The sequence below is a fragment of the Rhinoraja longicauda genome, chromosome 2 (genome assembly GCF_053455715.1).
Source record: "Rhinoraja longicauda isolate Sanriku21f chromosome 2, sRhiLon1.1, whole genome shotgun sequence".
Classification (NCBI taxonomy): domain Eukaryota; kingdom Metazoa; phylum Chordata; class Chondrichthyes; order Rajiformes; family Arhynchobatidae; genus Rhinoraja; species Rhinoraja longicauda.
Window position 1 is genome coordinate 14,083,907 of NC_135954.1, and position 288,358 is coordinate 14,372,264.

Consider the following 288,358-nt stretch of genomic DNA (forward strand, 5'->3'; position numbering starts at 1 on the left):
TGGGTGTCCTAGTGCATCAATCACTGAAAGGAAGCATGCAGGTACAGCAGGCAGTGAAGAAAGCCAATGGAATGTTGGCCTTCATAACAAGAGGAGTTGAGTATAGGAGCAAAGAGGTCCTTCTGCAGTTGTACAGGGCCCTAGTGAGACCGCACCTGGAGTACTGTGTGCAGTTTTGGTCTCCAAATTTGAGGAAGGATATTCTTGCTATTGAGGGCGTGCAGCGTAGGTTTACTAGGTTAATTCCTGGAATGGCGGGACTATCATATATTGAAAGACTGGAGCGACTAGGCTTGTATACACTGGAATTTAGAAGGATGAGAGGAGATCTTATCGAGACGTATAAGATTATTAGGGGGTTGGACACATTAGAGGCAGGAAACATGTTCCCAATGTTGGGGGAGTCCAGAACAAGGGGCCACAGTTTAAGAATAAGGGGTAGGCCATTTAGAACTGAGATGAGGAAAAACTTTTTCTGTCAGAGAGTTGTGAATCTGTGGAATTCTCTGCCTCAGAAGGCAGTGGAGGCCAATTCTCTGAATGCATTCAAGAGAGAGCTGGATAGAGCTCTTAAGGATAGCGGAGTCAGGGGGTATGGGGAGAAGGCAGGAACGGGGTACTGATTGAGAATGATCAGCCATGATCACATTGAATGGCGGTGCTGGCTCGAAGGGCCGAATGGCCCTCATTCAATGAGCCATCCGAATTGCCTTCTTCACTTTAAATGATTCCACATACATAATGTATTGCTTTGGCAAGTACGTTGCTAATTCTGGTAAATCAAACAACAGCTGAGGATTTGAGGAAATTCCTTGCTGATCTGGAGAAATCTGCCCGGATGCACATAGGCCATAAAGTTGTAAATTTGGTCTGGAGTGGCTACAACTTCACAAAGCCAGATGTATCAAGTAGTAAGGAAATAGTTTACGCTCTATCCCAGAATGGTAGATTTCCCATCAAACATCTTTCCAGTCAGCACAAAACATTATTTGCTCACATCTACAGTAAGTCTTATTGTCATATCACAGATAGAGAGATTGTTTATTTTCCTTTATTTTACATAATGTGAATGTTGTTAATTATATTTAGTCTTTAAAGGAGAACTTAAGTAAGTTTAATTTCTTCTAAAGTTATTTCAATTCTTTGAACTGTTTTTAAATACCTCGAAGGATATTTTGCTTAGTTTTAGTTTACATTAGAGGTGCAGTGCGGAAACAAGCCCTTTGACCCATTGAGTCCGCACCGACCAGCGATCCTGGCACACTAACACTATCTAACACACACTAGGTGCAATTTTACCAAGCCAATTAACCTGCCAACCTGTACGGCTTTGGAGTGTGGGAGGAAATTGGAGCACTCGGAGAAACCCACGCAGGTCACGGGGAGAACGTACAAACTCCGTACAGACAGCACCCTTAGTCAGGATCGAACCCGGGTCTCTGGCGCTGTAAGGCAGCAACTCTACTGCTGCACCACTGCGACACCCTAATCTACTTTTGAGTAGATTGAGTAGAGAGCTGAATCTACTTTTGGTGGAGCAGAGATCATTCTTTATAGAAGTTAGTGACAGGATGGAATTCATTGTCACAGTGACCTCAGACTAACAGAGTTTGCAAAGGGAAGTTAAAGAAAAACGCTGAAGAGTTTGTTTTCCATTACTGGGACGAGACTTATTGGACTTGGACTTATTTAGCCTCTGGCAGGAGATCATTAGTTTGTCAGAAAGGCACTATCCTACACACTCGGGACAATTTGCAATCATTACCAAAGCTAATTAACCTACAAACTTGTACGTCTTTGGAGTGTGGGAGGAAACCGGAGCACCCGGGGAAAACCCACGCAGTCACAGGGAGAACATAGAAACTCTGTACAGGCAGCACCCCTAGTCAGGATCGAACCCTGTGAGGCAGCAACTCTACCGTTGCAGCACCGTGCACCCTCACCGTGCCACCGGCTTTGATACCAGGAAGCTGTCAGAGATGGTGTTGTTGAGCCTGCCGCTAAGCCACTGCCATTGGACTGCTCCACCTCACAGTAGTATAAGAGCAGGAGTAGGCACTTGGCCTCTCAAGCCTGCCTTGCCGTTCAGTGTGATCACGTTGGTTCTACCCAAGCCTCAGCTCTTCCTCTATGCCAGATCCCCATAGCCCTCAATTCTCCCAATCTTTTCAAAAATGTAGCCACCATTATATAAAATCCTGCCAATGATCTGGACTCCAAAACTCTTTCGTGCAGGGACAGTCAGACATTCATGGTGTCTGTCACGGTGGCGCAGCGGTAGAGTTGCTGCCTTACAGCGAATGCAGCGCAGGAGACCCGGGGTCGATCCCGACTACGGGTGCTGTCCGGACGGAGTTTGTACATTCTCCCCGTGACCTGCGTGGGTTTTCTCCGAGATCCTCGGTTTCCCCCCACACTCCAAATACGTACAGGTATGTAGGTTAATTGGCTTGGTGTAAATGTAAAAATTGTCCTTTGTGGGTGTAGGATAGTGTTAATGTGCTGGAATCGCTGGTCGTTGCGGACTCGGTGGGCCGAATGGCCTGTTTCCGCCCTGTATCTCTACACTAAACTAAACTCAACACTACCATCTGAAAGAAGAAATTTCCATGTGCTCGGTTTTTAAATGTCCAACCTCTTATTTTAAAATTATGACCTTTGAATTAAGGTCTTCCCTTTAGTGAAAGCATCTCACCATCTACCATGTCACACATCCTTACCGTCTTACATGATTCAATACGATCATCCCTTCTAAGCTCCAATGGATACAGATTGAACCTTAGTTAGTTTAGTTAGTTAGCTTAGTTTATTTGTCATTCCACTCCTTACAGATTATGCAACGAATGGGACGAAACAGAGTGCCTCCGGGGGCCATAGTGCCATACAAATGCAAAACATATAGACAGGGGATGACAGTGCAGTACAATACGATACAGTACAATACAATTAGACAGTGCAATACAATACAATACATGTAGACAGGGGATTAAAGCATGTAAACGGTAAAAGTTAAAGGATTTAACCTGTTCCAGCATCTACTGTTCCTTGAGTCTCCATTCAACAGCTTCTTCCGATACGATAGAATTTTATTTATCCCAGGAGGGAAATTGATCTGCCAAGTCTTAAAAACATAAAATACATGAAACATGAAATATGAAATTAAAGTGACCAGTGGAAAGGATTGGGGATGTGCAAAGATTGGGGAGGGGAGTCCGTCTCAGTCTACCCCACTGTTTTGAGACTATTGAATGGCCCTTCCATAAGCTATGGTTTAGTCCCGAACTCTCAATTGCTGACTTTGCACTATCTTTGTAACTATAGCATTATATTGCTGTAACATCGCATTCCACGCTCTGGTTATTTTTCTCTTTACATGACCTGTTGCACTTGTATGTGGTTTGATTGTTAATAGACAATAGACAATAGGTGCAGGAGTAGGCCATTCAGCCCTTCGAGCCAGCACCGCCATTCACCGTGATCATGGCTGACCATCCACAAACAGTAACCCGTTCCTGCCTTCTCCCCATATCCCTTGACTCCGCTATCATTAAGAGCTATATCTAATTCTCTCTTGAAAGCATCCAGGGAATTGGCCTCCACTGCCTTCTGAGGCAGAGAGTTTCACAGCTTCACAACTCTCTGAGTGAAAAGGTTTGTCCTCATCTCCGTTCTAAATAGCCTACCCCTTATTCTTAAACTGTGGCCCCTGGTTCGGGACTCCCCCAACATCGGGAACATGTTTCCAGCCTCTAGCGTGTCCAATCCCTTAATAATCTTATATGTTTCAATAAGATCCCCTCTCATCCTTCTAAATTCCAGCGTATACAAGCCCAGTCGCTCCAGTCTTTCGACATACGACAATCCCGCCATTCTGGGAATTAACCTCGTTAATCTACGCTGCGCTCCCTCAATAAATGGAGTCAACTCCCTCATGGATTGTATGATTTGACTGAATAGCATGCAAAGTTTTTCAAAGTATCATGGTACATTTGACCTCAATAAACTAAATACTAAAATTAGTGAGATATAGTTGTGGTTGGAAAGGGAATCAGGTGGTAAATAGAAATAGAAAGGATAGCTTAGGATCAAAATGAAAGAGTGTGTATTAATCATGGAATGCAAAATATAAAAATATTTTGGAACTCCCAAAGGGTTAAATAATTGTACTATGTTAATAGAAGTCAATTTTTAACAATCTTTTGTTTATTATTTATCTTTAACAACATCCCTCACAAAAGAGGAAATCATTAATGTAAAAGCATTCTTATGAAGCAACATTTAAAATCATGTCAGTGTTGTTGATTCAGCTTTCTGTAAGTTATCTCCAGGAAAAGATGACTGAAATTCCAGTTATAACATAACATAACATAACATAACATAACAACACTTTATTGTCACTCGGCACAACACCGAGCGAAATTTCAGCAGTCACACAAAATACAGCAAAAAAGAAAAGAACACAGGACACCCGACCCCAACACAAACATCCATCACAGTGACTCCAAACACCCCCTCACTGTGATGGAGGCAACAAAACTTCCCCTCTCTTCCCCCCGCACCCACGGACAGGCAGCTCGACCCCTACCGAGGCAAACGACACGCACAGCCCCCGCAAGGGGATGGAAGGCCCCCCGGCCGAGCCGCCCCGGGCACCGAAACGTCCCGCGGCCACACCGGGCGATGTTAAGTCCATTATGTAAGAATGACTGCAGAACTCATTGCCACAGAGGGCTGTGGAGGCCAAGTCAGTCGATATTTTTAAGGCATAGACAAATTCTTGATTAGAACAGGTGTCACAGGTTATGGGGAAAGGCAGGAAAATGGGATTAGGAGGCAGAGATCAGCCATGATTGAATGTCGGAGTGGACTCGATGGGCCGAATGGCCTAATTCTACTCCTATAACCTGTGAACTTGTGACTGTTAACACCGAGGTGATGCACGTTTTATTTTTGTCATGTCATTGGAGTAAAAGTTGATAAAAAAGCTAATAAATCAATTTAATGTTGCTTTCTTCAAAAATTCTAGGTGACTGGATTGCAAAAACAATGAACTATTGTAAAGGATATTGGAATTGAAACAGGGCAACAGAATTCAACAGATTTCTCAGACATACGTTTCAATTCAACAGGATCAGAACTATGAAGAAGGGTCTTGAAAGAAAACGTCACCCATTCCTTCTCTCCAGAGTTGCTGCCTATCCCGTTGAGTTATCCCAGCTTTTTGAGTCTATCTTTGGTCAGGTACATGGATAGGATAGGTTTGAAAGGATATAGGCCAAATGCAGACAAATGGGACTAGCTTAGATGGGGCGTTTTGGTTGGCATGGACAAGTTAGACTAAAGGACTGTACGACTCCATGACTCCACTTACAGAGCAGGAAAGTAGCACGGGATAAGGGAGTGTATTATAAACACTACACGGGCTTTCCAAAAGACTCTCCACAAAACTGAGTAAAGATATTTTTTAACCTTTATAAGTATCATGGCATTTGGAGCAGTGAATCTGTCTCCATTTCAAGCTGCCACAAGGATATCAGAAATATGTCAAAGGAAGTAAAACTGCTTCTCTCAGTGCACTCTGGGTAATTTGAAAAGTGCACCAAGTGTTCCTTGATAAGAGGATTGAAGCACTTAAGCAAATGAAAAGCTGGTTATAAAATAACAAATGATATATCCCAGGTAGTCAAATGCACCACCTCTAGGATTGTAGTCTGGACAGACACTTTATTATCAGTGTAATGAAATAGATCCACTTTGGTGATTTCATCCAGACAATATTGCTTATCAGGCAATATACACATCATTAAAAAGATTAATTAAAAATATGTTGTCTGATTTATTTGCCATGTGCTCATAGCAACAGAGAGAATTGTTTTTTATACAATGCCTTTCTTGACCTTCGGACATCCCAAGAGATTTGGTAGCCGAGGAAGCATTTTCCAGTGTATACAAGCCTAGTCGCTCCAGTCTTTCAACATATGACAGTCCCACCATTCTGGGAATTAACCTAGTAAACTTACGCTGCACACCCTCAATAGCAAGAATATCCTTCCTCAAATTTGGAGACCAAAACTGCACACAGTACTCCAGGTGCGGTCTCACCAGGGCCCCGTACAACTGCAGAAGCACCTCTTTGCTCCTATACTCAACTCCTCTTGTTATGAAGGCCAACATTCCATTGGCTTTCTTCACTGCCTGCTGTACCTGCATGCTTCCTTTCAGTGACTGATGCACTAGGACACCCAGATCTCGTTGTACGTCCCCTTTTCCTAACTTGACACCATTCAGATAATAATCTGCTTTCCTATTCTTACCACCAAAGTGGATAACCTCACACTTATCCACATTAAGCTGCATCTACCATGCATCCGCCCATTCACACAACCTGTCCAAGTCACCCTGCAACCTCATAGCATCTTCCTCACAGTTCACACTACCACCCAGCTTTGTATCATCTTCAAATTTGCTAATGGTACTTTTAATCCCTTCATCCAAGTCATTAATGTATATTGTAAATAGTTGCGGTCCCAGCACCGAGCCTTGCGGTACCCCACTAGTCACTGCCTGCCATTCTGATAGGGACCCATTTATCCCCATTCTTTGCTTTCTGTCTGTCAACCAATTTTCTATCCATGTCAGTACCCTACCCCAATACCATGTGCTCTAATTTTGCCCACTAATCTCCTATGTGGGACCTTGTCAAAGGCTTTCTGAAAGTCGAGGTACACCACATCCACCGGCTCTCCCCAGTCAATTTTCCTAGTTACATGCTCAAGAAATTCCAGAAGATTAGTCAAGCATGATTTCCCCTTCGTAAATCCATGCTGACTCGGAACGATCCTGTCACTGCTATCCAAATGCTCCGCAATTTCGTCTTTTATAATTGACTCCAGCATCTTCCCCACCACTGATGTCAGATTAACTGGTCTATAATTTCCCGTTTTCTCTCTCTTAAAAAGTGGGATAACATTAGCTACCCTCCAATCCACAGGAACTGATCCTGAATCTATAGAACATTAGAAAATGATTACCAATGCGTCCACAATTTCTAGAGCCACCTCCTTAAGTACCCTGGGATGCAGACCATCAGGCCCTGCGGATTTATCAGCCTTCAGTCTACCCAACACCATTTCCTGCCTAATGTGGATTTCCTTCAGTTCCTCCGTCACCCTAGGATCTCTGGCCACTAGAACATCTGGGAGATTGTTTGTATCTTCCTTTGTGAAGACAGATCCAAAGTACCGGTTCAACTCGTCTGCCATTTCCTTGTTCCCCATAATAAATTCCCCTGCTTCTGTCTTCAAGGGACCCACGTTTGCCTTGACTATTTTTTTCCTCTTCACATACCTAAAAAAGCTTTTACTATCCTCCTTTATATTATTGGCTAGCTTACCCTCGTACCTCATCTTTTCTCCCCGTATTGCCTTTTTAGTTATATTCTGTTGCTCTTTAAAAGAGTCCCAATCCTCTGGCTTCCCACTCTTCTTTGCTATGTTATACTTCCTCCCTTTTATTTTTATGCTGTCCTTGACTTCCCTTGGCAGCCAGGGGTGCCTCTTACTCCCCTTAGAATCTTTCCTCCTCTTTGGGATAAATTGATCCTGCAACTTCTGCATTATTCCCAGGAATACCTGCCACTGCTGTTCCACTGTTTTCCCTGCTAGGGCCTCCTTCAAGTCAAATCTGGCCAACTCCTGCCTCATGCCTTTGTAATCCTCTTTGCTATACTGTAATACTGACACTTCCGATTTTCCCTTCTTCCTCTCAATTTGTAGAGTAAAACTTATCATATTGTGATCACTGCCTCCTAATGGCTCTTTTACCTCGAGTCCCCTTATCAGATCAGGTTCATTACACAACCCTAAATCCAGAATTGCCTTCTCCCTGGTAGACTCCAATACAAGCTGTTCTAAGAATCCATCTCAGAGGCACTCCACAAACTCTCTTTCCTGGGGTCCATTACCAACCTGATTTTCCCAGTCTACCTGTATGTTGAAATCTCCCATAACCACTGTAGCATTACATTTGCGACATGCCAATTTTAGCTCTTGATTCAACTTACACCCTATTTCGAGGCTACTGTTTGGGGGCCTGTAGATAACTCCCATTAGGGTCTTTTTACCCTTACAATTCCTCATTTCTATCCATACTGATTCAACATCTACTGATTCTATGTCACCCCTTGCAAGGGAGTGAATATCATTCCTTACCAACGGAGCGACCCCACCCCCTCTGCCCACCTATCTGTCTTTTCTATACATTGTGTACCCCTGAATATTCAGTTCCCAGCCCTGGTCCTCTTGTGGGCATGTTTCTGTAATTCCCACAACATCATACTTGCCAATTTCTAACTGAGCCTGAAGCTCATCCACTTTATTTTTTATACTTCACGCATTTAAATACAACACTTTAACTTCGGTATTCACCTCCCATCTCACACCGGTTAACCTGGTTCCTCTCTCCACAGATGCTGCCTGAGATGACGAGCACTCTCAGCATTTTCTGTTTTTAATTCAGATTTCCAGCAGCTGCATTTTTATACATTTAAACCGATTTTACCTGTTGGTTAGCCAGGATTTCAAGAGACTTTCAAAAGTGTGGTGCGATTTCCAACATTCAATAGACAATATGTGCAGGAGTAGGCCATTCGGCCCCTCGAGCCAGCACCGCCATTCAATGTGATCATGGCTGATCAATCAGTACCCCGTTCCTGCTTTCTCCCCATACCCCCTGACTCCACTATCCTTAAGAGCTCTATCTAGCTCTTTAAATCTTAAGCTTTCATTTTAATGTCTGAAATGTAGTACCTTTGACAAAGCTGCACTCCCACCCACTGAGAATGAGCATGGAAACAGAATCATACAGTACGGAAATTGGCCCTTCGGCCCTACTTGCCCTTGCCGACCGAGGATGGCCCATCTACTAGTCCCACCTGCCCGCATTTGGTGCATCTTCTCCTAGATCTTTCCTGTCCAAACATCTTTTAAATATTATGATGAGAGATAATATTTAAGGCTTTGTGTCTCAATGCAAGGAGTATACGTAATAAGGTGGATGAATTAAATGTGGAGATAGTTATTAATGATTATGATATAGTTGGGATTACGGAGTCATGGCTCCAGGGTGACCGAGGCTGGGAGCTCAACATCCAGGGATATTCTATATTCAGGCGGGATAGACAGAAAGGAAAAGGAGGTGGGGTAGCATTACTGGTTAGAGAGGAGATTAAAGCAGTGGAAAGGAAGGACATTAGCTTGGAGGAAGTGCAATCGATATGGGAAGAGCTACGAAACACTAAGGGGCAGAAAACGCTAGTGGGAGTTGTGTACAGGCCACCTAACAGCAGTAGGGAGGTTGGGGATGGCATCAAGCAGGAAATTAGAAATGCATGCGCTAAAGGCGCAGCAGTTATAATGGGTGACTTCAATCTACATATAGATTGGGTGAACCAAACTGGCAGGGGTGCTGAGGAAGAGGATTTCTTGGAATGTTTGAGAGATGGTTTTCTAAACCAACATGTCGAGGAACCAACGAGAGAACAGGCCATTCTAGACTGGGTATTGAGTAATGAGGAAGGGTTAGTTAGCAGTCTTGTTGTGCGAGGCCCCTTGGGCAAGAGTGATCATAATATGGTAGAGTTCTTCATTAGGATGGAGAGTGACAAAGTCGATACAGAAACAAGTGTTCTGAACTTAAAGAAAGGTAACTTTGAGGGTATGAGGCGTGAATTGTCCAAGATAGACTGGCGATTGATGCTGAAAGGGTTGACGGTGGACATGCAATGGAAGGCATTTAAAGGTCGCATAGATGAACTACAACAAGTGTTCATCCCAGTTTGGCAAAAGAACAAACCAGGAAAGATAGTGCATCCGTGGCTAACAAGGGAAATCAAGGATAGTATTAAAACAAAAGATGAAGCATACAGATTAGCCAGAAAAAGTAGCATACCAGAGGACTGGGAGAAATTCAGAGTCCAGCAGAGGAGGACAAAGGGCTTAATTAGGAAAGGGAAAATAGATTATGAGGGAAAACTGGCAAGGAACATAAAAACAGACTGCAAAAGCTTTTATAGATATGTCAAGAGAAAAAGATTAGTTAAGGCAAATGTAGGTCCCTTGCAGTCGGAAACAGGTGAATTGATCATAGGGAACAAGGAGATGGCAGACCAATTGAACAAATACTTTGGTTCTGTCTTCACTAAGGAAGACATAAACCGTCTGCCGGAAATAGCGGGGGACCGGGGGTCTAATGAGATGGAGGAACTGAGGGAAATCCAGGTTAGTCGGGAAGTGGTGTTAGGTAAATTAAATGGATTAAAGGCAGATAAATCCCCAGGGCCAGATAGGCTGCATCCCAGAGTGCTTAAGGAAGTAGCCTCAGAAATAGTGGATGCATTAGTGATAATTTTTCAAAACTCTTTAGATTCTGGAGTAGTTCCTGAGGACTGGAGGGTAGCTAATGTAACCCCACTTTTTAAAAAGGGAGGGAGAGAGAAAACGGGGAATTATAGACCAGTTAGCCTAACATCGGTAGTGGGGAAAATGCTAGAGTCAGTTATTAAAGATGTGATAGCATTACATTTGGAAAGTGGTGAAATCATCGGACAAAGTCAGCATGGATTTACCAAAGGCAAATCATGTCTGACGAATCTTATAGAATTTTTCGAGGATGTAACTAGTAGAGTGGATAAGGGAGAACCAGTCGATGTGTTATATCTGGACTTTCAGAAGGCCTTCGACAAGGTCCCACATAGGAGATTGGTGTACAAGCTTAAAGCACACGGTATTGAGGGTTCAGTGTTGAGGTGGATAGAAAATTGGTTGGCGGACAGGAAGCAAAGAGTAGGAATAAACGGGTCCTTTTCGGAATGGCAGGCAGTGACTAGTGGGGTACCGCAAGGCTCAGTGCTGGGACCCGTTATTTACAGTGTATATTAATGATTTGGACGAGGGAATTGAATGCAACATCTCTAAGTTTGCGGATGACACGAAGCTGGGTGGCAGTGTTAGCTGCGAGGAGGATGCTAGGAGGCTGCAGAGTGACTTGGATAGATTAGGCGAGTGGGCAAATGCATGGCAGATGCAATATAATGTGGATAAATGTGAGGTTATCCACTTTGGCGGCAAGAACAGGAAAGCAGAGTATTACCTGAATGGTGACCGATTGGGAGAAGGGGAGATGCAACGTGACCTGGGTGTCATGGTGCACCAGTCATTGAAAGCAAGCATGCAGGTGCAGCAGGCAGTGAAGAAAGCGAATGGTATGTTGGCATTCATAGCAAGAGGATTTGAGTTTAGGAGCAGGGAGGTTCTGCTGCAGTTGTACAGGGCCTTGGTGAGACCGCACCTGGAGTATTGTGTGCAGTTTTGGTCTCCTAACCTGAGGAAAGACGTTCTTGCCTTAGAGGGAGTACAGAGAAGGTTCACCAGATTGATCCCTGGGATGGCGGGACTTACATATGAGGAAAGACTGGATAAACTGGGCTTGTACTCGCTGGAATTTAGAAGACTGAGGGGGGATCTTATAGAAACATATAAAATTCTTAAGTGGTTGGAGAGGCTAGATGCGGGAACATTGTTCCCGATGTTGGGGGAGTCCAGAACCAGGGGTCACAGCTTAAGGATAAGGGGGGAAGTCTTTTAGGACCGAGATGAGAAAACATTTCTTCACACAGAGAGTGGTGAGTCTGTGGAATCCTCTGCCACAGAAGGTAGTTGAGGCCAGTTCATTGGCTATATTTAAGAGGGAGTTAGATGTGGCCCTTTTTGCTAAAGGGATCAGGGGGTATGGAGAGAAGGCAGGTACAGGCTACTGAGCTGAATGATCAGCCATGATCATATTGAATGGCAGTGCAGGCTCGAAGGGCCGAATGGCCTACTCCTGCACCTATTTTCTATGTTTCTATAATCAAGTTTTAAATTGTTTGACATAGCATATTAAAAAAAACACCATTCATGTTCGATATTTTCCCTTCATGAATGGAACATTGGTTTGATTGGAAACTAATGAAATTTGGAGAAACTGTTCATTACCCGCTCCTTATTTTATAACCTAATGTTACTTTAAAAGCTGTAACATTGTTAATGTAAGATAACAATCCATTGTCGGAGATGTTCTAGTTATGGCAGTATCACAATTATTGTTCCCAATTTCTCATTTCATTGGGAACAATGAGTCACTATGTCCATGGTCCTGGGGAGGACCCAACAGCAAATGTTAGTGTGGCGATATAGCGACGAAACAGGCCCTTCAGCGCACTGACCATTCCAGGTCCTAAACATTAGGGGCAATTTACAAACGCCAATTAACCTACAAACCTGCACGTCTTTGGAATGTGGGAGAAAACAGGAACACCTGGAGAAAAGCCACGCAATCACAAGGAGAACGTGCAAACTCCACATGGACAGCACCTGTAGTAAGGATAGAACCTGGGTCTCTGGAGCTGTAAGGCAGCAGCTCTACCGCTGCACCACTGTGCCGCTCGATAGACTTCTCTGGGCAATGTTATCCATTTCCTGGCTGAGGTATCATTAAATTTCAAGCAGGAGTGCCATTGAACATTTTCATATTTTTGTGACATTCTCTGAAGCAAACCCACAACATTTCTCAATTTTCCTTGTGTTTTTTTCCTCCTTTCTAAACCAATAATCCAAGCCAGGATCTGGGTCCACAGATTCTGGGAAACATTTTTTATCACGTAAGAACGAATGAAGAACTCGAGGCCCGCAGAAATAATGCCATTACTATCATAATAGCCAGATAGAGCTCTTAATGATAGCAGAGTCAGGGGGTATGGGGAGAAGGGAAGGCAGGAACGGGGTACAAATTGTGGATGATCAGCCATGATCACATTGAATGCCGGTGCTGACTCGAAGGGCCGAATGACCTACTGCTGCACCTATTGTCCATTGTCTATTGTTTATAAATCCAAAATACTTTCCTTCAGATTCAACAAATAGTGATACATCCATGTTCCCTCCCTCACCATACCTCAAACTAATTGTAGTAGCTCTGAAGGCACTCTAACACAGATCAATTAACACAGAACAAGTCAGGATTACACCCTATACTTATCTGGATGATTGTTTTAGTTCCACACTTCTAATGTTTCTTAACCCACATGACAGGAATAAACGAAACTAAATCAGGCGTCACATTTTTAACCAGGATAAAAAATAGGTGCAGGAAAATGGCCATTGTTGGAATAAGCAACAGTGCTCCCTGGTAATAATTGTTCTTTTCATCTACCTGCCATTAGCAACTTCCACTTTTACATGAAAGACTACTTCTTCAAAAGCCTCAAAAACATGATGAAGCCATAATATATTGACAATTGCATGCCAATCCAGAAGGCAGTGGAGGCCAGTTCGTTGGATGCTTTCAAGAGAGAGCTGGATAGAGCTCTTAAGGATAGCGGAGTGAGGGGGTATGGGGAGAAGGCAGGAACGGGGTACTGATTGATAGTGATCAGCCATGATCGCATTGAATGGCGGTGCTGGCTCGAAGGGCTGAATGGCCTACTCCTGCACCTATTGTCTATTGTCTATTGTCTATTGTCTAAGTCACCATTTCCTCAGGGCAACGATAGATCCTTCTTACTGTAACAGCCCCTCTGGACAGTGCAGTTAGGCCACAGATAAAGGGCTACTGTAATCTATATACTAAAACTCTCGTTTGTTTGTTTGTTTGTTCCTGAACTACAGCCAAAACGGTACACGATAGCACGATGATTTTAGGCGCACCTTACTCACCGTCTTCCCTTTGGTGCTAATGGAAGAAGTTTCATTGAAATTGGTGTTATATTTTTTAGGTTATTCACATTTTAAAGTTTAAATCTATCTCCTAGGGAGGGAGCGGGAAGGAGGGAGGGAGGGGGTGGAGGGAGGGGGGAGGATAAAGGGGGTTGAGGGTAATGGAGTGGGGGGGAAGGAGGAGGGGAAGGGGGGAGGAGGGGAAGGGGGGAGGAGGGGAAGGGGGAGGCGGGGAGGGGGAGAGAGGGGAGGAGGGCAAGTGGGGGGGGGGGCGGGGAGAGGGGAGAGGGGAGAGGGAAGGAGGGGAGAGGGAGATTGGGGGAGGAGAGGGTGCTGCACCAATGCAGGAGAGGTTTGGCCGCAACGGGTCCACTTGGTCTAGTATGAGTATATTATTCTCTTCTTGGAGCACTGGTCTTCTGCTTCACCCTAAACAAATTGTGATGACTTCAACCATCGTAGACGAGAGCTCAAAATTTACTGTGTCATTTCAGATAAATCCAGAAATGCTGCTTTGTCAGAGGTACATTTTCAGAGGAGGCATCACACCAAATTCCCATCAACTTTCAGATGGAAAATGTCCCACAAATAATACATTGCACAAATAATAAACACTCTGCAACATAGCTGATGTCTTTTTAATTCACTTTAATGTATATCCTTTATAAACAATCATACAGCACTGAAGCAGGCCCTTTGGCCCAACACATCCATGCCGACCAAGGTGCCCCATCTAAGCATTTCCCATGTTTCTATATGGAGGCAGTGTTCTTGATTACACTACCAAAAAAATAGTCTAGTTAATCAAAAACTTGTATTTTACAAATGCTTGCTGGCTATCTCTCACTGCAATGCATATTAATTTTATAACTGCAACGTTCCCACCATTGATATAGTTAGTTATCCTTTCCTCTCGCCAGGACTTCATGCTAGTCCTTATAATTAAGCCAGTCAAGAAAGAACCTTTTACTATTCAATCAATACGCATGATGAATTAACCGACTAAAAATGCATGAGTGGTTTGAGTGGCCTCACACTGCATTTTTCTTCACAATGTTTATAGTTGCTGAACCTAACCTCTCAAAGCTCAATACTGTTGACGCATTGGTACATTTTCTATAGGCTTGTTACTGGCATTTACATGGGAAAATTTATTGAGCCTGTGTATTGATGGAAAAGAGTGCTAAAAAACCTCAGCAAAGGAGATATTGAACAAAATTATCCGTGGCTCGATTCATAATTTAACCAGATATTTTGAAATTTCCTTGCCTACCCATTGATCCTAATGGAGATTTGATGCATTTCATTTCAGCCACTATTTCATAAGCTATTATAATTATTTTATGTTATGACTTTGGCAATAACAAGAGGCATGATGGAGAAAATGCACTTTCCTCTATCCCAGCACTTTCACTTCTCATTGTTTGTTCTTTTCTACTCAGCATTATTCTTGCAAAAAGGCTTGAGTTTGCTATGGAAATACAGCTTATTGATTCTTCACGGGTTGCGTTCCTTCGCGAACAGCTGCTGATGTGGAAAAACACTAAATAGAGACCAGTTCATGTGCAGAATAGAAAAAGGGTCTGATGAAGTCTCAACCCAAAACATCACCTATTCCTTTTCTCCAGAGGTGCTGCCTGACCCGCTGAGTTATTCCAGCATTTTGTGTCTATCTTCGGTGTAAACTAGCATTTGCAGTTTCTTGTTACACAAAGAAAAAAAATTTTGATTTCATGACTGAGCTATCTGAAAGGATTTTATAACGTTTAGTCACCGCTGAAATAAAGAAATTGTAGAAATTTGTGCATGGTAACATTCTATAATTAATAATTGAACAATCAGATAGTGTTTAAGATGTTGGTTGAAGAATAAATATATTGGTCAGTCCACAGGGGAGAGCTTTTGTTTGCCCTGTTTTAGAATTTGTAACATCTATCTGAGAGGAATTATGGTGCCTTGATTTAATTTCCATTCAAGTAATTATACCTCAGTTTGCTTAGAATTCCCCTGCATCTCGGGAAAAGGGCTTGAACTCGCCACCTTCCTCCTTGGAATCAAGGTTGCTGCCAACCTATCATGGCTGTGAAGGGCAGGATAAAACACTTCAGCTCTGAAAATTGGCTTGCACTAAATTCTGGTCATCTGCTCTCTTCAGGCAAAGGGAGGTTCTGAAAAGTATAATAGACATTTTAATTGGCTGGCTCGATTGAACTTTCCCTATAAAAAAAAAATCCCAGGTGAACATCACTACTTTTGCCGTGCAAATCGAAAAATTAGTTTTATTTACAAAAGATTTTATATTTTCCATGAGAGGAATAGATCGGGTAAACGCAGTGTCTTTTGCCCAGAGTAGGGGAATCGAGAACCAGAGGATACAGGTTTAAGGTAAGGGGGGAAAGATTTAATAGGAACTTGAGAGCTGGCTTTGTTTTTATACAAAGGGTGGTGGGTGTATGGAAAGAGCTACAGGAGCAGATAGTTGAGGGAGGTACTGTCACAATGTTTAAGAAGCATTTAGACAGGTTCATGGGTAGGATAGGTTCAGAGGGATATGGGCCAAATACAGGCAGGTGGGGCTAGTGTAGATGGGCCTGGGCAAGTAGGTCAAAGGGCGTGTTTCCATGCTATATGACTCTAACTGTGACTCGATGACACCAGTTACCTTATTTTTATATATTTGATTACAGCAGGCTGAAAACAAGCACACCTTAAATATGTATAATCGGAGGCAACTTAAGCATCTCATCAAAAAAAGGTTGTGGCAACAGGAGATCTTTCAAGGGCAATTTTACGTAAAATTATCTTTCAGACATATGTTGAAATGGTATTGCGTTTGAAGCAGAATAGTTTTGCAAACATAAGGCTTAAAGGCCACGTTTTTCACACATCATCATCCTTGTTTTTTGCCCTGTATTGAAAAATGCATTGACTATCGTGAAAACAATCTTTAAAAGAATGAACACCAAAAATGGAGATTTGACTATATCAGAGGATAGACTAGGAAATCTCCTGATATCAACCATTCCACTGAACTGAAAACAGGAGGCAGAGTGAGAATTGATCAGCGAGTCACCTCCTTCTGGTACTTTGAAGTCAACATTACTGGAAGATGAATCACCCACATCAGCAACGCTCACCAACTGCAGAAATGCACACAAAATAATAATGATCCCTTTTCTCCAAGAGAAAAACTTCACATTCAACCAAGTGCTTCTCAGAGAATAACCATATTTTGAATGGGCCACATTAGCAAGCCTATTCTGTAGTACATCTTCAAAACAAAATGAAGCCTCGTAAGAATTGGGGAAGCATATTCTGATCATTCCATTTTAAGTTTCAAGTCCACTACATGAAGCAGAATCACGGCTAAATGGCAGAGAAAAGCTGTCCGATACAACAGATCAAAAAACTCTTGATCAAGGGGATAAAAGGGCACTTGGCGAGGATGGTAGTGCATGAATAGCATAAGCAATATAGCTTCATTTTGAATCTAGACACAAATTGATGGCGAAACAGCGGGACAGGCAGCATCTCTGGATAGAAGGAATGGGTGACGTATCGGGTCGAGACCCTTCTTCAGACTGAATCTATTAAGTCAATACCTAACCTAAAGTGTGTCAAAAATAAGCACAAATCACAGAGCAAGGAGTGGGGGCTGCCACAAGGTTTTAATTGAAAGATGCTTGTCAAATGTTTGTTTAAATTAAACTAAGGGGACAAGAGAAATTGGAAAGTGACAAAGGGGAGAAATAAAAGTTTCTTCTATTAATTAATGATTATATAAATAGATGATTGGCAGGGGGATACAAGAAAGGCCAGGGTGTCAGATGAGATAAGCAGAGGGGAAGGGGGGAAAAGGAATGGTGATGGACAAACATAGTGTGCAAAAATTATTTTCCTAACTATTTGGAAAAATACTACTGAGAAATATATATATTTTTAAATTAAAAATGTGGCTTTTTTTTGTTTTGTTTTTTTGCTTTCGAAATGCTTTCTGAAATTAATATCTGTGCCCACTTTAGAGATGTCATCTAAAATCAAGAAATGTCAAGAAAGAAGTCACTAAAAGATCCCTCTGTCATCTTTAAAAATGACATCATATTATTTAAAAAAAACCCCAAACAACATTTTGAATAGGAGAATTTATTACAATTATCTTTAGATCAGTAGACAGGAGGGTGCTTCAGATACCGGTTTACACAAAAAGACACAAAGTTCAGGAGTAACTCTGAAGGTCGGACAGCATCTCTGGAGAACATGGATAAGTGACGTTTTTGGTCAGGACCCTTCTTCAGACTCACTGGAAAACATGGAGGATGTTTCAGGTTGGGACCCTTCTTCAGAGTCAGTCTGATGAAGGGTGCTGACCAGAGACATTGCCTTCATGTTCTCCAGAGTTGTTACCCGATCAACTGAGTTACTCAAGCACTTTGTGCTTTTAAAAATCTTCAGATCACTCCAAGTTCTTGAAACAAACCTTGCTGCGTCAACAAGCAATCATTTTGTGTTTCTAGTTTCAGAGGCACATTTTGACTTGGCCTGTATTTCATTTTTAACCGAAATGTCTCAGCACTACTTGTGCGCTGTCCACATCATGAACCTACTGTAAACCACGATGGCCGCTTTCGGTTCCTCTCAATGATCCTCTTCCCTTTGTCGGCCTCCGTTGCTTTCTCCCCCTGATAAAGCAAGACTGTCTCCACTGCAGGGGCATTCAGTGGCCTTCCTTCCTGCTCCTGAATCTGTGCACGTACAACGGCAGTTTCATGTACAACCTTCTGGTAACAGTAGGCACACAGCACGTGCTTCAATTTCAACTGGCCACATACTTGGCAAACTTCTATGTTGTTCTGAAATAAGAAATTCGAAAAACAAAACAAATGAAAACAAAACTGAACAAATTTACTGCATCTGTTAAGCTTAAAGTTAAAAATCTAAATTTACATCGTTGGCTCACATTTTACACGAACTACTGAAATATTATTTAGTTAACTGACACAAATGAGCAACTTCAACAGGATGCTTTTCACTTGCCACCCAGCCCAACCAAAGCTATACTAATAGCAAAACCTGAAGCCTACTTTGAAGAAGTTCTCCCCCTCTCGTTCCCTCTCTCATTTCTCTCCCTCTGTGGTTCCAGCTACTCACAAGAGAGTTGAGAGTTGAGTGTTTTATTATCATATATATGTCCCATTTAGAATAATGAAATTCTTACTTGCGGCAGCACAACACGCACAACAGAATTTGTAAACATAGTACACTGTAAACAATATAATAAATGAGGAAAAGTGTGTGTATATACATGCACATGCACACATAAAAAACAAACAATAATAGTCAATAATGACAATGATAGTCCTTGTAGTTCAAAGCTTATTTGAGTTTGTAGTGTTTAATAGCCTAATGGCTGCAGGGAAGAAGCTGTACCTGAAGCTGGACGTTACAGTTTTCAGGCTCCTGTACCTTCTTCTCGATGGCAGGGGTGAAATGAGTGTGTGGCTAGGGTGGTGTAGATCTTTGATGGTACCGGCTGCCTTTTTGAGGCAGTGACTCCAGTAAATCGCTTTGATGGTGCTCTCCGGCGCTACCACCATGCCTTACCGTTGGCCAACAATTTGCCTATCATTCTCCCGAGATGCTGCCTGACCCGCTGAGTTACTCTAGCATTGTGTCTATCAATACTAAAGGCATAAAGGCATTTTGGGGTTTGCCACAATTAAATTCAGTCCATCACCAGGAAGCTCTGATCACTTTGAGTGATTATTTTGCTGATGATGCTTAGGCAAGGATTGAATTTAGCTTTCATGCCAAATTCAGACAGAAAGTTACTCAAAAGCTACCTTGTTCTGAAAAGCATGTATGATAACATATACAGATTCAATTCATTAGTATGACGCTCCATTAAACACAGCAGTCCTTGCAGAAAGGGAGACTTAATTTTTACACAAGCTACATATTTGTTATGCAGACAAGTAATTGGGAACAGCAGGAGCTAATAAACAACAAGAGTTGGGGACGGTGGAGACAGTGAGCGTTCAAGAATGAAACAGGAAGAGGTGAGCACTGACTTTAAAGTGAAATATTGTATCATCAAACAGAATGACGCAAACATAAGATGCGCCCTCCATTCTCTAAAACTGACCTAACCTCGAAGGTCAGTTCTGGTCTTCATGCATTGATTTCCTGGAATTCATTGCCTAAAAGAACTGTTGAACCCATTTCAAAAGTAACTTTGAGAAAAGGATATTTACTTAAAAAGGAAAAATGTACAAGGCTATGTTTAAAGAGCAGGGCAGTAGGACAGATTGGAAAGCAAAACTTCCTTCCATGCTCTATTGTTCTCCAAGCACAAACACTAAAATAAATCACTCACAACAAATATAATTAGGCACGTTGGAGGGTTTCTGTAGGGGCTTGGGATGGTGGAGGAAGAAAAGGGGATAAAGTTGCCAGATTAATTCTTGCCTGTTGCTGCAAAAATCATACTGTTACCCAATTCTTTATTACAAGTACCTTAACTTTTTCTAGTTTTCTGACATTCCTTCTCCTGCAGCGGTTAACCTCGATGGTGCGGCGTTTCTTGGGTGCTGCCATCAGGAAGATGTTGTCTAAGAAGCTAGGGCTGTCAGACTGGTCATTCTCACAGGACTCAGGGTCACATTGGGGGAAGCATGCTGGAGCTTGTAATGCCAATGCAGGAGCTGAAAGTAGGAAAAGTAAACAAATCAGAGTTCATTGACAGAACAATCAAAGCTATTTGTTCATCACCAGGGACAGATAGTGGGAAGACTTGCATAACAACCAAATAACACTTGTTTGTCATTGCAGGACATCTCAAAATGGTCTGGAGCCATTGAAGTGCATTTGATGCAGGAAAATAAAAGTCACCTTCTGACGAAGAGTTCTGGACTGGAAAAGCTATCCGTTTCTCTTTTCACAAATGCTAACTTTTCAGCCATTTCCAGCTTTTTCTGTTTTTATTTCAGACTACTTTATTGTTTCTTCTCAGGAAACCTGATAACCAGACATTTAAATCCATCCTATAATAAATTTCAGCAATCGGGAAAGGAATGCAAGTTAAGAACAACAGTCACAAAATTCTTAAGTCACACACTCAGTAAAATGCGAGATTTGAGAGCCAAGTCGTCCTCACACTTCATTGCTAAAGTTTCAATATCCACGAGATTAATTCTCTTAAGCAGGTCAGAAATTGGGGAGTGGTAGGAACTGGGTTGGTCCATAATACTAATGAGTGATTAGAGTAGTTGTTCACAAATATAGACTAAAAAATACACATCTAATTATTTTAGCCATTAAGATAAACCTTGCATCCCAGGAATTAGCATAGCGAATCTCTTCCAGATTGCCTGAAATGCTAATATATCCTATCTTATATCTAAGATATGAGGGGGCTTGGTGGTGGGGGGAAGAGAGAGTGGGGGAAAGGGGGTGTGGGGGGAGTAAGTGTGGGGCTGGGGGAGGAGAGAATGGGGGGGTGGGGGAGGAGAGAATGGGGGGGTGGGGGAGGAGAGAATGGGGGGGTGGGGGAGGAGAGACTGGGGTAAAGGGGGGGTCGTGGAGAAAGGGGAGGTGGGGGAGAGTTAGAGTGGGGGTGGGGGAGGAGAGAATGGCCTCCTCAGTCCATTCAGTGGACTGAAGGGCCTGTTTCCGATCAGTATCTCTAAAATCTTTTAAAAAAAACAAATGGTGGTGTTGCAGAAAGAGGAAGATGAAGGTTTCTTAATCGTGAATGGTGTCGATGAAATTAAAATGGAAAGTTTGGGGCGGGGGGGCATACCAGAGCACAAGTGAACATTAGTTTGGTGACCGTTCATCAGTACTGGCTGAAAGGTGCCTTGATCTAATGAATGGCTGTTGAAAGTTACCAGGCCAAAATGGGATGTTGAATTAAAACATTTGGAGTATTGTGTTCAGTTTTGGTCATCCTGGTTGACGATGTCATTAAACTGGAAAGGGTGCAGAGAAAACTTATGAGGATGTTGCCACGATTCAGGACCTGAGCTACAGGGAGAGGTTAGGCATGCTAGGATTTTATTCCTTGGATCGCTGGAGGCTGAGGGGTGATCTTATAGAGCTGTCTAACATCATGAGGGCAATTGATAGCGTGAATGTACAGTCTTTTATCAAGGATGGGGGAATCAAGATCCAGAGGATATAGGTTTCAGGTGAGGTGGGAAAGATTTAATAGATTCCTAACCAGTCTGAAGAAGGGTCTTGACCTGAAACGTCACCCATTCCTTCTCTCCAGAGATGCTGCCTGTCCTGCTGAGTTACTCCAGCTTTTTGTGTCTATCTAAGATTTAATAGGAACCTGAGGGGCAAATTCTTTTAACCAGAGGGTGGTGTGGATGGAATGAGATGCCATAGGAGGTTGCTGAGGCAGGTGCGATAACAACATTTAAAAGACATATGGACATGTACAGTACATGCTGCAGTAGCCCTTTAGCTGTGCCCTGAGGAATGGTGACAGCCAGAGAAACAGAGTTATTGGCATAAGATTGTCGATATGATATTGGCTTTATCATGTTTTTGAGGCCTTCGAAGGAGCAGCCTTTCATGTTAAAGTGGAAGGTAGATGAAAAAGAAAATTAATACCAGGGAGCACTGTTGCTTATTTCAACACTGGCCATTTGCCTGTACCAGTTTTTATCTTGGTTAAAAATGTGATGTCTGATAAGAAACAGTTTGAAGATAGACACAAAATGCTGGAGTAACTCAGCGGGTCAGGCAGCGAGACAACGACTCAAAACATCACCTATTCCTTTTCTTTAGAGATGCTGCCTGACCCGCTGAGTTACTCCAGCATTTTATGTCTATCTTCGATGTAAACCAGCACTTGCAGTTTCTTCCTAAACATATCGTTTAGTTTATTGTCACGTGTACCGAGATACAGTGAAAAGCTTTTGTTGCGTGCTAACCGGTCAGCGGAAAGACCATACACGATATTAGTGAGTACAGGGTGCAATCCGGACGCTCTGTGTTAATTGATCGTGGCTGGAGTGGTTTCAGAGCTACTACAATTAGTCTGATGTACAACGAGGGAGGGAACAGGTGATCACGACTTGTTGAATCTGAAGGAAAGCGTTTTTAGAGTTATGATAGTAATGGCGTTATTTCTGCGGGCCTCGTGTCCTTCAATCGTTCATATGTGATAAATAATGTTTACCAGAATCTGTGGATCCTGATCCTGGCTTGGATTATTAGCTTAAAGGTAAAAAAAAAAGCATGCAAGAAAAATTGAGAAAAGATGTGGGTTGCTTTAAAGAGTGTTAGGGAACTGATGATACCTCAGCACAGAGAAGCTATTGTCGTGTCCTCCCCAGGGCCATGGACTTGTTGACTAATTGTTCCCAGTGTAATGAGAATTTTTGATCATTAATTATGACATCATCATCAGCAGAACGCCTCCAGCAATGGATTTGGTATCCTCCCCTCTTTCAAAATAACATTAGCTCAAAGAATGTGCAGGAAAATAACCGCAGATGCTGGTACAAATCGAAGGTATAAATAAAATGCTGGAGTAACTCAGCGGGTCAGGCAGCATCTGTGGAGAGAAGGAATGGGTGACGTTTCGGGTCGAGACCCTTCGTCAAACTGATGTCATGGGGGGGCGGGACAAAGAAAGGATGTAGGTGGAGACAGGAAGACAGTGGGAGAACTGGGAAGGGGGAGGGGAAGGGATTATCTGTTTTTATTTCCCAGGACCTACCATTTCTGATGTTTGCTTTTTGAATATATTTTTGTTATATTTTAGTTTAGAGATACAGCAAAAAACAGGCCCATCGAGCCCATGCCAACCATCGATCACCTGTTCACACTAGTTCTGTTATCCCACTTTTGTATCCGCTACCTACACACTTGTGACAATTTACAAGATTAACAATCGTATGAAAACTTCATCTGGCTATCCTGTACGTTAAAGAAATGGTGAACCAGAAAGCGTCTTCTTGAAAGCAGAAACAGAGAATAATCACCCTGCATTGTGTTGTTTGATTGTGATTTCATATTGTGTCGCACTGCTAATCAGATAGATTTTCCTTTGCTTTGTGCAAAAGAGGTACCAAACAGTAGAAGCTTGAGAGTTGGTGTCAAGACTGTGTGGTGTGACTGTTCTATGGGTAAATGTGCTGGGGAATAGAGGCTCAGAGTTTACCCGTCACATTTCATGCTGTCTGTATTTCACAATTTGGATTTAATGTGCAGAAAGGCCTCATTCACCCCGGAGGGTGGGAGGAATTAAAATAGACATGACTGTAATTATAAATCCTGCTAGTCTGAAAAAATACCAAGTTTATAGAGGTTTTTGGGTTAAACAACATAATGCAGCAATATGTGAAAGGAGAATCAACTTTTAGCTGCAACGTAACCACGATTGCACAAGAATCAGGCTGCAACAAACATCAGCATTAAAGTCTGCAGGAGAGCTTTGGGAACTCAAATGCTGCAGCACTCATTGCTGCTGCTCGAGACGCTCGTGGCCTTAAAATAGCTCGCTGAGGACCTCTTGTGACAATAATCAGGAAAAACACATCCTCTGCAAATGTCTTAGCAATTCAATGCAAAATACATCACTCCCAATAAACAACCCTTCTAAATGGAACAGTGGGAAAAAAACTTATCTTCCCCAAAATAATTATGTCTTTAAAAAGTGGAACTACAGAAACCACAATGGAAATTTCAGAGAGACAAAGTCAGACAGCATAGAAACAGGTACTTCAGCACAACTTGCCCATGCCAACCAAGATGCCCACATTTGGCCCATATCCCTCTAAACCTTTCCTATCCTGTCTTTGTAAAATTTTGTAACAGTACCTGCCTTAACTACCTTCTCTGGCAGCTCGGTCCAGATACCTACTCCCCTGTGTGTGATAGATTTGTCCCTCAGGTTCCTATTTAAATGTTTCCCTTCTCACTTAAACCTATATCCTCAGATTCTTCATTCCGTACTCTGGGTAAAAGGTACCCCTCAGATTCCTTTTACATCGTTTCCCCTCCACCTTAAACCTATGTCCTCTGGTCTTCGATTCACCTACTCTGGACAAAAGACTGTGCGTCTACCCTATCTCTTCCCCACCTCTGTAAGATCACCCCTCATCCTCCTTATTTTCCTTGGATAACCTGACAATGCAGTAATTGGATGTCACTATGTGGCTTTCAATAGACAATAGGTGCAGGAGTAGGCCATTCAGTCCTTCGAGCCAGCACCGCCATTCAATGCGATCATGGCTGATCACTCTCAATCAGTACCCCGTTCCTGCCTTCTCCCCATACCCCCTCACTCCGCTATCCTTAAGAGCTCTATCCAGCTCTCTCTTGAAAGCATCCAACGAACTGGCCTCCACTGCCTTCTGAGGCAGAGAATTCCACACCTTCACCACTCTCTGACTGAAAAAGTTCTTCCTCATCTCCGTTCTAAATGGCCTACCCCTTATTCTTAAACTGTGGTCCCTTGTTCTGGACTCCCCCAACATTGGGAACATGTTTCCTGCCTCTAATGTGTCCAATCCCCTAATTATCTTATATGTTTCAATAAGATCCCCCCTCATCCTTCTAAATTCCAGTGTATACAAGCCCAATCGCTCCAGCCTTTCAACATACGACAGTCCCGCCATTCCGGGAATTAACCTAGTGAACCTACGCTGCACGCCCTCCATAGCAAGAATATCCTTCCTCAAATTTGGAGACCAAAACTGCACACAGTACTCCAGGTGCGGTCTCACCAGGGCCCGGTACAACTGTAGAAGGACCTCTTTGCTCCTATACTCAACTCCTCTTGTTATGAAGGCCAACATTCCATTGGCTTTCTTCACTGCCTGCTGTACCTGCATGCTTCCTTTCATTGACTGATGCACTAGGACACCCAGATCTCGTTGAACTCCCCCTCCTCCTAACTTGACACCATTCAGATAATAATCTGCCTTTCTATTCTTACTTCCAAAGTGAATAACCTCACACTTATCTACATTAAACTGCATCTGCCATGTATCCGCCCACTCACACAACCTGTCCAAGTCACCCTGCAGCCTTATTGCATCTTCCTCACAATTCACACTACCCCCCAGCTTAGTATCATCTGCAAATTTGCTAATGGTACTTTTAATCCCTTCGTCTAAGTCATTAATGTATATCGTAAATAGCTGGGGTCCCAGCACCGAACCTTGCGGTACCCCACTGGTCACTGCCTCCCATTCCGAAAGGGACCCATTTATCCCCACTCTTTGCTTTCTGTCTGTCAGTCAACCAATTTTCTATCCATGTCAGTACCCTACCCCCAATACCATGTGCTCTAATTTTGCCCACTAATCTCCTATGTGGGACCTTGTCGAAGGCTTTCTGAAAGTCGAGGTACACCACATCCACTGACTCTCCCCTGTCAATTTTCCTAGTTACATCCTCAAAAAATTCCAGTAGATTTGTCAAGCATGATTTCCCCTTCGTAAATCCATGCTGACTCAGAATGATCCTGTTACTGCTATCCAAATGCTCAGCAATTTCGTCTTTTATAATTGACTCCAGCATCTTCCCCACCACTGATGTCAGACTAACTGGTCTATAATTACCCGTTTTCCCTCTCCCTCCTTTCTTAAAAAGTGGGATAACATTTGCTATCCTCCAATCCACAGGAACTGATCCTGAATCTATAGAACATTGAAAAATGATCTCCAATGCTTCCACTATTTCTAGAGCCACCTCCTTAAGTACCCTGGGATGCAGACCATCAGGCCCTGGGGCTTCATCAGCCTTCAGTCCCATCAGTCTACCCAAAACCATTTCCTGCCTAATGTGGATTTCCTTCAGTTCCTCCATCACCCTAGGTTCTCCGGCCCCTAGAACATTTGGGAGATTATGTGTATCTTCCTCAGTGAAGACAGATCCAAAGTAACGGTTTAACTCGTCTGCCATTTCTTTGTTCCCCATAATAAATTCCCCTGCTTCTGTCTTCAAGGGACCCACATTTGCCTTGACTATTTTTTCCCTCTTCACGTACCTAAAAAAACTTTTGCTCTCCTCCTTTATATTATTGGCTAGTTTACCCTCGTACCTCATCTTTTCTCCCCGTATTGCCTTTTTAGTTAACTTTTGTTGCTCTTTAAAAGAGTCCCAATCCTCTGTCTTCCCACTCTTCTTTGCTATGTTATACTTCCTCTCCTTAATTTTTATGCTGTCCCTGACTTCCCTTGTCAGCCACAGGTGTCTCTTACTCCCCTTAGAGTCTTTCCACCTCTTTGGAATACATTGATCCTGCAACCTCTGCATTATTCCCAGGAATACCTGCCATTGCTGTTCTACCGTCTTCCCTGCTAGGGCCTCCTTCCAGTCAATTTTGGCCAGCTCCTGCCTCATGCCTCTGTAATCCCCTTTGCTATACTGTAATACTGACAATTCCGATTTTCCCTTCTGCCTTTCCATTTGCAGAGTAAAACTTATCATGTTGTGATCACTGCCTCCTAATGGCTCTTTTACCTCTAGTCCCCTTATCAGATCAGGATCATTACACAACACTAAATCCAGAATTGCTTTCTCCCTGGTAGGCTCCAGTACAAGCTGTTCTAAGAATCCATCTCGAAGGCACTCTACAAACTCTCTTTCCTGGGGTCCATTTCCAACCTGATTTTCCCAGTCTACCTGCATGTTGAAATCTCCCATAACCACCGTAGCATTACATTTTTGACACGCCAATTTTATCTCCTGTTTCAACTTGCACCCTATGTCGAGGCTACTGTTTGGGGGCCTATAGATAACTCCCATTAGGGTCTTTTTACAATTACAATTTCTCATTTCTATCCATACTGATTCAACATCTCCTGATTCTATGTCACCCCTTGCAAGGGAATGAATATCATTCCTTACCATCAGAGCAACCCCACCCCCTCTGCCCACCTGTCTGTCTTTTCTATACGTTGTGTACCCCTGAATATTCAGTTCCCAGCCCTGGTCCTCTTGTAGCCATGTCTCAGTGATCCCTACAACATCATACTTGCCCATGACTAACTGAGCCTCAAGCTCATCCACTTTATTTTTTATACTACGCGCATTTAAGTACAACACTTTAACTTCTGTATTTACCTCCCCTCTCACATCGGTCACAAATGGCCCTGCCCTTAATTTCTTTTCCCCTCTAGAACTTCTGTTCCCATTCTTCCGAGAGTCTTTTGCAATATCTCCTGTATTCCCTTTTACCTCATCTTCATATTCACAATTTGTTAACCCCTCCCCCCCACTACTTAGTTTAAAGCCACAGGTGTCGCACTAGCAAACCTGCCTGACAGAATGTTTGTCCCCCTGCTGTTAAGATGTAACCCGTCCCTTTTGTACAAGTCACTCATCTCCCAAGTGGTTTTGGCTACAAAGTGCAGCAAATCTCCTTCAGTGTCCTGATCAATATTTTTTCTTCAACCAAAATCACTACATAAATCTGATCATTATCACTTTGCTGATTGCAGGAGCTTACTGTGCAGAAATTTGCAGTTGTCCTATTTCTGTCTGGAAAATAATTAATTGGTTGCAGAGCTTTGGTTCAATGTACCAAAGCTGTGTCGGACACTTTATAATTGCAAACATTTTTCATCCCTTGTAAAATAGCAGCACATTAGTACAGGATTTTTCATTTTTAGTACAGTAAAGCAGCCCTTTATAAATCCCTATGGATTTCGGATGTAGTGGACTACCTATCGGTAGTAAAGAAAGCAAACTCCATGCTAGCATTTATTTCAAGAGGGCTTGTATACAAAAACAGGGATGTAATGTTGAGGCTCTATAAGGCGCTGGTAAGGCTGCATTTGGAATATTGTGAACAATTTTGGGCACCATATCTGAGGAAGGATGTGCTGGTTCTGGAGAGGGTCCAGAGGAGGTTTACAAGAATGATCCCAGGAATGAGTAGGTTAACCCATGTTGAGCGTTTGTCGGTACTGGGCCTGTACTCGCTGGAGTTTACAAGAATGAGGGGGGACCTCATTGAAACATACAGAATAGTGAAAGGCTTGGATAGAGTGGATGTGGAGAAGATGTTTCCACTAGTGGGAGAGTCTAGGACTAGAGGTCATCGCCTCCGAATTAAAGGACGTTCTTTTAGGAAGGAGATGAGGAGAAATTTCTTTAGTGAATCTGTGGAATTCTTTGCCACAGAAGACTGTGGAGGTCAAGTCAGTGGATATTTTTAAGGCTGAGATAGATGAGATTCTTGATTAGTACGGGTGTCAGAGGTTATGGGGAGAAGGCAGGAGAATTGGGTTAGGGGGTGTAAGAAAATAACTGCAGATGCTGGTACAAATCGAAGGTATTTATTCACAAAATGCTGGAGTAACTCAGCAGGTCAGGCAGCATCTCAGGAGAGAAGGAATGGGTGACGTTTCGGGTCGAGACCCTTCTTCAGACTGATGTCAGGGGGGCGGGACAAAGGAAGGATATAGGTGGAGACAGGAAGACAGTGGGAGATCTGGGAAGGGGGAGGGGGAGAGAGGGACAGAGTTGGAGAAGTCAATGTTCATACTGCTCGGCTGCAAGCTGCCCAGGCGAAATATGAGGTGCTGTTCCTCCAATTTCCGGTGGGTAGGGGGGAGACAGATCAGCCATAATTGAATGGAGGAGTAGACGTGATGGGCCAAATGGCCTAATTCTACTCATTCTGACCGTATGACCTGTTGTTGCCACCCCCGGCTCGGGCCGACTCCTCGCCATTTAGATCCCGGTTTCCGACGCCACCACTTGCAAGGTGCACCACCAATCCCTTAGAGTCATAGAGTCATAGAAACACGCCCTTTGGCCCAACTTGCCCACACCAGCCAACATGTCCCAACTATACTAGTCCCACCTGCCTGTGTTTGGCCCATATCCCTCCAAACCTGTCCTGTCCATGTACCTGTCCGACACATTCTTCACCCACCACAGTCCAGTGACATAGCTGTGGTAATGGCTCACGTTGTAGCCCGAGGACAGCGTTTTCTTTGGTCAATCGGTCACTGTGGGCCTCCCTTCCCATCTCATCAACTGTTGCTTCTTGATGACGGCAGTAGTTATGTCTGCTCCCCACTCTACTCCGCCGCTCGCCCTTTCCCGTCGTTCTGTCCACTCGGCTTTTTCCCACTCCCCCACCTGCTTCTCTCCCGAGTCGCCGACATACTCCACCTTGCAAGAGTCTACAGGTGAGAGGGGATGGAGCCCCACGGTGACCAAGCACGTCTTGTCCTTGGCAGTGAACTGAAGAGAGCGCTGTCCCCAGGGACTACAACTTTTTAGTCAGAGAGTTGTGAATCTGTGGAATTCTCTGCCTCAGAGGGCAGTGGAGGCCAATTCTCTGAATACATTCAAGAGAGAGCTAGATAGAGCTCTTAAGGATAGCGGAGTCAGGGGGTATGGGGAGAAAGCAGGAACGGGGTACTGATTGAGAATGATCAGCCATGATCACATTGAATGGCGGTGCTGGCTCGAAGGGCCGAATGGCCTACTCCTGCACCTATTGTCTATTGTCTACAACATGAGTCGCAACATCAGCTGCGTGAAACGGTGAAGGAGGGCTCGCTGGTGAAGACCTCCATCGGCATCCAGTTTTAAGGGGAGACGACACAAAGTGCTGGCGTAACTCAGTAGACTGAATCAGTTTGATGAAGGTCCCGACATCACCTAACCATGTTCTCAAAACATGCTGCCTGACCCGTTGAGTTACTCCAGCACTTTGTGTCTCTTTTGTGTATTAACCTTCATCTACAGTTCTTTGTTTCAACTACATACAATGATAAAACCTTACTCTGTTATAATGGCCAATCACCAATAACAAACACCACTCCTGCCCCCCCCCACCCCCCCCCCCCATGGTTTGTTATAATGAGAGTTTGCTGTATTTGATATGCATTTAATTTCTGGATTGGATAATAATTCCATTACAGCAGTTTAAAAAAATTAGCCAGCCCAATATTTATGATAAGTGGGATTTATTATTATTATTATGGGAGTGGGGGGAGGAGGGGTGGGGGGAAGGGGGCCAGTGGGTGTGGGCGGCAGGGGAGGGTGAGGGGGTTGGGTGTCGGGGTAAGAGAGTGGGCGTGGGGGAGGAAGGGGGACAGTGCGGGGCAGGGGAGAGTGGGGGTGGGGAAGAGGGGAGAATGGGGGAGGGGGTGGGGGGAGGAGAGAGTGGGGGTGGGGGGGGGAGTGGGGGAGGAGAGAGTGGGGGGAGGGGATGGGGACGAGGGGGTGGGGAGGAGGGGGTGGGGAGGAGAGGGTGGGGGAAAAGTGGGGGTGGGGAGGAGGGAGGGTGGGGAGAAGGGAAGAGTGGGGTGGGGGAGAGTGGGGGTGGGGGAGAGTGGGGGTGGGGAGGAGGGAAGATTGGGGGTGGGGGGAGAGTGGGGTGCGGGCAGGGAGAGTGGGGGTGGGGAGGAGGGCAGGGAGGGAAGAAGGGAAGAATGGGAGTGGGGGAGAGTGAGGGTGGGGAGGAGGGAAGATTGGGGTGGGGGAGAGTGGGGTGCGGGCAGGGAGAGTGGGGGTAGTGGAGGGAGGTGGGGGCAAGTGGGGGGGAGGGAAGGGGGAATAGGGGTGGGGAGGGGGAAATGGGGGTGGAGGCAGCACTGGGGGGAGTGGGGGTAGGGGAAGGGCAAGTGGGGGAGGGGCAATTGGGGGTGTGGGCAGGGGAGGGGCAAGTGGGGGTGGGAGGGGGGATGGAGTGGGTCAGTGGAGGGAGGAGGGGGTGATAAGGGGGATTGAGTGGGGGGGTTGAGGGTGCTACAATATGGAGAGGCTTTGGTCCAGTGCTCACTCAATCACACCCTCTCCCCTTCCCTGTCCCCCCTCTGCGAGGAATGGGCCCAACAGGTCCACTTGGTCTAATTACTAATAAATGAGGAAACTGACAGTACAAAGAAGAGGAATGTTTCAGTAGCAAACAAATGAACGAGAAGGTCAGTTCACAAATGGAAATAAAATGGCAATGGCAAACTTAAACACGAGCAGAAAACAAAACGATATTGCCAAAAGAAAAAGCAGTGAAAGCAAATATACTTCACAATTTAAAGAGCTAAAAAAAAACTTTTCTAAAAAGGATTAAGGAAAAATTGTGAACAAGGTATAACACTTGAATGACAAAATAAATACTGGGCACCATAAAACTGTCTGAAGCTGCGAACATAAAACAGTAATGATATGCATGGCATATTTAACAGCAACAGTTTCCTCCATCAAAGTATTTTACATCCCAATCTTAAATCTGTACAAACAAGTCAGTCTGAAGAAGGGTCTCGACCCGAAACGTCACCCATTCCTTCTCTCCAGAGATGCTGCCTTCCCGCTGAGTTACTCCAGCTTTTTGTGTCTATCAGTGGAATCCCATAACTCTTCTGTAATGCTAGTAACCAGTTACTTTTCCTTCCTTCCGTCTCTTACAAAAAAATAATTCTTGTAAAACAGTGACTTCACTTTAAGGAATGCAGAAGTTTTCCTAAAGCTGTTCTAATATTCCCATTTCAACACTACTCAGGTACCAAGCACAAAGAGGACTCTAGAATGCCTACATCCAGTAAACATTAAGAACAATGATACACAAGGCAGTAGTTGAGAGGAAGAATGGATTGTGTTCATGTAGGAGCAAAGAACTGCAGATGCCGGTCTACAAAAAAAAGGACAAAGTGTGTAGGAAAGAACTGCAGATGCTGGTTTAAATTGAAGGTAGACACAAAGTGCTGGAGTAACTCAGCAGGACAGGCAGCATATCCAGCACTGTGTCTTTTTTGGATAGTGTTCATGCCGCTTTGATGTTATTGTACAAAATTAGCGTTCATGGATCTTTCCATAGCTTGATTAATGATTAAGAGAACTAAAAGGACTAGCAAGTGTGTAAGAATGGTCAGGTAGTCCTAAGTCTTGAAGCTATCAACCATGGGGTCTGTACGATTCCAATATCCTACAAATGGATTGTACGAAAACTTAATCAGTTACAGTTTTTTTAAATGTAAAGAACAAGAGAGAGTTAGATAGAGCTTTTAATGATAGCGGAGTCAAGGGATATGGGGAGAAGGTAGGTACGGGGTACTGATTGTGGATGATCAGCCATGATCACGGTGAATGGCGGTGCTGGCTCGAAGGGCCAAATGGCCTACTCCTGCACCTATTGTCTATTGTCTATTGTCATACACTGTATCGAGTAAACCATTTAAGAAATATCCACAGGCAGTTTCATCATCGCCTCTATACCTTCCATTTCTGAATTAAAAATATTTAACATAGATCAGAGAAACTAGCTGAAAGTGGTAATTGAGGTGGTGGAGATTAAGTAGTATTTACATGAAGCTTTTCATGGATTTAATTTGTCCCAAAGCTCTTTATAAATAAGCAAGAGCTTTTGAAGTTTGGCTACTGGCTTAAGACAAGAAATGTGGTGAATTGTTCGCTCCCAAAACATCAATGTGATAAGAATCATAATCTATTTCCGTGATGCTCACTGAGGAAACAAGAGGATTGAGACTGCTCATCTGAAGGAAAGCACCTGACAATGTATTATTTCGTGTCAGAAAGAACTGCAGATATTGATTTAATTTGAAGATAGACACAAAATGCAGGAGTAACTCATTGGGACAGGCAGCATCTCTGAGGAGAAAGAATGGGTGACGTTTCGGGTCGAGACCCTTCCATTAGTTCTACACCATTTTATTTATTAGCTCAAATTTTGAATATAATTTTAAATGCACATGTTATGAATCGATGGGGCAAGTACTGACTTAGCCACAGCCAAAAATGGAAATACAATGGCAACTGAACGTAGGTGTGTTTAAGAGTCTGTACTTGAGAGACTGGTTTCCTCCCACACTCCGAAGGCGTACAGGTTTAAAGGCTGTTGGCTTCGGTAGAAATTGTTAAATTGTCCCTAGTGTGTGTAGGATAGTGTTAGCGTGCAGGAATCACTGGTTGGCGTGAACTCAGTAGACCGCCGGGCCTGTTTCCGTGCTGCATCACTAAACTAAATTATCCACCTCCCTGACTGTAAATTCATGTTCAACTTCACAGACTCAAGTATAAAGTCCAGAACTGCATTAAGAGAGTGCTGCATCAAGAAAGGTTAAATTATTCCGAAGTAACATTAAACCAAAGCAGACTAATCCATCAAATGTACGGTATAGATAAAATTGCACTGTTCAACAAAGAGCAGAAGGTATCCAATGTACATCTCTTAACCTATTTAAAAATAATTGGGTCATTCGTGTATCTCTCTTTAGGGGATTGTACAAATGCAAATTGACTGTTGCTTATCCCATAATTAGTTTTGAAGTGCTTTAGGACATCCTACGGTCAAGAAAGCTGTTAAATATTTGATTTTGCATATCTCTAAAGATCTGTCTTAGGCCCAGAAGCTTGATGCAATCACAAAAAAAGCTCATCAACACCTTGTGGCGTGTCGAAAAAGCCCGAAATAAATGCGAGGAGCCGGGTATTTCGGGAGCGATGTGTTTATTACGGTCTATAGACCAATCGAGTCTGCCAGAGAGCAATCGTGCCTAAAACCCCGCCCTTTATACCCGGGCCCCCCTGGACCGGTCCATTCCCGTGCCGAGCGGTCGGTAGTGGTATGGCCCGACCCTTGGGAGCCGCCACAGGACCCCCCCCCAGAACCGGAGGCACAAAATGCACTGGCGATATTGTCGGGCGGCAGGACCCCAGCGTTGGTGGCAATAGCACCAGTGCCTCCTGCTGGTGCTGGCTGGAGCCTGCTGGTGTGGGACTGCAGGTGCAGAACCCGCAATGGCCACGGGGGGTTCACCATACTTCCTGAAGTCAATAACTAGCTCCTTCGTCTTGCTGACATTGAAGAGGTTATTGTCCTGACACCATGTCCCGACCCGAAAAGTCACCCGTTCCTTCTATCCAGAGATGCTGCCTGTCCCGCTGAGTTTCTCCAGCATTTTGTGTCTATCTTCGGTTTAAACCAGCATCTGCAGTTCCTTCCTGCACAAATGTCACTAAGTTCTTATCTCATTCCTGTATTCTGTCTCGCCATTGCACGTGATTTGAGTCACAACAACGGCGTTGCCTAAATAGTTGTAGATGGAATTAGAGTTGAAGTTGGCTGTGCAGTTGTGACTGTAATAATCATATTTAATCATAATCATATTTTTATTAGCCAAGTATGTTTTGCAACATACGAGGAATTTGATTTGCCATACAGTCATACCAATAAAAAACAACAAAACACACAAAATACATTTTAACATAAACATCCACCACAGTGACTCCTCCACATTCCTCACTGTGATGGAAGGCGAAAAGACAGTTCAATCTCTTCCCTTCCTTGACCTTCCGCGGTCGGGGACATTGAGCCTTCCGTTGTCGGGACGATCTTGGCACCCGCAGCCGGCGGTTGGGCCCTCCGTATTGGGGGGGGTTAAGCTCCCGCATTGGGGAGGATCTTAGCTACCCACGCCGGGCGATCAGACCCCGGGTCGGGGGTAGTCGAACCTCCTTGCGGCTTTGGAGCTTCCCGACATCAGCCTCTACTGCGAGCTCCTCAATGTTGAAATCCGCAGGTCGCGGTTGGAGCGTCAATCTCAGACAAGAGATCGCAGGCTCCGATGGCAAGTCCACGGCCCCGCAGTGGGGCTCAAAGTCAGTCTCGAGCAGGCCGCCAGCTCCATGATATTAGGCCGCAGAGCGACCGGAGATATGATCCGGAAAATATTCGCATCTCCGGCAAGGTAAGAGATTGAAAAAAGGTTTCCCCCACCCCCCCCCCCACATAAAACAAACTAGAGAACATTAACACATTCTTTTTAAAACATACTAAAAATAACGAAGGCAAAATGACAGACCATTGGAGAGGCTGCCATCGCTGACGGCGCCATGTACTGTATAGGTAGTACAGTAGGGGACTGAGAATGTGCCAGGTGTTGTTACCTGTCCTCACTGACTGAGGACTGTAGGTCAGAAAGTCAAGGGTCCAGTGGCAAACAGAAGAGCCGATTCCCACGTCCAAGAATTTTGAGATGAGTTTGGATGGGATTATGGTGTTAAAGGAGAGCTATGGTTGATAAATAAGAGTACAACATAGGAATCCTTGAGTTACTACAGTACTTTTTGTAAACCAGCATCCACAGTTCATTGCATCGGTATGACTCTACATTTGAAATGCAACACTATCAACTATAAGCAGAAAACATCTTCCTCCACAGGTGTGCGACTCACTTAGTTCCTCCAACACCTTGTGTTTTGCTCAGCATTGATCAGTTCAGTTGTCAGGGATCATGGGGAGAAGACAGGAGAATGGGGTTGAGCGGGAAAGATAGATCAGCCATGATTGGACTTGATGGGCCGAATGGCTTAATTCTGCTCCTAGAACTTATGAACTTAGATACCGGCATCAACAGTCTCTTGCATCTCCATGTCAAGGGCAAAGCAGATGGGGTCAGAAGACATAGGATGGTACAGCCAACCGACTTCATGTGATAGGAGCAGAATTCGACCATTCGGCCCATCAAGTCTACATCGCCATTCAATCATGGCTTGAATTTAGAAGGATGAGATGGGATCTTATCGAAACATATAAGATTATTAAGGGGATGGACAGGTTAGAGGCAGGAAACATGTTCCCAATGTTGGGGGAGTCCAGAACCAGGGGGCACAGTTTAAGAATAAGGGGTAGGCCATTTAGAACGGAGACAAGGAAAAACTTTTTCACTCAGAGAGTTGTAAATTTGTGGAATTCACTGCCTCAGAAGGCAGTGGAGGCCAATGCATTCAAGAGAGAGCTAGATAGAACTCATGATAGCGGAGTCAGGGGGTATGGGGAGAAGGCAGGAACGGGGTACTGATTGAGAATGATCAGCCATGATCACATTGAATGGTGGTGCTGGTTCGAAGGGCCGAATGGCCTCCTCCTGCACCTATTGTCTATCCATCTCTCCCTCTCAGCCCTTCTCAATAGACAACAGGTGCAGGAGGATGCCAATCGCCCCTTCGAGCCAGCACCACCATTCAACTTCATCCCTCTACCTGTTCCCCCTTGGTCAATTAATCCGCCGTCATGGTCTCAACTTCCACTGCTTCGCCGATGATATCCAGCTCCTCATCTCCACCAAGTCAATCTCCACCACCACACACTCTACACTGACAAACTGCATCACTGAAATAAAATCTTGGCTTCAATTAAATTTCCTCAAACTCAACTGCAACAAATCTGAAATCATCATCATTGGTCCAAAAACACTCACCAAATCCACCCAAAACTTCATCCTCAATATTGATGGCCTCCCAGTATCCACCTCCCCTCACATCCGGAATCTTGGAATCATCTTTGATCAAACCCTCTCCTTCGACAAACACATCACAAAGACAGCCTTCTTCCACCTCAAAAACATTGCCCGTCTCCGTCCATCCCTCTCCTTCACAGCTGCAGAAACCCTCATCCACGCCTTCATCATCTCCCGTCTGGACTACTGCAACAGCCTCCTCTATGGCTCACCCTCAAAAATCATCAGTAAACTTCAATACATTCAAAACTCCGCTGCCCGTCTACTCACCCACTCCCCGATCCGTGACCATATCACCCCCGTCCTTTACAAACTCCACTGACTCCCCATCCCCCAGAGAATCCAGTACAAAATCCTCCTCATGACCTACAAAGCCCTCCATAACCTGGCCCCATCCTACCTGACTGACCTCCTCCACAGGCACACTCCCACCTGCACCCTCCGCTCTGCTGCTGCCAATCTCCTGTCCCCCCACATCCGGACCAAACTCAGATCCTGGGGAGACAGGGCTTTCTCCATCGCTGCTCCCACCCTATGGAACTCACTACCCCAAACCGTCAGAGACTCCTCCTCACTCACCACATTCAAAACATCACTGAAGTCTCACCTCTTCAGCATTGCCTTCAACCACTGAAGGTCACCTCACCTTCTGTCTCCTTTCTCTGTTCGTTTACTTATTTATCTATTTATTCACTTCTCTATGTTCTAGAAATCCCTGTAAAGCGTCTTTGAGTGTTTGAAAAGCGCTATATAAATGTAATGCATTATTATCTTTAAGAGCTCTATCTAGCTCTCTCTTGAATGCATTCTCCTGCCTTCTCCCCACAACCCGCACTGACCAACCCGTACTTCTCCCCTCTCCTGCTGCACCGCCACCTTTCTCTGCGCCCCCATACCTTACCCCAGCCTGGCTGAGCTCTCTCTCACCTATTGGCGGCTGAAGCCCGAGGGCCTGCAGCACAGCGGTCTCCAAGGCCACCCAGGAACGCGCCAACCGCCGCAGCATCGCCATTGCACGGGGACGGGACACCGCGCATGCGCCACCGCGGAGGAGCGGAGCCAGACGCTGCCCCCATAAAAGGAACTACAAATCCCTGCGTCCCCCGCGCGCGTTTACCGCACGGGACCGCCGCAGTCCCGGCCGGATGTTGTAGTTCCGTCACATCTGGCGTCAGCGCGACCGTGATTGGGCGAGCGAGGGAGGTTGACAGGAAGTGACGCAGGCCGTGAGCTGAGCGACCGTTCCCATCGCTCCAGAAGCGTGAGCGGCGGGAAGATGGCGGACCGCGGGTACAGCTTCTCGCTCACCACCTTCAGGTAAGCGGGGTTTCAGCCCTCGGCCGCACGGAGACCGGGTGAGACCGTGGCGTTTGGGCAGCAGTCGCGGCTGCTGGTCACATCTCTAGTCTGGAAGGACTGCGGCTTCTTCACCTGTTGCAAAGTGCAGCGTCACTGGTGCTCATAGTCTAGCGCCCTGGCCTGGGCCTTACTGGGGGCTGTCGGCTCACTGCAGTCAGCTCCTCTGCAATGGTGTCCAGGCTTAGTTTCGCTTTTGCTATGGATGGAGACGGCACTGCACTGGAAGCGAGCACTGGTGGGGTTCAAACAGTGTTCAAAGAAAAATCAAGTCCCCCAATTGGTGTGTGTTTCATCATACATTTGCGAAACATTTTGAAATTGTCAATTCACTTTCTCTATTCCCGTCTACACAAGGGCCTCACCCCGAAATGTTACCCATTCCTTCTCTCCAGAGATGCTCCAGCATTTTGTATCCACCTTCTCTATTTCCGTGTCTTTTTTTTTTGTATTGTGTGTGTGTGTGACAACTTAATGTATCGTGGACTTTAGCATATGCTGCAAAAGTTCTGGACCATTGATCCGAGGCGTAAGATCGTGTATAATTACGGTCATTACATTCAATTAATGTAACATTCAAAAGTAAAAATGGTAGTGTCAATAACAACAATCTAAAAGTAGTGAGGAAGGAACATTTCTGATTCACTAATGTCATTTACGGAAGGAAAAATTAAATGTCTTGTTTGGAGATTACATGTATTGGTTTATTATTATGTGTATTGACATACAGTGGAAAAACTTTGGTTTGTGTACTACCCAGACAAATATCGCACGAGTAGAATCATACTATACATGAGTGCTAGAGGTGGTGCAAAGGGGAAAAATATGCGGTGTAGAGAGTGCACAATTTAAAAAAAAGTCACAATGAAGTATGTTGGGAATACATACCTTGCATATGAAAGCTTTTTTACCTTCTGCCCAACAGGAAAAGGGAGAAGAATGAATTACTGCAGGCTGAGTGGTCCTTGATTTTTAGTTGTTTTCTTTTGAGGCAGGATGAGGTGTAGATAGAGTTGGGGGGTGGGTGGGAGGCTGGCTTGTATGATGTACTGGGATCAGTCACAATTCTGCAATTTCTTGCGGTCTTGGGCAGAGTAGTTGCATTCTGATAGGATGCTTTCTATGGTAGAAATTGGTAAGAGATATGCTGAGGAATTAGAGGTGTTGATGTGCATTGTTGGCCATACCTCAGAAGTGGTTTGATCAGGTTACATTGGTGATGTTTACATTAAGGAACTTGAGGCTGACCATTTCAGCACCACTGATGTGTACTCAACCTTGTTTCCAAAAGTTGATGACCAGTTCCTTTTTTGCTGACTCTAAGGGAGCAATAACAAAGGAGCTGGTCTTTTTTTTTGCAATTTGTTCCTGGGAAAATCTTGTGCACATTGAAATTCTTTTTGCCTACATTACACATGCAGGTGCTGCCATTTTGGTCTCATTTTTTCAAAGTCCAAAGTCTGGTCTGTCCGTGCTCGATGTACTGGAGCAGTTCCCACGTCCAGCCGGGGGCACCTCTTGCAGCCTACTGTGAAGTTACTGTAGGAGTTACCCCAGTTCACCCTCCTATCTTGTTCCTAGCACCCAACGTCTCCAGCTCCCTCCTGGTTACGCCAACTGATAAGCCTTTAGGCAGGTCCCGCCGTCCAACGACCATTTGGGTGGGTTACCGGTCCCCTGTCCCTCCGACTGACCGAGAATTTCTACGGTTGTTCAAGATATTTCTCCTTTTCCAAAGGGATTCTCCTGGTCAAATGGGAAAGTGCAAGTTTTGATTCCAGATCCGATCTCGGGTTATTTTTTCGTTTGTGCATTAGGGTGGTGTGGATTGGGGACTCTTGATCCTCACCATGTCAGCAAATAATATGACTGTTCTCAGATTTAATTTGTAACTTGGTTTCCTGAGGTGGTTGCTAGCTGTTGCACTGTGATGAATGATGCTTATATTTACTGGTGCTATATTCTCAATGGTTTTGAGTGTGTGCACTGAATAATGCAAAGTGATCACTTGGCATTACTAAGAGAAAGTTTGTGTTTTGGAGTAGTGTAACAATGTTGGAGAGGAACTGATACTAGATTTGAAATCATTTTCTGTGTAACCTTAATTTTCTATATGCAGTAAGTTTTCTATGCAGTTAAACCTTGGCAGTCCACTGTCCAGCTATTCCGAAATCCTGATGGCTCAGCGTCTGATCCACTGGGCAATGTTTCCCATGCTCACTTTGGCAACGGATCCTACATTTGCTTTTCACTCACCAGGTTGTCTGGAATATTTATCATACTGTGTAACACTGAAGAAAAATGAATTTAATTGATGGGGTGTTAATAGAGATAACATCTAAAGGTCCAGAATATTTGCCAGTCTGGCACCACCCAAGTCCCAAATGTGCTGGATTATAATTTTGTGTAGGAAAGAAAACTGCGGATGATGGTTTAAATCGAAGGTAGACACAATATGCTGGAGTAACTCAGCGGGTCAGGCAGCATATCTGGAGAGAAGGAATGGGTGACGTTTTGGGTTGAGACCCTTCTCCAGACTGATGGGAGGGGGTGGGACAAAGATAGGATGTAGTAGGAGACAGGAAAACTAGTGGGAGAAGGGGGAGAGGAAAGAGGGACAGAACTATCTGAAGTTAGAGAAGTCAATGTTCATACCGCTGGGGTGTAAACTGCACAAGCGAAATATGAGGTGCTGTTCCTCCAATTTGCACTGGGCCCCACTATGACAATGGAGGAGGCCCAGGACAGATAGGTCAGATTGGGAATGGGAGGGGGAGTTGAAGTGCTGAGCCACCGGGAGATCAGGTTGGTTAAGGCAGACTGAGCGGAGGTATTGAGCGAAACAATCGCCGAGCCTGCGCTTGGTCTTGCTGATGTAAAGAAGTTGACATCTGGAACAACGGATACAATTAATGATGTTGGAGGGGGTGCAGGTGAACTTCAAAAGGGAAATTTGCACGGAAACTTGGGAAATAAATCAATTTTGGATTCACCTATACTAATTTATACTTTATATCGTAGTCCTTCAGGCAAACTTGTCCAGATTGAGTATGCTTTGGCAGCTGTAGCCGCAGGAGCTCCAGCAGTTGGAATTAAAGGTATGGACAGTAATATTACCTTTGTATTTTTAACAACAACAGGTTGACAGCAACTGTAAATGGATTTTGTTTTCTTATTTTTGATTCTTAACTGGGAAACAGGGCACTAATCTGATAGAACATAGAAATGTACAGCACCGGAACATATTCTTTGGCCCACAGTATTAGTGTTGAATATGATGCCAAGCTTAACTAGCCTCATAAAGCTGCACATAAACTGTTTATTCTCCATTCTCCACATGAATGGCTCCTAATGCTTCTCACTAATATTAGTGAGAAGCATTAGGAGCCATTCCCCCATGGATAGGCACAACCGTGTACCTATCTAAATGACTCTTAAACATCACTATTGTATCTGCCTCCACCACCACTCCTGGCAGCGCGTCCCAGGCACCACTCCTGGCAGCGCGTCCCCACCTGCTGTCTAAGAAGAAATGTGCCCTGCACATCTTTAAACTTTGAAGCGTTTATTTTAAAGCCATGCCCTCTAATCTTTACCATTTCCTCCTTTTGAAAAGGGTTCTGACGTTCTACCCTATCTTTCCTAATTTTATATAGTTTTATCAGGTCTCCCCTCAGTCTCCGACACTCTAGGGAAAACAATCCAAGATTGTCAAACTTCTCCTTTTTGCTCATACCCCCTAATCCAGACATTATATTATCTTTATAGCTCATACCCTCTAATTGAGGCACTCCAATGTTGAAGCATTTCAGATGCTGAGTTTTAAAATGGCTGATTCTCTGGTTGCACTGTCCTGGGTTGCAGTCGTACTTTCAAATCCAATGCCGGGAGAATTTTGCATCAACTGATTTGGGTTGTATAGTGTTGAAAAACATTGGAATAGGTCATCTGACAAAAGAGTTTACATTTCAAAATTGATTAGCCGAGGTGTTCAGAGGGCATGAATAGTGCTAAATGCAAATGGATTTGTTATTTTGAAAAGCAACCATCTACCAACATGCTCACAATATTGGCATATCATGTGTGTATGTATAAAACTTCTTAGCATTTATTTTTACAATTCTCTCCACTATTTTTTTCAAATTCTTAGCATCCAATGGTGTTGTTTTGGCAACGGAGAAGAAACAGAAATCTATTCTTTACGATGAACAGAGTGTGCACAAAGTGGAGCCGATCACGAAGCACATAGGAATGGTGTATAGTGGAATGGGTCCTGACTACAGGTAGGTGACACAAATCAGTAAATAAGAATGTTCGGGTCCTCTTGATGGATTCTAGAACAGGAGTTTTTGGATTCCATGGTTTTCAATATTTCCATTATGTTGACCAAAGAAAAGTGCTGTCACTAAAGCTTTTAGAGCAAAGAACTAATATCTGTCGAATTTACAAGTTCAATCACCAAATTGTTCCTGTTGAATTGTGTTCCTTATTATCCATGTCCTTGTCACAAAAGTGCAGCTGGTAGAACTGCTGCCTCGCAGCGCCAGAGACCCAGATTTGTTCCTGACCTTGGGTGCTGTCTGCATGGAGTTTGCAAGTTCTACCTGTGACCTCGTGGGTTTCCTCTGAATGCTCAAGTTTCCTCCCACATCCCAAAGTGTTTATAGGTTAATTGACCTGTAAAAGTACCCAGAGTGCAGGGTAAGTGGGATAACGGGACCAGTGTGAACAGTTAATTTTTTTTAAAGGTTTCTGTTTCCAACGTCATTCGTGTTATTGTTGTCTGCTTGGTCTCAGTGGTGCTGGTTCGGGAACTGTGGCTTTGTAACATTGCATCCTCAATGGTCATTAAACTAGGTTTGAAGTTTAAAAACTTGTTATTCCTGCAACTTCATACAGAAGGTATATACACAGAAATATCTGGATCAAGGCAAAAACTGGAATTTTTCTCTGAAGCAGTGTTGGCAGAAGTCTAGTGTGTACAGCATCTGTCTGGCTTTCCGCAACCAGTCTTGGTTAAATTCTTCTCTCAGGTCCCAGGTTCTTGGGAATGGTTATTCAGTTGTTGTATCCTTGCAGGAAGAACTCTGATAACATTGAGTTACTTAGGTCGTGTTATGGTAGATGAGTAATAAGGATCACAGTCTGTATTAAATGAAGGGGTAAATACGAAGGGCAGAGCGATTTATTCCTGCTCTTTTTCGTGATTAAGGTCTTGCAACTGTTGCACGCATGTCCTGAAACGGAAGTAAAATCCCTTGGACTGGTTACTCCAGGACTGTGTGAAGGACAGTTGATGCTAGGCTGATGTAGTGCAAATGGAATGAATGAATGAAAAACTGAATTTGACTGGTGTGGATTATACTGAGAATTGTGTAATGTCAATAATTTATATATTTTTTGTATAAATTAATATTTCTATGGAAAATAAGCAATCCATAGCTTTGATGGAAGACCACATAATAATGATATTTACATAGGCTTCCTAGAACAGTAAAATAATTTACTAAGTTATCTGAGGTAAAGATTCAGAGAAGCCTAAGTTGGAATAAGATTGCTTGTACAATGTCCTTACTGGGACTTTCTACTCATTATCTAAGGATGATGGATTATATGAGAGGGACAGCTGTAGATCCATGCAGGCTATTTTAATTTGCTAACTCTGAGTTTACATTCCCTACAGGGTATTGATTCGTCGGGCTCGTAAGTTGGCACAACAGTACTACCTAATATATCAAGAGCCCATCCCCACGGCTCAGTTAGTACAGAGGGTGGCTTCTGTTATGCAGGAATACACACAGTCTGGGTAAGTCAGTGATTATGGCTATCCATATGCTCAAAGCAGATTACAATTACATTGGTCACTAGAAGCATGAATCCACACTGGGTTTACTAACTTCCCTGATGGAATCTGTGCTTGATGCTCAGAGAAATACATTCAAAATCTGCAGCCTTCTAAGGACTCAATATGCCCTGACCATTGCCAATGAGATGAAAGCAGAAGTAGCCCATTTAAGATCTTTCAGCAAAATCGTGGATGGCCTTTTATCTTCGTGCCACTCTCCTGCATAACCCTATATTCCTAACATCTGTTGATGCCTGTCCTGCATAAACCAAGTGAGGCTCAAAGGCTGCTATGGGAGCATAATTTCAATTTGTTTTTCTTCTGGTTGTAAAAAATTATAACTTAATGCTTTTCAGTATCGCTAACCCTTTTTGAGGCTGTGCTCCCTGATTCTAGTAGGACAACATCAATTCTGCATCTACACTGAAGCTATGCAAGAAGTTTTCATGTTTCAATGAGATTGCTTCTCATTCCTTCAAACTAAAGAAAGGAGAGATCAAGGGCTGCACAGCACAAAAATAGGCCATTCGAACCATCTTGTCCATGCAGACCGAGTTGCCATACTGGCAACATTCTGTTTACTTACATTTGGCTCATAGCCTTCTGACCCCTTCATATCCAAATGTCTTTTGAAAGTTGTAATTGTATCTGCCTATCTTGCTTTATCTGGTGGCTCATTCCAGATATGCCTACACTGAGTGAAAATGTTGCCCCAGAGTTATCTTAGATGATCAAAAAAGGAACAGCTGCATTATGATGTCCCAATTTTGTACCAAATAGCCATCACAGTGAAGGCAAGTGTGCCAGATGCTGCCTTCACCACACTGCCCATCTGATTCACCATTTCTATGGAACCATGCACCTGTACTCCCAGATCTCTTTGTTCTCCAACACTCTCCAGGGCTTTTGTAAACCAGCATCTGCAATTCTCTATTTCTAATGTATAACAGTATAACAGTATAACAGAGCTTTATTTGTCGTTCGGTACCGAAGTACCGAACGAAACTACATAGCAGTCATAGAAAAAAAAAAAAAACACAAGACACATAACCCCAACACAAACGTCCATCACAGTGACTCCAAACACCCCCTCACTGTGATGGAGGCAACAAAACTTCCCCTCTCTTCCCCACGCCCACGGACAGACAGCTCGTCCCCGACCGACCCGCACAGTCCCCGCACCGGGCGCTGAAACGTCTCGCGGCCGAACCGGGCGATGAAAGGCCCGCGACCAAGCCTTGCGCAGCTAAGTCCCGCAGCCGAGCCGCACCAGCGGTGAAAAGTCCCGCAGCCGAGCCGCACCGGACGGTGTTAAATCCCGCAGCCGAGCCGCACCGGACGGTGTTAAATCCCGCAGCCGAGTTGCACCGGACGGTGTTAAATCCCGCAGCCGAGTTGCACCGGACGGTGTTAAATCCCGCAGCTGAGTTGCACCGGACGGTGTTAAATCCCGCAGCCGAGTTGCACCGGACGGTGTTAAATCCCGCAGCCGAGTTGCACCGGACGGTGTTAAGCCCCGCAGCCGAGTTGGGACATTGAGAGAATATTGGTGAGATTGACCTGTGAATTGTCACTTTAAGCATTCAAAATGTCCTCCTTTGTTTTGATTGCAAGGCCTGTCTCCTGAACATTAATGTTCATTTGTTTACTTTTAGTGGAGTCCGTCCATTTGGAGTGTCACTATTAATTGCTGGTTGGGATGAGAAAAGGCCATATTTGTTTCAGTCGGATCCATCTGTAAGTACTTTGTTTTCAATCTGTTGCTCTTAATAAAATAAAAGTTCCATTACCACCAGTCTTTATTAAAGCTGCATTATTTGTATAAATAGCTAATGTATGTTACAACAACTTCCCCTAGAAATTATTGTATAATTAGTAAGAAATCAAAATTTACCTTTGAGCATTGGATTTCTGGAATGGTGTAGATTCTGCTGTAGACTTTTGATTTTAGATCTTTCGTGCAGAGTAAACCTTGCACAAACCTTCAACATTCTGCTAGAATTGAGATGATAGAGGATGGGTAAGCCATTAGACTAGAGTCTCTTTCATCTTGCAGTTTCATCCCACACTGATATAATGAAAGCTTGGTATCTATAACTGCAACAACACCATATGAAAACAAGTTCAGTCTGTCTGAACTCATTTACTTTTAAACTTTGGCACCAAACTCCTAATTGGCACATTATCTCGAGGAGACACCAGATTCATCATGCATTGCAAAAGAACTGCAGATGTTGGAAATCTGACATTAAAAAGTGACTCTTAGAAATATTCATCAGGTCAGACAGCATTTGTGCAGAGAGAAACGGTGTTAATATTTCTGCAAATTAAATAATGTCAAAGAAAATCTAAGTGCTTGATTTTTTGCTAAGCTTAAAATAAAATCTCAGCCACAAATATGTAGTCTATATAGTCCATAATAATTCATACCAGCACTATTAAAGTAAATATTTGTTCAAAATTCCAATTAGAGCAAGAACATTTTGGGACATTCTGTGAGAAAGTTAGAAATCAAACATGTTTGAAGCTGTAGAGAAGGGGAGAGTTGGAGAGACTGAAAAGCATGTCTGTAATTGGGTAGAGACCAAGAGAAACCGAAGGACCAAAGTGGTGATCCTGCCAATGAAGAGGGGTGGTGAGGGCAAGTTGATTGTAGCTGATGAGAAAAGGAGAGTGAAAAGGTAAACAATCATGGAACTGAGATGTAGAGCGTTGCAGTTAATGAAAATATAAAGTTCGCCAATGCTGAAAATACCAGTAGGTCAAGCAGCATCTGCGGAGAGGGGAAAAACAGATTGATCGCCTGGCCACTTATGAAAGGCTATCAACGTGTAACTCTTTCTCCCCTCTATCTGATGAACGTCTGTTTTTTAAAGTTTCTGCTTTCTATTTTCTGTTTCCGAAAAGGGTGCTTACTTTGCATGGAAGGCGACAGCCATGGGAAAGAATTACGTCAATGGAAAAACCTTCCTTGAAAAGAGGTAAAATAGCAATTGCATTTCATTTTGAATGTCCATATTGCAAAATGAGAGTGGGTGGGGAGGTGGAGGAATTGGGGCCAGGCAAATTGGAAAAATACCTCAAGATTCAAGTTCAAGTTGACAGTTTTTCTGGAGGCAGATGCTCTATTCTGGGGAAATTACAAACTGTTTGAGTGACAGTGAGTCAGGCAGTATCTATGGAGGCAGCGGGATGGTCAACATTTCGGGTCGGGTATCTGCATCAGCACCGAGTGGAGAGGGAAGATACTCATGAAAAGAGGTGAGACGGAGGGAGAATTAACGCTGGGGCTGGCAGGCGGTGACGAGGATAGATGTTGAGCAGATGGAACCAGATTGGGAGAGGAGAACATGGAGTAGGGAGATGTGGTTAGTGGGTGATATGTAGAAATTCCTAAGGGAAGGAAAAATGGGGGGCCGATGGAGCCAGGTGGTGGGGAGGATGGAGCTAAAGACGGTGGCTGAAATGCAATGTGGAGATACCCAAGGCTGCATTGCAGGAATCTGGATTCTGCAGGTAAGGCAGGTGATAAGTGGAACCAGATAAGAGGGGTGAATAACAAAAAAAAATCGTTCAAGGGCTACGAGGTGATCCAGCATTTAATTGTTGTGGGATGCTGCTTTGAGCCTTTGCAGTCCTTAATGTGTGGCAATAGACAATAGGTGCAGGAGGAGGCCATTCGGCCCTTCGAGCCAGCACCGCCATTCAATGTGATTATGGCTGATCATTCTCAGTCAGTACCCCGTTCCTGCCTTCTCCCTATACCCCCTGACTCCGCTATCCTTAAGAGCCCTATCTAGCTTTCTCTTGAATGCATTCAGAGAATTGGCCTCCACTGCCTTCTGAGGCAGAGAATTCCACAGATTCACAACTCTCTGTTGGCCATACCAACAATGTTATTAGGGAGAAAGTACCAATATTTTGATCCAGCAAGGGTGAAGGAACAGTGGATATATATATATATATATATAGGATAGTATTATGGCTTGGAGGACAACTTCCAGTTGGTGGCTTTTGCAACCCTTGTCCACCCAGCTGGTAGAGATTGTGGGTTTGGAAGGTGCTGTATATGACGTCTTGGTGAGTTAGAAACATAGAAAAATAGGTGCAGGAGAAGGCCATTCGGCCTTATGATCATTCATCTAAAATCAATACCCGTTAAAGTTGTTGCAGTGCATTTTGTAGGTCCATAAACTACTGCTACGGTGCATCAGTGGTGGAGTAAGTACATGGCTGCGGATGGGCTGTGTATCAAGCAGACTACTGAGTCCGGTGTGGTGAGAAGCTTCTTGAGTGTTGAAACTGTACTTATTCAGGCAAGTGGAGAGTATTCCATCACAGTTTACACGAGCTGTTTAGATGACGGACAAGCTTTAGGGAGTTGGGGTAAGAGTTACCAACTGTAGGATTTATCACCTCAGAGGCACATAGTAAACATGGCTACTCCAATTAATGGTCATTGATGACCCATAGGATATTGATAGTGGGGAGTTGAATGATGGTAATGCTGTTGATTGTCAAGGGGTGATGACTGCTGGATATCGCCATTGCTTGGCACTTCTCGGGTTTGAGTTACTTTCCCCACACATCCCAGTCCTGGATACTGTTCCGGTCTTGCAGTATTTAGTTGTGGACTGGTTCATTATCTAAGGAGTTGAAAACGGTGCTGAACATTGTACAATTAGCAAACAGATCCACTTCTGACCTTGCGATTGAAAGGTAATGATGAAGCAGCTGTAGATACACTGATAGAAACATAGAAAATAGGTGCAGGAGGAGGCCATTTGGCCCTTCGAGCCAGCACCGCCATTCATTGTGATCATGGCTGATCGTCCCCTAATCAATAACCCGTGCCTGTCTTCTCCCCATATCACTTGATTCCACTAGCCCCTAGAGCTCTATCTAACTCTCTCTTAAATCCAGCCAGTGATTTGGCTTCCACTCCCTCTGGCAGAGAATTCCACAAATTCACAACTCTCTGGGTGGAAAAAGTTCCTTCTCACCTCAGTTTTAAATGGCCTCCCCTTTTTTCTAAGACTGTGGCCCCTGGTTCTGGACTCGCCCAACATTGGGAACAATTTTCCTGCATCTAGCTTGTCCCGTCCTTTTATAATTTTATATGTTTCTATAGGATCCCCTCTCATCCTTCTAAACTCATGAGCCAAGACATTATGACCACCTGCCTAATATGCTGTTGGTCCTCTATGTGCCGCCAAAACAGTGCCGATCTGCCGAGGCATGGACTCTACAAGACCCCCGAAGGTGTCCTGTGGTATCTGGCACCAAAACATTAGCTGCAGATCCTTCAAGTCCTGTAAGTTGTGAGGTGGAGCTGCCGTGGATCGGACTTGTCGATGCAGCACATCCCACAGATGCTCAATCGGATTGAGATCTGGAGAATTTGGAGGCCAGGGCAACACCGTGAACACTTCATGTTCCTCAAACCATTCCTGAACAATGTGTGCAGTGTGGCAGGGTGCATTATCCTGCTGAAAGAGGTCACTGCCATCAGGGAATACCATTGCCATGAAGGGGTGTACCTGGTCTGCAACGATGTTTAGGTAGGTGACACGTGTCAAATTGACACAAACATGGCCTCCGAGATGTATTCTTAGAGCAGCTTGTACTGGAGTCTACCAGAGAGAAGGCAATTCTGGATTTAGTGTTGTCCAATGAACCAGATTTAATAACGGAAATCAAAGTAAACGAACAGCTCGGAGGTAGTGACCATAATATGATTAGTTTTAATCTGCAATTTGAGAGGGAGAAGGTTGCAGTGTCAGTGTTGCAGTTGAACAAAGGGGACTATGGAGGCATGAGAGGAGCTGGTCAAGGTCGACTGGAAAAGGATCCTAGCAGGAATGATGGTGGAACAGCAATGGCAGGAATTTCTGGGCATAATCCAGAAGGTGCAGGATCATTTAATTCCAAAGTGGAAGAAAGAATCTAAGGGGAGTAGGAGGCAACTGTGGCTGACAAGGGAAGTTAGGGATGGAATAAAACTAATAGAAAAGATGAATAACAGCAAAGAGTAGCAGGAAGCCAGAGGATTGGGAAACTTTCAAAGGACAACAGAAGGTAACAAAAAGGGCAATATGGGGTGTAAAGATGAAGTACGAGGGTAAGCTGGCCAAAAATATAAAGAAGGACAGTAAAAGCTTCTTTAGGTATGTTAAGAGAAAAAGATAAGTAATGACAAATGAAGGCAGAAACAGATGAAATTATGAGGAACAAGGAAATGGCAGAAGAGTTAAACAGGTACTTGGTTCTGTCTTCATTAAGGAAGACGCAATCTCCCAGATGTACTAGAGGACAAGATCTAGGGAGACAGAGGAACTGAAAGAAATCTGCATTAGGTGAGAAATAGTATTGGGTAGACTAATGGGACTGAAGGCTGATAAATCCCCAGGGCCTGATGGTCTGCATCCCAGGGTACTCGAGGAGGTGACTGGAAATTGTGGATGCATTGGTGATCACAACTGAAGCATATTCTGTCTGGCAGGCGGCATAGTTTAATACCAGATACTTTGAAAAAAATGCTAGTAATTATGTGTAACCAGGCAACATTGGTCATTTAATGTAGTATACATTTATATTATAATTTTTAACCATATTTTGCCTTTTTTTGTCAATAAATGCCCTTTTTGTAATTTTATTATGCCTATTTGCCTGCCTATTTCAGTGATTTTTAGCGCCTAAACATCCTGGCTCTAGTGATCATTTTCCAGTGTTCTATAGATTCAGGATCATTTCCTGTGGATTGGAGGATAGGTAATGTTATCCCACTTTTCAAGAAAGGAACGGGAGATAAAACAGGGAATTATAGACCAGTTAGCCTGACATCGGTGATGGGGAAGATGCTGGAGTCAATTATTAAAGAAATAATAACGGCACATTTGCATAGCAGTAAAAGGATTGGTCCAAGTCATCATGGATTTATGAAGGGGAAATCCTGCTTGACTAATCTTCGGGAATCTTTTGAGGATGTGACAAGTAAAATGGATGAAGGAGAGCCAGTGGATGTAGTGTTTCAGAAAGCCTTTGATAAGGTCCCACAGGAGATGAGTGGGCAACATTAGAGCACATGGTATTGGAAGTAGGGTATTGACATGGATAGAGAATTGGTTGGCAGACAGGAAACAAAGAGTAGGAATAAATGGGTCCCTGTCAGAATGGCAGGCAGTGGCGAGTGGAGTGCTGCAAGGTTCGATGCTAGGGCCGCAACTATTCACAATATATATTAATGATTTGGATGATGGAATTAAAAGTAACACTAGCACATTTGCAGATGACACAAAGCTGGGTGGCAGTGTGAACTGCGAAGGTGATGCTAGGAGGTTACGGGGTGACTTGGACAGGTTGAGTGAGTTGGCAGATGCAGTATAATGTAAGGTTATCCACTTTGGCGGCAAAAACAGGGAGGCACATTATTATCTCAATGGTGTCAGATTAGGAAAAAGGGAAATGCCACGAGACCTGGGTGTCCTTGTACACCAGTCACTGAAAGTAAACATGCAGGTACAGCAGGCAGTGAAGAAAGCTAATGGCATGTTGGCCTTCATAACGAGAGGATTTGAGTATAGGAGTAAAGAGGTCCTTCTGCAGTTGTACAGGGCCCTGGTGAGACCACATCTGGAGTATTGTGTGCAGTGTTGGTCTCCTAATTTGAGGAAGGACATCCTTGCTATTGAAGCAGTGCAGCTTAGGTTCATGAGGTTAATCCCCGGTATGGCGGGACTGTCGATTGAGGAAAGATTGGAAACACTGGGCTTGTATTCATTGGAATTTAGAAGGATGAGAGGAGATCTTATAGAGACGTATAAAATTATAAAAGGACTGGACCTGCTAGATGCAGGAAAAAATTTCCCAATGTTGGGGGAAGTCCAGAACCAGGGGCCACAGTCTTAAGAATAAAGGGGAGGCCATTTAAAACTGGGACGAGAAAACCTTTTCACCCAGAGTTGTGAATTTGTGGAATTCTCTGCCACAGAAGGCAGTGGAGGCTAATTCGCTGGATGAATTTAAAAGAGAGTTAGATAGAGTTCTTGGGGAATCATGGGATATGGGGGGGGGAAGGCAGGCACGGGTTACTGATTGTGAATGATCAGCCATGATCACAATGAATGTCGGTCCCGGCTCGAAGGGCCGAATGGTGGCCTCCTGCACCTATTTTCTATGTTTATGTAACCATGCCCATTGCCATATTGCCATGTCAATGCACTTTCACTAGCATGTGTGTTTACAACTGTTTTCAGAAAAGGTAATTATTCATTTTTGGAACTTTATTTTGCTTTGCTAAGTAAAATATAATAACTCGGGTCGTATTTGTTGACACATTTCTGGTCTCCGAGATGTTAATATTGCGTGGAGATTATTTTAGTGTTTTTCTTAAAATGGTCTTCACTACATTGTGGATTCGAGCTTGAACAATTTTTTTAAAGCAATTTAAAATTTTCTCTATGCTTTACAAATTGTTAAATGGATTATATTCTTCCAGGGGAAAAATAATTTAATGGACTTTGTGACTGTAGGTACAATGAAGATCTCGAACTTGAAGATGCCATTCATACAGCAATCTTAACACTTAAGGTCAGATAACTTGACTTTTACTCTCAATGTTAATAAAAAGCTTTAGCTGAAATTATTTTTATGCAGCATGCAGTACAATACACTTACAGCCTGAACTATTTATTTCACGAACAGGAGAGCTTTGAAGGCCAGATGACAGAAGACAATATAGAAGTTGGAATTTGCGATGAGGCAGGATTTCGCAGGCTCGCTCCAGCAGAAGTGAAAGACTATCTAGCCACAATAGTTTAACATACAATAATTTTTTTTAATTTGGAAAAAAATTGGTCAGCTACTAATTACAATTTAACTTTTTATTCAGCTCATCTGACAATGGTCAAACAGTCAGTGCAGTGTAAAACTGTTGCACAGGACTGATAAATCTCATTTAAGAAATGAAAGCAGATTTGCCATGGTCTGTTCATTTTTTTCGTTATGTGTGTAAACAAAGCAATTTATACATTTTATTGTCTATATTTCCACAATTGCAGAATCTTTCTTAGGAAGGCTGTGGCTTTCAATCGGACACGTTCTGGTATTAAATTTATCTTTTGTCGGGGTTTCATTAACACCATTTTTTGTAGCATGTTTTTTTAAAATATGAGAAATTGTTAATGTACCCACATTGTTGTGCAAGATCTAGATTCATCACTTGACTTCATCGTGTATTCTTGCACTGAAATAGCTTTAACTATTTTGATCCAAGGGAGTGTTTGGGAATGGTCAGTAATCACCTATATAATTTTTCATTCATGTTGAACAATGACCATGTAAATTTCCTCTTCATTATATATTGACATCTGAATTATAATCTTTGGTCTAATTTTGTCCTGAATTCTGAATTTTCTGTGCAGTTGTCATTATTGCATACAGTATCCCCTGTTGCTTGCTGGTAGCTTTCTTGCGGCAAATAATTTTTATTTGTTGGTTGCTGCACTATACAACTTAATCCAAGATGGCATTCCAATGTAGTATAAATGATCTACCGTACGATTGAAGATACCATCTTTGAGATGTGTCTTTACATCACATTGACTACTATTTTGACCCTGGATGTCGAGATTTCCTGTACTATAGCTTAATGTAGTTTGCTAATAATTTTCTTCCTCATTTGCCATTCACATTCTCCAAACCATTCTTCAATTCCAGTGGTAAGACCAAGTAATATAGCCGTTGTGTATTTATTTTAAACAAGAAACGTTTAGTTCTTGTTAAAGCCAGACCACAGAGAATTTATTAAATTTACAAAGAGCAAGGCCCACTTCATACGAGTGAAAAAGTGAGGTGAATGGTTTAAGATAAGCATGCTGAAAGCAAAAGGGATAGTTAACAGGAAGATATTTTAAGAAAAAAGGAAATTTTATGCCACCGATATGATGCTAAACTTCATCCATGAATAATATAGATTTCAAAGAACCGTAGTCAAAAGTCAACTCTTCACTCTCCATTCCAGTAGACTAACTATATGTTACATTGAGTTTTTTAGGCCACCATTTAAGGTTTAACTTCTTGGTTCATTTGTATCTAATTTTCACTTCAGTGATGACTGCAGAACTTAACTTTTCAATAAAGAAGAGGGCTTACGTTATTCTGCAATTATTTTTGTACAGCTTGATTTCATAGAATCAAGGCAATTTACAGCTGTTTGGTACATGCAAGCCAAATAAAAATAATTATTAGGTTAATCCATCTTTCCAGTTTGCAATCTGCACCTTGTACATTGGGCACTTCATGTTCAGATCCAGGATTTATTTTTAAATATCATCAGGGTTTCTGCCTCCAAGTGATGGGTGGGCACAAAAACAAATTCTCAACCTAATGTGTGTTCCATGGTTATTGATCCTGCTGCTAAGGGAAATGATTTCTACTGTTCCTTTCCATTTTATATTTTTCCCTGGCTCTGCACCCTATCTCATGCTATCATATCCGATCACGCAGTGGACAAAACTACGCAAAGAGCTTTGGCTACAGCTGATCTTATCTTTTCTAAAGTTCAAGTCTTGCATCTCTGCCCTTGCATTTGATGCTCAATAATGGCACGTCTGTAATCAACTTATTTCTGCAATTTGTGATAGTAATGTATTTAATGTAATTTCTCTAACATTATTTGTGTTTTCCTTGTGAGAAGTCATTTGAAAATTCTGATATACAAACTTTAAATTTTCTACCACTCAACTCTCCATTAAAGGGTTTGAAAATTAAGCAAACTAAATTTAGTTGATGCAAACATTATGGTTTATAAGTGAAACATTCTTGTTCATTTTATTAATGTATTTATATTCTCTTAATCTCCCAAATTTGTTTTGTTAGAAAATGTTGATAGGCCCTCAATATCCATGATTTAGCATTTTCCCAAACTTTTGTTTTGTTTATTGCCCCGATAACCTTTTGTTGCATGCTATCCAATCAAGGAAAAGACTATACATGATTACAATCAAGCAGTCCACAGTGTACAGATAAAGGATAAAGGGCACAACATTAAGTGCAAGATAAAGTCTGATTAAAGATAGTTCAAAGGTCTCCAATGAGGTGGATGGGAGGTCAGGCTAGCTGGTGAGAGGATGGTTCAGTTGCTTGATAATAGCTCGGAATAAATTGTCCCTGAATCTGGAAGATAACATTGTTTGCTTAAACAAAAGGGCAACATTGTCCTGCAGAGTATATTGGCAAGGTTTGCTTGCTACTTCCTCTTTTCCCCTCTCCCATCAGGCAGCCAGTTATACAAAGTTCAGTATATTTCTATAACATGCAAGATTATGTTTTCACTGAAGATTATGGTTCTCTGAAATGTTGAAATGTGGAATTAAGGATGTATTAACAGTCTTTTCATAACTTTCTTGATCTTAGTTTGTGCAATATGCTCCCAACCCATTAGATTAGCTGTAAAGAGTGCATTTCTGAGTGCCCTGTAAGCAGAAAAATTCCACTATTAAACTTCTATCAGCTTTAGCTTAGTGACGAGAAAATATTTCTGTTAGTTTATTAATAATGTAGGTCTGCACAAGAAATGTGATCGTATATCTTCACTGCACTATCTAGTGACAGCAGTTATAGTTGTACAGACTTTGTTACAAAATTATGTAATTGTTGAGCCAAAAACAAATAATCCAAAAATATCTCATGAATTTGTATTTGTAGTATTCTCTTTCCGTCAGCCTTTCAAACATTTCTCTATGGTTGATTCTCAGGGAAAATATTGTTCGAAGTAAGGAATTGCAGATAATTACTTTGTAACATTTCAAGGACGGCACAGTGGTGCAGCTGGTAGAACTCCAGCCGCACTACTCTGAGATTAACAATAAACTTGGGTTGATTGTCACATGTACAGAGATACAGTTTCATTTAGAGATACAGCATGGAAACAAGCCCTTCGGCCCACAGAGTCCGCACCAGCCAGCGATTCCCGCATATTAATGCAATTGTACACGCACTAGGGGCAATTTACATTTGTACCAAGCCAATAAACGATCTACAAAACAACTTGGGTGTCACCAGATCATGTCATAGAAAACCAAATTGACCACATTTGTGTCTAAAAAGTTCAGAAGGTCCGTGGAAGATGTCAGAACAAGAAGAAGAGCAGATGCAGCTTCGGACCAACACCTCCTGGTAGGGAAATTCAAGTTAAGGCCAAAGAGTGAAATACAACACTGAATATCTCAGCAGTGCTCAAGTGGTGAAGAAGTTCAAGAATATCAAGGGGAAATACAGAGCTACAGCTGAGGAGGAAGGAATGATGGACAATAAATGAGGAGTAGGAACGCCTAAAAGCTGCTTGGAGCTCAACCTGTGAGAAGGCCCTAGGGAGAAGGATCCAAAAGCACAAGGGGTGGATAACACCAGAAACACTTAACACAATCCAACAAAGTTCAGAGAGAAAGTGAATAACTCAAGAACAAGAGCTGAAAAGGCTTTGGCCCAAAAGGAGTCACAACAGACGGCACAAAGTGCGAAAGAACATCAGGAGGGACAAGAGAACACAGGTGGAGAGGCTTGCCAAAGAGGCAGAAATTGCAGCGACTCGAAGGAACACGAGGGAGTTATATTATCATCACAAGGAAATCATCTGGGAGATACCTGTACAGTAATGAACCAATAACAGACAAGAACTGAAGTGCTTTCAACCCAGGAGGTGCAGATGGGTAGATCATTTCGAAGAAGTCCTAAACAGGCCACCACCGGCAGTACAGCCGCATATTCCCAAAGCCAGGAAACCACTACAAATTAAGTGTGATAGACCAACAAAATCAGAAATAAAGGCTGCAATCAAGCAACTGAAAACTGGCAAGGCTGCTGACCCTGACAATATTCCACCTGAAGCCCTTAAAGTAGATATAGACTCATCACAGACATGCTCTACGGCTTCTTTGGGAGAATTTGGGAAGAGGAAAAGGCACCCACAGAATAGGCAGGCGGATACATTGTGAAACTGCCAAAAAAAAGGTGACCTGAGAAAATGTAACAACTACCGAGGGATCACCCTGATTTCCTTACCCAGTAAAATTCTCAACCGGGTCATCCTCAACTGTCTTCAGGAAGCTGTAGCCACGAGGCTACGGGACCAGCAAGCAGGTTTCAGGAAGGATCGTTCGTGCAGACCACGCAGCAACACTACGCATCATCATTGAATAATCTATTGAATGTCACGCCCCTGTAAATCAACTTCAACTTTGAGAAGGTGTTTGACAGCTTAGACAGGACAACACTAATGGACCACTATGGAATTCCCACCAAGATCATAAACTTAATCAAGAACTCGTGTGGTGGAACCTCATGCAAAGTCATGCATGCAGGCCAGCTCTCCCAGAGCTTTAGTGTCAACACAAGCGTCAAGCAGGGGTGTCTACTGTTCCTCTTGGCAATTGACTGGATCATGATGGAAACAACTGAAGGGAAAAGAAATGGAATTCAGTGGATAATGTGGGAGGGGCTAGATGACCTTGACTTTACAGATGACATAGCTCTCCTTTCACACACACAGATATAAATGCAGGAGAAGACAGACAGACTCTCACAAGCTGCAACAAAACTTGGTCTTACACCCAATACAGCAAAGACGCAGGTGATGCAGATCGACTCCAAAACCAGCAACCCTATCCTCATGCACAGCACTGCCCTAGAGGAGGTAGAAGCATTCACATACCTGCAGATGCAGACATTAAAAGCAGAACCAATAAGGCTAGGGTGGTGTTTAACATGCTCAGGAAGATCTGGAGCTCAAAACATCTCAATCAACAGCAAAATACGCATCTTTAACTCAAATGTGAAGCAGGTGATGCTGTATGCACCAGAGACATGGAAAACAACAAACAGGCTGCAAATATTCATTAACACCTGCCTCCGGAGAATACTAAACATCTGGTGGAGAGACAAAGTAAATAATGTGGACCTGTGGAAAAGAACAAGCCAGGATCCCATTGACTTACAAATTTGAAGGAGAAAATGTCGTTGGATTGGACACACCCTCAGAAAACCTGCCACAAACATCCACTGGCAAGCCCTGAAATGGACCCCCCAAGGAAAAAGGAGATCTCGAAAGAACCGCCAACAACAGAGTGAGGAAGAAGACATTTGTCAATGGCCTACGCTCCCCAGAGGAGCAAAGGGCTTAAGAAGAAGAATTCACCTACAAACTTGTATGTCTTTAGAGTGTGGGAGAAAATCTAAGGTCTTGTAGAAAACCTGCGCAGTCACGGGGAGAACGTACAAACTTCGTACAGACAGGACCCATAGTCTGGATCGAACCTGGGTTTCTAGCGCTGTAAGGCAGCAATTACTGCTACGCTCAATGAAAAGTTTTTTTTGTTGCATGCTATCCAGTCAGCAGAAAGACTGCATGATTACGATCAATCTGTCCACAATGTATAGATACATGATAAAGGGAATAAGGTTCTGTGGAAAATAAAGTCATGACTTTTGTTCTAAAGTAAGGGGGCCTAAACTGCACAATACATCCGGTGTGGTCTCTGCAAGGCACCAATGTGATTACTACTGTTTAGATTCTGGGCATCACAAAATGCTGGAGTAACTCAGCGGGTCAGGCAGCATCTCTGGACAGAAGGAATGGGTGACGTTTCAGGTCTAGACCCTTCTTCAGACTGATGTCGGGCGGGACAAAGAAAGGATATAGGTGGAATACGCCCGGGATGAGGTGTTTCAGACTAGGGCTTCCGAGATGTCCTCGTTCTTCAGAAAACGGGGCTTCCCCTCCTGCATTATAGATGAGGCTCTCACTAGGGTCTCTTCTACATCCCGCAGCTCCGCTCTTGCTCCCCCTCCCCCCACTCGCAACAAGGATAGGATCCCCCTCGTTCTCACCTTCCACCCCACCAGCCAGCGGATCCAACATATCATCCACCAACATTTCCGTCACCTACAACGGGACCCCACCACTGGCCATATCTTCCCATCCCCTCCCCTCTCTGCGTTCCCTCCGTAACTCCCTGGTCCACTCGTCCCTTCCTACCCAAACCACCTCAACCCCGGGCACTTTCCCTTGCAACCGCACGAGATGCAACACCTGTCCCTTTACCTCCCCCCTCAACTCCATTAAAGGACCCAAACAGTCTTTCCAGGTGAGACAGAGGTTCACCTGCACCTCATCCAACCTTATCTATTGCATCCGCTGCTCTAGATGTCAACTTATTTACATCGATCGCTTCGCTGAACACCTGCGCTCGGTCCGCATTAACAAAACTGATCTCCTGGTGGCCCAGCACTTTAACTCCCCCTCCCATTCCCAGTCTGACCTCTCTGTCATGGGCCTCCTCCAGTGCCATAGTGAGGCCCGCCGGAAATTGGAGGAGCAGCACCTCATATTCTGCCTGGGCAGTTTGCAGCCCGGTGGTATGAACGTCGACTTCTCCAACTTCAGATAGCTCCTCTGTCCCTCCCTTCCCCTCCTCCTTCCCAGATCTCCCTCTATCTTCCTGTCTCCACCTATATCCTTCCTTTGTCCCACCCCCGACATCAGTCTGAAGAAGGGTCTCGACCCGAAACGTCACCCATTCCTTCTCTCCCGAGTTGCTGCTTGACCTGCTGAGTTACTCCAGCATTTTGTGAATAAGGATATAGGTGGAGACAGGAAGACAGTGGGAGAACTGGGAAGGGGGAGGGGAAGAGAGGGACAGAGGAACTATCTAAAGTTAGAGAAGCAAATGTTCATACCGCTGGGCTGTAAGCTGTCCAAGCGAAATATGAGGTGCTGTTCCTCCAGTTTGCGGTGGGCCTCACTATGATTCTAATCTCTTTCAGAGCTCCCTGAGACTTGCTTGGAGGAGAACACCAATTTGTCATCCTATGTTGTTGCTGTTTAACAGCCTTCGTTATCTACCCTCTGGTTTCACAATGAGGTGTAATTATTCAATGACATCCTTGATCCTGGCCCCTTGAACCATTTCTCCCACTTGTCTGGCCCCCGCCCCACTGCAACACTACAATCAGTCTGAAGAAGGGTCCCGATCTGAAATGTCGCCTAAACACGTCCTCCAGAAATGCTGCCTCACCCGCTGAGCTACTCCAACACTTTGTGTCTTTTTACGATAATGTATTGACCCGGAGTCACTTCTGTGTCTGTCTTTCTCCTTGTTGATTGAATTTCCATTAACATTGCAGTATCAGTCGTCCTCCTGTCTTCATGTGAAACTGAGCTACATGTGGTTTCACTCTTCCGCCTGTCTGAAGTCTGGTGAGGAACCATCAGCATTCAGACAAATAAGGAATTTGACACCATGTTTATTAGGAAATAATTTTCAATTCAGGAATCTAAATTATACTGAGTAAAAAAAGGATAAACGCTGACGTTTCACTGGTGAATTGTTCCTTATGTAAAAGGGCTTAGAAACTTCAATGGTGAGATATAGAGCGAGGTGCTGGTATAATGGGTCTTAGCAACTCAGATGCTAATTCTTCCTATTTGCGCATTTCATTACTCCCGGTCCTCTGCAGATGGAAATAGCAATGGATTTTGCTTAAAGGAAATAACAATGGATTTTGCAAACTAAAATCCAGCACGGTATTGTATTAAAAACACAAGTTGCTGGAGTTACTCAGTGGGTCTGGCAACATAGACTCATTGAGGTATACAGAGTAGAAACAGGCCCTTCGCCTCAACTTGCCCAACTGGCCAACATGTCCCAGCTACACTAGTCCCACCTGCCTGCGTTTTGTCCATATCCCTCCAAACCTTCATGATAAAATAGGCCGAAGTCAGCATTTGTTTGTGAAGGGAAGATTTTGCCTGACAAATCTACTGGAGTTCTTTGAGGAAGTTAATAGCAGGACAGATAGAGGGGAGGCTGTAGATGTTGTTTACCTAGGTGCCACACATCAGGCTTCTAGGGAAGATGAGAGCCCATGGTATTAAAGAGAAGATACTAGCAGGATGGCAGAAGGCAAAGAGTTGCAATAAAAGACACTTTTTCAGATTGGCTGCCAGTGACTCGTGGAGTTCTGCAAGGTTCAGTGCTGGGGCAGCTTCACGTATATTAATGATTTGGATAAGGGGATTAATGACTTTGTGGCCAAGTTTGCAGATGATGCTAAGATAGGTGGAGGGGCAGGCAGTGTAGTGGGTCATGCATTTTCATAATAAGAATAAAGGTGTAGATTACTTTCTAAATGGAGAGAGAATCCAGAAATCAAACGTGCAAAGGGACTTGGTGCAGGGCTCCCAAAAAGTTCATTGGCAAGTCAAATCAGTAGTGAGGAAGGCAAATTCAATGCTGGCATTTATATCAAGAGAACTGGTATACATAAACATGTGTAATGCTGAGGCTCTATAAGGCGCTGGTCAGGCTGCATTTGGAGCACTGAGCAAATTTGGGCCGCATGACTGAGGATGGCTGTGCTGGCTCTGGAGAGGGTCTAGAGGAGGGTTTACAAGAATGATTCCAGGAATAAGTGGGTTAGCATATGATGAGCGTTTGACAGCACTGGGCCTCGACTTGCTGGAGTTTGGAAGGTGGAGGGGGGGCCTCATTGAAACTTACAGAATAATGAAAGGCACAGATAGAGTGGATGTGGAAAGGATGGTTCCACTGGTGGGAGAGTATGACCAGAAGTCATAGCCTCAGAATTAAAGGGCCCTTTTTTAAAAAGGAGTTGAGGGACTTTTCATGGACAACCCCACTTGTCCGTCACCTCCCCAGGTGCTGGCTGGCTGCCCGTCCCGCTGAGTTGCTCCAGCGCTTCGTGTTTTTTTCAAGATTCCAGCATCTACAAAAGGATTCAAAGTGCTGGAGTAACTCGGCGGTTCAGGCAGCATCCCTGGAGAACACGGATAGGTGTTCTCCGGGGATGCTGTCTGTTCTCTAGAGATGCTACCCGACCTGCTGAGTTACTCCAGCAAATTGTGCCCTTTTGGAGATGCTGGAATCTTGAACAAAGCACAAAGTGCTGGAGCAACACAGGGGACAGGCAGCCAGCCAGCACTTGTGGAGACAATAGGCAATAGGTGCAGGAGGAGGCCATTCGGTCCTTCGAGCCAGCACCACCATTCAATGTGATCATGGCTGATCATTCTCAATCAGTACCCCGTTCCTGCCTTCTCCCCATACCCCCTGACTCCGCTATCTTTAAGAGCTCTATCTAGTTCTGTCTTGAATGCATTCAGAGACTTGGCCTCCACTGCCTTCTGAGGCAATGGACAACCGAGGGGATGGACAACCGGGGATGCCAATCCCTCCACGGGTGCTGCCTGTTTCGCAGAATTGCTCCAGCACTTTGTGGTTCACTCAGGATTCCAGCATCTACAACAAGACGCAAAGTGCTGGAGTAACATCTGTGGAAAGAACGGCATCCCCGGTTGTCCACGCCCTCCCCAGTTATGCCTGTCCGGTATGGCGAGTCTGGAGGCCAAATTGACACTTGGAGGGTTGGATGATGAGCCCGTGGTCTTGGAGCCGCCGGAACACGGTCCGCAAATGGGCCAGGTGTTCCTGCTCCGAGCGGCTGGCGACCAGGATATCATCTAAATAAATGAAAACAAAAGACAAATCTCGACCAACACGGTCCATGAGTCGCTGAAAAGCCTGTGCTGCGTTCTTTAAACCGAAAGGCATACGCAACCATTCGAACAACCCGAACGGAGTGATCGTGGTAGTCTTTGGTATGTCCTCCGGGCGCACAGGGATCTGGTGGTAGCCCCGCACCAAATCAATTTTGGAGAAAACCACGGCACCTTCCAGCCCAGACGAGAAGTCTTGGAGGTGCAGTATGGGGTAGCGGTCGGCCGTGGTGATGGCATTGAGGCGCCGGTAATCGCCGCATGGTCTCCACCCCCCAGGTGCTTTGGAGACCATATGCAACGGAGAGGCCCACGGGCTGTCGGACTGACGGACAATGCCCATTTCTTCCATCTTCCGGAATTCTGCCCGTGCCACCACCAGTTTGTCGGGCGGCAACCTCCTGGCCCTAGTGAAGACGGGGGTCCCTCGCTGCGGATGTGGTGGACCACGCCGTACCAGGCAGAAGGGGCGTCGAACCGCTGAATGAGCAGCTCCGGAAACTCCGCCAGGACCGCAGCATACGGGTCGGGGGCCGCGACGACGGCCTGGACAGTCGGGCTGGGCGAGGTGGCGGCCGATGGAGCGGCGGGCTCATCGCTGCTGGCGGAGGGTCAAAGGCCGTTACCGTGGACATCGGGGACTAGTGAAAAGGCCCAGAGGAAATCTGCGCCCAGGATCGCCTGACCGATTTCCGCGATGATGAATGGCCATTCATACGTGCGGGTGCCGAAAGCCAGGGACATTGTCCGCGTACCGTATGTGCGGATGGGGCTGCTGCTAACCGCGATGAGGGTAGGCCCTTTCTTACCCGATCGGGTTTCGAGGTCAGTCGGCGGCACGATGCTGACTATGGCTCCCGTGTCAACCAAAAATTCCGTGTCCGTGAATCGATCTCGGACGTAGAGGCGTCGGTTGTGGCCTATCGCGACCGCCTCTATGTACGATCGGCCGAGGCATTTCCCGAGAAGGTGCAAGGTGAGCGGCAGTTGCGGGCTTCTCCACCCCATCGTAGATGGTAATGACACCAGCCGCGCTTGTGCGAATCCGTTTGGCGGGCTTTTGGAGAAATGGCGGGAGACGTGTCGCCATCTTGGTGCCGCTGCGGGCTGCCCGCTGATGCCGAGACCTTGTTGATCGAACTGTTTTTTAAAATTTGGATGCCATGAGCGCATCAGCTTTCTCCGCATATGCCACGGGGTCCTTAAAAGAACAATCCGTGAGCATGAGCTTGACATCTTCGGGAAGCTGCTCTCGGAATGCCTGCACGAACATGAGGCAATCCGTGTGTTCACCTGCTAGCGTCAACATTTTGGCCATGAGGACGGACGGCAACCGATCTCCGAGATCCGGCAGGTGCATAAGCCTCTTAGCTCGGTCATGCCTACTGAATCCGAAGGTTCGTAACAAGAGTACCTTCAGTGCCTCGTACTTGTCGTCTGCAGGAGGGGCGATGATGAACCGCATCACCCGCGCGGACGTCTCCGACGGTAGAGCACTGACGAGGTAATAGTACTTTGTCTCGTCCGTCGAGATGTTTCTTAGGAGAAAATGAGCTGCGGCATGGACAGACCAAGATTGCGGTTGATGTGCCCAAAACGGCGGAAGGTGAACGCTGACCGCGTTTAGCTGCGGTGTGCCGGGCGTAGGAACCGAAGACGAGGCGTCTTGTTCACCCATGGTAGGTGATCGGCTGGATCACGTCGGGGTCACCAATATGGCGAGTCTGGAGGCTCGTCCTTTGTTAAAGAAGTTTATTGCGACAGCAACATTCGATTACAAAGTATAACGAACGAGATTACAGACAACCATTAATTCTAACTATTCACTTCGAAGAACTGACTGGTTTTGGGCGCCAAAACCACACGTGACGTCGCTGTCCAATCAGCGGGCTCAACTCCCTGGACCAATCCCTACGGTCGCACTCACACGTGACCTTGCTGGCCAATCTGAGGGTTCGACTCCTAAGACTAATCAATTTCAATTTCAATTCAATTTCAAGACTTTATTGGCATGATAAGAAACATCATTATATTGCCAAAGTATAGAACATTGCATCATACATATTTAAAATGCATGAATATAAAAAAACAAGTATACAATGCATGGGTCGATATGGCCCTGTACATGTACATATATATATATATATATATATTCATGCAATACATTTATAGCCTTTAATCGATTGCTACTCGTTCTTGCAGTTGTAAACAGTACAGCAAGGTGGCAAGTTTAGTAGCTTGATATTAATTTCCTTAGTGTCAATTTATGTATGAGTGTATGTGTACATGTTGGTCATTCACTATCTCTCAGGGTGTGGCATGCTGTTACGTATTGTGTCTCTGTGTGTGTGTGAGTGTGTGTACATGTTGGTCTCTCAGGGTGTGGCATGCTGTTACGTATTGTGCGCCAAGATGTGCCGTATTTCCTTCGCCAAGGATTATTCTTAGTTTTGATATATCGTCTAGCTCTTTAAAATCTGGGGTCGCCAGACTGAGTTTTTCAAGATATATTTTTCTTATTTTATCGATTTTTTTACATTTTAAGAGGAAGTGCATCTCTGTTTCAACCTCATCTGTCAAGCAGTGACCGTATATTCTATTTTCTCTTGGTTGCCAAGATCTCTTCTGTCTTCCTTTTTCAACTGCCAAATGATGGTCGCTTATCCTGTACTTGGTGAGGGTCTGTCTCTGCTTTATGTCTCTAACAGTTGAGAGATAGTTTGCCAATTTATAATCTCTTTTTAGGGCACGGTAGCACTCTAGTCTGCTTTGGCTTTTAGTTACTTTATCCCAATGTTCCAAATAGATTTCTTTGCATTGTTTAATAATTTGGTTCACTCTAACTGGTGATTGGAAAGCAGTGTTGATCTGAGACTGGTCAAGGTTTAACTGAGTAGGAGTAGTGAGTTTCAATACCAACTGACACAGGGAGCTCTTTTCTGGGTTCCCCTCTTGGGTTTGGAGGGCTTTGAACTGGAGGGTGTCTGGGGGACTAGATTTAAGGTGATTCCAAAAGTTTAGTGCTCGTTTCTGGATATTTATTATCAGTGGGTATCTACCTAATTCCGCCCTACATGCGTTTGTTGGTGTTTTCCTTTGGATGCGGAGGATGTTCCAACAAAACTCCGCATGTAGGGCCTCTGTTGTGTTTTTCCCATTTAGTATAGCTGTGGTGACTGAGTGGACCCCATACTTCACTACCATAAAGCGCAATGGGCTGAATTACACTGTCAAATATTTTAAGCCAGATTTTAATTGGAATTTGGATGTTGTGGAATCTTCTTTTTATTGCATACAGGGCTCTTCGAGCTTTCTCTTTTAGTGCATTCACTGCCATGCTAAAGCTCCCTGATGCTGCAATAGTTAGACCAAGGTAAGTGTAGCTCATAGTGTGTTTGATAATGATACCATTGAGAGTGAATTGGTATTTGTCTACTGACACAGATGCCACGATAATTGTTTGGATCTGATTTGTTTCCACTCTTATAAATGGGCGAAATAAGCCCTTGACACCAAATATTGGGAAAATAACTTGAACGTAATATGATGTTGAACAGCCTAAGCATTATGTTCTGCATCTCCGGAGTGCTATATTTAAGCATTTCATTTTTAATGCTGTCTGGACCACAAGCTTTCTTTGAGTGGAGAGATTTTATTTTTATGGCAAATTCTTCTGGAGTGATTGGGAAGTCGAGAGGGTTTTGATAGTCTTTAATTGTTGTTTCTAATGTTTGGAGTTTTTCTCTGATATAAGAGTAGTTTGAGTTTATTTTATTTCTTGGAATATCTTTATACAGATCTTTGAAATATGCCCTCCAGGTATCACCATCTTGAGTTGGTAATGTTTGTGGTTTTGTTGTGCCCAGGTTATTCCACATTTCCCAGAATTTGTTTTGATTTATGGAGTCTTCAATTTCTTCAAGTCTTTGATGGGTGTAGGTTTTTTTTCTTTTTCTCTATGGTCGCTACACCGGCCACCCCCTTCTCTAGATGCTGTCTGGCTGCCTGTCCCGCTGAGTTACTCCAGAACTTCGTGTTTTGCTCAGGATTCCAGCATTAGCAAATGTTCAGGAGTATCTCAGCGGGTCAGGCAACAGCCAACATCTGGGGTGGGGGGGGGGGGGGGGGGTGGACATCCGGAGATGCCATTCCCTCCACGGGTGCTGCCTGTCCCGCTGAGTTGCTCCAGCACTTCATGTTTTGCTCAGCGTTTACAACAAGACGTATTGTGCTGGAGAAATATCAGCGGGTCAGGCAGCATCTATGGAGGGTACGCCTACCCGGTTGTCCCTGCCCTCCCCAACTGTCTTTGCCCTCCCCAGCTATGCCTGCAGGCTTCCCGTGCCGCTGGTTTACTGCAGCACTGTGCCCATGCCTGGGCCGCTAAGTTGTACCAGCACTGCGCTGTGCACAGCTGCGCGGGACATGTAGCCGCTGAGCACAGGCACAGTGCCTGTGCAACCCGGTGGGACATGCAGCCTGCAGCCGCTGAGCACGCACACACACAGGCTCAGCAGCAACCCGGCGGGACATGCAGCCGCTGAGCACAGGAACACGCAGGCTCAGCAGCAACCCGGTGGGACATGCACCGTGCAGCCGTTAAGCACAGGCACAGTGCCTGTGCAACCCGGCGGGGCCTGCAGCCGCTGAGCACAGGCACAGTGCTGGAGCAACCCAGCGGGACATGCAGACGCTGAGCATAGTGCTGGTAGAACCCGGCAGGACATGCACCCTGCAGCATGTCCCGCTGGGTTCTTGCTGAGCCTGTATGTGCGCGCGCTCAGCGGCCGGGGGGGGGATAAGCAGCTCCCCGGAGCGCGTGCCGCCCGTCGCCATGGAGACGCGCCGCTTGGATTGTGCACGGAGAGCGGCCGCGCCCGCGCCCAACGGTTGGCGCTTCCGCTCCCGGCCCAGGACCAAACTAGCTGGGGACCGTCTCAAAGAAAGTGTCCACAAATAACACAAACCTTGGCCAGCAGCACTGGACCTGCACTGGAGGGGAATAGGCACGGAGAAACTGTAAGCAATTGCCGACACTGGATATGAATTACATAGATATGACGGGTTTGGAGGGATATGGACCACACGCGGGCAGGTGGGACTCGTGTATGTCGATGATGGGACATGTTGGTCAGTGAGCCTGAGAGGAATTTTATCAATAGACAACAGGTGCAGGAGGAGGCCATTCGGCCCTTCGAGCCAGCACCGCCATTCAATGTGATCATGGCTGATCATTCTCAGTTCCCGTTCCTGATCATCCCCGTTCCTGCCTTCTCCCCATACCCCCTGACTCCGCTATCCTTAAGAGCTCTATCTAGCTCTCTCTTGAATGCATTCAGAGAATTGGCCTCCACTGCCTTCTGAGGCAGAGGATTCCACAGATTCACAACTCTGACTGAAAAAGTTTTTCCTCATCTCCGTTCTAAATGGCCTACCCCTTATTCTTAAACTGTGGCCCCTGGTTCTGGACTCCCCCAACATTGGGAACATGTTTCCTGCCTCTTACGTGTCCAACCCCTTAATAATCTTATATGTTTCAGTGAAGATCCCCTTCAATACAATACAATATATCTTTATTGTCATTGTACAGGGGTACAACGAGATTGGGAATGCGCCTCCCATACGATGCAATAATTTAATTAATTTAAACAACAACCCAACGAAACAAATTGTAACAGTTTTAAGACAGAATAAAGTGCAAGTACATCTGTGCCGGATCATTGTGCGATGTGACCATCCGGCTCAGCAGGACCGGTTCAAAGCAGCTATGGCCCTGGGGATGAAGTTGTTCCTGAGTCTGGAGGTGCGGACGTAGAAGGCCTTGTATCGTCTGCCCGATGGAAGGAGTTCGAACAGACTGTTGCAGGGGTGTGAAGAGTCTTTGTGGATGCTGGTGGCTTTTCTGAGGCATCGTGTGTTGTAGATGCCCTCCAAGTCTGGTAGCTGTGTTCCGATGGTCCTCTGAGCTCTATGGACTACCCGCTGAAGAGCTTTCCTTTCTGCCTCCGTGCAGCTGAGGTACCACACAGGATGCCATGCGTTAGGATGCTCTCTATGGTGCATCCGTGGGTACAAAGTTTCTTTCGGGCCCCTTTCCCTTCTCCAGTAGTCATCTTGTTTTTATCCACTACGGCCATGGCCATGGCCTTATGCTCCTATACTCCCTCCATGATAGATATAAATAAATATAAATAAAATAAAAGGATCAGAGAGAAGAAAGCACATTTGTTTTGAACATCTTTGTTTAGGCTACAATACAGATAAGGAGAAAGAATTCACATTGAAACATCCTTTTATGTTGCAATGCAGATCAGATCATCAGAAGAAATAATTATTAGTAAAAAGTTTTTTTAAAAAAGTGGTATTTACTTTAAAAAAAGAGCTTTCCTGACCTTTTTTGTGAAAATATTCTCATCACAGCATGAAAATTAATTATTCTGGCAATGTTTCATTCAATGCTTAGCCTGGCCAAATCCACAAGACGTTCCTGAGACATTGTAGACCTTAAAAAATTCTTAATCAGCTTGAGTTTGCTAAATGACCTCTCTGCAGAACCCACTGTTGCTGGAATTGGTAATACTATTCTTAAGCTATCACAAACATTTGGAAACAGGTCACAAGTCTGTACTCTGTTAACAAGTGCAAGAGATCTAATGGCTTTAACTGTGCATTTACAAAATTAGCTTTTGTACTGAGGGTAAATGTTGCATTTCTTTTCCAAAATTATCACCGTTAAGATCAGGAGGATATTGCTCTGATAAAGATAAAGCTTTTCTCTCCACATCACTTTCAGACATGGTGAGATATTTCCACAAGAAATCAAATTTTTCTGTCAACTGCTTAACGGCATTGAATCGGACAGTTAATCCTGCTATAACATTGCCCACCAAAACGTAAAATACACACTTTCTGAAGTAGGCCTCTTCTGGCGTATCATCTGTGTCGTTCATTTCCTCCAAGTTAGCATCAGGTGCGCTGTCATCATGTCATGCGGCCTTACCCTCTTGCGCCTAACTCCGCCACATCTAAGGAAGAGTTTTAATTCTATCTTTAGGTTTGATGCAACCAATTTGGCTTCATTCCACATGGATTTCCAGTTGTTTCGAAGTTTTATCAGATCTGAGAGGAGAGTTTCTATGTTTGCTATTTCAACATCCAGTCTCTTACATGTAGTTCTCCATTGGTGCCTTAAAATTTCAGTATGCTTTCTGGGAACATTTGATTACAGGTGTCTTTTGGGAATGTTTTAGGCAGAGGGAATGTGACCATTCGTAACATACTTTTCTATTTCCTTTTGAGATGGAAACGGTTGTGATAAAGATATATTGTATTGTATACATCCAATGTTAAGGCCTACATTATGATTTATTCACAAAATGCTGGAGTAACTCAGCAGGTCAGGCAGCATCTTCAGACCCTTCTTCAGACCCTCCTACCCTACATTATGATTACTCCTCTCGTCTTCCAAATTCACTTTCACAAGCGCCTGTATGTTTCTTTCTGCTTTCCATTTTCATTTTCTGCATCTGCCCCTTCATCAAAATCCTGTGCATGATTACGCAAATCAACTGCTCCTTGTTTGGGGATGAGGTTTCCAACAGTTTCTTCTTGATTCAATTCTATAGGTGGGTTCAATGAATTTTTTTTTAAAGCCGCACAATCCAAATTGAAAGAGCGTTTGTTGACCCTTTTTTTAAATTTTCCTGTCGTTCTTGTCTTTTCTTTTCTGGGCTCCTGATTTGTGAGAATACATTTTGGAGAAAGGATTTATAATTTATACTTTAACCCCAAATCACACACTGGGCTACCCTGCCGGGCAAATATTAGCCTACTTCTTTGAGTTAAATATTTACATGACGTCCATGCCTACTTGCGTGCCGTGATGGCGCGACGGCTAAGACGAGTGGCCACGCATCAGCTGACCGCATGTTCGGCAACTGTTTGTGTGAGCCTACAAACTATACGCTCACACAAAATGTGAATGCTAGTCTTCACAAAATATATGCAAACATTTTCTGAGCTTTCAGGAAATACCCGGCCCCACTCCTTTGGCTCCCGGGCCCGAGTACGATGTACTCCCTGCACCCCCCTCTCATAGGCCCTGGTGTGGGCAAGTTGGACTGAAGGGCCTGTTTCCAAACTGTATCACTCTATGACTCTAAGCGATTACAAAGAGAGAAGCCATCCACAATGGGGGAGATGAAATATGTAGGAAGGAACTGCCGAGGCTAACCAAAGGTGGACACAAAATGCTGGAGTAACTCAGCGGGACAGGTAGCATCTCTGGAGAAAAGGAATGGGTGAAGAGTCAGGTTGAGACCCTTCTTCAGACTGAGAGTCCAAGGAGAGGGAGTCTAAAGATCTGGAAGGGTAAAGTGTGAAAACGACAGATCAAAGCAGACGATGCTCAAGGAAAATGTAGGCTGAGGGGAAGGTGACATGGAGGCATACAATCAGTAAAATTAATCAGTAGGACAGTGAAACTAGGGTGTGAGAGGGGATGGAGAGAGAGGGAAAGCAAGGGTTACTTGAAGTTAGATAAATCAATATTCATGCTGCTGGGATATAAGCTGCCAAAGTGAATTTTGTGGTGCTATTCCTCCAATTTGCATTGGGCTCACTCTGAAATAATCCACAGTGGAAATAGCTGAACCTAAATGTGGGCAAGTAATAACTCCACTGAATCTAAGTAAGTCTGTGGCGAGGCCACACTCACAGAACTATGGGACAGTTTTGCTCATCTGAGTTAAGGAGGGATACACTGGCACTGCTGAGGTTCATTCAGCAAAGTTTCATGAGATTGATTCCTTGGATGAAGTGTTCTGTGATAAGAAGTTGAGGAGATATGAGAGGCATAGTTAGGGTAGACAGTCAGAACTTTTTACCCAGGATGGAAAAATCAAATACTAGACAGAATCGTTTTCAGATGAGGGGAACAAAGTTTAAAGAAGATGTGTTGGGCAAATGTTCTACTTAGAAACATAGAAAATAGGTGCAGGAGTAGGCCATTCGGCCCTTCGAGCCTGCATCGCCATCTAACTCCCTCTTAAATATAGCCAATGAACTGGCCTCAACTACCTTCTATGGCAGAGAATTCCACAGACTCACCACTCTCTGTGTGAAGAAATGTTTTCTCATCTCGGTCCTAAAAGACATCCCCCTTATCCTTAAGCTGTGACCCCTGGTTCTGGACTTCCCCAACATCGGGAACAATCTTCCCGCATCTAGCCTCTCGAACCCCTTAAGAATTTTATATGTTTCAATAAGATCCTCCCTCAGTCTTCTAAATTCCAGCGAGTATAAGCCTAGTCTATCCAGTCTTTCTTCATATGAAAGTCCTGCCATCCCAGGGATCAATCTGGTGAACCTTCTCTGTACTCCCGCTAAGGCTAGAATGTCTTTCCTCAGATTAGGAGACCAAAACTGTACACAATACTTATTGGACGATGAGTGCTTGGAGTGCACTGCTGGGGTTGGTGGTTGATGCAGGTACGATAGTGGTATTTAAGAGACCTTTGGATGGGCATGTGCATATGCAGGTAATGAAGGGTTATGGATTATGTGCAGGCAGGGAAGAGTTGGTCTTGGCATCTAGTTCGGCATAGGCATTATGGGCTGAAGGGCCTGTTTTATGTAGATTGGTTTGCTGGCAACCAACCTGCACTTTGCTGGCTTTATCACCCAACCCTTGTTGAGCTTAATCGTCACAGGTTCCTGAGTAAAAACATGACATCTAGTCTATACTGTGGCGATGTGTATGGAGATGGGTGATTGCACGAATCCTGGCTTGAATGTTCCTTCCACACAGTTGACGGAGGTGTTGGTAGGCTGTAGGGATCAGTGGTTCTTGACTTTACTTGAGATTTGCTTTTTCTCTTTGCTGCCTCCGTTCTAGCTTCCACATATGAATGTGAACCATTCTGTATTCTGTAAGGCATCCAAGTTAGTTGTTCCCAGTAGTGTGTGTCAAAGCTGAAACTCCTCAGGGATATTCTGAGAGAGTGTTTGAATTTGTTTTTCGATCCACCGTGCAATTCTATGTCCTCAGTCACCTCTCTGTAAAGTAGCATTTGTAGTATTCAGTCATCAGATATCCTGACATGCCCTGTCCACCAGATCTGTGATTCTTGCAGCAATGCGTTGCTGCTGGGGCGGTTTGTCTGGGACAAAAGCTGTGTGTCTGGAGTTTTGCCTTACCACTTGCTATTGTAATTGCCTCATAAGGACTGGATAGAGTGATTGTGGAGGTGTATCCACTAGTGGGAGAGTCTAGGACCAGAGGTCATAGATTCAGAATAAAAGGATGTACCTTTAGAAAGGAGATGAGAAGGAATTTCTTTAGTCAGAGGGTGGTGAATCTGTGGAATTCATTGCCACAGACGGCTGTGGAGGCCAAGTCAATGGTTTGAGTCGTCTTCTTAAATTGCCTTTGTCCTTGTGGTGAAGACAGTGGTGTTCAGCAGGGAGTTCAAAGATTTAGACCAAACAAGACTGAGGTGGACCCGTTGGGTCCAAATCTCTCCTGCGGGCCTATCCTGGGGCAGCCCTCCTCCAACTGACGATCTTGAGGGCCCGGCAACCCTCTCCAACTGACGAAGCCCGTTGATGGGCGGGGAGTGTTCCCCGGGGCCGTGGGCGGGCAATGGGGGGACAGGGAAGGGGAGAGGGAGCCACTCACCTCGGCCCCGTGCTACCAGCGCTGCAGCCAGAGTGAGCCATGGATCCGAAGCCTCTCCTGCAGCACGGCGGCGAAGGCCATCTTTTTGGACTCTCTGCCACCGCGCTGCACCATGGGAGGGTGGTCAGGCGCAGGGCACGCTAGGATGGGTGGTGGGAGAGTACATCTATTAAAGTTAGCTGCAGCTCGTGGGCTCAGTAGCCCCCTCCCCTCATTGGCCCCAAACCTCTCCTGCATTGGTGCAGCACCCTCTCCTCCCGCACTCCCCCTCCCCCCCACTCACCCACCTCAACCCACCTTAACCCCCCTCCTCTTCCCCCCCACACCCACTCCATCCCCCCTCAACCCCCTCCTCACCTCACCCACTCACCCAACTCCATCCCCCCTCAACCCGTCCTTATCTCCCCTCACCCACTCAACCACTCCACCCCCCTCAAGTGGCTGGAAGTGAGCTGCGGTTTGCTAAGGGTTGCTGCCGGTTTGCATCATCTCAAAGTCGAAATATCGTAGGTCGCCCCCACTCTGCATGCGTGGACTGACATCGAAAACGCAGCTCGTCCTCCAGGTGGGGGGGGGGGGGGGAGCGGGTGGGTGAAGGAGGGGGAGGGATAAGGGGGGGTTGAGGGGGAATGGAGTGGGTGAGGAGAGGAGGAGGGGGTTTGAGAGGGGATGGAGTGGATGAGTGGGACGGGGAGGGGAGGAGGAGGGTTCAGGGGGTTGGAGTGGGTGAGTTAGCGGCAGCTCGTCGGCCCAGAACCCCCCCCTCCATTGGCTGCCACTCCCGTCACTCTGGTATGTCCCGCCCCAACGGTCATCGTGGGCCCCCCCTTCCCTCATTGGCCGCCACTCCAATCATTTTGGGCGGGTGCCATTGTGATGTCAAAGCTGAACACGGGCAAGGTAAGTGGAAAAGTGAATTTTTAAACAGTTTTTGTTTTATTCTGGATGAAAACCGCATGAAAAATACGGGACAAACATACGGGAAGGGGGGAGAAACTTACAGGAAGTGGGGAACAAACAAGATGAATGTTTTAGAGAGAGAGAGAGACGGGAGGGAAGGAGACAGACAGACGGACGGATGACGACGGTTACCAGCAATATATTTGCATGCATAGGACAGGTTTAGAGGGATATATATGTGTGAAACACAGGCAGATGGGAGTAGTATGGATGGGACATGTTGGTCTGTGTAGGCAAGTTGGGCTGGAGGGCCTCTTTCCATTCTGTATGAAAAATATAGAATGTTCAGGGGTACACAACGTATAGAAAAGACAGACAGGTGGGCAGAGGGGGTGGGGTTGCTCTGATGGTAAGGAATGATATTCATTCCCTTGCAAGGGGTGACATAGAATCAGGAGATGTTGAATCAGTATGGATAGAAATGAGAAATTGTAAGGGTAAAAAGACCCTAATGGGAGTTATCTATAGGCCCCCAAACAGTAGCCTCGACATAGGGTGCAAGTTGAATCAGGAGATAAAATTGGCGTGTCAAAAATGTAATGCTACGGTGGTTATGGGAGATTTCAACATGCAGGTAGACTGGGAAAATCAGGTTGGAAATGGACCCCAGGAAAGAGAGTTTGTAGAGTGCCTTCGAGATGGATTCTTAGAACAGCTTGTACTGGAGCCTACCAGGGAGAAGGCAATTCTGGATTTAGTGTTGTGTAATGATCCTGATCTGATAAGGGGACTAGAGGTAAAAGAGCCATTAGGAGGCAGTGATCACAACATGATAAGTTTTACTCTGCAAATGGAAAGGCAGAAGGGAAAATCGGAAGTGTCGGTATTACAGTATAGCAAAGGGGATTACAGAGGCATGAGGCGGGAGCTGGCCAAAATTGATTGGAAGGAGGCCCTAGCAGGGAAGACGGTAGAACAGCAATGGCAGGTATTCCTGGGAATAATGCAGAGGTTGCAGGATCAATTTATTCCAAAGAGGTGGAAAGACTCTAAGGGGAGTAAGAGACACCTGTGGCTGACAAGGGAAGTCAGGGACAGCATAAAAATTAAGGAGAGGAAGTATAACATAGCAAAGAAGAGTGGGAAGACAGAGGATTGGGACTCTTTTAAAGAGCAACAAAAGTTAACTAAAAAGGCAATACGGGGAGAAAAGATGAGGTACGAGGGTAAACTAGCCAATAATATAAAGGAGGATAGCAAAAGTTTTTTTAGGTACGTGAAGAGGAAAAAAATAGTCAAGGCAAATGTGGGTCCCTTGAAGACAGAAGCAGGGGAATTTATTATGGGGAACAAAGAAATGGCAGACGAGTTAAACCGTTACTTTGGATCTGTCTTCACTGAGGAAGATACACACAATCTCCCAAATGTTCTAGGGGCCGGAGAACCTAGGGTGATGGAGGAACTGAAGGAAATCCACATTAGGCAGGAAATGGTTTTGGGTAGACTGATGGGACTGAAGGCTGATAAATCCCCAGGGCCTGATGGTCTGCATCCCAGAGTACTTAAGGAGGTGGCTCTAGAAATAGTGGAAGCATTGGAGATCATTTTTCAATGTTCTATAGATTCAGGATCAGTTCCTGTGGATTGGAGGATAGCAAATGTTATCCCACTTTTTAAGAAAGGAGGGAGAGAGAAAACGGGTAATTATAGACCAGTTAGTCTGACATCAGTGGTGGGGAAGATGCTGGAGTCAATTATAAAAGACGAAATTGCTGAGCATTTGGATAGCAGTAACGGGATCATTCCGAGTCAGCATGGATTTACGAAGGGGAAATCATGCTTGACAAATCTACTGGAATTTTTTGAGGATGTAACTAGGAAAATTGACAAGGGAGAGTCAGTGGATGTGGTGTACCTCGACTTTCAGAAAGCCTTCGACAAGGTCCCACATAGGAGATTAGTGGGCAAAATTAGGGCACATGGTATTGGGGGTAGGGTACTGACATGGATAGAAAATTGGTTGACAGACAGAAAGCAAAGAGTGGGGATAAATGGGTCCCTTTCGGAATGGCAGGCAGTGACCAGTGGGGTACCGCAAGGTTCGGTGCTGGGACCCCAGCTATTTACGATATACATTAATGACTTAGACGAAGGGATTAAAAGTACCATTAGCAAATTTGCAGATGATACTAAGTTGGGGGGTAGTGTGAATTGTGAGGAAGATGCAATAAGGCTGCAGGGTGACTTGGACAGGTTGTGTGAGTGGGCGGATACATGGCAGATGCAGTTTAATGTAGATAAGTGTGAGGTTATTCACTTTGGAAGTAAGAATAGAAAGGCAGATTATTATCTGAATGGTGTCAAGTTAGGAGGAGGGGGAGTTCAACGAGATCTGGGTGTCCTAGTGCATCAGTCAATGAAAGGAAGCATGCAGGTTCAGCATGCAGGTTCAGCAGGCAGTGAAGAAAGCCAATGGAATGTTGGCCTTCGTAACAAGAGGAGTTGAGTATAGGAGCAAAGAGGTCCTTCTACAGTTGTACCGGGCCCTGGTGAGACCGCACCTGGAGTACTGTGTGCAGTTTTGGTCTCCAAATTTGAGGAAGGATGTTCTTGCTATGGAGGGCGTGCAGCGTAGGTTCACTAGGTTAATTCCCGGAATGGCGGGACTGTCGTATGTTGAAAGGCTGGAGCGATTGGGCTTGTATACACTGGAATTTAGAAGGATGAGGGGGGATCTTATTGAAACATATAAGATAATTAGGGGATTGGACACATTAGAGGCAGATAACATGTTCCCAATGTTGGGGGAGTCCAGAACAAGGGGCCACAGTTTGAGAATAAGGGGTAGGCCATTTAGAACGGAGATGAGGAAGAACTTTTTCAGTCAGAGAGTGGTGAAGGTGTGGAATTCTCTGCCTCAGAGGGCAGTGGAGGCCAGTTCGTTGGATGCTTTCAAGAGAGAGCTGGATAGAGCTCTTAAGGATAGCGGAGTGAGGGGTATGGGGAGAAGGCAGGAACGGGGTACTGATTGAGAGTGATCAGCCATGATCGCATTGAATGGCGGTGCTGGCTCGAAGGGCTGAATGGCCTACTCCTGCACCTATTGTCTATTGTCTATTGTTCCATTGTAAGACTCTTGGAGGGGAACTTGCAGGTGGAAATTTTCCCAGATGTCAGCTGCCCTTATCCTTCTTGGTGGTGGTTTTCACAGGTTTGGGACATTATATGTGCAAGTAACTGCAGCGCATTTTGTGGATGGCACACACTGCAAATATTGTGCGTCATTGGTGAAGAGAATTAAAGTTTAGGTAGTTAAAGAAGTGTCAATTAAATGGGCCACTTTGTCCTGGAGGGCATCTCGCTTCTTGAGGTGTTAGTGCTGTACTCATTAGGTCAGGTTTATTTGCCCATTTCTGCTCCATTCTGTTCCTTTTATAAATATGTATGGAAACCAGCAAATAGTCTACACAATACAGCTAAATAAATGTATGCAATTACTAGGTTAATTCCCGGAATGGCGGGATTGTCATATGTTGAAAGACTGGAGCGACTGGCCGAATGGCCTCCTCCTGCACCTATTGTCTAATGCTAAGCCAGTCAAATTCATGAATACCTAAATAAATAATCTATACTCTGGAAGTGAATAACTATACAGCAATAAGAAATATGAATTCCCGAGATGAATAGCTGTATACATTGTTTAACAATAGATGTAAATAACCACAATAACATAATGAATACTTCGTAACTTTTATTTCTTGTTAGAGGTTATGGGGAGAAGGCAGGAGAATGGGGTTAGGAGCAGAGATAGACCAGCCATGATTGAATGGCGGAGTAGACTTGATGGGCCGAATTCTTCTCCTATTATTTATGACCTATAGGTGTTGACTCTTTGCGTACCTTGTGTACAGTATGCAAAACAAAGAATTTCACTGTGACATGTTACGTGATAAAATATCAATCATTCAATCATTACAATTATAAGCAGTATATTTGATGGAGATAAATATGTGCACTGGCAAACAATTATACGCATAAGCAATATTAAATATATATAATACTAAACAATGGGGGTGTATTGCCAATTACATGAGTATGTTGCAGGCAACCAAATGTAAATATTGATAAATAATATATATACTGGAGATATCTTTCCCTTCATTCTATCTAGTTTGAACTGATTGTATCTCTGTATGGTATATCAGGCCTGATTGGATAGCATGCAAAGCAAAACCTTTCACTGTACCCCAGTACATAGAAAATAGGTGCCGGAGGAGGCCATTCGGCCCTTCGAGCCAGCACCGCCATTCATTGTGATCATGGCTGTTCATCCACAATCAGTAACCCGTGCCTGCCTTCTCCCCGTATCCCCTGATTCCGCTATCCCCTAGAGCTCTATCTAACTCTCTTTTAAATTCATCTCGTGAATTAGCCTCTACTGCCTCTGTGGCAGAGAATTCCACAAATTCACAACTCTCTGGGTGAAAAAGTTTTTTCTCATCTCAGTTTTAAATGGCCTCCCCTTTATTCTTATACTGTGGCCCCTGATTCTGGACTCCCCCAACATTGGGAACATTTTTCCTGCATCTAGCTTGTCCAGTCCTTTTATAATTTTATATGTTTCTATAAGTTCCCCTCTCATCCTTCTAAATTCCAGTGAATACAAGCCCAGTCGTTACATTCTTTCATCATATGACAGTCTCGCCGTCCCGGGAATTAACCTCGTTAACCTACGCTGCACTCCCTCAATAGCAAGAATGCCCTTCCTCAAATTAGGAGACCAAAACTGCACACAATATTCCAGGTGTGGTCTCACCAGGGCCTTGTACAATTGCAGAAGGACCTCTTTACTCCTATACTCAAACCTCTCATTATGAAGGCCAACATGCTTTTAGCTTCTTCACTGCCTGCATGTTAATTATAAACCTAAATCTAACTTTACAAAAGGCAACAATAGAGCTCAATATAATCATGCATGGAGGAGAATTGGGGCAGAGCAACATATAGGTTGGTTAAAAAATATATGTTCTAGAGAAAAATAAATGGATTTAACATTGGACAACAAATGTAAATAAATTAAACATGACTCAATAGATAACTTGTACAGATATTAGTGACATAGACATGAGAAAAATAATTGTGTAGAATGGTAAGAAATAAAACTAAATGAATAGATATTAAAAAAAACTTTATACAACTAAACATATTCAATGGTAAGTGAGTTAATTAAGCTACAGTGGTTGCATTTCGTCCTAGAAACATCTAGTCTGAACCACCAGTGCACAGTGCTGCACTTTGAAGGTGTAATCATATCTAATAATTAGGGAAATAAAATGTTAAAGAAAAAATATATAGAATAGAAAACTATAGATAAATAAATTAAAATAGGAATTATATGAACTGTAACGGCAACTTCAGTCTTTACCAATAAATTCCTTTCCGATTGCCATTACTTCACAGGGAGTGGGAGTGAACTTGACGCAAACCAACAGAGAGATTTTCCAAACATATTTTCAGTTTAATTAGTTGGTTTTTTAAGTAGTTGTACAAAACAAGAAGATGAATATACCAGGCTGTACTTATTTGGGATTCAAGTAATAACTGGTGTTCTGTTCTGCCTGTCTGACCATAGCTCTCATCGTAGTTCTGTTGCAGGTATGTTGCAGGTCTGTTAAGAACTGTATCTCACCAAACTCCGTGTGTCTAACTCCTCCCATCTCTGCATCTCCAGATATACTACCTAGTTCTGGCTCCTCCCAGTCCATTATGCCCATATATGTATTCATCTCACGACAGCCCGCAAGTGTCCAAAATAATACAGCAAGATATCTAGACAAAATAATATAAAATGCTAAAGCAGTCAGCACAAACACAAATGGCTCCTACACACCGGCCCCTATTTGTTCTACGTATATAACAAAACAATTGCTAATAAACATTAAAAGGAGCTATAAAAAACTTTACACATAATCAAAAAAAAAGTATGCACTATGTGTTGGCATCTAATCTACTTTAGTGTTTCTTCAATAATTAAGGACATCAGTCTTTGCTATACTCAAGTATTAGCTTCTAGGAGCAGACGTATCTTTGTTATCGGTCTTTCCAAGATGTTGCTCTTAGTCTGAAGTCAAACTGTGCACGCAAGACCTTGTGCATCTGGTACAGTCTCCAATATTCTGCCCATTAGCCAGGAGCCTCGAGGTGCAGTGGAATCAGCCACCACGACAATGTCACCTGTAGCAAAGCTTCTTTTTACCTTAGACCACCGTTGTCGTTCTTGGATTAGAGGCAAGTATTCTTGTATCCACCCTTACCAAAAGAGATCTGCCATATATTGTACCTGTCTCCATCTGCGTTTAATGTATAAGTCTTCCTTTACAAAGAGTCCTGGTGGTAGTATTAGCTTGGCTTTCAACAGAATATGATGGTTTGGTGTGAGTGCTTTCTGGTCCATTGGATCATCAGAACACTTGGTAATGGGTCGATGATTTAAAATTGCTTCAACTTCACAAATTAAAGTTTGCAATCCTTCATCATCCAGAACTTGTTGGCCAAGAAGAGTGTGCAGCACATTTCGAACCATGCGGATCAATCGTTCCCAAACACCGCCGTGATGGGATCCTGCTGGAGGGTTAAAGAACCACCTTATCCCTTGCTGAAGCATAGCACCCTGGATCTTCACCCAAGCTATTGAATGCTTCTCTCGTTTCTCTTTCCGCTGCAATAAAATTTGTGCCATTGTCTGATCTTAAAGATGAAACTTGACCTCGTCGACAAATGAATCTCCATAAATAGAAGGGTCTCGACCCTAAACGTCACCCATTCCTTCTCCTGAGATGCTGCCTGACCTGCTGAGTTACTCCAGCATTTTGTGAAATAAATACCTTCGTAATACATTGATGCAGGAGTATGTGTCAAGTGTATATGCAACTTCAAGATGTACTGTCCTGCTTGCCATGCAGGTAAAGATTACACCATACATTTTAACAAAACTTCATCCTCTTTTGATCTCTATAGGAGCAAAGTAGTCTACTCATACATCTGTAAATGGAGGCTTGTCTGGTGGAATTCTCACCAGGGGCAAATCTGCCATCTTTTGTTCCCCAACTCTTCCCCGCTGTTGTTTACACACAATGCAGTCTGTTATGATTTTTCTTGCATTTAATAATCCACTATCTTTCACGGAGACGAGACAGCATATGATTTCTTCCTCCATGACTGAGCCGTTCATGGATATGTTGTAACAGTAGTGTTGATATGTGAAGGTCCTTCGAGAGAATAATAGGATGTTTAGCCTCTTCAGGCATCGCTAGTCTATTCAGGCGATCGCCTACTCTCAGACGTCCATCATTCAGCACCAGATCCAGTTTGTACAAATGACTGCTTCTTTTTACACCATTACTACCAGCTTCTAGTCCTGAAAGTTCTTCTTTGAATCTTTGTCTTTGACTGAAAGAGATGATTGCACTTTCTGCTTGGAAAAGATCTTCAGGACATAAACATTGTCCGCAGAGTGTTGCTTGAAAGACTTGCATCTCCTTTTCAACCTTTTCTTTCAGTTTGCCAGGATCCTTTTCAAGGCTATTCACAGCAGTCTGAATCTCCTTTCTCTTTCGAGTCAGCTGGAAGAGTGTTGTCTTTACTTTAAGAAGCCAAGCCACAGCAGTCTTCAGATTCCTCCATGATGAGAAATAGGTGATCAGAGAGTTTGTGGAGTTCAATGGATCTTTGACAATGACGTTCATTGTAATGCCTTGCTTAATTTCTGGATCATTCGCAGAGATTGCAGATTCCAAGTGAGGTTTTGGCCATTCTCTGGCTTACCGAGAAATTCTGGTCCTTTGATCCAACTTTTACAGCTTAAGAAGTGGTCTGCTGTTAGTCCTTTAGAGACTTCACCTGCAGGATTTTCTTTTGTGCTAACATATCTCCATTGTGATACATCAGTAGCATCCCTTACAAAAGAGATCCTGTTTGCTAAAAATGTTTGAAAGCGTTTGGTTTCGTTGTTGATGTACTGTTGTGCTATCGGTCCAGAAGATGTATTTGTCCAGTTGAAGCTGTAATTCTTTTTGCAGCATTGTGTCAACTCTGACAGCTAGGACTGCAGCAGTAAGCTCCATTCTGGGAATCGTCATTTGTTTTAATGGTGCCACACTGGATTTTCCTATTATGAATGGAACATGCACCTCTTTGCTATCGTTTTCCAATCTTAGATATGAAACAGTACCGTAGCCACTTTCGCTGGCGTCTGAAAAGTGGTGCAGCTGTGCATATCTGATTTGACCAAAGCTTGTATGCTTCCACTTTAAACTTCGCAATCTTGTTGAGATCTGCTAGCCACCCTGTCCATCGCTGAGAGAAGGTTTGGAGTATGTTTTCATCCCATCCAAGTTTTTCCTTGCAGAGCTCCTGCATAATCAGCTTGGCTGGCAGAGTAAATGGTGCTAGAAATCCCAAAGGGTCGTATATAGAGCCAAGCACAGACAAGATGCCACGTTTAGTGTATGGTCGTTCCTGTGCAGTAATTCTGAACTTGAACACATCTGCTTCAACGCACCAGCACAATCCCAGTGCTCTTTCCATTGGCAGATTGTCTTTTCCAAGGCCAACTCCTTGATCTCTTTGGTTCTGTTTCCTTGTGGAATGGATGCCAATACAGCACGGCTGTTGCTGATCCATTTTGACAACATGAATCCTCCCCTTTGGCAGATGGCAGTCAGGTCTTTTACCATCTGAACTGCTTCTTGTTCCGAAGGCATGGATTTTAAATAATCACCTACGTAGAAGTTGTTCCTTACCGCGTTTGTCACCTCTGCTGGAAAGTGGGGGTGGGGGAAACCTTTCTCTTTTAGGTCTCTTCCTCACGGCGCGGGGTGCGGCTCGGCCGCGGGGCCTAACATCGCTGGTGCGGCTCGGCCGCTGGACTTAACAGTGCCCGGTGCGGCTCGGCTGCGGGGCCTAACAACGCTGGTGCGGCTCGGCCGCTGGACTGAACAGTGCCCGGTGCGGCTCGGCCGCGGGGCCTAACAACGCTGGTGCGGCTCGGCCGCTGGACTTAACAGTGCCCGGTGCGGCTCGGCCGCAGGGCCTAACAACGCTGGTGCGGCTCAGCCGCTGGACTTAACAGTACCCAGTGCGGCTCGGCCGCGGGGCGCAACATCGCCCGGCGCGGCTCGGCCGCGGGGCCTAACATCGCCCGGTGCGGCTCGGCCGCGGGACTTTATATCGCCCGGTGCGGCTCGGCCGCGGGACTTTTCATCGCTGGTGCGGCTCGGCCGCTGGACTTAACATCGCCCGGTGCAGCTTGGCCGCGGGGCCTTCCATCACCCGGTGCGGCTCGGCCGCTGGACTTAACATCGCTCGGCCGCGGGGCCTTCCATCGCCCGGTGCGGCTCGGCCGCGGGACCCAACATCGCTGGTGCGGCTCGGCCGCTGGACTTAACAGTGCCCGGTGCGGCTCGGCCGCGGGGCCTAACATCGCACGGCGCGGCTCGGCCGAGGGCATGGCTCGGCCGTGGGGCCCTCCGTCGCCCGGCTCGGCCGCGGGATGTTTCAGCGCCCGGTGCGGCTCGGCCGCGGTGACTTCCATCCCCTTGCGGGGACTGTGCGGGTTGGTCGGGGACGAGCTGTCTGTCCGTGGGCGTGGGGAAGAGAGTGGAAGTTTTGTTGCCTCCATCACAGTGAGGGGGTGTTTGGAGTCACTGTGATGGATGTTTGTGTTGGGGTTATGTGTCTTGTGTTCTTTTTGTGTATGACTGCTATGTAATTTCGTTCGGTACCTTGGTACCGAATGACAAATAAAGCTCTGCTGTTGAGGTGAGCTTTGTTGTCCTCAGCAGTTTTTTTAAATGCAAAGTTTGCACAATTTGGTGATGACATGGCTCCAAAACGATGTACCTTCATCCGGTATTCAACAAGATCTTGCTGCACATCACCATCGGGCCACCACAGAAATTGCAGATAGTCAATATGCTTTTCTGATACCTTGACCTGATGAAACATTGCTTTGATGTTAACCATCAAAGCAACTGGTTCTTGTCTAAGAATGTTTAGCTGAGAAACAGGCATAGTCTTTATGTGTGAACACATCAGATAGTTGAATAAAATCGTCTTTGTCCAGTCCAGATATTTCCAAACCTGAGATATAACAACTGATCACTGTTGCAGGTCTGTTAAGAACTGTATCTCACCAAACTCCGTGTGTCTAACTCCTTCCGTCTTTGCGTCTCCAGATATACTACTTAGTTCTGGCTCCTCCCAGTCCATTATGCCCATATATGTATTCATCTCACGACAGCCCTCAAGTGTCCAAAATAATACAGCAAGATATCTAGACAAAATAATATATGCTAAAGCAGTCAGCACAAACACAAATGGCTCCTACATGAACTATAATTACCTCTAAATATTTATTTAAAATATTCTTAATGAAGTAATTAATTGAATAATATATTTAGAGAAGAATATTGAAATATAGAGATGTGAACATGAGCATAATATTGTTTAAACACAAATGATAATTTTATATCATAGAATCCAACTTATTATACATGTCTGAAGAAGGGTCTCGACCTGAAACGTCACCCATTCCTTCTCTCCAGAGATGCTGCCTGTCCCCCTGAGTTACTCCACCATTTTGTGTCTATCTTCGGCGTATATCCAGCATTTGCAGTTCCTTCCTACACCTATTACACATGATTGCTGCCAACAAATAGTATGTGCTGTGCTATGCTTTAAGAACATCATAATTAAGAGAGCACTGATAGGCCATCTAGTTCTTTGCACTTGCTCCACCGTTTATATAATCATGGCTGATCTTCTGCCTCACCTGTATTTCCCTAAACTACAATTGTGGGGAACATAGGGGAACATTTTCACTTTGAGGGTGATGGGTTTAAGGAACAAGCTACCATAGGGGGTAGATGAGGCAGGTACTTTAACAGCATTTAAAAGACGCTTGGACAGGTAGATGGATAGGAAAGATCTACCTATCCATCCGATGTGGGGCAAACACGTGCATTTGTGGCTAGCTTAAATGGTGCCTCTTTGTCAGCACGGAGACTTTGAACTGAAGAGCCGGTTTCCGTGCTGGGGATGACTGACTGACTCTATAAGACCATTCATGAAAAAATACTCTGCTGACATTTATTTTTGCTGATGACAAGGGCAAATGAGAATTCTGTGCACAATGCAAATCAGTAGTTTATAATTAAAATAATATAAACATAGCACAAAAAGTAAGGAAATTTGTGTTTGGTAGATTATTTCTTTGTTGTAACAATGCTTCTTGGCAATAAATCTTATACCGTTGGAAAGCCTGTTTATTTCCCTTTTAAATGGTGCCACATTTGTAAGGAACATGCATTTGTGGGATGAGCAGCAGAGGTGAGTATATGGGTTGCGCCCATGAAAAATTTGCCAAATCTTCTCTGCCAATGCCAAACAGCTTATTCTGCTGTTGCTATTGACTCTTGTTTTGAGCTTCTGGTACCCCAGGTGCTGACAATCAGGCACCTGATTGGCAGCATCTGTGAGCATGGGCCCTGCTACAGTGGTCAGTAGGTGTCTGCTCCAAGAATCGGCATGCCACGTTTGACTGATCTGGATAGGGCCCATGCGATAGGGCAACTTCAAGCTGGTGTTCCGCAAAACCAAGTTGCGGCATTATTTGGAGTGAGCCTTAGTACCATCTCCAAAGTGAAGGCCAAGTTCCATATAACGGGGGATGTCAGAGACAGGCCGCGAAGTGGGCGTCCCAAGAAGACGACACCCGAAGAAGACCGTTTCCTCACCCTGTCAGCACTTAGGAACCGTAGGCTGTCTTCTACAGATTTGCAGTCAAGGTTTGCAGGACGATATGGCCGACGGCTCTCTGCCCAAACAATTCGGAACAGACTGTACGCAGCCGATCTCCGGTCTCATAGGGCTGCCAGGAGGCCTGCCATGACTGCCCTTCACCGTCAGGCCCGTTTGCACTGGTGTCGGCAACACGTGCACTGGAACCTGAACATGTGGAGGAACGTTATGTTCAGCGATGAGTCCAGATTCTGCCTACGGCAGTTGGATCATAGGGTCAAAGTGTGGAGAAGACGCGGAGAACGCTATGCTGATTGCTGCACCGATAGAGTAACAGGCTGGTGACCAGCATGAGGAGGAGGTGCCAGGCTGTTGTGGCTGTGTATGGTTCTTCCACACGCTACTGAGGCTCCTGTTTATTAAATGAATAAATTGTTAAATTGCCAATATGTCTTGTTTCTTCAGACTTCAATCATCCAATCCACCAAACAACACCGAACAAGAGTCAATGGCAGAATAAGCTGTTTGGCATTGGCAGAGAAGATTTGGCAGATTTTTCATGGGCGCAACCCACATACTCAGCTCTGCTGCTCATCCCACAAATGCATGTTCCTTACAAATGTGGCACCATTTAAAAGGGAAATAAACAGGCTTTCCAACGGTATAAGATTTATTGCCAAGAAGCATTGTTACAACAAAAAAATAATCTACCAAACACAAATTTCCTTACTTTTTGTGCTATGTTTATTATTTGTTGTTTGTTTCAAAAATCTGGATGGTTAGCTACCCATCCCGAAAGACTAACCACTGGCCAAGGTATATAGTCGATGGACAGAACTAGAAAAATGTTAAAGAATAGTTTTCACATAAACACAACAAAAAGGAAATAACTCCTCCCCCTCTCCAACCCCTCCCCCTCTCCAACCCCTCCCCCTCTCCAACCCCTCCCCCTCTCCAACCCCTCCCCCTCTCCATCCCCTCCATCTCCATCCCCTCCCCCTCCCTCCCCTCCTCCCTCCCCTCCTCCCTGCCCCTCCTCCCTCCCCCCGCTCCCCCCACCCCTCCCCCCACCCCCACTCCCCCCCACCCCCACTCCCCCCCATCCCCCCTACCCCCACTCCCCCTACCTCCACTCCCCCCTACCTCCACTCCCCCCTACCCCCACTCCCCCCTACCCCCACCCCTCCCCCCCACCCCCACTCCTCTCCCCCATGCTCCTTCATTCACTCACTCCATCCCCCCTTCCCCTCACTCACCTACCTCATCCCCCTCCCCCCACTCACCCACTCCATCCCCCCCCTCTTCCCCCCCCTCACCCACTCCATCCTCCCCTCTCTCCTCCCCCAACTCACCCACGCCATCAATTTAACTGATAGTAAAAATTCCAGAGCACCAACAGAAACTTAAAAGTTGCTGAGCAAGTTCGATCTTTGCGTTCTGATGCTTTAAGTATTCATTAACCTCCCTCCTTTTCATTAAAGCAAATTTCACTAATTAAATTCTGCAAATTTCACTTTTACTTCCTCCCCAAAATAATACTTTTACTTTTGTTCTCTAGAACTACTTGCAAGAAACAAACAAATGTCTTCCTCTCGTCAGTTTAGTGACTGTGGTAAGTCATTTCCATGTTGTTCCAATTATGTTAAGTTAAAGTAAAAAATCAGATTTTGTGAAATAGACTGCATTTGTTTTTAATTTTCCTGTTTTGAATCTGTGATCCTATGGTGACACAATTGAGAAGTGATTGAAAGGTTGCATGCTAATAGTAGGATTTCTTAATGCTGCTTTGCATTTTGAATTATAGTGGAACTAAGACCTGCACCCTATAATGACTGAAGATATCTAATATTAGCAGGAAATGTCTTTCTGTGGGTTACTTTTCCGTTATCTGTGGTGGCATCAAGGATTGCAGATTGTTAAGTTTGGATTTATCTTTCCAGTCTATGTACCTACCTTTTAAATGTTATAGTACCTGCCTCAACTACATTCTCAGGCTGCTCATTCCATTCATCCACCACCTTCTGGTGCAAAAAAGTTGCCCTTTGAGCTCCTATTACATTTTTCCTCTCTCACTTTAAACCTATGGCCTCTGGTTCTTGATTCCCCTTCTCTGGGTAAAAAGTGCATTCACCCGATCTATCCCCCTCATGATGTGTGCATGATTTTATGAGGTTAAGTTCAACTTCCTCAAGTTGTTTCCTGCTAGCTTCACCTGATGAGAAAACCATAATGGTGTCCTCATTCAGGACAATGGTTTTGAAAAGAACAGCAATCATAACAGAATATGATATAACAGACCAGGCAGCTTTTTGGAAAGAAAACCAGAGTTCTAAAGACACTTTGACTCGAAATGTTAACTCTCTTTTTATTTCCACAGATGCTGCCAGACTATTGTGTTTTAAGCATTTTCTATTTTTATTTTGGATGTCCAGCATTGCAGTATATTGATTTTCATTTATTTTTAAAATAACACCATCAATCATATTCCATTTTATTTGTTTAAAGATTAATCTGAATAGATCATTTTGCTAATGGTTTTACAATTGATGACTGTGGAAGAAAATGGTACTGTATCACCCATCTCCCAGATGATTATAACTTCCCCTCTCACTGATCAATTTGTACTCTGAGGTAAAATTAAACTTGCCTTGCTACTGTGGTTGGGGTGTAATTTGATTTGGAAAATACTTGGCCTTTCATATGTATTGCTTTTGTTAAATTTTCAAATATATTTTGATGAAGATTTTGTTAAGGAAAGTTGAGAGATAATCATGCAAATTGCCAAGCATTCGTTGCATTTGTTGCCTGGACTTGTGTCAGGGTGTACAGGTGCATGCTGAGCACATCTGGGAGCCATTTATTCACAAAGTGCTGGAGTAACTCAGCAGGTCAGGCAGCATCTCAGGAGAGAAGGAATGGGTGACGTTTCGGGTCGGGACCCTTCTTCCGACTGTACCAGCATCTGCAGTTATTTTTTTACATCTGGGAGCCACTTCTGTGATCCATGCCTGATCTATTTTGTGGCATTAGGTCCATTAAGAAAATAATTGCTTCATATTAGCAATATTTATCAAAATTAGCAATAATTGCTCATATGCTTTCAAGATGGCACCCAACCCTAGTGACTATTTACATGCTAGCCACAGAAACAGATCCACAAACTCATATGACAATCACTCCACACTCTTAAATCTCTATTCCTACAGCAACACTTCTCAATTTAACTATAAGAAAATAACTGCAGATGCTGGTACAAATCGAAGGTGTTTATTCACAAAATGCTGGAGTAACTCAGCAGGTCAGGCAGCATCTCGGGAGAGAAGGAATGGGCGACTTTTCGGGTCAGTCTGAAGAAGGGTCTCAATTTAACTATGATCTATAGACTATTAATGAATCGATTGTAATCATGTATTGTCTTTCTGCTGACTGGTTAGCACACAACAAAAGCTTTTCACTGTACCTTGCTACACGTGACAATAAACTAAACTGAAAAAACCCCAATATTTTCCACATCTATAGAGATATATCATTGTGTAGTTGGTGCTGCATTTTAGATCTGCATTAATCTGAAAAGTTATGTTACTCGTATATGATTTAATTACCTAAAAACTTCAGTTGTGATAGTATCTCCCTGCTATGTTCTTAGCTTTATTGGCTATGTTCCATACATCCATAATTTATGTTTCCCTCACTAATTTTCTGTTTTGGTCATGTTTTGGGAGTTGGAGTGAGATAGATCACAACAGAGATTACCTGGGATAATGTCCCAGTATATGAAGTGCAGAATTTTAGAAGATCAGATGGTACTGCTTATAAACAATATTACATTTGATTTTGGAATCGCTGTTAATTTGTGAAAATGGGCGTGGTGGGTCGTTTCAGGGATTAATATTTTAAAAATCTACAGCGATATCAAAACCCACTTAAACTTTCTTGCATGTGTTTTTAACAGTGGCCATCCATCCTACTCTTTATACTTTATTCTTAAACATTTAACTCCATGTTTAAGCTATTGGCTTTTATTTCAATAGTCCTATTTTCACTAAGTGTCCCATTTTCTGCCAGGGAAATCCATACAGGTTAAAAGAGCCGTGAAGGCCAGAATCCAGATATAAGTGCATTTATAGCTTGATGTTTGTGTTGGGAAGATTTTGGTCACATGGGATTTCATGTTCATTCTATTAGCTTCATTGCCAAGTTATATATTAATCCCATTCAGTTTTACTGAGAGTGATGAAGCCAAAACCGGGCTCATCTCATTGATGAGGAGAATTAAGCAGGGTTCCCAACAAGTTACTGAATAACTAACCCCTGCAGCTGAACATGTTATTGAATAACCAATTATTGCAGCTCAATGCGTTACCGAATTACTATCCACTGAAGCGTAACAAGTTACTGAATAACCAATCATTGAAGCAGAATTGCACATTCCTTAGTTACAGGCAGGATCCCCTACTTATCATTGGAATGTCTCCTTTATTTTGATTTATATCTCTTCTCCCTTTTCCTATGATAGGGCATCTCCTGACAACCCCACCCCTATAGATCATTATTGGGTGTCACATCTCCCATTCTCACCATTAGGGCCTCCCAACCACATCTATTCCAACCATCATCAGGCCGAATGTTTCCTGCAATGATCCATTCGAAGATCAGGCCACTAGACCCAATCTAAATCATCACATGACCTCGTCTCTACAATTTGGTTCTTATCCCTATCATCCAATCTCATAACCTGAGAACTATTGTACCCCCGCAACTGGATTATAACCCAGACCCCGAGATTACCTCAATCCCAACTTTTCCCAGCCCAGCTCCCTAATGGACCTGTGCAATAAGAAATTGATGGAGAGAAACTTGACATTGGCCTGAAGTTAAAATCTGCAGGACTTGCTGGAAACTAGAATTTTCTGAGCTCGGGGTGATACCACTTGCACTAAAGCACATTCATCATTTACAATGTATTTATGTGGACCTCCATGAGAGGCTCTATTTAATGTTAGTTGCTGTACAGTATTAACCTGCTGCCATTTAAAAATTTATGAATTTTTCATATTATTACATCTTAATCGGGCCAAGTTCTACACATTGTAATTCCTAATTCTTGTACTGATTTGTTTCTGTTTGCACAATGCTGTACTGGCGTATTGATTTATGTGCTGTAGTAAGCAGTGGAGAAAGACATATGTAGCAGACTTGAGTTCTAAAATTGACTGCTTCTTAATCATGCCTATCATGATTATTCTCTTTAGGTTATGATTGAAACACACCTTGGTGACAAAGCAAGCACCAGCCACAGCAAATGCTTCAATTACACACTAACAAGGGAGGTACCGATTTCCAATTATCCTGTCCTGCTCCATCTCTAATTGGCGGTGTAAATGTAAAAATTGTCTCTCGTGTAGGATAGTGTTAATGTGCAGGGATTGCTGGTCGGTGTGGACTCGGTGGACCGAAGGGCCTATTTCCGAGCGGTATCTCTAAACTAAACTGAACGAAACTAAACGGCTGACCTTGCAAACATACTCGCATCTGAAAGAATTGAAAATAATGGGCTGCTGACTTTGTACAAAGTCTCATGAATGATTGAAGCAGGACTCCTTTCTGATGCTTGATGGCATGTGCAGGCTGCCTGGTAGAATAGATAGTGCCCTAACATGTCCACATGCACCTGCACAGCCATTGCCAGAAAGTTGCACTATCCAATCCCTATAAATAGGAACATAAGAAATATGAGCAGGAGAAGGCCGGTTTATCTTTTCATTTCATTTCATAGAATCATGGCTGATCCAATCTTAACCTCAGTGCCACTTTCTTGATCACTCCCCACACAGCTTAACCCCCTTAAGGTTGAGTGTCTATCATTTTCCACCTCAAGGACATTCACCAACTGTAGTTTCTTAGAGTAGAGAATTCCAAAGATTCACAAACCACTGAGGGAAGAAACCTTATTTTCTGAGATTATACTTACATGTTGCAACAAGATCACTTCTTGTTCCTCAGTGCAAGAACAGGTCATTGTGCCCACAATGTCTGTGCTGCACATGATGCCAAGATCAACTCTCCTCTGCCTGCACATAATCCATATGTGTGGGCTCACACCAGCACCATGTGAACCTCTCTATTTTGAAACTCTACATCCACTGGAATAAAGGCCACCATTCCAATAGCATATCTAAAGTCTCGCAATACCATCATACTATCATTTTGTGTTTCATGTACAAGGACCAGTCGATCACTTTAACACTACAAAATTTTGTCGTTTCATTTATCTTTGCAAAGTTTCAATTAATATCAGTTAAAACGAACGATTTTTCAAGCAGATATTGTTGCAAAAGTTTCAAGTGATTCAGCATAAAATGGGTCCTACAAAATGGAAATGTTATAATTATCAGGATCTGTTTCAGTGATGTTCATTCAGGAATGAATTTTTCACAAAAAAACTCCCCTACTCTTCTTCTAATAGTGCCATGAGAATTTTTATTGTCGTCTTCAGAAGGTAAGTGTGACTTCAGTTTAATATCTGAAGGGTGTCAACTGAAAGAGTGCAACACCGCCTTCAAACAGCATTGCACAGGTGGCAACCTGTATTTTATGCTCAAGATATGAAGCTTGAATTCATAATTTCAGAAGGGTTGGGTGCTGTGAACTAAGTGATGGTTAGAACGATAACAAGATTGTTTCAAAATTGGCAGGGGATCATTAATATAGAATAATTATTGCAATAACATGTTAATAATGGGATATTTTCAACGCAGTGATTGATGAGTTGGTGTACCAGCCCTGATAGTACATTGCACAGCAGTCAATTATCCAACAATGTCAATTTTTCTCAGCATAATCTTCTTTAAAAAGCAAACAAAACGGAACTACATCAACTTATTCCAATTAAGTAGGATAGCCTCTCCAGAATAAATCCTGATTGCATTTATATACATAAAATCAACTTGATTTATGGTGAAAATGCCAAACCTATCCATTGTGATTGGTTAACCTGACATCATAGTCCATCAGGGGGCGCCGCACGATGGCTGCCTCGCCTACAGTCTGTCTGTCCTTTTCAAACTCTTTTTGTTATTTTTGGTAAGTTTTAAAAGTTTATGTAAATGTTCTATGGTTTGTTTTATGTGGGGGGTGGGAGAGGGGGTCGGGGAAAACTTTTTTTCAATCTCTTACCTTGCCGGAGATGCGATTGTTTTCCAGATCGTATCTCTAGTCGCTCTGCGGCCTAACATCACGGAGCTGGAGGTCTTGCCTGGGACTGACCTTGAGTCCCTGCGGGGGCGTGGACTTATCATCTGAGCCTGCGATCCCTTGCCTGGGATCGACGCTCCAATGCAGCCTGTGGACATCAGAGCTCACAGTCTCAGGTTGAGACCGGTCGGGAGCTCAAAAAGCTGCACGAGGTTCGATTGGTCCCGACCCGGGGTAGATCGCCGGCACCGGGGAGCTGAGATCCCCCCCGATGCAGGAGCTTGATCGCCCCGACGAGGAAGGCTCGCCGCTGGCTACAGGATTAAGATCATCCCGTCAACGGAAGGTTAGAGCCCCCGACTGCTGGAGGACAAAGAAGGGAGAGATTGAACTTTATTTTCACCTTCTATCACAGTGAGGAATGTGGAGGAGTCACTGTGGTGGATGTTCATGTTAAAATGTATTTTGTGTGTCCTGTTGCTTTTTATTGTTATGACTGTATGGCAAATGAAAGTTCCTCGTATGTTGCAAAACATACTTGGCTAATAAAGTTTTATTGTGATTGTGATTGTGATCACTATGTACACCCATTTGGTAAAGCTATTTATAAAGTTGTTTTAAGTGTGTAATAAATTAGTTAAAGAAGAATTCTGACAACGTCACCACAACCTTGTAATGCTCTTCGTCTTTTGTAGATTGGTTTTACCACGTTCCTCAGAAACCAAACAAAAGTGAAAAGAGCCAAGTGCAGCTTCCACCCACCTCCCAGATCCCAGGTTTGAATGGACTTGTGGAGCCTCACAAGGATAGCAGTGTTGACGGCCGCAGGCTGTGGATTAGGGAAACCGATTCGGACTATGTAAAGTTGGCCAAACAAGGAGGAAGGCCAGGTAAGAAGGGAAGCCATTTTATTTGAAGTTTAACTGTGCAATTGTTTAACCTGCTTGTGAGATGGCTGCAGAGCTGTACTTCATTTATTTTAATTTCACGGTTGGAACTTCATGATGATTCTTAGATTCTTCACACATCATTTGATGAAGAGCCGTTGTATGCTAATTCAGTATGTGAAGATTGATGAAATGTTTTCTAAAGTTGTGACAAATTGTATTTACCAATACAACTATAAAATACAACAAAATATTGAATTTTATTTATTCATTCTGAGAATTTAATATTGCACCATTGGTTGTATTTTGTAATATTTTTTATCTGTATACAAAAAGCTTGTGATTCTAACAATTATATAGTAGGTTCATTGTTGTCAATAAACTATGTACATAATTCCAAAATGTGTAGATAATTATACAAATAATTTATGTGAAACTCAATTTGTTAAAGATATTGTATGTGTAAATAGCCTTGAGAGCTAGTTTTCCCTTACTTTCCCATTATGACTAGAACTGTACCCCACTTTAATGAAGCAACGTTATTCACGAAGGAGAATTATTTATTTTAAAGATTTGAGAGAATGTGTTGAAATTTACATGAGACAACTAATGGTAACCAAAATTGATATATAAACTCAGGTGATATCATGATTCAAAGCATTTGGTACTTGGAGGATATGATGATGAACCACATTCCATGAGTTTCTAATCTTATCTAGGCATATCAAGGAGATGTGAAGTTTGTTTCTTTGTAGACTGATGTTGAAGTGCCTGCCACCACAGCAAACTCGTTACTGTTTCCTTAGTTAGCCAGTTCCATGTACCTTAGGTGTGTAAATTGTACAAGAGCAGATTGGACTCCTCTGACCTGCATCTCTTGCAACTAAGAGCTTGTCTGATATAGAAACATAGAAACATAGAAAATAGGTGCAGGAGTAGGCCATTCGGCCCTTCGAGCCTGCACCGCCATTCAATATGATCATGGCTGATCATTCAGCTCAGTAGCCTGTACCTGCCTTCTCTCCATACCCCCTGATCCCTCTAGCAAAAAGGGCCACATCTAACTCCCTCTTAAATATAGCCAATGAACTGGCCTCAACTACCTTCTGTGGCAGAGAATTCCACAGACTCACCACTCTCTGTGTGAAGAAATGTTTTCTCATCTCGGTCCTAAAAGACTTCCCCCTTATCCTTAAGCTGTGACCCCTGGTTCTGGACTCCCCCAACATCGGGAACAATCTTCCCGCATCTAGCCTCTCCAACCCCTTAAGAATTTTATATGTTTCTATAAGATCCCCCCTCAGTCTTCTAAATTCCAGCGAGTACAAGCCCAGTCTATCTAGTCTTTCCTCATATGTAAGTCCCGCCATCCCAGGGATCAATCTGGTGAACCTTCTCTGTACTCCCTCTAAGGCAAGAACGTCTTTCCTCAGGTTAGGAGACCAAAACTGCACAGAATACTCCAGGTGCGGTCTCACCAAGGCCCTGTACAACTGCAGCAGAACCTCCCTGCTCCTAAACTCAAATCCTCTTGCTATGAATGCCAACATGCCATTCGCTTTCTTCACTGCCTGCTGCACCTGCATGCTTGCTTTCAATGACTGGTGTACCATGACACCCAGGTCACGTTGCATCTCCCCTTCTCCCAATCGGTCACCATTCAGGTAATACTCTGCTTTCCTGTTCTTGCCGCCAAAGTGGATAACCTCACATTTATCCACATTATATTGCATCTGCCATGCATTTGCCCACTCGCCTAATCTATCCAAGTCACTCTGCAGCCTCCTAGCATCCTCCTCGCAGCTAACACTGCCACCCAGCTTCGTGTCATCCGCAAACTTAGAGATGTTGCATTCAATTCCCTCGTCCAAATCATTAATATACACTGTAAATAACGGGTCCCAGCACTGAGCCTTGCGGTACCCCACTAGTCACTGCCTGCCATTCCGAAAAGGACCCGTTTATTCCTACTCTTTGCTTCCTGTCCGCCAACCAATTTTCTATCCACCTCAACACTGAACCCTCAATACCGTGTGCTTTAAGCTTGTACACCAATCTCCTATGTGGGACCTTGTCGAAGGCCTTCTGAAAGTCCAGATATAACACATCGACTGGTTCTCCCTTATCCACTCTACTAGTTACATCCTCGAAAAATTCTATAAGATTCGTCAGACATGATTTGCCTTTGGTAAATCCATGCTGACTTTGTCCGATGATTTCACCACTTTCCAAATGTAATGCTATCATATCTTTAATAACTGACTCTAGCATTTTCCCCACTACCGATGTTAGGCTAACTGGTCTATAATTCCCCGTTTTCTCTCTCCCTCCCTTTTTAAAAAGTGGGGTTACATTAGCTACCCTCCAGTCCTCAGGAACTACTCCAGAATCTAAAGAGTTTTGAAAAATTATCACTAATCACTATGGTCCTCATATTTGGTCATTTTCAGTGCCCTTGAGCATGTTGCTTCTCTGCTGCTCATGCATTAAAAATCTATTCCTTAGAAATTTAAAAGCAATTGAATGATGGAAGAATTAGGTATGGTATGCTGGTGAATAGGACTTGCAAAATCAAAGTTCTTTCTTTTGCAGTTTGCCATGGTAGAAGATGCAATAGAAAAAGTGTTTGTTCAGAAATCAGAAGTGCAATGGGTGAGAGAAGCTTAGAGTAGAGAGGGGGCAATGGGGGGAGGCAGAAATTAAAAGAATGTTATTGAACAATCAGAAGGTAGATGGGTCAGAGTAAAGTTTTACTGCAAATATGGGTGTGGTTTGTAGTAATGTGGGAAGTCGCCCGTCTATTCCATCCCATCCCGCTGAGTTCCTCCAGCACTGTATATTTTGCTGACAAAATGATATCAGACCAAAAATGTAGGATTGTGATAAAACTGCTTGTAGATTTCTCAGCCAGCAGATGGCAGAATTGATCCACTTGAAACCAAGGTAATTTTTTTTGTTCCCACCAGAATGTGAAAACAAAAATCTTTGTATAAAATGCAGAGGATCAAGGAATTATGATTCATTGCTTTTCAATCATTTTGACACTTATGCAGTTTTGAGCTGTAGCTTCAGTACATCAACAATCTGCGAAGCAAGGAGCTGTGGAAACTTAATATGCACAACTTCGTGAGACACAAGAGACTGCAGATGCTAGAATCTGGAGAAACTATGTGCTGGAGAAACTCCACAGGTCAAGTGCCACTGACGGGTGGGGGAGGAGGAGGGGAGGAAAATGTCAATGTTGTGATTCAAAACCCTTTGGGGTTTTGACTGGAAATGTCGACAATTCCTTCCCCGCTCAGATGCTTCTCGATTATCTGAGTTCCTCCAGTAGATTATTTGAAACTGAGAATGGTATATGATCCTAATTTCAGTGCCAATAGTGCTTTGGTCCCTTCAGTATGTGAAGATACATGAAATGGAAAAATGTAGAAACAAAATCCATGCCCCCCCCCCCCCCCCCCCCCGCGGTTCCTTTTCCCTCTTCGTACATCTCCTATTCTTTTTTGTACGTCTTTCATTCATTGTTCCATATCTCTCTACATTATCATCTATATCTCTCGTTTCCCTTTCCCGAGACTTTAAATCTGAAGAAGGGTCTCGACCTGAAACGTCACACACTCCTTCTCTCCAGAAATGCTGCCTTTCCCACTGAGTTACTCCAGCTTTTTATGTCTATCTCCTATTCCTGAGTCCCTCATTTCTCTTTTAGCCTTCCTCTTTTCCTTGCTCCCTTCTTCTCTTCCACCCATATCCACCGTCCAGCTTTACATTTCACTCTTCCTCTTCCTCTGCTTATCTGACACCCCTTTACCTTCTTTCCACCTCTTAACACTTTGCCATTTACTCCACCCACCTGCCAATGAAACCCTCCTCACCCATATCCGCCTATCACTTGCTAGGCCCTGTCCTGCCTCCTCTTTTTCAATTGCAGCTGTTGTTGAAATGCTTTCTTATGGAAGACCCTACAGAAAATTAACCACTTTACATCTAAGATGTGTACAACATTACAATACTTCAATATTGTCAGTGGGAGAAAGATGTTTCATGAAATGATTTACTAAGGTGAAATAATGGATATTTTGTAAGTTCAAATGACCATAGTTATCTGTTCACAAAATGCTGGAGTAACTCAGCAGGTCAGGCAACATCTCAGGAGAGAAGGAATGGGCACTGCGATTTCTCCTCAAAGTTATCTGTTGTATGTGTGCACTGACCATTGAATTACCTGTCTGGTGCAAAACAGGGGTTATCATGAAATACAGAAGGAGAAAATTGGGAGTCTAAAAGTTGTTCAGCTGTGTAGATGAAATACAAGGAGGACCTATGCTGCATTGGATTTCTAAATCTTGCAAATGAGAACCCATTATCTTCCTGTGGACTCGAAATAGGTTATTTTGGTTAAAGGGGGAAATTAGGTGCTGTCAGCTAATAAGACATGGTTGTTAAACTGGGCCACAGTTTAAGAATAAGGGGTAGGCCATTTAGAACGGAGATGAGGAAGAACTTTTTCAGTCAGAGAGTTGTAAATCTGTGGAATTCTCTGCCTCAGAAGGCAGTGGAGGCCAATTCTCTGAATGCTTTCAAGAGAGTGCTAGATAGAGCTCTTGAGGATAGTGAAGTCAGGGGGTATGGGGAGAGGGCAGGAATGGGGTACTGATTGAGAATCATCAGCCATGATCACATTGAATGGTGGTGCTGGCTCAAAGGGCCGAATGGCCTACTCCTGCACCTATTGTCTATTGTTAATTAATTAAGGAATTAACTGATTGCAATTGCCGAATACTATATTTGACCTTGATTAAACATGTTTAACATTTAGAAAAAGACAGCGCTGGAATAACTCAGTGGGTCAGGCAGTATCTCTGGAGAATGGATAAGTAACATTTCGGGCTGGGACCCTCGTTCATACTGACTGCATTGGTGGGGAGGAAACCTGGAAGAGAGGTGGAGCGGAATAAGGTCTAGCAAGTGTCGGTATGAAGCCAGAGGAAGGGATTTAAGTGGAAGGGAAAAGGGGAAAATTAGTATCCAGGTGGGGTACAGGAAATGGAGAAGGGGGTGGGATAGGAGCAGAATGGAGAGGGTGATGGCAGGCTAGCTGCCTAAAATTGGAGAATTCATTGTTCATACCGTTGGATTGAAAGCTACCCAAGCGGAATATGAGGTGCTATTCCTCCAGCATAGCATGAAGCCTCACCCTGGCAATGGAGGAGGCCCAGGCCAGAAAGGTCATTTTGAGAAAAGGAAGGGGTTAAAATGCTTTTCAACCAAATGATCCAACAGACTTAGATAGACCGAGCACAAATGTTACCTAACGGCATTGATTAATCATAATTCCTCTGTAACAATTTGTAGTTTACACTCGCCTGTTTCCACTGAGGTGACGTATGGTAGTATATTTTATGATGGCTTGGGGATGGAGTATGAGAGTGCACAAGTTCACCAGAGTGTTTGAGAGGATAAGGGATGACCTATTCCTGCGGTGTTGATGGTGGTCAGAGATTGTAGGGGGGGGATGCATTCTCTCCTTTTTCTCTTGACAAAGTGTACAGTAAAAAAAAAAAATTGGTCCATTAGAGAGTCAGAGTGGACAGCTATGTGCTGAGCCGGAAGAAATGGGGGAGATATTAAACAATTTCTTTTCTTCGGTATTTACCGAGGAGAAGGATATTGAATTATGTGAGGTAAGCGAAACAAGTAGAGTAGTGATGGAAATTAGGAGGATTAAAGAAGAGGAGGTACGGACAGTTTTGAAGAATATAAAAGTGGATAAGTCTCCAGGTCCTGATAGGATATTCCCTAGGACATTGAGGGAAGTTAGTGCAGAAATAGCAGGGGCTATGACGGAAATATTTCAAACGTCATTAGAAACAGGGATGGTGCCGGAAGATTGGCGCATTGCGCATGTTGTGCCTTTGTTTAAAAAAGGTTCTAAAAGTAAACCTAGCAATTATAGACCTATTAGTTTGACGTCTGTGGTGGGAAAATTAATGGAAAAGATACTTAGGGACAATATATATAATTATTTGGATAATCAAGGCCTGATTAGAAACAGTCAACATGGATTTGTGCCTGGAAGGTCATGTTTGACTAATCTTCTTGAATTTTTTGAAGAGGTTACCAGGGAAATTGATAAGGGCAAGGCTGTGGATGTTGTCTATATGGACTTCAGTAAGGCATTTGACAAGGTTCCACATGGAAGGTTGATTAAGAAGGTTAAATCGTTGGGTATTAATAGTGAGGTTGCAAGATGGATTCAACAATGGCTGAATGGGAGATACCAGAGGGTAACGGTTGACAATTGTATGTCAGGTTGGAGGCCAGTGTCTAGTGGAGTGCCCCAAGGATCTGTGTTGGGTCCACTGTTGTTTGTCATTTACATTAATGATCTGGATGATGGTGTGGCAAATTGGATTAGTAAATATGCAGATGATACTAAGATAGGTGGAGTAGTTGATAGTGAGGTAGATTTTCAAAGTCTACAGAGAGACTTGGGCCTTTTGGAAGGGTGGGCTGAAAGATGGCAGATGGAGTTTAATGCTGATAAATGTGAGGTGCTGCATTTTGGTAGGACAAATCAAAATAGGACGTACAGGGTAAATGGTAGGGAATTGAGGAATGCAGTGGAACAGAGGGATCTGGGAATAACTGTGCATTGTTCCCTGAAGGTGGAATCTCATGTGGATAGGGTGGTGAAGAAGGCGTTTGGTATGCTTGCCTTTATAAATCAGAGCATCGAGTATAGAAGTTGGGATGTAATGTTGAAATTGTACAGGGCATTGGTGAGGCCGAATCTGGAGTATGGTGTGCAGTTCTGGTCGCCAAATTATAGGAAGGATGTCGACAAAATGGAGAGGGTACAGAGGAGATTTACTAGAATGTTGCCTGGGTTTCAGCACTTAGGCTACAGAGAGAAGTTGAACAGGTTGGGTCTTTATTCTTTGGAGCGTAGAAGGTTGAGGGGGGATTTGATAGAGGTTTTTAAAATTTTGAGAGGGACGGACAGAGTTGACGTGGGTAGGCTTTTCCCTTTGAGAGTGGGGAAGATTCCAACAAGGGGACATAGCTTCAGAATTGAGGGACAAAGGTTTTGGGGTAACATGAGGGGGAACTTCTTTACTCAGAGGGTTGTGGCTGTATGGAATGGGCTTCCGGTGGAAGTGGTGGAGGCTGGCTCCATTTTATTATTTAAGAGTAAATTGGATAGGTATATGGATAAGAGAGGGATTAGAGGGTTATGGTCTGAGTGCAGGTAGATGAGACTAGGTCAGGGAGAATTGTCGGCGTGGACTGGTAGGGCCGGACAGGCCTGTTTCCATGCTGTAGTTGTTATATGTTATATGTTATAGATAGAGAACAACAGTGAATTTTAATCTTTACGTACATTCTTCAATAAATTTGTGAAATAAATGTTGTTAGACTGTTGAAGATTTGACAACGTGACAATATAGAGTTGAAGTGAGGCAATAGAAGACAGAGTTGAGAATTTGTTTTGACGAATTGTGGTGAGAAGAAAGTGTTTCTTTTTGCCCTCAATATTCATCATGTTTTAGGTAAATTTGAGGCAGTAAATATTTAAATTATTCTTTGGATATTTCACCAATTAACATACTCGACTCCATTTTTTTTTACAACAAACCACAAAGTAGATTGAAAAAATCAGAAATCGACCAAATAAACGGCACAAGTTGTGAGGCAGCAGATTTCTAAAGTCATGGTGATTTAGTACTGGGATGGAGAAGACAGAATGAGGATCGGAGGACAAAATGTGTAGGAAAGAACTGCAGATGCTGGTTTAAATCGAAGGTAGGCACAAAATGCTGGAGTAACTCAGCGGGACAGGCAGCATCTCTGGAGTGAAGGAATGGGTGACGTTTTGGGTCGAGACTATTCTTTAGACTGAAGAAGGGTCTCGACCCGAAAAGTCACCTATCTCTCCAGAGATGCTGCCTATCCCACTGAGTTACTCCAGCATTTTGTCTACCCATGAGGATCAGAGGGTTGGGGATGAATCAAGCTCGTCCTAAAGGTGGCTGGTGGGCAAATGATTTTGGATTAAATTTTGGCAGACAACTGAGCAGTGTGGCGAACAGGGATGAAGTTGAGGAGATTGCTGAACAGGTGCTAAGAATAGTTGGAATTTAAAGGGTTAAAACATGAAACAGTCTGATAGGGAGCCCATAAATTTGAATGGGGGTGCTCAATAAAGAAAATGTTTGGGAATGTTTGATAAAAAGAGTAAGATATAACAGAGTAAGATATAACAATCACATATAATATGTGATTGGATTGTAATGTGGGAGCTTGTGAGATGATCTTGAGTGAATATCCGCAATAGATACCATGACTTTGATTTAGACTGGAAGACATTGAGTTGGTATGTGAAACAAGGACACTGTGAACACAAAAGATCTCCGGATAGTTTATCCTGGACCTCTGCCATCCCCTGCAGAGAGGGATCAGAAGTGAGCTGTTGAGAATGACCATCTACAGAATAAGATGAAACCAAGTGGGTTAAAGAACAAGAAACCACAAAAACTATTCCAATCCAAGAGTTGCAGTGTATCTGGGAATAAATATCACCAGCAATTTGTTGTGGACCAGCCACATCAAAGCTATGGCCAAGAAAGCATACCAGTTCGTTAGAAGGCTTAGGAAGCTCCACATGTCCCCAACACCCCTCAGTAACATCTACAACAGCGCAATAGAAAGTATTTTATCAGGATATAGACCCGCTGCGTTGCTCCAGCACTTTGTATCTTCGGTATAAATCAGCATCTGCAGTTCCTTCCTGCATATCACAACATGTTTTGGGAGTAGCTCCATCCAAAACCGCAAGTAAATTCAAAGTTGTGGACTTAGTCCAGACCATCACGCAAACCAACCTCCCTTCCATTCACTCCATTCACACTTCACACTGCGTTGGCCACTAGCGCAATCAAGGACCATTCTCGCCCCGGTCACTCACTATTCTTCCCTCTTCCATCAGGCAAGAGGTACAGAAGTTTGAAATATCTTTGAACTATCTTTAATTGAAGTTTATCTTGCACTAAATGTCATATCCTTTATCCTTTGTCTGTACGCTGTGGACAGCTTTATTGTAATCATGTACAGCTTTTTCTTTGACTGGGTAGCACACAAACAAGAGGTTTTCACTGCACCTCTGTACATGTTACAATAATAAACCAAACTACACTACTTACTATCTGTTGAAAGGACAGCCAGAATAATGATCATGCCATTTTAGAATGGACGTTGGTATCTAAAGGGGAGATAAAGGAAAGAAGCACAATGTGGTGTTAATAATAGAACTCAATAATTAAGGAGGACAAGCAGCATCCTTTGTAAGTAGGTTTCAAAATCCCAAAGGGAATGGTATCAGGATGAAAGATATCTCTCATCAGTTTGAAAGGATATGAAAGGGAGAATCTAATCTCTGGGAGCAGCGGAATTGAAAGCACGAAGATTCCTTTCAAGCGAAACAGGAGCTAGGAACAATGTGTTCTAATCTATAAACTTTACCTAAGCCATGTATAAATGAACTTGGGGATAGGAATATAAGGGGAAGGAGTTTGTGGCCAAAGGAGTGATGTGGGAAAAACTGGCTCCTTTTAGAATTTCATGCTCTTAGGACACTGTCTCTAAAACTGGAGGGGAAGATGGTGTTATATTAATTATGTTTGAAATTACTTTAATGATGATGGAGGATGTAACCAGAGGTAATCAGGCACTGAAGACTTTAAGTAGAATTTTTAGAAATGATTAAAGTGTGTAGCAGTTGAGAAACGTTAGAATTTCTGCTTCTCACATTCCCCTGTAACTCAACTGGACCTCTGTTCATGTGCTCCCTTGAAAACCTACTAGGTTCACTGTGATATTCATTTTAATAATATGTAACATCATTAAAGAAAAAAAATTACAAGCGTGTTACGAAATTAATAGGAATGTCATCCAACAGTCCAGAAAATCTGTCAGCGTGGCATCACCAAAGTCTCATGCCTACAGAATTATTGGAATTTTACCGCAGAATCAACTGCAAACTTATTTTATACACTTTACGGAAATTAGTGTTTAGGTTAATGAAGGCTTTAGAAAATAGAAACATAGAAAATAGGTGCAGAAGGAGGCCATTCGGCCCTTCGAGCCAGCACCGCCATTCATTGTGATCATGGCTGATCGTCCCCAATCAATAACCCATGCCTGCCTTCTCCCCATATTCCTTGATTCCACTAGCCCCTAGAGCTCTATCTAACTCTCTCTTAAATCTATCCAGTAATTTGGCCTCCGCTGCCCTCTGTGGCAGAGAATTCCACAAATTCACAACTCTGTGGGTGAAAAGGTTCCTTCTCGCCTCAGTTTTAAATGGCCTCCCCTTTATTCTAAGACTGGCCCCTGCTTCTGGATTCGCCCAACATTGCGAACATTTTTCCTGCATCTAGCTTGTCCAGTCCTTTTATAATTTTACATGTTTCTATAAGATCCCCTCTCATCCTTCCAAACTCCAGTGAATACAAACCTAGTCTTTTCAATCTTTCCTCATATGACAGTCCAGCCATCCCAGGGATCAATCTCGTGAGTCTACGTTGCACTGCCTCAATTACAAGGATGTCCTTCCTCAAATTAGGAGACCAAAACTGTACCCAGTACTCCAGATGTGGTCTTACCAGGGCCCTATACAACTGTAGAAGAACCTCTTTACTCCTATACTGAAATCCTCTCGTTATGAAGGCCAACATGCCATTAGCTTTCTTCACTGCCTGCTGCACCTGCACGCCAACTTTCAGTGACTGCTGTACAGGGACACTGGGAGAACTAAATTGTGGTCCTTCCAAAACAAATAGATCCTTATTGATAAGAGACACAAAATGCTGGAGTAACTCAGCAGGACAGGCAGCATCTCTGGAGAGAATGAATGGGTGACTGGGTCATAGTCTGAAGAATGGTCATGATGCAGGACAGACTAGAAGGCTCGATTAAGGAGGCTGTTTGGGTGGAACTCAGAAATAAGAAAGGTTTAGCAACACTTATAGGGGTGTATTATAGACTGCCAAATAGGGAACGAGAATTGGAAGAGCAAATATGTAAGGAGATAGCAGATATTAGTAGTAAGCACAGAGTGGTGATTGTGGGTGATTTCAATTTTCCGTATATAGACTGGGAATCACATTCTGTTAAAGGGCTGGATGGTTTGGAGTTTATAAAATGTGTGCAGGATAGTTTTTTGCAGCAATACGTAGAGGTGCCTACCAGAGAAGGGGCAGTGTTGGACCTCCTGTTAGGAAATGAGATGGGTCAGGTGACGGAGGTATGTGTTGAGGAGCACTTTGGGTCTAGTGATCATAATGCCATTAGTTTCAATATCATTATGGAGAAGGTCAAATCTGGACCAAGGGTTGAGATTTTGGATTGGAGAAAGGCTAATTTTGAGGAGATGAGAAAGGATTTAAAAGGAGTGAAATGGAAATTGTTGTTTTATGAAAAGGATATAATAGAGAAATGGAGGATATTTAAAGGTGAAATTTTGAGAGTACAGAGTCTTTATGTCCCTGTTCGGTGGAAAGGAAAGAATAATAATTTGAAAGAGCCGTGGTTTTCCAGGGAAATTGGACACTTGGTTCGGAAAAAGAGGGAGGTATACAATAAATATAAGCGGCAGGGAGTAAATGAGGTTTTTGAGGAATATAAAGAATGTAAAAGGAATCTTAAAAAAGAAATTAGAAAAGCGAAAAAAAGATATGAGGCTGCTTTGGCAAGTAATGTAAAAGTAAACCCCAAGGGGTTCTACAGATATGTCAATAGCAAAAGGATAGTGAGGGATAAAATTGGTCCATTAGAGAGTCAGAGTGGACAGCTATGTGCTGAGCCGGAAGAAATGGGGGAGATATTAAACAATTTCTTTTCTTCGGTATTTACCGAGGAGAAGGATATTGAATTATGTGAGGTAAGCGAAACAAGTAGAGTAGTGATGGAAATTAGGAGGATTAAAGAAGAGGAGGTACGGACACTTTTGAAGAATATAAAAGTGGATAAGTCTCCAGGTCCTGATAGGATATTCCCTAGGACATTGAGGGAAGTTAGTGCAGAAATAGCAGGGGCTATGACGGAAATATTTCAAACGTCATTAGAAACAGGGATGGTGCCGGAAGATTGGCGCATTGCGCATGTTGTGCCTTTGTTTAAAAAAGGTTCTAAAAGTAAACCTAGCAATTATAGACCTATTAGTTTGACGTCTGTGGTGGGAAAATTAATGGAAAAGATACTTAGGGACAATATATATAATTATTTGGATAATTAAGGCCTGATTAGAAACAGTCAACATGGATTTGTGCCTGGAAGGTCATGTTTGACTAATCTTCTTGAATTTTTTGAAGAGGTTACCAGGGAAATTGATAAGGGCAAGGCTGTGGATGTTGTCTATATGGACTTCAGTAAGGCATTTGACAAGGTTCCACATGGAAGGTTGATTAAGAAGGTTAAATCGTTGGGTATTAATAGTGAGGTTGCAAGATGGATTCAACAATGGCTGAATGGGAGATACCAGAGGGTAATGGTTGACAATTGTATGTCAGGTTGGAGGCCAGTGTCTAGTGGAGTGCCCCAAGGATCTGTGTTGGGTCCACTGTTGTTTGTCATTTACATTAATGATCTGGATGATGGTGTGGCAAATTGGATTAGTAAATATGCAGATGATACTAAGATAGGTGGAGTAGTTGATAGTGAGGTAGATTTTCAAAGTCTACAGAGAGACTTGGGCCTTTTGGAAGGGTGGGCTGAAAGATGGCAGATGGAGTTTAATGCTGATAAGTGTGAGGTGCTGCATTTTGGTAGGACAAATCAAAATAGGACGTACAGGGTAAATGGTAGGGAATTGAGGAATGCAGTGGAACAGAGGGATCTGGGAATAACTGTGCATTGTTCCCTGAAGGTGGAATCTCATGTGGATAGGGTGGTGAAGAAGGCGTTTGGTATGCTTGCCTTTATAAATCAGAGCATCGAGTATAGAAGTTGGGATGTAATGTTGAAATTGTACAGGGCATTGGTGAGGCCGAATCTGGAGTATGGTGTGCAGTTCTGGTCGCCAAATTATAGGAAGGATGTCGACAAAATGGAGAGGGTACAGAGGAGATTTACTAGAATGTTGCCTGGGTTTCAGCACTTAGGCTACAGAGAGAGGTTGAATAGGTTGGGTCTTTATTCTTTGGAGCGTAGAAGGTTGAGGGGGGACTTGATAGAGGTTTTTTAAATTTTGAGAGGGACGGACAGAGTTGACGTGGGTAGGCTTTTCCCTTTGAGAGTGGGGAAGATTCCAACAAGGGGACATAGCTTCAGAATTGAGGGACAAAGGTTTAGGGGTAACATGAGGGGGAACTTCTTTACTCAGAGGGTTGTGGCTGTATGGAATGGGCTTCCGGTGGAAGTGGTGGAGGCTGGCTCGATTTTATTATTTAAGAGTAAATTGGATAGGTATATGAATAGGAGGGGATTGGAGGGTTATGGTCTGAGTGCAGGTAGATGAGACTAGGTCAGGGAGAATGGTCGGCGTGGACTGGTAGGGCCGGACAGGCCTGTTTCCATGCTGTAGTTGTTATATGTTATATGTTATATGCGAAACGTCACCCATTCCTTCTCTCCAGATGTGCTGCCAGTCCTGCTGAGTTACTCCAACTTTTGTATCTATCATCAATAAGGATCTACTTGTTTTGGAAGGACCACAATTTAGTTCTCCCAGTATTATGCATGTACTCTGGGTTAAATTACAAGGAGACATTATTGAAACTACTGTTATATTCCTTGAGGTTTAGAAGGTTATTGGATGATGTGGTTGATGTATTCAAGATATTAAGGAAAAAACCTGAAAAAAACTGTTTGCATTGGTCGAGGAGTCTAGGATTACTAAATGTAATCCAAAAATGAACATCAAATCATTTATCATATCATATCATATCATATATATACAGCCGGAAACAGGCCTTTTCGGCCCACCAAGTCCGTGCCGCCCAGCGATCCCCGTACATTAACACTATCCTACACCCACTAGGGACAATTTTTACATTTACCCAGCCAATTAACCTACATATAGCAGCAAAGGTAGGAAGCAGTCCAATATGTGAAAAATTATGGGTATAGGAATTTATGGTACAGAGAGAGACTATTTGACCCATCATTTCTATATTGGCTGCAAAACACGTTAATCCTATTTCCTAGCTCTCACTTTGTGTCATTTTAGGTTCTGCTCTTCAAATGCTACTCAGGTTTCTGACATTCCTTCAGGCAGTGATTTCCCAACTCTCACCAATCACTAGGTGCAAAGTAAAATGTCCTCAACTAATTTTGCTATGAATTAGTTTGAATCTGTAACCTGTGTCTTGACCTCGATTTAGACTTTCCATTATTTTAAAGATCATAATTAATGCTGATCTCAGTCTCATCTTTTCCAAAGAAAATAACCTGTCATTTCATATTTTCCTTGGGCTTCTTCAGAACTGGCAACATCTTGATACATTACTGTACCTTTCTAATGCCACCACATGCTTTTACAAATGTGCTACCAGCACATATGAATACACAAATTAAATCAGGAGTAGATTAGTTGGTCCCTCAAGCCTGTTTGCTATATTAATACAATTATGGCTGATCTGACTGTAATCCCAACTCTGCATTCATGTCAACCCTTGTTAATCTTTCATCATGATTCTCTCTACCACTGCCCCCCAAAAATTTGGAAGTGTCTGGTTCCGCTACCTTTGTGGAGCAGGGTTCGAAAGACTCATTATTCTCAAGAGTAAATGTTATGCCTCATCTTAAGTGGGAGACCCCTCAATTTTTAAACAGTGGCCCCTAATTTTAGATGTTCCTTCAGGAAGTATCTTCAGTCCTGATGCAGGGTTTTAACGTGTTCAACCGTTCCTCCCCCCGCCAACTAATCCAACTGGTGATTTTTTAAAGTCATAGTCCTGCAGCACTGAAATAGGCCCTTCGGCCCAACTCATCCATGACAGTGCAAACATGATCTCTGAACTCTTATATTTTATGCTTCAGGTATTAAATAAAATACTCCATACACCTTCTTGATATCCCACACACCTTCTCGATATCCTTCTGAAATTTATGGATATGCATTAATTGACTCTCCCCTTCTCAGTTTTCCCTTACCTTATTTGTTCCCTGTGCATACAATAATTCACACATTGGTTTAACTTCCATTTCTCACTTCCCCCCCCCCCCCCCGCTTAATAGCTTTCTCTAATCCTTATCTTTCTTTCTCACTCCCCACAACATATATTTTTGTCATCTGGAAATTTCTGAATAAGTCCCTATTTTTTGGACAAAATTCTGGACCTAGATATTGGCTCTTCTCCCCTCCTGCCACTGGATCCTCAACTTTCTGACCCACAGCTCTCAATGGATGAGAATAGGTGACAAAATGTCCTTCACAATCATTCTTAACATCGGTGCTCTGCAAGGATGTGCTCTCGATTGCCTACTAGATTCCCTATACACTTACGACTGCATGGCCAAATTCGGCTCTAATTCCATCTTTATGTTGGCAGATGACACAACTGTAGTGGACTGAATCAGGAACAATGACGAGACTGAGTACAGGAAGGGATAGGGAACTTAGTGACAGGGTGTCAGGACAACAATCACTCCTTCAATGACAGCAAGATGAAAGAGCTAGTTATTGACTGCAGGAAGCATGGTGGAGTGCATGCTCCAATCAGTATCAAGGGGTGCAGAAGTGGAAAAAGTTGAGATATTTAAATTCCTTGGTGTTAATATTATCAGTCGTGGACAAACCACAATGATGTGACACCAACGCCTCTACTTCCTGAGGAGACTGAGGAAATTTGGCATGCCTCCAGGGCCTCTTACAATCTTCTGCAAATGTTCCAAAGAAAGCATGCTGTCGGGCTGCACCACAGCTTAGTTTGAGAACAGCTCTGTCCAAGGTCACAAGAAATCGCAGAGAGTTGTAAATGTAGCCCAGTCCATCACAGACCAGATTTCCCACCATTGTGTCCATCTATACTTCAGGCTGCCTCGGGAAAGCAGCCAATATAATCAAAAACTTGTTCCACCCCGGTCATTCCCCCTTCTCCCTGCTCCCATCTGGCAGAAGGTACTGAAGCTTGAAGGCATGCTCCACCACACTGACCCAGGAATAGCTTCTTCCCCTCTGTTGTCAGGTTTCTGAATGGACCTTCCATAAGCTAGGACAATGGGGTTAAAAGGGAAAGATAGATCAGCCATGTTTGAATGGCGGAGTAGGTTTAATGGGCCAAAGGGCCTAATTCTGCTTTTATCACTCATGAACATGATACTGTTCAATTCCTCTTTGTGAAAATTGGACTCTACCTCTACCTCTTTGTGAAAATTGGACTTTGTGTATGAAACTAATGTGCTACAATGCTGAGAACTATATTCTGCACTCTATCATCCCCTTGCTCTGTCTATTAATTTGAGCTTGATTTGATTTATGTATGGTATATCTGTTCTATTTGGATAGCGTGCAAAATGAAGCTCTTCACTGTACCTCAGTAAATGTGGCAATAATAAACCTAAACCTAATCATTGCTGTTAAGCTCTGAGTAAATGGTTTATTATTTCTGCCAATCCCACTTAAGCACCTATCAATTTTTTAAGCTTTGCTAAATGTCCCTGAGCCAATTTGATATACATACTTTTATTTTCTATGGGTTCATCACCTGGAACCTTATCAAAAAGCCGTGCAAAATTGATGTAGACTACATTAAATTCTTCATGAGTCAATTTTGTTACTGGCTCAAAAAATTCAATTGTATTTGACATGATCTTCCATCAAACATTCCATGTTGACCATTTTTGGTTAATCTGTGCCATTCTAAATGCTAGTTAATTCATTCAGAATGTTTTCCAATGATTGTCCACTAGAAACCTTGACAGGTTAAGCAGCCTGTAATTACCTCCTCTCTCCCTTTCTTTAATTTTAATCAACGATGCCATGTTATCAGTCGTCCAGCCTTCCGAAACTTAGCCTGTAGCAAATAGGATTGAAACATTGTTATTGGAGTTGCTACTGTCCTTCTCACTCACTCACAGAGGAAACAGCACCCCCTCCCCCCCCCCCCCCCCCCTCCCTGACAACGGATCCTCGACTTTCTGACCCACCAACCTCAATCAGTGAGGATTGGTGGCAATGCCTCCTCCACAATAATTCTCAACACTGGTGTCTCGCGAGGATGTGTTCTCAGTCCCCTCCTATAATCCCTAAACACTCACGACTGTGTGGCCAAATATGCCTCTAACTCCATCTACATGTGTGGTGGGACAGATCACAAATAATGAAGAGAATGAGTACAGGAAGGAAATATTCAATATGAAAAAGTAAAATAATATACCACAAGAGACGATAATTTTATTTAAACTTTAATCACAAAGGAAAATGATGCTAAATATTGAGCAATGCAATTTAAAACTAGAAATACATACCACATAAGCAAAACATCTTTTATTACCCGTGTACATGAATTAAAACATGAAATATAGCAGATAGATTGTAGAGGAAAATGATGTAAAGTGTTGGATAGTGGAGTTGGAAATAGTATAAAAATTGTAGACCATTTGCAGAACAAAGGAGGACCCGGCGAGAAGGAACGGATGGGAGGAGAGTTGAAGGCGACCGGGGGGAGAACAAAGGGGGAGCTGGCATGGGGGGAGCACTGTGAGGGGAGGGGGGGAGAGAGAATAATGGAGGAGCTGCATGGGGGGAGCACCGTGAGGGGAGGGGGAAAAAGAGAATAATGGAGGAGCTGCATGGGGGGACTACCGTGTGGGGAGGGGGGAAGAGAGAACAATGGAGGAGCTGCATGGGGGGAACACCGTGAGGGGAGGGGGGGAGAGAGAATAATGGAGGAGCTGCCTGGGGGGACCACTGTGAGGGGAGGGGGAGAGAGAATAATGGAGGAGCTGCCTGGCGGGACCACTGAGGAGAGGGGGGAGGGGGGGAGAGAGAATAATGGAGGAGCTGCATGAGGGGACCACAGTGAGGGGAGGGGGGGGAGAGAGAATAATGGAGGAGCTGCATGGGGGGACCACCGTGAGGGGGGGGGGGAGAGAACAAAGGAGGAGCTGGCATTGGGGGACCACTGTGAGGGGAGGGGGGGAGAGAGAACAAAGGAGGAGCTGCATGGGGGGACCACTGTGAGATTTAGATTTAGAGATACAGTGCGGAAACAGGCCCTTCGGCCCACCAAGTCCGCGCCACCCAGCGATCCCCGCACATTAACACTATCCTACACACACCAGGGCTAGTTTTTTAAAAACATTTACCCAGTCAATTAACCTACATACCTGTACGTCTTTGGAGTGGGAGGGCGGGGGCAGAGAAAATAATGGAGGAGCTGGCGCAGGATACTTTATAACTTTGTCAGCGCCCTTTATCTGGTGACTATTTGCATACCTTGGGCATGCAAGCAAAGAATTTCACTGTGACTTGTCATAACTGACAATAAAGTATTAATTTCTTATCAACTGACATATTTCTCGCAGTTCTGGGACAATTTTTAACCTTTATTTGCAACCTAACTTTACTCAGCACTCTTCAGTGCCAGAGCTTTGCATCCACAATCTTGCCAAAGAAAATAAGGAGGTTCACGTCTTCACTTTATTTGGTATGCACTTTGATTTTGTGCACTCTTTTAAATAAATGATGGAATTAAAGTGCAGGTGTGTGGAAATGGACTGAGTACATGCTGTACAATGGAAGAGTGTATGATTAACATATATAACATATAACATATAACAACTACAGCATGGAAACAGGCCTGTTCGGCCCTACCAGTCCACGCCGACCATTCTCCCTGAACTAGTCTCATCTACCTGCACTCAGACCATAACCCTCCAATCCCCTCTTATCCATATACCTATCCAATTTACTCTTAAATAATAAAATCGAGCCAGCCTCCACCACTTCCATCGGAAGCCCATTCCATACAGCCACAACCCTCTGAGTAAAGAAGTTCCCCCTCATGTTACCCCTAAACCTTTGTCCCTCAATTCTGAAGCTATGTCCCCTTGTTGGAATCTTCCCCACTCTCAAAGGGAAAAGCCTACCCACGTCAACTCTGTCCGTCCCTCTCAAAATTTTAAAAACCTCTATCAAGTCCCCCCTCAACCTTCTACGCTCCAAAGAATAAAGACCCAACCTGTTCAACCTCTCTCTGTAGCCTAAGTGCTGAAACCCAGGCAACATTCTAGTAAATCTCCTCTGTACCCTCTCCATTTTGTCGACATCCTTCCTATAATTTGGCGACCAGAACTGCACACCATACTCCAGATTCGGCCTCACCAATGCCCTGTACAATTTCAACATTACATCCCAACTTCTATACTCGATGCTCTGATTTATAAAGGCAAGCATACCAAACGCCTTCTTCACCACCCTATCCACATGAGATTCCACCTTCAGAGAACAATGCACAGTTATTCCCAGATCCCTCTGTTCCACTGCATTCCTCAATTCCCTACCATTTACCCTGTACGTCCTATTTTGATTTGTCCTACCAAAATGCAGCACCTCACACTTATCAGCATTAAACTCCATCTGCCATCTTTCAGCCCACCCTTGCAAAAGGCCCAAGTCTCTCTGTAGACTTTGAAAATCTACCTCACTATCAACTACTCCACCTATCTTAGTATCATCTGCATATTTACTAATCCAATTTGCCACACCATCATCCAGATCATTAATGTAAATGACAAACAACAGTGGACCCAACACAGATCCTTGGGGCACTCCACTAGACACTGGCCTCCAACCTGACATACAATTGTCAACCGTTACCCTCTGGTATCTCCCATTCAGCCATTGTTGAATCCATCTTGCAACCTCACTATTAATACCCAACGATTTAACCTTCTTAATCAACCTTCCATGTGGAACCTTGTCAAATGCCTTACTGAAGTCCATATAGACAACATCCACAGCCTTGCCCGTATCAATTTCCCTGGTAACCTCTTCAAAAAATTCAAGAAGATTAGTCAAACATGACCTTCCAGGCACAAATCCATGTTGACTGTTTCTAATCAGGCCTTGATTATCCAAATAATTATATATATTGTCCCTAAGTATCTTTTCCATTAATTTTCCCACCACAGACGTCAAACTAATAGGTCTATAATTGCTAGGTTTACTTTTAGAACCTTTTTTAAACAAAGGCACAACATGCGCAATGCGCCAATCTTCCGGCACCATCCCTGTTTCTAATGACGTTTGAAATATTTCCGTCATAGCCCCTGCTATTTCTGCACTAACTTCCCTCAATGTCCTAGGGAATATCCTATCAGGACCTGGAGACTTATCCACTTTTATATTCTTCAAAAGTGTCCGTACCTCCTAATTTCCATCACTACTCTACTTGTTTCGCTTACCTCACATAATTCAATATCCTTCTCCTCGGTAAATACCGAAGAAAAGAAATTGTTTAATATCTCCCCCATTTCTTCCGGCTCAGCACATAGCTGTCCACTCTGACTCTCTAATGGACCAATTTTATCCCTCACTATCCTTTTGCTATTGACATATCTGTAGAACCCCTTGGGGTTTACTTTTACATTACTTGCCAAAGCAGCCTCATATCTTTTTTTCGCTTTTCTAATTTCCTTTTTAAGATTCCTTTTACATTCTTTATATTCCTCAAGAACCTCATTTACTCCCTGCCGCTTATATTTATTGTATATCTCCCTCTTTTTCCGAACCAAGTGTCCAATTTCCCTGGAAAACCACGGCTCTTTCAAATTATTATTCTTTCCTTTCCACCGAACAGGGACATAAAGACTCTGTACTCTCAAAATTTCACCTTTAAATATCCTCCATTTCTCTATTATATCCTTTTCATAAAACAACAATTTCCATTTCACTCCTTTTAAATCCTTTCTCATCTCCTCAAAATTAGCCTTTCTCCAATCCAAAATCTCAACCCTTGGTCCAGATTTGACCTTCTCCATAATGATATTGAAACTAATGGCATTATGATCACTAGACCCAAAGTGCTCCTCAACACATACCTCCGTCACCTGACCCATCTCATTTCCTAACAGGAGGTCCAACACTGCCCCTTCTCTGGTAGGCACCTCTACGTATTGCTGCAAAAAACTATCCTGCACACATTTTACAAACTCCAAACCATCCAGCCCTTTAACAGAATGTGATTCCCAGTCTATATACGGAAAATTGAAATCACCCACAATCACCACTCTGTGCTTACTACTAATATCTGCTATCTCCTTACACATTTGCTCTTCCAATTCTCGTTCCCTATTTGGCGGTCTATAATACACCCCTATAAGTGTTGCTAAACCTTTCTCATTTCTGAGTTCCACCCAAACAGCCTCCTTAATCGAGCCTTCTAGTCTGTCCTGCCAAAGCACTGCTGTGATATCCTCCCTGACAAGCAATGCAACACCCCCACCTCTTGCCCCTCCGATTCTATCACATCTGAAACAATGAAATCCTGGAATATTTAATTGCCAATCGCAACCCTCCTGCAACCATGTTTCACTGATCGCCACAACATCATACTTCCAGATGTCAATCCAGGCTCTAAGCTCATCCACCTTTCTTACAATGCTCCTAGCATTAAAATATACACATTTAAGGGACCCATCATTTCTTATTCTCAGTTTATTTCTTTTCCCTTCTTTCTCTCCTACATATTGGGTCTGAGTGTTTCCCTTTTCTGCCTCCTGCCTCACACACTGCCTATTAGCTATCTGTGTTTGAGTCCCTCCCCCCAACCGTACTAGTTTAAATCTTAAGCAATGCCCTGCAGTCAGAAAAATGTGCTGGCTCCCATTTCTGGGGCATGAACATTAACAACAGGCATTTGTTAGTATTGAAGGGTTGCCAGTTTCTATGAAATACATCCAAAGAAAAATGGGAAATAATTAGCAAGGGCAAGAAGTTAATGTTACTTACTGAGCAAAAGAAAATGAGAGCACAGATTTCCTTGGTGTAATGAATTCTGAAAAGAAGAACACCAGGAAGAAAGAAACTATCCGAATAGTTTTTGATTCATTAATAGGATGACAACTGGCAGTTATTTCCTAAGGCTGTTTGATTTGCCCAGAGATTCAAACGAGCCAGATGTTAGATCCAGATTTCAGTTTCTCGTCAAAAAAACACTCTAAATTTAAAAAGTGTTTTTCATTTATTAAATAGTCTTTTTGCTTTTAACTAAATATATTTTTTTTCTACACATTCAAAATACAGATTTGCTGAGGCACTTATCTCCTCCTCCAAGGAAGTCATCTCCAGTTTCCTTCTTACAACCAGAATGGTTCACACATGCACCACCACCTGCCAGGACCAAAGAGTAAGTATACATGTGTGTCCATTTGCAGTCTTTGAATATGAATTGTACACATTGTGGAGTTCAGAATATGTATCACATGAATGTTCATGTATCTGTACACTGTGGATGGCTTGATTGTAATCATATATTGTCGTTCTGCTGACTGGTTAGCATGCAGCAAAAACAAAAGTGTCGGGTTATGGGGAGAAGGGAGGAGAATGGGGTTATGAGGGAGAGGTAGACCAGCCATGATTGAACGGCGGAGTAGACTTGATGGGCCGAATGGCCCAATTCTGCTCCCATCACTTAAGAAATTTCACGTGACAATAAACTAAACTCAACTCAAAACATTGTGCATGCAAGAAGGTTAAAATATAACATTAAGATAGGTACTTATTGATTGAATAATAACCTTTTTCTGATAGTTATGCAGAGACATGTAATATATATGCATCAGCAGATGTGGAAAACATAACGAGTATTCTCGTACATTGTAGCTTTTGAATGGAGAAAATAATGGCACTAAGAAAGTAAACAAATCCCCAGAATGAATCTGTTTCCATTGCAGAGATTTAGAGGAAGCAGATGAAAATATTGCAGATGCCCCAACTATAATCTTCTGAAATTTGCTTGATTCTAGAGCCATTCCTTTAGATTAGAAAAATGACCTCACTTAAGGGTAAGGGAGAGAAACCAAAGGCAAGTTATCTCTAACATCCATTGTTATAAAATTACTAAAGTTTTCGATAGCTTTCTTCTGATCAAAGGAAGCTAACATGGATTGGTAAAACAGAGTTTATGCCTGATGAACCTCACAGAGCCAACGCACAAGATGGGGATGGATTTTCCAGCTGTTGGGGGCTGCAGTTGGGAATGGGCATTTCCTTCCTTCCCGCCCATCCCCTCTCCCCCAGTCACAACATTCGTGGTCTGGGTTGAACCAAAGAGAGCCAGGATTGTTGAGCAGACTCACTCGCTTGCGCACTGAGTCAGTGTGGCTTGCTGACGGCCGCTCTTCCTGCTCATGCTGTCTCTCCCGTCATAGCTGTTTCTGTGATCCACTCCCACAGAATACCTTTGTTCACTTCTGACATGATCAGTTCAGGTTACGAGCAATTCTCAGGAATGGAGCCTTATCCTAACCTATGGATTTTAGATTTTTTTAGATTTAGAGATACAGCGCAGAAACAGGCCCTTCGGCCCACCAAGTCCACGCCGCCCAGCCATCCCCGCACACTAACACTATCCTACACCTACTAGGGACGATTTTTACATTGGCCCAGCCAATTAACCTACATACCTGTACGTCTTTGGCGTGTGGGAGGAAACCGAAGACCTCGGAGAAAACCCACGCAGGTCACGGGGAGAATGTGCAAACTCCGTTCAGATGGCGCCCATAGTCAGGATCGAACCTGAGTCTCCGGCGCTGCATTCGCTATAAGGCAGCAACTCTACCGCTGCGCCACCGTGCCGCAAAATTTTGATTTCCTACAGATGCCCTTCCCTGACGGATCCCTGAAAGGTTTTGCAGCCGTCAAAGTTAGAATTCTGCAAGAGTGAATAAACAACTCTATATCCCAACTAAAAAACACAGATACTGAAAATCCAAATGTCCTATGTTTAGAAAAAAATGATTAGGTCAGGCAGCATCTGTGGAGAGAGTTCATAATTTGGTTGATGGACATTCACGTTTTAACACAAATTTAATTTATTTGAAACATTAAGCATTTTTAAGAAAGTAAACAAACATGAATGAAATCAGCAAAAACAATTTTAATAATGAAAACCATGAAACAAATCAGAGTAATGAAATAAATAGATACTTATCTCCTCACCTTTCCGACAGTTCCATGATTTTCAATAAAATCAGTAGGATTGTGGATTCTACTATACCTGCTGTAACTAATTGCTCAGTGTAAGTGCTGGAAGATCTCAGCAAGGTAGAGGTCTGCCAAAGAACTCAGTTGGAAGTCTCGTGATACAATGATTTTAAATATACAGTGCCAGTTAATGGTAAATTACTTTGGGAAATTTAGCATTTGATCATGCATGTGCAGATGCCCTGGATGTTCTCACATTTAAATTGATAAACAGCTGGCATTTACCAGCAAAATCCAGGCCAGTGTGCAATTGTCAACTTTCTGAAAGTGTTTATCTGCTGCTATCAGGCAACTTAATCATCCTACCACAACTAGGGAGCAATACTGAACTACTTTCTACCTCATTGGTAACCCTTGGACTATCTTTGATCGGACTTTGCTGGCTTTACCTTGCACTAAACGTGATCCCCTTATCATGTATCTAAACACTGTAAATGGCACGATTGTAAACATGTACTCTCCGCTGACTGGTTAGCATGCAACAAAAGTTTTTCACTGTACCTCGGTACACATGGCAATAAACTAAACTGAATTGCTCTTTCTCTTGCTTTCTCCCATCTTGACAAGCTCTACACCAAGGACACAGTGTGGACTCGAAGAAGAAATTTCATTAACGCCAATGCCATCTGCTATAGATTCTGGTCCTGGACTTTTTTTTGAGGACAAACAAACTTCGAATAGTACCACTGAAAGACAAGGTCTCACAAAATGCTGGAGTAACTCAGCAGGTCAGGCAGCATCTAGGAGAGAGGGAATGGGTGACGTTTCGGGTCGAGACTCTTCTTCAGACTGAGGGTCGAAGGGTCTCGACCCGAAATGTCACCCATTCCCTCTCGCATAGATGCTGCCTGACCTGCTGAGTTACTCCAGCATTTTGTGATACCTTCGATTTGTACCAGCATCTGCAGTTATTTTCCTACACTGAAAGACCAGGTGTCGGCAGCCAAGTGTCACAAAGATACCCTGTTATGTTTTCCATTGACCAATTTTTAAGGTGAAGGGGAAATGATTTAATAAGAATCTGAGGGGTAACTTTTTTTTCACACAAGCTGCCAAGAGGAGGTAGTTGAGGCAGGGACTATCCTAACATTTAAGAAACAGTTAGATAGGTGCATGGATAGGACAGGTTTGGCGGAATATGGACCAAACATGGGCAGGTGGGACTAGTGCAGCTGGGGCATGTTGGCTGGTGTGGGCATGTTGGGCCAAAGAGCCTGCTTCCACACTGAATGACTCTATGACTCTAAAACTTTGTCCAAAAACAAGTTGTCCAGGAAAATTATCTGGCTGATTCACGAGGCAAATCGATTTACCTAAGCTTGCAACTGAGTAAATGTGAATACTTGAAAAAGACAAGCACTAACTTACTTAAGAACCTGACTGGATCATTATGAGGGTTTACACTTTATAAACAATGTTACACGGTATTATAATACTATTTCCAGTGCAACAGCTTATTTTTCAGGTTTGTCAATGGCTTGTATAAGGGAACACAGGAACAAAGTCTCTATGCATTAAAGAGATTGCAGGATCTGGGGCCCCAGTTTGTTTATGGGAGTGCATGAATCAGAGACACAATGTGTTAATGGGAGTGCAGGAACCATGACACTAGTAAATAGAAATGGAACATGGGAACTGAAGCCCTATACGGCACCTGGTCAGGTGCCACACCATCAGGATTTCTGATTAATCAACAGATTATCGGTATTTCTGTATGTAAGTGAAACCTCTTGAAATCCTCTCCACCACCCTGGTATTTTCCTCAGGTTTTACATGGGCTCAGCTATACCCTTTTGCTTTTACATGGTACATTATATACCAAGACTAGGTTCCCAAGTATGTTGCATAATAATTTTTTTTTTAATGTTCTATTTTAAAGGTAAACTGTAATGCTGGTCAATTACTGTCATTAAATGTTGGTATGTTAGTTTAGTTTATTGTCACGTGTACCAAAGTACAGTGAAAAGCTTTTGTTACATGCAATCCAGTCAGCGGAAAGACAATACATGATTATAATCGAGCCATTTACAGTGTACAGAGACATGATAGGGGAATAATGTTTAGTGCAAGGTATAGCCTGTAAAGTCCGATCAAAGACAGTCCGAGGGTCACCAATGAGGCAGATAGTATTTCAGCCCTGCTCTCTAGTTGTGGTAGGATGATTCAGTGGCCTGATAACAGAAACTGTCCCTGAATCTGGAGGTGTGCGTTTTCACACTTCTATACCTTTGCCCGATGGGAGAGGGGGGGGGGGGGAGAGGGAGTGTCCATGGTGCGACTCGTCCTTGATTATGCTGCTGGCCTTGCCGAGGCAGCATGAGGTATAAATGGAGTCAATGGAAGGGAGGTTGGTTTGTGTGAAGGCCTGGGCTGCATCCACAATGCACTGCATTTTCTTGAGGTCTTGGAGGGAGTTGTTCCCGAACCAAGTTGTGATGCATGCGCCATTTCCACGGCGCATGTTCATGGTTCATGGTATGGAACTGATGATGGCTTTAAAGTGTAGAGCAAATTTAAACTTAAAGTAGACACTTGTGAATGTTATAGGACGAGATATCTAATGGTTACATTGTTCACTACCCCCCCGAATAAAGTTTTAAAATTTAGAGAAACAAAGTGGTGATTCATAGAGCTCTCCTGTCAGCTAGTTGAATTTTATTTTACTTACAGGGTCCCTAAATGGTATTTGCCTGAGTACATGGTTCATGAGGAGTTTATACCGAGCCCTTCTAATAACAAATCTAAAAAAATATTTCATGACTCTGACACGACAACATTGGAAAAGGAGGCAGAAGACAATGAGAAGGAAAATGAAGCAAAAGTAAAGGTACCTAGTATTTAGCAGGTTCCATGATAATATTAATACCATCTATTTCTGCTCAAATTATTAATAATCAGGAAACTCATATTTAACTGAATAACTCCAAGCTGAAATGATTAGGAACATGGATTCGTTTATGCAATCATTGTACAGACTGTCACTTTCATTATTGATCAGCTGAGATCCCAACAAGCTAATCTGGTCTGATATCTAACAAGCAACTGCTCAGCACACAGACGGCAGTGACATACATTAGATGGCTGCAAGAATGATCTGCCTTTCTTAAAAATGTCATCTTTGGTATATTTTATTTTCATGATTCATGCCCTCATTTATTTCTCAAATGTGGAAATTAAGTATTAATATAAGTTCAATCCAGCCCAGCAAGCAAAAAAATAGGATCAAATTGCCTGTCTGGTTGATACTCTACCCCATTTTACTTTCCGTTGAAGTCAATGGGGAGTAAAATCAGATGATATACAAAGGCATCATGTAAATTCCTTTTATGAGTGCTATTTTCCATTCAGCTATTGACTGGATACACACTTCCAACATGATAATTATTAACATTTATTTGCGATATATTTCAACCAACTATTCTTTGGTTAGCACAACTCCAACATTAATATTATTGAGTGAGAAGGTGTCAAGATGTTACATTACTGTCTCCCAAATGTTTATAAACGGGTGGACTCGAAACGCAAATGGCCATTGGCAATGGCCAGAAGACTTTGAAACAAAGATATTTCAAAATATGATTCATAAACTATGTCAGACCATGTATAGTGAATGTAATGATATTATTGATTATATCTAACCCAAGTATATTTTAAGAACCACTACTTGTCATTACAAAAGTTCAAACTATACTTTGAAATGGATTGTCATCAACAATCTGCACTGGTTCAATCACATTAAAATACAAGTTTAGAAGTAAGGAACTGCAGATGCTGGTTTATCAAGGTAAAACACAAAATAACTCAGCAGGTCAGGCAGCATCCAGGAGACAGACACAAAAAGCTGGAGTAACTCAGCGGGACAAGCATCATCTCTGGAGATGCTGGAGATTTCAGTCAGAGAGTTGTAAATCTGTGGAATTCACTGCCTCAGAAGGCAGTGGAGGCCAATTCTCTGAATGCATTCAAGAGAGAGCTAGATAGAGCTCTTAAGGATAGCAGAGTCAGGGGGTATGGGGAGAAGGCAGGAACGGGGTACTTATTGAGAATGATCAGTCATGATCACATTGAATGCTGGTGCTGGCTCGAAGTGCCGAATGGCCTACTCCTGCACCTATTGTCTATTGTCTATTGAATATGTGAAGTTTCGGGAGGAGACCATGGATAGGTGATTTTGGGTCGGGACACTTCTTCAACACATGGATAGGTGATGCTTTGGGTCAGAACCCTTCTTCAAGAACATGGATAGGTGATGTTTTGGGTTGGGACCCTTCCTCAGCCAAATTTTTTTTTAAATGGAACTGCAGATGCTGGTTTACCGGGAAAAACACAAAATACTGGAGTAACTCAGTGGGCCAAGAAGCATCCCTGGAAATAAATATCTGGTTTGAAAGAAAACTGGGCACTGATGTTGTATTACATAACCAGCACATAGATAGAAGGAAGAAAATTGGGTCATTGTGCTGTGTAATTTCTCTGAACTTGCTGCTAATGCAGGCAGTGGAATCAATTACAACTATTATATTTAAGAGACACGTAGACAGACACTTAAATAAGACTTAGAAAGATAGGGACCTAATGTGTGAAAATGGAATTGGTGTAGAGAGGCAAAAAAGTCCTTGTGGACCTAGTGGGCTGAGGGGTATGTGCTGTACAACCATGACTCTTGTATAAATATAATACTATGCTGTATTATATTTATATAAGACACTGCTGTAAGAAATGAGGTACTGAAAACAATGCTGGAAGTAGAATTTATAATTGGCTTTAAATGGGAATTGTACAAATGTTATTAAAAAAAAAGTAAAAATTGTCTGGTGAGAATGCAGAAAGATGAGTCGAACTGGTTCGTGGTTTCAGTGCACTGGCACAACGGACCAAAGGGCCTCATTCCGTGGAATAATTTGATGCTTTTTGCTGGGTGCTTATAACTTTTTTCTGTATATCCTTGATTGGTCAATTTTAAACTCTTTCAATGCACATTACGGATCATCCCTCATTTCATATTATTTCATACTTATTTCATATCACCCGAAATTTCTGACGCAGTATAATTCAGTTCAGCTGTGTGATGATCTATTCCTTTAAGCCACTAATCTTCATGGATTGGATGTGCATATTGGAAATTGAAACCTGTTTCAAAACCTGCATGATTTCCTGGCAGTAAAGCTTAATCATTGGACTATAAATCAGAAATATATATCAATTCCTAACATGCATTCTTCATGTGCAAAGTTGTGCATCAAAAGTGTTGGCAATATCAGACTCACCTGTTAAATGCCCTCATTTACTGAACTACTGTTTTTGATGCACTTTCATTATATTTTCACTAAAATGCCATTAATGATTTCACATATATCTTCATTTTCAATATTGCAAGCAAATGTACTGCCTACTTTCTTCTAATAAAAACAGTATATTTTATACACTATAGCTGAAGTTGCCAGAGATAACCGACAAGAGGCAAAGAGGCAAATTATTTACGAGGAAAACTATAGAGGGTGAAAATAAATTTCCAACTATGTAAGTTCCAATATACAGTGAGTTATTTTCATGTCGTTCTTAATATTTTATTATTTTTAATTAATGCCAATGTTTTGATTGTAAAATGTTTTATGATTTAAGGACAGATGTTACATCCCTTCTTAATGCATGCTCTGCCCGCCAAGGCCTGCTAGACTAGGCGCAAACTTATAGAAGCTGCCTCTGATCCCATGCTGTCCTGCAAGCAGAAATAGTTTAGCTCTAACTGCATAATATTTCCTAATATTTTTAAATCATTCTAATAAATCCACACTGTACTGCTTGCAGGGTCAGAACATCCAGCTACGAAATGGTGCCATTTGGCATATGGTGCCACAAAATGCTCACAGAATTCTAGGTGTGGTTTAACCAGGCCTTTGCAAGGCTACATCTTAACTTCTAACCCCAGCATATTGATATTCATGATATAAAGTCATGATATTGCAATTTTGTAAACTCTTATAAATAAAACACAAGTAAAACATAGTTTAACAATGTGAATATCCTGAAGCACAAACGTAATAAGTCAACTTTTAATTTAGGTCTTTACCAGGGAAAAATGAACCCATAAATTTCACCAAATTAATGACAAATGGGTATGCTGATGACTGGATACAGCAGCAAAAGGAGTGGAAGAAGAACATGTCACCAAAGATTAAAGAACATGCAGGTACTGATTTTCAGATATTTCCATAGGCATTTGTGATAAGATACAAATTTATAATCAGTAATCGCACAGGGGAGACAGTAAACCAGTTAATGAAGGACAAGAACTTTCATCTTCTGGACCACTTGTACATTTCTTCCCGTCAAATAGTAAGTCACATTGGCAGGGACTAGAAATCAGACCAGGATTAATATTCAGTCAAAGAAGGGAAAAATAAATGCAATGATTATAAACGTGATAAGCAGCAGATTAATGGAAAAATGCCGGTCCTACAAAGTGGATTTGGAAAAGATCAAACGGCATCAAATGGATTTCATGGAGGTCAGTTGAAAATAGAATAGAAAATGTTCTTGGATAAAGTTACATGCTCATTGCTAATATTTTAGGATGGAGATGATTTATTCCATACATCTCCCATGTAATCATACAATTGTGTTGTTAGCAGGGAAATTGGACCTCTATGTTTAATAAAAAGCCCCCCTGCATTCAATACTGTTTGAAAAAGTTACAGAGGATACAACAACACAGCTTGATATACTTCAACCTAAGGAATTCAGCTCAACAATTCCATTGAATATCTGCAATAACAAAATGGCTATGAGCTTAAGAGGGGATAGAGAGGAAAAGTGGAGTACTCTCTGCTAGCTGTTCCTCTATCACAGGTTTGAGGATGACTGAGCCACTGGGACTAACCCGAGGCCACCAGCGCCATTGTGTAGTCAAGAATAGGCTGCCGGGAAGAAGTCCGAGACAGCCAGTGCCTCTACTAAGGCTACGACTGAGTGGTTGGGACAAGCTTGAGATACCAGTGCCTCTTGGACAATGAGGGACCTCACCTACACACTTGAAACTGCAAAAGCTGGAATAAAAAGCGACTGGAATACTCAGTAGATCATGTATTCACCAATCCCTTATAATGTTTCAAAGACTGCTTTCACAGGCTTTTATGAGTGAAAATTCCAGACTCGGAACCCACCGAGGGAATAAAATTATTTGGTAAAGATCCCAATTAAAAGGAAATTGATTGAAATGTTAATTGTATACTCTCCACTCTTTCACCAAGTTAATTCCCGGGATGGAGGGACTGACATATGATGAAAGAATGGATAGACTGGGCTTATATTCACTGGAATTTACAAGGATAAGAGGGGATCTTATAGAAACATAGAAAATTATTGAGGGATTGGACAGGCTAGATGCAGGAAAAATGTTCCTGATGTTGGGGGAGTCCAGAACCAGGGGACACAGTTTAAGAATAAGGGGTAGGCCATTTAGGACTGAGATGAGGTAAAACCTTTTCACCCAGAGAGTTGTGAATCTGTGGAATTCTCTGCCATAGAAGGCAGTGGAGGTCAATTCACTGGATGTATTCAAGAGAGAGTTGGATGTGGCTCTTGGGGCTAATGGAATCAAGGGATATGGGGAGAAAGCAGGAACAGGGTACTGATTCTGGATGATCACCCATGATTGTATTGAACGGTGGTGCTGACTCGAAGGGCTGAATGGACTACTCCTGCACCTATTTTCTCTGTTTCTATGTTTCACAGATGCTCTTTGGCCTGCTGAGTATTTCCAGAACTTTGTTTTTATTGTAGTACTTCTTAATGGTCAAGACCAAGGTTTAGGAGCAATTTCCAAACTTCTGGCAAGTCTGCGTGTATCTGATGAGATATCCCAAAACTTGATTAATAGATTCGATTGCAAAATGGATCTGTTTGTCAGTCAGTCTGAGAATCAAGCTGTGGTCTGGGGACAATCAGTTGGAGTACCCATCTGCATTTTCAGCTAGATATTCCGACAGCTGGGATTGGCAGCCTTTTTTACATTTTCTACGTTCAAAAAGGTAAGAGCTACTGAATAATTCCAAAAGATCAAGTGAAAAGTGTCCTTCTGAAATTTTAGAAACCTGCAAATGGATAGGACAGGTTTGGTACATGGATAGGACAGGTTTGGAGGGATATGGACCAAGCGCAGGCAAGTGGGGTTCATGTAGGGGGACATTGGTGGCTGGTGTGGGCAATTTGGGCCACACTGTATCACTCTATGACAATGACTCTAAAAATTCCATAATAAGGAAATGCTTAAGGTAATAACAGTGCTTCGAGCTATTCAAGCAATGCAATCAAAACGTTGCCGTTTCTAGATACTGTCCAGAATTGTTTACTGCTATCTAACCTTCTCAGTGCAGCTCATTTCACATGACTACAATTGCATACCTGTTTGGTACTTGTATATGCGAGCATTTTTCGATTTTAGAGATTTAGCGCGAAAACAGGCCCTTTGGCTCACCAAGCCCATGCTGACCAGCAATCGCCTCGTACACTATCCTACATACTAGAGACAACGACTGTTCTACCTAAGAACACTGAAGAAGTCTGGTCTACCCCAACAGCTGCTGATGACATTCTACCGCTGCACCATAGAGAGCATCCTAACACATGGCATCCCTGTGTGGTACCTCAGCTGCACGGAGGCAGAGAGGAAAGCTCTTCAGTGGGTAGTCCGTAGAGCTCAGAGGACCATTGGAACACAGCAACCAGCCTTGGAGGGCATCTACAACACACAATGCCTCAGAAAAGCCACCAGCATCCACAAAGACTCTTCACACCCCTGCAACAGTCTGTTCGAACTCCTTCCATCGGGCAGACGATACAAGGCCTTCTACGCCCGCACCTCCAGACTCAGGAACAGCTTCATCCCCAGGGCCATAGCTGCTATGAACCGGTCCTGCTGAGCCGGATGGTCACATCGCACAGTGAACCGGCACATATCTACTTGCACTTTATTCTGTTTTAAAACTGTTACAATTTGTTTCATTGGGTTGTTTAAATTAATACTGACTAGCTAATTAAATTATTGCATCGTATGGGAGGCGCATTCCCAATCTTGTTGTACCCCTGTACAATGACAATAACGATATATTGTATTGTATTGTATTGTATTGTATTTACAATTCTCTCTCCAGAGGTGCTGCCTTACCCGCTGAATTACTCCAGCATTTTGTGTCTATCTTCGATTTAAACCAGCATCTGCAGTTCTTTCCTACAAATGGGAGTAGGAGGCAGAGATTAGCCATGATTGAATGGTGGAGTAGACTCGATGGGCCATATAGCCTAATTCTACTCCTATAACTTGTGAATTTGTGAAGGAAGATCATGAGTTGTACAGATGATGGCAATTATTTCAGTTGCCCGGCATTTATAAGAACCCCTATTGTGTTGCTGCTCCAGCAAAGATCACCTCAAAGGTCAATGCTGATCCATTGTGGAGAAGTCGGTAGTCAAAATTTTTACTGGATTTGATGTAATGCTTCAATTACTAAACTTTCTTATTTAGCCTGATGCTGATAATGACCACTTCCTGCATTGACAAGGCACCCACTTGTAAAACAAGTCAACTCAAGTATGATAAAAGTAGATAACATCTATGAAATGTAATTGACTGAAATTTTAACTGTATACTCTCCACAGATGCTCTATGATCTGCTGAGTATTTCTCTATCTTCCAAGTCAAAACTAACATTGTTTGAGATATTTATAAACTATTACTGGCAAGTTAGTGTGTCTCTGAACAGATACTTCGATGCTTGTCTAATATGTCAGCAAGTAAAATGGAACTTATTCTCAGTCAGTTAGGAAACCTTGCAGTTTGCCTAGCAGTGTATGCATAATTGCGCCATATGCCAAGCACAACATCTTGCTGTGTCATAGAGTATGACAACAGACTTATTCATCTCTTTAGGAGTTAAGCTTGATGGGTAGAGGCACCTCACCAGTGTAGGTGCCAGATCTCAGGTAACCTGGCCATATTGGTTTCTGCTTTTCTTGACATTTGTCAGAACATTTGAAAAGAACTGCACAAGACTTTTCACTTTATGACATGCTTTACATTTTATTGCACAAAAGAAGGAACTTTCGGGTGGTGAAGTAAGTGCAGTGTTAATTGTCTACAGTACCATACACGTAGCTTCCTGGTACCATTACCTTTGACTCAACTGTAAAAGTACAAGTTCAAGTAGTAGACCGGGACTCTTGCCTGACACAGAAGTACACATTATGTGAAAGGAGATATTAAACAAAGACCTTATCAATTTTTCTCTTGGGTACTAATTTTCCAAAAGCGAAATTCAAGGAAAAGAAGAAAGATCCCTTTGGTATCTTGGTTAAGGTCTCACAATACAATCTGTTATCGTACCAATGAACATGATTTTCAAAGGACTCACATTGCAAATATTTCTTATGCACATGGATCACACGTGTATCTTTTTAGGAGTAACTATACATGCTGGCAAATATTACAAAACAAATGAACATTTTATCTGCAGACCTAATTCCTCACAACAAGTTCCAGGAGGAGTTTGGAAAAAAAGAGCTTCCTCGAAATGCAAAACCAAGGGGAAGAAAATCTTTTCCCACAAAAATGGGCCAAAAAGTATCCTTCAGGGACTCTGGAAGTGATCCCATGGCGAAAACATCACTTATTCTGAACAAGTAAGTCACCCTTGCACAATCTAAACAATCCTCATTGATCTTTTAGCACAGAAGCTCTTGTTATTCTGAGCAACAAGTTTAAAAACTTGCCTTTGGCAGCAGGCATGTTAATATCAAGATATGAGGGCAGACTTTTGTGAAGTCTCTGTTAATGACAGATAGAATTAATATTTTTAAGGAGCAAGAATGAATCTTTATATTTAGCATGGATTTCAGAGATGCTTTTTCAATTCCCCAATGTGTCCTAAACTCAGTTATACCTTTATGGGATTTGTTATGCCAGAAATCATAGCTGTCAAAGTGTTGATGGCACACAGCATATCCCTGCTGGAATAGCATTTTAGGAAGGTCTGCCTTTATCTCATTGTCACCAATTCACTAGCCTTTTCTTTGACTGTATAGCACGCAACCAAAAGCCTTTCACTGTACCGTGGTCCGCATGACAATAATAAACTAAACTTTTAGGATTGACCCACATAAATGATCTTTAAAGGGACTGAAGGTTACTTTCAGGTAGCTTGTGAATTTTATTACAATCTTAGTTATTACACACTGTCTCTTGCCCAGAGTAGGGGAATCAAGAATCAGAGCACATCGGTTTAAGGTGAGGGGGGAAAGATTTAATAGGGACCTGAGTGGTAGCTTTTTCACACAAAGGGTGGTGGGTGTATGGAATGAGCAGCCAGAGGAGGTAGTTGAGGCAGATTCTATTGCAACGTTTAAGAAACATTTAGACAGGCACATGGATAGGACAGATTTGGAGGGATATATGGTCCAAACACAGGTAGGTGGGATTAGTGTAATGGGACATGTTGGTCATTGTGGGCAAGTTGAGCCAAAGGGCCTGCTTCCACATTTAAGACTCTGTGGCTCAACTGCAACCTTAGACTTCCTAGAATAATATCTTTATTAATATGTACAGAAGGTTTTATGGCAGGTTATGAGGTCATTGTTTTGACTGTTGGCATACTAAGATGATCTTTCTGCAATCTGGACCACTCTAGAGGAGCCCAACAGAACTTAGTGGAGAAGCTGACAAGATCTATGGTGCATAACAATGGCACTATGCACATTGCTTGCAGCATATAGACACAGAGCAGCTAGTGAGCAGGGCAGGAGGAAAATAAAGGAAGGAAGCAATATAGATAACTCCTATCAGACTAGATTGTAAATAACATCTGAATGCCAGTTTGCTAAACATTAATGGAATACTCATTTCATTAACACTCCTCCACCTTACTACATTCCTTCTATTAATTATCGTCACAGCATCTGCTTAGCTACAATGCTGAAATAAATGCCAATACAAATGAAGATTTTAAGAGGTTTATAATCCAGATCTTACAGCCTTCATATTTTTAAATGATCATCTTTTCAAAGTACTTTTATAATAATTCATCATCATAATTCACTGCTGATTCTTGAGGTACTATAGTCATATCACTATGTAAAGCTGAAAACAGATCATTTATTCTTCATTTTTCTTTGCCATCCATTAAGCGGTCCTTGATCCATAATTACTATATTCCCCTTTCTCTCCTCCCAAACCCATTTTAAATATAGAAATCTTTTGCTTGGGTCCTTGTCAGCTGTTTTTTTTTTTAAAGTGAAGAAATACTTCATTTACAAATTTCCCCTTATTAGATCTGATAGATTTTTCCCTTTATAAAATCATATTTGCTTTGTTTATTTTAAGTTAATCTTTATGTTAATTTTATGTCACTTGCAAATTTGGACATATAATTCATTATTCTTTCAGCCAAAAGTGTTGATTCATATGTTGTCAAAATTAATACCCAAGCAGAGATCCATAGGGGAACCCCAGATGTCACAAATAGCCAATCGGAAAACATTCACTTCATCCCAACTCTGTCATTCCTATCATTCAATATTACTTAACAAGTGCACATTTTCCTTCTGATCTATTATTATACTGGCTATGCTTGTTCTGTCCTGGGATGTTGATGACGAGGACTCTGAAATAATACCATTAAACGTCACAGGTTAGACTATCTCCTAATAGAGATGGCCATGGCCTGGCATTTTTCTAGTGTTAATATTACTTGCCACTGAAAAGCCCATGCAGATAATTATTTTGTGCATTACAAATAATCTGTTCAAAGGAATGGAAGTTGTTCCTGGTGAGGTCATTTAAGGGAACTTATAAAGCAAATTGGCAGGAAAGATTGCACCTTGGATCTTGGAGTCTCTTACAATGTAAAGTGAAGAGGCAAGATTGCAATCGGGAGGTAATAATATTAACTGAATTCTCAGAGTGGTTCAGGAAGGACAATCGAAGGATGTCTTGTAACTGATGGCCATTCTCATTACTGTTTTGCTCTAATATCAGAGTATGAATTTTCCAGATCTTCAGTAAAGTTTACCAGTCACTTGATAATTGCATTGCAGTGTAGATAAAATTATGGAGATCCTTTGGGGCTGTATTATGTCACCCAGAGCTATGAATGTTGAAAGTACTTATCACCTTCACAGCTAGTTCGTTCTAGTAGCAGTATTAGGCCATTTGGCCCATCAAGTCTACTCCACCATTCAATCATGGCTGATCTATTTTTCCCTCTTCCCATAACTACTGACACCCTTACTCATCAAGAACCTGTCAATCTCTGCCTTAAAGATATCCATTGACTTGGCCTCCACAGCCATCTGTGGCAATGAATTCCGCAGACTCTATGATAAGCGAGTACTAGGAAGAGGAGCATTTTGCTGCAGATTCTGAAACAATAGATAGCAGTAGACATCAGATTACTCCTTTGGTGAAGCACGTCTTTGTACATACCTTCTTCCTAACATGCTCATGTAAGATTCCATTCATTGGGAATAATGTAACATCTGATGTAGTGCATCATCACTGACTGGTTTCTGACTTTTATATGATAACTAGACGGGTATGGACCCGTTGGGTCCAAGTCTCTCCTGCGGGCCCGGCAACTGCGCAGCAACCCGCGTTGGGTGCAAACTTCTCCTGCGGGCCCGGCAACCCTCCGTGCAAACCTCTCCTGCGGGCACGGCAACCCCCGTTGGGTGCAAGCCTCTCCTGCGGGCCCGGCAACCCTCCCCTAACTGACGATCCGTGGATCCGTTGCTGGCCGGGGAGTGTCCCCCGGGGCCATGGGCGGGCGAGGGGGGAGAGGAAAGGGGAGAGGAAAGGGGAGAGGGATCCACTCATCTCGGCCCCGGGCGGCCATCGCGTCGGCCCGAGCGAGCCGTGGACCCGTTGGGTGGAAACCTCTCCTGCAGTGGCAGCTCGGCGGTGACGGCCATCTTGTTTGACCCTCTGCTGCCGCGCTGCACCAGGGGAGGAAGGTAAGGCGTGGGGCATGCCGGGACGGGCGCCGGTCCTCCCGGTGGGAGGGGGGAGCGCGTTTATTAAAGTTTATTGTAAATTGATTTTAAAATGTAACAAAACTTGATCAATTGAGACTGCAGGGGAATGGTGGGTTGGGTGGGCATAAAATTGTTGCACTATCGTGAATCTGTTTTGGATGTATTTCAGGCACATACTAAAATGCAATATATATATGTATATAAATACAAGATGAGAGTTCTAGTAATATTTATTATAGGTGACTAAGTGGGTATGCAATACCTGTGACAGACCGCGGAGCCAGTTTAATGATGACACATGGAATAATTCAACCTGTTCAAGTTAAATCTCCAGAAAGGATTTCTCAGTAAACATATTTGGGCCTTTCTACCAGAATTTCATGACTGGATCTGATATGACCATGTGGAAAGGTTTATAGACTTCCAATATACACCTCCCCCACCCCCCTCATTAAATCATATATCATTTTATCCATAGAATTATGCATTTTATATTTTTCAGAAATTTGGTGTAGGATAGTGTTAATGTACGGGGATCGCTGGGCGGCACGGACTTGGTGGGCCGAAAAGGCCTGTTTCCGGCTGTATATATATGATATGATATGATATGATTATTAGAACATGGGGAAGCTAGACGCAAAGGGGTAATAATGCAGTGAGCTGTGTTGCTGAACAATTTTTCTTTTCTATTCACCCCGTTTAAAAAAAAAAATCAAAATATACTTTATTCGAGAAATAAATATATACAATACATAATCCTGACAAAACTCCATCCGACACTCTCAGAGGCTATACATACATTCAATATTGTTTACACAAATTACACAATTTGGTTGACAGACAGAAAGCAAAGAGTGGGGATAAATGGGTCCCTTTCGGAATGGCAGGCAGTGACCAGTGGGATACCGCAAGGTTCGGTGCTGGGACCCCAGCTATTTACGATATACATTAATGACTTAGATGAAGGGATTAAAAGTACCATTAGCAAATTTGCAGATGATACTAAGTTGGGGGGTAGTGTGAATTGTGAGGAAGATGCAATAAGGCTGCAGGGTGACTTGGACAGGTTGTGTGAGTGGGCGGATACATGGCAGATGCAGTTTAATGTAGATAAGTGTGAGGTTATTCACTTTGGAAGTAAGAATAGAAAGGCAGATTATTATCTGAATGGTGTCAAGTTAGGAGGAGGGGGAGTTCAACGAGATCTGGGTGTCCTAGTGCATCAGTCAATGAAAGGAAGCATGCAGGTTCAGCAGGCAGTGAAGAAAGCCAATGGAATGTTGGCCTTCGTAACAAGAGGAGTTGAGTATAGGAGCAAAGAGGTCCTTCTACAGTTGTACCGGGCCCTGGTGAGACCGCACCTGGAGTACTGTGTGCAGTTTTGGTCTCCAAATTTGAGGAAGGATATTCTTGCTATGGAGGGCGTGCAGCGTAGGTTCACTAGGTTAATTCCCGGAATGGCGGGACTGTCGTATGTTGAAAGGCTGGAGCGATTGGGCTTGTATACACTGGAATTTAGAAGGATGAGGGGGGATCTTATTGAAACATATAAGATAATTAGGGGATTGGACACATTAGAGGCAGATAACATGTTCCCAATGTTGGGGGAGTCCAGAACAAGGGGCCACAGTTTGAGAATAAGGGGTAGGCCATTTAGAACGGAGATGAGGAAGAACTTTTTCAGTCAGAGGGTGGTGAAGGTGTGGAATTCTCTGCCTCAGAAGGCAGTGGAGGCCAGTTCGTTGGATGCTTTCAAGAGAGAGCTGGATAGAGCTCTTAAGGATAGCGGAGTGAGGGGGTATGGGGAGAAGGCAGGAACGGGGTACTGATTGAGAGTGATCAGCCATGATCGCATTGAATGGCGGTGCTGGCTCGAAGGGCTGAATGGCCTACTCCTGCACCTATTGTCTATTGTCTATTGTCTACCCTCCACCCTTGCCACACATGTGGCCCGTTGGTGTGGAATACCTTCCTTTATTTTGAGGGGCATCTCCACCACACCCTGCCCCCCATGTCCAGCAGCGGAAGGACCCTAGACTGTGGTCCTCCCCCTCAGAGCCTTGGCATTGGCTGCACCAAACTTCAGTGCGTCCCTCCACACGTACTCCTGCAGTCTGCAGCGGGCCCAGTCAGCAACATTCCCCGACGGACAGCTCGTTCCGCTGGGAGGTCAACAAAGCTCGGGCAGCCCAAAGAGCGTCTTTCACCGAGTTGATGACCTTCCAGCAGCACTCGATGTCAGTCTCTGAATGCGTCCCTGGGAACAGTCCGTAAATCACAGAGACTTCTGTGATGGAGCTGTTCGGAATAAATCATGAAAGGGACCATTGCAAACTTCTCCAGACTCTCTTTGCAAATCCACACTCTACGAAGAGATGGGCAACCGTCTCCTCTCCATAGCAGCCGTCCCGAGGGCAGCGTGTGCCGGTAGTGAGGTTCCGACGGTGCAGGAAGAATCTGACTGGGAGGGCTCCCCTCACCGCCAGCCAAGCTAGGTCTTGAAGCTTGTTGAAATACCTCATTACTGCGATGAGGTATTTCGCCAGACAAGCTGGGCAGTCTGCTCTGGGAACTACGCCACAGGATCCATGGAGTCATTTCCCTGCAGTGCCTGCAAGCCGTTCCGTACTGACCAGTGCCCGATGCACTTGTGGTCAAAGGTGCTGGTCCGGAAGAACCTTTCCACGATCGACAGATGGTGCGGCAATGTCCAGCTGACCGGCACATTGCGTGACATCTGCACCAGGCTCGTCCTTCGCAACAACGGGGACAGGTGGTAGTGACACTTGGTGCCCTTGTGCCTTGGCTCTACGCTCCACTTGATGCAGCCACACACTGGCCATCAGGGTGAGGGCGGCGATGGGCACGCTTTTACCCCCGTTGTCTGCCGACGTGTATTGTGGCCCGTCGCACCCGGTCCATCCTTGACCCCCAGATGAAATGGAAGACGGCCTGGGTAATCCCTGTGACATAGGAGGGGGGGACGGGCCACCCTTCCACCGTACAGCAATCCCGAGAGCACCTCACACCTGATGACCAAATGTTTCCCCGTTATAGGGAGGGAGCGCTGCTTCCACAGTTCCACAGCTGCTTCCAGTTTCTTCCCCACCTTGGCTTGAAAGTAAGCATGCAGGTACAGCAGGCAGTGAAGAAAGCTAATGGCATGTTGGCCTTCATAACAAGAGGATTTGAGTATAGGAGTAAAGAAGTCCTTCTGCAGTTGTACAGGGCCCTGGTGAGACCACATCTGGAGTATTGTGTGTAGTTTTGGTCTCTTAATTTGAGGAAGTACATCCTTGCTATTGAGGGAGTGTAGCGTAGGTTCACGATGTTAATCCCCGTGATGGCGGGACTGTCATGAGAAAAGATTGGAAAGATTGGGCTTGTATTCACTGGAATTTAGAAGGATGAGAGGGGATCTTATAGAAACATATAAAATTATAAAAGGATTATACAAGCTAGATGCAGGAAAAATGTTCCCAATGTTGGGGGAGTCCAGAACCAGGGACCACAGTCTAAGAATAAAGGGGAGGCCATTTAGAACTGAGATGAGCAAAAACTTTTTCACCCAGAGAGTTGTGAATTTGTGGTATTCTCTGCCACAGAAGGCAGTGGAGGCCAATTCACTGGATGAATTTAAAAGAGAGTTAGATAGAGCTCTTGGGGCTAACGGAATCAAAAGATGTGGGGAAAAGGCAGGCATGGGTTACTGATCGTGGATGATCTGCCATGATCACAATGAATGGCGGTGCTGACTCGAAGGGCCGAATGGCCTCCTCCTCCACCTATTTTCTACGTTTCTATGTATCCGCTCCACCCAATTCTTGGCACACGCCTCAGTCCTAGAACCAGATCCCAGAAGTCAGGCTTGATGGTGAAGGGGACGGAGGATTGGTTGGGCCAGTTGCCAATGAGCATGGCCTCACTCTTCCTGCGGTTCACCCTGGCTCCTGTGGCAGTCTCAAACTGGTGGCAGACACTGATCAATCTGCGGACCGACCCTGGATCCGAGCAGAAGACGGCGACATCATCCATGTACAGGGAGGTTTTGATCTGAGTGCCCCCACTGCCTGGCAATGTCACTCCTCTTATGCTCAGGTCCTTCCTGATGGACTCGGCAAAAGGTTCAATACAACAGACGAACAAGAGGGCAACCCTGCCTGACTCTAGACCTGACGGGGAAGCTGTCTGATTCCCACCCATTGATTTGGACTGCACTACAGATATCGGTGTAGAGCCAGGGCCGTCTTAACGCATGGGCCTGATGGGCACTTGCCCGGGGCCCCACGAGCATAGGGGCCCCATTTTATCGACCATTTACATTTTTATTCCTGTGAGTAGTTGTCGTAGGGGTCCCAGTACACTGCTTTGCCCGGGGCCCATAATGCTGTAAAGACGGCCCTGTGTGGAGCAGTTAGATCCAATTCCTGATTCACTCCTCAAAGCCCATTTTGGACAGCACATCCCTCATGTACGTGTGCGATATCCTGTCGAAGACCTTCTCCTGGTCCAAGCTGTCCAGGCAGGCATCCACCCGTCAGTCCTGCACCTGGGAAATGGTATCTCTCAGCAGCGTCAGGCTGTCTGAGATTTTCCTACCAGGTACAGCACAGGTTTGGTCTGGGTGGATCACCTACCCTAGAGCAGACTTGACCCGGTTGGCGATGGCCTTAGACAGGATCTTGTAATCTACATTCAACAATGTGATGGGTCTCCAATTCCTTATATCATTCATCTCCCCCTTCTGCTTGTAGATGAGGGTGATGCTGCCCTTCCTCATAAGAGTCTGCCGGCTAGTATACCTCCAGCAGGTCTGGGCCCGCCTAGTCCCACAGAGCCGAATACAACTTGGCCGGTAAGCCATCGCTTCCGGGAGTTTTACTCGAGTCAAAGGAACAGATGGAGCCAGTCAGCTCCTCTAGGGTCAGTGGTTGGTCCAGACTCTCCTGCTTGCTGTCCTCCAAGACCTCCGTGATAGAGGACAGGAAGTTCAGGGAGGCAGTGCTATCTGTGGCCTTTCTGTCGTACAAACCCGTATAAAAGGATCTGCAAATCCTCAGCATGTCCGTCAGCAAGGATGTTACCGAGCCATCCTCCTCCCTAAGGCTGTTGATCACAGAGCTCCCCCTGTGAACCTTATGGAAGAAGGGCGGCACGGTAGCGCAGCGGTAGAGTTGCTGCTTTACAGCGAATGCAGCGCCGGAGACTCAGGTTCGATCCTGACTACGGGTGCTGCACTGTAAGGAGTTTGTACGTTCTCCCCGTGACCTGCGTGGGTTTTCTCTGAGATCTTCGGTTTCCTCCCACACTCCAAAGACGTACAGGTATGTAGGTTAATTGGCTGGGTAAATGTAAAAATTGTCCCTAGTGGGTGTAGGATGGTGTTAATGTGCGGGGATCGCTGGGTGGCACGGACTTGGAGGGCCGAAAAGGCCTGTTTCCGGCTGTATATATATGATATGATAAGAAGCGTGAGCACGTCTCATCCTGCTCCACCTGGCAGACCCTGGATCGGAAGCTGATCTTTGAGGAATCGGAGATAAAGAGCCGAGTTTGCCGGCCCTTCAACTCTCTAAGTTCCTCCCTCACATCCACCCCTCTCGACTGCAGACGGAGCAGTTGTTGCAAATCTGTCTGGAATTGACACAATTCCCTCTGACTCTGTCTTGCTCTCTAAACCCCTTTAAATATGAAGAACCTCTTGATGGTTGCTTCTCACCAGTGTGTCGGGGAGTCGAAAAAGGGCTTCACAGTTCTCCAACATGCATATTCCCTCGTTAACTCCTCAATGTTCCCTATTCACCCCGATTTTTAAATTTTTTAAATTTTATTTTTTTTATATCAAAAAATACTTTATTCAAGTAATAAATATTTATAAAACATCTTCTTTTCAAAAACCCCATCTGACATTTCCGGAGGTTACACATTCAATGCAGATATTCATTTCCAAATTTACAGAGAATCCCTAATTTGGAAGGGCGTCTCCACCACACCCTGCCCCCCATGTCCAGCAGCGGAAGGACCCTAGACTCTGGTCCTCTATTCTCCCCAATGCCCCAGATCTACCAGAAGGTTGACAGTGGCGGACAGAATGTCTGGAGTGTTTTATCTTGCTGACATAAGAAAAATGACTGCACTTTGCAGCTGTGGTGAGGAGAGGCTGAATTGCAGAAATAAGAATAGGAATTGAATTGTCAGAGCACTCGTAGAGGGAAATGGAAAGCATGTCACTCACGATCTAAAGGTTAGCATACATGTTTAAAAAATTTATGTAACATTACAGGAGGCTTCAAAACCAGCGACATTTTGTTGTTACTGCAATAATGTAAACTGGAAAGTAAACCTCTTCTAGCAAAATCCGAAAGATTGAATATGACAGATTAGGATCTCTTTTCAACCCAACCTCCCATAATGTAATTTTCTTCACAATTCTTTATAATGTACTTAGCAAAAATTAGACTATCGATTAGAAGATAAATATCATAGGTACGAGTAATTGCCACAGCATACAATAGGTGCATCCTTTTATAACCTGCGCCATTATGCAGGATCACTTGAGCATTCTCTGTTTTTCTTGAGAATTCAAAGTGATGAGCTACCACAAGGGTTTAAATTTGGAACTTACATAATTAAATTATGGCCATAAGGCTGGATTCTATTTTTTTCCTGAGATGTGGGTGAGGCTGAAAAAGCAACACATTTGCTCCTCATTCATAAATGCCTTAAAAAGATAAAATGATTATTTTTGTTCCCCTAAATCGCTAGTCCCTGTGATGATGTTGATGATGGTACTCTGCAATGGATCTCCAATGATAATGAATGAATATAAGTCAGGAAGGTACAGAAATTGTAGACTATGTTCCCATAATCTTGAGTATTAAACTGCATCTTTAAGTGTCTTAGCATGCAGAGGGTACAATGCATATGCCCATTCTCTCTCTGTCATAAAAAATAGCCATATGATCTGCTTCTTGTATCTCATGACTGTGACTGCCTGTTATTTGCACATTCCACTCATCAAACATGTAAAGACCTAGCACTGCAGATTCTGTCCTCATTTCCTGTCATTTGAGCTGAGCATTCATTCTTGCGTAACAAAACCAACAAAATATTTTTTCATCTATCATTCTAAAATTCAATTTAAATATATAAGTTGACTGAACATAGTTTTTGATTCTGTGAAAGCAACTGCTGAAATTCATTGATTTCCAGTTTTTTTTTAATGTTGTAAGTAGTATCCATTTAGAAAAATATTGATATATGCTTAGTCAACAAGTGTTGTTCAATAAATATGTTTTACTGTTGCAGAACAGTGGTAATTATCAGAACTAAACACTCCCAGCGGTGGAAACAAACCTAATTTACTGGTGATTTGTGTTAATATTATTTCAAGAATAATAGTCCAAGAATAAATAACAAATTGGGCTTTCCAAATATAAACAAAAAAAAATGAAACAATGATGACACAAGGAACTGCAGATGCTGGAATTTTGAACAAAACACAAATGGCTGGAGGAACTCAGTGGGTCAGGCAGCATCTGGAGGGGGAAGTGAACAATCCCAGTCTGAAGAAGCATCCTGACCTAAAACGTTGCTGTCCATTTCCCTCTCCAGATGTTGCCCAACCTGCAGAGTTTTAGTTTAGAGATACAGCATAGAAACAGGCCCACCAAGTCCATGCCGACCAGCGATTTTCCGCACACTAACACTATCCTACGCATTAGGAACCATTTACAATCATACCAAGCTAATTAACCTACAACCCTGTACGTCTGGTGTGTGAGAGGACACAGGATCTCCCGGAGAAAACCCACGCAGGTCACGGGGAGAACTTACAAATTCCGTACAGACACCACCTGTGGTCAGGATTAAAAAACCTGGATGTCTGACGCTGTAAGGCAGCAACCCTACTAGGCTTGTATACACTGGAATTTAGAAGGATGAGAGGGGATCTTATCGAAACATATAAGATTATTAAGGGGTTGGACACGTTAGAGGTAGGGAACATGTTCCCAATGTTGGGGGTGTCCAGAACAAGGGGCCACAGTTTAAGAATAAGGGGTAGGCCATTTAGAACGGAGATGAGGAAAAACATTTTCAGTCAGAGAGTAGTAAATCTGTGGAATTCTCTGCCTCAGAAGGCAGTGGAGGCCAATTCTCTGAATGCATTCAAGAGAGAGCTAGATAGAGCTCTTAAGGATAGCGGAGTCAGGGGGTATGGGGAGAAGGCAGGAACGGGGTACTGATTGAGAATGATCAGCCATGATCCATTGAATGGTGGTGCTGGCTCGAAGCGCCGAATGGCCTCCTCCTGCACCTACTGTCTATTGTCTATTGTCTACCGCTGCACCACAGTGCTGCTCTTTTGTCTGTGACAATGATGTTACTTTATTTAATTGCTGAGGTTACTATGGTTTATGCTACTGAGAGTAATGTAATAAATCCTTTTTCTTTCATTTACATTTCTAGATTTAAAGACATGCCAGCTTGAGCTGAGGACTGCAGATCAGATGTGAAAATGTTCACATCATGAAGAACCATCACAGGACTAAATAAATACTCTTAATGAAAAAGGGACAGCGGCAAGATCGTAGTGACTATTTATCGACAGGGCATTGAAATGTTATATTTTTGTATAATTATATTTATCCCTTTCAATAACAACAACTTTGTTTCAATGACTTTACACCTAAAGGAGACAACGTCTTATTGTTAATTTAACTATAAGTATGACTAGCCACTTTTCAAGAAAAGATTAAAGACCGATTCGAGTACTAAGTTTTAACAGCTATTTACATGATACAGAGGAGCCACTTTTATGAGAATGGAATGTTTTTCACACTAACTGAATAGAAATATTTAGTGTCCCACTATGTCAATGAAAATTTATTAAAGAACTGAAATTCCTTCTCTAAAATCAGTGAAAATTTGCAGGTAGCATTAATTTTATATTAAAAGGAAATTAAAAAGTAGTTCATGGAGTGAACCATTGATTTTTATGGTTGTGCCATTAAAAAAATGCCTTTCCTGTTTTTTTGCTTAGCTCTTGACTTTCAAAAATCAGAGGATCGGATTTTACATTGCAACAATGGCCAAAATAACATTTAGATTTAAAGGAGGCAAGGAAATTAAAAAAATACTTTTCCTCTATTTAATAACAAATTATTAACCAATGTCCCACACTACACACAATAGCATGCCATGTAAAGCAAGCTATCAACAACTGGACAAAATCACTTCCATGGGATTCTCCTTTTCCGTTGCTTATATTATTGAGGTAACATGGCTGCATAGTAAAAGGATCAAATTACCCAAACTCCACTCCCCTGTTTAATTTAAATTACACTATCCTACAAAGACTTATTTTTATCTGTATAACCTTTTTCTCATTCACTGCATGAGCATTATACATCGCTTTTGTGGATCTTATGAAAGCAATCGATTCCATCAGCGTATGCAGCCTCCACCAGGTACAGTAAACGGTTGGATGACCACATCTTCGGAACCTCATTCAGTCCTTCCGTGGGAATAAACATGGTACAGTGCAATTTGACGGCGCTACATCGCACAGTTTCACCATGAGGTCGAATGAAGCAAGGTTGCGCCCCAGCTCCCACTTTGTTCAGCATTTTCCTATCTGCCCTTTTGTCCTTTGCCTTCCTGACAGACAAGGAAGGTGTGTATCTTCATATCAGAAGCGAGGGGAAGCTCATCCATCTAGCAAGGTTGAAAGCCACAACGAAGGCGAGACCTGCTTAAAAGGAAATTCCTGTACCTTGATGATGCTGCACTCATCACCCCAATGGAAGAAGAACTTTAGGGCTGGTGGACAGACTGTCTCATGCTTGCAATGCATACCAACTGACAATTAGCATTAAGAAGAGTGTTGTCACCATTAAAAGAAACATAGAAAAATAGGTGCAGAAGTAGTCCATTCGGCCCTTTGAGCCAGCACCGCCATTCAATATGATCATGGCTGATCATCTAAAATCAGTACCCCGTTCCTGCTTTTTCCCCATATCCCTTGATTCCCTTAGCCCTAAGAGCTAAATCTAACTCTCTTGAAAACATCCATTGAATTGGCCTCCACTGGCTTCTGTGACAGAGAATTCCACAGATTCTCAACTCTGGGTGAATTTTGTTTCCTCATCTCAGTCCTAAATGGCTACCCCTTATTCTTAAACTGTGACCCCTGGTCTCGACCCCTGGGAACATTTTTCCTGCATCTAGCGTGTCCAATCCTTTAAGAATTTTATATGTTTCTTTAAGATCCCCTCTCATCCTTCTAAATTCCAATAAATACAAGCCCAGTCGACCCATTCTTTCATCATATGTCAGTCCCAACATCCTGGATATTAACCTGGGTGAACATATATGCTGCACTCCCTCAATAGCAATAATGTCCTTCCTCAAATTAGGAGACCAAAATTGCACACAATACTCCAGGTGCAGTCTCACCAGGGCCCTGCAAAAATGCAGTAGGACCCCCTTGCTCCTAAACTCAAATTCTCTCGCAATGAAGGCCAACATGCCATTTGCTTTCTTTACTGCCTGCTGTACCTACATGCTTACTTTCAGAAATTGATGTACAAGCACACCCAGGTCTCGTTGCACCTCCCATTTTCCTAATCTGACACTATTCAGATAATAATCTGCATTCCTGTACTTGCCACCAAAGTGGATAACCTCACATGTATCCACATTATACTGCATCTGCCCAGTCACCCAACCTCTCCAAGTCACCCTGCAGTCTCATAGCATCCACATCGCAGCTCACTCTGCTACCCAGCTTTGTGTCATCTGCAAACCTGGAGATATCGCATTTAATTTCCCTCATCTAAATCGTTAATATATATTGTAAATAACTCGGGTTCCAGCAATGGGCCATGCGGCACCCCACTAGTCACTGCCTGCCATTCTGAAAAAGACCCGTTAATTCCTACTCTTTGCTTCCTGTCTGCCAACCAGTTCTCTATCCATGTCAATACCCTACCCCCAATACCGTGTGGTCTAATTTTGCACACTAATCTCTTGTGTGGAACCTTGTCAAAGGCTTTTTGAACATCCAGATACATCACATCCACTGGCTCTCCCTTATCCATTCTACTTTTTACATCCTCTAAAAATGCCAGATTAGTCAAGCGTGATTTCCTCTTCATAAATCCAAGCTGACTTTCACCGATCTTGTCACTGCTTTCCAAATGTGCTGCTATAACATCTTTAATAATCGACTCAAGCATCCTCCCCTCTACCGATGTAAGGCTAACTGGTCTATAATTCCCTGTTTTCTCTCCCTCCTTTCTTAAAAGTGGCGTTACATTGGCTGCCCTCCAGTCCATAGGAACTGATCCAGAGTCGAGAGAACTTTGGAAAATGATCACCAATGTATCCACGATTTCTAGGGCCACCTCCTGGATGCAAACCATCAGGCCCTGGGGATTTATCTGTCTTCATATCATATCATATCATATATATACAGCCGGAAACAGGCCTTTTCGGCCCTCCAAGCCCAGCGATCCCCGTAACATTATCCTACACCCACTAAGGACAATTTTTACATTTACCCAGCCAATTAACCTACATACCAGTCTCAACAGTTTACCTAACACCATTTCCTGACTCATGTGGATTCCCTTCAGTTCCTCCCTCCCACGAGATCCTCGGTCCCCTAGTATTTCCACCGGGTGGCGCCAGTAATGGCTATCTCGCCAACAGTCTGTCCTTTCCTTCTTTGTGTTTTAATAGTATGTGTTAAATGTATGTTTTTAGTGTTCTTTAGCTTGTTTTATGTGGGGGGGTTGGGGGAAACTTTTTCTAGTCTCTTACCTCGACGGACATGCGATTTTTTTCCGTATCATATCTCCGTCCGCACTGTGGCCTAACATTGAGGAGTTGGCGGTCTTTGCTGGAGAGCGATTTTGATAGCTCCACCGTGGGGAGCCTATGGGACTTTAACATCGTGGAACCCGTGATCCCTTTGCCAAGGATCGACCTCGAAGCACCAACCGTGAGTGCTTGCGGACTTTAACATCACGGAGCCTGCGGTCTCTGGTCAGAGACCGACTTCGGGAACTGCAAGCCGCGGGAGCTTCGACCGCCCCGACGCCAGTGTTTCGATTGCCTCGATGCGGGAGCTTTGACCGCCGGCTGCGTGAGGTTTCATCGCCCCGGCGGATGGTTCGACTGTCTCGACCACGGGAGAATAAAGAGGAAGATTGGGCTTTTTTGCCTTCCATCACAGTGAGGAATGTGGAGGAATCTGCTGGTGGATGTTAACTTTTATGTAGTTGTGTGTTTTGTTCTTTTTTTTTCCGTATGGCTGTATGGTAATTCGCATATCACTGTGCCTTAATTGGTACATGTGACAATAAAAGACCTTTGAAACCTTTATTTCTGGGAGATTGTTCGTGTCTTCCTTAGTGAAGACAGAACCAAAGTACTCATTTAACTGTTCTGCCATTTCCTTGTTTCCCATTATGAATTCACCTGTCTCTAAGGGACCTACAGTTGTCTTCACTAATCTTTTCCTTTTTACATATCTAAAGAAGCCTTTAGTGTCCACATATCTAAAGAACCTTTATAAGTTTTAGGTTCAGGCCACTCCACTCCCTCCTGAAATTACCCTAAACTCACACTCTGCTGCAAACTCTCAACAAATTCACACTGCCTCGGTGAGGCCATCAGCATAATCGAGGACGAGTCTCATCCCGGACACTCTCTCTTCTCCCCTCTCCCATCAGGCACAGAAGTGTGAAAACGTATACCTCCAGATTCAGGGACAGTTTCTTCCTCGCTGTTATCCGGAAAATGAATCTTCCTATCACCAACGAGAGAGCAGCCCTGAGCGACTATCCACCTCATTGATGACCATTGGACTATCTTTGATAAGAAGTTACTGGACCTTATCTTGCACTGAAGGTTATTCCCTTTGTCCTATATCCACTGTGGATGGCCCGATTGTCATCATGCATAGTCTATCCGCTGCTTGGATGGCAGGCAACAAAAACCTTTTCACTACCTCGGTACATGTGACAATAAACTAAACTAAACTTCACCTAAGTAGCATCTACGGTGACTCTGGATGAAGAAATTGATTGACGTATAGGAAAAGGCAACAACCACCTTCGGGAGGCTAGCCAAGTGGGCATAGAACAGGAAACTCACAATTAAGACCAATGTAACTGACTGCAAAGTGTGCGTCTTGAGCTTGGACAACTTTACATGGATAGGACAGGTTTGGAGGGATATGGGTCAAACACAGGCAGGTGGGGGTAGTGTAGATGGGACATGTTGGTCGGTGTGGGCAAGGTGGGCTGAAGGGCCTGTTTCCACGCTATTTGACTCGAATGATCTATATCAAGAACCGGAAATTGAATATTTTTCATTTCCGCTGTCTTTGTTCCATCCTGGGAGTTTCTTGGCAGAACAAAATCAGCAATGCATCTGTTCTATCCCTGACCAACATGCCACCATCAATCAGAAGATATCCGCTGGCTTGAACATGTGCGCGGGATGGAAAATGGTTGCTATTCCCGAAGATGTGTCATCACCAATGCACGGAGGCCAAGAGGAAGAACAAAGCTTCGCCACAATGATATGATTAAAAGGAACATGACAAATTTTAACATTGGCACTAACAACTCTGGGAAGTGGCTGCTGTGGACAGGGGGGGTGTGGAGAAAGGACCTCTATGCTGGTATGAACCACCACGATAACGTATGGTTCAACACCCTGGAGGCCAGGCGCCAACACCACAAAACAGTCAACAGCAACAATAACGCACACCCCAATCCAACAGCCAAATGTGGCATGTAAAAGTGTGTGGAGTGGTGTTAATGTGTAGGGATCACTGGTCGGTGCGGATTCAGTGGGCTGAAGGGCTTGTTTCCGTGCTGTGTCTCTAAACTAAACTCAACCAATCTATATGAATGTCCTATTCATGTAATTAGCATGTTATACTGAGTATTATTAAAATAAATATAGATCTCTAATATGGCTCATTATGATAGCCAGCTGATGTTATTAAAAATTAGACGGGTGTGGACCCACTTGAGTCCAAACCTCTCCTGCGGGCGTGGCAACCCTCGTTGGGTGCAAACCTCTCCTGTGGGCCTGGCAACCCTCCCCCAACTGACGACCCGTAGACTCGTTGCCGACCGGGGAGTCTTCCCCGGGGCTGTGGCCGGGCGAGAGGGAAGAGGAAAGGGGAGAGGGAGCCACTCACCCCAGCCCCGGGCAGCTATCGCGTCGGCCAGAGCGAGCCGTGGACCCGTTGGGTGAAAACCTGTCCTGCAGCAGCAGCTCGACGGTGATAGCCATCTTCTTGGACCGTCTGCCGCCGCGCTGCACCATGGGAGGAAGGTCAGGCACGGGGCATGCCGGGACGGGCGCCGTTTATTAAAGTTTATTTGTTTTTAAAAAGTAACAAAAGTTGATCAATTGAGACTGCAGGGGAATGGTGAGTAGGGTGGGCCAAAAATTGTAACGCTATTGTGCACTGTTTGGCTGTATTTCAGAAACAACTATATCCACAAACCCGCATACAACTATATCCACAAACCTACAAGATGAGAGTTTTAGTAATATAGAGATGGATATTCACAAATATCGGGCCAGTTTCCCTGTCATTAAGGTGATGTAGTCAAATGAATTTATTGGCCAAGTATGTCCATATACATGGAATGTGCCTTGGTGCTCCGCTCACAAATGACAACACAAACATACAGTTACCAATTAAGAATAAAGCATAAACACATCAAAACAATAAGGATGCAACATTACGGTCTAAACATGTGGGTGAAAATATACCAGAGCAAAAAAGAAATGACAGACTTTGGTTATTGAGTAGAAATGTTCTCTAGCCAACAGATTAGTAGCTATTGCCATGCCTGAGTAACTTCTTTTAAACAATTTCCAGTCATCTTATTTACTCTTTAAACCACTTTCTGACATACTGAAGACTTTTTCATCCCTAAAATGCAAAATATTGTCAAATTGGAACCAAGCCTGTTCGGAGATTGCTTAGTTTTATTTTAAGAAAACCACTTCCAGGATAAGAGTCTTTTCAATATTGAATGAGATTGTGTACCTCAGACTTTTTATTTCCTTTGAAAAATTCCAACTGAATTTTCCAACTCTTGAGAACTGACAATCTGAAAGCAGATAGGAACTGCTGGGTGGAACAGGAGGCCAGGTGCAGTATGAATGCTGTCCCTCTGCCTACCAAACAAACCTGTCATCCTCTCTAGTATTGGAACCACATTCCTTTCCATAAACCCACCCTCAAACCACCTCTCCCCATAGCTCTGCACATAATTCAGTACCCTTCGTATGTCCTTTTTGGTCTTAAATCTCCTCAGATCACTCTGCCATTTCTTCAATGGATCCCATGAACTTCTTCCCTCCCCTTCTATCTTATCATTCTTCCTCATGCACTAGAAACCTTCACATTCCTTTAGAACACAACACTTTGTAGCCTTCGCAGACTTGGTAATAATTGTTTTTCAATCTTCCTCATATGCAACATCTTGAATGCAACATCTCTACGTTTGCGGATGACACGAAGCTGGGTGGCAGTGTTAGCTGCGAGGAGGATGCTAGGAGGCTGCAGAGTGACTTGGATAGATTAGGAGAGTGGGGAAATGCATGACAGATGCAATATAATGTGGATAAATGTGAGGTTATCCACTTTGGCGGCAAGAACAGGAAAGCAGAGTATTACCTGAATGGTGGCCAATTAGGAAAAGGGGAGATGCAATGTGACCTGGGTGTCATGGTGCACCAGTCATTGAAAGCAAGCATGCAGGTGCAGCAGGCAGTGAAGAAAGCGAATGGTATGTTAGCATTCATAGCAAGAGGATTTGAGTATAGGAGCAGGGAGGTTCTGCTGCAGTTGTACAGGGCCTTGGTGAGACCGCACCTGGAGTATTGTGTGCAGTTTTGGTCTCCTAATCTGAGGAAAGACATTCTAGCCTTAGAGGGAGTACAGAGAAGGTTCACCAGATTGATCCCTGGGATGGCAGGACTTTCATATGAAGAAAGACTGGATATACTGGGCTTATACTCGCTGGAATTTAGAAGACTGAGGGGGGATCTTATTGAAACATATAAAATTCTTAAGGGGTTGGAGAGGCTAGATGCGGGAAGATTGTTCCCGATGTTGGGGAAGTCCAGAACCAGGGGTCACAGCTTAAGGATAAGGGGGAAGTCTTTTAGGACCGAGATGAGAAAACATTTCTTCACACAGAGAGTGGTGAGTCTGGAATTCTCTGCCGCAGAAGGTAGTTGAGGCCAGTTCATTGGCTATATTTAAGAGGGAGTTAGATGTGGCCCTTATGGCTAAAGGGATCAGGGGGTATGGAGAGAAGGCAGGTACAGGTTACTGAGCTGGATGTTCAGCCATGATCATATTGAATGGTGGTGCAGGCTCGAAGGGCCAAATGGCCTACTCCTGCACCTATTTTCTATGTTTCTATATATCTCCGTAGCACTCCTTCTAGCCAATCATTTAGATATCCAGATCACTTGGAGTCCTCCTCAATTTCCTAACCCATCCGAATGTGTACCATCAGCTAATTTGACCAGACATTTGGTGCCTTCATCCAAGTCATTGAAACATTACAATCCAGCTGCCAACATTTTGATACCCATCTATATCGCTTTGAAGTCTCTTGATGTGATAGGTTTTTGCTTATCCTGGGTTTCCATTGAAATTCCACAAATGTTTCAGTGAAGAATTCTTGACATAAATTTCATCACCTTATCTTAGTTTGCATTTAAGTCAATTGAAGATTGTTCTTCCTTAATACAATACAATATATCTTTATTGTTATTGTACAGGGGGCTACAACGAGATTGGGAATGCGGCTTCCATTCGATGCAATAAATTAATTAGCTAATCAACAGAAATTTAGACAACCCAGAGAAACAAAATTAGGAACAGTTAAAACAGTATAAAGTGCAAATAGGTCTGTGCCGGGTCGATGTGCGATGTGACCATCCGAAGGAGACAGTTCATGGGGGGGCACTCAGTAGGACCGGTTCAGAGCAGCTATGGCCCTGGGGATGAAACTGTTCCTAAGTCTGAAGGTGCGGGCATAGAAGGCCTTGTAACGTCTGCCGGATGGTAGAAGTTCGAACAGACTATTGCAGGGGTGTGAGGAGTCTTTATGAATGCTGGTGGCTTTCCTGAGGCATCGTGTATTGTAGATGCCCTCCAAGGCTGGTAGCTGTGTCCCGAACTCTTCTGAGCTCTGTAGACTACCCGCTTAAGAGCTCTCCTCTCCGCCTCCGTGCAGCAGAGATACCACACAGAGATGCCATGCGTTAGGATGCTCTCTATGGTGCAGCGGTAGAAGGTCGTCAGCAGCTGTTGGGGCAGACCAGTCTTTTTCAGTGTTCTCAGGAAAAATAGTAATTGCTGTGCCTTCTTGACCAGCGCAGCGGTGTTAGTGGACCATGTGAGGTCCTCCGAAATGTGTGTACCCAGAAATCTGAAGCTGGACACTCTCTCCACACTGTCCCCGTTGATAAAGATCAGAGCGTATTCCCCATTATGTGACCTTCTGAAGTTGATGATCAGCTCCTTGGTCTTCGAGGTGTTTAAGGACAGGTTGTTATCAGAGCACCAGTCCGCCAGGTTCTGTAGTGTGTTTCATCACGTTGGTGATCAGCCCGATCACCGTTGTGTCGTCTGCAAACTAGACAATGGTGTTGGTGGCGAATGCAGGAACACAGTCGCGTGTGAAGAGGGAGTAGAGCATGGGGCTCAATACACAGCCTGGTGGTGTGCCGGTACTCAGGGTGATAGTGGAGGACAGGTGCGGGCCCAGTCTCACTGCCTGCGTTCGTTCCATCAGGAAATTCAGGATCCAGTCGCATAACGACGAGCTGAGGCCTAGCTGGTGGAGTTTGGTGGTGAGCTTGGTGGGGATGACCGTGCTGAAGGCAGAGCTATAGTCTATGAATGGCATCTTCACGTACGTGTAAACAAAGGCGCTATTTCAAAATTATTACCTGATAATATACATTCAAAGTTAACTAACTACCCCCAGTAAAATATTGAGGGTGTTCCATCGATTGTAATTTAGACATCATTTGGTGCAAAAGAGCACAAGTATTATTCTTTTATTTAGCTATTGGGGAGAATGATGGCAAGGAATGTAAAAATGGCTGACAAACTAATGCAAGCCATCTAAAGGTTAAAATCAAGCAGGAGTCACTTTCAGTAAAAATGAAAATGCCTCCTTTGCAGAAAAAAAGACAAACAGTATTTGTTTTTAAATCTTCACAAAAGTCCATCCTGAAAAAAAGGCAGGATGATTTTCCTCTGGTTTGGGGCTGTCAGGGTCCATCTTAGCAAGAGCTGCGATTAGTCCTAAATATTTATTTGATATTCTGCTTTTGGAAATATGAATTTTACAAATTTTCGGATTCTGCACATTCCAAACGTTGTCTTCTCTCTTGACATTTCCACAATGCGGCCATCCCCAAAGTCAGCAACGGAACTAGCTTCCTCCCTGAGGCTTGTAGCATGGCACACCATGTGCTGCAGAATTTTTCACATTACTGAAACAAAAGCCACTTCCCTTGATCCAGTCCCTAGCACATTCAAAACATCCAACAATTGAGGTGACTCCGGGGAGGTGGGGGCAGGGGGAGGGGAGGATCAAGCACTATTCCAGCTAACTTCCCACTTTCTCTTTATTTGTAATCTGTTGCTTTTAGCAAACTGCAGCAAAAAGGTTTTAACCTGGGTGTCCTTGTACACCAGTCACTGAAAGTTGGCGTGCAGGTACAGCAGGCAGTGAAGAAAGCTAATGGCATGTTGGCCTTCATAACGAGAGGATTTCAGTATAGGAATAAAGAGGTTCTTCTGCAGTTGTATAGGGCCCTGGTAAGACCACATCTGGAGTATTGTGTACAGTTTTGGTCTCCTAATTTGAGGAAGGACATCCTTGCAATTGTGGCAGTGCAGCATAGGTTCACGAGATTGATCCCTGGGATGGCGGGACTGTCATATGAGGAAAGATTGAAAAGACTATGCTTGTATTCACTGGAGTTTAGAAGGATGAGACGGGATCTTATAGAGACATATAAAATTATAAAAGGACTGGACAAGCTAGATGCAGGAAAATGTTTCCCAATGTTGGAGGAGTCCAGAACCAGGGGCCACAGTCTCAGAATAAAGAGGAGGCCATTTAAAACTGAGGTGAGAAGGAACTTTTTCACTCAGAGAGTTGTGAATTTGTGGAATTCTCTGCCACAGAGGGCAATGGAGGACAAATCACTGGATGAATTTAAGAGAGAGTTAGATAGAGCTCTGGGGGCTGGTGGAATCAAGGGATATGGGGAGAAGTTGGGCACAGGTTACTGATTGTGGATGATCAGCCATGATCACAATGAATGGCGGTGCTGGCTCAAAGGGCCGAAGGGCCTCCTCCTGCACCTATTTTCTATGTTTCTATAACTGTGCATGTAGCCCTGTCTAATGTAGAAGTGAATACACCTCCAGCAACATTTTGGCAGGTGCAGAGTCTCTGACGTCTCCAGTCATGTGGAAGTGAGAACATGAGAGCAAATTCCAATTAATGGTTGGTTGTGAGTTAGGGCCAGATAAACATGCATCATTCCCTTGGGCTTGAACTTCAAGTTGTGTGGTGCCCTATTCTCTAGGTGTCTACTAATTATAGGTTCTGCCTCAGATTTAAACAAACTTGTGATTTTATCCATTACCTATCTCTCGCCATGTTGCATCTTATTACAATAGTCACTTGAGTTATAAGATTAACCCTCCTAAATTTGTCACAGGTCTTTAAACTGCACCAGCCTTTAAACAACGTGACCCCACCGCCAGTCACATCTTCCTATCCCCACCCCATTCTGCTTTCCATGGAGACTAATTACTCCGCATCTCCTTGGTTCACTCATCCCTTCCTACCGGAACTACTCCCTCTTCAGGTACTTTCCTCGACAACCTTAGGCAATGTAACACGTGTCCCCACTCCTGCCCCCTTCACATCCATCCAGGGACTCCTGAAGTCCTTCCAAGTAAGACAAAGGTTCACATGCACCTCCTCTAACCTCATCCATTCCATTGGTGCTCCAAATGTGGCGTCCTTCACATCAGTGAGAACAAGCGTAGACTAGGCGACTGTTTCGCCAAACGCACACTCGATCCATCTAGGTCTGCTGGATCTCACCATTGCTAATCATTATAACTCCTCATGCCATTCCCATAACATTTCTGTCCTGTGCCGCTTCCATTGCTAGCGGGAGGCCAAATGCCTATTGTAGGAACAGCACCTCGTATTCCGCTTGGGTAGCTTACAACTCAATTGTATCAACATTACATTCTTCAATGTTAGGTAACAAACCCCCCCCCCCCTTCCCTTCCCTCTCCTTCCCCCACCCCCTCCTCTTCTCTGCACCCCACACGGATGCCCACCCATTTCTCCCACTATTCCGCCCGCTTTTTCCTTTCCCTCCGTCCCCTTCCACCTATATCCCTTCCATTGGCTTCACATCCCACTTCTCTCCTTATCTTATACCCTGCTATCATTCTCATTTCTAGCCTACGTCCACCTGTCTGACAATCAAAATAAACCTTCACCTGTATCACCCAAACACTTGCCAGGCTTTGCCCCGCTCCCAATTCTGTTCCATCTTTCTGCCCCCCTACTATAGTTAGTCTGAAGAAGGATGCCGACCCGAGACGTCATCTTTTCATGTTCTCCCGAGGTGGTGCCTGAACCGCTGGGTAAGCACTTTCTGTTTTGTCCTTCTGGTTTTGAGCTCCACCATAAGTAGAATTATCTCAACTAAAACTCACCTGATTAAATCCAAGATAAACTAATTGCCCCTTGATTGATTGAATACTTTTCATGCTGCCTTTTGTGAAGAAGTGAATACACGGTCACAACAGATGCAGCATTCCCTGAACAATTATACCACAGCTAAAAATATATAACAAACACTGGGTTGGGTTACAATGAAATTTGATTTTGATTTGATTTGATTTTAGTTGAATCTGTGATTGGATTCTATTGATGATGAAAACCATGAGTAAAACTGATTTTAAATATAAACAGATGGAAATATTTCATAATTGGATCTCAGCATTACTTCTGCTAACCTTAAAATTCGCCTATAAAAATGCATCGCTAAACTAATATCTCTCGCCATTTGGGCAATCATCGGAAAAGGAGAAAGATTTAATTGAACAGCTCAGCAGGCAATTAGTAAAAGTTGTCAGGAGAACTTGAAAATAATGATTAACTTATATCACTTGAAGAGAACTTATTGAACTTCTATGTAGCTTTGAAACTATACTTTCTCAGTGATGTTGGAAAGAGTGCAGAGAAGATTTACGAGGATGTTGCCAGGACTTGAGGGCCTGGGCTAGAGAATGGCTGGGGAGGCTAGGAATGTATTCCTTGGAGAGCAAGAGGACGAGATGATCTTATGGAGGTGTATAAGATCACGAGGGGAAAAGATAGGGTAGATGCAGTGTGCCTTTTACACAAAGTAGGGTAATCAAGAACCAGAGGACTTGGGTTCAAGGTGAGTGGGGAAAGATTTGATGGGAACCCGAGGGGCAATTTTTTCACCCAGAGGCTATATGGAACAAACTGCCAGAAGCAGTTGATGCAGGTACAATTACAACATTTTAAAAAACATTCAGACAGGTACATGGATAGGAAAGGTTTAGAGGGATATGAGCCAAACATGGGCAGGTGGGATCAGTGTGGATAGGAGATCTTGGTTGGCATTGACGAGTTGGCTTGTTTCCATGCTGTATAACTCTATGACTCTCTATGCTTCTAACCTGAGAACTGGCAACACGTTGGTATTCGTCTGCAGTATAATCAAGCTCTGGCTACCGTATAATGATATATAACAGGTGGAATAACTGGAGACAAACAGCACGGTGCCAGGATTGGTGCCAGCAGAATATCTAAAAGAACAGATGTTTGAGGTATGAGACACGAGGTTTAGAGAGAATCTGAGGAATAAACTTTTCTGTCCTCTTGTTTTTGATACCCCTACCATGGCAAAAATGTTTTGACTATCTTTGTTATCTATGCCTCTCATCACATTCTCTATATATTTTTTTAGAAAATAGGTGCAGGAGGAGGCCATTCAGCCCTTCGAGCCAGCACCGCCATTCATTGTGATCATGGCTGATCTTCCACAATCAGTAACCAGTGCCCAACTACTCCCAATATACCTTGATTCCACTAGCCCCCAGAGCTCAATCTAACTCTCTCTTAAATTCATCTAGTGATTTGGCCTCCACTGCCCTCTGAGCAGAGAATTCCACAAATTCACAACTCTCTGGGTGAAAACGTTCCTTCTCACCTCAGTTTTAAACGGCTTTATATGTCTCTATAAGATTTCTGTCAGGTTACCCTTCAACTTCCTTCACTCCAGGGTAAACAAGCCCAGCCTTATCAATCCCTCCCCATACCTAATGTCTTCCAATCTCGGCACCATTTTGCAAACTTACTTGTGAATACTTTGTGCATTTGCAAATTTAATCATCATTCCTCCTACATTCACATCCAAGTCTTGGAAAAGTGCAGGATACTTGAATGTGCAGAAGGTTGGGGAAAGATAGGAATTGAAATTTGGACGGCCGAGGACAGAAAGGAGATTAGAGGGAGGCAGGAGGTACAAAGAGTGCAGAAGCTTGGAGGGGAAAGTGGCAGAAGGCTGGAGAAACAGTGGGTTTGAGGAAGCAAGATTATAAAGGGGAAAATTGGAAAGAGGATTGAGTTTGAAGAGTACAAGAGGTGGGAGGAAGTAGGAAGCTGGAGATGTAGAAAGGCGAAGAGCAAGAGGCTGAAAGAACAAAAGATTAGACATTACAATAATTTTGAAGAACAGGAGGATGGAAGAGATCAGGAGGTGAGAGAGAACCAAGAGGCTAGAGAAGGGCAAGTGGGGCTATGTTAACGGGGGAGTCCAATAACATAGAGTGGGGGAACTAAAAGGATAAGTGATTGAAAGGAAACAAGGTAAAAGCTTGAATGGGGAGACTGAAGTGGAGGACGTAAGAAGATACATAACCAAGTGCAGCCAAACCCCTAGAACTCCATTGCAGTCTGCAGAGCCCCATAACAATGGTCCTGACAATTCCAAAAGTATGTTTTCTTTAAAGATGTGTAAATATTTTAGTGTGGCATTACAAGAAATAACATACATCTGTATTTCAAAATTGTGCTGTAAAGTACAACTGTTAGAATAGAATATGTTTCTTTACCACTGCATAACCCATATTCTCAGGGCAATGTTATTGTGTTCTAATTCTGCATGCCTCAGTTCAGTTTAGTTTATTGTCATGTGTACCGAGCACAGTGAAAAGCTTTTGTTGTGTGCTAACCAGTCAGCGGAAATATAACACATGATTACGATCAAGCCATTCGCAGTGTACAAATACGTGGTAAGGGAATAATGTTTAGTGCAAGGTAAAGCCAGTAATGTCCGATCAAAAATAGTCCAAGGGTCTCCAATGAGGTAGATAGGAGTTCAGGACTGCTCTCTAGTTGTGGGAGGATGATTCAGTTGCCTGATAACAGCTGGGTAGCTGCCTATGGATTAAAACAAAGTATGACCATTAAACTTTGGAAGCTAGAGGAGCAAAGGAGCATTTTCTGCATTTGTTCCACAATAGTGAACTATTTCACCACAGATTTCATGATTACTTGATTCTTAAAGGAAATAAACTTCCTGATGAAGGGTTTCGATGCGAAGCGTCACCCATTCTTTCTCTCCAGAGATGCTGCCTGACCTGCTGAGTTACCCCAGCATTTTGTGTCTACCTTAAACTTCCAGTGAAATGTTGTGGATCTATTTGTGTACATTGCCCAGTTGGCAAAGAGGCCAGGTCGTGGACATAAAGGTTTACTTTGTCTCCTTCTCAGTTCAGTTTAGTTTATTGTCACGTGTGCCGAGGTACAGTGAAAAGCTTTTGTTGCATTCTATCCAGTCGGCGGAAAGCCAATACATGATTCCAATCGAGCCATTTACAGTGGATAGATGCATGATAAGGGAATAACGTTCAGTGCAAGATAAAGCCAGCAAAGTCCGATCAAGGATAGTCCGAGGGTCACCACAGATGGTGTCTGACCTGCTGAACGTTTCCAGTATTTCCTGAGTTCCAGGACTTTTGTTGGCAGAAGGGACAGGGAGTTATTCCTTCGTCACCCATTAAAAAAATAGACGATTTTAAGGGTTGAGACCCTTATTCAGACTTATAGGATTTAAAAAAATGTCTTGATGTTTTCAAGAGAGAGTTAGATTTAGCTCTTGGGGCTAACAGAATCGAGGGATATGGGTGGAAAAGCTGGAACGGGGTACTGATTTTGGGATAGGCACAAAAAGCTGGAGTAAGTCAGCAGGACAGGTTTCTGATGATCAGCCATGATCATATTGAATGGCGGTGCTGGTTCGAGGGGCCGAATGGCCTACTCCTGCACCTATTTTCTATGTTTCAACCCATTCCTTCTCTCCAGAGTCAGAGATGCTGCCCTGCTATTGAGGGCATGCAGCGTAGGTTTTGCTATTGAGGGCGTGCAGCGTAGGTTTACTAGGTTAATTCCCGGAATGGCGGGACTATCATATGTTGAAAGACTGGAGCGACTAGGCTTGTATACACTGGAATTTAGAAGGATGAGAGGAGATCTTATCGAAACGTATAAGATTATTAAGGGGTTGGACACGTTAGAGGCAGAAAAGATGTTCCCAATGTTGGGGGAGTCCAGAACAAGGGGCCACAGTTTAAAAATAAGGAGTAGGCCATTTAGAACTGAGATGAAGAAAAACTTTTTCAGTCAGAGAGTTGTGAATCTGTGGAATTCTCTGCCTCAGAAGGCAGTGGAGGCCAATTCTCTGAATGCATTCAAGAGAGAGCTAGATAGAGCTCTTAAGGATAGCGGAGTCAGGGGGTATGGGGAGAAGGCAGGAACGGGGTACTGATTGAGAATGATCAGCCATGATCACATTGAATGGCGGTGCTGGCTCGAAGGGCCGAATGGCCTCCTCCTGCACCTATTGTCTATTGTTCCTGCTGAGATACTGGATGTGTCTGCTGATGATGTGTACCTGCTGACGTGTCTGGATCTTCTTCGGTTTGGACCAGCATCTGCAGTTCCTTTTCTACACGTACACACACCCTGGGGGGGGGGAGGGGAGGGGAGGCGATCGTTCGGCCCGACGAGGAGATCCTCGCCCTTCGATGGCGCGCGCCCCTGCCCCTGCCCCTGCCCTGCTTCACGAGGCGGTGCGGCGGCCGTTAGCGCGGGGAAGGGAAGGGAGGGCCAGATGGTGGCGACGCCAAAGGGTAAGGAGCTCTCTCGTTGTGTGGGGAGGGGAAAGGGAGGGAGGGATGGTGGCGACGCCAAAGGGTAAGCAGCTCTCTCGTTGTGGGGAGGGGGAAGGGATGGTGGCGACGCCAAAGGGTAAGCAGCTCTCTCGTTGTGGGGAGGGGGAAGGGAGGGAGGGAGGGAGGGATGGTGGCGACGCCAAAGGGTAAGCAGCTCTCTCGTTGTGTGGGGAGGGGAAAGGGAGGGAGGGATGGTGGCGACGCCAAAGGGTAAGGAGCTCTCTTGTTGTGTGGGTGGAGGGAGGGAAGGAGGGATGGTGGCGACGCCAAAGGGTAAGCAGCTCTCTCGTTGTGTGGGTGGGGGGAGGGAGGGAGGGATGGTGGCGACGCCAAAGGGTAAGCAGCTCTCTCGTTGTGTGGGTGGGGGGAGGGAAGGAGGGATGGTGGCGACGCCAAAGGGTAAGGAGCTCTCTCGGTGGGGAGGGGAAGGGAGGGAGGGATGGTGGCGACGCCAAAGGGTAAGCAGCTCTCTCGTTGTGTGGGTGGGGGGAGGGAAGGAGGGATGGTGGCGACGCACCGCGATTGGGGAGGGGGGGGGGGGGGGGGGACGACGACGACGACACGCCGTCATTTAAAATGGTGCCGCCATCTTAATCAGGGCCATGGGGATCATGAGGAGAAGGTGAAGGAGAACGGGGAGGCAAGGAGGTAGATTCGCCGCCATGATTGAATGGCGACGGGCCGAACGGCCTAATTCTGCTCCAAAAAACATCTGTACCTGATGCCGGCCTGAGGGATGCATCCTCCGGCTCCGGGGGATGTTGCTCGCCTTCCCTGCCCTGCGTTCACCCGCCGGCTAATGGCGAGAAGATGGCGGGTGGTCGAGACTCTCTGCGTCAGGACCCCTCTCCCCCTCCCCCCCCCCCCCCCGAAGTCCACTTCAGGAACGTGTCCTTGAATTTGTGGTAAATTAAATGTAAATCAGAAAGGGAAAAAAAAAAAAGAATAAAGAAACCTCATTGCATTTTAATAATAATCGTTAGGAAAAAAAAAAAAAGGGGAAGGAATAGAGCGGACAGAGAAATACTGAATCTCCAATCTATGAGATCATCTGACAGTCTCGGGGCTTTCAGAACTGCCACTGTCATGTGTGTTTTTAAAAAAAAAAAGAACATCTATCTCGCGATTGTGTAAGAAAATAACTGCAGATGCTGGTACAGATCGAAGGTAACTCAGTGCAAGCCCTGAAATGGCTATCTGCATCTTGTCTTCAATTCAAATTCAAATAGACCTGAAAACTAAATAGACTGATAATACAAAAGATGGAAGACAAAAAGCTGGAGTAACTCAGCGGGTCAGGCAGCATCTCCGGAGAAAAGGAACTGGTGGCGTTTCGGGTCGAGTCTGAAGAAGGGCTTCGACGCGAAACATCACCTATTCCTTTTCTCCGCAGATGCTGTCTGACCCGCTGAGTTACTCTAGCTTTTTGTGACTATCTTCGGTTTAAACCAGCACCTGCAGTTCCTTCCGACACAGACTGATAGATAATACATGTCCTTATCGAAGGTATTTATTCACAAAGTGCTGGAGTAACTCAGCAGGTCAGGCAGCATCTCAGGAGAGAAGGAATGGGCGACATTTCAGGTCGAGACCCTCTTCAGACTATCTCATGATTTGTTTATTATCTCTCCAAATTTGTATTAATTTTGCTGCATTCCCATTCGCACTTTGATATTTGTCTCGGATGAGGCGCCCTATGATCCTTTGCCCTTTCGCTAACTGTTCTTGCAATGTGTTTCATTCTTTCTTTCATTCATTCATTCATTCATTCATTCATTCATTCATTCATTCATTCATTCATTCCCGATTTAGATTTCATTTACATTTAATCGACTGTAATCTGTAATTTTCCGCGTTTAATTGCCAGAAAATGCTCATTTTTATGTCCCTTTTGCAAGTTTATTTTCACAAATTGTGCAGCTCTTGTCTATTTTTGGTAAATATTGTTCGTTGAATGTCCACGGGATTTCTGTCGATTTTCCTTTTTTAATTTAAGCTTTTAAGCTTTATGATGATGTCAATTAGTTCTTTAGCCGTGGGTAAATGTTTAGACACCGAGCGCTCTTGGCCTTGACAATGTAAGCTGTCAAGTTAATAACGACGTGCTTCTTATGGGGAGAAAAATACAATCCGTTGGAGGAACTCAGAGTGGGTCAGGCAGCATCTTTGGAGGGAAATAGACAGACGGTTTCAAGGGTTGGGACCCTCATTCAGACTTCTTGTAGGATTTGTAAAAAAAAAAGCTTTGCAATCTGACTCACATCACACACACGGATGCATGCTAGCCATTTTACCGGGACATTCACTCCACACCCAGATGCTGTCTGGAACATTCACTACCATACGATTGCAACAGCTGCCTGTCGCAACGCTGGCCACCGCTGATTCAGTGTCCCAAATTGACTTCTTGTGCGAAAGAGAAGCATCTGAGCCTCATAATCTGATGTTCTAAACGGCAAGTAGCAGACCTTAATGTTCAGACCTTAATGTTGGACAACCTCTGGGAATTTTTTTTTGGGGGGGGGGTTGAAAGAAAGGTGATGAGGTGGATGTGATAAAGGGGTGGTTGGGGTAAATGAGGTTGAGAGGATGGGTGGCTACTGTGTGTCATGGCGATGAGTCATGATAATAATATGCAAATATAAGCCATGGCAGTGCTGGCTCGAAGGGCCGAATGGCCTCCTGCACCTATTGTCTATTGTCTAAATAGCTTGACCTTGGTATCAGCGGACTTGTAGGGTCAGATGGTGTGTACGCTGTGTAAGCCAAGGCAGGAGGCAGAGATATTAAACATAGAGACTAAGGAATGTAAATTGTAAATATTGTATCAGTATCATTATTCCACATCAGAGGCGAAGATGTGACATTGGCGACGAGGATATTTTGGGACATTTTGGATTCTGAATCCGTGGCAACGAGCTGGAAAAAGGTTAGAAAAAGGTCATAATGGCCGTCGCTGGAGCTGGATTCTTAGCACTTTGCGGAGTTCCACACTTTGATCCAACGGGTGATGCGAGTATCGTCAGCCTGAAGTGGAATGCTTGGCTGGAGGAATTCGAGGCCTACACCGACAGTCGCGGGATCTTTCTTGATGAGAGTACACTGGGGCAGAAGGCTCAGCGGAGAGCTTTGCAACTTTTCACCCCGGGGCCAGCAGTTCGAGAAATGTTTAAAACACTCCCTGGCACACATGAAGGAAGACTATAAGAAAGCCGTTGATGCATTGAACAGTCATTATGTGGTGGTGCAAAATGCTACATTTCAACACCATTTATTACGCAAAACGAAACAGGAAGAGGGTGAGACTGTTGCTCAATTTGTGACGAGACTCAGACAGGTGACAGTAGGATGCAAATATGTGGCTGCTGATGTGGAAAAACAGATATTCATCATCATATATCATATATATACAGCCGGAAACAGGCCTTTTTGGCCCTCCAAGTCCGTGCCGCCCAGCGATCCCCGCACATTAACACTATCCTACACCCACTAGGGACAATTTTTACATTTACCCAGCCAATTAACCTACATACCTGTACGTCTTTGGAGTGTGGGAGGAAACCGAAGATCTCGGAGAAAACCCACGCAGGTCACGGGGAGAACGTACAAACTCCTTACAGTGCAGCACCCGTAGGATCAGGTTGTCCAGCATTTCAGGTCAGACAAGCTCAGGAGAAGGCTGTTAGAAAAAGGGGGTGAGTTAAACCTTAATGATGCTTTGTCGATTGCAGCGGCACTGGAAACTGTTGAGGGACAATTTCACAGCATGAAATTGAAAGGTTCCAAGGCTGGGCAAGTTAACTGCCTGTCCTACGGTAGACCAAGAAGTAAGCCTGAACGTGAGATTGGGTGTTGCAGGTGTGGCAACAAGGGCCACTTAGGGAAAGATGCATGTTGTCCAGCAAAAGGTAGAACATGTAGGAAGTGTGGAGACAAAGATCATTCTGCAAAGAAATGTAAAAGTAAGGTCAGGGACAAGACAAGTGATTACAACAAGAGTGAACCTTCCAAGGCAAGGGAGAAAGGGAAGTCCAGTGACAAGATAGACAGTCCTTGCAGAAAAAGAAGGGTCACGTCTGTCACGTAGAGGGTGATTTCAGAAGTGATGAGGACAGTGATGAACCTGGTGAGCATGCTGTTAAAAGGAATTATCAGTTTGCATTGAATGATAGCCATCTCGAGAAAGTTGCAGTGACCATCGGAGGTGTTACAGTACCAGTGATTGTAGATTCTGGTAGCGACAGCAACGTAATTGACAGATCACTTTGGGAATGCTTGAAACAGCAGAAAATCAAGTGCACGTCAAGGAAGTGTTAAATCCATACACTGCAACTGAACCATTGCAGACCATTGGATGTTTCACGGCTAAAGTAGAAGTCGGAGATAGAAAAGCCGATGCAGAATTCATGGTGATTGAGGAGAAGGGAGAACCCCTGCTCTGTAGAAGTACAGCTCGAGAGCTGGGAGTGCTTCACATCGGAGTGCATGTCAATTCAGTGCAGTCATATGATGACATGAGGTAGGAATTTCACCCAGTATTCCATGGGTTTGGAAAATTGAAAGGCCGGCAAGTGAAGTTTGCCATTGATGAAACTGTCAAGCCGAAAGCACAACCAGTGCGCAGAACGCCATTTGTACTTCGTGGAAAAGAAGCTAAAATCAAGGAGTTGATTGATCAGGTCATCATTGAGCCAGTTGAGCGTTCGACACCATGGGTGAGTCCAGTAGTGATAGTGCCGAAACCCAATGATGACATCAGACTGTGTTGACATGAGGAGAGCCAATGAGGCAATAATCAGATAAAGTCGCCCTATTCCGACGATCAATGAGGTGCTACAAGAGGTATCAACCAGTAAAGTGTTCTCCAAGATTGATCTCAAGTGGGGATATCCCCAATTGGAATTACATCCAGAGTCAAGAGAGGTGACAACATTTGTCACTCACTGCGGATTATACCGGAACAAAAGACTGATGTTTGGAATCAATGCTGCCCCTGAGATCTATCAGTACGAAATCCACAGAGTGATTTAAGATGTACCAGGAGCAGCAAACGTATCAGATGACATCGTTGTCCATGCATCAATTCGTGAAGAGCATGACAGGAGGTTGAAGCTAGTGTTGACTAAATTTCAAGAAGCAGGACTTAATATGAATGAAGACAAGTACAAGTTTGGTGTCTCTGAGATGGATTTCATGGGACACAGACTCGTAAGTGAAGGGCTGAACCCGGCAAAGGCTAAAGTGAAAGCTATTGCAGATGCACGTGAACCTCAGAAAGCAACCGTAATGAGGAGCTTTCTAGGACTGGTCAATTACTCTGCAAAATTTATTCCAAATTTTGCTACACAGGCAGATCCGCTGAGAAAGTTGACCAGGAAAGACGTACCGTTCCAGTTTGGTAGTGAACAGAGACAGGCATTCAAAGCACTGAAACAGAGTCTAATGAGTGCAGAAACCCTTGGATATTATGATCCAGCTGCACCAACAAAAGTCATAGCTAGTCCGGACGGGAACTTGGGAGCAGTGCTGGTACAGACACATGCAGATGGACCCAGAATCACAGCATATGCCAGTCGATCTTTAACCAGCGTGGAGAGAAGGTATTCTCAAGCAGAGAAAGAAGCACTGTGACTAGTGTGGGCCTGTGAAAGGTTCCATGCTTACTTGTACGGCATTGAATTTGAACTTGTTACAGATCCCAAGCCGCAGGAAGTGATCTATTCAACAAGGTCTAAGCCATGTGCCAGCTAGGTGCTGAGACTCCAACAGTACAAGTACAAAGTAGTCCACATTGCTGGGAAAGCAAACATCACGGACCCGCTGTTGAGACTGTTGAAGGATGAACAGCTGAGAGCAACATCCACGCTAGAGATGGAAGCAGAGAACTTTGTGCGCTTCCTCGCAATTCAGTCAACGCCAAGAGCCATGACAACAAAGGAAGTCGAAAGGGAATCAGAACATGATCCTGAACTCAAAGATATCTGAGACCGTATTCACAGTGTGCAATGGGACCAATGCCCTTACAAAGCATATGTTCCCATAAAAGATACATTTTGTGTAATTGGTCAGTGTGTACTGAGAGGTAGCAGATTGGTAATCCTGCAAGCACTACGACCAAGGGTTGTGTCATTGGCTCATGAAGGACATTTAGGCATCGACGGTACCAAACAGAATTTGCGGAGCAAATTATGGTGGCCAGGTTGTAAGAGAGATGTCGAAACATTCATCAAGACCTGCCACGGATGCAAAATCACAAGCAGGAGCAACCCACCAGAACCAATTAGAAGTACAAAGTTGCCAACAGGACCATGGGTTAGACAATAGACAATAGGTGCAGGAGGAGGCCATTCGGCCCTTCAAGCCAGTACCGCCATTCAATGTGATCATGGCTGATCATTCTCAATCAGTACCCCGTTCCTGCCTACCCCTTATTCTAAATGGCCTACCCCTTATTCTTAAACTGTGGCCCCTTGTTCTGGACTCCCCCAACATTGGGAACATGTTTCCTGCCTCTAACGTGTCCAACCCCTTAATAATCTTATACGTTTCGATAAGATCTCCTCTCATCCTTCTAAATTCCAGTGTATACAAGCCTAGTCGCTCCAGTCTTTCAACATATGACAGTCCCGCCATTCCGGGAATTAACCTAGTAAACCTACGCTGCAGGACCTACGCTGTACGCTGCACGGGTTGACGTAGCTGTTGACTTTCTTGGGCCACTTCCAATAGGTGAATCAATTATGGCAGTGGTAGACTACTATAGCAGGTACTACGAGTATGCAGTGATGAAGTCAACTGCAGCAGAAAAAACTGTACAGGCATTAGCAGAGATTTTCACCAGACACGGGTTGCCTTTTACATTGTACTCCAACAATGGGCCACAGTTTGTTTCTGAGGCGTTTGCTGAATACATGAGAATCACAGGCATCCATCATCACAAGGTGACTCCCAAATGGCCACAAGCTAACGGAGAAGTAGAGAGACAAAATCAGTCCATAGAGAAGAGGATACGTATCGTCCATGACGAAGGGAAAAACTGCAAGGTGGCACTGCTAGCATACGTAGCTGTATATCGGACGACCACTCACTCAACGACAGGGAAAAGCCCAGCAGAAGCCTTGTTTGGAAGGAAAATTTGCAATAAAATGCCAGAAGTGCAAGAGATCATGGAAGACCAGGAGCTGAGAGACCCTGATGCTGAAAAGAAAGGTGCGGCAAAATGCTATGCCGACTTGTAACGAGGAGCCAGGCACTCAGAAATAATGCCTGGTAATTATGTGCTTGTGAGGCGAGATGATGGCAGTAAGATAGACACTCCTTACCATTGCCAGCCATACAATGTTGTATCGAGGACCGGCAGCAGGGTGACAGGCAAGTCTCCAGAAGGTGTTATCTACAAGACGAATGTATCGAGTGTCAAAAAGTACATGTCGAGAGACACTCGAATCGAGGTGGCCCAAAGTCTACCGAGAGCTACAGATTCAGAGGGACCAGACGACATCCCTGAGGTGGTGACCGGTGTTCCTGAGACAGCCAGCATTTCTGAGGTGGTGACCAGAGTTCCAGAGGCAGCATGCTGCAACGCAGGTGGTGAGCAAAGATGGCGTCTAGATAACAACATAACATAACATAACATAACAACACTTTATTGTCACTCGGCACAACACCGAGCGAAATTTCAGCAGTCACACAAAATACAGCAAAAAGAAAAGAACACAGGACACCCGACCCCAACACAAACATCCATCACAGTGACTCCAAACACCCCCTCACTGTGATGGAGGCAACAAAACTTCCCCTCTCTTCCCCCCGCACCCACGGACAGGCAGCTCGACCCCTACCGAGGCAAACGACACGCACAGCCCCCGCAAGGGGATGGAAGGCCCCCCGGCCGAGCCGCCCCGGGCACCGAAACGTCCCGCGGCCACACCGGGCGATGTTAAGTCCAACGGCCGAGCCGCACCGGGCACTGAAACGTCCCGCGGCCGAACAGCGCTGACGATGTTAAGTCCAGCGGCCAAGCCGCACCGGCACTGAAACGTCCCGCGGCCACACCGGGCGATGTTAAGTCCAGCGGCCGAGCCGCACCGGGCACTGAAACGTCCCGCGGCCGAGCCGCACCGGGCACTGAAACGTCCCGCGGCCACACCGGGCACTGAAACGTCCCGCGGCCGAGCCGCACCGGGCACTGAAACGTCCCGCGGCCGCACCGGGCGATGTTAAGTCCAGCGGCCGAGCCGCACCGGGCACTGAAACGTCCCGTGGTCGAGCTGCGCCGGCAATGTTAAGGCCCGCAGCCGAGCCGCACCGGGCACTGAAACGTCCCGCAGCCGAGCTGCGCCGGCAATGTTAAGGCCCGCAGCCGAGCCGCGCCCCGGGGAAGAGACCTAATAAAATAAAGGTTTCCCCCCGCCCCACCCCCCCACCCCACCCCACACCCCCACCACACACCCCCACCACACATACACAGCCAAAAACAGAAACAAAAACCATCCCAACACCGACACAAACAAAAAAAAAGAAAAAAAGACAACAGACTGCCAGAGAGCCGCAGCCGTTAGGCGCAGCCAACTCCAAGATGACAACACCTTGGCAGATTCAACAGGCTCTGATGCTCCTGCGCCAGAAACGTGACCAAAACGTGAAAGGAGAGTCCCCAAGCGATATGACGATTTTGTGTTATAGATTATAGTTTTGCTTAGTAATTATACAGATGAATATGACATTTGTTTTGTGGTTGTAATGCATTTGTTTTGTGAGTTATTGGAACACAAATGAAAACACAAAGAGGCACAAATATGCTTTGTAAGAATTTAATTGGAAAGTATTGTGGCGGCTCCCAAGGGTCGGGCCAATTCACTACCTCCATCCGCTTCATCGAGGGGAGGAAAACCGGGTGGCCGACGCGTTGTCTCGCCCCGCCATCAATACCGTTTTAGAAGTGGCGCCCAGCATTTATTATTCTGCCCTGGCGGAGGCCCAGCTAACGGACGGGGAGATGCCCGCCTACCGGACTGCCATCTCTGGCCTCCGCCTTGAGGATGTTCCCCTCAGCCCCGGAGGAGAGACGATACTGTGTGATGTGTCGGCAGGTCAGCCGCGCCCCATCGTCCCGGCCGCGTGGCACCGGAGGGTGCTCGACGTGGTCCACGGGCTGGCTCACCCATCCATCCGGGCGACGACCACACTGGTAGCTGCGCGGTTCATGTGGCACGGTCTGCGCAAGCAAGTTGGCTACTGGGCCCGCACCTGCATTCCGTGCCAGACGGCAAAGATTCAACGCCACGTCCGGGCGCCACTCCAAGAGATCGGTCTACCCTGCCGACGTTTCAACCACCTGCACGTGGACATTGTGGGCCCGCTCCCGCCGTCCCGGGGCATCACCCACCTCCTCACGGTGGTGGACCGCTTCACGCGGTGGCCGGAGGCCATACCACTGGCCGATACATCAACAGCCACATGCGCTCGTGCGTTGGCCGCGCACTGGATTGCTCGCTTTGGGGTGCCGGTGGTCATGTCCTTGGACCGGGGGCCACAGTTCACCTCCGAGCTGTGGTCGGCCATGGCCCACCTGTTGGGCGTGCGGCTGCATCACACCACGGCTTATCACCCGCAGGCAAACGGCCTGGTAGAGAGGTTCCACCGGCAGCTGAAGACAGCGCTGAAGGCGCGACTCTCCCGCCCCGACTGGATGGACGAGCTACCATGGGTCTTGCTGGGCATGCGGACTGCGCCCAAGGAGGACCTGGCTTCATCGTCAGCGGAGCTCGTATACGGGTCCCCGCTCACGGTGCCCGGGGAGTTCGTGCCCTCGTTGCTGGGGCGAGAGGAACCGCCCTCATCCACCCTACAGCGCCTCCGAGAGCGAGTTGGCAAGCTCGCACCCGTGCCGACGTCCCGCCATGGGACATTCCGCCCTTACGTGCCATCGGCCCTCCGGGACTGCGCCTTTGTGTTCCTGCGCCATGACGCCCACCGGACGCCACTCCAGAGGCCGTATGAGGGCCCGTACCGGGTGCTGGAGCACGGACAGACAACCTTTATCTTGGACATGGGGGGCCGGCCGGAGGCCGTGTCAATTGACCGCCTGAAGCCGGCCCACTTAGACATTGACCAACCGGTGCGGGTTGCCCAGCCTCGGCCACGAGGTCGCCCACCCTTCCGGGACCCACCACCTGTCCCTCAAACTGTGCCTCCGCCGGCCCCTCTGTCGACCGATTACCGTACGCGGTCCGGTCGGATTGTGCGACCACCAGTGCACTTTGTGCCTCCGGTTCTGGGGGGGGGGGGGGGTCCTGTGGCGGCTCCCAAGGGTCGGGCCATACCACTACCGACCCCTCGGCACGGGAATGGACCAGTCCAGGGGGGCGGTCCGGTACTAGAGATATAAGGACAAGGTTTTGGGCGCGAAGCCATTCCGGCAGACTCGACCCGTCTGATAACCGACTATTAAAACCTTAACGCCCCCAAAATACCTGGCTCCTTGCCTTTATTTCGGGCCTCTACCGACGCGCCACAGTATATTAGAAAGAACACATATTAATTTAAAGTTTAATTCTGGTAAAGGAGGGATGTCATGACGATGAGTCATGATAATGATATGCAAATACCTTGATCTTGGTATCAGCTGATTTGGAGGTCAGATGGTGCGTGCGCTGTGTAAGCCATGGCAGGTCGGCAGAGATTAAAAAAACATAGAGACTAAGGAATGTAACCTGTAAATGTTGTGTCAGTATCATTATTCCACATCAGAGGTGAAGATGTGACACTGGTGGTGAGAAAAGATGTATAGTGGAAGAGGGCAGGTGGAAGAAGGAAAGGTGGGTGATGGGGTAAAGGGTGAGAGAAAAGATGGGTGGTAATGTGGAGCAGAGGAGGGAGAGAGGTCAAGTGGTGAGATGTTGGGAGTGCAAGGCTGGATGGCAAAGTGTAGGGAGATCGAATGAGGGCAGACAGTAGGTGGATGGAGGGGGAGAGAGAGATGGGATGCAGGTGTTGAGATGGAGAGGGGCGAAAGGAGTAGGTGAAGGGCAAAGGAAAGGAGACAGTAGGGGAAGTGTGTGAATTGGAGAGAGGAAGAGGTGGGTGGAAGGGGGAGAGAGGGAGGAGACAGTGGAGCGAGGGAGAGTGATAGTGGAGGGCAACAGTATGTTTGGGGAGCAGAGTGAGGGTAATCCGGTGGCAGTGTAATGATGGCAGTGTGATGGAGGGATGTGATTGAAGAGTTTGGGTGGCTATCGAGATTGTTGGGCAGGTGTAGGTGGAGATAGCAAAATGATAGTTGGAGGCTGTGAATGGGAGTGAACGTGTGTAGAATTTAGGTTGCGTGGGGTGGGGGGGGGGGGGGGGGGGGGAGGGGGGAGATAGTTGTGAGAAGAAAGGGGAAGAGGAAACAAAATATTTTAATGCAGCCCGACCTCTCCCAAATCTAGAGTCTGGACTCATCTCCTTTGATTAAAAGCTAGGGTAATGCTCCTAAACCTCTTTCTTATTCCCCTCCCTTTCTCCAAGTCTGCTTCTATCTCCCTCTCTGCATCCTCCCTCTCCATAGACAACATTTTTCTTCACACCTTTGAAAATATTGGTCTTGCATTATTGTTTTACAACTTATATATAACTTGCAATTTTCATTATGGCACTATTTCTCTCTCAATAACCAAAATTTTAAAAATAATGTTTAAGATGTTGTGAATGCCATGTTGCAAAGCTGCATTGTCAGTAATGAATGTATGAACTGACAATTACATTGCAATTTTTAGTTAATAAACTACAGGTGCATGTTTTTTAAAACTCCATGCCATGTTTTACATTTTATTGTATTGACATTTGCTATTCAGATCATAGTAAAATTCTTAAAGGCATGAAGCTCTTTTACATTTTGGCTAAAAATGTGTTTAAGGGTTGCATTACTTATTTTCCAAAAGAAAACAACTTGCAGTAATCTACGCTTTTAGAAATTTACAGGTTTGCTCAGTTTACTTTTGGGCTTTTTCTAACTTGGCTTTAGCTAAAATGAAAATGTTAGGAGCTACAGGTTGAAACTCTCCAGTCTAGCACCTTTGGAATCTGACTAGTGCTGAACCACAGAAATTGTCTCTGTTTTAATACAATACAATACAATACAATACAATATATCTTTATTGTCATTGTACGGGGGTACAACGAGATTGGGAATGCGCCTCCCATACGTTGCAATAAATCAATTAGCTAATCAGTATTAATTTAAACAACCCAATGAAACAAATTAGAACAGTTTTAAAACAGAATAAAGTACAAGTAAATCTGTGCCGGTTCGCTGTGCAATGTGACCATACGGCTCAGCAGGACCGTTTCTTAGCAGCTATGGCCCTGGGGATGAAGCTGTTCCTGAGTCTGGAGGTGCGGGCGTAGAAGGCCTTGTATCGTACTTGGGATCCTTACTTCTAAATGGAACCTCCCCAATATCATGGGCACAATTATTTTGTGGCATAAATGCCAATATGGGATAAACACACTCATCAGAGAAATAAAATACACTGTTCTGGAGCCAATAACTGCAAATTTGTCAACAAATTTTGGTGCAGTTTCAGTTTCACCATTGTTTTTCACCCACCCGTGCCTCTTTTTTAAACTTGTGTAGCCTTCTTGGTGAATATTCAGTCATAATTAATGTTCAGCTCTTGATTCAATATTTTTGCATGCTCCTTAAGCATCTCACCTAAAATCAATAGTCAATAGTCGTTTATTTGTCACATACACATAAATGTGTAGTGAAATGAAACATTACCCGCAGTTGAACAATAAGACCAATAAGAATAATCAATAAAAATGCAATAACACATACAATCACAAAAATAACACCAAACAAAAAGAAACATCCATCACTATGAGTCTCCTCCAGTCCCTCCTCACTGTGATGGAAGGCCACAATGTCTTTTCTCTTCCCCTGCCGTCTTGACCCGCGGTCAGGCTGTTGGAGTTGCCACGTCGGGGCGGTCGGGACTCCCGACATTGAAACCTCCGCTGGGCGGTGAAAATCCCGCGGCCTATTCCAGGCCGCTCCGGACGGTGAAAGGTCTGCGGCGGGCCGACCCAAGCCCCGCGATTCGGGACGGGTGAACACGCTGTCGCTGCCGCTGCCGGAGGTCCCGATGTCGGCCCCCATCCAGGGGCCTGCGGGCTTCCGACGTCCACGCGGCCCGCGCCCGAGTCTCCGGAGACGAGTCGCAGCCGCACCCGCAGCATCCGAAGGCAGCCAGCGCCGCAGGTGGTGAGTCCGGGCCGCGGGCTCTGCGAACCAGAGCCCCAGGTGGTCCCAAGTGCATGGCCGATGGTAGGCCGCAACGGGAACGGGGACACGACACAGAAACAAAGGTCGCGTCTCCATTCGGGAGAGAGAATTTTACAGTTCCCGTTCCCTCCCACCCCACCCCACCCAAACATAACATACAAACCCTACACCATATTAAAACTACAATTCAGACAAAAACAACAAAAAACACAAAAGACAGACGGACTGCAGGCAAGCCGCAGCTGCGACGGCAGCGCTGGCTCACACTGCCGTTATGGATAAGCGTAAATAACTTTATAAGTACACTGTATAAACTTTGTGTTCTTTCTTATTTTCAAAGTTTTCCAACACTTTTAACTTTTCTGATTTTCATTTTGGCAAAATAGCCTTAAAATTATGTTTCTATAAGTCATAAACTGTTGATGAACTAATACTATGTAACTCGTACCTGACCGAAGTTCCTTTATTTAATTTCTTCAACAATTCCACCTTTTCAAAAATGCATAATAATTAATACTTATACTTATTAGCACTGGCACCATTTCCCACACTTCTTGGCCTCTTAGAAGACATATTGTAGGACTACAAAGTAGGGAAAATATAGGTAAACCAAGAATGTATAAATAAATCACTCAACCACAAATTGGTTTTATGTTAATACAGATGCTCTGCAAACTAATGGCGCTATATTTCAAAATATGCGAGGTCATGGCTGTTGCTGAACCACAGAATGCCGGACCAGAGAGTTTCAATATGCACTTCTCACACACTCCTCGTGACCTTGTCACCTTATCCAAAACCCGCCCCTCGTAATCTCCATGCCGAGGGGCCACAAGACACCCCCAGAACTGGAGGCACGAAAACAAATCGGCAGACGAACAAGGCGGCCAAACTTCGTAATCACAACTGCTTTCTCGGGGGGCGGGACTGGCATAGGCGCAGGCGAAGCGGCCGGGATTGCGGACACCCCCGACGCCAATGCTGGGCCACCTGGTTAATGTCCAAATGGGCAGGCTTAAGGCGAGCCACCGACACAGTCTCATGCCGGCCCCTTATGTCCAAAACGAAGGTTGTAGGCCCATTCTGTAGCACCCGGAAAGGCCCCTCATACGGCCGCTGTAGAGAGAGTCGCGACACAGGAACACGTACGGGCAGTCCTGGAGCGAAGACGTGACGTGGGGACGAATCACCCCATGGTGAGACGTCGGGACCGGAGAGAGCTTGCCCACCTTCTGCCGGAGACGCTGCAGCATGGACGATGACGGTTCCTGCTGTCCGTGCGCCGCCGGGATAAAATCCCCTGGAACTGTGAGCGGAGAACGTATACTAGTTGCGGCGAGGAAGAAGCCAAGTCCTCCATCCGGGCCGTACAGATCCCCAACAAAACCCACGGCAACACGTCCATCCACTCCAGGCCCGTGAGCCACGCCTTCAGCGCGGCCTTGAGATGGCGGTGGAACCGCTCCACCAGGCCATTAGCCTGCGGATGGTAGGCCGTGGTGTGGTGGAGCTGGACCCCCAACAGGTGGGCCATTGCCGACCACAGTTCTGAGGTGAACTGGGCCGCCCGGTCCTATGAGATGTCCACCGGCACACCAAAGCGGGCGATCCAGTGTGCGGCGAGGGCTTGGGCTCACGCTGCAGTAGACGTGTTGGTCAGCAGAACGGCCTCCAGCGTAAATCGATCTATCACAGTAAGGAGGTGGGTGACGCCCCGGGAAGGGGGAAGCAGGCCCACGATATCCATGTGGATGTGGTCGAACCGACGTTGAGGCACAGCAAAACCCTGTATGGGCACCTGGACATGGCGCTGAATCTTCGACGTCTGGCACGGGATGCAGGCTTTGGCCCAGTTACCGACTTGCTTGCGCAAGCCGTGCTGAATGAAACCAGCGGGTACCAAGGCGGTCGTCAACTAAATGGACGAATAAGCCAACCCATGGATGACGTCGAGCGCCTGGCGGCGGGGACGATGGGTTGCGGCTGCCCAGTAGACACGTCACACAGGATCGTGGTTCCCGCAGGACCAAACGGCACGTCCTCCAGTACCAGGCCAGAAATCGCGGTGCGATAGTCGAGCATCTCGCCGTCCTCCAGCTGAGCTGCCGCCAAAGCGGAATAGTCGATATCAGGGGCCACTTCCAGGACGGCGCCAATGTGTACTCATAAAGCAGGCAGGGCTGGTGGCCGTCCATGAGCGTCAGCATCTCGCACATGTGGGCCGACGGCTTCCGATCGCCGAGCCCGCCCTTGTTCAGGATCCGTGCCGCTCGCTCCATGCGGCTGAGCCCGAAGGTGCGGAGGAGCAGCGCCTGAGGCTTTCATATTTGCCGCCCGCCGGGGGATCGCGCAGGTAAGGCACTACCCGACTGGCTGTTTCTTGGTCGAGCGCACCAACAATGTGGTAATAGTGGGTCTCGTCGACCGTGATCCTGCGGATGAAAAATTGTGCCTCGGCCTGCTGGAACCCTACCTACCTACGGTCCAGAAGGTAGGCAGTTTCAAGACGACCGGGTTCAGTTGGGCCTGGTCGGCCAGAATGGCGGGTTGAGCGCTGGGGTGCATATTCCACTCCAAAATGACCAATTTGGAAGGTTGGGGTCACCAATGTAGTGGGACTCGGTACAGTCCAGCTCAGAATTAGACTAGACGCCTTGTTAGGAAGGTTTTCTTTGCACAGCAAATGAACAGCACACACCCAAAGCACTCTCTCTCCTCACACACTCCTCTTGACTTTGTCACCTTATTCAAAACCCGCCCCTTGTAATCTCTGTGCCGAAGGTTCGATCAGGGAGTGGCTAAACACTCAGGTGATGCCAAATGTCTTTTATAATCACTATTTCTCCACAGTTTCAGACCATAACTGCAATCCCCTTTCTCTAATCATTTGTTTTAGTGATTCTTATTTTGTTATACAACCTGTGCATTATCCTGAGACAACAACTCCAACCTTTATCGGAAGTTTATTTCCTGAAGTAAGTGATTATTTAGAAAAGGTGATATATTCTTAAAACTTTGGGTATGTCGAAAAAGAACAAAAGAATTAGAAGTAATAATAGACTTTGCCTCCTTGTGTCTGCTCTGCGATTCAGCATGTTTTTAAGTGATCATTTTAGTGTATTTTGTTATTGTCATGTGTACTGAGGTACAATGAAATGCTTTTTTGTTGTATGTTATCCTGTCAGTGAAAAGACTATAAATGATTGCAATCAAGCCGTCTACAGTATACAGATACAGGATAATGGGTATAATGTTTAGTGCTAACACACAAAAATGGGTATTGTAGATAGTGAAACTGGTTGTCAAAAATTGCAGCGGGATCTCGATCGGTTGGGCAGGTGGGCTGATGGAATTTAATACAGAAAAATGTGAGGTGGTGCATTTTGAGAGTTTAACAGGGGCAGGACCTACACAGTGAATTGTAGGGCCCTGTTGTAGAGCAGAGGGATTTAGGAGTCCAGGTATATAATTCCTTGAAAGTGGCATCACAGGTAGTTAGGTGGTCAAAAGGGCGTGTTCTTCGTCAATCAGAGTATTGAGTACAGATGCTGGAAGTCATGTTGCAGTTGTATAAGAGTTGGTGAGATCACATGCAGAGTATTTTATTCAATTTAGTTCATCATATTATAGGAAATATGTCATATTAAAGGAAAGATGTCAAGCTGAAAAGGGTTCAGAGAAGATTTAAGAGAATGTTGCCAGGACTCGAGAGCCTGAGCTATAGGTAGAGGATCAGCAGGCTAGGACTTTATTCCTTGGAGTGCAGGAGGATGAGGGATGAGAGTTTTCAAGAGAGAGTTAGATTAGCTCTTAGGGTTAAAGGAATCAAGGGATATGGGGAAAAAGCAGGAACAGGGTACTGATTTTAGATGATCAGCCATGATCATATTGAATGGCCGAATGGCCTACTCCTGCACCTATTTTTCTATGTTTCTATCTGGTCAGCTGTCTGGTTAGCACGCAACAGAAAGCTTTTCACTGTAACCCGGTACAAAATCATGAGAGGAATAGATCGGGTAAACGTATAGTCTTTTTCCCAGAGTAGAGAAATCAAAAACCAGAGGATATAGGTTTAAGGTGAGTTGGGAAAAATGTAATAGAAAACTGAGGAGCTACTATTTTACACAGAGGGTGGTGGGTATATGGAACGAGCTGCCAGAGGAGGTAGTCGAAGCAGGTACTATCGCAACGTTTAAGAAACATTTAGACAGGTACATGGATAGGATAGGCTTAGAGGGATGTGGACCACATGCAAGCAGATGGGACTAGTGTAGATGGGACATGTTGGTTGGCATGGGCAAGTTGGGCCCAAGGGCCTGTTTCCATGCTCTATGACTCTGACCTTCTTCCTGCAATCCAATACATGTATCCCTTAATTTGCTTAATATCTAAAAATCTACCTCTTTCCTGCATTAGCTTTGGTGTCAAATGACATACATCTTTTTAGATTTTCCAGAACTTGGAAATAAATTTGACGCTTTTGATGCTGAGATTCTCATTTGAAATGTGATTCCACTTGCTTCTCGCTTGTATACTCAAAATAGAAGATTAAAATGGAGATAAACCAGGAAAGATGTAGGAATCATAGGGGTGAATGAAGCCGATTATTTAACCATTTCCAGCTAATTTCCTGCAGGTTAAAACTGGTCTCTCTTTTTTCTCGTTGCACACATGCTTAAGCATTTTTTGTATTAATTTCATTTGATAATCTAAATAACATTGTGTTCTTATTATCCACTTTCCTTCAAGAGCTTGAATGACAGCTCATTCTAGATTAGTCTTATCACTCTTTTCTGAATGGTTCATGATAGTGTCTGTGGTTTTAATATTGACTATTGATGATGAAGGCAGTGATGATAAAAAGTAATGACAGTTCTTAATGGTTCCACAATTTAGACTCAGTGAAAATGAAGGACAGCTAAAATTGTTTTTCATCTGAAAGTGTAAGTGTAAATGAGAATGTTGTGCCATCGAATAATTACAGAATATGAATTCATCTTGAAAGATTAATCATAACTCAAAAATAATGCGTCATCAGTCCCTGTTATTTTGTCATTAAATGGTTATCTTTTTTTTTCAGAACAAGAAATGGCATGTTGCAAACAGGATCCATGTAAAAAGAAGGAGACAACCTGCCAGTAAGAAATGCCACAATTATTTTGTTGTTTTATTATTTTTCATAAACTGAAATTTGGTTTCACTGATACACACCAATGGCTAGTGGTTTGAATTAAGTATGTCTCACATCCTTAACAAAATAACAAACTATTTTTACAGTAAAAATATATCTGTTGTTATCAGCATAATTGCTGACAATTTTTCACGTAACTGACCAGCATTGCTAAGCAAATGTGGATGTATAGAGGTTGCAGCAAGTATTTACAATAGTTTTGCTGAATTGTTTCCTGACTTGGAATACAAAATTTCAGAGGTTCCCCAGATCTTATGCTGGAAATACCTGAGAGAACTAACAGATGGAAATTTTAGCTAACTAATAAATATTTTTTATTTGCAGTCTTTTAGTTTTAATAACAAATTATGGTTAGCACTTGTTCCATCATTTAATTTTTAAATATATACTTTGGATATATACTTTCGTTAGGGCAGTGCAGTGGCACAGCTCATAGAGCTGCTGCCTCACAGCTCCAGTGATGCGGGTTCCATCTGACTTCCAATACAGTCTGTGTGGAGTTTGCACATTCTTTCTGTGACCATGTTGGTTTCCTCCCACATCTCAAAATGTGTGGGGTGGTAGATTAACCAGCCACTGTAAATTACCCCGAGCAGAAGTGTGTACTAGAATCTGTTATGTGTGGGAGTTAATGCTACCCTATCAACACCCACACATAACATTAGGTAGGATGTGTAAAATGAGTACTGATGGTCAGCGTGGTTTTGTTATAGGTTGAAGGGCATGTTTTTGTGCTGTATTCCTTTATGATCCATACCTTAACAGTTATGAAATATGAAATAGATGAAGCTCTGGGGGCTAGTGGAATCAAGGGATATGGGGAGAAGTTGGGCACAGGTTACTGATTCTGGATGATCAGCCATGATCACAATAAATGGCGGTGCTGGCTCAAAGAGCCGAATGGCCTCCTCCTGTACCTATTTTCTATGTTTAGATTTAGAGATACAGATACAGCGCGGAAACAGGCCCTTCGGCCCACCGAGTCCGCGCCGCCCAACGATCCCCGCACATTAACACTATCCTACACACACTAGGGACAATTTTTACATTTACCCAGTCAATTAACCTACATACCTGTTCGTCTTTGGAGTTTCTATGTTTTCAGTAGTTATATTAGTGGCCTGGCTATTTTGTAAATGGAGCTTTTTCTTATCACCCTATGTGATGGCTATATGTTGTAGAAACCCATGCCATCATGCATTGATTTTTAATTATAGACGGAGCAGCATTGAAAGTGAGTGGATGTTGAACACAACTAAATAAATGTTAACCATGTTTGCTTAATTTAGTTTAGTTTAGAGATACAGCACGAAAACAGGCCATTCGGCCCACCGGGTCCTCGCCGACCCGTGATCCCCGCATATCAACACTATCCTAGACACACTAGGGACAATTTTTATATTTACCAAGCTGATTAACCTACAAACCTGTACGTCTTTGGAGTGCGGGAGGAAACCGAAGACCTCAGACAAAACCCACGCAGGTCATGGGGAGAACATACAAACTCCGTACAGACAGCACCCGTAGTCGGGATCAAACCCGGATTGCCGGCGCTGTAAGGCAGCAACTCTACCGCTGCGCCACTGTGCCGCCCTAGAGTAGAATTTTCTCCATTATTTGTGTGGCCTGTGTTGCTGAGGGTATTACCTGATTATATTGCGGTAATGTCAGCGGGTTGCTGGGATTTTTGAACATCATATTTAATGTTGATGGTCCTTCTCTTAAAAAAAAAACCTTAGGAATAGCGAAAAAATGAGTGGACAATGCAAAAAGAAATTATGTAAATTTGTTCTGATCAGATAGTGTTAAGGAAGTAGAGAGGGGAAGAATGGTCATGGGGCAGATGCATCTATAATTTCAATTGGTTTCTTTATTGGCCCCTAAAATTGAGTGTCTGCAACTTGTATCATTATTGTGATATTAATAAAGCAACAAATGTCTCCAATTAGATTTATTGGTGTTACACTGCAAAAACAAGTGTCTTGAAGTGGAGGAAATTGTCCAGCAATTTATCTATTTTTTAAGCATTAACAATGGCTGGAGCAAATCATAGTGTCATAGTCATACAGCATGGAAACAGGCTTTTTGGCCCAATTTGTCTATGCCAACCAAGAGACCACATCCATGCTAGTACCATGTGCCCATATTTGGTCCCTATCCCTCTAAGCCAATCCTTCTAGAATAAATGCAATTATTTTCTGTGCATTAACAAGATTTTTGTGAGTAATTGCAAATGGAGAATACTCTTTAATTTCATTCTTAGGGAAACCTAAATAGTTTATATTTATCGTTTTATCTTCCCAGATATTTGAATAGTGGCAAAGCTGGTGAATGTGCAGTAATTGTGTCAGAGTGTTCATTCTAATCTTATCTGGTTATTGCGAAAAGACATGGTTTGTAAATGAGCTATGCTTTCAGAATGGTAGGACCTTTTTTAAAGAGGGTTTGGTAAAGTTCCAATACATTTTTGATATATGTTAAATTGCAACTCATTTCCAAATGTTCTTTAAATTTTTCTTATTTTACCACTCTGAATAACAGTCAGTTTACTGCTTCCGATAGCCAATCAAAATGATGAATCAGTTTTCATTCTCCGATGTTGATCTAACATTAATTCATTAATTCATAACTAAGCTGTGGCTTTTTTAGGGAAATGAGTTAATCTCAAAAAATTTAGATCACTGTGCTAGTTAAGTTTACTACTGAGTTACACAATTAATAGAACACAAAGATGATACTGCTGCTTGACTACATAATTCTCATCCCTGCAATGTGTCAGCAGATTCATTGCTTCCCCCCACCATTGCTACTAATAGATTCCTCATTGTGAATGCCCATTTTAATCTTTACAGCCAAGCTTCTGTCAGATCGGTCAGTTTAAAACAGCTACGTTAGGCAGTAATTTTGGATTGCTTTGTTGTAAATTGACTTGGTTAATCGTGTTGTGTATCGGACTAAACAATGTCAATACAGTGGTAGCAAATCTCAGAAAAATAACATTCCATTGCTAAGAACAACTTGTACATGACTGGGATGTAGGAAGCAGATATAAGTCAAACCCAGTATTCATGTATTGGCTAATGCAATTGCTATGTTACTAGGCTAGTGATTCAGAACACTGGATCAATACTCCAGACAGAATTAGTTCAAATTCTACAATACAATACAATATATCTTTATTGTCATTGTACAGGGGTACAACGAGATTGGGAATGCGCCTCCCATACGATGCAATAAATCAATTAACTAATCAGTATTAATTCAAACAACCCAATGGAACAAATTAGAACAGTTTTAAAACAGTATAAAGTGCAAGTAGGTCTGTGCCGGTTCACTGTGCGATGTGACCATCCGGCTCAGCAGGACCGGTTCATAGCAGCTCTGGCCCTGGGGATGAAGCTGTTCCTGAGTCTGGAGGTGCGGGCGTAGAAGGCCTTGTATCGTCTGCCCGATGGTAGAAGTTCGAACAGACTGTTGCAGGGGTGTGAAGAGTCTTTGTGGATGCTGGTGGCTTTTCTGAGGCATCGTGTGTTGTAGATGCCCTCCAAGGCTGGTAGCTGTGTTCCGATAGTCTTTTGAGCTCTATGGACCACCCGCTGAAGAGCTTTCCTCTCTGCCTCCGTGCAGCTGAGATACCACACAGGGATGCCATATATTAGGATGCTCTCTATGGTGCAGTGGTAGAATGTCATCAGCAGCTGTTGGGGTAGACCAGACTTTTTCAGTGTTCTTAGGTAGAACAGTCGTTGCTGTGCCTTCTTGACCAGCGCAGCAGTGTTATTGGACCATGTTAGGTCCTCCGAAATGTGAGTGCCCAGAAACTTGAAGCTGGACACTCTCTCCACACTGACCCCATTGATAAGGATCGGGGCGTATTCCCCGTTGTGTGACCTACGGAGGTTGATGATCAGCTCCTTGGTCTTGGTGGTATTTAGGGACAGGTTGTTATCAGAGCACCAGTCCGCCAGGTTCTGCACCTCCGCTCTGTATTTTGTTTCATCACCGTTGATGATCAGCCCGATCACTGTTGTGTCGTCTGCAAACTTGACAATGGTGTTGGTGTCGAATGCAGGAACACAGTCTTGTGTGGAGCTTGGGGAGTAGAGCATCGGGCTCAGAACACAACCCTGTGGTGTGCCGGTACTCAGGGTGATAGTGGAGGACAGGTGCGTGCCCATTCTCACTGCCTGCGGTCACTCCAGCAGGAAATCCAGGATCCAGTCGCATAACGACGAGCTGAGGCCTAGCTGGTGGAGTTTGGTGATGAGCTTGGTGGGGATGACCGTGTTGAAGACAGAGCTATAGTCAATGAATAGCATCCTCTCGTACGTGCCCTGTCTCTCCAGGTGAGTCAGGACAGTGTGAAAAGCCAGAGAGATGGCGTCCTCTGTGGATCTATTTGCCCTGTATGCAAATTGATGTGGGTCCAGTGAGGCAGGGATGCTGGATTTGATGTGTGAGAGGACCAGTCTTTCAAAGCACTTCGTGACTATTGGAGTTAGGGCAACCGGACGGTAGTCGTTCAGGTCGGTGATCTTTGCTTTTTTCGGCACTGGCACTATGGTAGCTGACTTCAGGCACTTGGGGACCGTAGCCAGAGATAACGACAGGTTAAAGATCCTGGTGAATACCTCAGCCAACTGTTCAGCACAGTCCCTAAGTACCCTTCCTTGAACTCGATCCGGGCCTGCAGCCTTGCTTGGGTAGACCCTTTGCAGAGCGCATTGTACTTCCTGTGTGCTCAATTGCAAGACCTGTCCCTCCGCCTCGGCTGGGGTTCTTCCACTCAAGGTGGTGTTGCCAGTTTCGAAGCGGGCAAAGAAGGTGTTTAGCTCGTTGGTTAGTGTGATATTGCTGAGGGGGCAGGCAGGGCTGCCCTTGTAGTCAATGATGTCCCTGACACCCTGCCACATGCTTCTGGTGTCCGTGGTATTGAAGTGGTCTTCCACCCGTTGCCTGTGTGTGTCTTTGGCCCTTTTTATACCTTTGTTCAGGTTTGACCTGGCAACACTGTATGCTGAAGTGTCACCAGATTTAAAGGCATTGTTGCGTGCCCTCAACAGATTCTGTGCCTCCTTATTCATCCAGGGTTTCTGGTTTGGGAACATCTTTGTTTCCTTGTCCTTGTGACATTCTCCACACAGCAGTTGATGTAGGAGAGCACAGTGAATGTGTACTCCTCCAAGTCTACCTCAGAACCGCAGGTCGCCTGTTGTGCAAACAGGTCCCAGTCGGTGCGATCAAAGCAGTCTTAAAGTTGTAGGGTGGTGTTCTCGGGCCATATTTTGACCGTCTTAATTGTAGGTGTGGTCTTGCGGATGAGGGGTTTGTATGCGGGCAGTAGAAGCAGTGAGAGGTGATTGGATTGTCCCAGAGGTGGGCACGGGAGAGCTCTGTAGGCGTCCTTTACGTTGGTGTACACTTTGTCCAGCGTGTTTGAGGCCCTGGTAGGGCACTGCATATGCTGGTGGAATTTGCGGAGCGCAGCTCGTAGGTCGACCTGATTAAAGTCCCCGGCAACAATGAAGGCACCGTTGGGGTGGGCATCCTGCTGCTTGCTGATGGCCGAGTGCAGCTGAGCTAGTGTTAGGTTAGCATTAGCCTGTGGGCTAATGTATGCGGCCATGTTGATGACCACAGTAAACTCTCGAGGCAGATAAAACGGCCTACATTTAAGCAGTAGGTACACCAGGTCTGGGGAACAGTAGCTCTCTATTGCAGTGTGGTTGGTGCACCAGTCATTGTTAATGTAGATACAGAGCCCACCGCCCTTGTTCTTACCGGAGTCCTTTGTTCTATCGGCCCGATGTAGTGACCGGTTCGTTAGCTCCACAGCCCCGTCGTTTGAGGATTTGAATCAATTCATTATTTTTAAAAGTCAGTCATGAAACTAAGTGAGGATGAAGTTCCTGGATTGTCATTAAAACTACAATAAATTATTTGCACTTTTTAGAAAAGGAAACACCATATTAATTTAACAACTCGTACCTTTGATAGCCATATATTCGTATCATAACAAATTATGGTTTGCACTTGCTCCGAAATTTTCAAAAATAATCAAACTATATTTGCAATTATTAATCCAACTTAATATAGTAATGAAATAAAACATGTTTTTTTCACATGGGAACTGGAGATGCGATTGTTTTGCGGGTTGTATCTCCGGTCGCTCTGCAGCCCAACATCGTTGAGCTGGATGCCTTGCCTGGGACTGACTGTGAGCCCTCGCTGGGCGTGGACTTACCATCTGAGCGTGCGATCCCTTGCCTGGGATCAACGCTCCAACCGCGGCCTGTGGACTTTAACATCGCGGAGCTCGCATTCTTGGGTTAAGACTGGTTGGGAGCTCCAAAAGCTGCAGGTTTCGACAAGCCCCAACCCAGAGTCTGATCGCCTGGCGCGGGAGAGCTGAGATTCCCACCCCCCCCCCCCAATGCAGGAGCTGGATCGCCCCGACGAGGAAGGTTGGAGGCCCCTGACCACTGGAGGACAAAGAAGAGAGAGATTGAACTTTTTTTTGCCTTCCATCACAGTGAGGAATGTGGAGGAGTCACTGTGGTGGATGTTCATGTTAAAATGTATTTTGTGTGTCCTGTGGCTTTTTTATTGTTATGACTGTATGGCAAATCAAGTTCCTCGTATGTTGCAAAACATACTTGGCTAATAAAGTATGATTGTGATTGTGATTACTAGTGCTAATCAATATATAGTGATTTAGGAACAATATCTGGTTGATTGTTCTGGATAAACCTTAAATAATCATTTACAGATTAATAGTGTACAGAAGACTAAAATCCATACAGGGTTTACATTGTCTGTCGAATTGCCATTTGCTAACCCAGACTGTTTGAATGGTACCATTTCCCATGATTTTGACCAATTTTAACATAAGAATTGTTTTGTTACAAAAAACAATTAAAATAAAAAGGAGATAATTTTAATTAACAATAGTAGGTGGAGGATTGAAAATAAAAATCAGAGATTTTCCTCCAACCTATCCAATGGCAATTAAAATGAAGGTTAGTCAGGGTGGATTTCATGGGGTGCATGGCAATTAATCAGCTCTCAGGAGGAGGAATAATTACTACAATATTTTAAGGAATCTGTATGGCTCCAACTTTTGTTCTTATCTTATGTTGTCTTGATTATTACAGCGTCAATAAATTATCTGCACAACCCTGTGATACATTTTCCTGCCATCAGTGCTGAAACAGTTTACCACACCAACAGACAGCTGACCTGTGAATTGTGCTTGCTGTCAGAATTACAGTAAGAATATAGCACAGAAGGAGGCCATTTTCCCATTAAGTCTGCTGGCTCCAAGCAAGAGTATTCCAAATAATTCCAATTACCACCATCTTGATCCATTCTCGTCTCATAGCCCTTAAATTATTTTTCCCTTTCAAGTCCTTACCCAACTTGTGTGTAAAGAAAAAAACCATTTTCCTTGTGCATTTACCAATCACCTTCACTGTATGTCCTGTGGTTCTCAGTGTTTCAGCAATGGAACAGCTTCTTACTGCTTAAGCCCTTCATAATTTTAAATACATTCATCAGATGCTCTCTTAATTTCCAATAACTCCAGCTTCTCCAAGTTATCTAAGTAATTTAAGTACATAATGTTAAGATTTTTTTTCAAGAACCTTGCTTTGGCTCCCACTCTAAGCCATCATATCATTTCTAAAGTGTCATGCCCAAAATTGGACACAATACTTTGACCTAACTAATGTTTTAGAAGGGTGTTTCATATTCTTTGTCTATCACATGAGAATATAAGGGAAAGAAGCAAGACTGGTGTAAGATACCATTTAGTTCAGTGACCATACCTGTTTCCTCTATGAATCAATCTTCTTGTTGCTCCCTGATCAGCCCTGTGTTTCGTTTAGTTTCCTGTTGCCTCTATTACTTTTTACTTCTCCACTGAACCTTCCATAATCAACATGTTTTTCACATGTTATTGATCTGATGAATGTGATTATTTTTTTTTAGTTTTAATGTACCTTATCTCTTTGGTCATCCAGGAAACTTTGGCTTTAATTATCCTATCTTTTTCTCTGCGGGGCTGAGGTAGCTGAGAGAATTTGAAACAAGTCTTGCAGGAGCACCTTACTTTCTGGTTTTTAATTGATATCCTGCCAATGTGGCTTTGTCTTGCTTGGATATCAGAAGCATAAACAGGTCTTTGTAATTCTCTTATTAAAAAAAAATCTGCCAAAGCTTTTAAAATACAGAGTGTTGTCTCAATGTCTCTCTTTTCTTGCCTATTTTTTCCCTGATGACACTACCTTGACTATTTATTCACAAAATGCTGGAGTAACTCAGCAGGTCAGGCAGCATCTCAGGAGAGAAGGAATGGGTGACGTTTCGGGTCGAGACCCTTCTTCAGACTGATGTCAGGGGGACCTGCTGAGTTACTCCAGCATTTTGTGAATAAATACCTTCGATTTGTACCAACATCTGCAGTTATTGTCTTATACTACCTTGACTATTGTATTTAGATTTTTTTTTGTACAATGAGTAGTTTGGTCTTTCTAATTATATTTTACCAAATGGTTCTTAATCCAACTTCAGCAGATTAGTAATATGCTGAAACTCTATGGGTTCAACCAATGTTAATTCTGGACAAATGCAAGAATTTTCATAGTTTTACTTTTAACCACAACTGCAATAAAATATTTGTTATCAGAAATAATTCTCATTAAAAGGTTTCTGAAAATTCTCATTAAAAGGTTCCATTCAATACAGCTGTAAGCTCCAAATCACTGGCAGCTTGCATGCTCCGAGCTTACTAGGAAAGTATAGTGAGTGCTGACCATGCACGGTTGTCAGGGCTGGCGGTGTGCCATTTGAAGAAGTGCCATGGCTGTAACTGCAGTATTTTCAGCTATCCTTATGTTCAATTCAAAAGCTCTTACATGTTCAGCTAAACACTTCCCCCACTGTAGTGAATGTATATTAACCCTGCTTTCCATAGATAAGCTCAATATTTATAGACATTATCTGTCATTTATATTAAGTTATTTTCTAGGACCCTACAGCAATTCAGCATAGCTATTTGTAACTATCACGGCATAAAATATTTGACTGAGTGCACATTTCTAATGATGCTTCAATATTAAATATTAGTGCCTCCAGTAGGCAAATTGAATTGTGATGGAAAATATACTTGAGGCATCCTAGCTTTTAATTATTGGTTTTAATGATACGTAAGAATCCATGTGATAAGCATTACCTCTGGCATAAACTAACTGCACGAGAAACTTGTCTAACATAAGAACCTTCAACCTATAAGATCAGCCCAGAGCATATGGGGAAAAATAAAGGATGTCAAACCAAATATGCAGAGCCTCAGGAGGATCAAATTCTAGATCAAAGAGATAAAGTTTAAAAACCTTTTTAAAAAGGATTATTTTAACAGGATTAGGGAGCCTACTCCAGACAGTAAAGAAGTTGAGGATGCAGTTATCATCAGAGAAACCGATGGAAGATGTGCATGAGGCCAGAGTTAGAGTGACCATATTGTATGTTTTAAAGAGGTTATAAAGGAGGGAAAGATCAAGAAGCATTTTAAAAGGAAAGTTAAAAATATTAGATCAGGGACTGGGAGCCAGTGTCAATCTGTGAGGACAAGTCTAGATGTGGGATTAGATTGTGATATTTTGGATGAGTTGTGATTTATAAAAAGTGAAAGACCAGAAAGTGGCTCGCTGAATATTGGTCAAGCTCAATGCACTCTACACACACTTTGAAAGGAAGAACACCAATGTGCCTGCTTGAGCCCCTGTAGCCCCACTTGGTATTGCAATCTCAGTCACCAAGGCCAACGTCAGAAGATCCTTCAGAAGGGCGAACCCTCGGAAAGCATCTCGACCTGATCGCAATCTCAAAAACTGCATGGACCAACAGGCTGGAGTTTTTTTGTGGACATCTTCAACCTCTCATGACTGAGATCTGCGGTTCCCACCTGCTTTAAAGGGGCATCAATAATACCAGTGCCCAAGAAGCATAAGGTGACATGCCTCAATGTCTACCAACTGGTGGCACTAACATCCATGGTGATGAAGTGCTTTGCATATCAATTACCTCAGCAAGAACCTGGACCCACTACAATTTGCCAATTGCCACAATAGATCAACGGGGGATGCAATCTCTCTGGCTCTTCACTGGACCACTGGACATGACTACAGCTCGGTGTTCTCTGCATAATCATCCCCTCCAAATTTGTTACCAAGCTTAGACAACTGGTTCTCTGAGCAGCCGTTTGCAACTGGATCCTCGACTTCCTCATCAACAGAACACAATTGGTGCGAATTGGCAACAACACTTCTTCCTCAATAACAATCAGTACAGGGACACCTCAGGGCTGTGTGCTCAGTCTTCTGCTCTGCTCACTCTATACCCATGACTAATTGGACACAGTTCCAACTTCATTTAAAAATTCGCTGATGGTGCAACTGTGTTGTTGGACGGATTACGGATAATGAGGGCGTGCAGCATAGGTTTACTAGGTGAATTCCTGGAATGGCGGGACTGTCATATGTTGAAAGACTGGAGTGACTAGGCATGTATACACTGGAATTTAGAAGGATGAGAGGGGATCTTATCGAAACGTATAAGATTATTAAGGGGTTGGACACGTTAGAGGCAGGAAACATGTTCCCAATGTTGGGGGAGTCCAGAACAAGGGGCCACAGTTTAAGAATAAGCGGTAGGCCATTTAGAACTGAGATGAGGAAAAACTTTTTCAGTCAGAGAGTTGTAAATCTGTGGAATTCACTGCCTCAGAAGGCAGTGGAGGCCAATTCTCTGAATGCATTCAAGAGAGAGCTAGATAGAGCTCTTAAGGATAGCGGAGTCAGGGGTTATGGGGAGAAGGCAGGAACGGGGTACTGATTGAGAATGATCAGCCATGATCACATTGAATGGCGGTGCTGGCTCGAAGGGCTGAATGGCCTCCTCCTGCACCTATTGTCTATTGTCTATAATGATGAGTCAGAGTATAGGAGGAAGCTAGATCATCTGATTAAATGATGCCAAAATATCAAACTTGCTCTCAATGTCGGTAAAACCAAGGAACTGATCTGTCTTTATCAACAGGTCAATGGTTGAGTCTACATTTCAGGTTCCTGGGCATATCTCTTAAGATCTGTCCTGCACTCAGCACATTGTTGCAATCATAAAGAAAACCTCTAGTTCCTGAGAAGATTCGGGAAATTTGTTATGTTGACGAATACTCTCCTGAATTTCTTTGGTGTACAGTAGCAAGCATATTGACTGGTTACATCACAGCCTGGTTCGGCAACTTGAATGACCAGGAACACAGGAGTTTATGAAAAGTGGGGAATACATCCCTTTCCATCATGGGTACTAACCTCCCCACCATTGAAGGGATCCATAAGAGGTGCCATCTCAAAAAGGCAGTCAGCATCATCAAGGACCCACAGCACCCTGGCAGTGTTCTCATTTCACTCCTGCCATCAGGAAGAAGGTATTGGAGTCTGAATAATGTAACATCCAGGATCAGGAATAGCTTTTTTCTAACAACCATCAGACTATTGAACACTACAAACTCCAACTAAACTCCAAACTATAAGCTGCTTGTACTTTGTTTTTTTAAACTATATTGGATTATTTATTCAATTTTTTTTGTGTTTGTTGCGTTATGTGTTGATTATTGTGTTTACAAACCGGTTATGCTGCTGCTGCAAGAATTTAATTGGTCTATGACAATAAAACACTCTTGACTCTTGAAGCCACTCACACTTTCTGTTTACCAAACAAGCATGTACTTTAGCACCAGTGTGATTTCTTTATCTTGATTTTCCTGAGTAACATCTGGTAGGGTGATGGTGGACTGATCGTTTCTGTCAGGAATTTGCAAGATGTCTCGATAATATAACATTATGACATAAAAGAGAGTTGTAATCAGGGTGGGGAGGGCGGAACGTAGCTGGACAAGCCCAACGACAATGAGGGAAAACTTGACAGTTGTATCAACTACTCTACCTATTTTGGTAAAGTTTCAACAGTTGATTTACTTTTAAATGATTTTGTTTTTTTATTTTAATTATAGTTAAATGCAGGTACAATGCATGCAAATAAGATGACAATGGCATTTAATGACTGCTTATTTATTACATTGGAGTAGTAATTTATGCAATTGCAACATTTATTCTGAAAATATATTGCAGTCAATAACATATCTTTTGCTTGCAGGGAAACAGGTTGTTATGTATCAAATCCTTATCTAGCAACAATGAAAGAAGATATTTTATACCATTTTGATCTTGGCAGTAAAACTCATAATCTTCCTGGCATGTTTGGAAATATTAAGGTAGGCTATAGGTTTGATTATTGATATACCAATGTGTAGTGTTTGTCAAATGATAAAAAAAGTAAAAATAGCTCTTCCTTTCTGCCAGTTTGTATGTACAGGTGGAAGCCCATGGCGAATGAAATCCTTCGCTCAATACATGAATGCGCTATTGGGATTGGGAAGTCCCACAGCTGATATTCCCGATATCTGTGCCCACACTGACCGTTTTAGCATGTATAAAGTGGGGCCTGTCCTAGCAGTCAGTGTAAGTAAATGTAAACCAGAAGGAACAGAACTAATGGTTACATATTAATGGTTTGGTGTGGTGGTTATTATGTTATCAGAATGATTACACAGAGGGTTGGACTAATAATCTAGAGACCTGAGTCATGAACCCAATGCAGAAATGTGAAAATAAAACAGCAAAAAGGTACTGCATTTTCATAAAGTAATGCAGGAAATCTGCTATCTTCAACCAGACTGGCATATATGTAACTCCAGATCTAAAGCAATGTGGTTGATTATTAACTTGCTAAATTATAAAACTTCTTTGTTAAACTAGACCAGAAACTTGACTATGGTTGAGGCATCAAATTTCCACATGACAAATTTGCTACTAGTCCAATCAACGTTGCAAAGTTCTCCTCCAAAACCTCCAACTTGAAAGTGGCTGTCTCTTAGACTAGTCAAGAAACAACTGACCTTGTGTTTGCAGAACCAAATATTATAGACACTGTGCAAGGTCTCTTCCATTTATAACACCAGTTATGTGCTCTCCCACTGACTATACGGACTGTCCAAAGAGGGTAGATCAGTAGTATACAGATGTGGGGGGAAAGCACTGGAAGCCCACATGGTTGACACCAGACCCACAAAATCTCATGGAATCAGGACAAATATGAGCAAAGAAATTTTCTCCTGATTACCTTTATCATATCAGATGATAAATCATTACTCTCACATGACGACTGAAAATTAGAATAATAATTGAAAGCAGCAAGGATATATTTTTGGTGGTGAACATCAGTGTGTATCACCAAAGTAGCACCACCACTGACCGAGCTGTCCAAGTCACAAAGGACATGACTGGCAGATTATGTCTCTAAAAGTAGCATAACACACACACAACACTTATCCGACAGTAGTACACGCACACACGCGCAGCTGATTCCACATGGGAACACCTGTCGACTCACTCTCTCTCGGCCGGTACCCTCCCACGCGCTCTTGCATCCTCCCGTCCTTACTCTCCCTCCATTCCGCTCAACGGCCAATAACAGCACGGTTTACAGTCGAGATATGGGGCAGTGAACAAAGCATTAGGAAGGGCATGAAAAGACAAGGGATCGAGTCCAAAAATACTATGGGGCGACTGTACTTTCATGTTACCTTTAGCAAATCCTGGTAAAATGCTGATAGATTTATGATGATTCTGACATTAGTTATACTGTTATAATAATAGTACGGCAGGAGTCTTTCGAGCGAAAAACAACACCAAGTGTCACACTAACTGCTATGAGACAAACAGACAGACAGTGTCTCAATACCAGTGTCTCAAACTAACTGCTATATTCAGTAGACATAATATTGCTTAAATATATAAATGTAAGTTAAGGTTTAGTTAGTATGTATTATTATTATGTATTATTATTATTACCTCCATTTATTAACTACGGCGATAGATATGGCCCGCTATCCGCTTACAGACATGGGCCCTAGCCTCTATGCAGAACAAGGTTGCTGACCCCTGCTGTAGCTAGAAGAACAGGTTAGAGACTGGGTGTCCTGTGGCAAGTGTCTCATCCAAGGCTTCAAAATGTTTAACCTTGTATAGCACCAGTAATATCCCTTTGCACGGTCCCTAAAACATACCTGTTGGCAAACTATGCCAAAGCTCTCAGTGTAAGTAAATACAAATTATACTTACAGGTAGAGAATTTGCTGATATAAACTGAATTGATTTCTCAGTAACTTAGTTTCCAATCTCTTTTTGATGTGCTTTTTCATATATGCCAGACAACCACGAGACCAACAAAATGTCTACCTGTTCAATCATATTTTCCGCCCCATCCCCATTACTTCTACCGCTGCCCAATGTCCATTTTGTTTTGGGACATTTGGTATATTAAAACTGCTATATAAATATATACCTGTTAGTTCTGGTACTAGACAAGGCTCTATATTGCATATTTCACAAAAATGAAAAATAAATAACTAAATTTCTGATTTCTTTCAGCATGGCATGGGGATTCCCTCAATCTCAATCATGTTAAATGAACTCCTCAAATTGCTTTGTCACGCCAAGTGCACTGATGTCATTGCTTTTCGTATGGGGACCTCAGGTGGATTAGGTGCGGTATTCTGACCAATGGGTGTTTGTAAAATCAGATAAGTTAAATATCCAAATCAATTAGTTTTTGTGGATTTAAACAAGAATGTAAAAAGCCCAGACCAGACGATAGCACCGGAAATAGTTGCCAAAAGGTCTAAGTAATTATTCAAATATCAAGCTACTGTTCAGAAGTTTAGCATTCTCAGATCTCTTGCATTTACCACTTGGCAAAGACAACAATATTTACTGATATTTCTTAACATGATTATCTAGCATTATTAGCCAAGAAAAGCAGAATAACACTTTGTAGTACAGCCAGGTCTTGTAATAGATTCTTGTAATAGATTCTTAAACAAAAAAGTCTGCCTCGGAATTGCAGATGCTGGTTTACAAAAATACTGGAGTAACTCAGCAGGTCAGGCAGCATCTCTGGAGAACATGGATGGGTGACGGTTCAGGTCTGGACCCCTCTTCAGACTGAGGAATACACTAAGGGAATTGACCAGGTTATTACTCCCTACTCAGTGAAGCATGTAGTGCGATTGAGCAAATCAGTTGGCTCAGAAATCTCATCATGAATGGAAGGCACAGGCTGGACATTTGCAAACCTGGAAGTAATACAGGTAGGGGCCAGGTGGGTAGGTTGAAAATTTTCACCAGAGATGGGCATGCGGTCAGGAATGTGTTTAAAATTGTGAGGAAGAGGATTTCAAGAAAGTTTATCAGAGATGGTTTTCCATGCAATTGTAAATTAGGAATTGAAAACCCGTGTGAATAGTAGACATTGTTTACAATGAAAGACTAAATGAGGATAGGAGGGAAATGATTTAATCCTATGATTGATAAAGAGCTTCTGGATGGTAAGGATCTCCTTAATAAATGAACGGACTGAGGCAAGGGGATGGTCGACATTTTGGGTTGAAGCCCTGTATCAGGATTGAGAGTGTAGAGGGAAAAAAAAATCAGAATATACTATTCTCAGAACTAGAAGACTTAGGGATGGTGGGCAGATGGAGCTGGGCATGGCAGGGAATAGGCAAACTGAACTAAGGAAGAAGAAACACAGATAGATAGGTATATGGGTAATGGATATATGGAACCAGGTAGGCAAGGGTAATGAGTGGAGGAGCAGGGATGGAAAAGGTGAACAAATGGAAATAAATCCGAGGTATTTCTGGCGGGAGTGGAAAAGAACACGGGAAGTGACTTACTCCACTGCAAATTCTCTTCAGGTTATGCCCACTTTGAAGGAGTTCTCGGCTTTTTGATGGGAGATCTGCAAGAAGCTCTTTCACTATTCTCCCACTATTGGAAAATCATGCTAATGGTTGGAATCATACTTCACCCAAAAGCAGATAATTATGATTGTTGCAGATATATGATCATAGCTTCAGAACATGGCAGGTGTCCTTCATCACAGTGTCCTAGACAACCATCTTCAGTTGTTTCATTAGTGTTCTTCCATTATCCAAAGATCGGAAGTGGAGATATTCCTGTAGTAACGATTTAGACGAGGGAATTAAATGTAACATCTCCAAGTTTGAGGATGACACAAAGCTGGGTGGTTGACTGCGATGAGGATCCTATGAGGCTGCAGGGTGACTTGGTTAGGTTGGGTGAGTGGGCAGATGCATGGCAGAAGCAGTATATTGTGGATAAATGTGAGATTATCCACCTCGGTGGCAAGATCAGGAAGACAGATTATTATCTGAATGGTGTCACATTAGGAAAAGGGGAGGTACAATGAGACCTGGGTGTGCTTGTACATCAGTCACTGAAAGCAAGCATGCAGGTAATGAAGAAAGCTATTGGCAAGTTGGCCTTCATTGCAAGAGGATTTAAGTTTAGGAGCATGGAGATCCTACTGTAGCTGTACAGGGCACTGGTGAGACTGCACCTGGAGTATTGTGTGCAATTTTGGTCTCCTAATTTCTGGGATGGCAGGACTGACATATGATAAAAGAATGGGTTGACTGGGCTTGTATTCACTGGACTTTAGAAGGATGAGAGGGGATCTTATAGAAACATTTAAAATTCTCAAAGGATTGGACAGGCTAGATGCAGGAAAAATGTTCCCGATGTTGGGGGGAGTCCAGAACCAGGGCTCACAGTTTTAAGAATAAGTGGTAGGCCATTTAGGACTGAGATGAGGAAAAACTTCTTCACCTAGAGAGTTGTGAATCTGTTGAAATCTCTGCCACAGAAGGTAGTGGAGGCCAATTCACTGGATGCATTCAAGATAGAGTTAGATTTAGCTCTTAGGGGTAAATGAATTAAGGGATATGGGGAAAAAGCAGGAACGGTGTACAGATGCTCCCCGACTTAAAATATTTCGACTTTGCGATGGTGCAGATGTTATGAATCCATCAAACAAAGAAAATAATCATGTTCATAAGTTCTACGAGCACAATTAGGTAATTCAGTCCATCAATCATGGCTGTTCTGCCATTCAATCATGGCTGATCTATCTTTCCTTCTCAAACCCATTCTCCTGCCATCTCCCCATAACCCCTGACACCCTTACTAATCAAGAATGTGTCAATCTGCGCCTTGAAAATATCCATTGGCCTGGCCTTCACAGCCATTGGTCTGGCAATGAATGCCACAGATTCATCACCCTCTAGCTTAAGAAATTCCTCCTCATCTCCTTCCTAAAGGTAAGTCTTTTTATTCTGAGGCTATGGCCTCTAGAATTTAACAGTTATTTAATAAAATACATTGGTAAAACTGTTAGATGTTAAGTATTGACCTGAAATAATTGGCATGGCCCTTCTGCCCCTTTCATTACACATCATGTGGCAGGTGAATAATTAAGTGTGGGTCTAATGTACTGGACAGCCACATGCAGGAAGTGATGTCACGTGACAGGTCCAATCTCTGGCAGGATCACAAGCAGCAGTTGATCTCACTATATCTACAAGCATGAATATTACATAGAATTATGTATAACTATATTGGCCTGTGATTTTGAGCAGTTCTTTTCATTTTTCAGGAGTGCCACCAGGTACAGTTGTAGTTACCAGAGTCGCAATGGATGCTTGCTTTCGTCCTCATTTCGAACAAAATGTAATGGGGACGATTATGTCTTATTCAACAATGCTAAATGAATGTCTGGCTCAAGAAATGGTTCAATGCAGCGAGGAACTTAATAAATTCACCACTGTCCTCGGCAATACCCTATGCACATCTGATTTCTATGAAGGTAGGAAATATGTTTAAAAAGCATACTTGACTGTACTTTATAGTATTTTGGATTGGGTCACATGAACTCAACAAAGGAATTCAATATACATGGGAGATACATAGAAATATCATAATAATTAGAACATAGAGCATAGAAGAGTACAGCACAAGAACTGGGCTTTCGGCACACAATATCTGTGCTGGACATGATGCCAAGACCAACTCTAATTTGCCTGCACATAATCCATATCCCGCCATTCCCTGCATTTCCGTATGCCTATGCAAAAGTCTCTTAAATGCCCCAATTGTATGCCTCAAACACCAACCCAAGCAGCCCCGTGTTCCAGGCACTCACCACCCTTTGTGTAAATAAAATACCCCCGTACATTTCCTTTAAACTTTGCCCCTCACCTTAAAGCTTTGCTATCAGGTATTTGATTTTTCCACCCTGGGAAAAAAGTTCTGTGTATACGCTGTGCTTCTCCTAATTTTATATACTTCTATTAGGTCTCTCTGCAATTACCAGTGTGCTAGAGAATCAGTTAAGTCTCAGTTGAAATGTTGTGGATAATCCTGGGCCCCAAATTTCTGGGAACGCCCTTACAAATAATTTAAATAAGATTTGCCAGGATGTTACTAAAGATGGGAATTCAGTTCTAAAGTTGTAATTGGAAAAAAAAACAGTTTTGTTGTAGCTAGAACATTTCTTATTATATGTACTTTTTAAAACAAATATTAGAGGTTTTAATTGAGTAGAAGATGACAAATTATTCCCTGTGTGATTGGGTCAATAAACAGAGATTGTAAATTCAAGACCTGGGCCATTGAGTTGCATGCTTGCTATTGAACTAGCAATATACAGTTAAAGCATCAATTGATTTTTGCCTGGTTCCTTACTATTGCAAATTACATGGGTCACAGAGTCATCAATTTGTGATGGGATCTGTGCTGGGACCTCTGTTGTTTGTGATATATATAAATTACTTGGATATAAACGTAGACAGGTTGGTTAGTAAGTTTGCAGATTGCCACCAAGATTGCTGGAGTCGCAGACTGTGTGGCAGGCTATAAAGGTATTCAACGGGATATAAATCAGTTACAGAATTGGGCGGAGAAATGGCAGTTAGAATTTAATACATGCAAATGCGAGATGTTATACTTTGGGAGTTTAATTGTAAGGGGAAAATATATAATTAATTGCATGATCCTTAACAGTGTTGATGTACAGGGGAATCTTGGAGTCCATGTCTATAACTCCCTGAAAGTGGCAACACATGTAGATAGAGTAGTAAAGAAAGCATATGATATCCTTATGAAGGGATCTGTGCTGGGACCTCAATTGTTTGTGATATATATATAAATGACTTGGATGTAAACCGATTTGATCATTTCTTTTTCTCTCTGTAACTTGTATTCATGGAAACTGAAAACTTCCTGTCTCTTCATAGATCTTATCTGTTATTGTTTAGTAAATAATTTGTTATTTCTTTCCTGATTGCAAAGTAAATGTTTTCCCCACAGTACCACACTGAGCTTCATTTTCCAATTTTGCCTACTCACTTAATTTGGCAAGATTAGTGTCAAGATTCAATGTGAATGAATCAAAATAAAATATGGTGATAGGCCAATTGTTTACCATTGTGAGAAGCAACAACAAACCATGGAACTTATGCCCAAGTTTGTTTGTTAAGACTAGGTGAACAATTTGATGAATCTTTTATGACATAAACATATCCAGTTGATTTTGAAAAAGAGTGCATGAAATTCTCTGTTGGTGTGGATACAACACACTGAGGAGGAAGAAGACACAAAGTGCTAGAATAACTCAGCGGGTCAGGCAGCATCGCTGGAGAACATGGATAGGTGGTGTTTTGGGTTGGGACCCTTCTTCACACTGATTGTAAGGGGCAGGAGGGAAAAGCTGGAAGAATAGAGGGATAGGACAAAGTCTGGCAGCTAACACACATGATGGGGGAGGGAGGGGGGGGTGTTGATAGGCAGATGGTTAGACAAAGCCCAGAGATTAAAATACAGAAATGTGAGTCAAAAGGATTGAAGAGTTGTGAATTGTGAAGCAAGAGGTTTTGATAAATGATTCTAATTCATTCTATTTTGCATTCATAAGTTATAGGTTTGGTCATTGCCAAAATAGTTTTAGATTCTGCAGTAATAATAACATTCCAACAGGGAGGTGTTGGAAAAGGTTATATTGATGATCATGGATTATGAACTGGAAACTGAGCAAAATTCTGTTGGAAATTTGAGAGCTGTTGAATTAATCATTTATGGTTTTAATCTGAAGGTAGGAAGATTGTTTGTACTTCCACATTTCTATAGAGAAAAAATATTTATTAAAATGATTTAATAAAATGATAACCAGCAGTTTTATAGCATAAACAAAGTAAGCTTTCACATTCTGGACTGTTTTAGTACAAATTCAACAGTACAAAAATACTAATTCCCAGCACTGGTCTACCTTTCCTCATCAGCCTGCCTCTTCATCTATTTTATTTCTCTTCTTCGTCTTTGCATTGTTTCTTCGTTGTTTCAATTTTCAGCATCTCATTAAGTTTTGAACTGCAACCGTTCGGTTTGTTTTCAAATTTTGATTCTGATTACAGCATTAATTATAACAGCTTATATTTTGGTGAGTTCTTATCTTTAATCTATTTACCTCAATTTTGAAATTAGATAAACATGATGAAATTAACTTCTTGGGAACATGTGATTTCCAAGCTCTCTTGAGTGGCCTTAATGCCTTAATGTTCACATAAGATTGTATTTGCGTCATCATTGTAAAAGAGATGTATGCCATGAAAGGACCTATACCAATAATGATAACTAAAAAACCATGGCCTTGGAATTTAATCAAATAATCCTGTTTTTTTCAGTGTTAACATAATCAAAAACCGACTTTATTAGAAGTGAAGCACAATAATGACTATTTCCAGGTCATTTCATATCTCTCTGGAAATTCAGTCAGGCATTTAAGTTGCAAATCAAATAAAATATTCACATCAGTAACACATAGAGTGCCTCATTCTCCATTCAACCTTCCCTTTGAAACTTTATAAGAGAAATTTGACTGACTGGCCCTGGGAGCTCCTGTCATTAGATACTCCCAGGACACCTGGATCTTCACCATGCAGTACTGGACTGGGATCTCTTTGTGGTACTCTACACCATCCTTTGAATCTCCTGCTTCTTCCCGCTGTCACATAACACTGACCCCAATCTTAGTGATGAGTCTCTGAAGCCCAGGCAGTAACTCCCTCCAAACTCTTGCTTGACCACGTGATCTCACTCCTAACCCAACGAGGCACACAGGTCCTGGTCCTCCTATCATATTCTCAAGCTCCTGAGTCATTTGCCCATAATAAGGACTCGTACTACAAAACTACAAAAAGAAAGTGACAGGTGGCTCACCCTATAGCCCCAAACCTAGCCAACTGTCAAACCCTGGCAAAGATCTTGGAGCTTCTGAATTTCCCAGACACATAGAAACATTCAAAAACAATGGCACAATGTATGTTTTTGTTCAATAATGGGACTTAATAATATGTCCTGGAAATTATCTATCTATCTGGCATAAGTAAAAATAAGCCAAATGGAAATGAAAACAATTACAAGAAATTAAATTTATGGATTTTGGAAGGAAGATTTTTATTTTTTATTGTTCAGCAATAGACATTAGGTTAAAAATGACAAATTTCCCCTTCCTGGTTTGCTCACGTTAAGAATTTTAATGTACGTTAAAAATTTTAAATGCCCTCCGGTGTTCAAAAGTAAATGCCCTCCGGTGTTCAAAGGTGACCACAATCCTTCGGGCTTACTGATTTCTGAATATTCATTCCAATTGCTGGTCTTAGCAAGCTCCATGCTGGAAACAAGAGGGTTTTTTTAAATGTTGATTTTTTTTTACATCAACCACAATTTTCTTTTTAAGATTTTTTTTTCAGTGGAAGCAGAGAAACAAACACTCTTGCAAAGCATCAGATTTAAGGTTATGTTGGTGCTTATTAAGGGATGTTTTTGTTTTGGTTTATGATATGATCTAAGTTGCCTGCATAATAACAGTACATTTATTTCAAAAGTTATTTATTGATGCAGAATGGCCCAAATCTCAAAAAAATATAACATGCAGTAGGAATAAAATTTGGTCCTTTCCATACAACAAAAATGCTTCTTGAATATGATCCATTCATATTGTCAAACTATTCCATCCCTTGTGATTCATTAATCGGGTTTTATCCCTGGATCGCTGACAGCATGTGGCAAAGTAATTTATTTTTACAGTAAGTGCTTCTCATTTAGTTATGTTGATTTATACATTTAGCTCCACAGAGGTAAATATTGACTCACAATATTGGTTCTACAAGTGATATTTCAGTACTTTAAGCATCCTGTCTTGAAATTTTTCTTCATCCTTTTTGCTCAGTCCATAGACCTTTCTCAAGAATTCTTCAACATTATTTAGCCAATGTGAAGAATCATGAAATCCTAAACATCGAAGGCACAGAAAGGGACCAGTTGGGGCCATGCCAGGTGAAAGAGCTTTTAGACTAATTCTACATCCTAGGCCTCCGTACACTTCCTGCAGCCTTTAGCATCACACCTGTCTGTCAAGATACTTCTTAAAAATGATAAGGATGTCTGACTCTTTATCTTATATCTTTAATAATAATAATAATAATGTATTACATTTATATAGCGCTTTTCATACACTCAAAGACGCTTTACAGGGATTTAAAGAACATAGGGAAGTGAATAAATAGATAAATAAGTAAACAAACAGAGAAAGGAGACAGAAGGTGAGGTGACCTTCAGTGGTTGAAGGCAGTACTGAACAGGTGAGACTTCAGTGATGTTTTGAATGTGGTGAGTGAGGAGGAGTCTCTGACGGTTTGGGGTAGTGAGTTCCATAGGGTGGGAGCAGCGATGGAGAAAGCCCTGTCCCCCCAGGATCTGAGTTTGGTCCGGATGGGGGGGGATAGGAGATTGGCAGCAGCAGAGCGGAGGGTGCAGGTGGGAGTGTGCCTGTGGAGGAGGTCAGTCAGGTAGGATGGGGCCAGGTTATGGAGGGCTTTGTAGGTCATGAGGAGGATTTTGTACTGGATTCTCTGGGGGATGGGGAGCCAGTGGAGTTTGTAAAGGACGGGGGTGATATGGTCACGGATCGGGGTGTGGGTGAGTAGACGGGCAGCGGAGTTTTGAATGTATTGAAGTTTACTGATGATTTTTGAGGGTGCGCCATAGAGGAGGCTGTTGCAGTAGTCCAGACGGGAGGTGATGAAGGCGTGGATGAGGGTTTCTGCAGCTGTGGAGGAGAGGGATGGACGGAGACGGGCAATGTTTTTGAGGTGGAAGAAGGCTGTCTTTGTGATGTGTTTGATGTGTTTGTCGAAGGAGAGGGTTTGATCAAAGATGATTCCAAGATTCCGGATGTGAGGGGAGGTGGATACTGGGAGACCATCAATATTGAGGATAAAGTAAGCTACTTGTAAGCTACTTGTTAACCTATCTATGCATGTCTAACAAGAGAGAGCCAAACCATATATCCTTGATATTCGGTGTTATTACTGTCACCCTGAACCTCAAAATGAACATTCTTGGAGTTTAGTTTACCATTGACCAGAAACTCAATTGGGACAGCATAGCAAATATTAGAAAGAGGGTGGATATCGCATGGTGAGTGAAAGTAGGAAGTAGTGCAGGTGCAGATCAAGGAGGTACAAACAGAATTAATATGACCTTTCATTGGAATTGAAAAAGTAAGAAAACAGATGTGGCTGAATAGTTCCCACTTGGCTGGCTAGGTGCAGTTGCAGCAACATTCAAAGATTGAGAGCACCCAGGACAAAGTACAATCACCACCCCATCCAAAACTGTAAATATGCATCCTTGCCATCACCATCATACTGTAGCTGCAGTGTGTCCTGCGTACAAAACATACAGCAATTACTCAAATAAGTCAGCCCCAGCACTTCCCAAAACTGACTTAGTTTAGTTTAGTTTAGAGATACAGTGCAGAAACAGGCCCTACGCCCCACCGAGTCTGTACCGTCCAACTTACCCTGCACATTAACACTATCCTATACACACGAGGGACAATTTTACATTTATACCAAGCCAATTAACCTACAAACCTATACATCTTTGGAGTGTGGGAGGAAACCAAAGCACCCGTGGAAAACCCACTTGGTCATGGGGAGAACGTACAAATTCTGTACAGACAGCACCTGAAGTTGGGATCGAACATGGATCTCAGGCGCTGTAAACGCTGTAAGGCAGCAACTCTACCGCTGCGCCACCATGCCGCCCTAACAAGCAAAATTACAACAAGAAAATTCCTTTTTGAAGTCGGTAGGCAGGTGGAACAGTCGCCTTCTGCAGGTTCTACTTTAGGTTTTACTCTCTCTTGACTCGTATATTGATGTTTCTTCAGTTTTGCTAAATCTGCAACATTTCCTTTAACTCTATCCCCAATAATGTTGCAGGAGTACCTTTACACAAGGTCAATGTTCAAGAAGGGTTCATCACCTTCTCCTCTCCTGTAGGGCAATTATGGATGGATAATAAATGTTAGTCTTGCAGCAATGGCTAAATCTAGCAAAGTGAATAATGTAACTTTACTTGAACTATCCTATGAACATGAAATATGGATTGAAAAAGATATGAGCCCATGTCTGAAATATGACAACAATCTTTTGAAAGTAAGAAAATTGTTTATTTTTAATTTTAAATGTGTGTTGAATTTTATCACAATCCACATATAAAAATTGTTTTTGGAGATTTTGGGATGTTTTTAAGCAATAATAATAATTCAGTACAGTAATGCATACAGCCCATGCAACAAAAGGGTATAATTTCAGTTACTTTATTACAAGAATATTCCAGAAATCGTCAATTTGTGTCACTTCAATCATTTCTGCAGATTATAGAGAATATTGCAGAATGTTAACATATGTGCTCGCAAGAAACCACAGGCAGCAACAACTGGATTTCTGCATTTCTGCCAGATCTAAAGGTTGCTGTGAGATAAAAACATAGAAAATAGGTGCAGGAGTAGGCCATTCGGCCCTTCGAGCCTGCACTGCCATTCAATATGATCATGGCTGATCATCCAGCTCAGTAACCCGTACCTGCCTTCCCTCCATACCCCCTGATCCCTCTAGCCACAAGGGCCACATCTAACTCCCTCTTACATATAGCCAATGAACTGGCCTCAACTACCTTCTGTGGCAGAGAATTCCACAGACTCACCACTCTCTGTGTGAAGAAATGTTTTCTCATCTCGGTCCTAAAAGACTTCCCCCTTATCCTTAAGCTGTGACCCCTAATTCTGGACTTCCCCAACATCAGGAACAATCTTCCCGCATCTAGCCTCTCCAACCCCTTAAGAATTTTATATGTTTCTATAAGATCCCCCCTCAGCCTTCTAAATTCCAGCGAGTACAAGCCCAGTCTATCCAGTCTTTCTTCATATGAAAGTCCTGCCATCCCAGGGATCAAACTGGTGAACCTTCTCTGCACTCCCTCTAAGGCTAGAATGTCTTTCCTCAGATTAGGAGACCAAAACTGTACACAATACTCCAGGTGCGGTCTCACCAAGGCCCTGTACAACTGCAGCAGAACCTCCCTGCTCCTATACTCAAATCCTCTTGCTATGAATGCTAACATACCATTCGCTTTCTTCATTGCCTGCTGCACCTGCACGCTTGCTTTCAATGACTGGTGCACCATGACACCCAGGTCACGTTGCATCTCCCCTTTTCCTAATTGGCCACCATTCAAGTAATACTCTGCTTTCCTGTTCTTGCCGCCAAAGTGGATAACCTCACATTTATCCACATTATATTGCATCTGCCATGCATTTGCCCACTCGCCTAATCTATCCAAGTCACTCTGCAGCCTCCTAGCATCCTCCTCGCAGCTAACACTGCCACCCAGCTTCGTGTCATCCGCAAACTTAGAGATGTTGCATTCAATTCCCTCGTCCAAATCATTAATATATATTGTAAATAACTGGGGTCCCAGCACTGAGCCTTGTGGTACCCCACTGGTCACTGCCTGCCATTCTGAAATGAGATGTTCTCTGTCAAGGCAATGAGTGCTTATTTGTTCATTATTTCTCATCACAGCTTGGGAAGCTGTAATTTATACTGGAGTTTGAGGTGTGATGTTGTTTTCCATTAACTACTGCAGATGTTTCATTAATGCACTAATTTACTGTTTTGCCTTATTAGTTCACCATGATTTTGGCTATATAATACATGTTCTCTTACTTAATTGAAATGGCATTATCAGCAATATTGTGCTATCTGTTAAGAAGAGCAGACGATTGAATAATTGGAAAAAGAGTAAAACCTGTGTGGTCAGAGATGGTAAACCACGTCTCTCACTCCACCTGGGAACTACTGTATATGAAAGACAACTTAGAACCAAAGATCTAAGGAGGCTGTCATTGAGGCTATGAATCTCCATGAAAACTTCAAATAAGGCTATAAATCTCTTGTGGATAGAATGTAAGGATTGGAATTTTCAGGAATTATTTGGAAGGGTAACAAATAGGTAGGACAAAGTGAATATTTACTGGAGACAATTGCACAATTTAATGACCTTTATCCATTAGTTGTGGTTGCACCTATAAGTATAAGGAAGTCAATCAAATGGATTTTTTGCTATTGTTAATAGTGCTGTTGACAGCAGAATCTGCTTTCCTGAGACTAAGTCTATTGGCAGTCACTCATTCCATTTCTTAACCATATTGATGAATTGAGCCCTTAATGTTTTACATCTGTTGTCAGAATAGCTGCCATTATGCTGTGGATCTATACATTTTTGGAGTGAGTATTTCACTATAAATTATAGCTTTACGAGATTGAGGATAAAGTATTATTGCAGAACAATATTCTGCAGGAACTACAGCTCTACACAGTATGAGAAATAACTGCAAGCAACTGTATGAAGTCACATATTGAATGGTCAAGGCAGTCAAAGATTTATTAAAAGATAAAAACTGCATGTTTTTTCAGATTAAAACACCAAAAAAATGTTGACTGTTGACTGGACATGTGTCTATAGCCACTGGTCACCTCTCATTATTCATCATGCACAGCCATAATTATAGTGTGGCTTTTAGTAAGGGGCAATAGGTAACTATTCAATCCAGTACTACAATGAATTCAATTCTTAGATGCATACCCAATGTATATAAAAAGCAGCCACCTACGGCACTGACAAAGTTACAAAGCACAGCGGCTCCTCCTTTTGTTCTCCCCCCACACAGCGGTTCCCCCACGCCAGGTCCCCGTTGTCCTTTGTTCTCCCCCCGTCCCCAATTATCCATTATTCTCCCCCCCACCTCTTTCACGGCAGTCCCCCATGCCGAGTCCTCCAATTGTTCTTCCCCTCCCCCCTCACGGTGGTCCCCCACGCCGGGTCTTCCATTGTTCTCCCCCCACCTCTCTCACAGCGGTCCCCCCACGCTGGGTCCTCCATTGTTCTCCCCCCACCTCTCTCATGGCAGTCCCCCACGCCGGGTCCTCCATTGTTCTCCCCCCACCTCTCTCACGGTGGTCCCCCACGCCGGGTCCTCCATTGTTCTCCCCCCACCTCTCTCACGGTGGTCCCCCACGCCGGGTCCTCCATTGTTCTTCTCCTCCCCCCCTCACAGAGGTCCACCATGCTCTCATCGACCGCGAAGCATCGCCACCGCCGCAAGGCTTCACCACCGCCGAGGCCCCATCGTCGCGAGGCTTCACCACTGCCGCCGCTTCACCGATGCATTGTGATGGCATCTGGTAAGAATACACCCAGCTCTTAGTGACAAGTGTGCCCTGCGCATCCAGCACACTGATCCATGTAAATTGCATGAGGTGTAGCAACTATATTACACAATCAGGGGATTAAGGTAACAATCCAGAGTTTTAAATTCAAAGTGCACCACAGAGAAATTTAAATTAAGTACTTTAAATGGGAGGTTAATATCTGTAAAAGTTCATTAAATTCACTAATGTCGTTCATGGATGAAATCATGATTACCACTTTGATCTACATGACACTCTGTACCCATATCAATGCAATTGACTGTTAAATATATTCTAAAATGGCATAACAAACCAGTTATTGCAATGGCAATAAATACCGACCATGACAGCAAAAGTGTTCAGATCCTGTGACTGAATCAAAAAGCATCATGCAATACATCTTTCATAACTACAAAATCTAATTTAAGTGCTTGCAAGCTTGTTGTCTCTTAGACTGCCATGGGTTGTTGAATTATTATTTTCGTATAGCAAAAAATATTGACAAATAATGTTGTTTCATTCTACATTTACAGTGCATCATAAATTGTTGTACTATTGTTCTACTTACATGTAAATAGTTTTAATCTCGACCTTACTACAATCCATGTGGATCTTCCATAACTTGAGTCTACTGAGGAAATTGATCATGTTGATGATTATTTTTACTTCCTGCAGGCCAGGCTCGTTTAGATGGTGCTTTCTGCAACTATACTGCCGAGGACAAAATGAATTACCTGCATTGTGCCATTGAGTCAGGAATCCGGAACATTGAGATGGAGTCTGCTGTATTTGCAGCTATGTGCAACCGAAGTGGTTTACCAGGTAACCATATACATGTGCAAGACTTCTCGCAAAGGATTTTGAAAGAGTTCCAGGGGCTAGCGGAATCAAGGGATATGGGGAGAAGGCAGGCACGGATTACTGATTGTGGATGATCAGCCATGATCACAATGAATGGCGGTGTTGGCTCGAAGGGCCAAATGGCCTCCTGCAGCTATTTTCTATGTTTCTATGAAACAGAAAATAGCTGCAGGAGGCCATTATAGATTTCTATGAAACATCTTTGCAAATTAAATGTCTTAAAATCTATATTATTGTAAATTATGAATGACCTTATAAACAATGAATAATCTTTATGCAACAGGTATGCTGCTGTTTTAACAATAAAAAATAATAGAGCTTGTAATTAATAGTTGTGACTTGCCTTTCTCCTTTCTAATTTATTAGCAGACCTTTCTCATTATAACAAATTAATTACCTGTAATTCAACTTTATGGAAATGGATTTTTTCTTTAGCCTTCCCTGTTGACATGGATTAAGAATATATAACTCAGTAAAACTCTGCACAAAGTGCTGGAGGAACACAGCGGATCAATCAACATCTGTGGAGGCGAAGGACAGACGATGTTTCGGGTCAGGACCCTTCTCCCACAAAACATCATCGGTCCTGTCCCTCCACAGATCTGTTGATCTCCTCCAACACTTTGTGTTTTGCTCAAGATTCCAGCACCTGCATTTCCTTGTGTCTTTGTAAAACTGGACCTCTACTACTGCTTTTATTTCTGTAACTTCATTAATTGTGATTCTATCCTTGTAATTCTGAAATCAGCCTGCCCCCTTTTTCCAGCATTGTAACTGTTTCATATCATGTAGACCGTCTTGCAATTTTTCTGAAGCCTTCCACTCAAAGGAGCACATGGTTATATTCAACCACTCACTGTTACCTTAATTCTGTTAAATTATTGATTTCAGTTTCATGTCAAATTCAACATGCTAAACTTTATTAATTTGCTTTGGTGCTTTAAATGCTAATAATTTCCTAATGGTTCATTAAATGCAGCATTTAATTTGCAAGCCATTTGGAAATCTTTGGTGTGCATTGTAGCACTCACCGTGCCCTAATTCATGGCTTCAAAATGCTGTGAATGAATGGCGCAGACTGTGGACCTGAGCTTTGCTTCCCACCGCTCACAGCAAAGTCCACAGTTATGTATCATGAATAGTAATACAGTACCTAACTAAAATGAGATGAGGAATTCAAAGGTGTGAATAAGAGAAAAGTTTACTTAGCATCTGACTAGACTTTCTCGTTGTACAGGTGCAGTGATCTGTGTGACCTTGGTGGATCGACTGCAAGGTGATCAAATCGGCGGCTCCCATGAGATGCTTAAAGAATATCAGGAGAGACCACAGATGTTAATTGGTTATTACATAAAGAAAATGTTCTGCAAGAAATAGTGTTTATCTGTCCATATTGGTTACTTTAATTGTTATCGCCCTTTTAGAATTTTTATTGGTTTTAACATATGAAAAGTGACTTTCTCATGTTTACACTTTTTCTGTATATTTTGAACATTCTAGAGAAAGTCCAATGGTGCATTAGCTGCAAAGCTAACTTCAGTAATACTTGGTAACCACTTATATTGCATTGTGGCTACCAGTTAGAAAAATAAAGAGATTTTAAAAATCATCCATGAGTGTGATGATTTGAACTGTATAAAAGGACAGTTGTGCAAATATTTCATCTAGTCGCAGCTTCCGACATTCAGCTCCATTGATTGTTTTACCTTAAAATATTCATTACGGTTAGAAACCCTACTTGACTAATTTTATTTTTAAGGTTGATAGCGTGGAGTCTTAAATCAGTCACATTGCTATATCTAGAATTTTCATATATGGCATTTAGTCTGACATTTTGGATTATAACTAGTCTTCACACCAGACCTCCTCACAAACAAATATACCTTTCTTAAGTTTTTTTTGTTAATAGGGAGGTAGAAATGTGTAAACTAGTGGTGGAATTTGAACTACATAGTGCCTTTGTTAGTGCCAGATTTTATGAGGAGTAGTGTGATCTTTTCCAGGTAAGATTGCACCAGTCATGGAGTTGCATTGGACATGTCTGACTGCCGGTCATGCTAGCCAGTCAGACCTTCTTCATTGTGGGCTGGCACTCAAAACCACAGAAGTTATGGGAAAGTTTCATTCAAACTAAAAGTGTATCGAATTAGCTGCTTTTCTTGCGATTTTTATGGGCAATGTGCTGACATCCGGAAAACCCGACTGAGCAGTTTCAGACCACTGCAGGCTGTTCATTCACTTTCCAAAGTCCACAGAGCGTGCTTACACAAATAAGAAGTGCTTTCTCCAGCATTTAACTGCTGAGATAACATTCAATAGGTGTGTTAGTAGTAGCTTTGTTGGCAGAAGTTGATTGCCAGTAACGCTGATAAGGCTGGCTGGCTACTTAGGCTAGGTAGAGGACCTAAAACATGTCCATGAGTGAAAACCATTCAGAGACACTACATTTTACCTGGAGATCACAGATGGACAATGTACTTTAAGGCACAGCTTTTTTAAGGCTGTCATTACTGAGATATATGACATTCTGCAATAAAACATTTAGACAGGTTCTTGTGCCTGGACTACTCTTTATGGAAGTCAAAGTCAGATTGATTTGCATTTAGCTCATGTCAGAATCACTCTTGGGGACTATGGCAGATCTCTGCCATGAATTTTAACCTGCTGGTATAATTCACTGCGAAAGAGAGTGCCTGGGCAATACGTGTGAAGAAATGATTTTGTCTATTATGATATCTGTGAGCTTAAGCAAGAAGCTGGTATATTGGGAGTTGCTAGGTTTGCTGGCTTTCCACAAGTCTTGGCAGGCATTGTCTGTATTCATATGCCTTCTTCATGACTTAGGCCTTCTCATCAACAACGAAGGTTTCCACTCTCCCAATGCACAATTTATTTTGGATCACAAGACGAACGTGTTACGTTTCCAGAACGAACATAGACTCGTGTATCCTGAGATGGTGTACGTTGCCAGAAATTTGCAACAGCCAGTACTACCCTGACTGATGGATCCAGAGGACATAGATTGCCTGTCTATTGGTCCACATAGGAATGTGCTTTCCACCTGCAGCAGATGAGTGCAGGTACAAGAGTCATGCAAGTACCACGATAGAAGTAAAAAACATCAGAGGATGAGATTTCATTGGTCTGGGGATTTCTGACAGTACGCTCCAAGCTGATGTGGAGACTTCATCATGGTGCAGACCATTGCACAACCCTGCAAGCCATACATTGCAGTGGATGTCAGAGGCAGAGAAGCCAGTCTGAAGAAGAGTCTCGACCCGAAACGTCACGTATCCATGGCCTCCAGAGATGCTGCTTGCCCTGTTGATGTTACTCCAGCACTTGTCCTATTGTGTGTCAACCAGCCCTCTTCGGATCGTTCACCTTGTCGTGGTGAAGAGGCTTGCGTGCCCCCATGATTCCGAGAGCGATGCCGTCGGAAGCACTAGCTTCTGGTAGGGCCACCCATGACGGTAAAGTCGAGGATGAGGGTCCAGACTAAGAACGATCCAACATACAAGGCCTCAACGGCGGACCAGGCGGACAAAGTTATCTTGAACTCAACTGCTGTGAAGGCGGATGAAGGCTGCAACAAATCTATCAGCTCCAATCGTCTTGGTTCCCTTGTCATTGGAATTAGTTGATTGATTTGTGAAGGAACGTGTGCTTCTTGGAGTGCAACATCAAGTACACGTTAAACAAACACACACAGGCATCTTCGTTCTGACATCGGAACGTAGATCATCGTCCTCGACCTCGAGGGATAGCCACATACAGACGATTAACCAGCATCTGCATTTACTTGTTTCTACAGGAGACCTGAAGAGCAAAAGGAGCAGGAGGAAGAATATTGCCAGGGATGCCAGCTCAGCATCCTCAATTGCTGGGCTGAGGGGGTAATATGGTATTTTTGCAAGGAACTCTCTAATCGATTGATTAGGGACATTTTCATAAACAACCTGAAGAATAATATTTCTGAATGTAAGCATGGCGATAATCTCCATCAGTATAGTACACTGGCAATCAGACCACAGCTCAAATGATGTTAAAGAATTTCTTGCATTCAACTATGAAGGCCAACCTGAATTAATCATATCTGTACTAACCGGAGTTCAGAGGAGTGAAGGATGACATTTCAAACATAAAAGATCTTAAGGAGGGTGATAAGGTAGACATTAATTTAGAGTCATAGAAACATAGAAAATAGGTGCGGGAGGAGGCCATTTGGCTCTTCGAGCCAGCACCGCCATTTTTTTGTGATCATGGCTGATCAACCACAATCAGTAACATGTGCCTTCCTTCTCCCCATATCCCTTGATTCCACTAACCCGTAGAGCTCTATCTAACTCTCTTTTAAATTCATCCAGTGAATTGGCCTCCACTGCCTTCCGTGGCAGAGAATTCCACAAATTTCCAACTCTGGGTGAAAAAGTTTCTTCTCACCTCCGTTTTAAATGGCCTCCCCTTTATTCTTAGAATTTGGCCCCTGGTTCTGGACTCCCCCAACATTGGGAACAATTTTCCTGCATCTAGTTTGTCCAGTCCTTTTATAATTTTATACGTCTCTATAAGATCCCCTCTCATCCTTCTAAACTCCAGTGAGTACAGGCCCAGTCTTTCCAATCTTTCCTCATATGACAGTCCCGCCATCCCGAACCTCGTGAGCCTACGCTGCACTGCCTCAATAGCAAGGACATCCTTCCTCAAATTAGGAGACCAAAACTGCACACAATAGTCCAGACATGGTCTCACCAGAGCCCTATACAACTGCAGAAGGACCTCTTTGCTCCGAAACTCAAATCCTATCGTTATGAAGGCCAACATGCCATTAGCTTTCTTCCCTGCCTGCTGTACCTGCACGCTTATTTTCAGTGACTGATGTACAAGGACACCCAGGTCTCGTTGCACTTCCCCTTTTCCTAATCTGACACCATTGAGATAATAATCTGCCTCCTTGTTTTTGCTGCCAAAGTGGATAACCTCACATTTATCTACATTATACTGCATCTGCCATGCATCTGCCCACTCACTCAACCTGTCCAAGTCACCCTGCAACCTCTTTGCAGTCCACACTGCCATCCAGCTTTGTGTCATCTGCAAACTTGCTAGTGTTACTTCTAATTCCATCATCCAAATCATTAATATATATTGTAAATAGTTGCAGCCCCAGCACCGAGCCTTGTAGGCACTCCACTCGCCACTGCCTGCCATTCTGAAAAGGACCCGTTTATTCCTACTCTGCTTCCTGTCTGCCAAGCAATTATCCATGTCAATACCCTACCCCCAATACCATGTGCTCTAATTTTGCTCACCAATCTCCCGTGTGGGACTTTATCAAAGGCTTTCTGAAAGTCAAGATACACTACATCCACTGGCTCTCCTTCATCCAGTTTACTTGTCAAATCCTCAAAAAATTACAGAAGATTAGTCAAAAAGGATTTCCCTTTCATAAATCCATGCTGACTTGGACTTATCCTTTTCCTGCTATCCAAATGCGCCGTTATAACCTCTTTAATAATTGACTCCAGCATCTTCCCCACCACCGAAGTCAGGCTAACTGGTCTGTAATTCCCCGTTTTCTCTCTCGCTCCTTTCTTGAAAAGTGGGATAACATTAGCTATCCTCCAATCCACAGGAACTGATCCTGAATCTATTGAACATTGGAAAATGATCACCAATGCGTCCACGATTTCTAGAGCCACCTCCTTGAGTACCCTGGCATGCAGACGATCAGACCCTGGGGATTTATCAGCCTTCAGTCCCATCAATCTACCCAATACTATTTCTCGCCTAATGCAAATTTCTTTCAGTTCCTCTGTCTCCCTAGATCATCTGGAAGATTGTTTGATGGAGTCATGGAGTTGTACAGCATGATAGTAGGAATAAAGGCGTAGACTATTTTATTAAATGGGAAGATTCAGACATCAGAGGGGCAAAGAGACTTGGGATTGCTGGTGCAGGATTCCCAAAAGGTTAACTTGCAAGTTCAATCAGTGGTAAGGAAGGCAAATGCAATGTTAGTATTTATTTGGAGAGCACTAGAATATAAAAACACAGATGTAATGCTGAGGCTTTATAATGCACTGGTCAGACTGCATTTGGAGAATTGTCAACAGTTTCGGACCCATATCTGAGGAAGGGTGTGCTGGCGTTGGAGAAGGACCAGAGGAGGTTGACGAGAATGAAGTAGCCAATGTGCTCTGCATTCAAAGTCTAATCACAGCTTCAATGCATGAAACAGATCGGGAAATTCTACACATCACGACCCCGCAACTGGAAATTGGGATCCAAGATGATCAGAAAATTTGTTTCAGTGATTTGTGTGTTGAGACAGATATTAAAGAATTCCCTTTACTCTTTTCACTGGCATCGGGGATCTACTTATCTCATTAGAGAGGGTAGATGGAACCTCAGTGTAAGTTTTCATCTGGGAGACAGTGCACCTGCCAGTGCAGAACTCTTGCAAAACCAGCCTGGAATTTGCACTCTGATCTCTAGAACAAGCACGTTTCCAAGGCAGAGGCAGGAGAGGCCTCCATTGTATGCAGTTAAATATTTATTGGAATGACAGTCTGTAATACAAAGGTTTGTCAGGTTCTGTTATGTGTAAACAGTGTATAGGATGGAGGCAGGATTTTGACAGAATTCTATTTATGTATGGTATTATCTGATGTGATTGGACAGCATGCAAAACAAAGCTTTTCACTGTACCTATATTCATGAATAAATACAATCACATCAAATCCTGCCTCAAATCCTTTACACTATTTATACAAAACTGACAATAATCAACCAAAACCAGAACCTAAAAGACAGTGCACACAGCTTCGAGCGATCTCATCTCCTTCAGCTGTCCTCTTTTCCATATGTTTTATTCTAACTGGATGAACAACCGGCAGGACTCATTGGCACTGTGTTCAAATTGCAGATCTGTGCGCTTCCATCGAGAAGATTTACACCCATGGAGCACAAATTCAAAGCATTTGAACCCGCTGCGTGTCAGCTTGGCTCGGTATTGGTGTCACATCAGAGGCCTAGGAGTGCAAGGCTTGCTTCAGAAAGGGAGTGAATGGCTGTCCTGCCTTGCAAGATTGGTACAAAGCAGCTGGGTTTTTATGACAATTCAGTAGTCATACAACAAGGAACCTGGCCCTTTGGTCCAACGTACTCACGATTCCCCATCTACACTAGTCCCACCCGCCAGCGTTTCAATAGTCAATAGTGATTTTTTATTGTCACATATGTTAATTGTTAACACACTGAAATTGTCTTCCTTACAAACAGTCCAGTAGAGCATCACCATACCGTTGATCTCCAATTAACAGATGTACAGGAATAATCTACTGAGCCGCTTGCAGGAGGTGCCAAGTTCATAGTCCACGCTTACGAGCGGTGCCTGTACCAGGCAAGTCCCAGGCTGTTGCTGGCATCTAGCCTTCTCCTTCCTTGGATGCCACGTCCCTCTCTTCGCCCGTCTTTTGTTCCCCGGGACGCCTCCCGCTGCCGACCACGAGAGCGCGGGAGGCCAGATCCCGGTTCCCTCTCTCCTACCGGCCTCGCTCCTTGCCTGGACGTCACTGGCGCCATCCTCCTTGTCTGTGGAATCTGTGGAATTTTCTGCCACAGAAGGCAGTGAAGGCAAATTCACTGGATGTTTTCAAGAGTTAGGTATAGCTCTTAGGACTAACGGAATCAAGGGTTATTGGGAGAAAGCAGGAACAGGGTACTGATTTTGTCTGATCAACCATGATCATAGTGAATGGCGGTGCTGGTTCAATGGGCCGAATGGCCTTCTCCTGCACCTATTTTCTATGTTTGTATGTCTCTGGCGGACGAGCAGAGGCCAGCACAGCAGGTTCCCCCTTCTAGGCAGCTGGTCTGCTGGGTCTAACGAACAGGAGGGCCGGCACGGCGACTTCCCCCTGCAGGCTGCGAACTATCGGGTGTAATAAAGTGCTTAAGTACACGCTAAGATACAACGCATCATTTTATTGAAGCACTTACATCATAGGACCTGCACTACATTACAGCTCCGAGCTGCTACATCTACTGCCTGACATAGGCGAGTTCTTAATATTATAAAGCACATATTAGGCGGGACTACTACTAACAAGCACTACGATTGGCTAGCGTGCAATAGCCCATCTACATCTCTTCTTGTAGAAATAAAGAAACAACGGTATCTTAAGCAATGAAAAACAAAAATGTGAAGAATATAGTAGCAAAGTTACACAAAATCGCCATATCTAACGGGTGGCCTACAAACCCGTCCGGCCCTCGTGCGGTAAGAGACCGCCTCACCTCCTTTCGTGGGAGAACAAGGGGAGGAGAGTGGGGACGCAACAGGCGACTTGACAGGACTAGTGGGAGACGATATGGGCGCGCCAGGCACCGACCCGCAACTCACCAAATCGACAGCACGCAGCCATGTGCCGGAGGTCACTAATAAATTGTTCAATCGGTTCATCAGCCTGCTGCAAACGAGCATAGAATGGAGGCGTGGGTTCGTATCCCACTTCTGACACCATGTAATAAAGTGCTTAAGTCCACGCTAAGATACAACGCATCATTTTATTGAAGCACTTACATCATAGGACCTGCAGTACATTACAGCTCCGAGCTGCTTCCTCTACTGCCTGATGTAGGCGAGTTCTTAATATTATAAAGCACATACTAGGCGGGACTACTACTAACAAGCACTACGATTGGCTAGCGTGCAATAGCCCATCTACATCGGGTTTTCCATTCAGCCACGCGGGCCCGGCTCCCCTGAAACTACGATCCGCTGGACCTTCAGTGCAACCACGGGGACCATCTCAGCGGGATCACCCATATCCTGTTTGGCCCATATCCTAAACTGTTCCTATCCATGTACCCGTCCAAAATTCTTTTAAATGTTGTTATAGTATCTGCTTCAACTATCTCCTCTGGCAACTCGTTTCACATATCCAACACCATTTGTGTGAAAACATTGCCCCAGTGGTTCCTATTAAATCTTTCCCCTCTCACCTTAAACCTATGTCCTCTAGTTTCTTGATTCCCTTACTCTGGGTAACAAACTCTATGTATTTTACACTCTCTATTCTCATTATCTTATAATTCCCCTTATGATTTTATGATCTTGGAGGTGTTCTGATAGTAATTGTGACGGTATTTCTTTTCCAGTGCCAGCTCAGGTTAAGTTGAGTCAAGTTGAATTTGTTGTCATATGCACAAGTAAAGTGAGGTCTAGGTACAATGAAAAACTTACTTGTGGCAGCTACGATGGCACATAGACTCAGAAAACACACTACAACATTAATTATACAAGACAATGAAAAGAAAAAATGTGCAAAAACAAGATCTTAGTAGAAGCACACAATAGAAATAGATAATACAAGGGGTGATCTGGAGTGTTCTGATGCCGAGCTAGAATTATAGTTGCCCTCAGACCAGCATGGAAACAGGCTCTTCAGCCTAACTTGTCCATGCTGACCAAGGTCCTCCATCATAGATGGTCCCATTGGCCTGCATTTTGGCCCATATCCCTCTAAACCTTTCATATCCATGCACCTGTCCAACTGTCTTTTACATGCTGCTTTAGAACCTGCCTCAACTACCTCTTCCAGCAGCTCGTTCCATATACCCACCAACCTCTGAGTGGAAAAAGTAGCCCCTCTGGTTCTGATTAAATGTTGCCCCTCTCACTTTAAAAGCATGCCCATTACTTCTTGATTCCTCCACCCTGGGTAAAAGACTCAATTCCCCTCATGATTTCATACACTTCTATAAGACCACCCCATGGCCTGCCAAGGAATAAAGTCCCAACTTGCCAAATCTCTCCCTGTGGCTCAAGCCCATTTCCACCATACCCTGTTTGCTCATGAGTATCCTTAGAAAAAAGTTAACCTAACAATAGCAATGGCAAAATCAAATAATCCAAAACTATGTAATCCACTAATCCTTGTGAGGCCACTATAATTAGAGTTAATTTAACAGTGTCAAATTTTATTCAGTTTGAATGGCATTTGAGTATTTACATTGTAATAAATTAAGTACTATAATCAGACAACATAAGTAACAGCCATGCTGCATTTAGGATAAGTTCTGCTCAATTAGCTCAGCCCTTTCAGCCCCCTGTGCTGTTAAAGGTTTAACCTGAAGCCTCCAATAAATCCCCTGCTAGTACCTCATTGCATAAACATAACTTATCTTCTCTCGAACAAGTAATTCATAATTCCCGTGGCATTGAACAATGTTGTACGTCTTGACACAACTGGGAGACAAAAGAGTATATTTTAACATTTTTACTACATCTTTAAACCATCACCTATGATTGCCAACATAGTCTCAATGTTTTCTCAGTGGGAGCAAAACCAATGACAGATGGCAGTAGATATTTTGGCACAGCCTCATTGTCCAAATCTCCTATCCTCACTGCCAATGAGCAGGACCTTTTGCTGTTGCTATAGTTCAGCCCCCAGTAAACCACAATGAAGCAGTAAGTTTTCATTGATGAGAGTGTTGTGATAGTGCCTGGTACAACTACCTCCTCTGGCAGCTTGTTCCATATATTACCACCTCCGTGCAAAAAGGTTGCCCCTCAGCTTCCTATTAAATCTCCCCTCTCCCATCACCTTCAATCTATGGTTCTTGATTCCCCTACTCTGGGTAAAAGACTATGCATTTACCTCATCTATTCTTCTCATGATCCTCTCATGATCTTACGATACGATAAAACTTTATTCATCCCAGGAGGGAAATTGATCTGCCAACAGAGATGAGAAAACATTTCTTCACACAGAGAGTGGTGAGTCTGTGGAATTCTCTGCCACAGAAGGTAGTTAAGGCCAGTTCATTGGCTATATTTAAGAGGGAGTTAGATGTGGCCCTTTTTGCTAAAGGGATCAGGGGGCATGGAGAGAAGGCAGATACAGGCTACTGAGCTGGATGATCAGCCATGATCATATTGAATGGCGGTGCAGGCTCGAAGGGCCGAATGGCCTACTCCTGCACCTATTTTCTATGTCTATGTTTCTAACAGTTATTAAAACACAAGATGCATGTAATTAAAGTGATGAGTGGAAAGGATTGAGGATGTGTAAAGATTGTGGGGGGAGGGGGGGGAGGGGGAGGGGACTCCGTCTACCCCGGACATAAGGGGGAATGGTTGTACAGTTTGATAGCCACGGGGAAGAAGGATCTCCTGTGGCGTTCTGTACTGCATCTTGGTGGAACCAGTCTTTTGCTGAGGGTACTCCTCGGGTTGACCAGTGTGTCATGGAGGGGGTGAGCTGGATTGTCCAGGATGCGCCGCAGTTTGGGGAGCATCCTTCCCTCCAAGACCATCCCCCATGAATCCAACTCCATCCCCAGGACGGAGCCAGCCTTCCTTCTGAGCTTGTTTAGCTTGTTGGCGTCCGCGGCCTTCGCCCTGCTGCCCCAGCACACGACAGCGAAGAAGATGGCACTGGCTACCACCGATTGATAGAACATCTTACTGCAGACGTTGAAGGAGCGGAGCCTTCTGAAAAAGTACAGATGGCTCTGTCCCTTGTACAGGCCCTCAGCATTCCTGGACCAATCCAGTTTACTGTCCAGGTAAACTCCAAGGGATTTGTACTCCCTGGTAAACTGCACATCCACACGATTGATGGAGAAAAGGGACAGGGTGTTCCTCTCCTGAGGTCCACCACTAATACACAAAGTATAATTTTGTTATAGAGCAAAAGCAGGTAAATGGGTTTAAGGCACAGATCCTCGGTGTGCACATCACTGAGGACCTTTCCTGGACACTGCACACGGACACAATAACAAAGAAGGCCCGCCAGCGGCTCTTTTTGCTGAGAAGACTGAGGAAGTTTGGCATGAATGCCAGCATCCTTACAACATCGAGAGCTTGCTGACAGTCTGGTACGGGAACTGTTCTGCCACAGCCACAAATCACTACAGAGAGTGGTGAAGACGGCACAGCACATCACTGGCAACTGTCTCCCGGCCATTCGGGACATTTTCTACCGGCGGTGCCTGCGGAAGGCACGTAGCATCATCGGACCACAGCCACCCAGCACGCAGGCTGTTCTCCTTGTTACCGTCAGGCAGATGAGACAGGAGTATGGCTGCGCGTACCACAAGTCTTAAGAACAGTTTCTACCATCAGGCCATCAGGCTTCTGAACTCATAAACACATTTCAAATCATATATGTTGATTATTTTTAATATTGTCCTTTTACCTATTTTTAATATTGTCTTTTTACCTTACTAATGTCATTTTTAAATTTTATTTTTATCTTATTTATCCTTGGAATATTACTGCTGAGGTGACCCGTTGTCTTGTCAAATACATTTCATTGTACCGTTGACCCTGTGCCAACCTACATATGACAAATAAAAATTATTATTATTATGAAGAGTTGTCTAGCAATTGAAAAATGGGCTCAAGAAAATGCACGGCCTTCCTATGTATGCTGAGCATTCTTTGTATGGAGGACAACTAACAGGAGGCTCCACACTTAAGAGGTTTCTGTAGTTGCCAAGCATAACACAACTAATCAGTTGTCTTAGTTCGTCCCTCGAGATCACTTGCTCCCACTCCAGTTCTGTAAGACCTGAGAGGCCAACATTCACCTGTAGATTCTGTCACTGGAGGGGGAGGAAGTGCTCAGTGAGAGGTAGACCGTGGACTCGCCCAGAAGGTCCAGCTCGCCTCCGGAGCCTGGGGACTGGGGGCCCGACTCGACCATCGTGGACGGAGGACCCACCCGTCACGGGGCGGAGAATCCGCGCCGTGGACCAGACCCACCTGGAAAGCCCAGCTCGCCCTGCTGCGGATCGAGGATCCACAGGAATGCACCTGGAGGGCCGGTGAGCAGACCGGCCGCGGGAGGGTGTGCGGGGCCTCGACCGGGGAGCGGGCCCCTGGAGGCCCTGCAGCAGCCTGGAACTCGGCTGGACGGGGCACAGCCCCCAGAGGCTAAGCACGTGGACCGGACGCGGCCTGCAGCGGCGGAGGACACCAACGGCTACACTTGGCCAGGCCGACCTTGCAATGCCACCAGGGCAACAGACCTTCATGGTCAGATCAAGATCCCTGCACTTACAACAACTGGGACTTGAAAATGGCGTCAAACAGGCGACTATGTACACTGCCTCAGTTTACTACTGCTATACACTTGTACTGAAGCTGAGATTCTTATCTAATATGTATCTAAGTGCTTATGTATAGTGATATACGGTGGTGCAGCGGTAGAGTTGCTACCTTACAGCGAATGCAGCGCCGGAGACTCAGGTTCGATCCTGACTACGGGCGCCGTCTGTACGGAGTTTGTACGTTCTCCCCGTGACCTGCGTGGGTTTTCTCCGAGATCTTCGGTTTCCTCCCACACTCCAAAGACGTACAGGTTTGTAGGTTAATTGACTGGGTAAATGTAAAAAAAATTGTCCCTAGTGTGTATGGGATAGTGTTAATGTGTGGGGATCGCTGGGCGGCACGAACTCGGTGGGCCGAAGGGCCTGTTTCCGCGCTGTATCTCTAATAAAATAAAAAATAATACTTGTACTGAACTGTATACAAAAATGAATTTCACTGTACCTCGGTACATGTGACAAATAAATTATAAATAAATACCATACCATTCCCAGATGGTCCCCCATTTAGCCCAGATAGGAGTCAGTAATTGCTATCATGGATACCCACCATTGCGACAACAGAATGAGGCACTCCATAAAACCATGAGAAGCAAAGATAGGATAGAGATAGACAATCAGAACTGAAAAATCAAATACTAGAAGGTAAAGCTACAAAGTGAGAGGGGCAAAGTTTAGAGGAGTTGCACCAGTGTGCTTTCTTCACCCACCCACTCTCTTTCAATCAGTCTGAAAAAGGGTCCCGACCAGAAACTTTGCCTGTCCCATGTTCACCGGGGATGCCATCTGAACCGCTGTGTTACTCCAACACTCTGTGTACTTCTTCAGAATGTTAAGAAGTATACAAGTTTGAAAATACATACCTCTCGATTCAGGAACTGTTTCTTCCCAGCTGTTAACAGGCAACTGAACGGTCCTCTCGCCAGCTGGGGTGTGGTCCTGACCTCCCATCTGCCTCATTGGAGACCTTTGAACTATTTTGAATGGGACTTTATCGGACTTCAATAGACAATAGACGATAGACAACAGGTGCAGGAGTAGGCCATTCGGCCCTTCGTGCCAGCATTCAATGTGATCATGGCTGATCATTCTCAATCAGTATCCCGTTCCTGCCTTCTCCCCATAACCCCTGACTCTGCTATCCTTAAGAGCTCGAACTAGCTCTCTCTTGAATGCATTCAGAGAATTGGCCTCCACTGCCTTCTAAGGCAGTGAATTCCACAGATTTACAACTCTCTGACTGAAAAAGTTTTTCCTCATCTCCGTTCTAAATGGCCTACCCCTTATTCTTAAACTGTGGCCCCTGGTTCTGGACTCCCCCAACATTGGGAACATGTTTCCTGCCTCTAACGTGTCCAACCCTTTAATAATCATATACGTTTCGATAAGGTCCCCTCTCATCTTTCTAAATTCCGGTGTATACAAGCCTAGTCGCTCCACTTCACTGTTATATCTTTGCACTCAATGTTGTACCATTTATCCTTTACCTGTGCACTGTGCATGCTTGAACATATTCATCTATATGTTTGCATCTGACTGAATAGTACGCAAACAAAAGCTTTTCACTGTACCTCGCTACACGTGACACTAATAAATGAAACTAAATTTCCTTTTCCCATTTACTGACTTCTGAACATTTAATCTATTGGTGGATAGCTCCCTTGATTATTCCAAATACTTTACACATTCCATTAACTTTCTTACATACTTCTCGTTCCACTTCCCTGCCATTATTTGATTGTCTGACAATACTCCTGTTAGCACGACCTATCATTTCGGTACATTCAATAAATATGAAGCTCTTCTGTTAATTAGTCCCTTTTCCCCCAGTGCCATTTTATTTCCACGTCGTAGAGCTACACAATCTTCCTTCCTTTCCTTTACTTTCTAAATGTGCTATTACTTAGTTTAGTTTAGTTTACTTTAGAGATACAGCACGGAAACAAGCAGGCTCTTCGGCCCATCGAGTCCGCACCGACCAGCGATCCCCGCACATTAACTATCCTCACACACTAGGGACAATTTACATTTAAACCAAGCCAATTAACCTACAAACCTGTATGTCTTTTTAGTGTGGGTGGAAACTGAAGAACTCGGAGACACGGTAGCGCAGTGGTAGAGTTGCTGCTTTACAGCGAATGCAGCGCCGGAGACTCAGGTTCGATCCTGACTACGGGTGCTGCACTGTAAGGAGTTTGTACGTTCTCCCCGTGACCTGCGTGGGTTTTCTCCGAGATCTTCGGTTTCCTCCCACACTCCAAAGACGTACAGGTATGTAGGTTAATTGGCTGGGTAAATGTAAAAAAAAATAAAAACATTGTCCCTAGTGGGTGTAGGATAGTGTTAATGTATGGGGATCGCTGGGCGGCATGGACTTGGAGGGCCGAAAAGGCCTGTTTCCGGCTGTATATATATGATATGATATGATATGAAAACCCACGCGGTCACGTGGACAATAGACAATAGACAATAGACAATAGGCGCAGGAGTAGGCCATTCAGCCCTTCGAGCCAGCACCGCCATTCAATGCGATCATGGCTGATCACTCTCAATCAGTACCCCGTTCCTGCCTTCTCCCCATACCCCCTCACTCCGCTATCCTTAAGAGCTCTATCCAGCTCTCTCTTGAAAGAGGGTACAAACTCCGTACGGACTGCTCCCGTAGTCGGGATTGAACCCGGGTCTCTGGCGCTGTAAGTGCTGTAAGGCAGCAACTCTACCGCTGCGCCACCGTGCCGGCCCTAACTATTTTATGCAATTGCCAGTCCTATTCTCTATGTGCTCATGCAGTAGGTGAGCTATCTCTGTGATATCTGGTTTCTTGATACAAATTATCACCTCCAGCTTTTCTTTTATATCATGGAAATTATTTCTCTTTGAATTATGAGCTCAAGGAGATTGGAACATCCAGGGAGTTGCGATAACCGATGGTACTTGACCATAATCACCTTTCAGAAATTAAAGACACAAAAAGCTGGAGCAACTCAGCATCTCTGGAGAGGAGGAATGGGTGATGTTTCGGGTTGAGACCCTTCTTCAATGCAATCTGGGCTAAATGGCGGACCATCTGGGAACGGTCTGGTATGGTAATTTATTTGTCACATGTACCGAGGTGACTATCTATGTATCTCTCTATATGTTTTTAATTTTTGAAATTGTACCCACCTCAATCACTGCCTCTGGCAGCTCATTCCATATGTGCACCATTTTTGCCTGAAGTCATAGTCATAGTCAATTTATTTGTCACATACACATAAATGTGCAATGAAATGAAAAATTACCCGCAGTTCAACAATAAGACCGATAAGAATAATCAATAAAAATGCAATAACACATACACTCATAACCAACACCAAACAAAAGAAACATCCATCACAGTGAGTCTCCTCCAGTCACCTTCTCACTGTGATGGAAGGCCAGAATGTACTTTTCTCTTCCCCTGCCATCTTCTCCCGCGGTCAGGCTGTTGGAGTTGCCACGTCGGGGCGGGTCGGGGCTCCCGACATTGAAGCCCCCGCCGGGCGGAGAAAATCCCGCGGCCTATTTCAGGCCGCGCCAGACGGTGAAAGGTCCGCGGTGGGCCGAACCCAAGCCCCGCGATTCGGGGTGGGCGAAGACGCTGCCGCTGCCGCTGCCGGAGCTCCCGATGTCGGCCCCCACCCAGGGGCCTGCGAGCTTCCGACGTCCACGCGGCCCGCGCCGAAGCCTCCGGAGACGAGTCGCAGCCACTCCCGCAGCATCCGAAGGCAGCCAGCGCCGCAGGTGGTGAGTCCGGGCCGCGGGCTCTGCGAACCAGAGCCCAGGTGGCCCCAGCCAGAGCCCGCCAGAAGGGCCTGTTTCTGTGCTCTACTCAATGTTCTAAACTGAATATACCAGGGGTCTGTGAGTTATGAATGATCTGACTACAGGAAATCCAAATTTGTGCATATTGTGCCATACATCTCTGAAGTATTTTCCAACCTAGCCATAATAATAAAATGTGTCATTAATGACTGGATAAATAGATATCTATTTCATCAGTTTAATTATGTGTAGTGCTGGGGTGATTATTCAATGCAATGAAAGAGTTATAGCAAGTGCCTGGAGAGTGATACGTTATGGGTTACTACAGAAAACAGACATTTCTCACTTACAGGGAAATTAGCCGATCGAGCATTCTCAGCTCAGGAAATGAGCCCTTATGTAACCCAGAGACATCCTGGATTATGAAGGAAATCAAACAACATTTTAAACTGCTGCAGAGAGATCCAAATCCAAAAGGTCAGGAGTATGTTGAATTTTCAGCGTTTCATATGGATTAAATTAAAATTTTCCTTTCTGAAACTTCTTAAACTCTGCATGTAATTAATGAATGACGCACAATCTGCATTAATTTACCCTTTATGCTTGCCAATGATAAGATTCAATATTCTCCCCACCCTTGATATCTGAGGATCTTGAGGATGCATTGAGCTGCTGCTGCTGAAGGTTTAGTTTAGAGATACAGCGCGGAAACAGGCCTTTTCGGCCCACCGGGTCCGCGCCGACCAGCGATCCCCGCACACTAACGCTAACCTAGGGACATTTTTTACATTTACCAAGCCGATTAATCTACAGACCTGTACGTCTTTGGAGTGTGGGAGGAAACCGAAGATCTCGGAGAAAACCCACGCAGGTCAAGGGGAGAACGTACAAACTCCGTACAGACAGCGCCCGTAGTCAGGATCGAACCCGGGTCTCTGGCGCTGCATTCGCTGTAAGGCAGCAACTCTACCGCTGCGCCACTGTGACCATGTGGTGAAGGTATTGACTCACACATCGCCACTTGGCTATGACCTTTCGAAGCATGACAGCAGACAGCCACGCACACACTGTGGTGTCTTTCGTGGACCGTTGAAAATTCACATTCATTTGCACCCTTTCCCCTAAATGCACATATATCTTCAAGTTGAAGTAGGAACCATCTACACTTCACGCTGCCAACATGATCAAACACTTGAGGACACAAAGTGCAAGAGTAACTCAGAAGGACAGGCAGAATCTCTGGAGAACACGGATGGGTGACTGGACCTCAGGAAGTCACCTATCCATATTCTCTAGAGATGCTGGCTGACCTGCTGAGTTACTCCAGTACTTTGTATCCTTTTGTGTATTAACCAGCATTTGCAGCTCCTTGTTTCTACATAATCTACTTGTTTCTACTTGTCCCGTCCAGGTTATTCCTCCTTCTCCCCGCTCCCATCCAGCAGAAGGTACAGAAGCTTGAAAGCTTGCACCACCAGACTCAGGGACAGCTTCTTCCCCTCCGTTATCAGGCTTCTGAACAGTACTTCATAAGCCAGGGTACTGCTTGATTCACCTCTGCCCCATTGTAAACATTGAACTTTGTCTATGGAAGTGACGTGCTACAATGCTGAGAACTATATTCTGCTCTGTAGCTTCCCCTTTGCTCTATCGTACCTGAGTTTGAACTAATTATATTTGTGTATGGTACAGCTGATCTGTTTGGATAGCATGCAAAACAAAGCTTTCCACTGTACCTTGGTACATGTGACAATATGTATAGCACGGTGGCGCGGCGGTAGAGTTGCTGCCTTACAGCGAATGCAGCGCCAGAGACTCAGGTTCGATCCTGACTACGGGTGCCATCTGTACGGAGTTTGCACGTTCTCCCCGTAACTTGCGTGGGTTTTCTCCGAGATCTTCGGTTTCCTCCCACACCCCAAAGACGTACAGGTATGTAGGTTAATTGGCTGGGCAAATGCAAAAATTGTCCCTAGTGGGTGTAGGATAGTGTTAGTGTGCGGGGATCGCTGGGCGGCGCGGACCCGGTGGGCCGAAGGGCCTGTTTCTGCGCTGTATCTCTAAATCTAAAAAAATAATAAAAAATCTAAATAAACCTGAACCCAAACCCAGAAATTGAGACCAAATGATAAATGGAGGGTAATTAGGATGTGATGCTGAACGCATGCATCTGTTCTTCTTGTCCTTCCAATTGCAGATCCTGCTGAAGTAAGCTTGGCAAGATGCTGCAGTGCACATGATACCGCCACTGTCTTCCAGCCCCGTGCCATCTGGTGGCTTCTTCCAGCAGTGTGACACGACCCTTTCTGAACCCACAGAGTGGTCCTGACAGCAGGTTGCCAGACCTCTTCTGTATCATTTGGCAATTCACGGAAACCAACTGAGAAAAAATGAAAAGTAGTCCTAGGCTACTATCCACCTCATTGGAGACCCTCGGACTATCTTTGATCGGACTTTACAGGACTTCATCTTGCACTAAATGTTATTCACGTTATTCCCTTCATCATGTATCTGTACACTGTGAATAGCTCGATTGTAATCATGTATTGTCTTTCCACTGATTGGTTAGCACGCAACAAAAGCTTTTCACTGTACCTTTGGTCCATGTGACAACAAACTAAATTAAACTAAACTAAACTAAACAATGGAGAGACGATCTACAGAGTGGGTCACCATTTTGCGGAGCACCTGCACTCAGTCCGCATGTTCTCGGTCGCGGGGCCTTCCATCGCCCGGTTCGGCCGCGAGACGTTTCAGCGCCCGGTGCGACTCGGCCGCGGGGACTTCCATCCCCTTGCGGGGACTGTGCGGGTCGGTCGGGGACGAGCTGTCTGTCCGTGGGCGTGGGGAAGAGAGTGGAAGTTTCGTTGCCTCCATCACAGTGAGGGGGTGTTTGGAGTCACTGTGATGGACGTTTGTGTTGGGGTCATGTGTCTTGTGTTCTTTTTTGTGTATGACTGCTATGTAGTTTCGTTCGGTACCTTGGTACCGAATGACAAATAAAGCTCTGTTGAACTCTCTGTGTGTCTGCGTGGGTTTCATAAGGTCATAAGGTCATAAGGAATAGGAGTAGAATTAGGCCATTTGGCCCATCAAGTCTACTCCGCCATTCAATCATGGCTGATCTATCTCTCCCTCTCAACTCCATTCTCCTGCCTTCTCCCCATAACTTCTGACACCTGTACTAATCAAGAATCTATCTATCTCTGCCTTAAAAATATCTATTGACTTGGCCTCCACAGCCTTCTGTGGCAAAGAATTCCACAGATTCACCACCCTTTCACCGAAGAAATTCCTCCTCATCTCCTTCCTAAAGGAACGTCCATTAATTCTGAGGCAGTGACCTCTAGTCCTAGACTCTCCCATTAGTGGAAACATCCTCTCCACATCCACTCTATCCAAGCTTGAGGCCCAACGTTCAATAAGGAACAGCATCTTATCTTCTGCCTGGGCACTTTGCAACTTTCTTGGATGAACATTGAAGTTTGCAACTTCCAATGAACTGCTCCTGCTTCGTTTCCCATTATCATGCTGATGTCTCTTTCTCACCCTGTTTAGAGTCATACAGCATGAACACGGGTTAGTTAGCCCACCTTGCCCATGTTGACCAGGATGCCCCATCTACATCAGTCCTACCTGCCCACATTTAGAAACATAGAAACATAGAAAATAGGTGCAGGAGTAGGCCATTCGGCCCTTCGAGCCTGCACCGCCATTCAATATGATCATGGCTGATCATCCAGCTCAGTAACCTGTACCTGCCTTCTCTCCATACCCCCTGATCCCTTTAGCCACAAGGGCCACATCTAACTCCCTCTTAAATATAGCCAATGAACTGGCCTCAACTACCTTCTGTGGCAGAGAATTCCACAGACTCACCACTCTCTGTGTGAAGAAATGTTTTCTCATCTCGGTCCTAAAAGACTTCCCCCTTATCCTTAAGCTGTGACCCCTGGTTCTGGACTTCCCCAACATCGGGAACATTTGCCCCAAATCCCTCTAAATCTTTCCTATCTCTGTATCTGTTCTCTCTAATACCTCGCTAACAGTCGGCACTCACGCTTCTTATCAGTTGAGATATCTTCACCAATCTCCATTTTTTGTATCACATTTCATTCTGCCCCTGGGCCTGCTTTGAAAAATGACGTCCCTCCACTCTCCCCCTCAATTCTAATAGACGCGATAGACATAAAAGAAGTATATAACATTATGACAGTCATCGATAGACGGTCATAGATAGGGTAAATGCACCGCGCGCAAGGCCCGGGCTACCTCCACTTCCACTGCAGCACCCATCCACTTGTGTCCTACGTGTGGGCGTGCCTTCCGGGCCCGGATTGGCCTCACCGGTCACTTCCGGACCCACAGTCACCAATCCTCCAACTGAAAGTGAAGTCACTGTCATCTTCGAACCCGAAGGACGAACAACTACAGACAGTCAGAGAGTATTTTCCCCAGGGTGGAAATGTCATGGACTAACTTGAAGATGAGAGCGCTAAAGTTTAAAGGAGATGAGCAGGGCATGTTTTTTTTACACACAGAGAGTGGAACGGCTAGGGGAGGGTGGAAGCAGACACGACGGAGGAATTTAAGAGGCTTTTAGATATGCCGTTGTATATGCAAGGAATGGAGGGATATGGTTCACTTGCAAGCAGAGGAGATTAGTTTGACTTGACCTTATGCCATCATTCCGAGCTGTAAACCAGGACTTGAAGATACAATTAGAGCTGTGTCTCCTTTGACAACTCAAGACCAATTCTCTCCAGACAGTGGGAAGCCATCAGTAGGAGGATTTCCGATCGGCCTTGTCTCTCAGCGCTCAGTGGCCAGATTGTGAGATTGACGCTGAATATATCACTTCTAGAGGAAGGGAATTGAAAAGCAGCAAAGTTATGAAAATGTCAATAGAAACTAAATTATATCAGACTGTACATTTTCTGAGTTTTGGTGTCTGAAAGGATGGAGAGCCATGGGAGAAAATGCATTAAAAGTTGTCAAGCATGTTTTTAGTAACTGATAGGTTATAACTCTTAGGAATGACTGCAGGCTGGAATTATAAGCTGTGCTGACAGAAATCTTTAACACTATTAAAGGTTTCAGTGGAGTGGATGCGGAGGAGGTATCTTTAGTTGTGAGTGACCAAAGGTAACACATAGGAGATAATTATTAACATGTGCAACAATGCACTTAAAAGGAATTGCTGAAGAAGGGTCTCAACCCCAAACGTCACCCATTCCTTCTCTCCAGAGATGCTGCCTGTCCCGCCGAGTTACTCCTGCATTTTGTGTCTATCGCCGGTTTAAACCAGCATCTGCAGTTCCTTCCTACACATAAGGTTTAGTTCAGTTTAGAGATACAATGCGGAAACAGGCCCTTCGGCCCACCGAGTCCACACCTTCGACGGCATTCAAGAGAGAGCTGGATAGAGCTCTTAAGGATAGCGGAGTCAGGGGGTATGGGGAGAAGGCAGGAACGGGGTACTGATTGAGAATGATCAGCCATGATCACATTGAATGGCGGTGCTGGCTCGAAGGGCCGAATGGCCTCCTCCTGCACCTATTGTCTATTGACCACTCATTAACACTATCCTACCCATGGTAGGGACAGTTTATACTTGTACCAAGCCAAGTTACCTACATACCTATACATCTTTGGAGTGTGGGAGGAAACCGAAGATCCCGAAGAAAACCCACAAGGTCACAAACTCCATACAGACAGCACCCGTAGTCGGGATCGAACCCAGGTCTCCGGCGCTGCAAGCGCTGTAAGGCAACAACTCTACAGCTGAGCCACTCTGCTGCCTTTAATAGTGGGGAGCAAGGTGGGGAGCAAGTTTATGAGAAGCAAATGCAGCAGCAAAATGTTCACAGCAAAGTGCACAACTGATGCGTTCCGGTTCTGTTTCTCCAGAAATTATATTTTCGGCTTCACTTCACAACCACAACTCAGTCACCAGGATTTCCAGCAGTAAATTAGCCTCTTTTTACTGGAGAACAGGGGGTGTATTGAGTGAGAGAGGTTATACATGCAGAGAGACCCTACCATGCTCGCCAATGGTGTTTAGATTGCAATGCAGCTAAAACCACTTTGCAAGAACCGCAGGTAAACATTTTCATTGATGAAAATGTTTGTGAAATTAAAATGCGGAGTAATTAGAATGTCACGCAGCGAGCCCATCTGTTTCTACAGAAACACAACAGATTTTGACTGCATAACTAATGATGCTATAACTGTGCTAACACTTTGGCTTACAACAGTTGTCGATCGCAAGGTGGGAAAATGCATTCATTACTGTAACTTTTCCATCAGATTTCAGCGAACAGATTTGATTCATTTGGACTCCGTGTCTCGGGGAATTGGAGAACAGCAGGACAGACATGCCGGCATAAAGAGCCTATACATCATGTCAATGAAGTAATATCCGAGCACCACTTAGTGGAGATTGCTGGCCAAAGGATAGCTGAACCATTGCCATCACTCACAGTGTGCAGACTATGTATCTGTGCGGAGAGAGATAGCCCAAGATGGATAAATACAGTGAAAGAGATAGAGCCAGAGACACGGAGTGATAAGAGAGGTCAGGCAAAATGACATATGACAGAAGTGTATAAAGAGAGAGAAAAATGGTACTTTAACAAAAGTCAAACAGATAGAGAGAGAGAGAGAGAGAAATGGAGAGGGATGGGGGAGACAGTGAACTAGATAGTTAGAAATATTACTGTGTGGATTAAGATGTGCACTGAGAAACATGGATGTGGTAGATGACCAAGAAAGATTAAGAATAAATAGATAAGTAAAGAAAGATAATTGGAGATTCATGGTGAGAAATAGTACTCAAATAAAGACAGAGAGGGGGACGGAGATAAATAAAAACAGATGTAGAGTCACAGAGGATAGACACAAAATGCTGGAGTAACTCAGCGGGACAGGCAGCATCTCTGGAGAGAAGGAATGGGTGACGTTCCGGGTCGAGACCCATCTTCAGTCACTCGTTCCTTCTCTCCAGAGATGCCGCCTGCCCCGCTGAATTACTCCAGCATTTTGTGTCTATCTTCGGTTGAAACTAGCATCTGCAGTTCCTTTCTACACAATAGAGTCACAGGGTCCTACAGCATAGTAACAGCTCTTCCACCCAACTTGTCCATGCCGACCAAATTGCCCCATCTAAGCTAGACCCCATATCCCTTTTCCCCTCGAAACCTTTCCTATCCATTTATCAGTCCAAATCAGTATATCTATTTACTAAAACTCTCGTTTGTTTGTTTGTTTGTTCCTGAACTACAGCCAAAACGGTACACGATAGCGCGACAATTTTAGGGACACCTTACTCACCGTCATCTCTTTCGTGCTAATGGAAGAAGTTTCTTTGAAATCGGTGTTATATTTTTTGTTATTCATATTTTAAAGTTTAAATCTATCTCCCAGGGAGGGAGGGGGAGGGTGAGAGGGAGGGAGGGGGGTGGAGGGAGGGTAGGGGGGGGGGTTGAGGGGGATAGAGTGGGGAGGGAGGGGGAAGGGAAGGGAAGGGAGAGGGGGAGGGGAGGGGGGGGTGCAGGGAGGGGAAGGGGAGGGGGAGGGGAGGGGAGGGGAGGAGGGGGGATGGAGTGGGGGAGAGGACAATGGGGAGAGGGGGGAAGTGTGGGGGAGTGGGTGAGGGGAAGGTGCTAGACCAATGCAAAAAAGCCCCATTCATTTTTAAGAAGAAATGCGTTTTTCATTGAGATTTAATTTATTTCTTAGAAAAAAAGCCATTTATTTTAAAGAGAAAACGCAATTTCCCCACGTCACAATGGGAACCCAACGAGGTTTGGGCCCAACGGATACACCCTTTACTAGTATCTTTTAAATATTCTCTTGTAATGAAAGAAGAAATCTGTTTGCTGAGGGAGGGATCAAAAAAGAAAAATGGAAATTGCTCCAGAGAGAACTTATCCCACTTGTTCTATATTCACCTCTGGATCACCTTGTCAATAAAGACACTAATGTCAGGATGCTCCTCATTGACCACACCTCAGCCTTCAACATAATAATGAATGAGCTCAGCCCTAAACCTCCGGACCTTGGAGCCTCCATCTATAACTGGCTTCTGGACTTCCTGCCCAGGATATTAACTCTGAGACAAATGGACTGTGGAGCAGACAAGAATCAGGTGCGAGCAGGGAGATCTGCGCCCCAGTGTGCACCCATCTGCTGCCTCAGCTTTGCGGGCTGCCCCTTCCTCTCGCGCACGACCAGGCTTTGCAAATAAATGCTTCCGTGTGAGAAGCGCTTTGCAAATGGCCCGTGGGCAATTTTGGTTTATCTGTCAGAAGGTGATCTCACGCGAACACCACCAACGGGTGTCTACACAGAGCTCCTCTCTGCAATCCCCGTTCTGCAAGCAGTGATCCCAGAAGCTGCAGCCCATATAACTAATTAAGAACACCAGGCACAGGGTTTCTTCGCAACAAGCATTTTTTGGATTGTTAGGTCAGTGATGAGACTGAGGAGAGGGAACAATTTTGATAGGAACATTGTTATGCACGATTAAAAGTCATAACTTTTGACTCTTAAAAACCTACTTGTAATTTCTCACAAAATGTGACAGACTTACTTATTGGTTAATTAAATTGCAAAAAAACAATTCCTCTAGGAAGAAAGGTCTCGACCCGAAACGTCACCCATTCCTTCTCTCCCGAGATGCTGCCTGACCTGCTGAGTTACTCCAGCATTTTGTGAATAAATCGATTTGTACCAGCATCTGCAGTTATTTTCTTATACTTCCTCTAGGATTGTTTCATTTTTGATTAATACAGGCTTCAGGGGTTATGCGGAGAAGGCAGGAGAACGGGGTAAGGTGGGAGAGATAGATCAGCTATGATTGAATGGCGGAGTAGACTAGATGGGCCAAATGGCCTAATTCTGCTCCTATCACTTATGACCTTCTGCCATTGTGAATATACCTTGAATGCAGCCATTATTGACCATCTCTATACTAAAACTCTCGTTTGTTTGTTCCTGAACCACAGCCAAAATGGTATATGATAGCGTGACAATTTTAGGCCCACCTTACTCATCGTCGTCTCTTTGGTGCTAATGGAAGAGGTTTCATTGAAATCGGTGTTATATTTTTAAAGTTATTCTTATTTTAAAGTTTAAATCTACCTCCTAGGGAGAGAGGGAGGGGAGGGAGGGAGGGAGGGAGGGAGGGGGAGGAGGGAGGATAAGGGGGGTTGAGGGGGATGGAGTGGGGGGGAGGGGAAGGAGGGAGGAGGGAGGGGGAGGGGAGAGGGAGGGGGTGGAGGGAGGGGGTGGAGGGAGGGGGGTGGAGGGAGGAGGGATGGGGGGAGGGGGGGAGGGGGGGGAGGGGGGAAGGGGGGAGAGGAGGGGAGGGAGAAGGGGGAGAGGGTGCTGCACCAATGCAGGAGAGGTTTGGGCCCAACGGGTCCACTTGGTCTAGTCTTAATTAAAAACCCTCCCGGCTTATTGTTATGAATGCAATTAGACATAGAAAATTAACAATGTGGAAGAAAAATTAAATATGGAGCATACAGCATCGTAACAGGCCCTTCGGCCCAACTTGCATTAATCATAGAAATGATTTTTGTTTGGCAATGTTCTACTTTACTATTGCAAATAATACCAAGTTGCACGTACTATAACCCCCATGACCCTTACACTTGGGGGCCCTTTGATTTTCCCACACAATGTAAGAGCTGTTAAAACCAAAAACAAATGAAGTGACCAACATGTTCAACATTCCTTCATAGAAACTAGTCCTGACAAATCAGCAGAGACCATTTAGGTATAAAATAAAAACAGAAACAAATGCTGGGAACACTCAGCAGGTCACAATCATCCTGTACGGAAAGAAAAGCAGTCAGAACTGAAGAAGTGTTTACGACCTGAATGCTAACCTTGGTTTTCTCTCCACAGATGCTACCTGACCTGGAGACGTTTTCCAGCATTTTTCACTTCTTTGTTTCAGATTTCCAATACGCTTCATTACTTTTGATGTTCAAGCCTTTTAGGTCCTTTGATAGTAACGAAAGCACTCGCTAAACTACCTGAATTAGAAGGCAGCACTATATTCTGTTCAACCCTTTTACTACAGGTGAGGCAGCGGTAGAGTTGCTGCCTTACAGTGCTTGCAGCGCCAGAGAGCCGGGTTCGATCCCGATTACGGGTGCTGACTGTTCATTCTCCCTGAGACCGCATGGGATTTTCGGTTTCCTCCCACATTCCAAAGACATACTTTGGAATGTTCCTGCATTCGACACCAACACCATTGTCAAGTTTCCAGACGACACAACGGTGATCGGGTTGATCACCAACGGTGATGAAACAAAATACAGAGCGGAGGTGCAGAACCTTGTGGACTGGTGCTCTGATAACAACCTGTCCCTAAATACCACCAAGACCAAGGAGCTGATCTGCAGCAAGTTTCTGGGCACTCACATTTCGGAGGACCTCACATGGTCCACTAACACTGCTGCGCTGGTCAAGAAGGCACAGCAAAGACTGTTCTACCTAAGAACACTGAAGAAGTCTGGTCTACCCCAACAGCTGCTGACGACATTCTACCGCTGCACCATAGAGAGCATCCTAACACATGGCATCCCTGTGTGGTACCTCAGCTGCACGGAGGCAGAGAGGAAAGCTCTTCAGCGGGTAGTCCATAGAGCTCAGAGGACCATCGGAACACAGCTACCAGCCTTGGAGGGCATCTACAACACACGATGCCTCAGAAAAGCCACCAGCATCCACAAAGACTCTTCACACCCCTGCAACAGTCTGTTCGAACTTCTACCATCGGGCAGACGATACAAGGCCTTCTACGTCCGCACCTCCAGACTCAGGAACAGCTTCATCCCCAGGGCCATAGCTGCTATGAACCGGTCCTGCTGAGCCGGATGGTCACATCGCACAGTGAACCGGCACAGATCTATTTGCACTTTATTCTGTTTTAAAACTGTTCTAATTTGTTTCATTGGGTTGTTTAAATTAATACTGACTAGCTAATTAATTTATTGCATCGTATGGGAGGCGCATTCCCAATCTCATTGTAACCCTGTACAATGACAATAAAGATATATTGTATTGTATTGTATTGTATTGTATTGTTTGTAGGTTACTTGGCATGGTGTATGTGTAAATTGTCCCTAGTGTGTGTTGGATAGTGTGAATGTGCGGGGATCGCTGATCAGCGTGGACTCGATGGGCCGAAGGGCCTGTTCCCGCGCTGTATCTCTAAAAAAACCCCATTAAAAACTAAAACTAAAACTACAGGTTGAACCTCGGTTCCAGGGCCTTTCTGGATTATCCGTTTTTCTGGACCAACAGAGGTGATGTGATAATGAAATGACAATACAGCCCCGGCCTGCTAATGACACCTCTCCCACGGGTCTAAAGCACCACGGAGTGCCAGAAACGTGATAAAACAAATATTAAATGTAAACTGAATGTGAATGGAATGACCCCATCGCCTCCACCTCCCTCACTTTGAGTTGACAGCAGGTGAGAGGGGAGGGAGCCTCGAGGTGCTCGAGCACATTGAGTAGTGTCTATAGACATATGCTGACCTCTCCAGAGCCGCCCACATTGCGTGTCTGCTGGGAAAGGTTGCTGCCCTTGACAATATTAAGAAAGGACTTTGTGGACTCTGACTGATTCGGTAATAATGATCTCCAGGCATACTTGCAGCATACTAAATGCATCATCCTGCACCAATCAATAGCTGCTTATTCAGAGAGAGTCACAGACAGAGCTTTATTTAGTTTATTTATCCATAAATTTATAATACGAAAGCCATGGTAATTTACCATTGATCTAAAAGACAACAATGACAAATGTTTATTGTGGCCCAAATGCAGACAAAATCTTGCAAGTTGCTTCAGAGTAATACTGTCAAACAGAATAGGAAACTGGGACATTTCAATGATATTAGACCAAGTGGACCCATTGGGCCCAAACCACTCCTCCATTGGTGCAGCACCCTCTCCTCTCCCCTCCCCCTCCCCCTCTCTCCCTCCCCCCTCTCCCCCATCCCCCCACCCCCCTCACCCCTCCCTCCTCCCCTCCCCCCTTCCCTCCCCCTCCCTCCTCTCCCCCCTCCCCCATCCCCCTCCCCCCCCCCCCACTCCATCCCCCTCAACCCCTCTTATCCTCCTTCCTTCCCCCCCTTCCCTCCCCAGGAGATAGATTTAAACTTTAATATGTGAATAATTAAAAAAATATAACACCGATTTCAATGAAACTTCTTCCATTAGCACCAAAGGGACGACGGTGAGTAAGGTGGGCCTAAAATTGTTGCGCTATCGTGTACCGTTTTGGCTGTAGTTCAGGAACAAACAAACAGACAATGAGGTGGGTCCAGAATCATAGAGTAATAACACAGTGTGGAAACAGGCCCTTTGGCCCAAGTTACCCACACCGACCAATATATCCCATCAACACTAGTCCCACCTGATTGTGTTTGGTCCATATCCCTCGAAACCTGTCCTATCCATGTACCTGCCTAACTATTTCTTAAATGCTGCGATTATACCAGCCTCAACTGCCTCCTCTGGCAGCTCGTTCCATTCACCCACCGCCCTTTGTGTGAAAAAATTACCCCTCAGGTTCATATTAAATCTTTCTCCCCTCACCTTAAACCTCTCGCCTCTGGTTCTCGATTCTATTTGGTCTCAGTTTAGTTTATTGTCACGTGTACCGAGGTACAGTGAAAAACTTTTGTTGCCTGCTAACCAGTCTAATTGATGTTTTAAAGGACGGAGAGTGGTGGGACCATTGAGAGATTCCTGGAGACAAGTTTAGTGGCAGGGCGTAAGCAGTTGAAGGCTCATTCACCCTTAGTGGAATGAAGGTAACTGGAGACACACACAAGGCCATAGTATAAATATATGAAAGAGGAGCAGGAGTAAGCCCTTGGTATTTCAAGCCTATTCTGCCACTTAATAACATCCTGGCTGACCTAAGCTCCATAATCCTGACTAACCATATTAACCCCCCTGCTTCATCCCAATGCTTATCTCTTTCTTAAAAATTACTTTTCTTCCACTGCCCTTTGAGGAAGGAAGTTGGCCATTGAGCAGATGGGGAGCAAATTCTAAAACCATTCGATCAACAGCTCTGGCTCTCTGCTTCAACACTGACGAGTTTTCCTGCCAATGGAGGAGTGGTTTGGGCCCAATGGGTCCACTTGGTCTAATATCATTGGGAGCGCTCAGCTCATGCAAGGAAGATTGATCCTGTGCTAAACACAAGCTGTCGCTGCATCAGTGCATGCACGAAACCTACCAAGACTGACAACATCTACCTACTGTCTGGCATTGCACCTCCTGGAATCAGAAGGGCTGTAGCCATTCAAAAAGAACGCCTCAGACAATCAGAGGATGAAAGACACCCCCCTACATGGCCACCCTTTGCTACCTCAGCGTTTGAAATCACGCAGAAGTTTCCTCTCTTCTGTCCATCCCCTGGACTGCAGTGAGTCGTCCAGAAGGCTCAAACTCTGGGAAGAGAGACTAGAGAAATCTCCGGAAGACATTCACATGGCAATCGATCCCTCTGAGAAACTCCCACCAGGTTCCGACCAACCGTGGGTAACCTGGCGCAGTCTCAACAGACTGGGGACAGGCATAGGGAGGAGCAAATCGAACATGCTGAAGTGGGGATGTACTGAAGATGCGGCAGACTGCGAGTGTGGACGGGGCCTCCAGACTGTGGAACATCTCCTGAGCTGTGACATGCTGCATGACACATGCACTGTATAGGATCCTGCAGAGGCAAATGACGTGGCACTAAAATTTGCTCGTTATTGGCAAACAGTTGTGTGATGACACAAAATAATAATAAGCAGACCTGTCATAAACTAAGGGTGCACTCCCGATCTCCCAACCTTCCACATTGTGACCTTGGCACTTCTTTTATCTGCACTTTCTCTGTAGCTGCAACATGGTAATGCTGGCACATTGTATTCTATAATCTCTTTATTTTTCTCCTTGCAATATCTGTTGCACTTGCGCACAACTCGGTTGCACTCATGTATGATACAGTTTGACTGGATAACATGCAAATGCAACATAGCATGCAAACCATTGTTTTTCACGGTATCTTGGTACATGTGATAATAGTAATAAACCAAACCAAATCGAACCAACTCTCAGAAAGAAAGAAATTTGCCTTACCTTTGTGGTAAATGAGCAACCAAGTACTATCACACAAGCATGTAAGAAGGAACTGCAGATGCTGGTTTAAACCGAAGATAGACGCAAAACGCTGGAGTAGCTCAGAGGGACAGGCAGCGTCTCTGGAGAGAAGGAATGGGTGACGTTTCAGGTCGAGACCCTTCTTCAGACTGAGAGTCAGGGGAAAAGGGAAACGAGAGATACAGACGGTGATGTGGAGAGATATAGAACAAAGGAATGAAGGATATGCAACAAAGTAGCGATGATAAAGGAAACAGGCGATTGTTAGCTGTTTGCTAGGTGAGAACGAGAAGCTGGCGCGACTTGGATGGGGGAGGGATGGAGAGAGATGAAATGCAAGGGTTACATTTCCTCTCCATCCCTCCCCCACCCAAGTCGCAAGGCGTGAGGCCTTGGATGGATTTGAAAATTAAGATACTGTAGTGGCCTGGCGGAGGGCCAGAGAATAGGCAGGACACCAGGCAGTTTTAGATAAAGGTCTTTATTAGGCTGTGAGCTCCTGCCCACAGCGTAGTCCACCTAGGGATGAGCCACCACTCACCACGGGCTGGCTTTTAACCCCTTACGCCTGTCCGTCAAGTGACGAGGGGGCTGACCCAAGGAGTGGCCTGATCCCCAGGGACCGCCACAGGACCCCCCCCCCCAAGAACCGGAGGTACAAAACGGACAGGAGGGCGCACGAGGCGACCAGCCCGGGTGCGCACCACGACCGGCGCAGGGACCGGCGACCGACCGACAGGTGGAGGGGTCGTAGCAGACGCTGGCGGGGGTAACGTGGACGGGGGGCGACCGCGCGGGCGGGGCTGCGCAACCGGCACCGGCCGATCAATGTCCACGTGTGCCGGTTTCAGCCGTGCGACCGAAACAGTCTCGCTGTGACCCCCCATGTCCAGAACGAATGTGGCCGAGCCGTGTTGTAGGACCCGGAAGGGGCCCTCGTACGGCCGCTGGAGAGGTGATGGGTGCGCGTCCCTGCGCAGGAACACAGACCTCAGGCTCTTCGGTCCACAGAGTTTGAGGGAGACGGCATCGAGGTCGGCAGGACCGGGTTGCGCATTACTGCGAGACATCACGACGCGTGATGAATGTCGGGGTCACCAGTGTAGTGGCCTGGCGGAGGCCAGAGAAAAGGCAGGACGCCAGGCAGTTTTAGATAAAGGTCTTTATTAGGCTGTGAGCTCCTGCCCACAGCGTAGTCCACCTAGGGATGAGCCACGCCTGTCCGTCAAGTGACGAGGAGGCTGACCCAAGGTGTGGCCTGACCCCCAGGGACCGCCACAATACTGTCTATGTGCCCACTACATTCTCACTGCAGATGTAGGATCTTGAGCCGGAACATTGATCATCCCTCTACCTCCACAGATGCTGTCTGACCCGTTGAGTTCTCCCATCAGTTTGTTTTATGCCGGAAAATTTGAAATTAAGGTTCCAGGACTGGTTTCTGAGCACAGGGTTGATGGTAGGTTGATGTTTGGTGCAGGCTGGCAGAGAAGAGCAGATCTTTGGTAAAGTTTAGGTTTGTGGTGAGTTCAAGTCTGAAACCCAAACGTTTTCACATACAGGGTGGTGGGTGTATTGAACGAGCTGACGGAGGAGGTAGTTGAGGCAGGGACTGTTGCAACGTTTAAGAAACAATTAGATAGGTACATGGATAGGACAGGTTTGACAATAGACAATAGGTGCAGGAGGAGGCCATTCGGCCCTTCGAGCCAGCACCGCCATTCAATGTGATCATGGCTGATCATTCTCAATTAGTACCCCGTTCCTGCCTTCTCCCCATACCGCCTGACTCCACTATCCTTAAGAGCTCTATTCAGCTCTCTTTTGAATGCATTCAGAGAATTGGTCTCCACTGCCTTCTGAGGCAGAGAATTCCACAGATTCACAACTCTCTGACTGAAACAGTTTTTCCTCATCTCTGTTCTAAATGGCCTACCCCTTATTCTTAAACTGTGCCCCCCTGGTTCTGTACTCCCCCAACATTGGGAACATGTTTCCTGCCTCTGGCTTTGGAATTAATGATTAAAAGATACAGGGAGAAGGTGGGTGGTATTGATTTATGAATACAAGGCCTATTTTAATCTGCAGTGATTTACTTTTCTCACAGGTATCTGATATTTGGCATTCAGAATTCTCTGCACAAGTTTGATCAAAATGTTGAAAATCATGAAGAGTGCATCAAGTAAATAAAGAGAATTCCCATTGAAGAAAGATTCATAAAGGACCCTGAAATTACATGAGCAAATCTTTCTCATGAGGCAGGTAGTCAACGTCTGGAATTCATTGCTTGAAGAATGGTGGAAACTCTGCCAGTGAGGAGGAGTGAAAATATAGGGCTACAGTGAAAGAGCAATCTGGTGACAGCTAGTCTGAATTCAATGGGCCAAATGTATACATAATAGGGACAATTATAATTTTGTACGTCATCGGAGTAATTAACCTACAAACCAGTACGTCATTGGAGTGTGGGAGGAAACCAGAGCACCTAGAGAAAACCCACGCGGTCACAGAGAGAGCGTACAAACTCCGTATAGACAGCGCCCATAGTCAGGGCCTTGGCGAGACCGCACCTGGGGTATTGTGTACACAGTTTTGGTCTCCTAATCTGAGGAAATACATTCTAGCCTTAGAGGGAGTACAGAGAAGGTTCACCAGATTGATCCCTGGGATGGCAGGACTTTCATATGAAGAAAGACTGGATAGACTGGGTTTATACTCGCTGGAATTTAGAAGACTGAGGGGGGATCTTATAGAAACATATAAAATTCTTAAGGGGTTGGAGAGGCTAGATGCGGGAAGATTGTTCCCGATGTTGGGGAAGTCCAGAACCAGGGGTCACAGCTTAAGGATAAGGGGGAAGTCTTTTAGGACCGAGATGAGAAAACATTTCTTCACACAGAGAGTGGTGAGTCTGTGGAATTCTCTGCCACAGAAGGTAGTTGAGGCCAGTTCATTGGCTATATTTAAGATGGAGTTAGATGTGGCCTTTGTGGCTAAAGGGATCAGGGGGTATGGAGAGAAGGCAGGTACAGGTTACTGAGCTGGATGATCAGCCATGATCATATTGAATGGCGGCGCAGGCTCGAAGGGCCAAATGGCCTACTCCTGCACCTATTTTCTATGTTTCTATGTCAGGATCGAACCCAAGTCTCTGGCGCTGTGAGGCAGCAACTCTACCGTTGCGCCACCGCTCCGCTCTCGCTCTCTGTCATCCCACTTTCCCATCCACATTCTACATACCAGGAGCAATATACAGAGATCAATTAACCGGCAAACCCTTTAGGTGATGGAGTTTGAGAATTAAGTTACCCCCATGAAATGCAATAGAAGCAAACAGAATGAATGAATGAATGAATTAAGAGGGAATCTTAATGATTGGGATGTAGGGGGAATCCGGAGCGCCCAGAGAAAACTCGTGCGACCGCAGGGAAAATGTACAAACCGCATTTTCAGGTCAGTATCGAACCTGAGTCCCTGGCACTGTGAGGAAGCAACACTACTAGCTGCAACACTGTGCCACTCTGTATCACATCACTTAATCAGAGCAGTGATTATCCTTCAAAGCAAAACATATCACTGGGGCTACACAAGGTTGCAAAAGGCGTAATGCAAGGCCATGAAACAACATAGCACATAACTCGAGGCAATTGCATTTATCACCAGAGCAGGGGGATTTTGTTGACAATTTGCAAAAATGTTGAAAGACAAGTTATCTGTGCTAAAGCACAAATTTCATTTGAGTTATCCATCCCACATTTTTCCATTTACCCATTCTGCCTCTGAATTTAAGTTTTAAATTTGTTGCATAATCCCAAGGAGCATAGCCGATTGATTTAGGACAAGGTACATTTCAGGGATATTTATTCACTGTGGGTACTATAATACACAACATATGGCATAATGCTCTTATCAATATTTTTTGTTCACATTTACAGTGTGCATGCAGGGCCAAGTCGGGCAAATAAACTACTATTATTTGATGAATATGTAATTCTACTCATTGTAATTACTTAAGTGGTGGAGAAATAATGGATAATTTGTGCTCTTATTATTTCGGGGCAGGAGCACAATAATGATTACCATTAGTCTTGTACTTTGAGCAAGTGTTAATCTGTTTGTCACTTGCAGCTTGGCTGGCAGATGAGGCGAAACATCTATTTTATTCGCCGTTGTGGCCAAGAATGGCATCAAGCAAACGTATAACCTTTTCCATCTTCCCAGACACAAGTTTTCTCCATTCTTCCTGCCCCCCAAACCTTCCCTCCACCCAGAAAAAAAATAGAAGTATGGAATCAGAATAGAGGATTAAACTGGCTCAGTGGTGCAGTTGGTAGAGTTGCTGACTCACAGCGTCAGAGACCCGGGTACGATCCTGTCTGTGTGGAGTTTGCATGTTCTCCCTGTGCTTACGTGGGTATTCTCCAAGTGCTCTAGTTTTACTTCCACATTTCAAAGATGTGCGGGTTTGTAGGTTAACTCTGCAAATTGTACCTAGTGTGTAGGGAGTGGATACGAAAGTGGGATAACATGGAACTACTGTGAACGGTTAATCGGTGGTTAGTTTGGACTCTGTGGATCGAAGATCCTATTTCTGTGCTATTATCTCTAAACTATACTAAACCATTACTGGTTACTATTTCTATTACTGGTTACTATTTCTGTCTGTGCAATGAATTTTAAGACGGAGCGGTGGATTAACCTTAATGCACTGTCACCAACGGCACATCACTGATGGTAAAAATAAAATATTGCCTCTCAATATTGAGTAATCTGATGCAATTCAACCCGACCAGTCAGCAGAAGATCACAGCAAATTCTCCCACTAATTTGACATTTGTTTCGTTGAGCATGTAAATGATTGAAGTCTTAACAAATTGGTGTAGTACAACAAAGGGAATTAAAAACTCATTTCAAACAACTTAATTTTTCAATATCCAGCTTATCCTTCAATTCCAAATGATGTTAATGGTGCCCATAATTACATCGTCTAATAACTTGGGTTGTCATTGAAAACTGTTGAGACTATAAACAATGTCATGTTGTGCATTTCAGGCCCTTTGTTTCTCCTATGAAGATAATATTTTTAATGGGAAATCCCCACTCCCCTGTAACCCTAAAGAGAGCCATTTCCAAACGAACTTTTTGACCTGAATATACATCGGTTATTAAATGTCACTTAGGATATTCTTATACTGAATTGACATAAGCAGCCTAGCTTAGAACTTCATTATGAGGTCATATGTTCATAAGTAATAGGAGCAGAATTAGGCCATTCGGCCCAACAAGTCTACTCCGCCATTCAATCATGGCTAATCTATCTCTTCCTCCTAACCCCATTCTCCTGCCTTCTTTCCATAGCCCCTGACACCCGTGCTGATCAAGAAAGTAGGACATTTTGGAAGTAGGACATAAAATGAAAGGACAGCAGGTTACATTGTTCTTCAAATCAACTCTGCCATGCAATAAGAGTTTCGCTTATCCTGTGCTTCAAGCTTTTTCACACTTGATCTGTATCATCTCCACTTCCCTCAGTAATGAAAACTCCATTCATCTCAGCCTTGAGTATACTCAATGACTGGGCATCAATAACGGCGGCGCAGCGGTAGAGTTGCTGCCTTACAGCAAATGCAGCGCCGGAGACTCAGGTTCGATCCTGACTACGGGCGCCGTCTGTACGGAGTTTGTACGTTCTCCCCGTGACCTGCGTGGGTTTTCTCCGAGATCTTCGGTTTCCTCCCACACTCCAAAGACGTACAGGTATGTAGGTTAATTGACTGGGTAAATGTAAAAATTGTCCCTAGTGGGTGTAGGATAGTATTGATGTGCGGGGATCGCTGGGCGGCGCGGACTCGGTGGGCTGAAGGGCCTGTTTCCGCGCTGTATCTCTAAATCTAAAAACCCTCTGAGGTCGATAACTCCAACAATTTATAATACTTTGAATAAAGGAGTTTAGACAATAGACAATAGACAATAGGTGCAGGAGGAGGCCATTCATCCCCTCGAGCAAGCACCACCATTCAATGTGATCATGGCTGATCATTCTCAATCAGTACCCCGTTCCTACCTTCTCCCCATACCCCCTGACTCCGCTATCCTTAAGTGCTCTATCTAGCTCTCTCTTGGATGCATTCAGAAAATTGGCCTCCACTGCCTTCTGAGGCAGTGAATTCCACAGATTCACAACTCTCTGACTGAAAAAGTTTTTCCTCATCTCCGTTCTAAATGGCCTACCCCTTATTCTTAAACTGCGGACCCTGGTTCTGGACTCCCCCAACATTGGGAACATGTTTCCTGCCTCTAACGTGTCCAACCCCTTAATGATCTTATACGTTTTGATAAGATCTCCTCTCATTCTTCTAAATTCCAGTGTATACAAGCCTAGTCTCTCCTCATCTCAGTCCTAAATAGACAACCCCTTGACGCAGTAGTATGTTCCCTACATTTCTTTCACCAGGCGTTAATGTCGGTGATACCTTGTGGAGTAGCTTGTGGGTTTTCGAAGGCCAATCTATTCCAATAATTATTGCAGAGTATTGGATGCTGTTCCACATTCCTGGTGCCTCCGGGTAGTTTTATTTTTATGAAGCGTAGATAGGATTGACTAAAATAAAATAACTCGTGAGCGCTACCTCCTGAGGCACTATATGTGGCACAGCATTCAGTACAAATATTCAACCAGACATGTCATATGTTGCTGCTAATTCGAATTACTTTTGGAAATCACTGAGAGAATCAACATTATTTCCCTCAAGCTTTAAAGATTATTTTTAACTTCTCAGCGTGAATTAATTTCAAACATACCTGGTCCATTTAAATCGCTTTCAGATTTTGTGTATATAGGATACCAGACTGGCGAGAAGGCATTCTGGAAGGTGAACAGAATATTTAGCACATATTGTGTAGGAAGGAACTGCAATAGACAATAGACAATAGACAATAGGTGCAGGAGGAGGCCATTCAGCCCTTCGAGCCAGCACCGCCATTCAATGCGATCATGGCTGATCACTCTCAATCAGTACCCCGTTCCTGCCTTCTCCCCATACCCCCTCACTCCGCTATCCTTAAGAGCTCTATCCAGCTCTCTCTTGAAAGCATCCAATGAACTGGCCTCCACTGCCTTCTGAGGCAGAGAATTCCACACCTTCACCACTCTCTGACTGAAAAAGTTCTTCCTCATCTCCGTTCTAAATGGCCTACCCCTTATTCTTAAACTGTGGTTTAAACCGAAGATTGACACAAAAAGCTGGAGTAACTCAGGTGACATCTCCGGAGAGAAGGAATGGGTGACGTTTTGGGTCGAGACCCTTTTTCTCCCTGCTCCCGTCCAGCAGAAGGTTCAAAATCTTAATTGCGCACACTGTCGGACTCAGAAACAGCTTCTTCCACTCTGTTATGGTCTTGCCATAAGCTAGGGTACAATCTGATTCACCTCGAAGGTAGACACCAAATGCTGGAGTAACTCAGCGGGACAGGCAGCATCTCAAGAGAGAAGGAATGGGTGACGTTTCGGATCGAGACACTTCTTCACATCTTACACATCCTACACATCTGATTTACCTCTACTTCTTGTGGATATTGGACAATAGACAATAGACAATAGAAAATACATGCAGGAGGAGGCCATTTGTCCCTTCGAGCCAGCACCGCCATTCAATGTGATCGTGGCTGATCATTCACAATCAGTACCCCGTTCCTGCCCTCTCCCCATACTCCCTGACTCCTCTATCATTAAGAGCTCTATCTAGCAAGCATCCAGAGAATTGGCCTCCACTGCCTTCTGAGGCAGAGAATTCCACAGATTTACAACTCTCTGAGTGAAAAGGTTTTTCCTTATCTCTTTTCTAAATGGCCTACCCCTTATTCTTAAACTGTGGCCCCTGGTTCTGGACTCCCCCAACATTGAGAACATGTTTCCTGCCTCTAGCGTGTCCAATCCCTTAATAATCTTATATGTTTCAATAAGATCCCCTCTCATCCTTCTAAATTCCAGTGTATTCGAGCCTCAGTCTATGGAACTGGTGGGCTGCAATGCTGAGAACTATATTCTGCACTGTGTGTCTACCCTTTTGCTCTACCTATTGCACTTGAGTTTGACTTGATGGTATTTGTGAATCTGATCTGTTTGCATAGCATGCAAAACCAAGCTTTTCACTGTACCTCAGTACATGTGACAAATAATCAACCTATACCTAAACCTACATATTGGCTATCGTACATGTTATCTCATCCTGTTATTTTTTCAAGTAACTCCATGAAAAAAAGATTGTTTTAACCTCTCAATGTGCTAAAGAGAGCAGGACTCGGTCGGTCGGTAATGCGTTGCATTAATGCTAAGATTGTAGTCCGTGGCAACAGGAATGTGGCTGGAGAAACACAACCTCTGACTCAGAGGCCAGAGTGCTCGTTATTCCATTAATCCAAAAATAAATTATTTATCACACAAGAGTTGTGCTTGACAAATGTGTTACACATGATGGAACTTGAGTACGTGCCAACTGCACAGCATTGCTCAGAACCAAACTATCAACACAGACTTGATGCCAATCACAATGACATATTTGCTGCAGAAGTACAGCTTTTAGTCATTGATTTCTTTGCAGGTTTAGGTTAGTTTAGAGATACAGCGCGGAAACAGGCCCTTCGGCCCACCGGGTCCGCGCCGACCAGCGATCCCCGCACATTGTCTGTCATATGAGGAAAGATTGGAAAGACTAGGCTTGTATTCACTGGAGTTTAGAAGGATGAGAGGGGATCTTATAGAGACGTATAAAATTATAAAAGGACTGGACAAGCTAGATGCAGGAAAAATGTTCCCAATGTTGGGGGAGTCCAGAACCAGTGAACACAGTCTAAGAATAAAGGGGAGGCCATTTAAAATTGAGGTGAGAAGAAACTTTTTCCCCCAGAGAGTTGTGAATTTGTGGAATTCTCTGCCACAGAAGGCAGTGGAGACCAATTCACTGGATGAATTTAAAAGAGAGTTAGATGGGGCTCTAGGGGCTAGTGGAATCAAGGGATATGGGGAAAAGGCAGGCACAGGTTACTGATTGTAGATGATCATTCATGATCACAATGAATGTCGGTGCTGGCTCAAAGGGCCAAATGGCCTCCTCCTGCACCTATTTTTTATTTTCTATTTCGATTTTTATAGTAACACTATCCTACACACACTGGGGGCAATGTTTACATTTACCAAGCCAATTTACCTACATACCTGCATGTCTTTGGAGTGTGGAGAAACCCAATGCAGGTCATGGGGAGAACGTACAAACTCCGAACCGACAAGCACCCGTAGCCAGGATCGAACCCGGGTCACTGGTGCAGTAAGTGATGTAAAGGGCCTGTCTCACTTAGGCGACTGCCAGCGACTGTCATAGTCGTAGCAGGTCGCCACAAAACCGGTGACTGGACCCCCCGCCACGACAATGTCTACGACAAGCTACAACAACCTACCACCTAGTCGACGGTAAGCTACCGACAACCGGCGACCCAATCGTCGCCACTTAGGACGTCCACCTACCTCCGCGCCCACGACAACCTACGACCACACAGGCGACAACCTACGACAAATGAAGTCAACCTACGTCTACCCGCGACAAGCTATGACAAGCTACGACCCTGTCGGCGCCAACTGAAGACAATTCACTTCATTTTGGCCTCCGGTTTTGACGCCGGTACCTGTCGCCGGATGACGTAGGTTGACGTAGGTAGTCGCCAATGGAATTCACCGAAGTCAGCACCGGCGACAACCTAGGTCACGTGGTGACAACCTGGGGACAACCTACGACAGCACCTACCTCAGGAAATGCCAAGCTACGATCATTGGCGTCAAACCAACAGTCGCCGAAAATGTTCAAAACATCTCAAAATCCAGCGGCGACCAGAAAGAAGCTACGACTCTTTGGAGACGACTCGCGACCGTACAGGTGACACCCCGGCGACCGTGTGGCGACAGCCTAGTCGCCTGTAGTTGCCTAAACACTCGCCTAAGTGGGACAGGCCCTTAAGGAAGCAACTCTACCGGTGTGCCAATCTGCCCCCCTCCCCCGTTCTTACAAGCAGACGGCAATGTGATATAGCGAGGGCCACGAGCAATCTGAGCAACTTGCAGATCACTCACTGGAATTTAGAAGACTGAGGGGGGATCTTATTGAAACATATAAAATTCTTAAGGTGTTGGACAGGCTAGATGCGGGAAGATTGTTCCCGATGTTGGGGAAGTCCAGAACCAGAGGTCACAGCTTAAGGATAAGGGGGAAGTCTTTTAGGACCGAGATGAGAAAACATTTCTTCACACAGAGAGTGGTGAGTCTGTGGAATTCTCTGCCACAGAAGGTAGTTGAGGCCAGTTCATTGGCTATATTTAAGAGGGAGTTAGATGTGGCCCTTGTGGCTAAAGGGATCAGGGGGTATGGAGAGAAGGCAGGTACAGGTTACTGAGCTGGATGATCAGCCATGATCATATTGAATGGCGGTGCAGGCTCGAAGGGCCAAATGGCCTACTCCTGCACCTATTTTCTATGTTTCTATGTTTCTATCACCTGCTAGATTCGACAAGGGGTGTTAAAATGTCAGGCAATTGTGCTCTCTGCAGCGATCATTTTTAACATCACATTTTGCAAAAGCTCATCGTTAAGCAGATCAACGGCAAGCCTTTGTGTTTGGGTGACATTGACTCCTATTTGCATCGCCTCTCTTCTGGAAACACTGTTATTCACCGCATGTCAGGGGGAATTTGTATTCCTCGTCTGCTGTGGGGCTGTTGGATGGGTTGTCACAAGCAGAAACGTGAATGGCACCGATGGAAGGGTCAGCTACACCCAGTTAATAGAAATGTCAAGATGATGAATACACGCCTTGCCTTTTCAACACATGTCTCTTTTCCCTTTGTCCATATCTTTGTTTTCAAAAAAAGTTATTTTCACCGTTGCAATTTGAGTTTTTAATTGAAGATGTATAATATTCACAAATCTTCCTTGGTTTGCTCCAGGGAAAAGGTAGCTGTTTAGTAGGGGTGAGAACAAACAGTGATTGCACTGAACCTGACGTCTTCATGCCATGGTGTTAACTCTTTCAGTACTCATTACGTGAAGAGACGCCTCACATTGTATGTTGCAGCCCCTAACCACACTAAGCAGCCCAGTATTGCTAGATCTTGCATGCTTTTTTCTCTCTGTCTGATTTTCTCATGTAAGGCTTCACATCCTCGAGAGCTTTCTATTGCTTCTGTATTTCCACAATTACTAACATCTTAATTGCACAATCTTTCCTATCATTTAAATGCAGAGAATGATGATAATAATCAAGTCAGCAGCAGCTGTGACAGGAAACTGAACGTTGTAAGTCACTGATCTTTCCTCATAGATGCTGTCCATCCTGCTGAGTTACTCCAGCACTTTGTGTTTTGCCTAAGATTCCACATAGTATTGGAGGTAGGGCACATGGTATTGGAGGTAGGGTACTGACATGGATAGAAAATTGGTTGGCAGACAGAAAGCAAAGGGTGGGGATAAATGGGTCCCTTTCAGAATGGCAGGCAGTGACTAGTGGGGTACCGCAAGGCTCGGTGCTGGGATCGCAGCTATTTACAATATACATTAATGACTTAGATGAAGGGATTAAAAGTACCATTAGCAAATTTGAAGACGATACAAAGCTGGGTGGTAGTGTGAACAGTGAGGAAGATGCTATGAGGTTGCAGGGTGACTTGGACAGGTTGTGTGAGTGGGCAGATGCATGGCAGATGCAGTTTAATGTGGATAAGTGTGAGGTTATCCACTTTAGTGGTAAGAATAGGAAGGCAGATTATTATCTGAATGGTGTCAAGTTAGGAAAAGGGGACGTACAACGAGATCTGGGTGTTCTAGTGCATCAGTCATTTAGAACGGAGATGAGGAAAAACTTTTTCAGTCAGAGAGTTGTAAATCTGTGGAATTCTCTGCCTCAGAAGGCAGTGGAGGCCAATTCTCCGAATGCATGCAAGGGAGAGCTAGATAGAGCTCTTAAGGATAGCGGAGTCAGGGGGTATGGGGAGAAGGCAGGAACGGGGTACTGATTGAGAATGATCAGCCATGATCACATTGAATGGCGGTGCTGGCTCGAAGGGCCGAATGGCCTCCTCCTGTACCTATTGTCTATTGTCTATTGTCTATTCTGCAGATCCTGGTGTCACCATAAATGCTGCTGACCTGTTCACTTCGGCCCACCGAACACTACCCTACACACACACTAGGGACAATTTACATTTATACCAAGCCAATTAACCTGCATACCTGTACGTCTTTGGAGCGTGGGAGGAACCCGAAGGTCTCTGAGAAAACCCAAGCAGGTCGCGGGTAGAACGAACAAACTCCATACAGACAGTACCCGTAGTCATCGAACTCGGTTCCCTGGCGCTGCAAGGCAGCAACTCTATTGCTGCGCCCCTGAGCTATTGTTGTGCATCTTGTTACAGAATCTTAATACATTATGGTACGCAGCCACTTAGAGTTAATTACAACCTCGCTCTCCATCCTTGCCCACATCACTCCTCTGTCAGATTTTTGGCATTTTGCCATGATTTTGTGCTCTCCAGGAGAAGAAGCGGCACGGTGGCGCAGCGGTAGAGTTGCTGCCTTACAGCGAATGCAGCGTCGGAGACTCAGGTTCGATCCTGACTACGGGCGCCGTCTGTACGGAGTTTGTACGTTCTCCCCATGACCTGCGTGGGTTTTCTCCGAGATCTTCGGTTTCCTCCCACACTCCAAAGACGCACAGGTATGTAGGTTAATTGGCTGGGTAAAATGTAAAAATTGTCCCTAGTTTGTGTAGGATAGTGTTAGTGTGCGGGGATCGCTGGGCGGCGCGGACCCGGTGGGCCGAAGGGCCTGTTTCCGCGCTGTATCTCTAAATCTAAAAAAATCTAGAACCACGATTAAATTGTTGTTACGGTGTAAGGAATTCCGTGCCTGCAGGTTTCTCTGCGTTAGGAAACAAGCAGAGGTTGAGCCATAGGCAACACTTCTTTTTATTGAAGGCTGCAATTCTCTACTGAACTGTAGTGTCTTGGTTCCATAATGTATGAAGATTCTGTAATGCAACGCACAACAGAAGATTGTAATGCAACAGTATATTACATTACCTAATCTGAGGAAAGACATTCTTGCCATAGAGGGAGTACAGAGAAGGTTCACCAGATTGATTCCTGGGATGGCTGGACTTTCATATGAAGAAAGACTGGATAGACTCGGCTTGTACTCGCTGGAATTTAGAAGATTGAGGGGGGATCTTATAGAAACTTACAAAATTCTTAAGGGGTTGGACAGGCTAGATGCAGGAAGATTGTTCCCGATGTTGGGGAAGTCCAGAACAAGGGGTCACAGTTTAAGGATAAGGGGGAAGTCTTTTAGGACCGAGATGAGAACGTTTTTTTTCACACAGAGAGTGGTGAATCTGTGGAATTCTCTGCCACAGAAGGTAGTTGAGGCCAGTTCATTGGCTATATTTAAGAGGGAGTTAGATGTGGCCCTTGTGGCTAAAGGGATCAGGGGGTATGGAGAGAAGGCAGGTACGGGATACTGAGTTGGATGATCAGCCATGATCATATTGAATGGCGGTGCAGGCTCAAAGGGCCGAATGGCCTACTCCTGCAACTATTTTCTATGTTTCTATGTTTCTATATCCGTACAGTATATATACACCATATCTGACGAAGGATGTGCTAGCTCTGGAGAGGGTCCAGAGAGGATTTACAAGAATGATCCCAGGAATGAGTAGGATAACCTCTGATGAGCGTTGGGCCGGCACTGGGCCTGTACTCGCTGGAGTTTAGAAGAATGAGGGGGGACCTCATTGAAACATACAGCATAGTAACAGGCTTGGATAGAGTGGATGTGGAGAGGATGTTTCCACTAGTGGGAGAGTCTAGGACTAGACTCGGCACGGTGGCGCAGCGGTAGAGTTGCTGCCTTACAGCGAATGCAGCGCCGGAGACTCAGGTTCGATCCTGACTACGGGCGCCGTCTGTACGGAGTTTGTACGTTCTCCCCGTGACATGCGTGGGTTTTCTCCGAGATCTTCGGTTTCCTCCCACACTCCAAAGACGTACAGGTATGTAGGTTAATTGACTGGGTAAATGTAAAAATTGTCCCTAGTGTGTGTAGGATAGTGTTAATGTGCGGGGATCGCTGGGCGGCGCGGACTCGATGGGCCGAAGGGCTCGTTTCCGCGCTGTATCTCTAAATCTAAAATCTAAAAAAAATTAAAAAATCTAGAGGTCATATCCTCAGAATTAAAGGACGTTCTTTAAGGAAGGAGATGAGGTGAAATTTCTTTGGTCAGAGGGTGGTGAATCTGTGGAATTATTTGCCACAGAAGGCTGTGGAGGCCAAGTCAGTGGATATTTTTAAGGCAGAGATAGATAGATTCTTGATTAGTACAGGTGTCTGGGGTTATGGGGAGAAGGCAGGAGAATGGGGTTAGGAGGGAGAGATAGATCAGCCATGATTGAATGGCGGAGTAGACTTGATGGGTCGAATGGCCTAATTCTGCTCCTATCACCTATGTCCTTATGTTCCTGAATACAGAAGGCGTGTAGCAACCACCTGTGCTCCCTGACCTCCACAGGAAAGATCTGCTGGATGTCAGATCTTTACGTGGCCTCAGACAGAAGCTTCATGTTTAACAGGCAAGAGTCTGGCTACGGGTCTCTCAGGGGCCTCAAGTCAAACTGAGGGAAAGGCTGGTTCGGCAACAAGGTCGAACTGTCGACATGATGCATGTTAAGCAGGTCTGTGGACAAAAGGAACTGCAGATGCTGGAATCTTGAGTAAAATACAAAGTGTTGGAATAACTCACCAGATCAGGCGACATCTGTCATCATCCCTTATCATGTATCGAAACACTGTAAATGGATCCATTGTAATGCATTGTAATGCATTGTCTTTTTGCTGACAGGTCAGCATGCAACAAAAGCTTTTCACTGTATCTTGGTACCTGTGACAATAAACTGGACTCATCTGAACTGATCTGTTCAGGACACAGATAGGTGATGTTTCAGCTCATGACCCCTCTTCAAAGCAGCCACAGCCAGACATAAAAACTGCTTTTTTTCCACGAGTGACAGTTCCACTCAATAACCAAAGTCTGTAGTCTCTTTTTTGCTCTGGTTTATTTTCACCGTTTTATGTTTAGACCGTAATGGTGTATCCTTATTGATTTGATGTGTTTATTGTTTTGATGTGGTTTATGCTTTATTCTTAATTGTTAACTGTATGTTTGTGTTGTCATTTGTGAGCGGAGCACCAAGGCACATTCCTTGTATATGCACATACTTGGCCAATAAACTTATTCATTCATTCATTCATTCATTCATTCATTCATTCAATCATTCATTCAGACAGAAGAAGGGCGGCACGGTAGCGCAGCGGTAGAGTTGCTGCTTTACAGCGAATGCCGCGCCGGAGACTCAGGTTCGATCCTGACTACGGGTGCTGCACTGTAAGGAGTTTGTACGTTCTCCCCGTGACCTGCGTGGGTTTTCTCCGAGATCTTCGGTTTCCTCCCACACTCCAAAGACGTACAGGTATGTAGGTTAATTGGCTGGGTAAATGTAAAAATTGTCCCTAGTGGGTGTAGGATAGTGTTAATGTACGGGGATCGCTGGGCGGCACGGACTTGGTGGGCCGAAAAGGCCTGTTTCCGGCTGTATATATATGATATGATGATGATGAAGGGTTCTGAGCAAAACCGCCAGGACCCTTCATCTAGCTGTTTTCTCCACAGATGGACTCAAAAAGCTGGAGTAACTCAGCGGGTCTGGCAGCATCTCTGGAGAAAAGGAATAGGTGACATTTAGGGTCGAGACCATTCTTCAAACTGAGAGTCAGGGGAAAGGGGAACAAGACATATACACGTTGATAGAGAGAGATTTCGAACAAATGAATGAAAGATATGCAAAAAAACAAACAATGATAAAGGAAATGGTCCATTATTTGCTGTGGCCTAGTTAATAACGAGTTATACAGACAATGAAACTCACTAAGACGACAGTGAAACTAGTACAATGACTAGCGTGGGGGGAGGGACGGGGAGAGAGGGGATGCAAGGGTTACTTGACGTTAGAGAAATCAATATTCATGCCACTGGGTTGTAAGCTGCCCAAGCGAAATATGAGATGCTGTTCCTCCAATTTGCATTTGGCCTCACTCTGACAATGGAGGAGGCCCAGGACAGAAAGGTCAGTGTGGGAATGGGAAGGCGAGTTAAAGTGTTTGGCAACTGGGAGATCATGTATATCCTCCACAGATGCTGCCTGACCGGAAGCGTTAATTCAGCACTTTTACTTAAGCAGACTGTATTCAGCTTGTGAATCTATGCAACTGGACCGCTGCATAAGGACGATGCTGAATAGAAATGGTGGACTATTCCAGCAATCCTCACTTTTCATGTCATGTACTGACTATGTTACTGGGCTAACGGCCAGAGTTTGAGACCAATGATACAACAAAAGGGCTTTGAATCTTGCCGAAGCTTATCTCAGTAAATGATTGTTGCAAAAAACCTTATCCAGGCTGACCTACCTATGACTCCACACCTAGCCATGTGAATGGACGGCACAGCGGTGAAGCAGGAGAGCTGCTGCCTCACAACGCCAGAGACCTGAGTTCAATCCTGACTACGGCTGCTGCCTGTGTCGTGTTTGTACGTTCTCTTGTACGTGACCACGTGGGTTTTCTCTGGGTGCTCCAGTTTCCACCCATGCTCCAAAGCATGCTGGTTTGTAGGTTGATTGGCCTCTGTGCATTGCCCCTAGTGTGTAGGATGCCAAATTGGGATAACACAGATCGAGCGTACAAGTGATCGATGGTCACCACAAACTCGGTGGGCCAAAGGGCTTGTTTTTCCGCTGCGTCACAAAACACTGTATTTTTAAACCCTAAACTGTAAACGATGTACAACTGCTTCTGAGATTGGGGCAGCTTGGAATGAACAATAAATACTGGCATTGCCTGTGACGTTCCTATCAATGAATGAATATACGTGTAGGAAGGAACTGCAGATGCTGGTTTACACCGAAGATAGACACAAAATGCTGGAGTAACTCAGTGGGACAGGCAGCATCTCTGGTGAAAAGGTATAGGTGACGTTTCAGGTCGGAACCCTTCTTCAGACCCAGAATGAATGGAATTTGTTACACTTTTATGTTTATCAGCACAGTTAACTAGAAGCACTATTGAAAAAGATCAGCAGTATTGTGATATCTCATCTGAAATAGAACACCAGAGCCACCAGGAGTAAAGCCGGCAAACCCTTGTGTCTTTGGAGTGTGGGAGGAACCTGGAGATACACAATAGACAATAGGTGCAGGAGGAGGCCATTCGGCCCTTCGAGCCAGCACTGCCATTCAATGTGATCATGGCTGATCATTCTCAATCAGTACCCCGTTCCTGCCTTCTCCCATACCCCCTGACTCCGCTATCCTTAAGAGCTCTATCTAGCTCTCTCTTGAATGCATTCAGAGACTTGGCCTCCATTGCCTTCTGAGGCAGTGAATTCCACAGATTTACAACTCTCTGACTGAAAAAGTTTTTCCTCATCTCCGTTCTAAATAGCCTACCCCTTATTCTTAAACTGTGGCCCCTGGTTCTGGACTGCCCCAACATTGGGAACATGTTTCCTGCCTCTAATGTGTCCAACTCCTTAATAATCTTATATCTTTCAATAAGATCCCCTCTCATCCTTCTAAATTCCAGTGCATACAAGCCTAGCCACTCCAGTCTTTCAACATACGACAGTCCCGCCATTCCGGGATTTAACCTAGTAAACCTACGCTGCACGCCCTCAATAGCAAGAATATCCTTCCTCAAATTTGGAGACCAAAACTGCACACAGTACTCCAGGTGCGGTCTCATTAGGGCCCTATACAACTGCAGAAGGACCTCTTTGCTCCTATACTCAACTCCTCTTGTTATGAAGGCCAACATTCAATTGGCTTTCTTCACTGCTTGCTGTACCTGCATGCTTCCTTTCAGTGATTGATGCACTAGGACACCCAGATCTCGTTGTACGTCCCCTTTTCCTAACTTGACACCATTCAGATAATAATCTGCCTTCTTATTCTTACCACCAAAGTGGATAACCTCGCACTTATCCACATTAAACTGCATCAGAGAAAGCCCACGCGGTCACCGGGAGAACGCACAAACTCCTTACAGACAGCACCCGTAGTCGGGATCGAACTCGGGCCTCTGGCGCCGCGAGCACGGTAAGGCAGCAACTCTACCGCTGCGCCACCGTGCCACCCGGTCTACTTTAATATTCTTTGACTATTGAGTAGTTCCACTTGGTATGCTAAATGCAAAGATTCACTTTTTGCCGTTCTCGCTTGTGTTATTTATGTGAAACAATTTCTGCAAAGTCATTGAAGCATTTCCCCTTATTCTTCAAAGCATCTTGGCTCTTACTTACTCAGCAGACAGTTGCTTTTGTTCAACTGAGAATCCAATGCATATTTCAGAGATTCTTTTTCAGTCTAATGTTAAAATTAACCTTCAGAATGAAAGGTCATTTGCCTGATGTATTATCTGTGTTCCTTGCTCCACAGACACTAACTCAAGCCTGGAAATATGAAACAAGACTAGAAAATGCTGTAAATGTAATGTCATTTACAGAGGTTGGTTGGTTGAATGCAAATGTTTGGATATTGAAAGCTGGAACAAAATGATCACCTGATTGTATTTCTGAGAGTGCTTCACGGTTTGACTCATCATAGAGAGTGATGATGTGACATAGAGAGTCATACAGTGTGGAAACTTGCCCTTCGGCCCAACTTGCCCACACCGGCCAACATGTCCCAGCTACCCTAGACCCAACTGCCTGCATTGGGCCCATATCCCTCTAAACCTGTCCTATCCATGTACCTGTCTAATTGTTTCTTAAACGTTGCGATAGTACCTGCCTCAACTACATCCCCTGGTAGCTCGTTCCATACACCCACCACCCTTTTGTGTGAAAAAGGTACCCCTCAGATTCCTATTAAATCTTTTCCCTTTCACCTTAAACCTATGTCCTCTGGTCCTCGATTCCCCAACACTGGGCAAGACACTCTGTGCATCTACCCGATCTATTCCTCTCATGATTTTATACACCTCTATAAGATCACCCCTTAGGCTCCTGCACTCCAAGGAAGAGAGTCCCAGCCTATGACAAAATCACGAGTGGAATAGATCAGGTAGACACGCACAGAGTCTCTTGTCCAAAGTAGGGAAATCAAGAACCAGAGGACATAGGTTTAGGGTGAGTAGCGAAAGATTTAATAGGAACCTGAGGGGTAACTTTTTCACACAAAGGGTGGTGGGTGTATGGAATGAGCCACCAGAGGAGCGGCCATGGTGGCACAGCGGTAGAGTAACTGCCTTACAGCACTTGCAGTGCCGAAGACCCGGGTTCGATCCTGACTATGGGTGCTCGTGCTGGAGTTTGTACGTTCTCCCCCTGACCGCATGGATCTTCTCCGACATCTTCGGTTTCCTCCCACACTCCAAAGATGTACAAGTATGCAAGTTAATTGGCTTGGTGCTTGTGTAAATTGTCCCTAGTGTGTGTAGAATAGTGTTAGTGTGCGGGGATCGCTGGTCGGCGCGGACCCGGTGGGCCGAAGGGCCTGTTTCTGCGCTGTATCAATAAAATATACTAAAAAGGAGGTCGTTGAGGCAGGTATTATCGCAACATTTAAGAAAACATTTAGACAGGTACATGGATAGCAGATGTTTTGAGGGATATAGGTCGTGCAGGCGGGTGGGACGTGTAGGTGGGACACGTTGGTCGGTGTGGGCAAGTTGGGCCGAAGGACCTGTTTTCAGGCTGTATGACTCGATGACTATGAAAATGGATGCCAATTTAATCTCATTGATGAGGCTGCACAAGGTTCAATCCAGGGGAGTCAATGTTTCAGTGAAATACGGATGAAATAACGTTCGAGGTTAGGGAATAAATCTTAACAGGAAGCAATAAGTTAATTCAATCACTTTTTTAATGGGCCACCATTCTTACTTTAACACCCATATCCATTACAAATTCTTCATCAACTTTTCTAAAAGAAACCGCCCAGGTAAACCTGTTTGACCGTAATTGCAGCTTTCTGTCATTGGAAGCATTGGAACAGCTCCAAGAGTAAGACGTCCTTGAATACAGCATGCCTGCAAGGTGGCCCTGGAGCTACGACCACTCTTTGCCTTCGAGTCCCAGAGGAAAAACATAGAAACATAAAAAATATGTGCAGGTGGAGGCCATTCGGCCCTTCGAGCCAGCACCGCCATTTGTTGTGATCATGGCTGATCGTCCATAATCAATAACCCGTGCCTGCCTTCTCCCCATATCTCTTGATTCCACCAGCCCCTAGAGCTCTATCTAACTCTCTCTTAAATCCATCCAGTGATTTGGCCTCCATTGCCCTTTGTGGCAGAGAATTCCACAAATTCACAACTCTCTGGGTGAAAAAGTTCCTTCTCACCTCAGTTTTAAATGGCCTCCCCTTTATTCTAAGACTGTGTCCCCTGGTTCTGGACTCGCCCAACATTGGGAACATTTTTCCTGCATCTAGCTTGTCCAGTCCTTTTATAATCTCATATGTCTCTATAAGATCCCATCTCATCCTTCTAAACTCCAGTGAATACAAGCCTAGTCTTTTCAATCTTTCATCATATGACAGTCCCGCCATCCCAGGGATCAATCTCGTGAACCTACGCTGCACTGCCTCAATTACAAGGATGTCCTTCCTCAAATTAGGAGACCAAAACTGTACACAATACTCCAGATGTGGTCTTACCAGGGCCCTATACAACTGCAGAAGAACCTCTTTACTCCTATACTGAAATCCTCTCATTATGAAGGCTAACATGCCATTAGCTTTCTTCACTGCCTGCTGTACCTGCACGCTAACTTTCAGTGACTGGAGTACAAGGACACCCAGGTCTCGCTGCACTTCCCCCTTACCTAACCTAACTCCATTGAGATAATAATCTGCCATCTACTGTCATCCGATGCACTCACTCTACCCCATTGAATCTCTTTCGTACCTGTAAACCGATAACTATATTTTGGACTCTGCACCTTCCCCTTTGCTCTGCTCATTGTATTTGAGTTTCGTGTGGTTGCTTTTACGTAGTGTCTTATCTGATTTGATAGGATGTCATGCAAAACAAAGCTTTTTACTGCACCTTGGTGCAGGTGAAAATAATATACCTAAAGCTCAAGCTAGCCTGCACGGACAGCTTCCATCACGGACAGAGACAATGGAATATATCATGCATGAATCTGGAAGAATGCAGAGATAATGCAGACTGAGTTTCAAGTCAGATACATGGACGGTGTGTTTAATTTGTTAAACAGGGACGGTGTGTTTAATTTGTTAAACAGGGACGGTGTGTTTAATTTGCCAATTTATCATTAAATTCTCAAACCAGTCATATCCAGTATATTAAGCATGTAATATCAATACTGGGTGGGAGTGGTGATGGATGAAAAGCCAGTGTGCGTTTCTCTCCGAATTAATGCAGGCAGACAGACATTGCTGGGAAATGGGAGGTGGATTTTAAAAGTAAGATTGATGCCTTAGCTTTTAGTCGACGTCGGGAGTGCAGATGAATGACATTCAAAATAACACAAGGCATGGTTTTGTTATTTTAGCGCTCACAGGTGAAGGGTGTGCTGTTTGGTAGAATGGAGCAAAAAAAATAAAAAATCAGCTCGATTCAGTGCAAGTAACCCAGGAATGTAATCCCATGGGCATCAGCTGTGAAACGCATCTCAAAACCTGCAGCGGTCTGGAGCACAGGGGGCTTCACTTATTTTTGAAAGGATGACACATGGTCCCGGGGGCGGAGTGTGTTAGCTCATAGATCGCGCTGCACTGTATCACATTGATTCCACGCATTGTTCATCGATAGTCTCAACCAGAAATGCCTGATGGACATCTTGGACACATCCCTTGAGGGGACTCGGAGAAGAAGATACTGCCAGTATCTTGATTTAAAGTCTAGTGCACAGCAGCGAGGCCGAGAGCAACAACGCTTGATAAAAGAGTGTGGTTGTGAGGATAAAACAAAATAACGAACCAAATCTTATCCGTACAAGCATACAAATGAGGAGCTGGCGTGTACCACTCAGCTGCTCCTTTCTGCTTCACTGTTCAATGAAACCATGGCTTATCTGATTCTAACCTCAACCCTGCCTTCCTCTACAACTCCTGGTTCCCTTTCACCTTCATTGCTTATAATAAATCCATCAGCCACTGCCTTAAAAAATATTCAAAGACTACTGCCTCTTGAGAAAGAACGTTACAAAGGTTCACAGATCTTAGTCGATTCATGGCGCTTAGTTAAAAGCTACCCAGGTCTCTTATTTAATTCTTGAGGAAGCATTGCTACACAGATTAGCTTTCTTAGCTGCACAATGTACCTTAAGATAATGCCACAATATCAATGCCAAAGCCGACCCACAACTGCCGTGGCATCTACAAGTGTATTGTTTTAGTAAGAGGTGTTAAAAAAAAGGGATAGAATTACAAAACATAGTGAACAAATATCATTTGTTGAAGTCAGTCAATGTGTCATTATTGGCTGTATGAGGAAACGCAAGGCCCGGGCTACCTCCACTTCCACTGCAGCACCCATCCACTTGTGTCCTACGTGGGCGTGCCTTCCGGGCCCGGATTGGGCCCACAGTCACCAATCCTCCAACTGAAAGTGAAGTCATGGTCATCGTCGAACCCGAAGGACGAACAACAGCAACAATTGGCTGCATGTGCTAACAATGTATCATGAGTCATTGTTGATGCATTGCTTCAACAATGCAATGATTGTCCGGCAGCCTAAGTCGTTAAAGGTGCATACGTGGGCAGCATGGAAGCTTAGCTGGCACAGCCACGGACACGCAACGACAATTGGATCCTGACCTCGGGTGGTGCCTGTGTGGAGTTTGCAAGTTCTCTCGTGACCACGTGGGTTTCCTCCGAGTACTCCAGTTTCCTCCCACATCATAAGATCATAAGATCATAGGAGATAGGAGTAGAATTAAGCCATTCAGCCCATGGGACTTGTATTTAGCTGCCTGTCTTACCACAGTCAGAGCTGTGATACGGTCAAGACTGTGGTCCCAGTTGACCATCTCTCTTCAACCTCTCAGCCAACAGAATGTTGTTTCAGCATCGCATAATGAAATGCAGTTTTACTACCTGTAGTTCTGGTATTGTAACACTAATATCATTTGTAATGCTTTGTTGATTATTATCAGTAGCAATGCAGAACTCTCGGACTAACTTTGATCGGACTTTACTGGCTTTATAAAGTCCATATAACCATATAACAATTACAGCACGGAAACAGGCCCATTCGGCCCTACCAGTCCACGCCGACCACTTTCATAAGTCATAAGGAATAGGAATAGAATTAGGCCATTCGGCCCATCAATTCTACTCTGCCATTCAATCATGGCTGATCTATCTCTCCCTCCTAACCCCATTCTCCTGCCTTCTCCCCGTAACCTCTGACACCTGTACTAACCAAGAATCTATCTATCTCTACCTTAAATACACCCACTGACTTGGCCTCCACAGCCTTCTGTGGCAAAGAATTCCACAGATTCACCAGCCTCTTTTTCAGTCAGAGAGTTGTAAATCTGTGGAATTCTCTGCCTCAGAGGGCAGTGGAGGCCAATTCTCTGAATACATTCAAGAGAGAGCTAGATAGAGCCCTTAAGGATAGCGGAGTCAAGGGGTACGGGGAGAAAGCAGGAACGGGGTACTGATTGAGAATGATCAGCCATGATCACATTGAATGGCGGTGCTGGATCGAAGGGCCGAATGGCCTACTCCTGCACCTATTGTCTATTGTCTATTGTCTAAATAAATTCCTCCTCATCTCCTTCCTAAACGAACATCCTTTAATTCTGAGGCTATGACCTCTAGTCCTAGACGCTCCCACCAGTGGAAACATCCTCCCCACATCCACTCTATCCAAGCCTTTCACTGTTCTGTACGTTTCAATGAGGTCCCCCCTCATTTTTCTAACCTCCAGCGAGTACAGGCCCAGTGCCACCAAACGCTCATCATATGTTAACCTACTCATTTCTCATAAAGAATAGTAGGTTAACTGGCCTCTGTAAACTGCCCCCAAACTGTAGGGGGTTGGATAACATAGAAGTAAAGTGAATCCATGATCAATGGTTGACATGGACTTAGTGGGCCGAAGGGCCTTTTTCCATGCTTTCAATCAATGCATACTGAATATACACTAACATTCTTGCTGGGTTTTCTTTTTTAGCAGATATTGTTCTCCTGAGGGGTGGCAAATAAAGGGAGTTTTCCTTTGTGATTCCTTGTGGCGATAAGGACTATATGACATTCATGCAAGGTTCTCCACTGTGTACCATGCATGAATATCTGTGTATTTGTTGTACCCTTGATTGTGTTTTAAACAAAATAAGCCCCAAATCTTCTTGTACAGACTAAATGTTACTAAATGCTGCATGTTAGAGACTCTGACCATGGTACAGGTTTATTGGTCAGCCAGTAAATTGGAGAGGGGAAGGCATTCATGTCTGCATTTGTGTAGGAAAATAACTGCAGATGCTGGTACAAATCGAAGGTATTTATTCACAAAATGCTGGAGTAACTCAGCGGGTCAGGCAGCATCTCAGGAGGGAAGGAATGGGTGATGTTTCGGGTCGAGACCCTTCTTCAGACTGATGTCAGGGGAGGGGGCAGGACAAAGATAGGATGTAGTTGGAGACAGGAAGACAGTGGGAGTCTTCCTCCATTTGCCTGCATTTGCGTTGGTCAATTTTACAGCAAGTTGTAAAAACCAAGGAACTGCAGATGCTGGTTCATACACAAAAGAACACAAAGTGCCAGAGTAATTCAGCAGGTCAGGCATCATCTCTGGAGAGCATGGATAGGCGACGTTTCGGATCGAGACCCTTCTTCAATCTGACCTGAAACGTCACCTATCCATGTTCTCCAGAGACGCTGCCTGACCTGCTCAGTTACTGCAGTACTTTGTATCTTTTATAGCGAATTAAGTCCCTTTACTGTGAAAACAAGTCTGTTTAAAGAACTGTGGAAAAATTGCTGCTTTCTGATCCTGACAGGCATAGCGAGTAAACCCAGGCGTTAACCTTTATAAGCTGCTGAGTGAAGTGAGGCCTAACCTTGAACAGCACGGTGGCGCAGTGGTAGACTTGCTGCCTTACAGCGCCAGAGACCTGGGTTCAATCCTGACTACGGGCACTGTCCTTACAGAGTTTGTACATTCTCGCCCTGACCACGTGGGTTTTCTCCGGGTGCTCCAGTTTCCTCCTGCACTCCAAAGACGTGCAGGTTTGTAGGTTAATTGGCTTCTGTAAAAATTGTAAATTGTCTCCAGTGTGTAGGATAGTGTTAGTGTGTGGGGATCACGGGTCGGTTCGGACTCGAAGGACCTGTTTCTGCGCTGTATCTCTAAACTAAACTAAACTACAGTCGGATCACAACAGCGAGAGCCAGCGGAACCCAGGATGGCAAATTGGTGCGGTCAGTGAGAATGGGGCTGTGTCTGAGTTTGAAGTGCAGCAACCATGCACTGTTTCCTCTCTGCCTTACTGGAGCGACTAGGCTTGTATACACTGGAATTTAGAAGGATGAGAGGGGATCTTATCGAAACGTATAAGATTATTAAGGGGTTGGACACTTTAGAGGCAAGAAACATGTTCCCAATGTTGGGGGAGTCCAGAACAAGGGGCCACAGTTTAAGAATAAGGGGTAGGCCATTTAGAACGGAGATGAGGAAAAACCTTTTCAGTCAGAGAGTTGTGAATCTGTGGAATTCTCTGCCTCAGAGGGCAGAGGAGGCCAATTCTCTGAATCCATTCAAGAAAGAGCTAGATAGAGCTCTTAAGGATAGCGGAGTCAGGGGGTATGGGGAGAAGGCAGGAACGGGGTACTGATTGAGAATGATCAGCCATTATCGCATTGAATGGCGGTGCTGGCTCGAAGGGCCGAATGGCCTACTCCTGCACCTATTGTCTATTATCTTTAGAGCTAGATAGAGCTCTTAAGGATAGCGGAGTCAGGGGGTATGGGGAGAAGTCAGGAACGGGGTACTGATTGAGAATGATCAGCCATGATCACATTGAATGGCGGTGCTGGCTCGAAAGGCCGAATGGCCTACTCCTGCAACTATTGTCTATTGTCTATTGTCTATAGTATCCTCGCGAAAGATACAACAGCAACTTCTCACATTGAAACAGGCTTTTTTTTATGACTGAAGGGAAAAGAAATGACCCCACTAAGATTAAGGTGAATGTTGAGAAATGTTTACACCAGACTCTTTCAATGATGCTCAATCATTCAGTACATTGATTGATTTTCAGTAATGCTCAGTCATTCAGTAGTTTTGATTGATTTTCAAATACCAATAGGTTCAAGGGAAATGGAGGTAGGGTGGGAAGACGGATTGAAGGCTAGAAGAACATCTAATTGGGTTCATCGGCTTGATCATTGAATGCGAGAGCTGCCATCTGAAGAGAGATTTGCAGAGAGGAATGAGAGGCTCTTTGCTAGATGCACAATTCTGAAAGTGCACTGTTGTGGAAGATGCCATCATCAGAACAAATGTATCGCAGATAGAAAACTGCAAAAATGGAATAGACTCTCACAGGGAGCAGAATGGGAGGAATCAAGGTGGCAGCTGCTGGAGTCAGTGAGCTTATAAAATATATTGGTTGACACTAACCCATACACTTAGCCATTATTAGATCAAGTTATAAAGGATGGTAGAATATTTCACCACAGTACATTGAAAACATCTATGCACATTTAATACCAGAAGCTTATGTCCAGAAAGAGTGATCAGATCAATCGTTTCCAAGGATCTACTTTGCAGAAGCTGCCAAAAATGGCAATTTCACAGCAAAGGAGTCTGAAGTAGTTTCAATAAAGTTCCGTGCAAGTTTAAAGAACAGCAACAATCTTTAGATAAGGCAGTATAGAGTCTCCTCGATATAGCAACAAGTTCAAGAGTTCGGGGGTTGTAATTAATGTTCACCAGTTCAATAAATCCACTTCAAAAGTACTTGAGGGTCATTAAGAACTTTGGCGTGGTCCTACGATCGGGGAAGGGGTGATATAAATGCAATTTTTTTTTTCAATTTATTTATGAAAATTTATGGAAATTGCACATGTTGCTGAGAACATAGATATTGTGAACGACAGGTGATTTGTAATTGTCGCAATGTGTGAAGAAGTTTTCAGTTTGAGTATTATTCTGCTGCTGGGACCAATGCACAACCAGATTGGTTATGCCCATTGTCAGATGCTGTGCGCGCATCTGCACAGTAAAATAACTAAGGCACACATGCGTGCTCTGGGTGTGAGTTGTGCTGAACAAAAAATATATTGTTGAAGATATGATACAATGGTCAGAATATCGGGTACAGAAGATAGACACAAAATGCTGGAGTAACTAAGGCAACATCTCTGGAGAGAAGGAATGGGTGACGTTTCGGGTCGAAACCCTCCTTCTCTCCAGAGATACTGCCAGTCCCGCTGAGTTACTCCAGCATTTTGTGTCTACGATGTAAATCAGCATATGCAGTTCTTTCCTACCGGATATAGAAGTTTGGAGGTAATGTTACAGTTGTGCAAGTCATTGGTTAGGCCATATTTGGAGTACTGTGTTTTGAGTGTTGGTTACACTGTTATAGCAAAGATATACTTAAGCTTAAAAGAGTGCAGAGGACATTTACGAGGATTTTGCCAGGACTCGAGGCTGAGCAGACAAGGACTTTATTCCTTGGAGCACAGGAGAATGAGGGGTGATCTTATGGAGGTGTATAAGACCATAAGAGGAATAGATAGGGTAAATGCACAGACTCTTTTACCCAAAGTAGGGGAACCAAGAACTGGAAGACATAGGTTTAAAGTGAGGGGGGGAAAGATTTAATAGGAACCTGAGGGGGAACTTTTTTTACATAAAAGGTGGTAGGTGTATGGAACAAGCAGCCAGAGGAGGCAGTTAAAAGACATTTGGACGGGTACATGGAGAGGATAGGTTTAGAATGATATGAGTCAAATGCAGGCAGGTGGGACTAATGTAGAATAGACAATAGACAATAGGTGCAGGAGGAGGCCATTCGGCCCTTCGAGCCAGCACCGCCATTCAATGTGATCATGGCTGATCATTCACAATCAGTACCCCGTTCCTGCCTTCTCCCCATACCCCCTGACTCTGCTATCTTTAAAAGCTCTATCTAGCTCTCTCTTGAATGCATCCAGAGAATTGGCCTCCACTGCCTTCTGAGGCAGAGAATTCCACAGATTTACAACTCTCTGACTGAAAACGTTTTTCCTCCTCATCTCCGTTCTAAATGGCCTACCCCTTATTCTTAAACTGTGGCCCCTGGTTCTGGACTCCCCCAACATTGGGAACATGTTTCCTGCCTCTAACGTGTCCAATCCCTTAATAATCTTATATGTTTCAATAAGATGCCCTCTCATCCTTCTAAATTCCAGCGTATTCAAGCCTAGTCGCTACAAGCTAGAAGGGGCATGTTCGTCCACGTGGGCGGCTTGGGCCTGTTTCCATGCTCTCTGACTCTAACAAGGCTAGATACAAGAGGGCGAGGTGGAGTGTATGAATATCAGGAATGAGTACTGGTTAGTGGGGACTGTTGAGAGCCGTGTGATTGGGAAATGGAGAGTTGAAGTCATGCCTGCTTTGTGGTATGGTTAGTGGGATGTGGAATCTGAAGATATTTTCAGTAACTTCTACCATTTGTGCAAGCTGACTGGATTTTTGCATCATTGCAGTCATAAGCTTGCAGCCAATAATCCTTTCGCCTCCAGATCCTCCTCTGTCTTTGCCCTCATGCAGGTTAGAGTGCCTCCTGGTATTCGGTTAAAACAAGACAACTATTCTTCTCCATAAAGGCTTCTGATGCATCTCGTGGACAGCTTAGAGCTCATCCTCTCCAATATTCCTCTATTCTTCACAGTTTTCCAGGCCTGAGCCCCTGCCTGCATAACTGACATTATCAACTCCAGCCACAATGCATCTCCTCTTGAAAGGCTGCCTGCCGCACAGTCCAGCTTCAATGGCCACTGACCACTCTCAATAAGTATACAGCCAATGGCCAGTATTATTAACACCGCCTGAATGCTACCTTCATACATTGGATGGACTCAGATTAACAATGGGTCGTGATCCTGACATACATTTTTGGGGACTATTGAAATTAGAAAATAAAAAAATTAAGAATTGCAGGCATCTGAAACGAAAACCGAAGATGCAGGAATCGCTCATCGGGTCAGACAACGTCCATGGAGAGAGAAACAGAACTAATGTCTCAGGTTGAAAACCCACCATTGAAACTCATGAAAGGTTCTGCCAAAACGTGTTTGACTTGAAAGGGTAACTCTGCTTCTCTTACCACGTATACTGGGGTCAACGAAAGAGCGTTCACGTCGTGGCCCTGTTTCCACCAATCTTTCCACCACTTCACACAAGAAGCACAAGATGCCATTGTATGCAGATGCCGAGAAGTGTGTTCAGCTCTGGTTGAACAATTTCTAATCTTGCGATGTGGACTCGATAAGAAGACCCCATATACTGCCTGACTTGCTGAGAGTTAGATATAGCTCTTAGGGCTAACGGAATCAAAGGATATGGGGAGAAAGCAGGAACAGGGTACTGATGCTGGATGATCAGCCATGATCATAGTGAATGGCGGCGCTGGCTCGAAGGGCCGAATGTCCTACTCCTGCACCTATTCTCCATGATTCTATGTTTCTATGTTTCTATGTTTTCCAACATTTTCTGTTTCTGTTGCTGAAAGGAAATCCCCCTTAAAATGAGTAAAAGATTATCAACTGTGTTGGATTTACACTTCCTTCAGAAATTAAACTCTTAGAAGTAATTTGATTACATTCTGCGCCAGTCGACAGCAAGCTCAATTAAATTTTGATGAACACATCGAGTTTCATTTCAAATGTGTCAACACGAGAGCGGATTATTAAACAATGTACATATGAAGTTCTGATTTAATATGCCCCCCACCCCAAAAACACTTATAGCACTCCAATTACTCAGAAGTAATAAGCCTCACAAGTCATCTGCGTCTCGGGCCTGTAGTGAATATTTTGTCTGGGGCAAGTTTATAGATGAGTTGCATTTGGAATCAAGGGTAGAATGCAATGGTCATGCAATATAACCTTGGCAAACACTTCACAGGAGAACGATGCTTTTAATTTCAAGAGCATTTCAAACACATGTGTCAAATGAGTCCATTAACTTTATGTTGCCATGCTCGGATCTGCTTAGATAGGACATCTTGGTCGGCATGGACGAGTTGGGCCGAAGGGCCTCTTTCCGTGCTGTATGACTCTATGAATCAAAGTCGTAAGGTCATAAGGCCATAAGTGATTGGAGCAGAATTAGGCCATTCAGCCCATCAAGTCTACTCCACCATTCAATCATGGTCGATCTATCTCTCCCTCCTAACCCCATTTTTCGGCCTTCTCCCTATAACCCCTGACACCCGTACTAATCATTCTCTTTACTGTCTCCTTTGCCTGTAAAGAAAAGTTTTATTTGTGATTTTTCTAATATGTCATGATATTCTATGACAAATGGCCAACTTAAAGTCTATGTCCACTTGCATGCACCTGATGACAACTTACTGTAAGTGAGATAGGGTGGGGATTACTGTAGTTCTGAATTTTGAACAATAATTACTTGAAATTCAAATTGTCTTTATGTTCCCAGTGTGTTAATCTGTTGTAATGTGAAGACTTGATTCACTAGAGTTATTGGTCCCTGGGCTTCACCTGCACACTATTGGTTTGCCAACAATAGGCTGAGGAGTGGTGGAAAACACGCTGTCCTGTGGGCAGCAACAGCAAGGCGAAGCCTGAGGCATTTGGCTCCCTTGGGACATCTCTACAGGACATCCTATTCATCTGGCTCCAGAAATGAAAGAAAATCTCTCACCTTTTGGCCTCTTCTGGGAAAGACTTTCTGCTCTGGCTTGAGTTAAAACATTCGTCCAGTGATAAGACTGCACAGTATTTCTTCCAGATACTTAAGATTCCATTTCATCTTCTCAAATCAAAGATGGCAGCTTCAAACTTTTTCTCCCTCAGATCCATTCTCAGGAAGACCCGGTGGGAAATGCATCTTCCGGAGGTTCTCCTCAAATCTCTTTGATATTTGCAAGGGATGGAGTCTTCAAAGTGGACTGAAGCACAGCCAGCTTTAACAGGCTACTTTGGCTGTGGAATATCCTTGGACTTGACCTCGTGGGGAAGGAGATCTGTGCTTTTTTTCCCCCCCTGATGTGCCACAGTGCAAAATGATCTTCTGCTTTGCATTGGCTGCAGTAGAAATTATTACATTTCCAAACGGGACAAGGGTTCATTCATATCTGGGAGCTTTATTTTAAAAATGCCCCATCAACACCCAAGGCAGATTAACACAAAAAGCGTCGGACTAAGTTAACGGGTCAGGCAGCATCTCTGGAGGTATATGAGTAGCCAACGTTTTGGGACGGGGCCCTTTTTCAGACTGATTGTAGTCGGGAGGCGGAATAGGTGTGGAAGTGGGACACAGCCTGATTCCTTGTGGCCACAAGGCAAATTATCTGCTCATTTTCACACTGAGGTTTGTGGGATTTTGCTGTGAGCCAATTCCTGCCTGACAATAGTGATAATATTTCAAAGTACTTCATAGTCATGGAGAGAGAGAGACATATAGCGTGGAGATGGGCCCTTCGGCTCACCCGAGTCTGCACTGACCATTAAGTATGTTTTCCTCTCAACCCCATTCTCCTGCCTTCACCCCCATAACCCCTGACACCCTTACTAATCAAGAATCTGCCAATCTCCGCCTCAATGATATCCACTGACTTGGCCTCCACAGCCGTCTGTGGCAATGAATTCCATGGATTCACCACCCTCTGACTAAACAAATTCCTCCTCATTCCCTTGGTGGCTGGTAGCATGGCAGCACCAGCAGCTTGGCTGCACAGCGTAGGAGGTAGAAGACTGAGTGAGTGATTGTGGCAGGGGATTCAACAGTTAGGTGACAGAGAGATGAGTTTGTGTTTGTGTACACGTATCTAGATTTTTTAGCTTAGAGTCGGCGCGGAAACAGGCCCTTCGGCCCACTGGGTCCGCGCCAACCGGTGATCCCTGCACTTTAACACTATCCTACACACACTAGGAACAAAGGGCGGCACGGTGGCGCAGCGGTAGAGTTGCTGCCTTACAGCGAATGCAACGCCAGAGACTCAAGTTCGATCCTGACTACGGGCGCCGTCTGTACGGAGTTTGTACGTTCTCCCCATGACCTGCGTGGGTTTTCTCCGAGATCTTCGGTTTCCTCCCACACTCCAAAGACGTACAGGTTTGTAGGTTAAGTGACTGGGTAAGTGTAAAAAAAAATTGTCCCTAGTGTGTGTATAGGGTAGTGTTAATGTGTGGGGATCGCTGGGTGGCGTGGACTCGGTGGGCCGAAGGGCCTGTTTCCGCGCTGTCTCTTTAAATCTAAAAAAAATTCTAAATTTACAAATATACCAAGCCAATTAACCTACAAACTTGTACGTCTTTGGAGCGTGGCCAAAAACCGGAGATCCCGGGGAAAACCCACGCAGGTCATGGGGAGAACGTACAAACTCCTTATAGACAAGTACCCATAGACAGGTTCGAACCCGGGTTTCTGGCGCTGGGCAGCAACTCCACAGCCGTGCCACCGTTCTGCCCATTCGCCAATGTTGCCCAGGGTTGAACCTTGCTTTCCTGCTGGCGGGTACAAGAATCTCACTCGACATTTTTGTAGATACAGGATGAAGGGGGAGAACTTGTGGTCGCCATGGTTACCAACGACATCGATTGAATGAGACATTGGGTTCCGCAGGCAGAGTTGTACAAGGTAGGAAAGGGGTTACAAACATAACCTCAAGCAATGGTGAAAATTGAAGATTGACACAAAATGGTGGAGTATTTTGTTCACTAGGTTAATTCCCGGAATGGCGGGACTGTCGTATGTTGAAAGGCTGGAGCAATTAGGCTTGTATACACTGGAATTTAGAAGGATGAGGGGGGATCTTATTGAAACATATAAGATAATTAGGGGATTGGACACATTAGAGGCAGGAAACATGTTCCCAATGTTGGGGGAGTCCAGAACAAGGGGCCACAGTTTAAGAATAAGGGGTAGGCCATTTAGAACGGAGATGAGGAAGAACTTTTTCAGTCAGAGAGTGGTGAAGGTGTGGAATTCTCTGCCTCAGAAGGCAGTGGAGGCCAGTTCGTTGGATGTTTTCAAGAGAGAGCTAGATAGAGCTCTTAAGGATAGCGGAGTGAGGGGGTATGGGGAGAAGGCAGGAATGGGGTACTGATTGAGAGTGATCAGCCATGATCGCATTGAATGGCGGTGCTGGCTCGAAGGGCTGAATGGCCTACTCCTGCACCTATTGTCTATTGTCTATTGTAACTCAATGGGCAGGCAGCATCTCTGGAGAAAATGGATAGGTAACTTTTTGGGTCGGAACCCTTCTCCAGACACGGAAAATCAAAATTTCTGAAGTTGGAAATCTGAACCAAAAACGCAAAATATTATGATGAAGATTGCTGGACTGTGTTAGCTGTTTCTTTTTCCATAGAAGCTGCTTGAGTGCTTCCCACATTTTCAGTTTGTACTACAAATGTAGTGCTATAGAAACAAAGAAACATAGGTGCAGGAATAGGCAATTCGGGCCTTCGAGCCAGAACCACCAATCAATATGATCACGGCTGATCATCTAAAATCAGTACCCCATTCCTGCTTTTTCCCCATATCCCTTGATTCCTTTAGCCCCCAAGGATTAAATCTAATTATCTTTCTTACTGCCAGAGCTAAAGGCTGTGAAGTACAGATAAAGGATGGGGAGAGGGAATTATGGCTGAAGACATGGTTTAGGAGGAAAGGTTTTAGACTGCAGAGACATTGGGACCATCTTTTGGAAAGGTTGGACACACCTCATCAGAAGCAGGACCAAAATCCTTGTGGTGTGGTTTGCTAGTCGTATAGGGATGGTTTAATCTAGTTTGGCAAGTGAGGTGGAGTGAATTCAGAGATTTGAATCAGAATCAGAAAGGCAAGGCCACCAGCATAATCAAGGATGAGTCGCACCCTGGCCACTCCCTCTTCTCCCCTCTCCCATCGGGCTAAAGTTACGGAAGTGTGAAAACGCACACCTCCAGATTCAGGGACAGTTTCTTCCCAGCCGTTAGATGGCAACTTATTTACATCGGCGAAACCAAGCGCAGGCTCGGCGATCGCTTCGCTCAACACCTGCGCTCGGTCCGCATGGACCAAACTGATCTCCCGGTGGCCGAGCACTTCAACTCCCCCTCCCATTCCCAGTCTGACCTTTCTGTCATGGGCCTCCTCCAGTGCCATAGTGAGGCCCACCGGAAATTGGAGGAACAGCACCTCATATTTCGCCTGGGCAGCTTGCAGCCCAGTGGTATGAACATCGACTTCTCCAACTTTAGATAGTTCCTCTGTCCCTCTCTTCCCCTCCTCCTTCCCAGATCTCCCTCTATCTTCCTGTCTCCACCTATATCCTTCCTTTGTCCCGCCTCCCTGACATCAGTCTGAGGAAGGGTCTCGACCCAAAACGTCACTCATTCCTTCTCTCCTGAGATGCTGCCTGACCTGCTGAGTTACTCCAGCATTTTGTGAATAAATACCTTCGATTTGTACCAGCATCTGCAATTATTTCCTTATACTTATATGTACCTCATTGGAGACCCTCGAACTATCTTTGATCAGACTTTACTGGCTTTATCTTGCACTAAACATTATTTAAGTTATTCCCTTTCTCATATATCTGTACATTGTGGATGGCTTGATTCTCATCATGAATTGTCCTTCTGCTGAACGGTTAGCATGCAACTGTACACTGTACCTCGGTGCACGTGACAATAAACTAAACTGAACTAACTAACTGACCAAATGCTGGAGTAACTCAGCAGATCTGGCAGCACCTCTGGAGTACATGGACAGGCGACATTTCAGGTCGGGAGCCTATGGTTTCAGGTAAGCGCTTATGTAAGAAGACTGAGAAATAAGAAAAATGTATTAATATAGGGCGAGAGTAGCGTTACAAGAACCCGAGTATATCAGAAAGATGCAGAGCGTGGAAGCACAGAAAGTAGAGTCAGGAAAAATGACAAGATAAAATGAAAGTTTCTTTATCTGAATGCACACGTATTTCAGGGCAAGATAGATATGAGTTGACAGCATAGATATTTGACAGCCATTACAGATACGTGGTTGTAAGGTGAACACTGCTGGGAAATAAATATTCATGGCTAGTTGATATTACAGAAAGATAGGTAAAACGGGAAAGAAGTTAATAGGTCTGATAATGAAGGATTGGATCACTGCAGTGGCTCAGAAGATCAAGATATAGAATAAGTCCAGGCAGAGATAGGAAATAAATATAAGTCATTGGCATGGACCAAGAGGACACCATACTGTCAGACAGGGTTAAAATCAAGAAACCACGTTGTCCTATCAGAAAGGTATTACAATAATCTTTGATGATTTTAATTATGATATAGATTGGACAAATCAAATTGGCAAGAGGTAGCCTCGGGGGTATGTTCAATGCAGTATTTTGTAATTTATATCCAAACACATAATTGAATGTACTGTATATCATTGATCATTTTCTCCTGCAAGCCAGCAGCAATAGAGAGCTTCTGGGATCTTATCTTGTTATCAGCTCTTCTGATCTTTGGAAGACACAATTTAGCTTAATGCTGTGTTTGCATACATGAACACTCAAAGGACTGGAAGAAAATTAAAAAAAACTTCCTAAAGATTAAAAGTCAGCCTCTATCTTTAATTGGTATGTTACGAGAGAGAGTTCTTTTTCAAGAGTTAAATTTAGCTCTTATGGCAAAAGAAATTACGGGATATGGAGAAAAAGCAGGAACGTGGTACTGATTTTAGATGATCAGCCATGATCATATTGAATGGCCTACTCCTGCACCTATTTTCTATGTTTTCTATGTTTCTATGTTAAGATGTAACATTTGTCTCGTATATTTGGGATGGTTTCTTGATAAACTGAGGAATTGACTAGGGATCTGGTGTTATAAAATGGGATAGCATTAATTGAAGGATCAACACAAAAGTCAAGCAGCATCCCTGGAGAACATGGGTAGGTGACGTTTTGGGTTGTGACCCATCTTCAGACTATGAAGTAGGGTCCTGACCTGAAACATCACCTATCCATGTTCTCCAAGGATGCTGCTGGATCCGCTGAGTTACTCCAGCACTTTGTGTCTTTCCTTGGAAAACCAGCAATTTCAGTTCCTCGTATCTACATTAATTAAAAGATATTCAAGAAAGGCTGATCATAGCCTGGCAGAATTCCAAGGTCAAATTATGTGAGAAACCTGGGATTGAAACCAGTGGCATAAATCAATATAAAGGCAGTTGCAATGCTATGAGGACTAAGTGGATTAGATTAAAGAGTAAGGTGGCTTGTTATCAGTGGAGACCATTAAAGAGCTGTTTCACCAATCTCAGCAAAGATATATTCTGCTCAAGAAGAAAGGTTCTACAAGAACGAGACAGCAACCATGGGTAATCAATGACACTAAGATTGGCGTGGAATTGAAAGAAAAAAAACATGCAATAATACAAAGATTAGTTGACCGGTCAGAGGATTGCGAAATTATTTTTAAAAACAACAGGGAATCAATAAAGGTAAGATAAGGAGGGACAAGATTGAGTCTAAGACTAAGCTCACGAATTTTAGTTTAGTTTAGTTTAGAGATACAGCATGGAAACAGGCCCTTCAGCCCACCAGGTCCGAGCCGATCAGCAATCCCTGCACACTAATGCTCTCCTACACACACTAGGGACAATTTTACAATAATGCCAAGCCAATTAGTCTACAAACCAGCTTGTCTTTGGAGTGTGGCAGAAAACCGGAGCACCCAGAAAAAACCTACGCGGTCACAGGGAAAATGTACAATCTCCGTACAGACAGCAGCCATAGTCAGGATCAAACCCGAATCTCTTGCGCTGTCTTACGAGTCTTGCAACTCTACCGCTGCGCCACCGTGCGATAGGTCAGAGGATTGGGAAATTATTAAAGACCAGCAAAGAATCAATAAAGATAAGACAAGGAGGGACATGATAGAGTATAAGACAAAGCCAACAAATAATATATATTAAAAAATGGACAGAACTTACTTAACAGGGACAGCAACCGAAGGAAAGATAGGAAAGTCTTCAATAATAATTCACCAATTGCAGAACTCTATGAATAAATTCATATTATTTTGCTTGGGCAACTTACAGCCCAATGTTATGAATATTGATTTCCCGAACTTCATTGAACTCCGGCATTCCCTCCCTCCCTATCCTTCCCACACCCAAGTCGCACCAGCTTCTCGATTTCACCCAACAAACAGCTACCAATGGCCTTATTCACAAAATGCTGGAGTAACTCAGCAGGTCAGGCAGCATCTCGGGAGAGAAGGAATGGGTGACGTTTCGGGTCAAGGTCCACTCTTATACTACTTGTTGCTCCACTGCGATTTCTCTTCGAGGTATGTCCACTTTGAAGAAGTTCTCCTCTTATACTACCAATGGCCTGTTTCCTTTATCATCGTTACTTTTTTGCATACTGTATCTTTCATTCATTGTTCTATATCTCTCTACGTCGTCGTTTATATCTCTCGTTTCCCTTTTCCCTGAGCAGTCTGAAGAAGGGTCTCGACCCGAAACGTCACCCATTCCTTCTCTCCAGAGATGCTTCTGCCTGTCCCGCTGAGCTACTCCAGCTTTTAGTGTCTACCTTTGGTTTAAACCAGCATCTGTAGTTCCTTCCTGCGTGCACACTCTATGAATAATTTGTTCCGTTTCTGAGGCAAAGTGTTTAGTTAAGATTGGAGCAATTATCCTGTCGATTAAAAGGTGCTTAAGTTGCTAATGACCAAACGTCACATTCCACATTGTCTAAGGCAAGCTCAAAAGTCAGAGAGAGCCTCAGGGCAAGTTGCCTTCAGTGAGAAGCAGCCTGTAAAATGGTGTAAACCAACGAGCAGACAATGAAAGATTAACAACTCATGGCATATCTACTCTCCCTTAATTTGAATATTAATAATTACATGCCTTATTAACACAGCAATTTGAGTTGGATTCAGTCAAATTACAACACGGCCAACCCAGCTCTATAGTTCATCTTCTCACAGAGCTAATTAATGCCTCGCACACTTCTGACTGCCCCAGTGCTTCTCGTGTTTCCAAATCTACAGGAGAATCCTTGGTTCACATGTAAAATTTGAACAAAACATTTCCATACATAGTGATGTTTTGTCAATAGCAGCTAAATACATATGACCTTCAATATAACGCAGTAAGCTGCACTCTGGGGAAATAAAACGCTGCAGTTTATTTGGTTTACACAGATACTTCTTCATGTAGAATGGCCTCGAGAGAAAATGGGAAATATTTTGTAAACTGGCAGCAAAATAACAATCTTCCCGATGTTTATCTCCCAAGTTAACAAGACAGATTTAATTGCAGAGCAAAGCTGCACAGAAAGCGTGTAAATTGTGCATTTTCCCCTTGTGTTCAGTCCCTGTCAAAGCACAGGCTATTCATTCTTAAAAGGTAACTAGGGACTGCAGCATGGCGGTAGATTTGCTGCCTCACCGTACCAGAGACCCGGGTTCGATCCTGACTACAAGGGGCTTGTCCTTACGGTGTTTGTATGTTCTCCCCGTGACCTGCGTGGGTTTTCTCCAGGATCTTCCGTTTCCTCCCACACTCCCCTACTCCACAGGTTTGCAGGTGAATTGGCTTGGTGTAAATTGTCCCTGGTGTGTGTGGGATAGTGTATGTGCGTGGGGATCGCTGGTCGGTGCGGACTCGGTGGGCCGAAGGGCCTGTTTCCGCGCTGTATCTCTAAACCACTGTATAAACTAAACCGTCTTAAAAAGCAAAGATCTTGCGATTAGCATGGCAAGACCATGATTATATTATTTCCCAGGCTAGTGACTGTTATCTCTTATTGCCTTCTCCGTGGATTGTCACCTTGCCCGTGGTGGAGAAGCTTGTGTGCTCCTGAGATCCTGAGAGCGATGCCGTCTGGGAGCGATGCTCCTGGTAGGGTCACTCATGGCGGTAAGGTCGAGGGGGAGGTCCCTGACAAAGGGCCATCCAACCAAGACCTCAATGGGTGGAACAGGCGGAGGATGATGGCTGACTTTATTGGAGCGTGACAACGGCTGGGAAGGCGGATGGGTGAAGGCTGCAGCAGATGGGTGAAGGTCACCCTGCATCCTCATGGCATCCTCCTCACAGCTCACACTGCCACCCAGCTATGTGCCATCTACAAATTTGTTAATGTTACTTTTAATCCCTTCATCTAAATCGTTAATGTATATTGTAAATAGCTGTGGTCCCAGCACCGAGCCGTGCGGTACCCCACTAGTCACTGCCTGCCATTCTGAAAGGGACCCATTAATCCCTACTCTTTGTTTCCTGTCCGTCAACCAATTTTCTATCCATGTAAGTACCCTACCCACAATACCATGCGCTCAAATTTTGCCCACTAATCTCCTATGTGGGACCTTATCAAAGGCTTTCTGAAAGTCCAGGTACACTACATCCACTGGCTCTCCCTTGTCCATTTTCCTAGTTACATCCTCAAAAAAATTTCGGAAGATTATTATTATATATTTTTTATTATATTATATATATACAGCCGGAAACAGGCCTTTTCGGCCCTCCAAGTCCGTGCCGCCCAGCGATCCCCGCACATTAACACTATCCTACACCCACTAGTGACAATTTTTTACATTTACCCAGCCAATTAACCTACATACCTGTACGTCTTTGGAGATTAGTCAAGCATGACTTCCCCTTCGTAAATCCATGCTGACTTGGAACGATCCTGTTACTGCTTTCCAAATGTACTGCTATTTCATCTTTTATAATAGACTCCAGCTTCTTCCCCACTACCGATGTCAGGCTAACTGGTCCTGTTTTCTCTCTCCCTCCTTTCTTAAAAAGTGGGATAATATTTGCTACCCTCCAATCCACAGGAACTGATCCTGAATCTATAGAACATTGGAAAATGATCACCAATGCATCCACGATTTCTAGAGCCACCTCCTTAAGTACCCTGGGATGCAGACCATCAGGCCCTGGGGATTTATCAGCCTTCAGTTCCATCAGCCTACCCCTTATTCTTAAACTGTGGCTCCTTGTCCTGGACTCCAAGCCAGCCTGGAAGCTATGATCTTGCTCGCTGCCAGGCACTCAAAGTTGTTCATGAATGCTGGTGCCCGCTTCCTGAGCAGTAAAAGGCAGAGGAAAATGACTCTTTTGCTTGCAGAAACAAAGAACAACATGCTGGTTTATAGCAAAGATAGACACAAAGTACTAGAGTAACTCTGCTGGTCAGGCAGCATCTCTGGAGAAAAGGGACAGGTAACGCTTCGGGTTGGGACCCTTCTTTCATTTGGCAGCTTCTGAGAAATTACAGGCAGCTCCTGCAATGCCTGTGAGGGATTTTTGTACTTGGCTGAGATTAGGACAGTGTGGAGATCACTACTGCTCTTCAAGAATTGCCTTAGGATATTTACATCCGTCTGAAAGAGGAGATGGGTCTCGTTTCACATGTTGAAAGAATACCCTACATTTTTAAAGCATCGTTAGTGAACTCTATGTGGCCCAGAAGACATCATGGCTAATTAAGTGTGACCACTGTCGAAATGCGGGAAACCTCCCACCAATTTATCCACATCAAAGTTTCACAAACAACATGACAATAACTAAATAATCTCCATTAAGTGACGTTGATTGACAGATAAGTGTTGGCCTGGACAACCTCTGACTTTTAACTGAGATCTGGTTTTCCTGACAGTGCAGCACACCCTCAGTACCCGACTGGATGACAACCTCGCTTTAGTGGTCAAAGTGAAGAAGGGTCTCATAGAAACATAGAAACATATAAACATAGGTGCTGGAATAGGCCATTTGACCATTCGAGCCAGCACTGCCATTCAATATGATCATGACTGATCATCTAAAATCAGTACCCCGTTCCTGCTTTTTCCCCATATCCCTTGATTCCATTTGCCCTAAGAGCTAAATCTAACTCTCTCTTGAAAACTATGGAATACTATGCACCACCATTTGTACCACCATGGACTTGTATATTTTCTAATTGGACTTTGCACTAATGTCTTTTTTTTACAGGTTTGTTTTACTGTCTTGCAGAGTTTTGTGTAATTTATATTTAATTTATCTTTGTGTGTGTGTGTGAGTCAATGTGCCTGTGAATGAATGGATGAATGAATGAATACTTTATTGTTACATGTACTTAGTACTTAGTTAGAACTGAGATGAGTGGGGATAAATGGGTCCCTTTCGGAATGGGAGGCAGTGACCAGTGGGGTACCGCAAGGTTCGGTGCTGGGACCCCAGCTATTTACGATATACATTAATGACTTAGACGAAGGGATTAAAAGTACCATTAGCAAATTTGCAGATGATACTAAGCTGGGGGGTAGTGTGAATTGTGAGGAAGATGCAATAAGGCTGCAGGGTGACTTGGACAGGTTGTGTGAGTGGGCGGATACATGGCAGATGCAGTTTAATGTAGATAAGTGTGAGGTTATTCACTTTGGAAGTAAGAATAGAAAGGCAGATTAATTATCTGAATGGTGTCAAGTTAGGAGGAGGGGGAGTTCAACGAGATCTGGGTGTCCTAGTGCATCAGTCAATGAAAGGAAGCATGCAGGTACAGCAGGCAGTGAAGAAAGCCAATGGAATGTTGGCCTTCATAACAAGAGGAGTTGAGTATAGGAGCAAAGAGGTCCTTCTACAGTTGTACCGGGCCCTGGTGAGACCGCACCTGGAGTACTGTGTGCAGTTTTGGTCTCCAAATTTGAGGAAGGACATTCTTGCTATGGAGGGCGTGCAGCGTAGGTTCACTAGGTTAATTCCCGGAATGGCGGGACTGTCGTATGTTGAAAGGCTGGAGCGATTGGGCTTGTATACACTGGAATTTAGAAGGATGAGGGGGGATCTTATTGAAACATATAAGATAATTAGGGGATTGGACACATTAGAGGCAGGAAACATGTTCCCAATGTTGGGGGAGTCCAGAACAAGGGGCCACAGTTTAAGAATAAGGGGTAGGCCATTTAGAACGGAGATGAGGAAGAACTTTTTCAGTCAGAGAGAGGTGAAGGTGTGGAATTCTCTGCCTCAGAAGGCAGTGGAGGCCAGTTCGTTGGATGCTTTCAAGAGAGAGCTGGATAGAGCTCTTAAGGATAGCGGAGTGAGGGGGTATGGGGAGAAGGCAGGAACGGGGTACTGATTGAGAGTGATCAGCCATGATCGCATTGAATGGCGGTGCTGGCTCGAAAGGCTGAATGGCCTACTCCTGCACCTATTGTCTATTGTCTATTGTCTATTGAAAAACTTTTTCAGTCAGAGAGTTGTGAATCTGTGGAATTCTCTGCCTCAGAAGGCAGTGGAGGCCAATTCTCTGAATGCATTCAAGAGAGCTAGATAGAGCTATTAAGGATAGCGGTGTCAGGGGGTATGGGGAGAAGGCAGGAACGGGATACTGATTGAGAATGATCAGCCATGATCACATTGAATGGCGGTGCGGTGCTGGCTCGAAGGGCCGAATGGCCTCCTCCTGCACCTATTGTCAATTGTCTATTGTTACAGTGAAGGTCTTTGTTTTGCATACAGTACACGCATGCAAACAGTCGGCAAGTATAGGGCGCTGACAAAGTTACAAAATTATTCATTATAGTTCCGATGGTCCCTCTTTGTCCTCGGCGCTCCTTAACCTCCCTCCCCCCCTCCACTTCCCCCTCCCCCTCCCCACCCCCTGCCACGTCCCCCTTTGTTATCTCAGCGCCCCCACGCCGGGTCACTCTTTGTTCTCGGCGCCGCATCCTCGACCGACCTCCGGCATTCACGTGGCTCAGTCAATGTTGCTGTGAGCAAGATGTGCATTGTACTCAATGTTTCCAACCCCGTGCTGTGCATGTGTCAACAAATTCGACTTGACTTGAGTGTTCCTCTTCTTCCACGCTTAAAGAAAAAAATACTTAAAAATTGATTTTGAAACAAACCATTTAATTGCGACCTCAAAATCAGAAGCAAAAATGCAGGTTATTTTGCACATCGAAGGGTAGGGCTGATTAAAAAAAATAATTAATTGCAGTGCACTAAAGCAGATTATACGATCAGTCAAAATTGGCAGTCAGGCAGAGTCAACTGAGTTATCCCAGAAATATGGGAACATACGTTCATATCTATACCTCATACCTGTGCTCCATGTGTTCTTGATAAGGACACTTAGCTTTCCTCAGCCTCAGTGAAAGTTGGATCCCATGCATCTTTGTGGCTGCAGTTGGAAAATATTTCTTGCTGCTGCTGCAAAGATTGGCTACTGTGTTTGCAACATTAGAGCAGTGACCAAACTTCCAAAGAAAGCTTCATTGGCAGTATAAAATCAAGACATCCTGTGAACATGAGAGGTAAATGCACATTCTTTCACCTCCATTTACTTTAGTTCCCCAACCCGCTGAACTGCTGTTAATGTTGCCCTCTCTGATTCAATCAGGATGCCTTTGCACCCTATTTGTTTCAGGATGTAGTGTGATTGGGCATGTTGGGCGGTTTGGGCAAGTTGGGCTGAAGAACCTGTTTCCATGCCATATGACTATGACTCTATTTGTCCCCATCCTAGACAAAGCAGTGGTCATTAGCTATTAGCAAATGCCCTTGATTGCCAGTTTTACACAAAGCACAAGCAGAAAATGGTCAACTCATTTGGTCTAATAAAGTCCATGCAATGAATAGACAATAGACAATAGACAATAGGTGCAGGAGTAGGCCATTCGGCCCTTCGAGCCAGCACCGCCATTCAATGTGATCATGGCTGATCATTCTCAATCAGTACCCCGTTCCTGCCCTCTCCCCATACTCCCTGACTGCTATCCTTAAGAGCTCTATCTAGCTCTCTCTTGAATGCATTCAGAGAATTGGCCTCCACTGTCTTCTGAGGCAGAGAATTCAACAGATGACAAAGAAAGACAAATTGTCTTCCACATGAAAGACAAAGAAAGGATCTTTTGAAAATAAAAACATTAAAACAAATTCATATAACGATTGACGTACGTGATTTGGGCAGGAATGGAGGTGGCATGATTAGTAGGTTTGCAGATGACACCAAATTAATGTCTTAATGGATAGTGAAGAAGATTGTCTAAGGTTACAACAGGATGTAGATCAACTGGGAAAGTGTGCAATCGAATGGCAATTGGAATTTAAGTCAGACATCTGTGAAGTTATATAGTTTAGGAAGTTAAGTCAAGGCAAGACATACACAGCAAATGGCGGGGCTGTGGGGAGTGTTGTTGATCAGAGAGATCACGAAGTACAAGGTAACTAGTTCCCTAAAAATGGGAATACAGGTATACCAGGTGGTGAGGAAGGTGTATTGGATGTTGCCTTCTTTGGCCAAGACCCAGGATAACCTCCCAACTTCTATACTCAATACTCTGACTGATGAAAGCCAAAGTGCCAAAAGCCTTTTTGACCACCTTTTCTACCTGCGACTTGACCTTCAAGGAACCATGCACCTGTACTCCTAGATCCCGCTGCTCTGCAACACTACCCAGAGGCCTACCATTTACTGTGTAGGTCCTGCCCTTGTTCGACATCCCAAAATGCAACACCTCACACTTCTCTGTAATAAATTCCATCAACCATTTCTAAGCCCACCTGGCCAATCGATCGAGATCCTGCTGCAATCTTTCACATCCATCTTCACTATCTGCAAAACCATTCAATTTTGTATCATCAGCAAACTTGCTAATCTTGCCCTTTATGTTCTTATCCAAATCATTGATGTAGATGTCAAACAGTAACGGGCCCAGCACTGAACCCGGAGGCACACCACTAGTCACAGGCCTCCAGTCCGAAAAGCGACCTTCCACTATCACCCTCTGCTTCCTTGGAGCTAATTTGCTATCCATTCAGTACTCTCCTTGGATCGCATACCATCTAACCTTCCAGAGCAGCCTACCATGTGGAACGTTGTCGAATGCCTTACTGAAATCCATGTACACAACATCTACAGCTCTGCTTTCATCGGCCTTTTTGGTCACGACTTCAAAAAATCAATCAAATTTGTGAGACACGACCTCCCACATACAAAACCATGCTGACTATCCCTAATCAGCCCTTGCCCATCCAAATGCCAGTATATCGTATCCCTCAGAATACTCTCCAGTAACTTACCAACTATAGATGTTAAGCTCACCGGCCTATAGTTCCCAGCATTTTCCCTGCAGCCCTTCTTGATAAGAGGCACAACATTTGCCACCCTCCAGTCTCCCGGCACCTCTCCTGTATTTAAGGATGACTTGTAAATTTCAATCTTTAGTTTCCTGCAGTGTCCTTGGATATATCTGATCAGGCCCTGGAGATTTGTCTACTTTCATACACAACAGTACCTTCAGTACTTCTTCGATGGTAACACTGATTGCTCTCAAGACACTTCCTCCGTCCTGCTGACTTTCGTCTTGGTAAATACAGAGGAGAAATACTCATTGAGGACATTGCCCATCTCCTGTGGCTCCACTCAGAGGTGACCGCTTTGATTCCTGAGAGGTCCCACTCTCTCTCTTTACCCTGCATCTAGTTACCCTTTTCCCCCTTATGTATTTACAAAATCTTTTGGAATTGTCTTTAATGCTACCCGCCAGAGCCATCTCCTGGCCCCTTTTAGTCCTTCTGATCTCCTTTTTCAGTCTGAAGAAGGGCCTCGACCCGAAACGTCGCCCATTCCTTCTCTCCCGAGATGCTACCTGCCCTGCTGAGTTACTCCAGCATTTTGTGAATAAATACCTCCTTTTTCAGTTTACTCTTTAGTTCCCGAAACTTCTCCAGGGATGCACTTGATCCCAGCTGCCCATACCTGTCCCATGCATCCTTCTTGTTTTTGACCAACAGCTCAATTTCCCTCTCATATGTTTCCATAAGATCCCCTCTCATCCTTCTAAATTCCAGCCAATACAAGCCCAGTCGATGCCAAACTTTCACTGGTGGAAGTATTAGTAATGCAGTTACAATGTAGCATGCCACTACCTGTCCCTGGTATAAGGGACTGCTATTTTGTATGGTATTTGTTGTAATGGGAAATCAGTCTCCGTTTGTACAGCTTCAAAAGGCTACACATGCAAGCTCAGAGCCTCATACAATAGCTAGCTATGATTGACATTCCTGGCTTGCTGAAATGGTGAAAACAGATGTTAGGTTGGGTAAAACATGAATATTTTAGCGATGGGTCACCACATTTATTTGAAATAATTTGAAACATAATTTAAAACCTATTTCCAGTGTCATTTTCAAGCAGTTGTGAAGAAATAAACCAGGTAACTGTCAGCTGATAAATTCTCGACTTTGGTGCAGTATAATGAGTGGTTTCCAGACAAGCACCTTCCCTCATCGGTCGGAATACTTAGCATACCTGTCATAACAATATGCAGAGTTATTTGCTCAATCAAAGTCTTTTGTGTCGTCTACTTTAGCAAGTAGAGAAAGAAGGCCAAAGTGCAGATATAGTTCAATGCTCAGGATTGAAAAACAAAAAAAAACAAAAACCATCTTTCCGGTTGAACACAAACTTGATTTTAATAAAAGTGCTCAATAGTCCATCCCTGCCAGAGATGAATTTATTGAAGTGTTGCGAACACTGCAGGAAATGAAAGGAAAGTGGGTAAAAAGGAAAAGAGTGCTTCCTATTTAATAATAATATGCCTTTATTGTCATTGTACGAACAGTACAATGAAATTAGAAGTGCTACATCTGAAACAGTGCGACAGTGCAAATCTTCCAAAAACAATCGCACAAACATAGGAACCAACACAACAAGTACCAATATCAATACAAAACAATAAAAACTAATAAATAATAAATGAGTTTTGCATCTAAGATGCTGTATATATTAAAAAAAAGTGCAAAGAGAGTGAGAGTCACATCAAGTCAAGTATTTCCATTCACAGTTCTTATGGCCCAGGGAAAGAAACTGTTTTTAAGTTGGTTTGTTCTGGCCCTTAGGCTCCTGTAGCGCCTCCCAGAGGGCAGGAGAGCAAACAGTTCATATCCTGGGCGTGTGCTGTCCTTAATTATATTTCTGGCCCTGTTTAGACAACGCGAGCTGGAGATGTCCTTCAGAGAAGGCAGTGGAGGGCCGATAATTTTCTCTGCTGTCTTAATAACCTTCTGGAGGGCCTTGTGGTCTGCAGCTGAGCAGCCAGCATACCACACTATGGTGCAGTATGTCAGTACGCTCTCAATGGTGGAGCGGTAGAAGGTCACCAGCCGATTCTCCTTCAGTTTGTTTTTCCGGAGCAGTCTTAAAAAGTGCAGTCTCTGCTGTGACTTTTTAACTACCGCTGTAGTATTTGCAGTCCAGGAGAGGTCCTGGGAGATGGTGGTCCCCAGGAACTTGAAGGTGGAGACCCTCTCCACTTCCTCCCCATTTATAAGAAGTGGGATAGGAACTGCTCTGTGTCTCCTAAAGTCCAGTACCATTTCTTTGTCTTACTGGTATTCAGTGCTAGATTATTTGCCTCGCACCATTTGGACAGAGCACAGACCTCGTCTCTGTACGCAGACTCCTCTCCTCCAGTGATCAGACCGACCACAGTTGTGTCGTCTGCAAATTTGATGATTGAATTGGAGGGGTAGATAGGAGTGCAATCGTGTGTATACAGAGCATAGAGGAGGGGGCTCAGCACACAGCCCTGCGGGGAGCCAGTGCTGAGCGTAATGGTGGAGGAGCTGTGGGGGCCGATCTTGACAGATTGTGGGCGGTTCGTGAGACCAAAATAATAATTCATGTGTTAAAACAGAATACTTGTCAAACTTCAAATTAATATGTTGGCTCAATCTTCACGAAAGAGAGGATGAATCAAAAGCAACAAAAGGTGTTCACTGTATCTCGGTACACATGGCAATGAACTAAACGAAACTAAACTAACCTTAACTGATACACGTATTGACAAGGAGGAGGAAGAGAGAGAGAGGAGCGAGTTAGATAGAGCTCTGGGGGCTAGTGGAATCAAGGGATATGGGGAGAAGGCAGGGACAGGTTACTGATTGTGGATGATCAGCCATGATCACAATGAATGATGGTGCTGGCTCAAAGGGCCGAATGGCACCTATTTTCTATGTTTCGATGTTAGGAACAGTGTGAAGAATTGGAGAAGAATTGGATAATGGTATATTTTATTTTAGTTTGGTTTAGTGATGTAGCATGGGAACAGGCCCTTCAGGCCATCACGCCCACCAATGATCACACGTGCACTAGTTCAAGCCTACACACATCGGGACAGAATTCTACAGAAGCTAATTGAACACAAACCAGCACATCTTCGAATTTGTGGGGGAGCACCCGGAGACAACCCACACAGCCACAGGGAGAACACGCAAACTCCGCCCAGACAGCATCCGTAGACAGGATGCGACCCAGGTCTTTGGCGCTGTAAGGCAGCAACTCTACCGCCACCACACTAGGACATTTACCATTTTCATGTCCACTGTTCAAGAGGAAGAAAATAATACATTATTTGACTGGTATTTGGGAACCCTCTTTGACCAGAGGTGTTATGGAAGGCGGCTGCTATAGAAAAAAGTTATTAAAATTAATTTATCCGTCTGGATAAATCTTTCGCTTATTTATTTATTTTTATGTTTTACTTACTCTGTAAAACGTCTTTGAGTTTCCAGAAAAGCGCTATATAAATTAAATGTATTATTATTATTATTATTATTATTATTAAAAGCTAAGCATAAAGATAGGCCTGAGGTAGGCACAAAATGCTGGACTAACTCAGTGGGTCAGGCAGCATCTCTGGAAAGAATGTGTGGCAAGGAACTGCAGATGCTGATTTACACCGAAGATAGACACAGAATGTTGGAGTAATTCTGGAGAGAAGAAATGGGAAGAAGAAAGGGTCTCGACTCGAAAGGTCACCCGTTCCTTCTCTCCACAGATGCTGCCTGTCCCGCTGAGTTACTCCAGCATTTTGTGTCTATCTCTGGAAAGAATGGTTAGGTGACGCTTCAGTTCAGGATCCTTCTTCATAAACCAGCATCTGCAGTTCCTTTTTATTTAAACTAGAGATAGGTCTGGTTGCCTAATATCGTGATGGTCAAATTGTCTGACAAATTCCTTTGGGACATCGTAAAAAACTCGAGAGGAAACTAGGTTAATTCCCGGAATGGCGGGACTGTCGTATGTTGAAAGGCTGGAGCAATTAGGCTTGTATACACTGGAATTTAGAAGGATGAGGGGGGGTCTTATTGAAACATATAAGATAATTAGGGGATTGGACACATTAGAGGCAGGAAACATGTTCCCAATGTTGGGGGAGTCCAGAACAAGGGGCCACAGTTTAAGAATAAGGGGTAGGCCATTTAGAATGGAGATGAGGAAGAACTTTTTCAGTCAGAGAGTGGTGAAGGTGTGGAATTCTCTGCCTCAGAAGGCAGTGGAGGCCAGTTCGTTGGATGCTTTCAAGAGAGAGCTGGATAGAGCTCTTAAGGATAGCGGAGTGAGGGGGTATGGGGAGAAGGCAGGAACGGGGTACTGATTGAGAGTGATCAGCCATGATCGCATTGAATGGCGGTGCTGGCTCGAAGGGCTGAATGGCCTCCTCCTGCACCTATTGTCTATTGTCTATAGTCCAGAAACCTACTTACCAGGAGAGTGCAAATTAAGAAAGTGCTCTTTCTCTGCTGTGCAAAGTCCACCAGGAATTTGGTTAGGGGATTGGTGTCCAATCCCCTAATTATCTTATATGTTTCAATAAGATGCCCCCTCATCCTTCTAAATTCCAGTGCATACAAGCCTAATTGCTCCAGCCTTTCAACATACGACAGTCCCGCCATTCCGGGAATTAACCTAGTGAACCTACGCTGCACGCCCTTTTTCTTTTTCCAGTGTTCTTTAAGGGTGTTAAAGAGTCATCCAACTGCAACCTGCAACTGTTTAGTCCTGCCTTCGGTTGTACTAAAACCCCAAAATGTTACAGCATAAAACAAGCGCATGACATTAACTCTTGATTGACACAAAAAGCAGGAGTACCTCGGCGGGGCAGGCATCAGCCCTGGAGAGAGGGAATGGGTGATGTTTCGGGATGAGACATCACCCATTTCTTCTCTCCAGAGATGCTGCCTGTCCCGCTGAGTTACTCCAGCTTCTTGTGTCTATTTTCGGTTCAAACCAGCATCTGCAGTTCCTTCTTACACATTAACTCTCCAATTCAGTTAAGGGGAATAAAATCCATTTCAACAAATATATTACTTTTTAAGATTGAAGTACTGGAGGATAATAGTTTAAAATATTAACTAGTTTATCAAACTTTAATTTCTAAGTTGATGGTAAAAAAAATATTATGCAAAGCTTTTGTTGCATAGGGATTTAATGTTTTCTAGATTAGTTAAATTCCCTTGAAAAAAGAAATCCCTACAAAATTAAAGGATTTATGGAAAGGAAGAATGATTCACTGTGATTAAAACAAAAGCAGTCTAGAGACTTATTTTCCACAGTTAATTTGGGAATAGAGCATGAATGAAAAATAGCCAGTCGATCGCCTGAGGATAAAATGTTTGAAGGAATTAGTTCCTCTGGAGTAATGTGATTCAAATCGATTCTACATAGGCCAAGCACGTTGACCTCAAAGCCAGCAAGGACACCACCAGCAAGTCCTTTGCTGTTAGAGTATGTGATGATTTGGGAAGCTGTTAGACTATGTGATGATTTAGGAAGGGCACAAAAACTTATCCAAGCATGGTGGTGCAGCGGTAAAGCTGCTGCCCCACAGCACCAGAGCCCCGGGTTCTCCGCGTGGTGTCTGTACGTGGTTAGTACATTCTCCCCTGTGACCTGCATGGGTTTTCTCTGGGTGCTCCGGTTTCCCCCCACGCTCCGAAGATGTAGCGGTTTGTCTCTCTGACAACTTCCCCATGCCATCCCATCGGGCGGGCCACGGTGGCACAGCGGTAGAGTTGCAGTCTTACAGCGCTTGCAGCGCCGGAGACCTGGGATCGATCCCGACCACGGGCGCTGTCTGTACGGAGTATGTACGATCTTACAACTTTTGTAACTTACAAAATTCTTAAGGGGTTGGACAGGCTAGATGCAGGAAGATTGTTCCCGATGTTGGGGAAGTCCAGAACAAGGGGTCACAGTTTAAGGATAAGGGGGAAGTCTTTTAGGACCGAGATGATTCACACAGAGAGTGGTGAATCTGTTGAATTCTCTGCCACAGAAGGGAGTTGAGGCCAGTTCATTGGCTATATTTAAGAGGGAGTTAGATGTGGCCCTTGTGGCTAAAGGGATCAGGGGGTATGGAGAGAAGGCAGGTACGGGATACTGAGTTGGATGATCAGCCATGATCATATTGAATGGTGGTGCAGGCTCGAAGGGCCGAATGGCCTACTCCTGCACCTATTTTCTATGTTTCTATGTTTCTATGATCTCCCCGTGACTGCATGGGTTTTCTCTTAGATCTTCGGTTTCCTCCCGCGCTCCAAAGATATACAGGTATGTAGGTTAATTGGCTTGGTGTTTGTGTAAATTGGCCCAAGTGTGTGTAGGATAGTGTTAATGTGCGGGGATCGCTGTTCGGCGTGGACTCGTTGGGCCGAAGGGCCTGTTTCCGCGCTGTATCTCTAAACTAAAAACTAAACTAATCACGTGACACTTACTGTTGTGTAAGAAAGGAAAGGGTGTTAGTGGAGGCTCTGGGCAGTTGCCTAGAAACTAGACGTCCATGTTGTTCGGTGTGCTAAAATGATTCATTTTGTTTCCCTGCAAACATTACACTGCCCAAATAGAAGTTTCAAACAGTGTTTGGGGATTTACACACAGGAGCAAGTGCTGAAATGGGACTTGTGTGATGCCCAAGAGACATTAATACATTTTGCGTGACAACTCTCATACTGCCGAGCAACAACAAGAGAAGGATATCAGCATTAGAGCTGCATTTCCACAGAGTGCAGAAACCAGTAACATACAAATGTGGTTATCATTGAGCACAGAAACGACAGGAGAAAGGGATAGAGAACACTCAGCTTCACCCAGACGACCGGTGGCACAGTGGAGCAGTAGTATAGAGTTGCTGCCTTACAGCGCCAGAGATCCGAGTTCAACCCTGGCTATGGATGCTGTCTGTACGGAGATTGTACGTTCTCCCCTTAACCGTATGGGTTTTCTCCGGGTGTTCCAGTTTCCTCCCACATTCCAAAGACGTGCAGGTTTGAAGGTTAATCTGCTTCTGTAAAATTGTACATTGTCCCTAGTGTGTTAGATAAATCT

At 44.1% G+C, this 288,358-nt stretch overlaps 4 protein-coding genes across 11 annotated transcripts; 3 read left to right on the forward strand and 1 right to left on the reverse strand.

Annotated features, from left to right (window-relative positions):
• Positions 1-17,869: 17,869 nt before the first annotated feature.
• Positions 17,870-38,017, reverse strand: mrpl32 (mitochondrial ribosomal protein L32). Its single transcript, XM_078427214.1, has 3 exons — positions 37,922-38,017; positions 20,265-20,452; positions 17,870-18,601 (listed from the first exon to the last, which is right to left on the reverse strand). Exons 1-3 carry the CDS (start codon positions 38,004-38,006, stop codon positions 18,344-18,346), a joined length of 531 nt encoding a protein of 176 aa, XP_078283340.1. The 5' UTR covers positions 38,007-38,017; the 3' UTR covers positions 17,870-18,343.
• Positions 38,018-38,191: 174 nt separating this feature from the next.
• Positions 38,192-56,072, forward strand: LOC144602304 (proteasome subunit alpha type-2). The gene is made up of 8 exons (XM_078415251.1): positions 38,192-38,311; positions 41,372-41,448; positions 42,501-42,633; positions 44,034-44,156; positions 45,851-45,932; positions 47,103-47,176; positions 52,727-52,784; positions 52,899-56,072. The coding sequence occupies exons 1-8, from the start codon at positions 38,271-38,273 to the stop codon at positions 53,013-53,015; spliced, it is 705 nt and encodes a 234-aa protein (XP_078271377.1). The 5' UTR covers positions 38,192-38,270; the 3' UTR covers positions 53,016-56,072.
• An 11,580-nt stretch (positions 56,073-67,652) lies between these two features.
• On the forward strand, positions 67,653-141,439 carry LOC144602297 (uncharacterized protein C7orf57-like). 2 transcript variants are annotated; one of them, XM_078415227.1, is made up of 9 exons: positions 67,653-67,788; positions 87,705-87,758; positions 94,036-94,230; positions 116,480-116,582; positions 121,112-121,268; positions 123,873-123,961; positions 124,504-124,631; positions 128,953-129,118; positions 140,933-141,439. In XM_078415227.1, exons 2-9 carry the CDS (start codon positions 87,728-87,730, stop codon positions 140,952-140,954), a joined length of 891 nt encoding a protein of 296 aa, XP_078271353.1. In that variant the 5' UTR covers positions 67,653-67,788; positions 87,705-87,727; the 3' UTR covers positions 140,955-141,439. The 2 variants fall into 2 exon arrangements, with proteins under 2 accessions (XP_078271353.1, XP_078271363.1); XM_078415237.1 differs by lacking the exon at positions 140,933-141,439 and having other exon boundaries at positions 128,953-129,122.
• Positions 141,440-157,580: 16,141 nt separating this feature from the next.
• On the forward strand, positions 157,581-206,418 carry LOC144602268 (uridine phosphorylase 1-like). 7 transcript variants are annotated; one of them, XM_078415162.1, is made up of 10 exons: positions 157,581-157,805; positions 176,198-176,255; positions 188,525-188,642; positions 188,731-188,889; positions 190,861-190,975; positions 193,949-194,158; positions 198,578-198,684; positions 203,816-203,942; positions 204,624-204,770; positions 206,047-206,418. In XM_078415162.1, the coding sequence occupies exons 1-10, from the start codon at positions 157,787-157,789 to the stop codon at positions 206,184-206,186; spliced, it is 1,200 nt and encodes a 399-aa protein (XP_078271288.1). In that variant the 5' UTR covers positions 157,581-157,786; the 3' UTR covers positions 206,187-206,418. The 7 variants fall into 7 exon arrangements, with proteins under 7 accessions (XP_078271288.1, XP_078271339.1, XP_078271330.1 ...); XM_078415179.1 differs by lacking the exon at positions 157,581-157,805 and adding an exon at positions 158,071-158,120; XM_078415171.1 differs by lacking the exon at positions 157,581-157,805 and adding an exon at positions 158,280-158,305.
• The last annotated feature ends 81,940 nt before the right edge of the window (positions 206,419-288,358 follow it).

What these genes read in the sequence shown, in the direction of transcription:
- LOC144602304 (XM_078415251.1), top strand. Translation starts at nt 38,271, where the DNA reads ATGGCGGACCGCGGGTACAGCTTCTCGCTCACCACCTTCAG. An exon ending in CAGGAATACACACAGTCTGG is followed by an intron (nt 44,157 to 45,850) that starts GTAAGTCAGTGA and finishes GTTTACTTTTAG; the next exon opens with TGGAGTCCGTCCATTTGGAG. An exon ending in TGTTTCAGTCGGATCCATCT is followed by an intron (nt 45,933 to 47,102) that starts GTAAGTACTTTG and finishes GTTTCCGAAAAG; the next exon opens with GGTGCTTACTTTGCATGGAA.
- LOC144602268 (XM_078415162.1), top strand. An exon ending in AAGAAGGAGACAACCTGCCA is followed by an intron (nt 176,256 to 188,524) that starts GTAAGAAATGCC and finishes TTTTGCTTGCAG; the next exon opens with GGAAACAGGTTGTTATGTAT. An exon ending in CAACCGAAGTGGTTTACCAG is followed by an intron (nt 204,771 to 206,046) that starts GTAACCATATAC and finishes CTCGTTGTACAG; the next exon opens with GTGCAGTGATCTGTGTGACC.
- LOC144602297 (XM_078415227.1), top strand. Translation starts at nt 87,728, where the DNA reads ATGTCTTCCTCTCGTCAGTTTAGTGACTGTG. An exon ending in TCGTCAGTTTAGTGACTGTG is followed by an intron (nt 87,759 to 94,035) that starts GTAAGTCATTTC and finishes CGTCTTTTGTAG; the next exon opens with ATTGGTTTTACCACGTTCCT. An exon ending in AAAGATTAAAGAACATGCAG is followed by an intron (nt 124,632 to 128,952) that starts GTACTGATTTTC and finishes TTTTATCTGCAG; the next exon opens with ACCTAATTCCTCACAACAAG.
- mrpl32 (XM_078427214.1), bottom strand. Translation starts at nt 38,006, where the DNA reads ATGGCGATGCTGCGGCGGTTGGCGCGTTCCTGGGTGGCCTTGGAGACC. An exon ending in CGGGCTTCAGCCGCCAATAG is followed by an intron (nt 20,453 to 37,921) that starts GTGAGAGAGAGC and finishes TCCTACTTTCAG; the next exon opens with CTCCTGCATTGGCATTACAA. An exon ending in GAAAACTAGAAAAAGTTAAG is followed by an intron (nt 18,602 to 20,264) that starts GTACTTGTAATA and finishes TTCTTATTTCAG; the next exon opens with AACAACATAGAAGTTTGCCA.